The 260,785-nt window shown below is 27.5% G+C and overlaps 7 protein-coding genes and 6 long non-coding RNA genes across 17 annotated transcripts; 7 read left to right on the plus strand and 6 right to left on the minus strand.

Annotated features, from left to right (window-relative positions):
* Positions 1 to 4,337: 4,337 nt before the first annotated feature.
* Positions 4,338 to 5,332, minus strand: LOC135928307 (UDP-N-acetylglucosamine transferase subunit ALG13 homolog). The gene is made up of 2 exons (XM_065464748.1): positions 5,054 to 5,332; positions 4,338 to 5,013 (listed from the first exon to the last, which is right to left on the minus strand). The coding sequence occupies exons 1-2, from the start codon at positions 5,292 to 5,294 to the stop codon at positions 4,766 to 4,768; spliced, it is 489 nt and encodes a 162-aa protein (XP_065320820.1). The 5' UTR covers positions 5,295 to 5,332; the 3' UTR covers positions 4,338 to 4,765.
* A 1,928-nt stretch (positions 5,333 to 7,260) lies between these two features.
* LOC135928126 (fasciculation and elongation protein zeta-1-like) lies at positions 7,261 to 59,755 on the plus strand. 2 transcript variants are annotated; one of them, XM_065464487.1, is made up of 8 exons: positions 7,261 to 7,572; positions 40,354 to 40,462; positions 50,419 to 50,589; positions 56,544 to 56,673; positions 57,013 to 58,073; positions 58,555 to 58,630; positions 59,162 to 59,227; positions 59,444 to 59,755. In XM_065464487.1, exons 1-8 carry the CDS (start codon positions 7,265 to 7,267, stop codon positions 59,467 to 59,469), a joined length of 1,947 nt encoding a protein of 648 aa, XP_065320559.1. In that variant the 5' UTR covers positions 7,261 to 7,264; the 3' UTR covers positions 59,470 to 59,755. The 2 variants fall into 2 exon arrangements, with proteins under 2 accessions (XP_065320559.1, XP_065320560.1); XM_065464488.1 differs by having other exon boundaries at positions 59,478 to 59,754.
* Positions 59,756 to 92,351: 32,596 nt separating this feature from the next.
* LOC135928498 (phospholipid-transporting ATPase IA-like) lies at positions 92,352 to 130,164 on the plus strand. Of its 2 annotated transcripts, XM_065464961.1 has the most exons (37): positions 92,356 to 92,566; positions 92,672 to 92,762; positions 92,818 to 92,917; positions 92,976 to 93,074; positions 93,121 to 93,166; positions 93,212 to 93,252; positions 102,782 to 103,146; positions 104,046 to 104,116; positions 107,884 to 107,924; positions 108,036 to 108,092; positions 108,790 to 108,898; positions 109,538 to 109,726; positions 110,127 to 110,254; positions 110,584 to 110,661; positions 117,508 to 117,596; positions 118,255 to 118,393; positions 118,780 to 118,986; positions 119,138 to 119,327; positions 119,576 to 119,803; positions 119,935 to 120,338; positions 120,860 to 120,946; positions 121,085 to 121,132; positions 121,363 to 121,453; positions 121,750 to 121,814; positions 122,026 to 122,115; positions 123,792 to 123,874; positions 124,186 to 124,291; positions 124,477 to 124,554; positions 124,764 to 124,874; positions 125,274 to 125,348; positions 125,630 to 125,752; positions 125,987 to 126,065; positions 126,190 to 126,308; positions 127,238 to 127,345; positions 127,772 to 127,860; positions 128,387 to 128,488; positions 129,076 to 130,164. In XM_065464961.1, exons 1-37 carry the CDS (start codon positions 92,500 to 92,502, stop codon positions 129,647 to 129,649), a joined length of 4,767 nt encoding a protein of 1,588 aa, XP_065321033.1. In that variant the 5' UTR covers positions 92,356 to 92,499; the 3' UTR covers positions 129,650 to 130,164. The 2 variants fall into 2 exon arrangements, 1 of the variants encoding a protein (XP_065321033.1); XR_010572357.1 differs by lacking the exon at positions 127,772 to 127,860 and having other exon boundaries at positions 92,352 to 92,566; positions 129,076 to 129,216.
* Positions 130,165 to 131,090: 926 nt separating this feature from the next.
* On the minus strand, positions 131,091 to 161,509 carry LOC135928647 (H(+)/Cl(-) exchange transporter 5-like). The gene is made up of 18 exons (XM_065465102.1): positions 161,329 to 161,509; positions 160,871 to 161,110; positions 159,522 to 159,667; positions 139,250 to 139,411; positions 138,167 to 138,373; positions 137,800 to 137,880; positions 136,435 to 136,617; positions 136,016 to 136,105; positions 135,644 to 135,699; positions 135,320 to 135,388; positions 135,136 to 135,229; positions 134,823 to 134,908; positions 134,264 to 134,385; positions 133,726 to 133,939; positions 132,983 to 133,149; positions 131,870 to 132,030; positions 131,571 to 131,665; positions 131,091 to 131,488 (listed from the first exon to the last, which is right to left on the minus strand). The coding sequence occupies exons 1-18, from the start codon at positions 161,507 to 161,509 to the stop codon at positions 131,395 to 131,397; spliced, it is 2,448 nt and encodes an 815-aa protein (XP_065321174.1). The 3' UTR covers positions 131,091 to 131,394.
* Positions 161,510 to 169,580: 8,071 nt separating this feature from the next.
* On the plus strand, positions 169,581 to 170,332 carry LOC135928924 (uncharacterized). The gene is made up of 3 exons (XR_010572413.1): positions 169,581 to 169,674; positions 169,987 to 170,185; positions 170,231 to 170,332. It is a non-coding gene; the product is annotated as an uncharacterized LOC135928924 (long non-coding RNA).
* Positions 170,333 to 170,612: 280 nt separating this feature from the next.
* LOC135928897 (uncharacterized) lies at positions 170,613 to 171,331 on the minus strand. The gene is made up of 3 exons (XR_010572400.1): positions 170,943 to 171,331; positions 170,788 to 170,898; positions 170,613 to 170,748 (listed from the first exon to the last, which is right to left on the minus strand). It is a non-coding gene; the product is annotated as an uncharacterized LOC135928897 (long non-coding RNA).
* Positions 171,332 to 178,736: 7,405 nt separating this feature from the next.
* LOC135928918 (uncharacterized) lies at positions 178,737 to 179,488 on the plus strand. Its single transcript, XR_010572411.1, has 3 exons — positions 178,737 to 178,830; positions 179,143 to 179,341; positions 179,387 to 179,488. It is a non-coding gene; the product is annotated as an uncharacterized LOC135928918 (long non-coding RNA).
* Positions 179,489 to 179,768: 280 nt separating this feature from the next.
* Positions 179,769 to 180,487, minus strand: LOC135928914 (uncharacterized). Its single transcript, XR_010572409.1, has 3 exons — positions 180,099 to 180,487; positions 179,944 to 180,054; positions 179,769 to 179,904 (listed from the first exon to the last, which is right to left on the minus strand). It is a non-coding gene; the product is annotated as an uncharacterized LOC135928914 (long non-coding RNA).
* A 7,400-nt stretch (positions 180,488 to 187,887) lies between these two features.
* Positions 187,888 to 188,639, plus strand: LOC135928934 (uncharacterized). The gene is made up of 3 exons (XR_010572416.1): positions 187,888 to 187,981; positions 188,294 to 188,492; positions 188,538 to 188,639. It is a non-coding gene; the product is annotated as an uncharacterized LOC135928934 (long non-coding RNA).
* Positions 188,640 to 188,919: 280 nt separating this feature from the next.
* Positions 188,920 to 189,638, minus strand: LOC135928913 (uncharacterized). The gene is made up of 3 exons (XR_010572408.1): positions 189,250 to 189,638; positions 189,095 to 189,205; positions 188,920 to 189,055 (listed from the first exon to the last, which is right to left on the minus strand). It is a non-coding gene; the product is annotated as an uncharacterized LOC135928913 (long non-coding RNA).
* A 2,944-nt stretch (positions 189,639 to 192,582) lies between these two features.
* LOC135928276 (V-type proton ATPase subunit C 1-A-like) lies at positions 192,583 to 210,012 on the minus strand. Its single transcript, XM_065464693.1, has 12 exons — positions 209,793 to 210,012; positions 209,676 to 209,743; positions 209,552 to 209,637; positions 209,413 to 209,507; positions 209,281 to 209,372; positions 205,943 to 206,041; positions 195,705 to 195,773; positions 194,773 to 194,865; positions 194,416 to 194,509; positions 194,140 to 194,237; positions 193,477 to 193,615; positions 192,583 to 192,846 (listed from the first exon to the last, which is right to left on the minus strand). The coding sequence occupies exons 1-12, from the start codon at positions 209,922 to 209,924 to the stop codon at positions 192,742 to 192,744; spliced, it is 1,170 nt and encodes a 389-aa protein (XP_065320765.1). The 5' UTR covers positions 209,925 to 210,012; the 3' UTR covers positions 192,583 to 192,741.
* A 109-nt stretch (positions 210,013 to 210,121) lies between these two features.
* On the plus strand, positions 210,122 to 215,014 carry LOC135928277 (ankyrin repeat domain-containing protein 49-like). Of its 2 annotated transcripts, none has more exons than XM_065464694.1 (4): positions 210,122 to 210,260; positions 210,310 to 210,446; positions 212,879 to 213,037; positions 213,569 to 215,014. In XM_065464694.1, the coding sequence occupies exons 2-4, from the start codon at positions 210,312 to 210,314 to the stop codon at positions 214,313 to 214,315; spliced, it is 1,041 nt and encodes a 346-aa protein (XP_065320766.1). In that variant the 5' UTR covers positions 210,122 to 210,260; positions 210,310 to 210,311; the 3' UTR covers positions 214,316 to 215,014. The 2 variants fall into 2 exon arrangements, with proteins under 2 accessions (XP_065320766.1, XP_065320767.1); XM_065464695.1 differs by having other exon boundaries at positions 212,879 to 213,031.
* A 19,892-nt stretch (positions 215,015 to 234,906) lies between these two features.
* Positions 234,907 to 240,237, plus strand: LOC135928105 (mitochondrial import inner membrane translocase subunit TIM50-like). Of its 2 annotated transcripts, none has more exons than XM_065464455.1 (11): positions 234,907 to 235,246; positions 235,292 to 235,323; positions 235,366 to 235,387; positions 235,428 to 235,486; positions 235,525 to 235,644; positions 235,688 to 235,795; positions 235,872 to 235,970; positions 236,801 to 236,957; positions 239,356 to 239,459; positions 239,824 to 239,900; positions 240,078 to 240,237. In XM_065464455.1, the coding sequence occupies exons 1-11, from the start codon at positions 234,919 to 234,921 to the stop codon at positions 240,151 to 240,153; spliced, it is 1,182 nt and encodes a 393-aa protein (XP_065320527.1). In that variant the 5' UTR covers positions 234,907 to 234,918; the 3' UTR covers positions 240,154 to 240,237. The 2 variants fall into 2 exon arrangements, with proteins under 2 accessions (XP_065320527.1, XP_065320526.1); XM_065464454.1 differs by having other exon boundaries at positions 239,350 to 239,459; positions 240,078 to 240,230.
* Positions 240,238 to 260,785: the final 20,548 nt, after the last annotated feature.

Below are 260,785 nucleotides of genomic sequence, written 5' to 3' on the forward strand. Positions count from 1 at the left end.
ATTTTAATCTGAAAAAAATTATTAGAAATTTAAAATTAAAATTGTCGAAAATTTATAAAAGTAAACATAATAAAGTTTTAAATCAAGTTAAATTACAAGTTTTTAAAAATAATAATGTTTTTCGCAACATGTTCTTTGAATTAAAATTTTTTTAAAAAGGATCTATTTTTCTCAACAAGTTTTTTCAATAATTATGGAAAGTTTGAACACCATATAAGAATGTTTATTCACATTGTTGACATGTGTTACAACAAATCATATTAATACTGTAGTATAACATCTGTAATTTTACTATACTATAACATGTCATTTAAATATATTATAATGATCAGTTATAGTTTATATTCAATTCAATTGCAATTCTAGAAGTATATAAAATATTTTTATTGATAAATTACTTATTTATATAATAAATAATAACATTAATCTATTTACATAATTAGTAATAAACAAATATATTATGAAATTTGAAATTAATATATCGAAGATTTCTTTTTAGAAATACCAAAATTCAATTTATCAGAAATCAGTCTGCGGCGATGGGGACAGTCAATATCACTAGCATCGCTAAAAACAGATTCTGAAGATTATTGAACACTTTTTTAAACAGAATGCGAAAAAAAATAACAATATGGCAGATGTTTATTAATTAATTATTATTAAAAAATTAAACATAAAAATGGATTTCGATTTTATTTATAAAAATAAATGGTTTTTTAGATATAACTTTTTCTAAAAAATATTATAATATTTTATTTTTGTTAAAAACGCAATTTTTTATCGGATCGGATCGGAAAATTTTATAATATTTGCCGATAACCGAGTGTTTAAAATGGGTGAAATATGGTACATCCTTAATTATAATATATTTAAATGACATAAGTTATGGTATAGTTAGATTTAAGATGCTATACTAATAAGAAGTATATTAAAAATTAAAACAATTGGTATTTTTACAGAATATAAAATTAGATATGATATCGGATCTGTAATCGGCCGATATCAATTTAATATCTGATCGGATCGGCCTCCAAAAAATGGTATCGGTACACCCCTACCTTTATGATATAAACATATATTAAAAGCATATAAATTATTAAAACAAAACAAAAGATCTTGTAAACAATGCCACAATGAGATATCATAAATTTATTATTAGCACCACAAATCTTTATTTATACGCAGAGTAATTATTATAATATCAAAGAGTGTTAAATATTTGCGATTGCAGATTAAAAAAATATTTTGAGTAAAGTTTTACAAACTATAAAATATATAGATTTTATATTATAAAAAATGTATTGAAATAGTATAAATATAACAAATTATATATAAATTTCTTTAATCGTTTCTGTCCCACGTTCGAATGCAAGTTTTAATGCACGAAATATTCGCGCAAGAATTAAATGGTATGGTTAGCGCAATTTGAAGGCATTTATATATCCGAGAAAATATATTGTTGGACATCAATTTTAATAAATCTATTAATGATTTACAATTCGGTTCGTTTGTCTGATTGTAAGTTAAAATATGAACTTTTAAAATTGGATATTCTTCCAGTGGATCCAGAAGTTTGATGAAAATAAATGGTTTGATTACAACGGAATTTTTTTTAAAAAAGGGAGATGTAAGCGTTTTTAACTTTTGTTTTATTTGTGTTTTCTTGGCAAAATTATTTTTAAAATTTATTAATTATAATATCCAAAATTGGCTAAAAGACATTATACTTATAAAAATTTTAATAAGAAAAATTAGCAAAGCGTCATCCATTTGAATAATCATTCAAAATGGTATAATTTTGTTCTTTTATTTCTGATTTTTATTATAAATTACGAAATAGATTTATTTTAATAAATAATAAAGAAAAATAAGAATAAGAATATTTTCTTAATTCTGACAGAAAAATAATGATAAGTGATTCAACAGATAATGCTGTTGATATGTCCGAATCTGATTTTATATATGAGATTAACTAAAAAATAAGTTCAATTGCATATAATATGCAATTGCTGAAACGACATTAACATATTAAAGGATAAAACATTTGCTTTGCTTAGTTTTTTATGTAGATTGCATTACAAACTTATTGCTCATTCTTTCTTAGTAGAAAAATAGTCAAAAACATAAAATGTGGATGAACAGCCTCAAAAATAATGTTAAATATTGATTCCTAAAACTAAGACGTACATAGAGGATTTAAAGGAAAATCATCCATTTTCTCTATTAACGCATGCATTAAATAATGTAAATACGAAAATATTTCCAATGTTGATAAATTTTAATAACAGGTTTTTGAAATAAACTTCTAAAAAAACTTTCATTAGACTTGAAAAAATCAAAGGATATTGCATCTATGCTTGTGCAGAGCTAAAAATGTCTAACCTTTAACTTAAAGCCTTTTGTGCAATACTAGTGTGAATTTGAAAAAGACAAATTGTAATTAAGGAATTCATTGCATTAAATATATATACTTGTATTTATCGAATATGTAAAAATTTATTTAATAGCATAAAATCTTTAAAAAAATATGAATGGGAATAAAAATAGGTACTGATTTTTAAAATATTCCGAACCATTTTTTTAAATTATAGTTAAATTCTCCAGCTTTTTGCTTGAATGAATCTGGCAACCTGCTAATGACGCAGGATGTAAGTTTAATAACAATTGTTTAGTCAATTTTTTAGAATTAATAGTTCTAAAAAAATAGTAATATATGTCGTATTTATGGAATCCATGGGGATTCGGAATCTCAATCTTATATAGTTATCGAGAGCCATTTTTAAATCTGATAAATCATATTTGATCGGAAATGCATTCCAACATGTACATAGTACCCAGGCTGTGAATTACAAACAATTTTGCCCAGAACTGTTGAAATATTTTAATTTATATCCGATAGATTTTTATGGCGAAAGTTATTTGAATAATATAGGGTAGGTATGCTAGAATACATTTCAGGTGAGATAAGATTTTTAAAATTTAAAAATTGTGCTCAGTAAATGATATAAATTTTAGAGATTTCAAATCCTCATGGATTCCATACCTAATAAGACATTAAGAATAACTTTATAATTTATAACAGGTTTGGGTAGATTGAGACCAAGGCGGATCAAATCCGTGTTGGTAGTAAAAATGGACTCGGTTTGAGTTGAGTCAAATTAAATCGCAAATAACTTATTAAATAGGTCAATTAACATTATATAATAAAATGCTTGGTTAATTTGAAGGCAAATGAACTAGAAAGATAACGAGTCGACTCATGATTTCAAATCGCAAATCGATTCAGAAGTCTAGCTGAATCGGCTTAGGATACCTATTTGCGATTCAGATCTTTTTAAGCCTACGATTTCGGTTAGTTATAAACTTAATTATCTATCAATACTTTTGTTTAATGGGTTTTGGTCATTTCGTTTTTCGACTCCAACCCCGACCAGAGTTTTTGATAAATCAACTTTTTAGATATTATGATTTTCCAATTTCATATTGCTGTTTAATAAAAATAATGTCTCAACTGCATCAAGCAGTAATGCCAAAGCCGTAATGGGATCCTAGAGTGTTAAAGTAGCATATTTTTTTTTAAAGTTGTAGCTAATAGCACTTTACTTTCTTTAAAAAAAAGCGTTGTCAATATGTCAGCTCCTGGTCGACATCTAGACCACACCCTTTTCTTTACTCTTCTCAAAAGGCCATCACTGTCACCAAACATTAAATTCGATTATTGCTACAACTTTTTGCTGAGCTAATATTCCATAAACTTTGGAACCTGTAGGATTTAACTTCGAGGACAATATTAGGGCTGGGAATGACAATGGAATTCCTAGTCGGAGATTATCATGCATTGATTGGTTTGTAACATCTTTTAGCTCCAATTCTTTAGAGCTGAAATTAGATTGATTAATAAATATATTAACATCCCTAATATCACTTTAATTCCCATTGTTTCTGACACAATTGGTGCTTTCAGATCCAACGCCCAGGATTTCTTCAAAGCACATGGCAGCCAAAAATTGAGCGTAATTTTGGGTGATCTTTAGGAAGATTTTTATTTACATCAATGAATTTAATGGAAATATGTAATCACATTATATCAATCCTAGGTGTAGGAACCTTCTTACATGTTTTAAACATATTTTATTTATAAATTTTATTCGTTTTAAATTAAAATAAAATAGTCATATATTTAAAAATAATAAAAAATGTTGGTAATAAATATAAATAAATTAAATATCAATTTTAAGTAAATGATAATTATCGCAATTAAATATGATTTTATTAAGATTGGTATGACATGTTTGTTTAGCATTAAGTATTATGGATAGAAAAGATTTGACCTTTTCTAGCTATTTTAACTAATTTTGAGAGTTCCCATTATCTAAATGATTAGTCATTTTGTTTTGGAATAGTATGTTGATAAAGTAGACTCACATTCCTGCTCAAAATTATTAGTACTCTTCAAATTATTACCTAGGATAAAATGATTTTAAACATTTTGGCAATATGTGAGGTTGATATTTGAGCCCTATCTAAATTTGTGTCTCCTTTTTTTGCATTTCAATATGTTCTAGATTAAATTAAAAATTAAAGTGGTGTCAATTTTGTTAATTAAAATATAATTTATTAATGAAGAAAATTTTTCTTAAAAACAGCTGATGACTTGAACAGTGTAACTATTACACAAAATATTATTACATAATTTACCATGTTTTAAACAATTTTCCCATAAAAAAATCCTATAACTTTGTCTTTGATAAATGCATTTCATATATTATGTAAAAAAATATTCGCTAATAAAATTAGAAAATAGATTGGAATCTCCACACTTGTATGGCAAAAGTTTCTCAAAGTCCATTTTTTGAATATCGGGATGAAGATTGTGACATGTTGTATAGAATAAAAACTTTTCATTAAACAATTGTTCTGCTAATTCACTTTGATGATTGTCCATCAAGTTTTCATTTAAGACCACAATTAGGTTTTTATTAGCTTCTAATATTTCAATAATACTTCCAGCACCTTATAATATAAAGGTGTTATAAAATATTTACTAGTTTACCTGCATGACTTATAACTAATGATGCTTGTTTTATATCTGATTCTATACTGTTTTTGTAATGATACCATTGAATGAAAAATCCTTCTAATATATTTGATTGTGGATAATATACACCTCTACCTAATTGAATTATCATAGATTTATATCCCAATTTTTTAAATAATATAATCACATCTTTTGAGGTAACTGCTTTAATTAACTCATCAAATGAAGTAGTGCCAACTGTAACGAATATAATCATTAACTATTCGAATTTCAAAAATGTTTATCGTATATTTGATTATTAGGTGTGATATTGCGCGTCTGATGTTGTTTTTATAGAAAACCAAAGAACGGGTCTATTTGATAATAACTAAAACCCCCCTAATTATCGTGTAATTAACGTTATAATATTTATAAATTTCTTATTTTATGTCAGTAAACGGAAGCGTAGGTATTATTCAAGTTGGCAAAATAGAGATCTAATGATCGCTTTATTAATAACGTTTATAAAAAAAAAATTCCATAATGAAGGCAGGTCTCCAAATAAAATATAAATGTCATTGTTTAAATTCAGAATTGTTAATCGCTACTTTTAAAAGTAGCGCGCTACCGCTATTTGTCAAAAAAATTAGCGCGCTACCGCTATCGCTATTTGTCAAATAAAGTAGCGCGCTATTAGCTACTCTTATATAACGATAACAATGGCGTTGTATAAACAAAAAATGTTGAGAGAAAATTTATTTATTTATTATAAGTATAACTAACTAAAAAATAACTAAAAAACTATATGTATTATAAATAAAAAATTTAAACAAAAACAAGGTTACAGGCTAAAATAATCGTAACATATTAAATAGGTTATGTTCAAATAATAGCAATTTAAGTTAAACAAGTTTAAATATATATATAAAAAATTAATCTCAATTAACAGCTACTTTTTATAAAAAAATTTATAAACAAGTTTGTTTTATTTTTTGCTTGTATTGTTATTGTATAGTAAATATATAAAAATCAACATTTATAAGTAGAATATAGTTAGTTTTGATTATAAAAAAATTAATATAATAAAATAAAATATTTATTGTAATTTATTGCATTTTATAAGTTTTTACCTAGTGTTATGTGTCCAACTATCTACCATTGTCCATATATATGATATCTCTCATAACTCAACTATTAGAGCATCTTTCATAACTTTAAAGTTATCTGCTATTAGTGTCTGGCGACATAGAATTATTGTACCAGGGGATAGAGTTTTAATCATCATGGTAAATGATGGATTAACAACCAAGGATATTGGCTGAACTGTATCAATTATAAAATAAACAATAACTTTATCAGCCAATATCTGAAAAATACTGGCATTGAATTATTAAATAACTTGGTTTGACATGAATTAGTCTTTTTGGATAATGTAAAACTGACAATTTACCTTGGGTGTTTCTTGAGGTTATAACTGGATTGATTTGAGGAAATATTTTTTTTACATTTTAAACAAATAAATTTGAAACCAGTTTTGGTTTTTATATTTATTTTAAAAAAATTTTCAAATCTAGGGAATAGGAAATTTGTATTATAGCTATTAATAACATTTTCTTCCCTGGTATCTTCCATTTCATTAATATCATTGTCTGAATTACTTTCAACGATTTGGATATCCATAGGCGATGACATTTTAAATTATTAACGTGTAATTTAGGTTTAATACATATGAAAATATAAATTACAAATTGAAAATATATTTCAATTTTAAAATTAAATAATAAATCATAAAAATAATAATTAATTATTATATTATATTTAAATTATCATGTTTATACTTAACTTCATTATATTTTTTAAAAGTAGCGCGCTAAAAACTTAAATAATTACAAAAAAAATAGCCGCTATTAGCTATAGTTACCAAAAGATAGCGCGCTACTTTAACAACTCTGTTTAAATTATATTCAACACATTTTATATATTTATTTATAAATGGAGAACTATTATAAATCGAAATCAGGTAAGTAGAAGATGATATATAACATTTCTAATATAATACGTGGCCATATTTTAAAAGTAACCAAAAAACTATTAACTCCTTCCTTCTTAACAAATATGAAAGATTAAATTTTTTCTTATCAAAATTTCCATGATATTAAGAGAACTCTGCCGGATAATTAATGTCATGTCAATCTTAATCATATTTTCTAAAGTATAATATTTATAAAACAGTCAATGAAATATAAAATGAATGATTTAAGTTTTAACGTACCTTTAGCCAAATTCGAATCCGAAGAATGGTTAGATTTTTCAGATCAAAAAACCATGTATGAAGCAGAAGTTATAGAAAATATTAAAATGGAAAAATCAGAAAAAAATTATAAAGAAAAGATTTATAATGATATATTTTCTGAAAAGTTATCACATTCTTTGGAAGATCTTGTTAATTCTTTTGATCATAAAGTCATAAAATGCCTTAAAGATTATAAAGAAAATGTTGGAAATATTGCTCCCATGCAAATGCGCTCGCAAGATCAAATAATGGATGATTGCCCGTAAGTTTAGTATATATTTTATACAATCTTTATTGTATTTTATCTTCAAACTTTATTATATTTTATTTAGTCAATATTAAGAATTGGTATCAACAATTTTTTTAATAGTTATATTTTAAATATCCATATTCTGATGAATATTTATATTATTAAAATTTTCATAATATATACACTACCAAATATTACTTAACTACAGTAAAACTTGTTATTTTTATAAAATTAAGAATTTTATAATGAATATTGTAAACTATTTTACATAATATAATTTACTCTTAAAATTTATTAATTTATAAGACCTGATGAGGTAAAATTTTTAGACCCAGCCTAAATTTAAACTTGCTTCCATTCAAATGAGCCTGGCCCAAATTTTTTAAAAATTTTCTTCTAATTTATGTTTTATACCTCTAGGTCAGCCCTGGTTTTATTTGATCATTTTATATCTAGATTTTTAAAATATAATTTTGGCTATATTTTTGGACTTGTTTCAAATAGAAATTTAAAAAGCAAATAAATGTTAAACATGTTCTTTTATCATAATTAAAAAAAGGGATTAAAGAAAGAATAAAACTTTAAAAAAATTAAGAGTGATAAATATTATATATTTATTTTCATATTATATTTGGTAGATATACCTTATTGAGTTTTCAGATTTATGAATGAATATTTAAATTCAATACATAATGTTATACAAAGTGATTAGTAAATAAATTAATATTTGAGATTAACAAATATTTGTTAATTCCATTTATACTAAGCATTTAAAATTTAATTTTTTTGGTCTGAGCCCAACCCAGCCTAACACTTAAGAAAAATATAAATTAAACACATTTTAATGAAGCATAAGGTAAAAGTCACTGACTGTGTATCCTTATCACATATAAATTTTTAATTTGATAAAACAAGAGAAAAAATTATTTTCAATGTTATTTTTTATATATATTATTTTTAGTCCAAGCCTAGCCTAGCTCGATTTGTTATCACAAGCCTGGTAGGCATGAAATATTTGAATAATTTTAGAGGCTTCTGGCCCACATGCAATGCCCCACCAGAGCCCCTGACAGGCCATGAGCCTGTCCTAAACCTAAAGCTTTTTAACATATGGCTTTGGGTTGGCTCAGGTTAAAAAAAAATTGATTATGCCATTCTCAAATTTATTGCCTATTATTCGTATTTTAATTCATGAAATACAGCTCTTATTTGTTAAAATATGTTTAATGTTTATCTCATTTCATTTGAAATTCAAACAATACAATTTATAGCTTAAGTTTATATAAATAAATGATTTTATCACAAGGGTTTTGCTAGATTTTTCTACCTATGGGGGAGGGGGTGGGAGGGCACACTTTTTTGAAAATTTTTATAACAAAAAAAGTTAAGAGAAAAGATAATTCTATCTAAAATGAGCTAAAAGGGTATTTTTATCTTAAAAATTACAAAAATAATTTTAAATTTTTCAGGGGGATTCCCCCAAAGTATATAAATCAGAGACCTGCAGAAGTACCATTTGCATGGCCCGGCCTGGATTAAAAAAATTTTGGCCTGGCCTGGATTATTTTTTTCTAAAATTTTTTATGGCCCACCTCGGATATTAAAAAAAAAAATTTTTAGAGCCCGGCCTGGATTTAAAAAAAAATTTTTTTTAGGCTCGGCTCGGAATTTTTTAAAATTATATTCGGCCTGGTATATACAAAAATATTTGGTATTTTATATTTTTCAGCAAGTATTATCATTTAATAAGCAAGCATATTAGCTAATGTTGTTAAACGGCTCGTTTTGAGCTGATTTTGAAAAACGGCGAACTCAATATTTTCGCTAGAAAAATATTGACTAAGCCTCGAAATTTCGATACTATATGTCTAGACCTTTGCTCCTTTTGTGAGCAAAATTTTCAGGCTTGCATAATATTATTCTGAGTTAGCCGTTTATAAAAATCGGCTCAAAACGAGCCGTTTAACAACTTACATATTTTTTTTTAAAAATATTCTAAACAGATATTTAGTATATTCCAAATTGATACTATAAAAAATTTGTGTAAATAATATTTTGATAATATACTATATTAATTGTATTTATAAAAAGAATAAAACTGATATTTTAATTAATAAAAAATATAACATATCTATATATAATCTTCATAATCAAAACATGATCGTTTTCGTATCTTCCTAATGTATTTAAAATTTAAGGAGACTATATAGTGTAATGTTTTTTTTGCTCTCTACGAGAGTCGAACTACAAACCTCCCGTTTCAAAGTCGTATGTTTTATGCATGCGCCAACTTGAATATAATTAAATTTAAAATATTAATTATATATAAATATATTAATTCATAGCTGATATTTTAAAATTCAGCCGTTTATTACCATACTATCTGACGGGGTTGAAGGGTAATTATTTAGTTTGTATGTATGGTACTAAATATACTTTATTAATAAATTTTATATAAATATTAGAATTTAGGAGAAAAAGAGGTAAAATTGTTGCAATGTATACCGTGAACATGTATAAGAAATATCAAAATTTAAATTTGTGATGGAAATCATAATGGATAAAATTTAAAAAAGAGATGCTTTAAGATTTTTGAATTTTAAATATGGGTTATACATTGGCCTGAAAACTTTTTTTTGCAGACCTAGCTAGGTCTGATCAAAAACCAAGTCCATGCAACTTTCATAAAATTTTGCCATTTATTTTTATTTTTATTGTAATTTAATAAAAATGTCTTAAATTTAATTTTATATTTAGAATAAAATTTAGATTTGTGATAGAAATCATATTGTGTAAAATATAAAATATAAATGCTTGAAAATTTTTTTATTATAAATATGGGCTAGACATTGGCCTGAAAATTTTTTTTTGCAGAAATCGCCAGGCCTGATTAAAAAACCAAGCCCATGCAACTTTCATATTCTGATTTCATTTTTAAATGAATTATGACTTTTATATATTTTATTTCAGTTCTCAACTAACAAAATTATAGTCTATGGCGGGTTTGAGAAAATTTTCCCAACAATATGGTTTTTTTACCTATCTCCAGGCTTGGGAAAAAATTCTAAAATTATTATGGGTTGGCTAGGTTTGAGAAAAAAAAATTCAGGCCAATGTCTGGTCCATATTTAAAATTAAAAAATTTTTAAGCATATATATTTTAAATTTTACCCAATATGATTTCTATCACAAATTTAAATTTTATTCTAAATATAAAATTAAATTTAAGATATTGTTATTAAATTACAATAGAAATAAATGGAATGGAATATAAAATTAAATTTAAGACATTGTTATTAAACTACAATAGAATTAAATTGCAAAATTTTATGAAAGTTGCATGGGACTTGGTTTTTTGATCAGGCCTGGCTCTGTCTGCAAAAAAAAATTTCAGGCCAATGTCTACCCCATATTTAAAATTAAAAAATTTCCAAGCATCTCTATTTAAAATTTTATTCAATATGATTTCTATCACAAATTTAAATTTTATTCTAAATACAAAATTAAATTTAAGACATTATTATTTTTATTACAATAAAAATAAAAAGCAAAATTTTGGGAAAGTTGCATGAGACGTTGTTTTTTGATCAGGCCTAGCTGTGTCTGCAAAAAAAAATTTTGAGGCCAATGTCTAGCCCATATTTAAAATTCAAAAATTTTGAAGAATCTCTATTTTTAATTTTACCCAAAATGATTCCTATCACAAATTTAAATTTTGATATTTCTAATACCCTTAATGCTCACGGGTTGCATTGCAACAATTTTACCTCTTTTTCTCCTAAATTTTAATATAAAGCATATTTAGTACCATATATACAAACTAACTAATTACCCCATCATTCTTGACGGGTTATTAGCTAGTATTATATAATAATGTATTTAATCCTTTGCGTATTTATTCCATGGCAGGAAAACTATAATTATATTATGTAATAGATACTATGAGTATTAGCTAGTGTTAACTTTCACCAAACAGTATTTTAATCATAACTATATATAATCATTTTAACCATACCTAATTGACGAATATAATAATTCATGTTGTATAAATTTTTTAAAAAAATACAGCCCGGCCCGGGTATTTAAAAAAAAATTTCACCCTAAGCTCACTGATATAAATCATTATATTGATCACCTTTAGGTTGGTACAACTCTGGAAAAAATATGGCTGTACCGATATTACATATCGTATCAGAGCTGATATTTAGTGTTTAAAAAAAATATGATTGGACCAGTATTTGCAAAAAACCGATATAATATTTTTTATGTTTTAAATTATATTATGATTGTTTATATAAATAGGTAATATTATATTACCCATAATTTCCTAATAATAAAAAAATTAATGTTTAAAAAATATCTAATTATTTTAAAAGAAAAAATAAAATGTTGTATTATTTATTGTTATATTATCTGCATCAAGAAAATGATTTTAAAATATTTAACGAGCCAAATTCAGCCATAAACATTGTCCATATTTTAAATGATAGGATTAATATTTGGGGAATAAAAAAACGAAATACACTCAATCATTCGTGATAAAGTTTTTTATAACACTGGCTCAAAGATAGATGGTAAATAAAAATTAATCGAAATAACGGACCGGTTATCGGATCGAATTCATATGAATACCTGATCAGATTGTAGAAAGATTTGAGAATCGGCTCAGCCCTAGCCAAGAAATTATTAAGAATGCTTATGTTCTACTAAGTGAGCTTATTATGAATTTTTATAGAACGGTCAAAATAGGTGAATTTTAGATCAAGCCTGCCCATTTAGATTTACCTTTTTTAGTGGAACAATCTTCTGCCCACACATTGAACACATTTCCACCCATTTTTTAAAAGCAATTTTATTGGTTGGATTTATTTGTTTAGAATTGAATATGTAGAAATTTTTTAAAAATATATTCTCATTGGAAATTAGCTGGTTCTGCCCATCCCACCAGCAATATAATATTTTAAGGCAATCCGCTCTTTTGAGGAAATATATACGTGATACGTGATATTAAGCGCACTAGCCCTAAGATGTCATATATATATAACAGAGCAACGCTTGGTTCTCTTATAAGAGCCCATCTAACTGGGATAAAAAGAGGAAATATTTAACTAAATAAGAGAAAACCATCCACGTTTTTTGGGCAGGCCGCAGTTACCTGTGCGCGCAAGAGGCAAAGCCCCTTACTTAAACGCCCATGGGAAAGTGAAAGGAGAGGTCAAAAGGCCCATACCCGATTAAATAAAAGTTTATTTATGGAGAGGCTATATTGGCTATGTTAATTTTACTTTCAATTTGCATTGTGAGAAACCTAGAAATAAGAACCTAGAAATAAGAAATGATTATAATATTCATCTATCATAAATAAAAAGCCCATGCCCGATTAAAATAAAACTAGATTATGGAAGGATAATATTGGCTGGCTATATTGATTTTATTTGAAATAATATTGAGAAATAAATAATAACTCAGATTAAATAAATATAATAACATAATGTTAGAGTAGTATGCTAAAACTAAGGTTAAAGAAAACTTACGTTGAGCAATAATAAATCGAATAACCATCCAATGAGTGTACAGTATTAGGTTTAGGAATATAAAGGTTATGTAGAAAAATTTTGGAATGGGCTTGAAAATGGTAAAGAGGAAAATGAAATTTCTAAAACCTCCCAAAGGGATTGAATGAATACATAGGAAAAACTATCGATCTATAAGGTAGGTTTTCATTTTAAGAAGTTTATTGATTGAACTTTTATTATTATTCAGATGTGTAAATTGAGTTAGGCTTATATTCAAATTCAGAATGTCAAATATAGTTTTATTTAACCAGTATGTTTTATAATTACAGTATCTTTTGTTTTTTAGATCGGTAGCCAGTCCAGAGCTTCATAGGCCAAATTATTTCCCGCATTTCTCAGAATATGCGCAAATAATTGAATTCTTCTTTTCTTTAGCTGTACTGCGACTGGAATGTGTTAGGATAGTTTCCATAGACTAATATTTGTAATGATTCTAGGATATATATATCCATTTATAAGTCTTAGGCATCTATTGATAAAGACTTGAAGTTTTTAGTTTGAGTTTTATTTACATCCCAGATATCGCTTCCGTATAGAAGAATGGGTATGATCAACGAATTGAACAGCTGTAGTCTACTTTTGACTGATATTTCCCTTGTTATCCATAGTTTAAAATATTTATAGAATAACGACTTTGCATGTTTGAGTCTTAATTCTATTTCGTTCTTTATATGTCCTTTGTTGTCTAGATTTACTCCAAGATATTTGAATTCCTCAACTAAATTAATCCCTAATCTTTCAGCAGTATAGTTTGGATTTATCTCTACCCATGGAGAGGGCATTATAACTGTTTTTTTAAAGTTAATTAAGTCCTATTTCGCTGCTATATGATTTAAGGATATCGAGGATACATATAACTTCCCCCATAGATTTCGTAATGATTACAATATCATCAGCATAGGATGTGATACGGTGTTTTAAGTACAGGTTATCTTGGTGAGATAGATTTAGTAAGTTAAACGCTCCTAGTGTATCTGCGATACTTTTATTCATAACAATATTAAATAGGATAGGAGACAGAACACATCATTGTTTAACTCCTTTACGTACCATAAAGGAAGGAGATTGGACATTCTCTACTTTAAAGTTAGACATCAGTGAGCCATAATGATTTCTCAGGATTCTTATTATGTTTAAGTCCACACCACTATCTGTTAAGATATTCCATAGAACTTCATGCTTGATGCAATCAACTGCTTTTTTAAAATCTACAAAGATGAAGAAAAAAGGTAGTTTATATCTGAAACATTTTTGTAAGGTAATTTTTAGCGCTAAAATGGGTTGAAGGATGTTTCTACCTGGTCTGTAAGCGCAAATGTTATTTGATAATAAATGGCTAGTAGAGTTTACTATTCTATCTTTTAGAAGTACCATGAAGACCTTAGATGCTATAGATGTCAGCGCAATCGCCCTATAGTCATCAAAAGTGGATGGATTGGAAACTTTTGGGAAGTTGCAAATAAAGGATATGTTCCATTCTTTTGGAGTAACACCGGAAACCCAAATTTTGTTAAACATCATCAGTAAAAACACTGAGATATAATCTGGAGCGATTTTAAGTGTTCCGCTTTAATGCAATCAAGTCCGGCCGCCTTGTTATTTTTCAGTTTTAGTATAGCCTTCTGAATCTCCGACGTAGTAAAATTTAAGTTGGTGGGGAGTAGGTCATTCTCCGTAGGAAGTATCACATGATTGGAGTTGAACATTTCAGAATAATGTTCTAACCATAATTTCATTTGTACTTCAGGGTCTCGAATGATATTATCACCAATTTTTAATCTGGGAAGACATTTAAAATTTGAAAGTTTTCCGAACATTTCCAATTTCTTATAAGCATCATATAATCTGTTGCATCTCATATCTGCCTCAATTTCATTTGCTCTATTGACCACATATTTCCTTCTATCTGACCTTAGAAGTCTCTGTATAGTTTTCCATAGATCCACATCTCTATAGCTTTTGGTTTTTAGTTCCGATATTTTGGATTCTGTGGTCGGGGATATATTCTTTAGGTGGAGGGTCTTTAATTTTGGTAAAATTCTTACAGTTGAGTAATAGGATGTTTTTGAAATCACTCCAGCAGCTTTCCAGGGTTGAATTTCGATTAGTTTGCATGAAACGATTTATTTCTAGAGAGAACTTAATCGAAATTTCATCTTTGACTAATGGACATTTTAAATTAATATAGTATTCCCGAAAGCTTAGTTGGCGGGGAGCTACTCTCTTAGATGCACATAAAGTATTTTTGTTTCTCCACAATTCACTATTGATCATTAAATGTCCTTTCACCATTTTGTGGTCAGAGATATTGACTGTAGTAATCGCTCTCACATCCAAAAACCAGTTGTGAATGTTTGACAAAATTAAATCAATTTGTGAGGAATATTAGGAAATATATAATAATAGTTGACAAATTGCCCAAAAAAAGGCCATCATAAATATACTTTAAAAAAATGCCATAACTATTGTAGGCAATTTTTTTAAATGTCAATTTGAATATTTGACATAACCCGGGCTAGCCGATTTATAAAAATTTAATTTATATTTATAAATCAGTTGAAAAATGTTATAAAATCATGGTAAGAGAGCGTTTAATAATCATTTATTTCTCATATTTTTATCATCGAAACAATTTATACAGCTAAAATTATTCAACATAAAATGATTAAAAATCTTGATTTGAATAAAATTTCAGAAAAATAATATGAGAATTAGAGATCTGCAAAAAAGTAATTTTCCTAAAAAATTCGAGCTGGGTTCGGGTTGGGCTTTGGAAATTTTTTTTTAAATATATCAAAATTTATCAATTTTATGTTGAATTTTTTATGTAAAATAAAAATATTTTATTTTATTTATAGAAACCAGACGCCATATAACATTTATCTCTTATTTTGAGTATTATAAAAATTAATTTCTATATTTAAATAAATTCGGGCCTGACCGTATCTGTAAATTTTTTTAAAAATAATTCCGGGTTCGGGCCTGACCGGTAAAATTGTTTAAAAAGAATTTCGGGCCGGGCTTAAAAAATTGGGCCCGATGCAGATCGCTAAAAAGAAAATCAATGTTTCAGGTTCAAATCCCCAATTCACATGTCTGATTATTCCCATTTTGACGAATACCATATGTTGGAATACATACAAATAAATTTTTCAAATAACAATAGTTTATCAGAATTTGCTTACAAATTAATAATTTTCAATTTTAATCAATAACCTTAACTTGAGAGTTTTTTAAAAGACAATTCGAAATTAATATAATTTCATTAGGGTTAAAAACATTAGTCAATTAACGGATATTCAATATTATTTAAAATATGTTATATTTTTATTAGTTAAATTCATATTCATAATTTTTTTTCTCTCTCTATTTACCATAGCTATTTTTTTTTCTTTCACAAAACATAAATATATAATATTTTCACAAACTTTTTAGAATTTATTATATAATACATATTTATTTGAATTATGATTAAGAATTATTGATTTGGAGGGACTGTAAAATAGATTTTATTTTAAGAATATACAATATTTTTTAATTATTACCTATTTTTTTTATCGATTATTGTGTTATTATATTAAAATAAAATAAAAACACTTAAATATATATATTTTTTTGAATTCATTACACATCTCTCTCCTTAACTCCAAAAATGAAATATCGGCGAGTTGCGTGACCAGAATTAATTTGATAGATGGCATTATAATAGGATTTTATTGAACTTTGGCTTTAATTGTACTAAATTAAAAATTTTATTTTTTTATTATATTATTTAATATGAAATATTTATATAGAATAGCCATTTGAAAAATTTATTATTTGTGTTGTGACAGACAATATTGTGTTTTGATATATGGTAACTCTTGCATTGAATTTTCGATCCATTAGCTTAGGGGAATAGTATTTATATCAGGAGCTCTCACGGTTCAGCTTTAAATCTCAGTCCGCTCTCATGGTAGAGACGGGCAAGCGAACACAAAATTTTAGGGCATGCTTTAACAGTTATAAAATAGTTAAGATTGTGTAATTAATTGTTTCGATAAAAAAAATATTCATTTTTAAAAAATTTGTACTAATTACATCATCCAGTATTTTTTGTCATCGTCATGAAATTTTTATTGGTGTGGCGTTGCAAGCTAACGGCAAACAGGGTGCTTAACATCATCATGCCGAAATATAATTTGAGTGAACAAGCACGTTTAAAATATCTCATAAAAGCAAAAGATTTTTTTTTGAGCACATGGGAATATTTTTAGCACACTGCTGAATGATAAGAAATAGCGAAGTTATTTATTGCCAATTTATCATATTTTAGTTATCAACTTAGACCTTATCCAAGAATAAAATCTTCTCATTTGGCAAAAAGATTTAATTTTAATATATTCATCAAATTGGACTTTCGTATTATTTTTAAAAATTAGAGAAATAATTTATTATATATAAAAATTTTCAGCGAGTTCGATTCAATTATTGAAGGACAATATTTTTACTGGATTTATTTCAGTTTGGGTTCTACAAAGATAGAGAGGTTAGGGTTTTAATTTGCTGGATTCAAATCCCGGTATGATTATGTCCAATCGTGCACACAAATTGAGCGTTTCAAATGTAAATAAATGCATTTCAAATAGTATCATGCAAATAATGTATTTCAAAGAATATCATGCAAATTTGTCAAAATACCGCTTGGAGTAAAATAAATGCAAATTGGTACTTTTTTATTCATTCATTTTGCGGGTTGGTCTAATCTTAAATACTCGATTTTTTTAGCAAGAAAGCTGAAAAACCTTGAGATACGAATAATAAGGAAGTCTCCATGATCCCAAGAATTATGGGATAGTGATTAATACGATTAATTCAGTCGAGGAAACAAGCCCTGTAAAAAATCGTAGATGCTTCAGATGCAATTCTGCTGAGTAGGGGTGGGACCAATACCAATATAATATTGGTTTACAATACCAATACCAATATAAACCAATATATATTTAAATATTGGTATTGCTTTTACAACCAATACCAATTACCTAAATATATTGGTTTTGATATATTGTTTAAATATTTTAAACAATACCAATACCAATATTAAAAATAACATAATTATTTGGGTTTATCGTGGATAATTATATCGTGTTATTTTTTTACTTTCATTGCAAAAACTAATTACATCTATTATTTCTTCCAAATACTACTGTGATATCAATATTTCTGTTATTTATAATTATAGTTTATTTTTATTATGGAAGTAAATTTTTTACATGATATCTATCAATTTTATCTATTTATTTAGGATATTATAACAAATGAAGACCAAATAGAGTTAATAAATATAGATGCTGTTGGTACTAATAATAATAGCGATAAGGAACAAGAAGAATTATCAATATCTAATAAAAGACGAAATTCAGCAAAAATCTGGGAATTTTATACTACTTGTGATAATAAAAAAAAGGCAATTTGTAATAAATGTAAAAAAAAAATATCACTTCCCAATTTTGGAACCTCAGGATTATGGACACATCAAATCCATCCACCCAACATTATATAAGAAATGTGAGCAAATAAATATTGGCAGTAAAAAAATTAAGACAATAAAATCATTTTTACTTAATAATATAAATAATAGAGCTAATTTAAATAATTTAATTATAAACTTTTTCATTCAAAATAATTTAGCCTTTTCAATAGTTGAGGATATCACTTTTAAAAATTTAATAGCATATTGTAACCCTTCACTAACATTAGTTTCTAGAAAAACACTAAAAATAGAAATTATGAAAGATTATCATAGTTCTTTTATCAATTTAAAATCTGTACTTTCTAACATTACATCTAAATTTTCCTTAACAATGGACATTTGGTCCTCTCCAAATAAAATACCCTTTATGGGCATAACAATTCATTATATTGATAATGATTTTAAAATTAAATAATCATTTATTAGATTTTATTCCTTTTAAATCAGCACATAATTCTATTAATATTTTTAATATTTTTAATTCTGTATTAAAAGTAAAATTTGAAATTGATTTTTTTTTGCATTACATTAGACAATGCAAGTAATAATTTAGCATTTCTAAAAATTTTAAAACAAAAAGATAATTTTGATAATGTGTGCAAATGCTTTTGCCATATTATACATTTGGCTGTCATGGCTGCATTGGAACCCTTAAATACAACTTAAAAAAAATAAGAAATTTTTAAAAAATTTTTAAACTTTCTATATCTAAATTTAATAAACTCGAAAAAATATATCTTGAAAAAAATCCATACTTAAAATTTCCTCACCCAATTTTGGATATACTAACACGTTGGAATTCAACCAGAGTTGGGCATCACCGAGAATACTTGTATCTAAGATACAAGATCCTTTTGTATCTTGTACTCAGTATCTTTTTTACATTTCTAATAAGATACTTGTATCTGTATCTAAGATCCTTTATTCTGAAAAGAATCTTGTATCTTTTTCATTTTCTTGACTAAAGATACAGATACAGATTCTTTTTAATATTCATGTTTAAAATTTTATATATCACAGTATATATTTTATTTTCTTCGAAAATCTTGTATTAATTTGCATATTTTTTTCTGCCATATTTTAATATATTGACAGCTATTTTTCTGTAAAATTAACAACTCATATTAAGGTAGAAAGATAAAAAATAACACCAAAACGAAATAAGTATAGATTATATTTTATATATAAATGTACCTCGTCGATAGAATATCATTACCAATTTTATGCAATATTTTTAATTTGTAGGATGATTACCACTCATGGTGTAAAATTTATTTATAAAAATAAGTTCCCCTCCAATCTTGAAATTTGGAAATTTTTTTAAAATAAAAGTTAAAAAAGACAATTTACAGGCTAGATGTAAAACCTGTATAAACAAAATAATGATAAATTAAACACAATTTTGTTAAACATAATAAAGTATATTATTTATGTGTAGTTAAAAGGGGGCATAGGTTATCTTAAAAATTCAAGTTTACAATATTGTCTACCTTTATTAAAAGCTGCCTAGATTATATAGGCAAAAAATTTTAAGAAAATATTTTCCTATGATTCGAATATAATGTGGCTTTTTTGATATTAAAATCACATCCATATTTTAAGAACTTATCGATTGAGTCGGATTATAAAAAAGATAATTTCAAAATTTCTTAATAAGAGAAGCCCTGAATGTAGTATCAGAGTATATAATCAAGATCAAACGATGATTATTTTTCTTTTATTGAAACAAATGATGCTGAGTTCAATGATACAAATAATATTGAGCTGGAGGTTTTAAATTATATTAAGTCGAGAATATATTATAAATGCTTAATTATTATCCTTCCATTAAGGAAATTTTTTATACATGTAATACTGTAATACCTTCAACAGCTCCAATTAGGGTTATTTAGTTTTGGTACAATGTTAGGTACGCCGAAACGGCAAAGGTCTGATGATAAATTATTTGAAAAATTTGATTGTCTTATAATGAATGTATTTTAAATACTCTGTAAATTAATATTTCAACTCCAATTGGTAAAATGCCTGATTATTATAATTAACTCGTCATTAAATGTTTTATAAATTATTGTAAATATTCATTCTTGTTTTATGTTTATGTTATGTTCTTCACAAATAAATAGTAAAAATTGTATTTTATAAGCTATTCTAATTTAATTGGTAATGATAATTTAAAAGTATCTTGTATTTAAGATACTCTAATTAAGTAAAAGATACAAGAATCTTTTATCTTGTATCTTTTTGATATTTTGAAAAAGATACTAGTATCTGTATCTAAGATTCATTTTTTCACAAAGAATCTGTATCTGTATCTAGATTCTTAAGAGGACCTGCCCAACTCTGAATTCAACATACCAAATGCTTGAAAGAGCAATATTGCTTAAAACCCTATTTGACAACATATACCAATCATTTACAAAATACCAATAAGAAAATTATATTAGTGCCTTAGCCTGGAATAATATAGAAATATACCGAGAATTTCTGGAACCATTTAATTTTGCTACAGAGAATGTGCTAATACTCCAACAATTTCAACAATTATTCCTTTATATTCCAGTATTTTTGAGCATGTGGAGAGTTATAATAATAATCCTAATGCTATTTTAAAGACAGCTTCTTTAGCTGCCTTAACAAAACTTAATAAATAATATAATTATAATAAACACCTCTTTATTATTTCAACAATGATTGGCCCAAGATTTAAACTATCAAGTCATTTATTAAAGCATAATAATATGGAAACTCTTATTGGATATCTTGCTAATGAATACAATATTTATAAAATAAATAATAACAATTCAGCGGAACTTACAAATGAGCACAAAATAACAAAAAATTGTCCTTTCATGACAAAATTTATCAGGTGAAACCTCATAATAATAACAACTTAGAAATAAGTAAATACGTAGATGAAGCCACAATTTCCAATGATACAAATCCATTATATTGGTGGAAATTAAATAAAAATAGATATCCAGTATTATCAAAAATTGCCGGAGATTATCTAGCAATTCCGGCCACCTCATCTAGCTCTGAAAGGGTTTTTTTAGAAGGACGGTATGTTATAACAGACCAACGTTGTTCACTAGATGAGCATACTATTCAAGCTTGCCTGTGCCTAAAAAGTTGGATGCGCATGCAAGATTCTTCTTAAATACATAAAATTATTTCCTCTTCTTATATTAAAATTATATCATTCTTTTGCATTATATTTTGTATAAATAGACAGTTATGTTACATTTTTAGTTTACTTATTTTGCTATGTTCTTTGTGATAAATAAAATGGTTCAAAATCAATACGTTTATTATTGTTGATACAAAAAATACATGATTAAATCAAAATTTTTTATATTCACATCACCTAATAAATTCCTAGTTTAAAAAAAGAATTTGAATTCAGTAAAATTTTGAGAGTTGTTTCATAGCCCTGATTTTATGGTATCATGATTTTTTTTCGCATGTTTATTTAAAATTAGAAATTAAGGGTTTTATAATCACTATTTCTATTTTTTTAATTAGTAATTTGAATTTAAACCAATACCAATATAAACCAATAGTTACCAATATAAACCAATACCAATACAAGAAATAGAAAATATTGTTTAAACCAATACCAATATTTTAGACCCAATACTAATACAATATTTTGTTAATATTGGGTTTTTACTATTGGTTCCCAGCCCTACTGCTGAGCATCTAATTAGTCAATGAGTCAAATCTGGTAAAGACCAAGAAAAATTTTCACTGACAGAATACGCCCTATTCAGTTCCAGCGTAAGATGCTGGAATTCATACCGGAAATTCTAGTATCCAGACATACAATTTATTTCCCCCTCAGCGTTATCAATGTTTTACCAAATCAATAACATTTATTTTAAGAAAAATTCTACTTATAATTAAAATGGCGCGCAGGGGCTCGAGCCCCCTGAAGCAAAATTTTTTTTTAATGACTCCTTAATATCCCCTTGAACTAAAAATAAATTTATTTAATTGCTCCCTGAACGATTTCTTTTATAATTCTATTGAGTAATATATAGATTTAATTTTATTATTTAAAAATTAATAAGACTATCTAAATTTTTATTAAATGAATACTATTTTAATTATTAAATTAGATTAATACATATAAATTATATTTTCACTATTTTAGCTTGCGATCAAATTCTGTGTTAAAAATATATCAATATCACTCACTAAATATTAATTTAGCATTAACAGTTGAATCTTAATTGACTTTTATTATTTAAATTATTATATAACCCTAATTAAATAAATATAATCATTTATTAATTGAAAACTAAAAAAATTAATATTGTATTTAGCCGAGTTCAAAATGACTAATCAACTGTATATTTATTTTTAAATTTTATTATCATACCTATTCCTAAAAATATTTTCAAGGTCCAAATAAGTATAAGAGATTTCTTTATAAAAAGTAAGTAGACATATAATTTATAATCCTCTTATTTACAGTTGTTATAAAATATTAGAAAAAATGTCACTTTTATAGACGTATTTGTCAGTTATATAATATTTATAGTTAATATTATAATTAATTTTACTAATAAAGGCTTTTGATAATAAATATAGTAACAATTTGCATTTAAGTATTTACGCCATCTATTTAGTTATAAATAATTTTAAAAATTAAACATTTTATTATTCATCCTACAATAGATGTAATAAATTTGATATCTTTCTTCTCTTTTTTTACTTGTTTTTAGGAAAGCTATTTTTTTCTTTTTCGAAAAACAGTTTTGAGTTAAATTTTTAATACAAGTATATTTTTGATATTATTACAAACTACTATTATTTTAAGATATAATATACTAACTAGAGATGGTGCGACAATAATATATAAAATTTTAATTGCTTTCATGATATCACTCTGGTTCTTATTTTATAGTTACAAAATGTTTCATTTCTAATATGTCATCCTAGCCGTATAAATAACTCAAGGCTTCAATATATTTTCATAATTTCTTCCAAAGATTTTTAGTGTTTTTGTTTCATCAATTTATCTAGCATAATAAATTCTGGTATGGATTACCATCGTGAGTGTCATGGCTATGACTGTAAATTAACCAGCATCTATTATTTGTGTGGCTATGTAATTTAAGATTATTACTACAGCTGCTGAGAGCATATGATTGCTTATTTCAGATATGTATTAAAATATGCAATCATGATCAATTGTATAGTCGTTTATATATCATTAAAAATGGAAGATAATCTTTTAGAAATTTAATATCTCACTATAATTTTCTCGATTACTTATCTAGCTTCCATCATGTCATCTAAGAGGAAGCTCTAACTACCATATAGTTTTATGATTTGGATTGGTCGTTTATATTCTCTTCTTCAAGAATCGTTAATTTGGTAAGGCCTATTTTCTTATTAGTTTATTCTATAAAACATTGTCTAAAATGGTAACAGAGAGTTATATTAGTTTCATGACCTTTTGTCAATGTAAGTTGCTAAGAATAATATAGCCTTATGTGGTTTTTAAAAACCATTATCAATTGAGGCATATGTATTTAATTAACCTTTTTTATCACTTGTAATTCTTTAGACGCAAATTTTTTTTATATCAACCATCGAAAATATTTTATACTGTAATAAATAGATTTTGTATTAAAAAATATTATTTTTAGATATGTCTTGTATTGTTTTAATTATTTATATGTTAGTTTAATGCAAGACAAAATATGAAATTCAGAATAATTGTTTAGAAAAAAGTATAATATATTTATGGCCGGGTAAATGCGGGCCGAAGCGCCCCCCATAAATTTTTTTTAGTTGAGCCCCCTGAGATTGTAAAGGCTAGCGACGCCCCTGGGCACAAAGGTGTTTAGCAAAGAAATAATTAATTTTTAAAATGGAATATTTAAAATAATGAAATAAACAGGCAGATTATAATAAACTCCTTGGACTTTATAAGAATAGGATTAAAGTTCTGATTAAAATATTGCAAACCTTAAATTCAATGAAATAGCTTGGACTCAAGCTTCTTTATCTACCAAGAATGGTGGATTAGGTATCAGATTTCCTTCCGATCCTGCCTTAACTGCTTTCATATTCAGTTATTTATTAACGAAAAATATAGTAAATTCCCATTTTATAAAACGTGATCCTTCCTTTAATGTTGCTATTATCGATTGGACTCAATTATTGCTGATCACGCTCTTTCAAAACTAATAGGCAGAAAAAAGGAATTGGCACACTGCGTTGAATCAATCCTTTCCAGAATTCAATTTTCTGACCTTCTATTATTTTCTTCGCAGCTTAATAGATTTGGTCATGAATAGCTATTCTCTCAGTTAATTTACAATTACAACTAAACCAATTGGTATTCGTTTAAACTGCTAACCCAACCCCACACTTGCTCCTATTGCAGTTCTACTCCTGAGGGTGAAGTAGTCTTCAGGTTGAATTGTTAGGCATAATTTATGTAGTTCGATCATCCTAAGAGCTTTTAAATCAGCTCAAATTTCATCCATTTTTGAGCCTCCAGGTCTTTTTAGATCTGAGAAACACCCAGATTGGACCTCAAATTCCCTGGAAGAGGGGCCAATTTTCTGGTCTGGGATTACTCGTGCGTTGATCCATTAGCTCCCTCTCAAACATAATCGAGAAAAAGGAGCAATTAAAAATAGCAAAATATTCAGAAATTTCACAAGAACATATATTGATTACAACAATTTTCACTACCTTAACAACCTCTGGGAATCGTTGTTTATTTTAAGAAACTTGGTATACACATTCGTAAACCTACGGACGAAACCCATGAAGGCTTCTTCTTGAGGCTATGACTAGCCATTGCTATTCACAAAGCTATTTACATTAGATTCATGGATAGGAGCCTCATACGAGGTCTGCAATAGGCGGATTTTTAGCCCACAAGCCCACCCGTCCAATATTTTTGAAATTTTTTAACCCTCCCGCCCGCCCGATCATGTGTTTAGAATTCTATAACCGCCCGCTCATTAGTTTAAATTTTTTTACCTTTCTGTCCATTATATAAAAAAAATTTTTTAACCCATGCTGTCCATAAATTTTAAATGAGTTCATTCTTTCAATTTTTTAAAAATCTAAAAATAAATGATTCAGTTTCAGCGCTACACCCCTACAAAAAAGTTTTATAATTTAGGAAATTTCTATTAAACCAAAAAAATATATTCAATTTAAATTACGGATTAAGAATTTATTTGATTTAATAATATATTTGTGTAAAAAATATAAATATAAAATTAATATTTATTGATATTTCTGATTATAGTGTAAAAATAATAATGAATCCACATTTTCTGGGTTCAACGTTCCTTTTTGTTCTATAAACCTTCCAGCATTAATTCCTCGTTCAGAAGCACAGGTTAATCTTGATACCTTCGATAAATCTTTTTTTTTGTATTTTCCACCAAAGTAGTATATCCGTTTGAAATGTGAGATATTTAAATAAAAAGTAAAACCATTAATAATAAATAAAAAAAAGTAATTTAAATTAATTGTTTATAAATGATAAACTTAAACTAAACTTAATAGCCTAAAATCTTGCTAAATTATACAAAAACTCGCTACTTTAAGATTTAAATATTTTGTTATACCATTAGGTAAGGTGTTCTCTGTAACAGCCACATCTTCCCATATGTTGTTGTTTAATTTTGACCTGGATACTATCTATTTCAAACATTGTATTTATAATTTAATGCCTTTAATTGAATTCTTTTTGCTTTTGGAAATGGGTAAAATCAGATTTTCATCCACGTTGATGTTATATTCTTCCATGTAAATACATGTTTTCGATATCAACACATCCTCAGACATCGATTGGTTTTAAAAATGTTGAAATTTCATGGAGTATTTTTTTTATAATATTTACATAAATGATTTTATATAACAAATAAAATTTGTAAATCTTTTAATCATCCCATCCCGCTCATAGTTTAAATATTTTTCTTAATCCGCCCGATCACCCGCTCGTTCTTTAAAAACAATACAGACCTCTACCTCATACCACAAAATGATTATTTTTAATATTAATGCATGCTTTTTAAAAAAATTAAATATATAAAAAAAATTTTTATAACATGAATTGTAAGCAATTTTAAATGCTTAAAATTTTTTTTTTACAAAATTATTTTTCGAGAGATTTAATTTCATAGGCCGATCATTTATTTAATTAAATATTTGAATTTGTGCATTATAAATTTCCAATATTTATCACTAGTCTTAAGAAATTCATTTACCAAAACCAATTCTTTTATTTTTTGAATCGACGATATTCTAGAATAAAAAGGCAACCTCAATTTAAACAAGGGATGCGCTACGTTTTTTTATTTAAAAAGTACGCGAACGTTCGATTTGTGCGCACTATAAGTCCAGTGTTGGTGTTTATGAAAAAAATAAGTATTTATATTGGTTCCTCATAAAGGGATGTTACGCGTTAAAATAATATTAGTTTGTAAAATAAATATTGAGAATTTTCGGACTATTTATAAATATCGATTATTTAGAAAAAAAACTCCCGTTTGTCTCACATCTTATTTAATCTTGGTTTTATGCCATATTTTGGAAAAAACATAGATAAAAATAAACTTACATCAACAAATATTTCAAAATTTTTATAATATTTAATTAAATAATGAAATTATAAGATTGGATCTTACAGATTATTAAATAAATGAATTTGAATTGATTTAAAATACGATTTGCATGATAGTCCACTTAAAAAAATAAAATGAATAGTCCTTCCCATGAAACAGTTTAAAGTTTACTTAAAAAAAATAGCTCGCTAATTACTGCTCTACCTTTTAGAGAGAGAGAGAGAAAACGAAATAAAAATATTTACTTACAAGTGTATTATACGTTATTTTTTTAAAAGTGATTATTAGCCAGACTAGAGCGGCTGTTATATAGTTAATAATTTTTATTAAATAAATGTTGAACACTAGCACTCGAGGGTAATGATGTGCAATAGCGCTATAATACCAAAAAATAGTATACGCCTTATTTTTTAAAAATCGTTCATATTAAGCTTTGTAAATAGTTTAATATAGTAAGATCATTCATTATAAGGATTTGATTTGCCCCTTTTATTATTTTGCATTTAACAATTTTAATCACAAACATTTAGAAAGAATCTACATATTTATAAGCTTCCTGTTTTAAATCTTAATATATATATGATAGCACATTGAAGTCACCAAAGGTAACCGTCTTCTTATCTTGACCCTTTTATATTGATCATTTCTTGTAAAAATCGGATTAAAAATGTTTATTAAATTGCAACTATTTCAAATTTAATTATGCTTGTTTTTTGAGATATTGTATAGTACCATTTCCGTTTTTATAGAATGACCATATATATTATATTTTTTTTCAATTATCATAAATGAATAAAAGTGTTTTTTTAAATAAAATTTTAAAAAATACAAAAAAATATAATAAACGATTTTCCTTTTTTTGATTGGTAATTTCCCTTTTTTTGATCGGATTTTTCATTTTTTGATTCCCACTTTTCCTTTTTTGGTTGGAACCTTCTCATTTTTTGAATGAGAAACCCTATAATAATGAAGACATTCTTATTACTCTAGCATGATATTGATAAATATTAATAAAATAAATGTATAATCAATTATTTTTGGCGTAATATTGTGTAGTTGAGTTGAAGATGTCAAAATTTTCATCAATGGTTGATCTAAATAAGCAATATGCAATTGTTTTAATAAGTGGTATAACTATATACATTTTTAGAAACCGATTTGATAATTTAAATAATCCGCTTATACTAAACTATACATTCACAGGTTTATTCAGTATTTAATATATACATTCACAAGGTTGTTAATCATATGGAATTGAGTGCGAAAATTATCAATATAATTGATGCTACAGGTGTTAGATAGTTAACCTTACAAATTATTATATTAATTATAAATATATATATATATATTTATAATCATTATAAATATATCTAATTGATGAATATTACATAATATATAAATAGAATATTACAATATATTACTACTTTAATACATTTCCCCTTTCTTAATTGAGAGGCGCCTTTTTTCAATCATTCATTTTGGCGGCTTATGTGCCCTTCCTCATCTTGGCGTCTCATCCCACTCCCTCTGATCGCTGGTAGCCATCACTTATTCAGTAGTGTCTGCTACCACACGGTACCTTAACTGGTCAGCATGTTTTTGCAGTATACGACCTGACGTCTCTATTACATATGAATATAACCCCTTCCTATCTTGAATTGTTCCTTCTCACCAGCCCTTAGTGATTTCGTTCAGTATCTATACATGTTGACCAACGTCAAATTCTCTAACACTGGAATATGTGCCATGTTCTCGACTTTGTTTATAATTGGATTTATTTATCTCATTTTTCGTCTAGCTCAATCTAGACTAGTATCTTCACTGGCGACCTACCCGTCGAAGTCGAACTATGTTCTCCCAGCCTATGCGCTGCTACCGTTTGAGTCATTGCTTCTTGCGGGTCATTAATTGATTATCGACTGGCATAATTCATTTTAAAGGTCGGAATGGTTCATTCCGCCTGCCCTTTTGTCTTCGGGTGGTATGGCGTTGAACGAAGTGGCAAATGTTGTTTTTCTCATCTTAAATTCTATAGAAATAAATTGAGGTCCATTGTCAGTTACAATACTTTTAGGTACCCAGTGGCAAACCAAGGTTTACCCAATGACATATATAATACCTAGACTGACGATTCATTCATTAAAAGTGTACATCAATACAAATCAGCTGGAGACGCCATATTGGTTACATTATCATTATTAAAATTTTAAACGAGAGCCTAATTTATTCCTATATCTGATGCAAACTTTATTAAAGAATTACCGGATCATCGAGATAATAAGGAAGCAAGTTATCAATTTAATAGTTTTTTGCATGAGAATAATTACTATATGTGTTACAAATGGCGGGTCTAGCTGATTTGCTTTTAACGACGCTTAAAAATACATTTTAATGAATGAATCGTCAGTCTAGGTATTATATATGTCATTGGGTTTACCTCTGCCCATTTTGAATATAAATTTACTCTCACTAACCAACATAGAATCAACCAGTCCTGTAAAATATAGATGTATACACTCCCATGGCTCTCTAGTAATATTCCATGAGTACAATCCCCATTACGTTTTGTCTATTTTTTTTGACAACCAACACAAAGCTTTATATGCTGTTCGATGTCCTCTTCACACTTAGGTCACCAACAATACAACCGAAAAATAAATTTCATCACGTTTATTCCAGGATGTCCCCGATGTAGTCCATTCCTTTCAACTATTCCTCAGTCTACTATTAATTCTTTTCTGGTATGGAAAATTACTAGTATCTTTTTTTCCTTCCGATCAAAACCTCTCCAACCTTGTTCAATATGTCGTACCACTTGTTTTAATATTGAATCTTATACTGAATTCCCTGAAACCCGCATATCCTCTAAATTGATATTATGAATCGCCAATGCGTGTTTTATATCTTGAGTTATAATATCATGCAACCGTAACCTAGATAAGGCTTCAGCTATAAGATTCTCACGACCCGATCTATTCCACATTAAATCGTACGCGGCCATCTTCCAGGCCCAAAGAGTTAGACCATTGTTTGATATTTGGGAAGATCCCTCTTTTTCCCGAACAACCGTTCCAAAGGCCTATGGTCTGTCCGAATTTCAAATCTTCGATAGTAAATAAATTATGAAATTTTTCTATTCCGAACAGCAGTGCCCTCGCTTCCTTATCAATTGGCGCATACTGTTTTTCAGACTGCAACGACGTCAGACGCAAATGCAATGGGGTTTTCCTGCTTTTGTGAAACTTGATGAAGTAGACTGCTCCAAGCCCTGTATCTGAAGTATCACGCTCCAAAACCAACAGCAATTAAGCATTCGGACAATCTTTATCATTGTCCATGTAACGCTGGAAAATAGTTGACGCGCACGAAAGCCCAAAATCCCTTATGCCTCGAGATGACCAAATATTCTTGGAACTCTGGCTCCAGGTCATTTGTAGATACGTGTAAATCTATCACTGTAAATCGATTCCCCCCCCCCCTGAATTTTTGCCAATAAGTCATCTAACGTTGGAATAACGTGATGAATATATAATAGATATGGATTTAAACTAACTTTGAAATCTACGCAAAATCTTCATAGTGAGGCAGCAGTGTTAAACCTATTGACTAGCGTAAAAGTACCATGGTGTTGGACTTAGTGTTGTTAAACGGCTCGTTTTGAGCCGATTTTTAAAAGCGGCTAACTCAATATTTTAGCCAAAAAAAAATTCCCTAAGCCTCGATATTTCGAAAATAAATGTCTATACCTTTGTTCCTTCTATGAGAAAAGAGTGCGAAATATTTTTTTGGGTGAAATATTGAGTTAGTCGTTTTTTAAATCGACTCTAAACGAGCCGTTTAACAACACCAATTGGACTACAGTGGAACGGGAGGTTTTCGACAAAATTAAGACTGTTATCAGCAGAAGAAACTTTAACACCGCACAATGCTCAATTGCCGTTGATTTAGGAGTGTGATGTCAGATATAGGGATTGGAGTAGTTTTACTTCATCAAGTTTCACAAAACCAGGAAAAACCCATCGCATTTTCGTCTCGAACACTATTGCAGTCTGAAAAACAGTATGCGCCAATTGATAAGGAAGCGTGGGCATTGCTGTTCGGAATAGAAAAATTACATAATTTTATTTACGGTCGAAGATTTGTACTTCTGACTGACCATAAGCTTTTGGAACGGTTGTTCGGGAAAAAGAGGGATCTTCCCAAGATGTCAAACAATCGTCTGACTCGTTGGCCTGGAAGATGGCCTCGTACGATTTTAACTTGGAATACAGACCCGGTCGTGAGAATCTTATAGCTGACGCAGATTAGCGTTACACTATATTATACCGAATCGAGTTACAAAACACGCATTGGCGATTCATAATATCGATTTAGAGGATATGCAGGTTTCAGAGGGAAACCTGCGTAGGAATTCGGTACTTGATCCAGTACCAAAACGAGTGGCACGGCATAATGAACAAGGTTGGAGAGGTTTTAATCTGAAGGAAGAACAGGAGCTAGTAATTTTTCATACCCAGCGAGAAGATTAACAGTAGACAGAAGTGAACGGAATGGTAGATTGATAATCCTAACTAAAATTAGAAATGCAGTGTTGGAAACTACCTCAGGGACCTGGAATAAACGCGGTGAAATTTATTTTTGTATATTGTTGATGGCCTAAGTGTGTAGAGTTTATCGAACGGTAACCCATAAACATTGCAAATATTTTAAATGAGAATATTAACTTATGAAAAAAAAAATATATAGTTAATTTTTTTAAAGTAGGAAATATTGATATATTTATGACATTGATACAAAGATAGATGGTGAATAAAAATCAATACAAATATCGGAATCGGATCAGTTTTTTAAATAATAGCGGAAGATATATCGAATCGGATTAGTGAAAAATTTGTGGATCGGCACAGTCTTATTAAAAATAATCGGACCAATACGATATTTAAGAAATAAAAAAACTGCTTTAGATTCACTGATGTTGAGCATAATTTAAACCGGGAAAGGAGTTAATCCTCTCCTCTACATCTATACCTAATTTCAATATTACAGATTGATTTCTAATTTGGATATTATTTTAATTTACTTACATGTTAAATACTACACTCATAAATAACTAATATAAATCTTTTTTGACATGGATGAAGTTTTGGGTCACAGTCTATGTATATGTATAATGACATAATAGAATGACATCCACTTAACCTCGAAACAATAAAATTCCTAATTTTTTTTTACTCCCAAAGCTTTGATCTTTTTTTAAAAAAAATCGATAAGAAAACACTAAATATACATGCAAATTGCGAGCAAGACTTTTTAAAACAATATGTAACAATATTTTAGTATTTTTCAAATGATCAAGATTTATGATTCTTTTCAATTAAAAAATTTTGCTTTTTTAGTATATTTTTTATTTCGATTTTTGTTTAATCAAAATAAAAGACTTTTAGGTCGTGTTCAAAGTCAAAATTTGATGAAATACATTACATTTACATCTGAGATATCGAGTTCATTATTTTGGAAATATTGAATATTATATATAGATATGAATATAGAATGACGAAAAATATTATTGCAACATAAAAATTATAATGCAATAAATGCATTTTTGCGTTTCTTTCCGTTCCGGCCAAATCTAAGGATTATTCAGTGTCGAAAAACATCTTTTAATACTAACTTGGTAACAAAATTATCCATTATACGTAATGGGTAAATAGTATTGTTATGAAGAAATCGAAGCGTTATTTATAAAAAATCCGGTTCGGTTGCCGTTCATCTTAGATTTTAGAAGGTTCCGGTTCGGTTATGGATTTAGAAAATTATAAACAATTTTTTGCGTCTTTAAATTTTTGTTTATTTATCAAATTTGAAAAATATAGAAAAACACGCAAAAACTTAAATTTATTTTATTGGGATATTATACAAAGTATAATAAATATTTAAGATTTTTTTTAGTAAAAATAGAAAGTGTCATTAGGTATTGCGTTCGGTGAGTCATTTTTATAATTTTATGCTTTAGTTTAATCGCGTTAACATTTTATTTTTAGATTTATAAAAGTTGATTTTTTTTTTATTATTAATATATAATCCTATTTTAGAGTTATCAAGAATATAATAATTTGTAAATTTTGTATTTGATATTCTTTTAATAATAATGTTGATTACATATTATTTCCGTGTAGAGTAGTATATTAATTCTATCAGTGTAGTACGGCACAACGTTAAAAGTGGAGGAGCTAAACTATGCTTGATCTCATTTTCTTTGCAAAACCTCTCTCCGCACTGCTAAACGCTTGTCCGCCATCCGAAACTATTATCTTCATTACTCCTAACTTCGCCCATAAATTTTTAACTTTCTAACCATAATTTTCAACTTTAATCCACCCACCATTTCAAACTCCACCCACTTAGAAAATGCATCTACCACGAGGAAATACTCTTTCCTTTCAAATTCAAAGAAATCCACATGGATTCTCTCCCAGGGTCCTGATGCTTTCGGCCATGTACTCTTTTTATCCCTCGCTGACATACTTGCCGAGGTATTGCAAACGACACATTTCCTAGCTAGCCTCTCAATTTCTTTATTCATTCCCGGCCATCACACATACTCTCGGCCCCATTGTTTCATCCGTTTCCTGATCCCCAGCATTTAACATTACCATTACTGCTTCTCTCAGCCTATTAGGCACCACCGCTCTATTTCCCCGCACTACACAATCGTCCATCACGGTCAATTTTCTATGATTTTTTACCCATTATACATTCCTTAACTCGGCCTAAATCCTTGTCTCTCTGCGTTTCTCTCAGAATCTCCTCCCATGTTACCGGACCCCCTTTTAACATCCTCGATATCGCTAAGATCATTGCTACCTCCGTTTTTTCCATTTTTTTCTGAAAATTTTCCTTCAATATCTTCTCCAGCTCCACATCTTGACATGATATCTGGTAAATAATTTTCCCGGCCTCTTCGATATCTAAGTTCCAAATCAAAACTGCCAACCAACAACAACCATCTCTGCAATCTCAGTGACATCATTAACTCATTATTGTCTTTCTTGAATAGATGTATCAACAGCTTATGGTCTGTATAAACTACAAACCGATGTCCTATTAGATACTCCCGGCATTTGGTTAATCCAAAAATAACCGCCAGTGCCTCCTGTTCAATCACTGAATATCTTGTTTCGGCATTTCGATATACTCTTGAAAAGAACAATACCGGTCTCTCAATTCCCTCCATCTCATGCAATAAGTCCCCTCCTACTCCTTTACTTGACGCATCCACTGCCAAGATCACATCCAAATCATTGTTAAAACGCATCAAAATTGGTTCTTCCCCAATCTTCCTCTTCAAACACTCGAACGCCACATCTTAATCCTCTCCCCACTCGAATTTTACTCCCGTCTTCAACAATTTGTACAACGGCGCTGCTATCTTTGACAAATCCATGGTAATAATTTACCATTCCCACAAAAGATTGTACCTCCGCCTTGCATCGTGGCTTTATTACTTCCAATTCCAATGATATTTTTATCTAGTGATCTCATTTCTACTCCATTAATCCGATGTCCCAAATATACAATCTCCATTACTCCTAAGACACATTTCTTTTTACTCGCCCGTAATCCCTTTTCCCGGATCCTCAGAAATACTTCCCCCAATCTTCTATTGTTCTCCTCTGGCGTAACCCCCCTTATTAATACATCATCCATATAATAAAACACTCCCTCCTAATCCTTGAAAAACTGCCGCCATCGTCCGTTGAAATATAGGCGCCGATACACTCAAACCAAACTGCAACCTTCTAAAAGCAAACTGACCCTTTGGCGTTGTTATAGTCAACAACCTTTGCCTCTCCTTTTTCACCCGTAATTGCAAATACGCGTTCGAAAAATCCACTTTCGAATAATATCTGCTCCCTTTCAAATTGGCCAATATCTCCTTTATCCTGGGTAACGGATACTTCACTTCAACTACACATGGATTCAACGTTACTTGGAAATCCGCACACTTACAATATTTAATTAATTAAGATTTGGTATTTGTAAATCGTATAATGTATATTTTGGTTAACCACAATAATTAAATATTTAACTACACTATTAAATGATAATTATTTTATCATGAAATTTTTGCTTTTAATTATTTATTTAAATTTAAATTTTTGCCGTTATATGGGCGTAAATTACAATTTATAAAAAAATGGGGTTAAACCGGTTCAGAAAAATTATTAAGGTTTGGGTCGCTCATTTAATAGATTTTGTATAGGGTCGGTTATGGTTTAGAAAGTTATAAAGGTTTTTCCAGGTATAACGTATCGGGTCGAGTTACTATGGATTCATGTTATGTGACGTGAAACACAGAAAAACGAATATTAATGAGACATTTACAATGTAATAAATTAAAAATTTCAGATTATTTTTCGGAATGTTCCAAAAGTTTTCTGTTGCGTTTCCGTTCCGAAATATACAAAGCTTTATACCAAAAATTATCAAATTTTTAAGACTCAAGGGTATGGAAATTGTGGTATAACGTTTTTAAGAATATCTAATCGAGTCGATATTTTTTAAAACCCGTTCCTATATTTTTTATTGTTTTAGCTATTTTATGTTTGTATTTTCTTATTATATAAATAATTTCATAAATAATAAATTAATGAAAGGAACTAAAATACAATTTATTTTTTGAAAATACAATTTATTTTTTGTGAAGTTTAAAAACGTGGCTAGAAATTTTACACTATTTTTTGTTTATCTACTACAAGAAAAGGAATTTTAAAATATCCAACGAGTCACATTCAGAATGTTGTTAAACGGCTCGATTTAGCCAATTTATAAAAACGGCTAACAGATTTTGGCCAAAAATAAATTACTCAAGCGTATTGATTTTTCCAATAGATGGCTGAAAGGTTTGGACTTTTATTGTCGATATTTTGATGCTTATCTAATAATATTTAGACTAAAATCTTGATTTCGCCCTTTTTAAAAATCGGATAAATGCAGCTGTTTAACAACACTATAGTCACCCAGAAACATTGCAAATATTTAAAATAATATTATTAATTTTTGGAGAATAAAAAACACGGGAAATCTAGTTGGGATTTAAAATAGAAAATATTGATATTTTTATGATATTAATTCAAAGATAGTTGCTAAATAAAATCAATATAAATATAGGATCAGTTTTTAGGAATATTTGATTCGCTCGGATTGGTAAAAATTTGTAGAACGATACAGCCCTAATATTAGTTAAAATTATCCTGAATACTTTCTGGAGGTTCTAGAAGGCGTTCTTTAATTTTGACGGAACATACATAGGCAACGATTTTTTTAAAGTTATTGGAACAGAGCAGAACAAAAAAAAGCTCTTATGCTGACCCATCATATTAAGAAAACAAAAGAAATATAATTTTAAATTCCTTAACTATGGAACATATTTCTTATTTGCCAAAAAAAATAAAAATTTATTTAAATTAATCAACTTCATCTAACATACAGGGTTTCCCATTCAAAAAAGGAAAAGTCCCAATCAAAAAAGGAAAAGTTTCAATCATAAAAGGAAAAGGTCTGATCAAAAAAGGAAAAGGTCCAAACAAAAAAGGAAAAGGTTCAATCAAAAAAGGAAAAAGTCCATACAAAAAAGGAAAAGTGTCAATCAAAAAAGGAAAATTCCCAAAAAGAAAGGAAAAGGTTCAATCAAAAAAGGAAAATCGTAATTTTTTTAAAAAAATATATAAACTTTTCAATTTTTCTTAAATTTATTTATTTTTGTCATTCCTTCTTATTTCATTTCTAACTTTTTGCGATTTCTTTATTTTATTTGTATCTTTTCTCAATTTTTTTCTTCTCATTTTTGGTAATTCTTTTAAGTATATTTAATTTTCACTAAATTTTTGGCAGACTTTTTTATTATAATTTTTTACATAATTATTTAATTACAATTACGATATATATTTAATATAGTACGAAACAAAAATTTATATTAATCATTAATAATTTCTTCCCTTCTACATTTTGGGATATATGTCTCCATATTTCTAAAATAATTTTTTGCATTTTCTTCAGATATTCCTCTTTCTCCATGTTCTATATAACGAATTAATTCTTCCTCGTTACTAGGATTTTTATTTCTGACAAAATCCTTCCATTGAAAAAACACATTCTCAATAGGATATACGAACTGTAGAGTGGAAAATATTTCAATGTATGTCCTTTTCTTTCGATCGATTCCCTAATTGAATGATTGTGATGAAATGGAACATTGTCCTTCACAAAAATCATGTTACATTCTTCAAAATGATTTAATATTTCATTTATAAAGTTGATAAAATATATAGCATTTCAAGAGCCATTAAGAACTTCGAATCTAAATATTCCTGCAATTGTGAGAGCCGCAATGATAGTGTAATTTATTGTCTTTATTCCTTGAACATTTTTAATTGCCTTTTTATTTATTTGGGAATATCCATATAATCCCCTCATTGTTATTGAAAACCCGCTCTCATCGATAAATATAAATTTTTCCTTCATATATGCTACATCTACAAACCAATTCGCGTATTCTTTGCGAATCTCTATATTTGATTCGTTATTTTCTCTAAGTGAACGTAATGATACTCTTTTAAAGCTGTACCTAAATCCTGAGAGTAACCTTGATACCGTATTTTTTGATATTTCCACATCATATCTTTCTTTAATGATTTCACATAACCTTTTTAAGGATAAAGTGCAATCCAAATTTATACAATTTAATATATATTCTTCCTGCTCTTTATTTAATTTTTGCGTGCACGTGAACCTCCTTTGAGTAAGCTATATTTTATTCCATTTTTGAGATGAGAGTATATTATATTTGTCACTCTTATAGCTTACTTTAAAACATGATGCTATATTTTTGATACTATCTTTTTTTAACGCGTCAATTATTAGAGCTTTTGTTTCACTGTTAATATTTTTTCCCCTTTTTACCATATCTTCATAATTTTATTTTTTAAAACAAAAAAATGTATTTTTAAAGTATATACTCAACAAATGGAAGTGAAAAAGATTATAAAAACCTCATTTGCGTTTAATTTTTCATAAATCAAAATAGTTTAAAAGATAATTAAATTACAAAATAATTATTAACTTGCTAAAAAGAATAAATGCGTTTTGAATATATTAAAATTTTAAAAATATAAGAATTTTAAAATGATTATATTTTATTAATTTACATATCGTTTGGTATTACAGTTCAAACTTATTTATTATAACCAAACGATTAATTTAATATTGTAATTATAAATATGTATGTAAAAAATAGTCTGCCAAAAAAATAATATAATTTTAAAAAAGAATTATCAAAAATGAGAAGAAAAGATTTAGTAAGAAAAATAAATTGAGAAAAGATACAAATAAAGTAAAGAAATAGCAAAAAGTTAGGAATAAAATAAGAAGGAATGACAAAAAATAAATAAAATTTAAGAAAAATTGAAAAATTATAAAAAAATTACGATTTTGCTTTTTGAATGGGAATTTTCCTTTTAAGATTGAAACTTTCCCTTTTTTGATTTGACCTTTTCCTTTTTTGAATGGGAAACCTTGTATGTTGAGGGCATGAAAGTCATACCCATCAAGACAAAAAATGAATAATTTAAATCTAAAGATATTTAAATTAGATTTTATTTGATACCCATATCGATATCTTGTGGTGATAAAAATATTCCTGACCCTCCAAGACCTAGACCCGCCCTCTATGCGTGATTATTATTATGACAATAAAAAAATATTTTTATTAAGTTTTATTTGATACCCATATCAAAAAAATTTATTTTTTACCCCCCCCCCTCTATACACCCCTCCCCAACTACCCTCAGACCAAGTCATACCCATCCAGACCAAAAATGAAGACTTTCAGTTAGACCATATTAAAATTAGCTTTTATTTGATACTTATAACAAAAAATTTATTTTTACACCCCCCCCCTCCCCACCCTCAGACCAAGTCATACCCATCCAGACCAAGAATGAAGACTTTCAGTCAAACCACAAAAATGAGAAGAAAAAAAATTGAGAAAAGATATAGTGAGAAAAGATACAAATAAAATAAAGAAATCGCAAAAAGTTAGAAATTAAATAAGAAGGAATGACAAAAATAAATAAATTTAAGAAAAATTGAAAAGTTTATATATTTTTTTAAAAAAATTACGATTTTCCTTTTTTGAATGGGAATTTTCCTTTTTTGATTGACCCTTTTCCTTTTCCGATTGACACTTTTCCTTTTTTGATTGGACCTTTTCCTTTTTTGTTTAACACTTTTCCTTTTTTGTTTGACACTTTTCCTTTTTTGATTGAACCTTTTCCTTTTTTGTTTGACACTTTTCCTTTTTTGATTGACAATTTTCCTTTTTTGATCGGACCTTTTCCTTTTTTGATTGAACTTTTTCCTTTTTTGTTTGACACTTTTCCTTTTTTGATTGAACCTTTTCCTTTTTTGATTGGGACTTTTCCTTTTTTGCATGGGAAACCCTGTATGTATGATGAAAAAAAAAACGTAAAGAATTGTTAAAAAAAATGGACCTAAATTTATAAATTATTTTTAAAAATAAAAAAGAATTATCAAAAATGAGAAGAAAAAAAATTGAGAAAAAATAAATTGAGAAAAGATACAAATAAAGTAAAGAAATCGCAAAAAGTTAGAAATAAAATAAGAAGGAATGACAAAAATAAATAAAATTTAAGAAAAATTTATAATTTTTTTAAAAAATTTTAAAAAATTACGATTTTCCCTTTTTGATTGACACTTTTCCTTTTCTTTTGGGAATTTTCCTTTTTCGATTGACACTTTTCCTTTTTTGTTTGACACTTTTCCTTTTTTGATCGGACTTTTTCCTTTTTTTATCGGACTTTTTCCTTTTTTGATTGACACTTTTCCTTTTTTGTTTGGACTTTTTCCTTTTTGATTGAACCTTTTCCTTTTTTGATTGGACCTTTTCCTTTTATGATTGAAACTTTTCCTTTTTTGATTGGGACTTTTCCTTTTTTGATTGGGACTTTTCCTTTTTTGAATGGGAAACCCTGTAAGTTGATAAATAATGATATATATTTTTTATAAAATATTGATATAGAACATGGTGGACATTAACTGGCAATTTTGGGCCCTTTTTACCTATCGACTGGAACAAAACGCTGGCTAAGAAACTGTACCTACCTTCACTCAATATGAGAAATGACAAAGTATATCTATTATTTAAATGTTCGGATGTTGATTAAACGTTTCAACTATCAAAATATTGTTCCGGATAATAAACTTCTATCTTGACACCTAGAATATTCTGACTATATAGAACATTTTAAATAGGATTTTTCCAGGGCTGGGCCATGATAGAGAGGATTTGTATAATTAATATAGATTGTTTCATTACGTAAGATTTAGAAATGTAATAGAGAAAGGAACTAAAATTTAAAATAATGACTACTATAATATTTTAATAAATACAATATTCCCGTTTTTTTTACTTTTTTCCCCTCATTTAATATATCAAATTTGTTTTATCTAAAAATATTGCTGTGACCGTATTCTGTTGTAAAACGCCGGTCATAATCTATAGTTGAGTATTCCCTTCATTCCTAACCGATTTCAAAAACGGCTAAAAAAATATTTCTTAGACAAAAACTATCAATAGTAGCTCAACCTTAAAGAAAGTGGGGAAAAAATTAACTCGCTTCTCAACATAGTAGATTTTATATCGCCAGGCAAAGGTAGATTGAGCCGATGCCTTAATTTAGGTTCCACGTCTTTATAGAGAAACCATTATAGAGAATGTATTTTATAGAGAAACATTTATAGAGAAAACAATTATAGAGAATTGTTTTATAGAGAATGTAGTTTATAGAGAATGTTTTATATAGAGAATAATTTTTATAGAGAATTAATTTATAGAGAATTAATTTATAGAGAATTAATTTATAGAGAATTAATTTATAGAGAATTAATTTATAGAGAATTAATTTATAGAGAATGCCGTTTATAGAGAATGGTTTTATAGAGAATGTCGATTATAGAGAATGATTTTAAAGAGAATTATTTTATAGAGAAGGTCCTTAATAGAAAATGACTTCAAAGAGAATGATTTTATAGAGAATGCTGTTTATAGAGAATGATTTTAAAGAGAATTACCTTTATAGAGAATTATTTTGTAGAGAATTACATTGTAGAGAATTATTTTGTAGAGAATTATTTTCTAGATCTTGATTTTATAGAGAAATATTATATATGGGACAATTATAGAGTTCAAAAAATTTATGCGGGATTTGAAAAATATATCAAAATTAACATTTTAATAATACAATTCAGTTTATTTGTTGTATTTTTTCTATGACTTTATTTGTTTCAACAATGGTTTTTTTGTAAAATCTTTTTAGTTCATATCAAGGTTTAGCTTGATTATTAACTCAGCTAAACCAAACCTGAAACGATTTGTTAAATATGTATTAACCGTTATTAAAAAGAATCTATACTGAACCAACCATTTTAAAATTTTTATATATTGCATTTATATGTCAGCTACCTAAATTAGCCTATAGAAGGGTTCTTAACTTTACCCTTATGGCTATAATATGACGGACGAGAATCTTGATTTTAATTTTAATTAAGAAAAGGTTTTAACCAGTTGTTTGGGTAAAAAATATGCCATATTCCCGTTCTTTCTGCGTTTCGGAACACGTTTCTAATATAATTTTCTTTCTATTTTATTGTACAAATTTTATTTATAAATCTTTTTAATATAGATAACTAAGAATTCATTAATCTCTATTGATACACATTTAGATGTATGCGATGGCTTTAATATATTGAGTGTCGAAGAGTGCCGATCTCTATTTGGGGTTCCACATATTTATAGAGAAACCAATATTTTTGATTTAATAGAAGCACCATAATTTTGTCCTACCTAAAAAACCAAAACCGTCATTTGAAGGTTTCATATAAGATATTATAGCGAATGCATTATCGCGAATGTATTATAGCGAATGCATTATAGCGAGTATAATACAGCGAAAATATTATAGCGAGTGCATTATCGCGAATGTATAAGCGCGAATGCATTATCGCGAATTCATTGTCGCTAATGCATTATTTTAAATGAATTACATCAGTTGCGATATCGGGAATGGAGTTTGATGAAAACTACAATTTTATCGGCCTTTAGACAGACTTAGTTGAACCTGGAAATTAAGTTTAAGTCGGGCTTGGGTCTAAAAATATTTTTTTTTTTTTAAATAGGGTTAAGGCTTTTGATTTTTTTGACTCAAAAAATATAAAAAAGATTCTAAGCAAAAAAATAGATTTTTCTAAATATTAGGGTAAAGGAATTAAATTTTTATATTAATTTATTGTTTAAATATGCGTTTAGTTATATTTTTCAATTAAATTTGGGACAGGCTCAGGCCTAAAATTTAAAATTATGGCTAGGCTCCTAAAAATAAAGATTTTGGATGGAGCTTTGGCCGAAATAAATAAAATTTGCAAGGCACTAAGAAACAAAGTTTTATTTAAAACATTGAGCCAAACAGATAATTAGACCTCGGATTTATATTATTCTTTAACAAAGCATGCTTTAATTAGTGAGGGATTTAGTATGGACTTGATAAGCATTTTTTGATAATAAATTTCTATAAAGTTCTCTTATTGCTTAATCAAAAAGACAAGGTCAAAGCTTATCACAACAAGACATGAAACAATATTCAGCATCATAGGTAGATTGTCGAATTGAATTGCTATCCATCTCAGTATTTAATTCGTGTAATCTCTGATGATGAAATTGCCACTATTGTGACTCAGGAATTGGGGAAAAAATAGATTATTGATTTCCTTAATTGATTCTTGCTAAGTTCTTGCTTCCTGACGAGTTTTTTTTCTAATTATGTGATCAAAGACAAAATTGTATAAAAATGGATATAGAAATATAATAAATATAAGTAGAGCTAAAATTGAATGTATTATTAAAAATAGCTTAGCTATTTTTAATACAAATTATAATATATTTCCATTTCAGTTCAGTTGTTATATTTTATTAATCTGATGAATGTCATAAATTTTATTAGAGTGGCGATAATAGTGATTGGACGTTACTATCATCGCTGAAGATGAGAAAATTTAATGGAATAAAATATTTACTTTGTGAGTTGTACTTCAAGGAGTAGATACAACCCTAAAAAATCGAAAGGTGGAAAATATCTCTTTTTTACATTTTCGATGCCTTCATATTTTTTTAAATGTGTATTCTTCAAGACTAAAAGAGGTTTAGAAAGATTTAAAATAAAAGTTTTAAAAGCAAGCATTGACGGATATTAAAATTAATTAAGCTGAAGCGAACTTATCATTTATGATTCCACATTTTGTAGAAAGCAAGGCCCTATAAAAAATATATCTGTCTCAGGAAGCGTAGATAATGAAAATCCTTATGTTATGCTGGAAAATAAAAAAAATTTTATTAAGAAACACCCACCCACCCACCCCCTTCCCCCTTCCAACAGAAAAGTTTGAATAAATAATTAGCCCTAATGATACGAAGAAATTTAAATATTAATGATAATTATACTTGCTTAATAACCAGATCTATAGACCGACTACCAATAATAAAAAGATGCTTAACCATTCAAATAATGTTGGAAGGCGAAGGGGTTATAACTCAAGATTGGCATTGAAATTAAAATGGGTAGTTTGTATTTGGAATTCCGTTGTTCTAATTTTGATGTGGTATGTGGTATAGGAAATGAGGGGAGTGGGGGAAGAAGGGGGTAGTATTATAATATATGATGCAAAATCTTTTGATAATTAGGTATTTGAAATATCTTCTAAGTGTAAAAGAATTAGTAAAATATTGTGCAATCTGCTGCAAATATCAAGCTTCGATATTTTCTAAAGAAAGACATTACAATGCGATGGAAATCAGTGTATATCATGATTGCAAAGAATAAAGTTCTTAACGTTATAGCGCGAGGTTCGAGTCAGTAAAAATATATTTTATTAACTAACTTTTTCATTTCACACTTCGTTTATATACATTTTTTTATAAGTCCAAATTAGAATATAAACGAAATACAAAAAAATAAAATAATATAAAAAAAGTAAGGTTACGCCGTTTATAAAATAAAATTAGATTATAACAAATACTAAAAATTATATAGTAATAAATAATAATATTTGAATAATGCAACATTCTCCCTCTTCTGATAATTTCATCGGAGAAGTCATGAGTTTGTTGTCCAAGTGGTTTATCGTTTTGGTAATCAAGTTGTATCACAAATTATCATAACGTTGGCTTGTCCCTTTCGCGTTTTAGTGTTTAATTATTGCGTTTTAGTATTTAATTTAATTATCTCCGAGGTTAAAATATGCAAATATATTATTCACATTTCCCTCTCTTTAAATAAAAAATTTCAATTTCACACCCTAGTTTTAATTCAAAAAGTGTTATTTTTAATAAAAATTCTTCATACTTTCAAAAGCTTTATTTCAAAAACATTTTTATCATATTAAGTATTACTTATAAGGGTTATTTAAATCAATCACTTTTAATTCATATGTTTTAAGTACATAATAATATATTTAAAATTAAAGTTATATCTTCTTGTTTAGGATTTTAATGGTTTATTTCACTAAGAATTTAAGTAAATAATTTTTTAAAGGCTTTTTTGTGTGTTCAAATATATCCATTATGATTTTACATTTTAGTGATTTTAAAAATTTATAACATGCCTTTATCCTGGCATAAAATTTTAATTTTTAATAACTTTTCTTCTTACGTGGATTAGAATAATAAGTATTCATCATTGGTCTCACAAAATAGAATTCATAACCTATCGTTCAACTTCCATATCAGTTCTTCCTAGGTTGTCACATTAGGTTAGGTGCTGGCTATTATATTCCAGTCCAACATCCAGAGCCGGGACACCATAAAGAAAGAAGCTTTTTGCATGAAAGAACGTACTAAGGTTTGATTCTTGGTCATCTCAGTATATTAGGCATAGGATATTAATAGCTTAGGCAGTCACAATAGATAAGATAGTCATCTCAATAGGTAGTCATCTCCATAGGTTAAGCAGTCTCTATAGGTTAGATACACAATAGGTAGTCATATCAATAGATAAGGTAGTCATTTCAATAGGTAAAGCAGTCTCTATAGGTTAGATAGTCGTCACAATAGGTAGTCATCTTTTTATAGTCCACCACCCAAGAGGCACCATGCAAAGAATAATGATGGTGACGATATCGCGCGAGGTTCGAGTCAGTAAAAATATATTTTATTAACTAACTTTTTCATTTCACACTTCGTTTATATACATTTTTTTATAAGTCCAAATTAGAATATAAACGAAATACAAAAAAATAAAATAATATAAAAAAAGTAAGGTTACGCCGTTTATAAAATAAAATTAGATTATAACAAATACTAAAAATTATATAGTAATAAATAATAATATTTGAATAATGCAACAATGATACAAAGCTTCTTATAATCATATGATGAAATACAAGTTTGTCTGTGAACCAACCATATTTAAACAAATTGGTATCAATAAATATAATCCCTATATGTAAATAAAAAATTTCTTATAAATATTAAAAGTCTGATCTTCGGAATGTTTAACAAGTGCAAAAAACCTATAAAAAACATTTTAAACTTTTTGATTCATTTTTCTCTACACTGCTAAGGAGTTTAGGCTTGTAATAAGAAATTTTCATTTTACTAAAATCAATTTAGAGAAAAAAGTATATTATTTTAAATTTTGTCGATGTATAATTTTTAGGTAAGGGTTTGAACTATCATTTTGTATTTTGTAAATTCAGATACAATTATTTTCGGACCTATGAAGATTTTGACAGAAATTGATCCAACCACCCCCTGGTCTTCCCAGCCTACCCTGTGAATATTAGACAGTACTCTAGTGATCTTTTAACTAAACTTAATTTTGGTAAGGCGATAGTTTGATGGGTGTTGTTTTATTTTTTGTTATTATTTGCATTTAAAATCATTAATTGTGCGTTTTATTAAATTTAAAAATCTGATTTTGCCAGAAATGCACCTGAATAAGTGTAGAATACCCACCCTTAATGTTGCGCAATCGGTTAATTTTAGGCAATTCCAAAACGGTTAGCCAAGTTTTTAGATTAAAAAATCGGCTAAGCATAATTAAGCTTAGCATAAAAATAGCGAAAACATTATTCAAAAATTAGGCATCGGCTAAGGAGCTCGGTCGCCCGTCATATATCGTTACATAATAAATATATAAAATAATTTTAATAAAGGCTGGACTTAGTGTTGCGTAACGCTGACGGGCGATTAGCCTAGCTCCCAATCCTTACATTTTGTCTTAAGCGATTTTTCGGTTAAGCCAAATTATGTTTAGCTGATTTTTAGGCTACTAACACTACTTATAAATTTCAGATTATTGTAAATTAAAATTTCTTCAGAGTTTCAATATAAGATCTTCTGAAATTTATAGGGTGGGTATTCTACACATATTATAATGCATTTTCGGCAAAATCAGATTTAAAATTTAATAAAACGCGCTCAATTTATGATTTAAAATGAAAAAATAGAACAAAATAAAATTATTAAATACAAAAAAATTTTGGCGCATGAAATTCCCAGAGTAGATTCTCTTTGGAATTGGTAAAATCAGATTTATTAGGGAAATTATAAAAGCGCACTATAAATCAGAGACCTACCGGCCCGACCTTAAACCCTGGCCGTATTTTAATTTTTTTAAATATACCCGGGCCGAGCCTAAAATTTTTTTTTTAAATACACGGCCCGGGTCAAAAAAAGCTTTTTTTTTAAAAACTCGGGCCAATCCAAGAAGAAATAATGCAAAAAGCAACTAAATATTGACAAAATTTTCTAAAACAATTGGCGTAAGGCTGGCTTTGTTGCTATTATTTATTATTTTTAAATGGCTACTCTACTAGTTAAAGCAAAGCACTAATATAATCTGATAAAGAAGGAAACATTTTCATAATTTTAGCATTACTATTTCTAATTGTTCAGCATATTTTAAAGAAAATAACAACAGGAAACTCAAAAATATTATCATAATTATTCATAAGCAATACAAATCAGGAACGTGAATAATTTTTTTTAAGATTATTTTTTCCCTTTTTTTATTCAAGGGTTCCGAGAATTTATATGACGGCATCTGGCTTGTTTTTTTTGAGAAAATTTATTTCTAAAATAATACTTAATTCATTTTCTATAAAATCATTCTCTATAAAATTCTTCAATATTAAATTGTTCTCTATAAAATCCTTCTCTATAAAATAATTCTCTCTAAAACAATTCTCTGTAAAATATTCTCTATAAAATAATTCTCTGTAAAACAATTCTCTGTAAAATATTCTCTATAAAATCATTCTCTATAAACGAGTTCTCTATAAACGACATTCAAATATAATTGTTTTCTCTGTATAAAAGTTTCTCTATAAAATAAATTCTCTATAAAATCATTCTCTAGAAACGAGATTCTCTATAAAATCATTCTCTATAAATGAGATTCTATATAAACGACATTCTCTATAATTGTTTTCTCTTTAAAAGTTTCTCTATAAAATCATTCTCTATAAACGATATTCTTTATAAACGGCATTCTCTATCATTGTTTTATCTATAAAAATTTCTCTATATTTGCATTCTCTATAAAAGATTGTCTGTAAAGACGGGATACCCTTAATTTATAGTCACAAACACTGACATTCTGCAATTAATGTATTACGATACAACTTGTAAGTTGTAATTTTGATAATATAGACCATTTCCCGACCGCGTTGCAGTTAACAAAAAAATCTAATAATTATTTTTATATATAAATAACTAAATAGTAATATTTTATTTTTGCCTTAGAATTTTTTGAAAACAAAATAAATTTATTTAACACTTTTTAGACAGCTTGCTAATAAATGTAAATTTATTGTACTATAATTACAGTGTTCTGATGCATTAACTGGTGGAAAATAAAATGATTTTAGGTGAATATTTTTTTTATTGTAATCTGAAATATATCGATTTAAATTTTTTTAGTGTAATAAATAACTAACAACAAATGTAACATGCTTTATAACATTCCTCGAGATATCAGATATTTTATAAAAATTTAAAAGCCGGAAACATTAAATCAAAGAAACGGTTTAAAAGAAAATTATAGGATTTTTCGCTAAAAGGGAGGCTATAACTGTACCTATTATACAACAAAAACCTTGTAAAAAACTTATCTATTTTTAATTCTGTTGTTGGGTATAGCGGGAACACGTAACTATTGAAATTCATTTATAATCTATCTTTTCGATGTTTTTAAAGAACGAAATGGATAAGGTTAATAATTAGGACCGGTTATGTTTTGGATAACATTGAAAGGTGACCAATATTATGGGGTATTTTAGTGGGAGGAACGGATCCTGAAAGGTCAAGGTAAGGAGAATGCTATGGTCGCCTTTGGAGGCTTTTCTTAATCAAATTGATCTCAGAGTTTCTCATTTTATAATTATCAAACACTTTGCAAAAGTATATGGTCTAGCCAGGATTTGAATTTTTTTTTCAAGCCCAGCTGTTTTTATTTTTTCTGGTCCGGATATTTTATTTTTTAACCTTTTTATGACTCAGCCCGTAATTTGAAATTTTGGCTGTATTTTGTAAATTGTTTCAAGAGGAAAATTGAAAAATATGAGCAGTAAATGACTAATAAATATTTCATTTTATTCATTTTCCCACTGATATATGGATATAATTTATATTTTTTAAATTTCCCCGATAATAAATATTTATTAGGCCCAACCTGGGTTTATTATCTAAAAATATTTACGGGGCTTTGGCCTCTGTGATCTCTGATATTTATCAAGCAAATAATGTCTAAAAAGGGATATATAAAACCCCATTTTGATTACTTCCTTATGTTGTCCCCCTTTAGTTTAGTACTTCCCTATGGAACTAATAAATGTTAAAATGTTTTATAACCATTTTTACTTAAATTATTGGTGAATAGAAAGATAAGTATAATTAGCCCAAAATAATGATACACGAATTTGTGGTAATGTGATGCTTTTTTTTTGATAAATATTTACAGTACTAAAGTGAAATAATATTTATATTGCTTAAAAAAAGCTAGAAAAGGTCCCTGAAAAAAATAGTAATTGGGATAAAACATTATTAAGCGCTATTAACATCTCGAGAAGGGGATGAATAGTAGTATTGTTAAACAGTTCGGTTTAGCCACTTTTAAAATGATATTTTAGCCAAAATAATATTAGGCAAGCTTCGAGATTTCGTTAATAAAAGTTCAAGCCTTTCTGCCAACTATGACCAAATCTCTAGGCTTGAGTAATATTCTTTGGCTAAAATATTGGGTTAGTCATTTTTAAAAATCAAGCCGTTTAACAATACTAATGAATAGCGTGATTAGTTTATAAAAATTAGCCTATCTTATTATATCTCTTGACTGACTGGATGTATTTTATTTTATTGATTTTTCAGATGTAAATTCGAAAAACTATTATTATTATTTTTTTACCAATTTAAATAATAAAAATATTGATAAAGATCAATTATGAATTCAAATTTTTTAGTGTACATTTTTTGTATTAAAATACAAATGGATAAAATAAAAAATGTTTTGATTTTTATAGATAGATATAGATAAAGAAAGAAAGAAAGAAAGAAAGAAAAAGGAAAGAAACAAAAAAGTAAGAAAGAAGGAATTAAATAAAAATATGAATATTTAACTCCGTAATAATGAAAACTGAAAGAGATTTAATATTAATAAAAGGTATAATCAGCAATATTGGTCTTTTTAAGAAAAGTTACTTATTAAATAAGATTCATAAAAATAATATCTGTCCAATCGATGAATAATCATTGGCTAGATATTAAAAAAAATTATTGTTTAATAGCTTAAAAAAGGCATTATTAATATATATAGTGTTAACCGACCTTCCTATCTTAATCCGCTTTAGGTAGGCCCTACCAAAATTCTAGCAAAAAAATAGTTAACAAAATGCTTTGAGTAATTCCTCTATATTATCTAAAAATCTAACCGTCTTTGAGTAAGCACTTTATGGAGGTTTCACTATAATAAAGAACTTATAAAATATAAACAATACAATACTCTAATATATATAATTTTAATTAATAAACTCAAAGCACACCTTCGAAGATGACGCTAGTTACAATTCGTCGGATTGTGAAACAGAACAATTTCGCAAATTTAAAATGCACCAAAGCGCCTTAAATGATAAAATTGGAAAGCAAGACGCTATTTTGCAAATAGAAACAGCCGAAGAAGTCATCAAAGAACTCAATCGGATGCTTAAAGTCATATTAAAATTTATAGAAAATTTTTGGTATTAAAATTAACTCCTTACAATAAAAAAAACATATGATAATAATAATGGGTGAGTGAGTAAAAATAAAGAATTATGCGACTATCATAATTAAGATTGTATTTCTTATACAATTAAAAAGGTTTACCCGCCCGATTTATCCTTAAATTTTGTTTACTCCGCCCCCCCCGTCTAATGTTAAAATATTATTTTAATAGCTGGTTTGACTTTTTATTAATTTTAATATATTTTTAATTAAGAATATATATTTGAAATAAAATTATTATTTTTAATAAATTGAAGTCTGTTTTGCTCATTTCGCCTGAAAAATTTATAAAATTTACCCTCCCATGCCATCCCATTACTTAAAATTTTTAAACCGCCCGCCACCCGCACAATGTTAAAAATATTTTAGTAAACCCGTGGGCGGGCGTTGGTGTAGGGCTAAAAACCCGCCCATTGCAGACCTCTAATATAGACTAACCATAGTCAACATCAAGTCTTTACCATATCATGTTTATGAAAAAAATATTTAAATGCCACTCAATAAATAATTTTAATATTGATATTCACACACCCGTTATACCCACATGTCGGCCGTTTCATCTGTTAAGAATGTTTATAAAAATGTTCTATATATTACCCATTTCTTTAATATTGACCAAAACTTAACTACTATTGATTGGTCATTTTATGGGGGTTTTAGGTTTCTTTGTAATAATATGATTCCACTAATGAATTTATAGTAATATATATAAATTAATAGATTTATAGATTAGAATATAATCGTGGCTTGATTATTATATGGTTCCATTATATCCACTTTTGGTCGATATTGAGTTAGGGCCGAAATCTTATTCTCATGGACCTCACCCCCCCTTTTCTTTCAGAAAACCATCAAAAATTATTTTTGATTATTTATTTTATTTTATTTTGATCCAATGATTTACCTATATATATGGTCTTATTTGTTTAATCAATCATAAATCTTTTAAACACCTGCTCTAAATAAACAACCAAAAGCAAAACACCTAGAAGGGAGTGATTAATTCCAGAAATTAAGGCGGAAATATATAAATTAAACTATTAAAAATAAGAATTTATGAAAGTCATTGTAGTAACTGTTAAGAAGAAATAGAAGACAATATTTGGCTTGTAAAGATGGTGAAATAGGACACACCATGCATTCAATATATTAAGTCACTTCTGTAAACCGTCCTGCTTTAGGAAGCTACCAATATTAAAATTAGTAAACAGTAAAACATTGAATAATCCAGAACAAGTAGCACTTTCGCTTGATTATTACATGAATACATTTATATCAAGAATACCCAAACTTAATGATATCCAAAGATATGAGGTTCCTACCTTCGTTCAAATCAAATCCGAACACCTTAAAAAGACTTCTTATAACATATCCAAGTATCTATTAATCTTTATAAAAAATTTTGAAAACAACTGAAAACCTAACCTTAGAGATTGGAATCTATCTGTACTCTGCAACTTTCCCTAAAAACCAAATCCTTATATTTCAATGATTTTAGAGCTATATTACTGACATCAGTCCTATCAATGGTATTTATAACTTCTAAAAAATAGGACACTGGACCCAAAAATTTATTGAGTAAAAATATATACATGATTACCATTCAAGGAAGAATATATTAGAGCCTTTATTAGCCCTGAAGGTAACTTTGCGGAAATTTCTTAGATACAAATTCCATATATGTTTACATTCATTGACTTCGAAAAGGCCTTCGATAAGGTAAAGCATTCTGAATTATGAAACCCCAATGTATAGAAAGAAACTTAATCAAAATCCTAAAATTTTATTATAACAATTCGTTTGCCAAGTTCCAAATGTGGCAAATTCAATCCCCTCCGTTTAGGATTAAAAGAAAAATAAAGCAAGGGTGTATATTTCCCCGATGATTTTCAATTTAATTGAACAAGATTATATTTGACACAATTAGAGATAACTAACATTTCTACTGAACATTCTCATAGGATCAACCAATAAAATATAATTTCATATGCCGATGACATCGTTCTTATCGCACATTCAGAAACGGAACCTATTAATTTTATAAAAAATACTACACATAATAAAAAAGTTGATTAAGTCTTAACTACAACAAAACTTTTATCATGCCGTCACCAAGCGCGCCAATCAATGATACTATAGTCTACTCGAAGGTCATAAAGGCTACTGAATGCTTTAAATATCTGGGAGTCACCATGGACAACAAAGGGAATACACAGGGCGAAATTGAGATTAGATTAAAAAATGTCAATATCACAATAAGAAATATAATAAACTTTGTTCATCTAAAGAAATATCGGTGAAAACTCGCATAAGAATATTTAGCTCTATAGTAATACCAGTCTTGCTATATGAGAGCAATACGTGGGACTCAATTAATACACAATTAAAGAAAGTTCGAGATTTCATTAACAGGAGTGGTAGACAATTAAATAGTTATGTTTATCCCTAAATCATATCTCATAAAAAATTATGGGAAACTCCATTCATAAGCCCACACATATAACACTTAGGAAGAAGTGAACATAAATTGCTTGGACATATACTAAGGAATTACATTATAAATATAGCTAACGATGCATTGTTTTGGCTAACTCATATTAAGGCGAAAAATATGAACTCTACATTGTCTACATAAAGCCACTAGTGATGTTTTGAGTTTAAATGTAAATATAAAACAATTTATAAAACTAAATAATAATTAAACAATTTACAAAACTCAAGAATAATAAAAGGTCCATCAAAAAACTTCCGAAGACGTAAATAAATTACACCAAAAATTGGAAACCCTAATTTGATTCCAAGCCGTTCCATTCACTTCTATAACGACCGATTCCTTTTCAACTTTACCATTTGAAAATAAATATACTAATCGATAGAAAGGTAAAAACTTCCTGATTTCTTTATATAAAACAACGCTTCTCAGCACTAATCTCACATGAACTCAGTTGTAAACCTATTAAGCTTTCAGTAGAAATTAAATTTCGCTTTGCCAGACCCATATCAAATGAAAGATTTTCTTTTAAAGCGAGTAGGTGCTCTTTTCACTATTTTTTAATGCCCCTAAACGTTTAAGCATTAAAGCACTAGGAGATGAAGGAATACATTTCCTTACAAATCTATATAATAAAATACTGGGAAACGAAGAGATTCCTCAAAAATGGAGGCAGAGCTATCTAGTTTTTATTTTCAAAAATAAAGGAAATCCACACAATTGTCAAAATGACAGGGGCATGAAATTAATGTCACATTAAACTTTACGAAAAATTAATAGAAAAAAGGTTAAGAGACATAGTCGAAATAGGAAAGACTCAGTTTGGCTTTATGCCTAGAAGATCAACGACTGAGGCAATCCACGCAATTAGGCAAATGAGTGAAAAGTACTGAGAAAAAGACAAAAAGCTACACATGGTTTTTCTCGATCTAGAAAAGGCCGTCGATAGAATCCCAAGAAAACTTATCTGGTGGACGCTACGCCACAAAAAGGTTCCCAAAAATATATAAGAATAATAGTGGATGTATATGGGCCATACAACAATGGTCCGCACAACTGATACTTCAGCAGGCTTCACAATAGCCGAAGGAGTTCATCAAGGGTCGGCTCTCAGCCCACTTCTCTTTATAACAGTAATAGATATATTATCAACAATCCCGTGGAATATGATATTTAGGACTTGCCTAATCCAAGGATTGAAAGAAAGATTAGTGAGTTGGATACCTAGAAAAGCACGGACTAAAAGTAAACAGAGAAAAGACCGAGTATATGGTGATAGGAGGAGATGAAACAAAGAGCATTGATATAAATGAAATGGTTCGGAAACATGGCCAACCAAAGAATCAGACGAGAGAAGTCTACAAACTATTGCTGAGGATGATTGCTGGGGTATCAAGAAATAATAAGGTGCTAAGTACAAGAATACTAGGAAGTTTAATAGTGACTCTTAAGACTAAGAATGGCGAACAGACTTAGGTGATATGGGCACAATGAAAAGGCCTATAAACTATATAGGAAATAAGGTTAAGAGTTTGGAAGTGATGGGTAAATGTAAAAGAGGAAGGTCAAAACTTCAATGGGGCCATAAAGTTAGGGCCAATATGAAGAAATATAAATTAGATAAAAGAAATAGCATGAATAATATAAACTGGAGGAGATATTGAAGGAGCTTACCACCAGAAAAAGGTGAAAGCTAAAAAGAAAATAAAACGTTTAAGAATGAAGCTAGTCTTAATATGCGCACAGGTAACTGCAGCCTGTCCAAAAATTGGTGGATGATTCTTGTCATTTTAAATTAACCCCCATATGTCTCTTTTTACCCAGTTTGATGGGCGTGAGAAGAATCAAGCTTAGCTCTGTTGTTTTCAACAACACAAAAGGGCGAGACGCTTAAAGAATGACGTAATAAAATACATTTTGTTGTCTCCGGCCCTACTCAGTCAAACCTATTTCTTCATTTTTACTTATCCACTCTAATGTATTCTTCCTCTTTACCTGAATTCTATTTTCTTATAAATCTCCTCCCCCAATTTTAAAAACCACCACACTTTTTCACCTTCATTCATTTTAAACTTTCTCTCCCCTTTTTACTAATTTTACTTTATTCCCAAGGCCATTAAGCCCCGGGCCCAAATATATCACCTTCACACTGTAACATCACTTTCATAACTTCCTCTTTTCTTTTAGCGGAATTTATTTCCTTATCAAAATAACTCGATTACCACAATACCCCTTTTCATTCATTCTACTGATCATCGACTTGGATATTAAATGATATGATTAAATTTACGGAATTACCCTCAAGCATCATATTTGTCAAAAATATAATTTTAAATTTTATGAATAATTATTATCATAATTTGATCCAAATGCATCAAAAAAAATATGACAAATATATTTAAAAAACATACATTTTTGGTTAAAGTTTTTAAGTTTTTAACCATAATAAATAGATAAAAGGGGTTGGGGGAGGGGTTCATATATTTTAGGGTTAGAAACATTTGTTAAAATTCATTTTTTTTTCAGATTTCAAAAAAGTTCGTCGGATAGCTAAAGAGAAAATTTCACAAAATTAAAATGCACCAAGGTGTCATTTTTTTCCAGAGAGCATGGTGTTTTTTAAATGTGTTTTCCTGAAAATTAATAGGAGTCGAGATAGAACCCGCAGCGATATGTTTTTATTAATCTATTCTGTTTGTCTGAAAAGCTAAGCTGTAGCTTGAAAATTAAATAAATATAAAAAAATTAATGAGGCGTAAATCTTTGTCGCTTCTTAAAAATAACGATAAAAATATAAGATTTAATCACGGAATATTATTATATGTACATGCTTTGGGTTTATAATAAAATTAGGTTGGTTCAAGATTTAGAAATTGGCTTAATCACAATGTCTTTTATAAATTCATATCGGAATATTTCCACCAATAATTTTTGCTTCCTGATTAAATATTCATGAATTTGAGCACTTTATTTATTTTAATAACTATACTTTTTGTTTTCTTTTGAAAGAAAGAAAGTATTGATAACCGAAGGTCAAACACAATTTGAAAAAATAGATAATTCTTTTAACAAGTCAATATTAGTGTGTTATATAAATTTTATTTCGTGTTTAAAAATTTTATAATTTTCATCATTTTGAAAAAAGGTTTAATTATCTGGAATTTAAAGAAATCAAGAAACAAAGGAAAAAAAACACGCTTAAAATGGTTTGAAAGTAAAATCCTCATAATAGGTATAATCGTCATAGTATAGTGAACCTTAGTATAATATTCGTTATAAATTAAAAAAATCAAGCGAGCTCACTATAGCGAGGTTTTCCTATATTTTTGATTGGGGAAAAGCTTGATCTTACTGTTTAAAAAATAATTTTAATACAATAATATAACATTTTAAATAAAAAATTATAAAGGAAAGTCCGACAACTTCTCTAGACAGTGGCGTTACCCCTGAAATATATTCTTCCGATCCAATGAATTTCGAAAACGATTCGGCGAAATATTCGTCTTATATTGAACCATATTTACCGTATACCAAGGATGGTTTAAAAAAAATATTTGTAAATTTTCTTTAAAAAACGCTCACATTAGATTGATAAAAGTTACTAGCTCTTTAAGACCCGCTAAAAGATCAAATATTTTGATTATTGTAGGGCGTCATGTCATCAAAACTAATAATAATTTTATTTTAAAACGCAAATATGATATTTATTTTTATCTTGATAATTAATGTATGATTTAAAAACTTATTAGTTACAAATATTTTTACAATACTTTATATTTAACACTGGAGAAAGAAAGAATTCTTTCAAACTTGTGGATTTTACCATATTTTTATATTATATATTTTTCTCTATAAATTAAAATTTTTATCGACGAAAGATCTTGAGAGTTTTATGTTCGATCGGTTGAATCAAGCAAACAGCCAATTAACATCTTGCATCGAGGACCAATCGGAATGCTTGATTAGTGAGTTAGCCATACGTGATGAACTGGAATACGAGAAGGAACTCAAGAATGGGTTTATCTCTCTTTTGATGAATATTCAGGACAAAAAACGCGCCTTTATAGCTCACGGTAAGATCAACAAACCTCTTCCTATCAATTCCCCAATGTCACTCATTAACAAATTACAGAATCTAGTCACACTTAAACAGTTTAATCACCGCGAGTTTTCAAACAATAGTGTTGATCATTGTAACGTTAACAATGATAGCCATGGGCTTGACTTGGGTATTATGAAAGTGGGTATAACTTTCAAAAATGGCGATTTGGTGTACTCCTCGGAAGATTATTCAAAGAGTTCTGTATCTAGCTTCTCTAGCAAAGATAAAAACGAGACCCCACAAAATGTCAATTTGGATGATAATCTTATTATATTCGGGGACGAAAAAAAAAGCCTAGAACCTGCGACTGACGCTACAATCGGGGAATTAAAACCAGTGCATGATAACTTTAACGATCATATTAGTAGACAAGATATTAATGTTGACTTCGCCTCTAAAGTCAAGTGCGAGGCGACTGAATTTAACGGCGAGGATGCGCAAGAAGAAAAAACAAATCAGATCTACCGAGCAATGGGAGATGAAGATTCGAATTTTTTATCGGTTTTAGGAATCTCCCCTCACAGCCCTCCCAGCATCTCCCCGTCGCTTAGCTCCCCAATTTCTAACCAGTTCAAAACACTGCCATCAAGCAACACTCATTGCAATCTAAAGGATCTCGCAAAAAGAGATCTGTCCGTGCAATCCTCCTTTTCCTTCAATAGCTTCGCGAATTCTTATAGCAACGGTTCGGATTCTGGTAGCTGTTCATCTTCGTTTTCTTCCTTCCTGCCACTTCCTACATCGTCGTTGTATACTTCTCCCTCTCTCGTTTTAAAGCCATTCGAAAATGTTAGGCAACATTATAACGTTTCACATTCGTTCAACAATAAGGGAAAGGTTATATTAGAGTTTTTTTTAACTTTTAGATTTTCTATCTTAATTACTATAATTGTAATTCTTGTGCAATTGAGTATGTATAAAGAGTTTTAATGTTAATTTATACGAATGATTGGGAAATTCAATGAAAAACTCACACTTATTAGGCTCAGTCAGTAGTGAAGGCATAGGATGTTATCAGATTTTACACTCACCACTGAAAATATATTAGAGGAGTAATGGCTATAAACCCATTAAAATATAGATATCATTTAGATGTTTGGAGAGGGGGAGTGAATCCTCCACCAGAATGTTTGACTCTGGTCTCTTAGTTATTTCATACTTAAACGTCATCCTATTTATTCAACCATTTTTCATGTCAATATTTACCAAAACCCATCTAATTTTCAGATATTTAAATTCATTTGGGTTTATCTTTTATATCAATCATAATATTAATAATAATAAAATCCCTTCATTAAAAAAACATAAATATATCAAGTTTCTAACAACTATCATTCCATATAACTTTGAGATGGGTCCACCGAATACACCAATTTTGCGAATTCTAATCAAAAGTATGTATAGTATTAATTGTATTTAAATATAATAACTGTAAAGTAGTTATTACATCGTTATATAGGCGTTACATAAAATATGTTACACTACATTAAATATGTCACATAAAATATGCTTAACAAGGAATCTATATCGCTATAACGTATATTTATTCTTTTCTTTTTATTATTTATACTCACTTTTTCTATTCCTTTTCAACTTATTTTTAAAAAAAGTTTGATAAAATTTGCCTACATTATGTGAACCGACCAAGCACCTGTGTTAATAAAATGATTTAGTTTAGTAATAAATAGTTTATGACAAGCCAATTGATTTCAATATAAATCGATCTCGTTATTTTATCATTTTAAGCTTGCTCAAAGGAAAAACATTGCTTGAATAGCAAATATTTTAGACGTCCTCATTATTAAAACTGAACAATATAAGATTATTTTTTCATATTCTTTATCAAAAATATTCCTTTTCATTTATTTAAAATATTCTAAATAGTTTTACTTAATTATTATACTAATTTAATAATTAAAATAAAGTTTTAAATGCTATCAATGAGGACAACGATCAAGTTCCCGGCTTGCTAACTGATTACATATTAAAAGGTTTAAATTTATTATATTTATAATAATCGTTTTTTTAATATAAAATTTTATAAATTTGAACCCCCTTTACAATGTGAGTAGCCGTTCAATTTTAACTAGTTTTGGAATGGCTAATTTTTATATTATTGGCAAAGGCTTTTACTATAATTTCCCTTTTAAAGGGTTTTCAAATATCGTTTTGCTACTTAATAATTAATGTTAAAAATCATATTCTAGTTTTGAAAAAAAAATATAATATATGAACGAAAAGTGATTTGCCCCACGGATTAACCAGGACTAAACTCAACTTTCAACGTATCCAATCATAATTTTTTTTATTTTTAATTTAACATAATTTATCACCACGCACTAATACGTATTATGCTCACTTTAGCTTTATAAAAATCAATTTTTTAAAAAAAAAATTTTACATTTTTTTTTATAATAATTAAAAAAATGCAAAATTATAATATATTTTTTTACAAATGTGATAATTATTACCATCACCTTGCTTATAATCAAATCAAAATGGACAATTTAAACCGTTTTTTTAAATATATTAAAATATATTAGAAATTAAAGAAGTTTTAATTATAAATGATGATTTTTGTTTGTGTTGATTCAATCTAATAATATTATAAATCAATATTATTATTTTTTTCCAATTAAGGCTATATAATATAGAATTTTATCTCGTTTAAATTATTATTTTAAACGACGTAAAATATATTCATTCAAAACTTGTAAAATATCAATTTTAAGACTTTTTTTGCACTTTTAAAATGATACTCTAATTTTGAAACCATATTTTACGATGTAAAAAATGATGTGGTATACTCCGTTTATAACATTCCCACTTTATTACGCTTTTCCTCTTTACGCGTTTGATTTTGGACTGCCAATTTTTAATATTTAACTCCTTCATTTATAACTTTGTGTTATGATTGCCCGTCAAATCGTATAATATTAGCTATTGATGCATTAATTTTATGAATCTTTTTTTAAATAATGAAAATATGTATTATATAATATCCCAAAAAATATTTAATTTTTGATCAAGAGTCTTTTATAAATTTAATTTTTTCATTTGCCCCAATTTAATAATTCAGGCTTCAAAAAATCACATATTAATATTAAAGTCTACTACTTAGTCATCATTTTATATAATTATTTTTTTTTTTAAATCAATATTAATGATAATAAATCAGTGCAATTATTTTCTAAAATATTCATATTATACACATTTATTCACAATAATATTCATTTGAAATTTGTTGGGGATAAAATTTATAATTTTCAAAAAAAATAATTATAAAAATATAAAACGTATTATAGTTAATGCTTTTGAAGCTTTATTTTTCAACTATGTGGAATTCGTAATAAATTTTTTTTAAACATGTTTGTAGTTATGATAATTTTAAAATATACATTGAAACCCGGGACCCGAACCTTCATATAAAAAATGCTAATAACAATATTCGATTTAGAGATAAAATTTCTTGGGAAATAACGGAAAAATAGGGCGAAAACAAGCAAAATAAAAAAAAATTATGAAAAATTCTTGCAAATATAAGATTTATTTATGATGTTACAAATAAGAAGGCAATAATTTAATAAATCTATTTTATTTGTTAAAAATATTATATTTTATATAAAAATTGATAAAACAATATAAATTCATTCGATATCAATATCATAAGTGAAATAATATCATTTTCACTTAATATAATTAAAAATTAAAATTAAATTAATTTATCTATCATTGGGAGGCCTATATTTATAAAAATTTACCGCACACTTTGACATGTGCTGCCATTTTGGTTGAATTCGGGAATGTCAATATTTATATATTGCTATTAGTGATCTGCATCGGGCCTAATTTTTTAAGTCCGGCCCGGTCCGAAATTTTTTTATTGCCGACCCGAACCCGAAATATTTTTTAAAAAGTTTTGCCGGCCCAGCCCGAACCCGAAATTTTTTTAAAAAAAATTTATCTAGCCACCCCGATTTTATTTAAATATAGAAATTAATTTTTATAATTACTCAAAATAAATGATATATGTTATATGGCATCTAATTTCTATAAATAAAATTAAATATTTTTATTTTACATTATTCTACATAAAATTAATTAATTTAGATATATTAAAAGAAATTTCCAAAGCCCGACCCTTCCCGGCTCGAATTTTTTAAAAAAATATTAGGCCTGGCCCAGCCCGAACCCGATTTCTTTTTTAAAAAATAGGCCCGAACCCGGCCCGAGTCTACTTTTGCAGATCTCTAATTGCTATACCTTTTATAATGGTAATTTCCTTTAAGAAATGCATCTATCCGTTTCTATTACTAATAATATTTAAGTGAAATCTACTATGCAAATCTTAATTAAGTAAATTTTCAAAATGGTCTAATTATACATCAAGGATGTTTTGATAAATAAAATTAGCTTATAATATTTAAATTTCCTTTATTAGAAAATCAGGTTAAATCATGTGATAAATATGAGACATTGTAGTATGTACAGAGTTTACCAGATTCTATCATTGATTGCATATTAAAATATGAGGAATTCCCTAGGGGAAAATTGCGATTCCCCAAGAAAACAAATTTATATCCAAAAACGATCGGGAATTGATAATGCAATGTTCGTATTCTATTCGTACGAATAATAAAATTTACTATTTGCATTCGATTCGATTATTTCTTTTTTAAAAATTTTATGAAATAATTAATACAAAAATTTATTGACATAATTTTTTTTATTGCACGCCTATTTTAAGAGAAATATAATAATTTGATAATAAAGGAAGGTATTAACAAAATTAAAATGCATATTAATTTAATTTATATGCTAAGGCAAAATGTTTTCCATATTGTTTCTTTATAAGACATGAGATTATGCCAATTTTTAAGGCAAAGATTTTTACTCATTGTTTCTTCTTTATAAGACATGAGATTATGACAGGAGGAGTCGTAGAATATTTTATTGGAATGATCCATCACCATTAAAAATAATATAAGAATCACACAATATAATAAATATTAAAATTAGGTAAATTTTTTAGGTACTTAATATTATAAAAAGAAAATTTTGAAGATGATTTAAACAAAGATAAAACTGGTTGTAAAATAAATGATTAAAAAATATTTGAAACAATTTATTGCAGAGGTCAAAATTTGAAGCCATATGGGAATATAGCTGTAGGCATGGATGCTCATGTTTTTCTTAGGCCTCTTGCAATTTATTTTAGTATTTTTCAGCTAATATTATCTTTAGGGATGTAATATTATGGAAAAAAAATAATAGCATAAATTTAGGATTAGAAAACCGTCACTATGAGAATTGGGCAGGTAAACTGAGAATGGACAGGTAAAATTTATTTTATTATATTTTCAAAAAATAAAAAAATGTTTTTATTGCATAAATCAAATTTATTTAAATAAATAAAATAGAATAGAATATAGAAGAAAATGTAGTCAATAAATTTGTAATATGTATAAAACAGATATATTACATAGAAAATATAACAGCCATAATAAATTTTTTAAATCATAAATATATTTCCGTTAGATGGTGTAATAGATAGTTTCTAATCAAAAATATGAATTATAGGAGCATAATTTTTTGCTCTTGATTAATTTATTTGGTACAAACTTATATATTCATAAAATGAAAAAAAATTTAAGTTTCCATCACTACTGGAGTTATGATGTCAATTCTCAGTTTAGTCATTTTTTTTAGATTTTTAGGATTTTAAAAATATTTTATTTTTTTGACTTATTTTGTGTAAACTAACTTATAAAAATACTAAATGAAAAATATTTTAAGTTTTCATCACTATTTTTGGAGTTATGATGTCAATTCTCAGTTTAGTCATTTTTTTAAAGATTTTTGGGATTTAAAAAATATTTTATTTTTTTGACTCATTTTGTGTAAACTAACTTATATAAATACTAAATGAATAATATTTTAAGTTTCCATCACTATTTTTGGAGTTATGATGTCAATTCTCAGTTTAGTCATTTTTTTTAGATTTTTGGCTAAAAAATATTTTATTTTTTTGACTTATTTTGTGTAAACTAACTTATATAAATAATAAATGAAAAATATTTTAAGTTTCCATTACTATTTTTGGAATTATGATATCAATTCTCACTTTAGTCATTTTTTTTAGATTTTTGGGATTTAAAAAATATTTTATTTTTTAGACTTATTTTGTGTAAACTAACTTATAAAAATACTAAATGAAAAATATTTTAAGTTTCCATCACTATTTTTGGAGTTATGATGTCAATTCTCAGTTTAGTCATTTTTTTTTAGATTTTTGGGATCTAAAAAATATTTTATTTTTTTGACTCATATTGTGTAAACTAACTTTATATAAATACTAAATGAAAAATATTTTAAGTTTCCATCACTATTTTTGGAATTATGATGTCAATTCTCAGTTTAGTCATATTTTTAAAGATTTTTGGGATTTAAAAAATATTTTATTTTTTTGACTCATATTGTGTAAACTAACTTATATAAATAATAAATGAAAAGTATTTTAAGTTTCCATCACTATTTTTGGAATTATGATGTCAATTCTCAGTTTAATCATTTTTTTTAGATTTTTGATTTAAATAATATTTTATTTTTCAGACTTATTTTGTGTAAACTAACTTATATATATAAATACAATGAAAAATATTTTAAGTTTCCATCACTATTTTTGGAGTTATGATATCAATTTCCAATTTAGTCATTTTTTTAAAGATTTTTGGGATCTAAAAAATATTTTATTTTTAAATACTAAATGAAAAATATTTTAAGGTACATTTTTAAAGATTTTTGGGATTTAAAAAATATTTTATTTTTTTGACTCAATTTGTATAAACTAACTTATATAAACATAATATGAAAAAATTTAAAGCATCACTAATTTTAGAGTTATGATGTAAATTCTAAGTTTAGTCATTTTTTTAAAGATTTTTGGGATTTAAAAATATTTTATTTTATTGACTCATTTTGTGTAAACTAATTTATATAAACATAATATGAAAAAATTTAAAGTTTCCATCACTATTTTTGGAGTTATGATGTCAATTCTCAGTTTATTCATATTTTTAAAGATTTTTGGGATTTAAAAAATATTTTATTTTTTTGACTCATTTTGTGTAAAATAACTTATATAAACATTGAATGAAAAAAAATTTGAAGTTTCCATCACTATTTTTGGCATTCTCAGTTTAGTCATTTTTTTTAAGATTTTTGGATTTAAAAATGTTTTATTTTTTTGATTCATTTTGTGTAAACTAATATACATAAAATGAAATAAATTTTTCTTGCAGTTATGATGTCAAATCTCAGTTTAGTTATATTTTTATTTGAAAAGACCCGGATCCGGGTTCGGGGAACATAAAAATAATGATTCAAAATAAGATTATTTTTTTCATTAATTTATTTATTATACTTCAATATATACATATTCACTACAAATGAAAAATTTAAAAATGTAATAATTTATATTTTAAATATTTTATTCAATCGCACAATCATAATATCTTCTAAAATATCATCCTTGAGTTTTCCATGTAAATTGGACTATATATTTCACAGATGAAAATTCACTTATATCCTTACCTAAAATAGATAGTTCTTTATAAAATTATTGTAATTGCCATGCCGGTACAGCCATGAAGATTCTAGATAAGATATATAATTCTGGATATATTGAAGAATTTTTTCCCAGAATTTTAAAATATTTATATCATTATTTATTCTCTTAACTTCTGAGAACTTTACTATTAAAGTTGCAACAGGCAATTTTTTATCCTCCTTTCTATCTAATGATAATTTGATTTTTTTTTCTCTATCTAATAGTAAAATTTAAAGATCATCAATGTTGCTATTATCATTATTATTATGACTACTACCAGTAGGTATTGTCGTAACCTCCAATATATTGTAAATTATGTAGTTTTAAGTATGCCATAAATCCTTAAGGTGGTCTTTGCCATTTGTTTTTGCTCAATATTCAATAAAACTTGATATCGAGGGTCTAAATATATAGAAGCGCATGCTACACTATTTTGAAAATATTGTTGCTCTCGAATTTTCATGTTTTTTAATATTTCGTATATATAGAACTACATTTTACTAAATCTAATCGACATCTAATCCATATGCCATAAAAATCAAATAAACATAATTGTTCTGATTGTAATCGTAAAATTGTTATTTTTAAAAGAACTAATACACTAGTAAGGTCTTTTATTTGGCAACAATCATCTCCGACATAATGACTTCACATGCTCCTATAATAAAATCATTACAGAAATCTTTCAAACTTAATAATCGTTCTAACATCATACAAATAGAGGACGAACGTGTTGTGCGTTATCATTTAAATTAAAATATTATTACACAATTCACTTTAAAAATAATCAACGTATTTCTATAACATAGCATACCACGTCGCTAGTTACAATCTCAGGGGGCGCAACTAAAAAATTTAGGGGGGGGGGATTCGCCCCCATACCCTTTATTTGCGGGCTTTCGGCCCGCTTTTGCCCGGCATTCGGCTGGGTTTTTTATTAATATTTTATACTTTTTTAAAATTTGCTAACTTTAAACAATTATTCTAAATTCCATATTTTGTCATTTATTATATTTTGCATACAAAATAATCTAGCATATAAATAATCAAAACAATACAAGACATTTCTAAAAATAAAATTTTTTAATACAAAATCTATTAATTACAATATAAAATATTTTCGATTGCTGATATAAATAAATTTGCGTCTAAAGAATTACAAGAGATAAAATAAGTTTATTTATTCATACATATGCCTCGATTGATAATAGTTTTTAAAAACCACATAATGCACTAATTTAATTCTTAGCAACTTACATTGTCAAAAGGTTATGAAACTAATATAACTTCTGTTGCCATTTTAGTCAATGTTTTATAGAATGGACTAATTAGGAAAAATTTATAGTCCTAAACCAAATTAACAATTATTGAAGAAGAGATAAACGACCAATCCAAATCATAAAAATTATATGGTGGTTAGAGCTTCCTCTTAGATGACATGATGGAAGCTAGATAAGTAATCGGGAAAATTATTGTGAGATATTAAATTTCTAAAAGATTTTCTTCCATTTTTAATCATATATAAACGACTACACAGTTGACCATTATTGTTTATCTAAAATTTGCAATCATATGCTCTCGGCGGCTGTAATAATAATCTTAAATTACATAGCAACACAAATAATATGCTGGTTAATTTGCAATCATAGCCATGCCACTCACGATGTAAACTAATATCAGATTTTATTATGTAGGATAAATTGATAAAATAAAAACACTAAAAATCTTTGGAAGAAACTTCTCTTCTCTTATGAAAATATATTGAAGCCTTGAGTTATTTACACGGCAAGGATGCCATATTAGAAATGAAACATTTTCTAACTATAAAATAAGGATCAGAATGATATGATGAAACAATTAAGATTTTATTATTGTCCAATGATATATCATTTATATTCTCGCACCACCTCTAGTTGGTATATTATATCTAAAAATAATAGTAGTTTTTTAAATATCAAAAATATATTCGTATTAAAAATTTAACTCAATGTTTTTCAAAGAAGAAAAAAATAGCTTTCCTAAAAACACGTAAAAAAGAGAATAGATATTTAAATTATTACATTTATTGTGGGATGAATAATAAGATGTTTTATTTTAATATTAATATAAACTAGTAGAAAGCCCGTCAAAATTGACGGGGAATGAGATTTTTATTCATTTTTTTGCGATAGATGTCATGCCAGATCCCTCACAATATTAGGAAGCATATAATTATAAAAGTTTATCCAGCCCAGCTCAACCCTTAATAATTTGTTAAAGATATTCCCATGTCAGGTGCAAGCTAATATAAATTTTGAGGTTCCAAGCCCAGTTGTATCCAATATAATTATGAAAATTTTTTCCCACCTAGGAGATATTTAAATTTTTAATTGATTTATCATCACATAGGGGAATTATATGATTTACCAATAAGTTTAAGATGTAAAAAAAAAACATGTGAATTCCATATTAAGGGAAACTGGGAAGGCCTGGGCAAACCACTTATTAGAGAATCATGACAAATAAAATAAAAATAACCGACTCTTATACTTTTTGGTAATATGATCAATTATAATTATATATAAAAAATAAATTTTTGTTTATTATATAGGGTTATTGTAGCTTTTCTAATTTTAATGTATGTCTTGCATTTCTCATATTATTTGTCTATATTTTATTTTAAATATAAAAAAAATACTATCTATTTAAATAAAAGTGCCATTAAACACTAATGAAACTTATATGCAAATTATATATATATAAAACATAAGATAAAAAATAAACCTCAGAGGAGTTAATTTCAAGCGTAGTTTTTTTTGGCTACCAGTAACTTAGAACTGGCAAGGCGTTTGTCTATTCGTCATTATTTTCTTAGCTTATCTTTAATAGATTCATCAAGTTTTGTAGCAATGTGAGGGATTAAGGTTGGGTTAGCCTAGACAAATAAAGAAATCAGGCAAAAATATAAATAAACATTATTATTGAAATAAAAGGAAGATTTTTTGGAATAGATATAAAATCATATATAAAATTATTTATAATAAAAATAATGTACTATGTATATTTTTTGTGCGTTATACAAAATAATCAGCAGGGATAATAGAGCAATGGTGGATCCGACAAAATGGTTAGCTTTTAAAAAAGTAGGATCCTTAAAAATTGTTATATTAATTTAGTTAAATTTTAAAAATGTATTTTGTATAATTTTCAATTAGACAAAATATTCATCAGAGATAAAAGGGCATATTGTGCGGCCCGACAAAAGGATGCTTAATAATATAAAATTGTTTAAATTATAAAATAATATCATACTAAGTAATGTTCATTCATATTCGTATAAACCGGGATTAATCGGATATAACCTCATGATATACCACATTGGTTGTAGTTCTTGTTTTATCATTGGTTATAATCTTTAATTTATGAGGAGAACAAACTCGAGACATAGCCACATATAGCTGTTCAGAAAAAACAGGGTTCAGCAGGGATAATAGAGCATTGGTGGATCAGACAAAATGGTATACTTTTAAAAAAATAGGATCCTTAAAAATTGTTATATTAATTTAGTTAAATATTAAAAATGAACTTTGTATAATTTTTAGTTAGAGACAAAATATTCATCGGAGATAAAAGGACATATTGTGCGGCCCGACAAAAGGATGCTTAAATAATATAAAATTGTTTAAATTATAAAATAATATCATACTAAGTAATGTTCATTCTTATTCGTATAAACCGGGATTAATCGGATATAACCTCGTGATATACCACATTGGTTGTAGTTCTTGTTTTATCATTGGTTATAATCTTTAATTTATGAGGAGAACAAACTCGAGACATAGCCACATATATCTGTCCATGTGAAAAACAGGGTTCCGCAGGGATAATAGAGCAATGGTGAATCAGACAAAATGGTATACTTTTAAAAAAATAGGATCCTATTGTTATATTGATTTAGTTAAATATTAAAAATGAACTTTGTATAATTTTTAGTTAGTTAGACAAAATATTCATCGGAGATAAAAGGGCATATTGTGCGGCCCGACAAAGGGATGCTTAAATAATATAAAATTGTTTAAATTATAAAATAATATCATACTAAGTAATGTTCATTCTTATTCGTATAAACCGGGATTAATCGGAGATAACCTCATGATATACCACATTGGTTGTAGTTCTTGTTTTATCATTGGTATAATCTTTAATTTATGAGGAGAACAAACTCGAGACATAGCCACATATAGCTGTCCATGTGAAAAAAGTATGATCACTGCCATCACCAGGTAATAATACTGCTATTTCAGATGAGGTAGGTTTATTGCGATATCATATGTCAAAACTTGGAGTAGATTTTAAGTTTAAGGATATGTTAGGAACGCCATTAGCGATCATAGAAGATACTCTCGAAAATTGAAAAGCAAAGGGGTTGTAGGTGTGAACAATATCCTGCAATTCCATTGAAAGACAACGATCTAAAAACGGAACCTGGTTATGTCTGTTTTCTATCTCATTTATACTATCATGTATATATAATTGGGCAAATTTAGGTGTTTCCCCTAATGTTGGTAGGAGTGAACCAATGCGATGATGAACCTGTCCATTAATTTGAAAGGTATAATTACCTGATCGCGAATTGGATAAATTATTATTTATATTAACTCCTTGTGAATTGAATGACAGTGCGGAATTATATGCTCTTATGTTTGTTAAAAAGTGGGATGATGAACAATGATCCCCGGTAAATAAACGTAATAAATTTGGTGGTAATTGAGAAATTTTAAATAAAATTACCTTCCCATTCAAGTAACATGTAGAAAACTGAATAATTCTACATGAGCTTTTTGATAATTTTTATCCATTCCACATTATAGCATTGCAGAAGGCGCATATTTCTGTCATGTTTTCGATATCTAATATAGGTGAGTGGTGGTCATCAAATATATGTCGAAATATGCATGGTAGAGGTGCCATAGGGAATGTGTTAGTGGTTATAGAAATATCAGTTGAAGGTATCTGGGTGAATATAAAATAAACCTATATATATAAAACATTAAAAACCTGCAGAAGAGTTAATATCAAGCACAGGTCCTTATTATCCTGCATACCTGTAATTCTAGAACTGGTAAGGCGTTTGTTGAGTCGCCATTTTTTTTCTTTGCTTATCTTTAATAGAAATATCATGTTTTGTAGCTATGTGAGGGATCAAGTTTGGGTTAACCTAAAAAAATAAGGAAATCAGGCAAAAATATAAAACATTATTATTAAAATAAAACGAACATGAAAATACTGTACTGAACCTGTAAAGGGGTTAATATATGCATATCTCTAGTAGTTGGGAGGCTATCATCAAAAAATAAAATTTGTCTAGTTGGGAACTTATCAAGACTCATGTTTTTCTGAACATTTATTTTGTATTTGTTGATTATTAATGGTAGATATATCAATATTTAAACAATTATAAGGAGGAAATAAAGCAGGGTTTGTTATCTAAAATAAAAAATTTTTTCGTTAAACTTGCAGAGGAGTCAAGATTAGGATCAACTCCCTAGAAATAGTGGGAATATCATCAGAAGCTAAAATGGATGTATTCTAAAAAATAAAAAAATATAAGAACATTTATGCCACTAACTTTATTATGTGTTGTTAGTATATTTTGCTGGGATTCACAATCCCTATAGCTATTCTTTTGTTAATTGACCTGCCATCTTTTTCTTTCATTAATGACGTATAAATCAGGTTAAGACATCATTTGTTATCTAAAATAAAAACAAAATAATAATTTAAAAAATATAAATGCATTGAACCTGAAGAGGAGTCAATATAAGGTTCAACTCCCTAGAAATAAAAGGGAAAGAAAGGAAAAGAGAATTTTAGTATTTTTTAAATTTTGATTTTTCCCATATTATTTGAGACTTTTGTTAAAATAATGAATGTTAGTGATATCTTTAGTAGGGATACATATGTTGTCGGCATAGCATAATCAGTATACATTTTGTATGTTACTGAAAACTATTCTTTGAGTTAAAATATATATCTTTATAAAAATATTAACATAAGACTAACATTTAACATTAAAAAATCCCAATATAGGTTCAAGCCTACAATATCTGGAAAAAATATCTAAGCATCCAAGATCTTAATATTTAAAAAGATTTTCTCAAGCCCACCTCAATCCCTAATAATTTTGAAACCAAGCCCAGAGATATTAATTTTTTAATTAATGAAGGGGAAATCTCTGATTTACCAATTAGTCTACGGGTAAAATATATTACTTTATAAAAATAATAACATAAGACTAACTTTTAACATTAAAAAATACCAATATAGGTTTAATTTTGAGAAATATTTTTTAAGCCCAGTCCAACCCATAATAAAGAGAATCATGACAAAATAACGTCTGCCCTTATATGTGAAGAGAAATTCAGTTTAATTTAACACATATTAATAGACTTATAATATTTAAAATTTTCAAAACAGGGAAATGTGATTGAATAAGGCAATTTATATGAAGTAGTTTCTTGAAATTTTGTGATATTTAGTGATACAGTGAAAGTAAGTGTTAAAGAGTAACCCAGTTTACATTGGTCATAATGTTTTTGAACCACATAAGATCAACCTGCATTCAAATTTCCTATTTTTTAATTAACACTTTCTTGATTAAATTTGCACAATGCTTTAACCTAATTAAAGATTCTTATTCTTAATTTATTAAGTAGATAGAATAATTAGTATAATTAACTTAATTTAATATTCATATTTTAATATTTAAACTTCAGAAAACAAATAGATAAAGTGAATAAGGCAATTATAAGGATTAGTTGCCTGAAAGGTTTTGTGATATTATAATGAAGAGTATGGAGTGAAAAGTGTAAGTGATATGGAAGTGTTAAAAGAGTATATCTTTTCTTTTTTTTAAAAAAGAATTTAGTTTAATTTAATAATCTTATTTCTTCTAATATTTAACTTATGAAATCAGTGAAAAGGAAACTTTGATTAAGTCTGTTTTAGAGTGCCCTTATTTAGAGAATTTTTTTAAATAACTGGCACTCCGATTTCAGGAATTCAAGGAAAATGATGAACTTGTTGAACCATCATCCAAGCAGTATTATTTATAGTTCTAAATCGCTAAAAGTAATAATCGCTAAAAATAATAAAAAATATAATATATTTAAAAATAAATTCTAGGAAAATGATTAACTTGTTGAACCATCGTCCAAGCAGTATTATTTATAGTTCTAAATCGCTAAAAGTAATAATATCTAAAAATTGGTAGTATCATCTGTTTGTATAAAATAAATAAATAAAATCAAAAAATAAAAAAAATAAAAATAAATACGTACCGATGACATGACGTAGTGATGACTTGACGTCGCGATGACATGACGTCACGATGACGTTGTGAGGACATCGGAAAATTATAAAATAGATAAATAGATGGCGTTAAATAATTAATGCAAATTGTTACTTATATTTATTATCAAAAGCATTTATTAGTAAAATTTTTAAAATATTAACTGTAATATATTATATAACTGCCAAATACGTCTGTAAAGATGGCATTTTACCTAATATTTTATAGATAATTAATTATATATTATAGAGGATTATAAACTATATGTCTACTTACTTTTTATAAATAAATCTCTTATACTTATTTGGATTTGGACCTTGAAAATAATTTTAGGAAGAGACATGATAATTAAATTGAAAAATCAATAATAGAGTTGATTAGTGATTTTGAACTCGGCTAATTACAATTTTAAATTTGTTAATTTTCAATTAATAAATGATTATATTTATTTAATTAGGGTTATATAATAATTTAAATAATAAAAGTCAATTAAGCTTCAACGGTTAATGTTAAATTAATATTTAGTGAGTGATATTGATATATTTTTAACACATAATTTGATTGTAAGCTGACATAGTAAAAATATAATTTATATGTATTAATCTTATCTAATAGTTAAAATAATATTCATTAAAAATTTAGACAGTCTTATTAATTTTTAAATAATAAAATTAAATCTATATATTACTCAATAGAATCATAAAAGAAATCGTTCAGGGGGCAATTAAAAAAATTTATTTATAGTTCAAAGGGATATTAAGGAGCAATTTTTAAAAATATATATTGCTTCAGGTAGCTATTCATATTTTTCAGGGTGATCAAGCCCCTGCGCTCCTTCCCTAGTGACGCCATTGGGCATATGTATGAATTAATTAAACTTTTTTATCACTTATTATTCTTTAGACACAAATATTTTTTATATCAGCAATCGAAAATATTTTATACTGTAATAAATAGATTTTGCATTAAAAAATACTATTTTTAGAAATGCCCAATATTGTTTTAATTATTTATATGCCAGTTTATTTTGCATGCATAATATAATAATTGACAAAATATGAAATTCAGAATAATTGTTCAGAGTTAACAAATTTAAAAAATGTATAATATACCAGTGGCGTCGCTAGGGGTGGGGAACGTAGGGGCTCGAGCCCCCTAAAAAATTTGAAAAGCCCCCTGAAGCAAAAAAAATTTTTTTTAATGGCTCCTTAATATCCCCTTGAACTAAAAATAAATTTTTTTGACTGCCCACTGAATGATTTCTTTTATAATTCCATTAAGTAATATATAGATATAATTTAATTATTTAGAAATTAATAAGATTATTTAAGAATATTATTTTAATTATTAGATTAGATTAATACATATAAATTATCTCTTCACTATGTCAGCTTGCAATCAAATTCTGTATTAAAAATATAATATCAATAACTAACTAAATATTAATTTAGCTTTAACAGTTGAAGTTTAATTGACTTTTATTATTTAAATTATTATTTAACCCTAATTAAATAAATATAATCATATATTATTTGAAAATTAACAAATTTAATATTGTAGCCGAGTTCAAAATGACTAATCAACTGTATATTTATTTTGAAATTTTATTATCATACCTTAAAAATATTTTCAAAGTCCAAATAAGTATAAGAGATTTCTTTATAAAAAGTAAGTTGACATATAGTTTATAATCCTCTACTATATACAGTTGTTAAATATCAGATATAATGCTACTTTTATAGACGTATTTGACAGTTATATAATACTAGTTAATAATCCATCAACGGGAATAAAAAAATCATGAACTATTACAGGAAAATTTTTTTTGAGAACATTCAGTGAATTTTCTAAAATTTGGAGGTAAATTCCATTAAATAAGGAGATTCTGTGTAGATTGTCCTGGGTTCAATTGCAACGATTTTAATCTTCCATCTCCTGACCCTATCACTCAATCTAATTTATATGACCCAATAATAGAAGCAGATATAGCACCAATCTAAATGTTTTACAGCGACATGCGTTTGATCAGGTTATCCAAGCTATTAACGATACCTCAATTACTACCAGCTATATTTATATAGATAATGGAAAAATAGAAGTATAGAGGATATTCCTGTGGTAGCAAAGGGTAAGATATTTTTTTGTTGTCCTCTAAGATAGTGTAGTAGAGTATTATAAAGATATGTCGTCTTACCTGATACACCAGGAGGATCTATATGGAAAAATCTGGTAGTAATTGAGGCAGCGTCTTGAGGTATCGGCAATAGCCTGGATAACCTGATCAAAAGCATGTCGCTGTAAAACATTAACTCCTTACATAAAGATTTTATGAAAAATATACGTTCACCATCGCAAAATATGGTAGTAAAAATTTTTTATTTTTATCTCAACCACAATATGGGAATTTTGCAAATAGTTTAAAATACCTATTTATCAATATCTTCCCATGCCAGTAACCTTCCCCACTAATCCTAAGTACTTATTATAAATTAGATTTAACAAATAAATCTAAATTATATTTAGCCAATTGAAAAATAAACATTAATTTCATATTACCACCCCAAAATATGCCAGTATAAAAATTTTATCTCAAACAATATTTGAACTCTGGAAATGACATACAATACCAATTTATCAATATCTACCTACATTTTTAAATATTCTGTATCTTAAGAATCTCAAATAAATAAATAAAGTTTGCTTAGTTAATAAAGAAAATAATTAAACATCTTTTTAATTAATGTCTCTTATATGCTGGAGTCTTTGGCAGATATACTATTATGTCCTGTTGTAATCATTTCGTTATTAATATCAACATGTGAAATGCAGATTGAGTATGGGTCAGTTGAGACTTTAAAATTATTTTCTGATAACCAGAGGTAAGCTCAAACATGATTTAAATCTTTGTGCCAACCTGGTGGTGATTTATTCTGTAATAATATCTATAAAAATCAAACATCTTTTTATTACTGTATCCTATATTTTAGGGCCTTTGGCAGATGTTCTTTTATATCCTGTTGTCTCAAATAAATAAATAGTTTGCTTAGTTAATAAAGAAAATAATTAAACATCTGTTTAATTACTGTCTCTTATATGCTGGGGCCTTTCATAGATATACTATTATGTCCTGTTGTAATCATTTCGTTATTAATATCAACATGTGAAATGCAGATTGAGTATGGGTCAGTTGTGACTTTAAAATTATTTTCTGATAACCAGAGGTAAGCTCAAACATGATTTAAATCTTGTGCCAACCTGGTGGTGATTTATTCTGTAATAATATCTATAAAAATTAAACATTTAATTACTGTCTCCTATATTTTGGGGCCTTTGGCAGATGTACTTTTATGTCCTGTTGTAATCATTTCGTTACGATTTTTTTAAGTAAAATAAAAAATGGTTGATTTTAAAATTAAATAATATAAATAACTATAAACCAATAAAATAAGAGCTTAATAAGCCAATAAAAATAAAGATTAATAAGCCAATAAAAATAAAATTGCATAACAATAACATATATAAGAAAGATTATATTACAAAATTTAATTTAGAAGGTGGCTGAGTGGGAAGAACGTTTGCCTTTAAAAAGTTAAATCATGGGTTCGAATCCCGTTATGTACAAAAAATTTTCTTAAAATTTAACATTAGAGAGATATAGTCTCCATCGATTTATTTAACATTAAGAAGATAGGATAGTTGATAGGAAAAATAAAAATTAACCTTAAGAAGATACAACTAAAAGAGTTAGAATGAGTTGTTACCCAAAGACAGAAGCAGGTTTATTGGTTTGGTTTACCCAAATGCGAAGTAAAAATTGCAGTCTAAATGGGCCAGTGATGTTAGAAAATATGTGTTTAGCCAAACATTCAATGAAGGTAATTATAAGTTTTTATAATATATATATATATATAAATTATAGGCATTCCTACTAGCAGCTGGTTGCAGAGATTTAGGAAAAACAGAATATAAATTTTCATAATGTTTGCAATGAAAAGGGGAGTGCAGATATTATTAATGCAAATAAATGGAGCAGAAATACACTCCCATCTCTGATTAAAGATTATCAAAGGAGTAATATTTACAATTGTGATGAGACAGGACTATACTACCGAGCATTACCAAAGGGCACAATGGAATTTGGAACTCAACCACTGGGCTTCAAACCAGACAAGGAAAAGGCCACAGTTCTATTTATCATAAATGGGGATGGATCTGATAAAAAGTTATATGTTGTAGGGAAATTTAAAAACCCTTGGTGCTTTAAAAATAAAAAATTACCAGTAAAATACTACTCCAATAAAAGCAGCTGGATGACAACTTCAACTTTTGAAGATATTCTTAAAGAATGGGATTCCTCATTAAAGAAGAAAATTTTATTGTTTTATGACAATGCATCTTGTCACAAAACAAAATTAACATTTAACAATATAAAGTTAATTTTTTTAACAGCAAATACAACATCATTAATTCAACCTTTGGACATGGGTGCAATTAGATCCTTTAATTGTCATTATAGAAAGGGTATCATGAGAAAAATGATAACATTGATAGAAGAAAATGACACCACCTCTTTTTATAAAAGATTTACACTTTATGTTAGCCTCTATCTTATAAAATTTGCATGGGGTGAGGTGACAAGTACCACAATCATAAAGGGTTTTATTGAAGCTAAATTTTTTGATAAGTCTATGGCATTTGATTGGAAATCGGAGGATGATATAGCATTAACTGACAACAAAGAAGATGAATTTGATCCCATATTTGAAGAATATGTGTTAAACGATGATGATGCTAGCTGCCATGGAATTTTAGATGATCAGGATATTTGTAATCAGATAAGATTAGAGTTGGAAGGTTTAATTACTTAAAATTTTAATTAATCTTATTTTTTATAGAAGGTTATGAAAGCTCCGAGAATGACGAAGGGAATCTAGAGATATCTGATCATATAATTACAAAAAATCAGGCTCTTAATGGTTATTATACTTTTCTTGAATATGCTCATGAACATCTAAGGGATCAAGATTCACTAAGAAAGCTAGAGAATATAGTGGAAAAAGAATTATTTACTCCAGAGTCAATAATTCTTATCACAAAATATTTTTATTAAATCTTACATTACTTTATAATAATTGTGATGCATGTATAATAAAATTAGTTCAAATAAAATCTTATGTTAACAAAGCATTAATAAACTTTCATTCCAGCATGGTCTGTTAATACATTTACATTTATAATATTAGAATTCATAAGATTTGAATAGGCACAGGATTTTAAATCAAATATCATGTGAATGAAAACAAAACACTTAATAAACTTAAATTCTTTTATATTAATCTTATTGTTTCCAGTTTTTTAGGCAAAATATTTTAAAATTTGGCTTTAATAATAAATTAGAATTTAAAAAGTGATAATATATTTGTGTAAAATTATATTTCAGTAAATTTAATGAAGGTAAAATGACAAAAGTAGTTAAAATTAATGGAAATAAATATAAGGGTATTGTAAAGGAAAAAATGTTATTATCTTTCACAAAAGCTTTTTTTTGCTTTAATTCTTACATATCTTAAATAAAAAATGAGATAAAATCAAGTAAACAAATTTAATTGAAATAATTTTATTCAATAAAAAATAATTTATTAACAACTATAATGCTAATACATAAATATAATACATAAATAATTACAATCATTTTATAATTAAAAGTCTTGTTTTCTTTGTTCCTTTCTGTCTATAATCATGTCTAGATCTAAAGAAAATATAAATATATATATCAAAATATATCAACTTTCAAGTGCTTCAGATATTTTAATATTATTTGATTGATCTAAATTAATTGAATACTTTTTATAAAATAATAACTTGATGAATTGACGATAAAAATATAGGATTATTGGTGGGAAGAAAAAAAAGCTATGATCATATGTTTCAACAAATAAGATAAATTTTTAAAATTTAGTTTTTTTATTCGTTACATAACTTATTCAAATTAATATATATAGTTGGTTACATTAATTAAAAATTGTATTTAATGCAAAGTTTGATGGCTTATATGATTAAAATATATATAGATGATAAATATCTTTATAAAAAACACAAACTGATTTTTAATAATAAAATTGTTGAATTTTAATCGTATAATTGTGAAAAATCGGATAATTGCAAAATTTTTAAATATTTCGGTCCCAAGCTTTCGCAATTAAACGGTTTTGACTGTATATAGATATTACAGTTAATATTATAATAAATTTTACTAATAAATGGTTTTGATAATAAATATAATAACAAATTACATTAAGGTATTTAACGCCATCTATTTAGTTATAAATAATTTTATAAAATAATCATTTTATTATTCATCCTGCAATAGATGTAATAAATTTGATATCTTTTATTCTCTTTTTTTTACGTGTTTTTAGGAAAGCTATTTTTTTTCATTTTCGAAAAACAGTCTTGAGTTAAATTTTTAATACAAGTATATTTTTGATATTATTACAAACTACTATTATTTTAAGATATAATATACCAGGTGGTGCTACAATATATAAAATTTTAATTGTTTCATCATATCATTCTGGTCCTTGTTTTATAGTTAGAAAATGTTTCATTTCTAATATGGCATTGCCGTGTAAATAACTCCAGGCTTCAATATATTTGCATAATTATTTCTTCCAAAGATTTTTATTGTTTTTATTTTATTAATTTATCCAACATAATAAATACTGATATTAGTTTACATCGTGAGTGTCATGGCTATTACTGCAAATTAACCAGCATCTATTATTTGTGTTGCTATGTAATTTAAGATTATTCGGCTGAGAGCATATAATTGCATATTTTAGATAAACAATAATGGTCAACTGTGTAGTCTTTTATATAGCATTTAAAATGGAAGATAATCTTTTAGAAATTTAATATCTCACAATAATTTTCTCGATTACTTATCTAGCTTCCATAATGTCATCTGAGAGGAAGCTCTAACCACCATATAATTTTATGATTTGGATTGGTCGTTTATACTCTCTCCTACAAAAATTGTTGATTTGGTTTAGGCCTATACATTTTTCCTTATTAGTCCATTCTATAAAACATTGTCTAAAATGTTTACAGAGATTTATACTAGTTTGATAACCTTTTGTCAATATAAGTTGCTAAGAATTATATTATTGCATTATGTGATTTTTTATATGCCAGTTTATTTTGTTTGCATAATATAATAAATGACAAAATTTCAAAATCAGAATAATTGTCAGTTAACAAATTTTAAAAAAGTACAATATATTTATATAAAACCTGGCCGAAGACCCGCAAATTGGGAGGTATGGTGGGCGAAGCCCCCCATAAAATTTTTTTTAGTTGAGTCCCCTGAGAGTGTGAAGGCTAGCGACGCCCCTGTAATATACTAATATTAAACCCGGCCGAAAGTCGGGCAAATGCGGACCTAAAGCCAGCAAATTGGGGGGGGGGTAAAGATATAGGGGCGAAGCCCTCCATAAATTTTTTTTTAGTTGAGCCCAGTGGCGTAGCTACGGGGGTGGTTTTCGGGTTTGGACCCCTCCAAGAGCAAATTTTTTTTTTAGATTATGCTTTCAAAAGACTTAAAAGTGACTTTATATTAAATAAATACCATGAATATTTATATTTTTCCATTTTTGATGTTTGGGGAAGGATATTATATTACTATTGAAATTATTCTGGATAATATTATTATAAAGTCATTGAGAATAATCTACTAAATTATAATAATATATTATTGATGAATTTAAAAAATATGTATATAATGTCGAATATATTGTTATGATTTTTAAGATAAACCCGGCCGAAGGCAAGGCAAAAGGGCCTAAGGCCCGTTAAAGAGGGTCTGGGGGGCTTTGCCCCCCAGTTTTTAATATATATGGACCCCCTCTAAGTAAAATTCCTAGCTACAACTGGTTGAGCCCCCTGAGATTGTAAAGGCTAGCGACGCCCTGGGGTGCCCACAACGAATTGTCATGATGACGCTGCCTATGAATATATTTATTATATGCATTCTAAAGAATTATGCCAATTTTATGAAATATATTTAAATCTTTATTTAACTTAAATAGCTATTATATAATATACTATGTTTTATATTAAATGCCTAAATTCGCGCCATTATAGTTACCCTTCCCCTTTTTAGAGTAATGGCATATCCACGCCGTAAATTTTGGGACTACAGCACTGTACATTGTATTAATTATTTGGAGGCTGGAGTATATGGGGAAATTTTTAATCATCTTAAAATGATGTTTGCTAAAACGGACAGGGGATATTAATACCCTTTGGTTACCTCAATTATTATCACACGAGAAGAATAATTCACCTTTTAAATTCCGCTTCAAGGAATATTGTAATTAAAATTATGACCCATTAAAATTTAATTTACTTGAATACTGTTGTGTTGATTTAATTTAGAATAGGATGATTTGAAGAAAATATTTATTTATTTATTGTTTTTTTTTTAAATTGATAAATAAATAATAATAATAAGAATAAATAAAAAGTAACGATGGCATGACATAGCGATGACATGACGTCACGAATGACGAAACAAATTATATATATTTGTATTTATATCAAAAAATATAAATAAATATTTTCTTCAAATCATTCTATTCTAAATTTAAATCAACAGTATTCAAGTAAATTCAATTTTAATGTGTCATATTTTATTCCAATATTGTTTGAAGCAGAATTTATTTATGGTAGCTATATCAGCACTGATTTCATTCCTATATAAGTTAAATTCCAACTGATTCTAACTAACCATTTTTCTTTAAGCACTGCCAATTTCTCGTGAGACCTGCTTTTGTCATGACAATTAGCTCATAGACAAACGTTGAACAAAGTTGGCATCTATTTACCTTATCCTGTTTTTTCACATGGACAGCTATATGTGGCTATGTCTCGGGTTTGTTCTCCTCGTAAACTAAAGATTATGACCAATGATAAAACAAGAATTACAAACCAATGTGGTGTATCGTGAGGTTATATCCGATTAATACCGGTTTATACGCATACGAAAGAACAATACTTAGTCTCATATTTTTTTATAATTTAGATAAATTTATATATTTATTTTAAGCATCCTACTTTTTTTTAAAGCTATCCATTTTGTCGTACCGAACAATATGCGCTTTTATCTCTGATGAACATTTTGTATAACTCATAGAAAATTATACATAGTACATTATTTTTATCATTTAAATAAATTTATATGTCTATTCTTAAGAATTCTACTTTTAGCTTGAAATTTTGTCGCGCCGAATAATATTCTATTATCCCTGCTTATTATTTTGTATAACTCACAAAAAAATATACATAATACATTATTTTTAATATTTAAATAATATTTTATATCTATTCCAAAACGACGATATTGTGGTAAAGGAGTAATCTATTGTAATATTCTATTTACATGTGTTATATTGGTCATTTAGATATGATTATATATATATATATTTACGATTAACATAATAAGTGTTGGTTAACTTCCTAATAGATTATTGACATCACTTATCCTTTCACGACTTCCTTGTATTACATTTAATTGTGATTGAATTATAAAAATGAATAAAATGTAAATGATGACTAAATTACTAAAGTATAAATGATGATGAAATTACCAAAGTGTAAATGATGACTAAATGATCATCACGTTTCTAACGCTTGATGACTTACTGGTAAACAGGGGGGAAACCGTTTTACAGTAATAGATCTAAAGGACGTGTGTCTACAAATGGCCGTTGAGCCAGAGTCCCGAGAATATTTGGTCATCTCAACACATAAAAAATATTTTTGATACCGAAGGATGCCAGTTGGGCTTTCTTACAAACCTATTATTTTCCAGCGTTACATGGATAATGTTTTGAAAGATTGCCCGATGACTGAAGTTTATTTGGACGATGTAATTATCTCCGGCAAAAATGACGCCGAACATCTGCCTAATTTAAAAATAATGCTCAATAGGCTGCAGGAAGCAGGCCTCAAAGTTAAATTTGAAAAAGTTTAATATATACTGTATTTTGTTTTGTTTCTAGGTAACGTGATCGACCAAAATGGGGTACATCTAGGCCGCCGATATTTTTTGGTAACGCCAAGAACGCCGCCGTTTAAGAAAATTACTCCACGGCCGGCGCAGAGATTTCTTTCATATTTCATACCTTTTTATTCTAATAATTGGTCGACATCACTCTTGTAATTTTTTGATGAATTTTTATTTTCTACTATTTTAAAATCATAATTATATTGACGTCATTATAGAATTCAATCAATCAAAAATCTAAAATTCCAAAAGTTACCATAATTTTACGTATTTTTAAAATGAATGCATCTACATTTAATAATTCATTAAATAATTTTAGTATTCCTAACTCTGGATATTAAAAAATCCATAGTCTGGAAATTTATTTGCAAAAGAATTAGAGAAATTATTACTGCTCTAAGATATAAAACTGCAGAGGTTGAATTTGAATTCGAGGAAGATCAAATAAAAGTCTAAGTACAATAGATTTAACATCAGACATGTTAGATCTTGACAGCATTGTTCCTAACCCGGATTCCCGTTTTCAAATTGGAATAACAATAATTCCACGCATATGAAAACCTCAAAATTAAATGTCCCAATACGTTGGCATATTATATTAATTATCCTAGTGTTGAACATGGATTATTATTTTATTATAATGGTTATTATTTAGCGCAAATTTTTGTATCTTACATTCATTAAATTATCACCATTTTTTCATTTAACTGTTTAATAGATTTTTTGTATATATAAAAGATAAATTTATTATAGTTTTTTAGTTAAATTGTAGTTAAATACTTTTAAAATATATTTATTTAATAAAAGTTTTAAATCTTTTTGTTTAATCTTGCTTTGATCCCTGCCAACCTTTACATGGTGGCAGCGGAGGGATATCTGTTAAATTTTTTTTTTCTACTAAATATATTTAGGTCAAATGGATCAATCAACTATGAGGAGAATTGTTAAACTAGATATCAAACTAGACGAAGCTATCATGGATAATGGAGTTGTTATAATATCAAGAACCAATATGATAGTTAGACAATAGGTTATGAATTCTATGTAGTAAAACCTATGATGATTTATAAAATATTCTAAATCCAAGTAAAAAAAAAATGAAAGTTATAAAATTCCAATATGCTTAATAAAATAACTGAGTAAATTAAATATAAATCAGTCATAATGAACATATATGAATACTTAGATAACCTTAAAAAATATTTGCAAAATAATAAATTAACAGTCAAATTTCTTGATAGACAATATGATTTTAGCTACTGAAACTTAGATAACTAGATAAAAAAAAAGTTCTGGAATGTTATGTTCATTCTAAAAACATGTAAGTAATGATTAATTTGAAAAAGTGAAAAGTAATTTAAATATTTAATGATAAATCTATCTCTAAATTATGAATAAACCTATATAGGACAATAATAATAAAACAAAGTCCATAGACAAATTGGAAGATTATTTAGTATTTCATGATAGTAAGAATACTCTAAGCTTAATATGTAATTTACCAGATGGTTTATTTTTGGTCATGAAAGCAATGTTACCAAGAGAGTTAGATTTAAGTTATGATCAGGCATTGTGTACATTAAAATATTTATGTAATTATAAATCGGCTACAGAAATAAAAGAAAATTGTTCTAATAAAAATTTTAGTAAATCTAATAATGAGAATTATTATAAAAATAGAAAATTAGATAAAGAAACACATTATTATAAGAAATGATCATCATAATTGTAAATCTTTTAGTATCAAAAAATTGAAAAATATTGAATTAAAACCCAATATTCAAAAGGAAAGATATTCTTATAAACTAAAAGAGATAAATTATATAATAAAATTTTAAATATTCGTGATTATAGAAAAAAAGGAAATAAACATTAAAGAAAATAATAAAATTAAAAAAACTTTTACTAAATGCGATAAAAAAAAATTGAGACTTATAAATTTGAAGACAATAAAAGTATCCCTAAGAGAAGTCATATAAAAACTAAACGTCTTCATCCTAGATTAATACTCAAGGATAATAATGTTTTGAAAAGAATCGGGAAGTACTTTCTCAAATTATCAAATTAAGAATCTGAGCTGGTAGAAGAACGATTAGCATTTCTTAAAAATATAAAGAAACTGTCGAATTTCTTTCAGTACAAAAAGGGCCTGTTATAAATGAGATTTATATTATATATTATCAATGTTATAAATGTCATATATATATATTATCAATGATATAAATGTCATAGATACAAATCAATCATATTAATATATTTCATGAAGTGATTGCCAGTCAAATAAACTTAATTAGTATATTGGCGACGTTGTCGATGATTTATTATGAATAAAGAAGACAAAAATAAAGTAATTATGAATAAAGAAGAAAAAAATGATAACATTATGATCAAATTCGATAATTTCGATAATCAAAACAACTTTGCTGATTACATTGAATATATTGATGATATGTTGGAGATAAGAGGTATATTAATAAATAATGAAACCAAAAAAAAAATATTATTTGCGTATATGGGTATTAGTAATTTAGCTGAGATGAGGTCCTTTGTTTATCCAAAAATATTGAAAGATCTTAATTATGAAGAGATTATTGAAGTTGGTAAGAAAATTTTTAAGCCTATTTCAACATTATTTAGCTCGAGAATTAAATTTATTCGGATAGAAAGAGGGGTTGGTGAATCAGTTGCGGAGTTTGCAGCTCGACTTAAAAAATTGGCTCAAGAGTGTAAATTTGAATCTGACCTAGATGGGAGATTGAGGGATCAGATGGTGGCTGGAATCAAAATGAGTGCATTGGAGAAAGATATTCGCACTAGATTTCCAGATGGAATAAATGACTTAGGAGAAATGGTGAGTTTTCAACAGGTTTTAAATATGGCTTTGGCAATGGAAAGGGCTGAGGATGAAGTGACAAATATGATGGTAAAAAAAGTCAATAAACCTAAAGAGCAGATAGAGAATAATCAAGAAAATTTTTCAAATCAAAAGTACTCATATAATAATAATAACAAAGAAAAGGGTAATTTTAGTTATTACACTAATAATAATTTTAAGTTTAGAGATAACAATAAATTTAACAATAATGATATGTATAAGTTTAATAAATGCTCAAAATGTGGAAGAACTCATCCCCCTTTTCAATGTTTTGCATCAAGGGTGAAATGTTATAATTGCCAAAAGGTAGGGCATTATGCTAAATATTGTAAGGGACAGAAGTTACATGCTATGCATATAGATGACAATGATTCATCAGATTCAATTAATAATATATCCCAAATTGGTAGAAATAGTGCAAAGATATTTGTTTGGATTAATGGAGTACCTATAGAATTTGACTATGATACGGGGGCACAGGTATCGGTGATTGGGAAACAATATTGGTATGAAATTGGCCGACCCAAACTTGGACCAACCAAACCTTTATCAGTATATGGTAACCAACCGCTAGATGTGCTGGGTGAAACTATGGTGAGGGTTCGTCTTGGAAAGATAAGCAGATCACTACCGATTGTGGTGACCGGTTCAAATGACATTCCATTATTTGGACTACCATGGATACTGGCATTTAATATGTTTATTCCACGACAAGTGACTATACTTAGTATCACAAATAAAGAGGTTATGACAACCAATAAACAAATTGCTGGCATGACAACAGAATTTATTAGTGTTTTTGATGACAAGCCTGGACGGGTGAATGATATAGAAGTTAGCATACATTTGAGTGAGGCAGCAAGGCCGAAATCATGGCCAGCTCGTAGAGTACCTTTTCCATTACGAAAACCAATTGAAATGGAACTCGATAGATTGGTTAAATCAGGAATATTGAAGGCGATTGATCCAACACAAAAACGATTGACATGGGCCACTCCAACGGTAAACGTACGAAAAACAAATGGAGAAATCAGGATTTGTGCGGATTTTAAGGTGACATTAAACCCATATATTTTGTACGATTATATTATACCAACGGTGGATGATCTTTTAACCAAATTAAAAGATGGATTGAAATTTACGGTAATAGATTTGAAAGATGCATATTTACAATTACCAATAAAAGAAAGTTCAAATGAATACTTAACCATATCGACCCACATTGGTTATTTCCAATATCAATGTATGCCTTTCGGTCTTTCTAGTGCGCCGACCATATTTTAAAGATATATGGACAATTTATTACAAGACTGCCAAATGACTGGAGTATATCTTGACGATATTATCATAACGGGGAAAAATGATGTAGAACATTTGAATAACGTAAAAAAAGTACTAATGAAACTAAAACAGGTGGGTATGAAGGCAAAATGGGCCAAAATACGTTTTTTAAATGAATCAGTTTCTTTTTTGGGTTTCGTAATAGACAAATATGGAATACATCCAGCGAAAGAAAAAATAGATGCTATTCGAAGGATACCAACTCCTAATAATATACACCAATTACGATCTTTTTTAGGACTTGTGAATTATCACGAGAGATTTTTGCCACATCTACATGGAATTGCCGCTCCTCTGCATAAATTAACAAGCATTAAATCTTGCTGGGGTTGGTCGGACAAGGAACAAGAGGTATTTGATAAAATAAAACAGCTTTTGTCAACAAATAAAACGCTAATTCCATATTCGCCAAACTTGCCAATTATATTGGAATGTGACGCTTCCAACACTGGTTTTGGAGCTGTGTTATGTCATTTAGTGAAAAAAGATATTAGCAGACCAATCGCATTTGCCTCGAGAACACTTCTAGAGTCAGAGAAAAATTATGCACCAATAGAAAAAGAGGCACGAGCACTTTTGTTTGGTATGGAAAAATTTCATACATTCATTTTTGGTCGAAAATTTTTATTACGAACAGATCACAAACCTTTGGAAAAATTATTTGGTGATAAACGGGAACTACCAAAAATATCCAATAGTCGATTAACGCGCTGGGCTTGGAAAATGTCCGCATATGATTTTGATATTGAATATGTTCCTGGAAAAGATAATAAAGTAGCTGATACATTATCTAGACTGCCAATAGATGGCATAAAATCAAATAATGATCAAAAAAACGCGTTAAAAATTAGAGCTATAAATTTGCACGATATAAATATTAGTCAAGTTGAACTCCAAAAGGAAACAAGGAATGATAGCTTGTTTAAAAAAGTAGTTAAAAATATTGAGCATGGATGGGTGGATTTTGATGCGAAAAAAAATACAGAGTTAGTTTGTTTTTATAATCGTAGAGAGGAATTGTCAGTAGATCATGATGTTATTGAATGGAATGGGAGGTTGGTAATTCCAACCATTTTGAGGAAATCAATTTTAACGATTATACACAGAGGGCATCCAGGAATAAATGCTATGAAATCAATTTTTAGAATGTATTGCTGGTGGCCGAATTGCGATAAAGATATTGAACAAAATGTTCGTCAATGTATGCCTTGTCAAAGTAATCGGTCGAATATTATGGAGGTTCCTTTATATTTGTGGAACATATCTAATATACCATGGGAACGAATTCATTTGGATTTCGCGGGGCCTATTGATTCGTATTCAGGGTTAGTTGGAGTTGATGCACATACTAAATGGGCTGAGGTTGAGTTAATGAGAGAGACCACGTCCACGACAATGATCAGGGTTTTAAGGAAATGGTTCGCACAGTTTGGAACACCTAGACAAATCGTATCAGATAATGGACCTCAATTTATTTCTGGAGAATTACGAAAATTTTGTTTCGAGAAAAATATTAAATTGATACATACAACACCGTACCATCCAAAAACGAACGGTTTAGCGGAAAGAACGATACGAACCCTCAAGAGTCGATATTTTGCAACTAGGAAAGACATCAGGGAGCCCGAGGAAGCCATGGGAGAAGTTTTGCTAGCATATAAAATGGATGAGCATCAATCAACTGGACGTTCACCGGCTAAGTTATTATTGGGGCGAAATTTGAAAACGGGATTGAATTGGTTACGTCCTAATGTTAGTTATGAAATGGAACGATCGAATATAAGACAAAAAGTAGCGCATGATGAACATAGTCATATGAGAGAATTTGAGATTGCACAACCGGTATGGGTGCATAATGAAATAAATTCAGGTTGGAGAGAAGGAATTATAAAATCCAGAACTGGCAGATATTCTTATTTGGTAGAAAGCAAGGATAGAATGGTACGAAAGCATGCGGATCAACTTCGAAAAAGGGAGGTAGCTAAAGAAATGGAGAAGTCTGGGCCAGGGGAAGATAATGGAGAAAATATGGAGTCAGAGAGAGAAGAGGAAAATATAAAAAATAAAGAGTCGGATATAGTTGAGATTTTAGAAAATGTGGAAGATAACGGAAAACTAGAAACGCGGAAATCACAAAGAGCCAGGAAACCTACAAATCGGCTTATTGAGGAATTGTAAGATCATATGTGTGGGGATATGTTATAAATGAGATTTATATTATATATTATCAATGTTATAAATGCCATATATATATATTATTAATGATATAAATGTCATAGATACAAATCAATCATATTAATATATTTCATGAAGTGATTGCCAGTCAAATAAACTTAATTAGTATAGGGCCTACTTTAAACTTGGCGTTACTTTTTAGAAGTGGAATTGAAACAAATTTAATTGTAAATGATGGTGATAGTTCTGAAATCATTTCACTTAAGGAAAATATGCTAAAATAACTTGCGTTACGATTTTCGGTGTGTAATCTGAAAGTAATAATATATAAGTATATTCTTTTATTTTTTATTTAAAATTAATTAGATATTGGCTTCTCTTTTAGATCCAAGATTTCAAAAATTGACAATTGTGTCAAAGTATTTAATAGAGCAAAATTGTTCAGCTTCAGAATTTATAATAAAACATCTTATAGAGAATGATGATAATTAGGTAGTAAATATAGATTATGAGGATCAAGATGAATGATTAAATTTAAGTTATTTAACAAAATTGGCAAATAAACATTCAACAAATATAAATTATGATTTCAAGTTAGGTGACTTAGAACAAGAATGCCACAGTTTTCTTGAAAAAGATATTCACAAGATATGGACGTTCTAAATTTTATGAGAGAAAAGAAGAGTAAACTTCCCAATCTTTCCAGGCTCGCCAAAAAATTCTTTGCAGTGACTATAGTAAAAGAGTTTTCTCTACCGCTGGATTGATGTTAAATTCAAGGGGATCATTATTATCCCAAAAATTTAAATGAAATAATTTTTATACATGATAATTATAAAATAACGAAATCGATTTTGGATTTATAATGAGTTTTCTATTAAATAAATATTAAAAAATATGCCGAGATATCTGTAGAGTAATGTATATTCGTTTTTTTTTTAAATAATAAGCAATTAAAAAAATTTATGTTATAAAAATTTATAACTGCGCCGATTTACGCCGATATTATTGACGGCGGCTAAAAATCGGCGCGCCGCCGGCCGTCGATTTTTGAAAATTGAGCCAGCCACCGATAGTTTGTTGTCGCACATGTCTAGGTACATCCAAGCGAGAAAAAAGTAAAAGCAATCCAGTTCGCACCTAACCCCAAGAAAGTTGATCAATTACGTCAATTTATACAAAACTTATGCGATTATATGGGAAAACAACATTTGTCACTTTCGCTAAACGCCGTACCACCCGAAGACAAATGGGCAGGCGGAGAACCTTGAAAGGGAGGTATTATGCCAATCGAGAATCAATTAATGACCCGTAAGAGGCGATGACTCAAACCATAGCAGCGCATAGGCTGGAAGAACAGAGTTCGACGGGTAAGTCACCAGCTAAGATTATGTTCGGTCGTCAGATAAGAACTAATCTATATTGGGCTAGACCATAGGTGGGAAATGAGAATTATAAATCCAATGTTAAATAAAGTCAAGAACATGGCACACATTCTAGTGTTAAGGAATTTGACGTTGGTCAACATGTATGGATAATGAATGAAACCACTAAGGGTTGGAGAAAAGGGTTAATTCAAGATAGGAAGGGATTATATTACTATGTAGTCGAGACGTCAGATCGTGTACTGCGAAAACATGCTGACCAATTAAGGGACCGTGTGGCATCAGATACGGCAGAACGGGTAATCGAAAGAAAGAGTAAGACACCAAGACGAGGACGGACACATAAACCGACAAAACGGATGATTGAAGAGATATAGGCATCTCTCAATTAACATAGGGGGAAATGTAGGAAAGGAGTATTGTAATATTCTATTTACATATTATGTGTTATATTCATTTAGATATAATTATTTATATATTTACGATTAATTTAATAGGTGTTGGTTAACTTCCTTATAGATTATTGACATCACTTATCCTTTCACGATTTCCTTGTATTACGATTGATATCTATTATAATCCCTATATTATTATTTAGCGGAGATTTATGGGAAATTAATAAAACAGAAAATATAAGATTACAACCATTCATAAATAACTGCCTACGAACTATAAATGGCATCTTTTACCCTAAAGTACTATATCTAATAATAATTTAAGGAGAATATGAAAACACACTCCAATACATATTACATTAAAAAAACATCACATTCAATTCCTAGCTCACATTATAAGGAACTCAGATCAAAATATAGTTCATGACGCCATTACATGGCTCAACACTTATAATAGGAAAGAATACACAAAATATAAATCTTTATGGTATTATAAAACCATAAAAGATATTATGGAACTAAACTTAAACATGAAACTATTTATAAAGTTAAACAACTGCAAAAATTCCATAAAGAAGCTTTTCAGAATCAAAGACAAATATTTTAACTGGGCTTGTTTTTTTTATAATGAATTAGTATTTTCCAAACCTTTTCAGGACTTCAGGACAAACCAAAATGAAATTGGTATGCTCTTAAATTTTTTTTTTTAGTATGAATTTACAGCTTTAATTATAAAAAATTAAATTTAAAATCAGCCACAACCCACCTTTAAAGTAATTAGCTTATACTGCAGTTCTTGGGCATAGGCTCTTTTTTGCCCCGCTCTTTTTTCTTAAAGCCTATGGACGTCTGTAACTTTTTCGAAATGTTGCGCGTACAAGTACGTACGGCTTGCCCGCAAACGTATAGAGGGCTCCTCATATCTTTTTAAACTTTCTCCCAAATTAACTTATATTCCAATTAGATGGAAATGAGGAATACCTAGCGTAGCTCTGTTGTTTATTCAACGCCAGAGGGCATATGCGCTATATATCACGGATCACGGATAAATAAAATGTGGATTTTGATTGAATTATAAAAATGAATAAAATGTAAATGATGACTAAATTACTAAAGTATAAATGATGACAAAATTACCAAAGTGTAAATGATGACTAAAATACGAAAGATATATATTACAATTTATTTTTTATTTAATTAAAATTATATATCTATTCTTAAGGATCCTACCTTTTTTAACAATACTGCTACTTATACCTACTAATTTTTTTGTATAAATCAATAAAAAAGGCGATACTTGGTTTTCTATTTATATTATTAAAATTTTATTTCAAACAAAAAATACATAGTACGATATTTATATTATTTAAATTATTCTATATTTTTAATAAGGATCCTATTTTTTTTAAGGTTTGCCAATTGGTCTCTCCGAATAATATTTTATTTTAATCCTATCTTATAAAAATAACTTGAGAATTGGTTCCCTGAACAATATTCGTCTTTATTCCCAATTTGAATAATATTAGTAAATATTTCTATAATTTATATTTATCATTGTTCCTGCACAATAAATAAGCTATTGATAAACACTCACTTATTATATGGGAATACATTAATAATTTTTAAAATTTACCTACTCTATCCCATGCCTATATTGTATTATAATTTTATAAAACTTTGATATCTCATGCTTTATGATTCATAGCTCTTTGTAACTCACCACTATTTGTGATTCATGGCTCACTGATTCCGTGCCATTTATGAATCCCAGGCTATACTCTCCCCAGCTGTAGGCCGGGCTAGGGTGACGCCTTAGTTTTATTAATTTTGTCCCAATCCTCTTAATCAGCCAATGACATATAATTTGGATATTTATAAATATTTTGTCTATTTTTAGGCAATATATTTTTTCTTTTTTTGTGATTGTCGGTCTTAATTATTTTATATTGATATTATAATATAATTATTTTTTTACAAAGCGTTTTCATTAGTATCTTTATCTTATCAGTGGATTTTTATTATATGCCGTAGGAATCTTTACACTATCATATGTTTGGGTTTCAAATTCTCATCTTTAGGAATGTATAATGTGGAATATTTGGAGAATAATTCAAAGTGTCTCAAGGCAATATTCAAATATTGAACAGTATGAATGTATGTTTCATTTTTAAATTGATATTTATCTGTCATAATTTTAAAATTTTTTTTCAAATAATTATTCTGTTCATTAATTCAAATATACTTTTCAAAATATTTTAGTAGAAAATATGGATAACACCGAAACCTCAGATCAAAGAAACATACTTATAAATCGTCTGCAAAGGGTAAAATATTGTGATAATAAAGTTATGTAAGTTATATTTGCATTATATAATTAATATTTTTTACTGTTTAATATAATTAAGCACTGCAAAGTATAATATATTTACATTTATACCCAAATCATTATGGGAACAATTTCAAATATATTCCAATTGCTTCTTTTTATTCATTGTTATTTTACAAGTAATTATTATGAACTTTTAAATGAGATTATATTTATATAATATATATATATATATAGCAAATTCCAGGAGTTTCTCCAACAGGCAGATTCACAACAGCTGTTCCACTAACATTTATATTATTAGTTTCAATGATTAAACAACTCTTAGAAGATTATGTAAGATTAATAATATATTCATTCTTATCCTTGAAATATTCTTTAGCGTCTGCACAAATCGGACAAAGAAGTTAACAATAGTTTAATATATGGTAAAATTATTAATAATAAGATAAAAAATAATCTCTATTTATTAGCTTTTAGACATGGAATGTGGATCAAAGTTAAATGGAAAGAAGTAAAAAAAAACTAGATTTCAATTATCTTTCATGAATTAATATAATAAAATTTATTTTATCTATATTTGTAATTTGATTGAAATTTTTTAAATTTAATGAAACAAGATATAAATAAAATTGGCAGTTTGCCACTTAAATTTTTTAAAGCTTATTGTTTTTTTGCTCAATATTTTATTACATGTTAAATATTAATAGTAATCTAAACACATAAATAAACTGAAGAATTTCAAAAGCAATGAGAAGTTCTAAAAGTTATTTTCAGTGGTGTTACTAGCCTTTACAATCTCAGGGGGCTCAATATTTCCAAATTACCATTTTTTTAAGCTAACCCTTTATTGTAATCTATACCAATTAAGGCAAAAAATTTATAATACTCATTTTTTTAGAAGGTAATAATTTTTTTCCTCAAATATTTTTAATATTTTAAAGTTTTTAGGAGTTGTTACTAGAATACACAACTCACATATAAGGGTGAAATATATATAAAAATGATATTCAAATACTAAAAAAAATCAGTTTTTATGAACTATAGTAAAACAATTATTCACTGGGTAAATCATAATGATACCCTGCATTTGTCGCACACTACTTTTGTAAGGCCCTTACATACTGGTAATTTGCACCTGACCTTTTTGTCATACTTAGGCTAATGTGCAAATTAGTCTTTCTGGATTTGGTAAACTCTGTGCTGTACCTGTTTTACCTTTTTTATATATTAAAATTGCACCTATATCTACCTATTACTAAACTTCCCCTTTCTTTTTTAAAAAATTCTTGATCTTCCTGTAAAACGCCATTTTTGACGCGATTTTCCCTAACCACGAATACTTATTGTATCCCCTTTACGCTAATATAACCAGTAAGTTTTTGCTTGAGTATCAATTGTCAAAGCATAACTTTAAATGTTGTTGTGTTGCAACGAGACTGCGAGAAACATGCACAGAACAGAATTCCCACAAGTCCCAATATCTGGCATACCTTTGCTTGGAGAATCTTCCCCATTTACATTTCATAATTATAAATAATATTATCATTTTCACATAATAAAAAAAATTTTAAATCCCACTTTTTAGGTTTATGGGGGTTGTATTGTTTCATTTACTTTGCCCTTTATAATCATCTTTTTTTCTTTTAGCTAACATTATCAAAATTACTTTTTTTAGTGGTAAAAAAATTTCAAAATTTTGAAGGGGCTCTTCAAATTTTTCAGTGCTAGCCCCTACGCCCCCTTCCCCTTATCCAGTCATGATACTGGTTATAGTACATTAAGATATCTGATATGGAATTCTTTATTATAAGAAAATTTTAAAATCTCCAAAAATCATTTGTCATTTATTTAAAAAAATTATATTTATCCTCCCACAATGTTGTAATCCGAAAATTGGTTAAAAAAAGGCATACTATTTCTCGAATAATGGACGATGATACACCTAAGGAAATATTTTTTTGAAAAAATTGATTCTAATATCATTTTTTCACAATTTTTGCAAATGTTAAGGTATAATTTTAAAACATAATCAAATTTTTTATTATTTAAAACCAAATTATAACCTTTATATTATTTTGCCTCCTGATAAATCGTGATTTAAATCAATTATCTTTTTTGTTTACATTTTCAAATTTTTATAATGACCAGTTTTTGTTTTCAAATAAAATCATTTTATTAGACCTTATTTACTATATTTTGCATATAATATAAGTTTTAATTGCTAAATTTTGTTATTATATATTATTATATAATATTGCATTATTCTTAAGATTTATTTGGTAGAAATGTAATACACTCCTATGAAAATCATTTTAATATTTTTAAAAAGAAGATTCCAGTTTAATAAATATTTATTCTATATTTGTTTTGCCTTTACAATCTCAGACTCAAAAATTATTTTTTTAAAATTACATCAAAATTTTTAGAGGGCTCGAGTCCTCATGCGCCCCCCCCCCCTAAATGATGCTACTAGTTGATGATAAAAGTAATTCAGATGCATTTTTTAAATATCAAATCTAGTTTTTGTAAAAAAAATATTTATTTAATTTAAAAAACCAAATATTTTAACAATGTAGTTTAATTTGTTAATGATAAATTACATTCAGAATGTATTAATTAATTAATCACAAATAGGAATATATTAAATATTGATAATATTATGGTAAATTACTTGTAGCCATTTCAATACTGCTAGTTTAACACCGAACAGGAAACTATTTTCTTACCACTCTCGGGCGGGGGGCTTATTTATTAAAATTATTTTTATTAAATTATAAAATTTGATTTAAATATAAAAAAATTTGTTTTTGCCATCCCTATGACATAATTACATTTTATTAAATAACATTTATTAATTATTCCAAATAATTCGAATATTCTATTGAATTATTCTGATAATTCGATTTGAATAGAACAAGTTATTCAAATTTCAAATATTCCATCGTTCAATCAAATAAATCTTTATTAATATTTAAACAAAACAAATAATTTACTATTCGTTATGATTCTATTCGTTTTGAATAGGCCGAGTCTAGTGTTATGTTGATAATAATACCAATGCTTAAATATTAAGTTGGTTTATCATATAAAATCAATCGATGATTTTTGTGTAATATTTATTTAAAATAAATAAATTTTAATTAATACAAAACTAAAATTATTACTAAAAAAAATTTATAAATTTTTATAATATACAAAACGTTCTTTGGTCTTTAACATTCTCCGCTTTTAAACGCTTTAAATTTATGCGTTTCCTCTAGAAGCGTTTATAATATTAAAATATTTAAATTTATAATTATTATTAAAGAAATAGTATATTGCACTCCATAACTAATTATTGATTTTTCTTTGCGTAAAAAAATATATAATTTCAATATATAAAAAAATTATTGAAATTAAATTTAAAAATAAACTATACTAATAATAACCCAAAATTTTGAATGGATAAAATTAACTTGGTTGCACTTATATAGTAAGCGCAAAAACAGCGTGATATCTCTCATCGTTATGGATAACCATATGTATCTATTTTCGCGCTTACTATAAATGCTGCCATATTCAGCGGAAAAAGGGCATTTAGAGTGGAACTAAAATAAGGAACTATGAAATGTTTTATCTTCACTGAAAAGTTTTATTTTTATTTAGTATATAAATAAAATTTAATTTAAATTTTTCAAAAATATTTTTCAAAAAAAGTATTGATACTACCTCTCACAGCCTATCAGAGGTGTCGCAATTTAAAAAAGGATTAAATAAAAGGAACGTTGCATTGATTTTACCTCCATCTTATTAAATATGTTTTGTTCATCAAAATTAATAATTTTATAGCTTTAAAAAATATTAAATCTTATCTTTATTTAAATTTTAATTGTAGTAAATTTAAAATTAATAAATGTTGGAATGATTAAATGTATTTAATTTTAATATTTTTGTTGTTTCAGATGAATTAGCCATCGCTAGTGGCAGAAATATGATTTTAAAATGCTGGTTTCCCAAAGGTATCTTACCCCTCAAAGGGTTAAAGTATATGTTTTACTTTCTACAGCTATATTAAATGACTACTTTTCATAAAATAATCAAATTAATAGCAGAACATTTTATATTTATTTATAGCAGATAAGGAGAGGTTAATCAGGCTGTGTACAAAACGACAAAAAAATAAATATACAAACTTTCAAAACTCATTTCCAAAATATAATTACAGAAAATTTCAAAAATTAACTTTAACCTACAATTTCGTTAAAATTTGTAAAAATTTTGAAACTTTATTTATTATAAAATATTTGATCGACTTCGATTTCATTTTGAAAATAGTAATAAAAGATGTTTATTAGTAATTAAAAAAATTTTTATTATGAATTTTAGAAAATATTTAATTTTTAATAACGGTCCGGACCGAAAGCTTGAGCCAACATAATTTTTATATTTAAATATGTTTGGCGATAATCTTTAAAAAATACATAAATTATATATTCGTTTGAAAAGGCTAAGAACTTATCACTATAAAGGGGTATACATGTTAATTCCTTTGTTGCATTAAAGAAATTTTTTGTTGTGGAATTAAAAAATGTGGTTCGAATTATCAAGTATTTTTCAAAATACATGTTATTTTACAATAAAATATTACTATGATAACTTGCTTAATTTGGGTTCCTGATAATTCAGGCAACTCCCTAATTTGACCAAAATTTTTGGTATCAATAAAAATGCCTTGCTAAGTTGAGCATAAATCTTGGTCACCACAACTATGCCCAAATTAATTAGACAGGTTTTAACTGTATTATATTTTTCTTGTCATATCTAAAACGTTGAAACAATGATTTTTAAAAATGGTATATTTGTCAAAAATTTTATTTTTAATTAACTAGGCTTTGGTAGTATAGGAGGATACCAAATAGCTGCCCACTTTTTATGCATATATATATTGAAAATCATCCACCATACGCCGTACTGTGTAAACTAGATTTTAACTAGATTTTAAAATGACTTTAAGACATTTTTAAAAAATTTCTCATGTATGCAACATTTATTGAACAGTCTTATCGGTATAGAACTTCTTTCAAATTTAGGGAACATATAATTCCATCTGAGGAAAATATACGAGGAGACCATTTGTTCTCATTTTTGGCTTGGGAATACATATTTTAATACATTCTATAAAATTTTTTTTTAAAACTTAGACATAAATATATAGCATCTGGTGATGGCGCCATCTAATATATTTAGCCTTGTTCTAAATAAATCGAAATCGTAAATATCATTTTTTAAATTCAACTCCCCTCGAAATTTTGTTAAATTAATAATGAAAGTAAAATAAATCTTATTAAATCATTCACTAACTGAGCTGTCCATGAGCTGTTCGTGGCAAAGTATATTAATATCCAAACCTTTTTTCCATCTATGAATTAATCTTCAGGCTTGCATAATATTTTATGACTATAATATTGGGTTCCGTTTAACAACACTAGTCAGGATTGAGAGATATTTTAAAAGAATACATACTTTCACCCCAAAGGTTTTTTTAATCAATTTTTTTCTTCATTTGTGGCATCATGTTCGATGAACAACTCATTGATGGTTGTTGCCTTAACACATTAACCAATTTTTGAACCTTTAATAAAAAATTTCTAAAGTACTCTCATCGAGTCCCCTTTTTAGAATTATTCAACTAATACAAATATAGATTCTACTAATGGTTATCGATAATTGTAAGTATTGCCAAGTTTTAACCTAGGAAACCTCTAATCGGATTAAATATGTAGAGTTGGTTTAGGTAACCGCAACTTTCAACCACATCCATGCATAAAATGTAAAAAGTCGGTTTATTCTAGAAGATATGGTCTAATTGTATATATAGTCAGGGCGAATATGTAAGGTATGCTACAATTAATTCAATAATTGGCTGTAGTCTTACGAGGGCCTGAATACCAATCATTCTGGAGCTTGTTAATTTATCAAATGATGGCCTGAGGCCTGATTATTAACCTTCCATACTTTAGTTTTTAGTAGGGCTGTGCTGATATTAAATATCGGATCGGACCGATACCTGTAAAAACCCGACCCGATCCGATCTTTTTACTTTTCTCTTTTTTGTTATTTTATTTTATGTTATGTATATTTATTTTACATTATTATAATATTTTCTAAATAATTTTTTTAAATTTTATTTCTTTTTTAAAATAGATTTATAGTATTTTAAAAGTTTTTTTTTATAAAAATAGAAAGGAACACCCAAAGTTTTATTTATTTTAAATCTTTTTAAATAATAAGGCCAATTTTATTATTTTTACCAGAGACCTGCAGAGGTACCATTTGCACGGCCCGGCCCGGTTTTAAAAATTTAAGGCCCGGCCCGGATATTTTTTAAAAAAATTTTTTACGGCCCGGCCCGGATTTAAATTTAAGGCCCGGCCCGGATATTTTTTTAAAAAAAATTTCAAGCCCGGCTCGGAATTTTTTAAAATTATATTCGACCTGGTATATACAAAAATTTACCTATGAGGTATTTTACAATATTTTTCAGCGAGTATTATCGCTTATTATTTAAAAAATACATTTAAAAAGCTAATATTTTGAGAATATTATATTGAATTTATAAAAATTATAAAACTGTTATTTATAAAAATGGATATTTTGAGCATATACTATATTTTATATTGCATTTATAAAAATGGAAAATATTTTGAGAATATAATATATTGTATTTAATTTATAAAATAAAAATAAATCGCTATTTAAAAAATGCATGTATAATAAATAGTATTTTGAAAATATAATCTAATTGCACAATATTAATATAATTTATTTTATAATATAAATTTTTAACAAAAGAAGATAATTGTATTATATAATATTGTAAAAAAAAATAATAAAAAATGTTGGATTAAAAACTTTCATGACTCAAGGTAAATATAATAAATGCAATAAATATTTGACAGTTTGCAAAGTAAAAAACCAGCATGATTGACGAAACCCTATACTCAAGAAAGATATTAAAAATTCACAAATTATCATGAAGAAAGAGAAGCATATCTACCTTTTCAGGTTGAAGATTATTTCTTCTTTCTTCAAGAATTCTCCCAGTAGTGGAAAAATTCCGCTCACAGCTTGCACTTAAAACAGGAATTGCCAATTTTGCTAAAATTGGAAATTCGCTTTGATGAGCCGCCCACCACTCTAACAAATTATCCACCTTAAATGTTTTATCTATTATTTATGTAATTATAATATTCATCATCGGGTATTGACATATTACCAGAATTACCATCGCCCCATTTGTCATAAAACGATTCAGTTTGTTTAACAACAGTCGTAATTTGACTGGTCGATGGTATTTCATTTACTTCCTGAGCCTCTTGTAATTTAATATAATCTTTTATATAGTTTTCCGTCATTTTGCGATCTGTCCCTGACTACATACGTAATTGCTTGAATTTGGGACAGAGAAAAAGAGAAATAAAATGATACTTGTGTAAGACAAATTTTTCAATTAAAAAATGCTTTATATTAAGTAAAATCAATTTTATTTCTCCTTTTCGCTTTGAAGGGTATTACAAACTATAAGAAGTGATATTCCTTTATTTGATTGTTTTGGTAAAATATATTCTAAAAATTTAGATATGAATTATAAAAAAATATATTAATAATACTTGAATATTGGGGCTTATTTAAGATATTCCTTTATTTGATTGTTTTGGTAAAAAAATTTTTTTTCTTCTCTTTAGCTTTCACCTTTTCTGGTGGTAAGCTCCTTCAACATCTCTCTCCACTTTATGTTATTAATACAATCTCTTTTATCTAATTTATACTTCTTTATATTGGCTCTAACTTTATGGCCCCATTGAAGTTTTGGCCTTCCTCTTTTACGTTTGCCCATCACTTCCAAACTACTAACTTTATTGCCTATGTAGTTCATAGGCCTTCTCATTGTGTGCCCATACCACCTAAGTCTGTTTACCATTAACTTAGTCTTAATGGGCACTACCTTTAAACTACTTAGTATTCTTGTACTGCGCACATTATCCTTTCTTGTTACCCCAGTAATCATTCTCAGCATTCTCATCTCCATGGTTTGTAGACTTCTCTCGTCTGATTCTTTGGTTGGCCATGTTTCCGAACTATATAGAATAGTTGGTTGTATTATGAAACTGTAAATTTTTCCCTTTAATTTGTGTGGGATTCTTTTATCAAATAGCACTCCAGATAAAGATCTCCACTTTAGCCGCTATGAATTATAAAAAATATATATTAATAATACTTGAATATTGGGGCTTATTTAAGATATTCCTTTATTTGATTGTTTTGGTAAAATATGTTGTAAAAATTTAGATATGAATTATAAAAAAAATATATTAATACTTTAAATAAATTTGCAGGAAATTAATAATTAAATCGATCTGTGGGTTGTTAGGTAGTGTTAACCATCACCCAATATAACCATTAACTCATAATGTAAAAATTTTTATAAAAAATATTAAGGCCCGGCCCGGATATATTCAAAAAAAATTTATTTAGGCCCGGCCCGGCCCGGATATGTTTAAAAAAATTTTTTTAGGCCCGGCCCGGGTATATTTAAAAAATTAAAATACGTCTCTGATTTATACTTTAAATAAAAGAATTTTTTTAAATAAAAGAATTTTTTTAAATAAAAGAATTTTTTTAAATAAAAGAATTTTTTTAAATAAAAGAATTTTTTTAAATAAATAAAAGAATTTTTTTAAATATGGTATCTGAATTATGGAAATATTTTACAAAAGACAAAGATAATTTTTACAAAATGCGTTACCTTCAGTTCGGCAGGAGATATAGATAGTCCATATCGTAGAAGGCCAGATTTAGGAAATAAACTAACCATAGTCAAATATTTGTCATTGATTTTTGTTAAATGATTTATTGCCAGCACCACTTTTTTAATTCTAAATAAATTATAAGAATAGCTGTTCTGAAACCAGTAGTTAATAATTAGATATTCAAATTATTCTGATTTCACTGCCATCTATTTTAGGGTAGACCTATGTTATAATCTAATATATTACGATGAAGATGCAACAACAAATTATACCGAATTTCTTCATGGACAAATACTTTCCGAAATAACACCCCTTTGAACTGACATGTAATCAATATAATCTTTCAGGAATCAACCCCCCCCCCCCGCCCTCCCCCTCTAAAAAGGGTTATGTAATGACGCATTCCTAGATAATTTTTTCCTTCTTTAAAATAAAAATTGAGATGTTAAGCTATTACATAGTATTTATATCTTAGAATCATCTTTCACGAAATCGACGGTAAAAAAATAATGGGAAAACATTTGAGCTTGATCATGTTTAGTTATATATAGAACTGTACATGCCACTTTTACACGTTTATGATATATACAGCAAAAAACACTTAAATTATCACTTAATTAGTTACAAGAATATATTAAATACTATAAATACTATTTATTGAATTTATAATTATATAATTGTAGGCGAGACAAGAAAAAAATAAGTGAATTTTTTTTGAAATATCCTCCCTCTTCTTTACTCTATATATAATATATTATGCTAAAATTTGGTCATCAATATATTTTTATGAAGCAATAAAATTTAATTAAAATCCTCAATTAGAATTAGATTACACTCATTTCATATTATAAATTAAAAGCCAACAAATAACCTGGAAAGGAAGAAGGAAAAGGATAGATTTTATTAAGCAAAATTTAAAAATTTTTTAATATATTTTAACAATTCTTTTTTTTCTCCAAAAATATTGAGCTAAATAAGTAAGTATTTTAGGATTAATATCAAAGAATCTACCAAACCAAGCTCATTAACTATTTTGCTCAGTCCAAAAATGTTTCCCCATAAAAAATGAAGTTATTATAAATCCTCTCTACGGGCAGATTTGGACTGAGACAATCTGGTTTGATTCCTATTTTGGAGACCCTTTGACCGAGGATCTATGACAAAGTATACTACTCATCTCCCCGCACTTGCGATTCCAAATTAATCTCACCTCTTAAATGAACTTTATACTAAAATTCATTATACTAAAAGTTATCTGTTGGTGATCTGGTGAAAGTAAGTGAGGATAATAGATTCCCAGCTGATTTAGTGCTATTAGCCTCTAGCGAGCCCGAGGGCATGTGTTACATCCAAACTTCCAATCTGGACGGAGAGACCAACCTCAAGATTAGACAGGCCCCTCCAGCTAAAACCTTGACTCCCCAATCCGGACAAACGGAAGATGCCGAGAAATGGAAAAGCGACATAACCTCGAAATCGAGTCTCAGGAGCGTGGCTACCAACGCTTACGCTGGCTTCATCGCTTCCCTGAGAACTATTAGGGGCAAAATAGAGTGCGAAAAACCTACCCGGTTTCTCTACGATTTTACTGGCTCATTGAGGATAGAAGGGGCCGAGTAAACTCTCTATTTAATTTTTCTTCTTTAAATTTTTTGAAAAAATTCTTGGGCTCAAAAAAATGTTTAAAATTTTTATTACGATCGTAATATATCTATATTCCTAATGGACATTATTTTTCTTAAGTTAAATAAAAGATAATTTTGGTTTTATTAACAGTTCGAGTTCAAAATAAAATCTATAATTATAAATGTTTTTTTACACTTCAATACGAGATATATAAAATATTTTTACATTATGCAACTGGCCCTTTATATTTCATAAATTGCTTTACTAATGTGCGCAACATATATTTTAATGCCTTATGAATGTGATGCACAAATTAGAGAAGTTTTAATGTATATATTAATATATAAATGAAACTATTAATTAAATAACATACCTTTAAAGTAACAAATCAATTTAGATTTTTTAATTATGTATATAGTAAATAAACAATATTATTTTTGTATGGCCTTGATTTTTAACCTTAATTAGTTTTAAAAAAAACATTACTTATGAATATGATAGATTTTTTAAAAAAGGGTAAGAAAAGAAAGAAAGTTATATTTAATTAAATTCGTATTTGTTTGTTTTTAAAGGAAAAAATATTTCTGCACTTAGATTTCATTATTCATTTTTTATTTAAAAAAAAGGGGGCTTTTAAAATGAAATGTTTAATTCACTCCTAATTCTTATTATCAATCTAGAAATTTATTATATATTAATTAATAAATTTTGGTGAGATTCTGGGAGTTATTAGGATGGCTATAGGCGTTTATAAGCGACGTCATCTAAGTTTGCTATTTTATGCTCAAAAATTCACAAAATATAAATATTGTAGGCATGTACTAATTTGACATTTTTCTAACAATGGAATCGATTATAAATTTTTCTATTTAAATATTTTTTTTATTAGGCCCTTTCCTCTTAATTCCGACCAACTTTTATTGCGCGGATCTCAACTTAAAAACACAAAGTGGATTATTGGTTTACTACCATACATATATACATATTACTAGTGTTGTTAAACGGCCCGATTAAGATTTTAGCCATAATAAATTATGTAGCCTCTAGATTTGGCAAATAGAAATCCAAATTTTTGCCATCTATGAGCAAAATCTCCAACCTTATTTAATATTATTTTGGCTAAAATCTTAATCTGGCCGTTAAAATCGACCCAAGTTGGGCCTTTTAACAACACTATTTATTACATAACACATCCTATGAATTTAAAATCTTAAATTATTTAACTTTTTTGATTACATCTGGTGGCATCATTAAGAGGAGGGGGGTTAGAGGCTCGAATCCCTTCAAAATTTTAAAGAGCTTTCATTTTAAATTTTGATTATCCACGAAGCCCCGGCAAATTGAAAAGTCTAGTCATGTATATCATTCTTTTACTCGGACCTCCCTAATGCTATGTTTAAGAGATAGTAAACACCTTATATGGATGAAATTTTGTTTCATCTTCTTCCCATAAAAAAAACAACCGAATTGTCTCAATTTTTAGATTAATTTAATTTTTACCTGGATTACCTCAAGGAAATGAAAGGGTATTGATGAAATATGATAATAGTACATCTAGATCAGTTCAATATTTATGTCACAGTTTGACATATTAGCCATGAAGATGGAAATTCAATTTAAGATCAATCCTATGTGACCATTCATGGGTTACCATGTCTCCCCCAACTAGTGTGATATTTTTATCCTAAACACACGCAGGAACTCTCTACGCAAATCCAGTGTTGTTAAAAGCTACTTTTAAAAGTAGTGCGCTATCACTACCGCTATTTTTTATAAAAAGTAGCCCGCTATTAGCAACTTTTTACTCCATTTTAGAATCTTTAAAAAAATATTTTTTACATATCTCTTCTTCCACAAATAAAAAATATTGGTTAAAAAATATAACTAAAATTTCAAATATATATAATTTTTTTATTGCATTTCAATAATAATAACATTTCCATACTGTCATACCCAAGTGTAGAGCGTCCAGCAGAAAGTGTAAGATTTGATTCGTTCAACACTAGCACTTAAGGCCAATGTACTATTCAATTAAAAATAAAATATATATAAGAAAAATCATCTCAAAATTGGGCAAAATATGAAAGATTGAAATAATATTTATAAATATATAAATAAATGAGTATTTAATCGCATGTTTAACATCCAGATAATAATTTATAAAATATTATCATAAAATAGATGAGTCTGATGATAAAATGAGATGTTAGTATTAATAATTTATTGTAATTTTTAATTTACAATAGAATTATTAAATAATATTTTATGGCCATTTGAATACCTTGTTTAGAATGGGCTAGAAAATCAACCTTTACAATTCATCTTGCTCCAAAACTGTTATAGATACTGTTAAGTTCAAAGTATTAGGATCATTGTTAGTAAAGGAGAGGGGCCGAGATTAGTTATAGGATTTGACGCTTCGGATTTGGTTGTTCGAAAAGAACACAAAACAATCCCAACAGGTTTTCCATGTTTTTATTAGCTTAAAAATATAAGCACATACATCGATTAAGAAAAACCTATATAAGGATGGGAGTGTGTTTAAGCACTTTTATTTTCTTTATTTTTTACTTTTTCCATTCTTAGAGCGTTTGCGTTTTATTCCTCGATAATATTTATGTTTTAACTAATTATTTAATAATAAAATTGACTTGTGTCTAATTCCTTCTTCCCTCCTTCTAAATTAATAAATCTATAAATTGATATGTGTTTAATTCCTTCTACCTTCCTCCTAAATTAATAAAGCTAGAAATCAATTGACTTTGTGCCTAATTCCTTCTACGTCTTGAGCCACCTACGTACACCATGGTTAAGGCTAATCCTTATAATCTAAATCCTGAGTTAGTCGGCGCACCAAATCCTATATCTACCCTCGTCCCCTCTACGTCCTTTACTCATAATGACCTTGTACTTCGAACATCACAGTGCCTTGATTCAAATTTTATTTTAAAGATTAAAAATTAGGCTACCCATTGATATTAAATTTGTTTAGTTTTTTCTTCAGTTGAAGCTTCTAGTCTTGTTTGATGATAAAACCTTACAGCACAACGAAATTTATATCCTGAGTTAATTTTTTTTATCGAGACTAAAATATTTTGCGAATTTAGGGAAAAGGAATTTCATATTATTATTTTTCAGAGAAATTACTTTGTTGATATGATCTGTACCAAAATTATCTTCAATATCAATCTCTATCTTCGGCATTTTAAATTATTTTGAAAACTAGGTTATAATGCAAACTTTAAAATATAAATTTCAAAATTAATAAAAAAAATTTGATTATAGAATTAATTAAAAAAATATTTAAATAATTTTTATGTGTATTTATTATTTTCTTAATTAGTAATGTGCTACCGCGATCGCTATTTTTTTAAAAAGTGGTGCACTAAAGCTATCGCTACTGTAACAACAGGGTAATTCCATGACAAATCGACCAAAATAACGTGATTTTCGAATGCCATTTTTAAAATAGATGAAACTTGGCGTGAAGGTTAAATAGATTGTATTATTTTATAAAAATAAAAATTTTAATGCTCTAGCTTAAATATATCTCGAATTATGAACCTTCAAAGTTCGATGAGAGCCTTTTGCTCTTTTAACGAATATCGAATTACTCAATTTTGGTCTAAAGTAACAAATTATATATAATTTTCTAGCCCTCAAAATACTCCTTCAGAAGATGCAAAAATTATTTTAAAAATATCTTCAGTGTCGTTGTATTTCCGGTTAAGCTAATAAAATTATTTTGAGAAGGACCCAATATGAAACGATGAAACTCATTAAAGATGTTAAGTAAAAATATTAATGGACAAAATAATAATTTAAATTTTATTTAGTTTTTTATCATTTTAGGAATAAAAAAATCAATTATACAGGGTGTTTAAAACGATCAACTAATCTAATATGTCTATTACCAATATATTTAAATATTAAAGTAAATATTAATGGAGAAAATAGGAATTTAAATTTTATTTAGTTATATATAATTTTAGGAATAAATAAACAATTATAGAGGGCGCTACTTTTAAAATAATTATTTTATAAATAAAATGGTCGTCCGAATCACTGGTCAATTTGTTATGGAATTATCCTACAATGTAAATCCCTCGAAATTAAGAAAAAAATCCAACATAGTTTTTTTTAGTCTTACATGATTAAATGGTAAATCTAAATAATAATTTTTTACTTTTTAGAAGCTGAAACAATTATTTTGTATAAATAAATTATCAATAAAATTTGAGAACTTTCCTTATTTCTACTAGCGGTTAGTTTTTAAATTATAATGATGAATATGTTTTTACCAATAACACGACACGAGCGCGGTAGAAAAAATGTTTAGCAATTTACACTATACCATTTGAAATAGAACGCAAAAAAAACAATTTGGAAGCAATATAAAGAATAAAATGATAGTGATTTTGTAAAGTATAACTAAGTAACAAATGGGGAGTTAAATAAGTTTCATCTCCTCAACCGGCTGAATGGAGGTCCGCAAAATTCCGTAATTTAAAAATTTTAACCTGGCAACCCTGTTCATAATCAAATATCATCTTATTTTAAATTAAATACTACTATCACAAGCGAAACCGGGAATAAGTTCGATATTCTGTATAATTTTATTCAGAAATTTTGTGTTTTTATTGAAAGGATTTTATAAAAATTGGTCATTAATAATATTTAAAAAAATAAATAATTAAAATTTGAATATTAATTTTATATTTATAAAGGTGTGTGCGTTTATACTGGACACGAAACGAAAATCATGCTCGTAAATTATATAAATTGCTGATAAAAATATAATATGCTAAATTCTTTTTCTTTTTACAATTGCATGAAAATTCGTTAAATAATTGATATTTTTTTGTTGATGAAATGAAAGAATGCCATGTTGCCATCCCTCAAAAGATCCTCAATTGACAAAATAGTTAATAGACAGGTTTTTTTTAACATTTCCAAATATATAATATGATAAATTTTTTGTTAGTTTTTGGTTCGCAAAATGGCTAAAGATGAAAAAATACACGCCTCTTATTTAAGTTTTTTTTTCGCGCGGTGCGCATGTGCAAAAATTTAAAAAAGTAACATGAAAAAGATTAATTTGCTACATTTATCTTTACCTTGTTCATTAAATTTATATAAAATTTTGATTTTAATAAATTTAATTTGAGATTCTTGATGAAATTTGAAAAAAAGCAAGGTTATGTAATGTTCAAAAATAAAACTATAAAGAAAGAGCATAAAATCTATGTTGTTGGATGTGATCTGAAAACTCGGCTCAAATTATTATTAATTTAGGAAAAAATATATAGATAAAAGTTTCGCATTATTACTTTTTAAAAAGCCAGTTCAGTAACTTATAAAGAAGTAATAAAAGTAACGAATCTATTATTTTTCTGCTCAAAAAGTAACGAGTCGTTGTTGTTAAGGAGATTAGTTTATTAATTTAATTGTAACTTTTTTTTTATTGAAAGCTACCTCAACATTCTGTATTTCAGATTCGTTTAATTTTTGAAATCGAAAATTAATAAAACTTATTAAAACAATTTTATAATGATGTTATTCTTTTATCGCACAATATGATTTATGAATTAATCATTCCTTATAAAACATTTTAAAACAATCTGGGGACAAAGATCATAATTCTATTCGTCATCTTGATTTCGCTTTGTCTGATAAGTGCTCTAGGAAACACTATTTATAATCACAAAAGATTAGACAAAGATTGGTACCTTGGATTTTCCCGTAAATTCTCTTTTTATTATTAGTTTATACATTACTAGCTTTATTATGTTATTTTTATTCCTCATTACTTGAAAATTGACTGGATTTTATTACATATTAATTATATTTTAAATGACTTAATATATTGGCTAAATTACTTACCTGGAATGTTTTTGAGAAAAATAAGGGGGAGGGGTGGGTTGGATATCTTACACAATCATTTACGTTCTTTTTGTTCTGTAGCTCAGCCATTTTTCTTTCTAATCGCCTTTCTCCATTTTATGTTATTAGTTAAAAGCCAATCATGCGGAGTTCCTCCCCCATGATTCAATTATTAAATAGATACTAATCAAATATCCTACCCCCCCCCCCCCCGAAATTTCAATTACACACATCATATTCTCTCCTTGGGTTAGAGGGCCTTTTTATCATATGATTCTAGTCCTCGTGATAATTCAATCTATTAATTTTGATAAATCTTTGCAACACATTTTTAAAATGAGATATGTTTTGATTACGTTACATTTTAACCTGTCTAATTAAAAAATTTTGATTTATTAATTAAGAATTCTCTGAAAAATTCTAAGTTATTGAGCGCTTGTCATAATTCAAAGGGAAAAAACTTTTGGTCCCTAAAATTTTCGTTATTTTTCACGAAAGCCAATTGGTGGAAAACCAACCCTAATTTATTGCCGAGATTTCAGAAAAGACGGCCATTAGACTCGAACACGGATAAAAATACGTCCAATCAATACAATTATTACAACAATTTTGATGGTCAGGAGGACGAAGTATACGCTACCAACACTACCGAGGAGAGAGCCCACGTCAGAGAAAAGAAATATTCTGGTAATTTAATATTCATATTTGTCCTGATTTTACCCACTTTAATTAAAGTTGTGAATAATATTTAAAACTGGTATCTACTAATTTTTGAATTTTTTTAGCAAACGTATTATTTGACTATATTTTATTAGAAAAATAAATAAATAACTAATTACAAAAATAGAATGTGTAACCCAAGGTTCATGAAATTATAATGGTTTATTCCTGGATGTTAGTTCGCTTCGGATTCTGCCTAAAAATATTTTTAGCGTATCCCGTAAAAATAAATTTATCATTTTGTTTAGATGACATGATATTAACTCTTAAAAACAAAATAGCTAGAAATATCGATTCAAAATCTTTCATTTGAAACAATTTTCTTCTTTTATTTGCTTAAATATGAGTTTATTTTATCAATTATAAGAAATGGTGGCTAGTAACTTTGGCTACATTTTTCTCACCTTCGTCATCCTGTACAATAACCTGATCCCTATTAGCCTGCAAGTCACGGTAGAAGTTATCAGATTTTTCCAGGCTTATTTTATCAACGTGGTTAGTGAATTTATAATAAAATAAGGATATATTTTTTTTTGTTATGTAAATGAAAGGGAGTTCTGGGGACCAAAAATTAACCGTGAAGACAAAACATAGGCGAGAGGGGGAGCTACAACGAAAATTAATTAATTTAACAGTGTTTATCTATTAATTACAATAAACCATTTTAAATTTTATTTTCACCTTTTATTCTTTACTAACAATGCCATGATATTTATTTAATATAAAAATATCATTAAATATACATACAATTTTTTTTGAAGATATTAATTTCTTTCCAATGGTAAAAAATATTAATTTTGAATTTTAAAATATTTTAACCTCAGGACGCGGACATGTATGACAAGGATAGTATGACATACGCTACCGCTCGAACCTCAAGCCTAAACGAAGAACTTGGACAGGTTATATTTACTGCATTTTATAAGTTTCAATTAGGGCTCACAGAGAATTTTCATAAACATTTTTTTTAAATCGAATAATTAGGAAGAAAGAATTATAAGTCATATAGTTTAAATACATATGACTTATTTTTGTAAATTTATAAATATTTTATCGGTTATCCGGAAAATTCAGATGCCGGGTAAAATATTTTTCAAAAATATTACTGATTCCTACCTCATCGCATATATATTACAATTTACATTTATTTATCACATTCACAGCAGAAATAAATACGCTACTAATGTATTCTATGAATTAATATTAATTCAAATTTTCCTTGCCGTTATATTTATCTACCATTTTAAAATTTCTTACCTGAAATTTTTTTATTGCAAAACCAAAGTAAAATATTTTTAAAAAATGACATCGATTTGATTAATGTTGTAAACGGCTCGATTCTTCAAAACGGCTAACCTAATATTTTAGCCAAAAAATATTACCAAGCCTGATGATTTTGCTAAGAAAATTTCGAGGCTTGTTGATATATTTTTTGGCTAAAATATTGGGTTGGCAATTTTTAAAAATCGAACTTTTAAACAACACTAGATTTGATTGAGACCATGAGAATAGATGAAAACATTATATTGAAATTTAAGGAAATTAGAACGAATTTCATAAATGAGATGTCATTGTTGAATCAAAAGCAGAGCTCTAGGAATTTCATATTTGTTTACCTCGACTAGCAGCAATGTAAACCCATCGTTTCATTATAAATATAGGGTCAGCCGATTAATACTATAAAATAAATCTTTTTATCTCCCTCTTGGATACTTTGATAACTCAAATGAATAAAAGGTTCTTTATTAATCAGCTGCACTTAAAAATCTGCAAATATTGTTACAACAGAATCTTTCCGAATCTATTTTAAATCTTGATTAAGTAAATTTAAATATTTGGAAGATTTGTATTATGAGGATATTAAATTATTCCATGAGGCATTACTAACTGAATGCAAACTATCTTATAAAAGTTTAAATATGGATGATAATATTCCAAAATATTCTATAGATGTTTTGAATAATTTTAATCATATATTAGGCTATTTTCTTAATATATAAAAACTAGTAAATAGCCCGTCAAAAATGACGGGGAATGAAAATTTTCTTCTTACTTTTATGCATGAAAATAATATCCAATTTTTATTCTTCTTACCCCCTCATCCCTTCAGGCCAGGTATAATCCATTAAAACTAAGTGCTATGGTTTGAGTAAAAATAAATTTAAAGCATTTACTTGATAATACCAATATTATTTGTTAAATATTACTGATTACTTATACCTAATATTTAATATTAAAAAAAATTTCCAGGCAAAGTCAAAAGCCATATCAATTATGAAAATTCTTCCAAGCCCAATGAAAGATCATAATAATTTTGGTAGTTGAGAACTGAAATAAAATATTTAAATAATCATAATGAATTTAAAAATAAAATCAAAATTCAGATTTTCATGGGCCTTGGTTATTTGATCAGGTCAAGCCCAGGCCAGCAAAAAAATTTTTTTTGGGCCAATGTCTGACCTATAATTAATAAAAAAATTCTCAAGCGTCCAAGCTCATAATAATTTTGAAAAATTTTACCCAAGCCCAGCCCAATATAATTTATAAAAATATTTTCCAAGCCCAGCACACCTTATAATAATTTTATAAAAAAATTTTCTCAAACCTGGCCAACCGATAGTAATTTTCCAAGCCTGGAGATAGGTAAATCTCTAAAAACCATATCTATTTTTTAGTCTATTTTAACCTAGCTCACTCCAACCAAGGCCAACCCATTAAGACTAAGAGTGAATACTATTTTTTTGAATAAAAATATATTTAAATTAGATTTTACCTGAGGGCCATATAAATATTCTGTGTTAAATATTACACCTATGCCTAATATTAAAAAAATCCCCAAGCCAGGCCCTCGCACTTGGTTTTCTCAAACCCGCAAAAGACCATAATAATTTTGATAATTGAGGACTGAAATAAAATATATAAAAAGTCACAATGCATTTAAAAATACAATCAGAATATGAAAGTTGCATGGGCCTTGGTTTTTGATCAGGCCTTGCCATGTCTTCAAAAGAAATTTTCAGGCCAATTTCTAGCCCATATTTAAAATTAAAAAATTTACAGGAATCTTAGACTATAATAATTATGAAAAATGTTTCTCAAGCTATGTCCAAGTCCATATTAATGGTGAAAAATATTTCCCAAGCCCAGGAAAACCCAAATAATTTATTTGATCCAGAAAAATAGGTGTGATGTAAGGGGCTTATAAGAATTAAATCTGTCTAATTTCAAAATTATAATCAAATGAAGGGTAAATTTGAGCTCCTGGTATTTATATGAAATTCATGAATACATATTAAAGTACCATTCTGAAAATATGTTCAACCTAATTTAAATTTTAAACAAACCATTTTAAATTTTGATATTTCCGATACATGCTCACAGTATACATTGCAACAATTTTACCTCTTTTACTCTTAAATTTTAATATTTATATAAAATTTATTAATAAAGTATATTTAATACCATACACACAAACTAAATAATTACCCTTCAACACATGGTTTTTTGATCAGTTCTGGCTGTCTGCAAAAAAAATTTCAGACCAATCTGTAACCCATATTTAAAATTCAAAAATCTTAAAGCACCTCTATTTTAAATTTTATTCAATATGATTTCCATCACATTTTTAAATTTTGATATTTCTAATACATGCTCACAGTATACATTGAACAATTTTACCTCTTTTACTCTTAAATTTTAATATTTATATAAAATTTATTAATAAAGTATATTTAATACCATACACACAAACTAAATAATTACCCTTCAACATCTATATAATTAATATTTTAAATTATATTATATTCAAGTTGGCGCATGCGGTAAAGCATATGCCTTTGAAACGGGAGGCTCGGGTTCGATTCTCGTAGAGAGCAAAAAATTAACATTACACTATATAGTCTCCTTAAATTTAAAATACTTTAGGGAGATACGAAAACGATCGTGTTATGATTATGGAGATTATATATATTCGATTATTATATATTTTGGCAACTATCCATTAGTATTCTACCAATGAAAGAACATTTTCCTCTTTAACAAGAATAAAAACATATCTGTGAAAAGTATTACCTTTGAAAATATATTGAATGGGTGTTAGCTCTTCTTAATATACATAGAAGGATGATACCAAGCACTGGTGAAATCATTGAAAAATTAAATTTTACATTATAAATATAATATGCTTTTTAATTATATTTTTTCCTCATTTTTTTATTACACATTTTTTTTTCATGAATACTTTGCAAGTTTATATACACGCAATAATTCTTAGGAAATTTTTGTGCATTAATTTATATTTACAACATTTTTTTTATTTTTAAATATAATATAAATTTATATATCAAATTTTAAATGCCTAAAAAATTATATTTTTTTGTCAGTTCTTTTTCGAGACATTTATTTTAGTGTGATTCATACTTCGATTATATACATTAATTTATATTTGAATATGTGTATTAAAAATTCTCAAATTTTATAGTCACGAGTCCTAGTTCTAATAAATTTCTGAAATTTAGTCTTATAAATCGAAAAATAATTACCCCCCCCCCCCCCTTCATAGCGAATTCCTACATACGCGCCTGCATTTTAATAGATTGACGATTCATTCATTAATACTTTTAAGAGTTTACATATTTAGAAGCTAGCTGTAAACGTTATCTTATACTCTTCACTTTGACTAAAAGACATTTACTTTGTTTAAATTTCTTTTATAATTGAAAATAATACAGGGTTGGCATGTCGGTCAATTGACCGGAGGTGTATTTGACCGGTCAAATACTCTAAAATATTAATGGCGAATAAATATTTTGATATAATTAACTAGTATGCATTAAAAGCATGTTTATCAATCTTATTAGGTTACAATTATTTAAAAAATTATTTGTCTCATGAATTGTTAAAAACAAAAGAATTTTTTTATTGTTAAAATATAAATATGTAATTTTTCTAAATATAGTAATATTTTTAGTTATTTTTTTGCCTAATCATTGCCGTTTCTCGCCTTCTTTATTTTTTTTCAATTCATTTTTCTTAAAAAAAATAAAAATACCCGATTTATTATAATCATAATATAATTTTTTCATTCTTATTTTTTAATAAATTTAAATTTTATTTAATATTTAGCCGAGTATAAATTATATTAATTCTCATTTGTTTTACTTACACTTGCTATATTTGGTTTTTAAAATTAATTTTCATTTTAATTGTTCGGGTCAGATTTACGGAATATTATTCAATTCTGGTAAAAAGTTATATATATTATATTATATTTATAATATTAAGAAATTATTGGAATTATTGGTCGATAATTATAAAATAGTTAAGATTGATTAACTTTACAATAATCACAATCATTTTTTCTTAAATTTATATATATTAGGGATTATGGTCAAACCAAAGCATCATGTTTGAAAACATTTTCAAGAAGTACGCGATGGTAAATCAGTTAAAGCGGTGTGCAAGTTTTGCAAGATGTCCTATATCACCCACGTTGATAGAATGGTCAAACATTTATTAAGCAGCTGTACTATGTGCCCTGTTATAATTAAGGAAAAATTTTATTCAAATTCCAAAATATCAACCTCTACAAAAAATATCACAAATGTAATTTGTAATACTTCTAAGTCTAACTCTAATGAAGAATTGGGTGAAATTAGTGAGAATGATTATCAAATGAACAATATTTTGTCTTGTGACTCAGGAGAATTTGATTCCATTATTTCTAATCAATCTACAAGCAAGGCGATTAAATATAAATCTCAATCTTGTATAACCGGTTTCATAGATAGAATTAATCCCAAAGAAAAAAATGAGCTGGATCAATTGTTTGCAAAAGCTGTATATGCGAGCAATTTACCTTTCCACATCACTGAAAATCCCTACATCCAAGAATTTTTTAAAAAAATACGTCCTATTTACACATTACCCAGGAGAAGGCAGCTGGCTGGATATCTTCTAGACAAAGCGTCAGGTGATATGGAGGTGAGAGTTGCAGATATAATAGATAAAGCTCCTTACTTATCAATTGTATCAGATGGCTGGAGCAACATTAGAAACGAGAGTATTATTAATTTTATGGTGATGACGCCTGTTCCAGTGTTCTACAAATTTCTAAATACTGAGGAAAATCGCCATACGGCAGATTATATTGCCCAGGAATTTAAAAATGTAATTCATGAATTGAATCCGGTAAAAGTATATTCTTTCGTTACTGATAATGCCGCTAACATGAAAGCAGCCTGGAGAATTCTAAAATCTGAATCTATTTATAATCATATACAATGTTATGGTTGTGCAGCGCATACATTGCAGTTATTCTTTCACGATTTTGAACGATTGAACGCCTTCAGTGACCATATTTCAATAATTAAAATAATTGTTAAATTTTTCAAGAATAAACACATACCAGCTGCAGTATTTTCCCGTAATAAGAATCTTCATAGCATACCATCTACATTAAGTACAATTAGCCAAACAAGATAGGCATCGTCAATAAAATGTATGGAGCAAATTCAAATATGCAAGAAAGCTCTAAAAGCATCAGTTGTTGAAGAAGCTGTTTGTGATATTTGTCACATAGAAATTACCAATAATATATTAAACGAAGAATTTTGGACGAAAAATTTAAAATTTTTAGCTATACTCCAACCTTTAGCTACCTCATTGTTGAAAGTGCAAGGGGATAAATGTACTTTGGCCCAAGTAAAAAACGAGATGCTTAATTTGGAAAAACACATAATACAATCATGCCATGATTCTATATTTTCTCCATCTCAAGAAAAAAAAATTAAGGTTATGTTTGAAAAGAGAAAAACTGATCTAAATACATGTGCTCACAATGCTGCTTATTTATTGGACCCCCAATATCAAGGGGAGCATCTTACTAATACTGAATTTGATGAAGCATGTAATATAATACAAGAATTGGGTATTTTACAAGGTGGTGATAATCAAAATATTTTGAGTAATATAGTAAATTTCAGAAGCAAAAGCGGTATATTTAATAGCCATAATATGTGGAAAGTTGTAACTTCCATAAGAAACAATCAAATTTCGGCCTCAAGTTGGTGGAATGCATTTTGCCCACCTTGCCCATTAAGAGAAGTCGCTAATATTTTACTAACATTTCCTAGTTCGACTTCTTCTTCTGAAAGAAATTGGTCGGTTTGGGGCAATATTCACACGAAAAACAGAAATAGATTAAAGGCTTCTACAGCAGGAAAATTAGTAAGAGTGTATCATAATTTAAGATTGATTAAAAATATTAAAGAAAATAATGATATTGAATATGAATCGGAACAAGACTCTGCCACGGAGGGTGAAACATTGACTATAGAATGAATTAAAAAATATTATGATATTTATTATTATACATAGATTTATTATAATATTATATAAATGCAAAATAAAGTTAATATTGGTGTAAAAAACATTTATTTGAATTTGACCATATTTGACCGGTCAAATGCACAACCCTGTTTTTAAACGATATATTAAACGATAAATGTCATTTATTTTACTTGCAGACCATAAAATGTTGTTGCCGCTAAGTCCTATGTATGCACACTTTTAATGAATGGCTCGTCAATTTAGTTAGTATATTATTCTATATAATATCATTGGGGCATGCATTATTTATATTTTAAACTTTAATACACAAATATAAGTTTCTTCTTTTTTTTTGCTATGATTATGAGTTCAAAAATATATGTGTAAATTTAGTATATATTGTTTCCCTCCCTATCAAGATAAAATACGTTTTTTCGGATAAAACTGGTACATTAACCCGGAATGAAATGGAGTTTAAAAAGTGTACCATCGGTGGCCATGTTTATGGGTAAATTATTTTATGATAAATTTAACGATACACAGAATTCGAAAACAGTTATTAGAGTAATTCTGTAAAATAGAAATTTGAGATAAATTTTCATCATTTATTAAGATATATGTTCTCTTCAAGGTTTTCACTAATGACGTTACAAACTTTTACCATCACATTTAGACATAAGACGGGATTTTTTGGGAAATATTTTATCAGACCCATAAAAATATTAATATGAGTTTATGAATTTAAGCTTTAGCTATCTCCAAAATGTTTATAATATTTTACAATTTGTCGAAATTAACTGGGATTTAAAAAAAAAAATTATTTGAAGCCAATAATAGAGCCCAGTAACGTCGCTAGCTCATTTCTAGCGCTAAGATCAGGCGTTTTATTTTCAAATGGAAAATAATTCAGGTGCGTTGAAAATTATATGTAAGTAATGCTAGATATGATTTACATCTAGCCCTTAGTTCTATGTTATATCAGCTTTAATAACTTATTGCTTTAGCTGGATTCAATAATTTGATCCATCGTTTCCATTTGCTAACCTCGCAAAAGTAGAATTATAAAAAAGGATTCTTTTTTTTACAAAGATTTTATAAACCCTTGAATTTGATTTACAAAATAAAAGGCTAAAATGAGAAAAAATAATTTCTAATTTTTTTTGAAGAAACCGATCCGAAAAAGACACGGTTTTCGACGACCCCTCGTTTGCCGAAATTCTAAGGGGCTCTGATGAAGAATCCAAAGTTGTCAGGCAGTTCATGACTGTCCTCGCAGTATGTCACACTGTTATACCTATGAATAAAGTTTGGTTTATTTTTTTAAAAATTCATATATAAATATTTTACATTTCAGTGTTCGATACAATTTCTAAATTATTCATTTTTATAATATCCGCGCACCACACGTGGAAATTTTTCTAAAATTTATGACTAATATCAAAATGGCGACTATTAAATATGTAATAATATCAAATATTGTAAGTAATAAAGAGTACTTCTCCATAATGAGTATCATTTATTTCTTATGGACCATACTACTTCGTTTAGTTAATTATGCATTTTAAAAAAAATAGATATTTGGATATATAAAAGATTAATTATTTATATAAAAAATGAAAATTTTCCTCTATCAAAAATTTAAAAACTCCTAAGTATTACAAACATCTACTACTTAAATTTTAATATAAAAGCAAAACAAGCTTTCAACTGACTCGTCGTTTTCTCCCAGTCTAGAAGATCCGAGTATTTCTCCTAGGGATGAGATTGACGTCGCAGGTGCCAATATTCCTCCTTCCCCAGAACCATTCAATAGTAGTAAAGAGGCTATCAATCCTGCTAAGAAGAAAAAGAAAAAGGATGTGGCTATGGGTTGCATTCCAACCTCTTCTAAGCGATGGGTATTGGGATTCCCTTATAATTTAAATTTTGGATTGAATTTTATAAATAAATAGTAGACCTAAAAGTCAAATGAATGTGATATTAATTTTTTTATTTAGATCCTCTAAGAAAATTTTCATTTATTGCGAAACTTAAAAAAAAAATTACAAGTTGGCCATTTGTCCAGAGCTGGCCCCTTGCTTCCGAACATCGGTAGAATCTGACCCAAGCTTTCTTACGCCTCAAGGAAGTCCTGGCTCTCCTACTAGCAACGATTCATTGACTCCCGAAGAAGACATTTTCGCCGATGTTGCTGTTAAATTGGGAAAGAAGATCGAAAATTATCAGGGATCCTCGCCAGGTAATTTTATAAATTATAACGAATTCCATTAATATAAAGTAAAAGAAAAAGACTTTATTTCTTGATCTAAAGGCAGAGATTGGAACCTGAAATAAAAAAATTCCTCTGCAGGTTTAAAAAAGGGGATTTGGTTCTTAATTTTAAAAAGAGCCCTCCGGTTTCAAAATTTCACGAAACATTTTTAAAATTTACGATTTAAAAAAAATATCAGTAAACAATTTTTGAAATCAATATATTTTGATTTGCAGACGAATGCGCATTAGTCGAGGGAGCCAAAAAGCTAGGTTACGATTTCGTTCACCGAGAAGGATCCTCAAAGGTAGTCGTGGATATACTGGGCAAAAAATACGATTTCGAAGTTTTAAATATCCTCGATTTTAACTCCGATCGCAAAAGAATGTCTTGCATTATCAAATGCCCTTTAGGGTTCTTAGATTCCCCACCTCCCGGGTCTGAACAACGGAATTCAACTTCCGGTTTTAATTTATGTTTCATATTTTGTATTTAATTAGTTAATATTAATAAAAATTTTAAGGAAACATGACTATAAAATTTTTAAATATTCGCAATAAAATATGATTAGATTTTTTTTTTGGTTATTTAACAGCATCCAACGGAGGAAACAACGGTAAAATAACTAAAGGTAATAATTATCAAGCCATTATCAACTCCGATGAAAATAATAACCAACTCGGACAACAAAAACATGATGCCGATATAGATGGAGTGCAGGGTAAAAGCGAGAATTATAATAGCACACTCCAAAAAACCGACCAAGTTTCCAATAACTATAACAACGGGGCCAATGGGACCGATCATGGTAAAAACGGAGATTACGAATTATGGTTAGTGACCAAAGGGGCCGATAACGAGGTTTACGCCAGACTCGGAACCGACGATAAAAATATCGCTTACAGGGATACGACTATGAACGATTTGGAAATGTTCGCTATGCATGGTCTTAGGACATTGTGTATAGCCGTTACTCCCATTGATAAGAGCATCTACGAGGTAGTAAAGTTTATATTTTTGTTTTGAAATTCAAAATATTATTAAAAAATGTTTTAAAATGCCACTTGATTATTGGTTTAATCTAAGTGATTGTTCTTCGGGTGTACTACGTTATCAATTAGATCAATCGATTTTATAAGGATATTTATTTATATTCAAAAAAGTGGCATAGATATTACAGTGTTATCTATAAGTTGGATGATTATTAAAACAAGTTATTTTCTATATTTGTTTGATCGTGTTTATTTACCCCAAATAAATTCTACCATTTTGATTTAATGATGTTCTGAGCTGTGGTAAAAGTAAAGTTAAATTTATTTTATACTTTGCTTTTATATATTTTTTTTAAATTTGATTTATGATTGCTTTTTTTTGGTAAGATAAATAAAAAAATTATAATGGGGGAAAATATATTATGCTTAAAAAGGAATTCAAGATTGGGTAATAGGAATCCTTTAAATTTCATTTAACTATGTTTTTACTAATAATAATTTGTCATTTCTTTAACTACCTGCTCTTAGAAATGGAACAAAGAGTATCAAGAAGCGAAACTGGCTATCAAAGATAGGGACAAAAAGGTGGACGAAGTATTTGCTCAAGTCGAAAAGGTATATGCAACCTTTAATAATAATCTTATTTTTTAATCGATATTATTATGAAGAAAAAAGAATGTAAGAAAGAGGAAAGGAAAATGGAATTATATTTTATGTTAGCGAGCGCATATATTCTTAAATATTAAATTATAGAATTTGCAACTCTTAGGCGCTACAGCTATTGAGGACAAACTTCAAGAAGTATTATTTATTATCTTATGAATAAAAAAATATATTTTATAAGGTAATCATAATCATTTTCTTCTAGAATTCGTCCTTTAACAGAGGTTTAAATTTAGATCTGTAAAGTCTTCATTTTTCTCTTTTCCGCGCATTACTAATATATACCAACCATATTATCTCATAATACTAAAATTAATTCGATTATTATAAAATTCATTTTTTCTTCTTCTATTTTCAAATTTTTATAGGGTGTACCAGAATGTTTGACAAAATTAGCTCAGGCCGGTATCAAGACCTGGGTTTTAACGGGAGATAAACAACAAACTGCAATCAATATAGGTTTTTTAAAAAAAATTGTTTAACAATTTTCATGCTATCCGCCTTAATAGAATCACATTTTCTATATACCAAAACAGATGGTACAACCGGATTTATTTTTTAGTGTAAACACTCGGTGTACATTTTAACTTCTTTAGACATGATGAATTTTATGTATGTAATTCTGGCAGGGAAATAAATGGGTGAATAAATTTATCAGCTCTTCGCTCTTCTTTAGTGACATACCACAATAACTAACTTTGACTCAGCGTTTTGTTAAATATAATTTTAAAATAGTTTTTTTATAAATAATTGAGGCTATTCCTGTGCTCTACTTACAAAAGATACACCATTGTTAGTCGTTAATGAAAATAATGCTGAGGTTCAATTTTCTTCCAAATTATTTACTCTAATTTATTAATGAATTTTTTGAAATAACATTATAATTGTTTTGTAATCTTACCTGATAAAATAAATATTTTAGTTAATTTATTAATTATTAATTAACTTCTACATAATTTTTCAATTCTTAATATTTCGAAGAATTTTAAATTATAATATCTCTCAATTTTTCCTAAAACTAACAATTTAAGGAAGTTCACAATATTCTCAAACGTTACAAAGATCAACTTGGCGACCGTGTTAGGAAAGATAACAGAGTGGCTTTGATTATAGATGGAAAGGTTTTGTATTTTTTTTAAAAAATAACTCCTTATCACCGGATTATGGTTATGAAATATTTTGTCTACCAAAATAAGATTTGGTGTTTTTTTTATAGGCTAAAAAATTTAATAAAGAAATTATAAAGGGTGGAAGGGTAAATCTAGAATATAGGTGTGTTGCCTACAATATTTTTAAGACCAAACTATGTTAATAATAAATAGTGATTTAAAAATAGACATGAAATAATATTCCGGTGTGATGAAGAAAATGAGATTAAATATCAAAATGACTAAGAGAGGAGATTTAAAAAATTAAAAAATGTGAGTTATTTTATTGATTATAAAAGGGACTAGAAAATTTATGGCATATGCATATCGAAAGCCTTTGATTCATTCAAATCAATAAAGACATTATGAAGAGTTTATGTTGTCCCCGACCCTTGGCGATAATTGTTGCTTGTTTTGATTTGGAAATTAAATGTCATTGAAATTAAAATTACTAATTGCCTTATCCTTATCACGGAAAATGATACTATATTTTATTTTTTAAGCTTAACCCGACTTTTAAAAATATTTAAACCCGAACCCAGTCCGAATTTTAAAGTTTTAAGCTCAATCCGGATTTGAAGGGTGTAACTTTGAACCCACGATTTTTTTTATTCGGGTTCAAACAGATTATAATTGTGTAATTGTTAATTCAGTTCGGTTCAAGGTGGGTTCGGTGAAATTAGATTCAGATTGGAAGCATCAATCAAATTTTTATAGTAAATCAAAATTTCTAAAATGTTAATTATTTTTAAAATTTCAATCAAAAATTATTAATTTAAATTTTTTTTTAATAAAGATACATAATATTTTATTCAAACTATATGTAAAATACAGTATAAATGTGATAAATATTGATATCTTTTAATTATATAATATTTGATAAATTTTAACAAAAAGTATATAAATTAGAGAGTTTGGAATCAGATTCTAGTTAAGATTCACGAAAAATTCTATCCAAACCCGGTTCACAGCTCCCATTTTCCTCTTTATAATGGGTTAGTTTTTTATTTTTGCAACGCGGGCTATAAAGTTCTCTATTGAATGTATCTGATAAGTTAAGTTAGATAGTTGAAAAAAATTTTCCACCGCCTTTGCCCAGCTTTGCTTTGATCTTCTTTTAGGTCCTACCTTCTATTTCCAACATTGTTATTTACTTAACCCAGTTCACGTTTGTCTTGCAATGGACATGGCCACCCCACTTCAGTTGATGCAAGGGTAACAGGTAAGCAATCGGTACAATACCCATATTTTATCCAAATTCAACCATCATTTTTAACTTTTCAACCCGTTTACCATCTATATCTTATTCTATTTTCAATTCATTTTATTTATGTTAGCTCCATTTATTGGCTATGTCTTCTCACCATAATGTTATGGTCGAGCGAACGCCTTAATTGAAAATGCATCTTCTGATTATAAGGAACACTTATTTATTGGTTATGAGAGAGCTTACTCATGAAACTTTTCCAACCACATCTAATTCTTGCGGTGTTAGTAAGATTCAGCATTACCTTGGGTATTAAGCATATTATCTGAGTAAAAAAACTGATCCCGACTTTTTAAAATATTTATGTCTTAGATATTATTTTATGGAATCCAGTATTTAGATTTTATTTTTTCAATATGATATTTACTGAAAATATATATAGTCTTTGAAGTTCGCTCTCGACGCCGATTCTAAAAATGATTTCTTGGACGTTATATTATCGTGTCAAACTATTATATGTTGCAGGTTAATCCTATTATTTTTTGAAAAAAAAAGATTCCTTTCTTTATCTGATAATAATCACATATCTTATTGTGGAACAATGGGATATAGAAATTTTATAGTGTTTTATTAAATTTTCATTATCATGTTTGATTATCTAATAAAACTAATCATTATTATAATTTCTAAGTATTTATCACAATAACACTTAGTTGAAAGATACGTTTGGTCTGCTTAAATCGAAACTAAACCGGACTGGTTGAATTATAAAATATTAGGTTTTTTAAAGTATCATATAAGGATATATGATATATCTATATAATTATTATATTTAGAACTACACCTCTCCAAAAATCTGAGGTTGTTCAATTAATAAGAGCATACACTCCTTACTCAACGCTAGCTATAGGAGATGGGTCCAATGATGTCGCTATGATTCAAGTTGTTATATTTTGTTATTATATTATATCATAGGGTTTTAATTAGACGAATATCATCTAAATTTTTATATTGTTCTAAACCTTACGACTGATTTAAAGGCTATAGTTGGTTTTTTTAATTGAAGTTCTACATCATATTTGTTTTTTTAGAATACATATCCTACTTTTTTCTTTAAACTTAACTAGGCTGCTCACGTGGGAGTCGGTATAGGTGGAAGAGAAGGTTTACAGGCCGCGAATTCGTCAGATTTTTCGATATCACAAGTAGTTCCGGATTTATTTATGAATTCAATATAATCGAGAAGCCTCGAATATTTTTAAATGATGGATTTAATATCAGCAGTTTTTAGTTTCTTTCAAATATTTGAAATATAAATTTAAAAAACTATGTTTTACCTTACAAACCTGAGATATTTATGACATATATAAATTTGAATCGTCAGCATTTTTGTATTTTAAACTTAATAAAATAGTTTAGGTTTTTGACGAAACTCTTATTGGTTCACGGGGCTTGGAATCATTCTCGCATGTGCAAACTTATTCTCTATCAATTTTACAAGAATATATGCATGTATGTCATCGAAGTAAAAAAAATTTTGATATAAAATCCATTTTTCTAAAATTTCCGTCATAGCGATGGTTTGAAAAAAAAAATTAAACTTTATTTTTTAGCATATAATATAGTTTATTCTTCATTCAATTATTCACATAATAATTAATCTATTTTATTCAAAATATCAGCATACTAAAATTATTACAAGGAAAATATAAAATAAACACATTTTATATCAATATATAATATTTAATGAAATTTCCACAAGGCCACCTCCTTATCTTGACCACCCTTGTCAGCTTTTTCCCTTCCAAAATCCTATTAAAATAAAATGTTATATAAATATTGGCTCTCGAAGAGTCAAGTAACTTGTTTAGGTTTTCACACTTTATAAAAAAATATTATAAATTTATTATTATTTTTAAAACAGCTCTGGTTTGCAATGATCAGTTATTTTTCCGGTCAACCTTTATTCGAAAGATGGACCTTAGGTCTTTACAATGTTGTAAGTATCTAGAACTTTATATTTAACCTTTTCCCATTAACTTCTTGATGTTAGGTCCCGATTAATGTATCCAGCTTTTTTATTTTTGCTCATATTTTAATTAAAATCAAGCCGGGCCTTCAAACTATTAATGATAATTTTTTACAAATCTGAATCGGGCTGTAAATTGCCAAATTATAAAAACTCGGACCGGGATGCTGGTCTCTGGTTTTTAATACAAATGTAATGATATATTTTTTTGAATATTTATTTTTTGGCAAATAACAAAAAAAAATAATAAGGCGTTTACCGTACTACCTCCAGCGGCTATAGGTTTGTTCGATAGGACATGTAGTGCTGAATCATGCCTCAAATTCCCTATGTTGTATTCTGAAGCCTTCAGATGTGAACAGTTTGATGTCAAAGTTAATCTATTTTTTTTTATTGAATGTGAAAATTATGTTCAAAAAAACGATTGAAATAAAGATTAACAAATAAATAAGAGATGAAAAAGCGGGAAGCTAATGGAAGATATTTGATTTTATTTATAATACGGGAATCGTCTAATTTTTATATTTAATTTTAATGGATAGGCGATATATTTATCTATTTTTTATAAATCTTTCAAATATTATTATTCATTAAAAAAAATGATTTAGGTATTTTGGATATGGATCATGAACGCGGTCTTGCATTCGCTTTCTATATTTTGGTTCACTTTTCTCATGCAAATGAATGGTAAGTTAGTTATCCACATTTGTAAATTTTTCTCAAGGCATCAATAAAACTAAAAAGTTAAAAAATTTGCGGGCTTTATGCTATTAATTATTTACGCTCATTTGCATTTAAAAATGTTTTAAAGACGTTGTTTGGCGATCGGGGAAAACTGGCGATTATTTGGTCTTGGGAAATTTTATATATACTTATGTCGTTATAGTGGTATGTCTTAAATCAGGACTGGTTACTCAATCTTGGACGATAGTAATATAAAAATAATTGCCTTATTATTATTATTATAGATTTTTAACCAGGGTTGTGCATTTGACCAATTAAATATAGTAAAATTCAAATAATTGTTTTTGAAGACAATATTAACTTTATTTTTTATATAATAGTAAAATATAAATATATGTAATATGTAATATTAAATTTTATAATATTTTTTAAAGTCTATAATTAAGGCATCGCTCTCCATGGCAGAGTCTTGTTCTGATTTATATTCAATACTGTTATTTTCTTTAATATTTTTAATCAATCTTAGGTTATGATATACTCTTGCCAATTTTCATCGAGATCTTCAATCGATTTCTTTTCCTCATATGAATATTACATTAAACAGATCAATTTATTTCTGAAGAAGAAGTAGATCTAGGAATTGTTAGTAAAATAGGCACTTCTTACAATGATTCAGGTAGGCAAACCTATTCCAACAACTTGAGGCCGCACTGATTGTTTCTTAAAAGTTATTGTTTTCCACAGATTTTGGATATTAAATATACCATCGCTTTTGCTTCTGAAATTTATATCACTTAATATTTTGATTATCATTACCTTGTAAAATGCCGAATTCTTGTAATATTTTGGATCTGATAAATAATCAGAAGTGTGAGCACATGTTTTGGATCGTTTTCTTTTTCAAACATATCTTTAATTTCTTTTTTTTCCGATAGAGAAAATATAAAACATGATTGAATTATGCTTTTTTCAAATTAAGCATCTCGTAAAATGAAATTCTAATATTTACTCCATCGGTCATTGACCTAATTACCAACCCTGGTTTTAACTTCATTGAAATTTTTCAGATTTACTCGACCCTTTGCATACCAAAAAAAATTTTCTATATAATATAGGTGTTTTAATACTGCTTTCAAATTTTTTTAAAATCCTTAAAATCCATTATTGCATAACAGATGTCTCAAATAGCTATATGGGGCAGTATAATATTTTGGATGTTATTTTTGATCGTGTATAGCTTCATTTGGCCCTGGATACCTATTGCATCAGAGATGTGTGGAGAAGTACCAATTTAAAATTAAATTATTGATAATTATATGAATTTTTTTTAAGACCTACCCTTTAAAAATAAAATGAAATGCACACAATCTTATTTTTTATATAATTTTTTAATGCTAACTTATATTATGATTGAGATCGGCATAATTATAATGTGTTATATTTAATTTCTATTTATATTAACCTTTTATTATTTTGAAGATCAAGAATGTTTTTTTTACCATTTTTTCTATTTTCATCTAAATTTTTATGTGTATAATAAATTATAATAATATTCCATCAAAACATGTTGATCACCTCTATCTTGATCACTTTCAGCCAAACTCATAATTAAAAATGTTCTTATAATAATCGTTCTATGTTTTGACCAAAACATACCCATTTTTTTGTTAAAAATAATAAAAGTAAATTTAAAATATAATTTTTTTTAGGTAACATTAATATATTCTTCATTCGTATATTGGTTTGGTATCATAATCATACCACTAATAACACTATTCCCCGACTTCGTAATCAAAGTGTAAGCACCCTATAAAATTTATTTATGTTCATTAAATTTATAAAACAATTGGAATTTATTTATTTCTCATTAAAACTAGTTACGTTTATTCAAATAAATTGGCACATTTCTGACCCTTACTAAACCATTGTACCCTTATATAGATTAAGACCCCCCCCTTTCAACTTTACATTTCATATCCACACCGAGTAGCTTATTAATGGATGACATTTTTTTTTAAATTTTCTAATCTAATAACCAGATATTTTTATTTAATTATTTTATATTACCTTCCCTCATCAGATTTTTAAAAGGTTTTTTTAAAATCTTTTCATCTATATTATACCGTGAAACCTCCAAAATTGACCACTTAATTATCTTAACTCATTTAGATTGGTTCCCTTCCAAAATTCTGTTTAAAATTTTCGCAATCACCGTTGAATATTCGTTTTAGTTTTTTAAAGAACAGAATAAAATGATTAGATATTTATTTTAAAAATAACAAGTTTTAATTAAAATGAAATTTCTTAAAAAATCTGCATCTTAGATTTCAAAGAACTCTTTGCCCTAGTCTTATCGAAAAAGTTAGGGAGTTAGAAATTTCAAATCAAGACCCCACCGATTTGATAACCAAAACGACGAAAAAAACGTAAAAATCAATTTATTTTATAGAATTTTTTTTTATTGAAAATCCTTTATTCAATTTTTGGAGCTTTACTACGATTCTGAATTTGGGATGTATCAATTTTTATTTAAAACTTTAATCTGAATTAGTTATTTGATCATAGTTTCGAGTCAGGATAAGGATTGCAAATTTTACAATGTTTTTTGAAATTATATTTTATATAATCTGTTTCAATTTTATTTTCAGTTTCTTGTATAACGAATGAAGTTGAAAAATTGATAATTTATTTTTAAACTTTAAATGAAAAAATATATTTTATTTTGAATTCTATTTGTTTTTAAAATTTTTGTTCCATAAATTTGTAATAGTAAAAAGAATAAGTAGGTGGAGGGAAATAGTTTGATATAATTTCGTACGATTTAATTTATTAAAGAAGCATTTGCTTCATAACCCCTCCCCTCCCCCCACCTCCCGTTAAAATATTAAAATTATTTTTATGAACGTTCACTCATATTAATAGATATCTTCCTATCACTATTTTTATTTTATTTATTAAAATATTTTCATTTCCTTATAAATCACTATAATTTTACATTATACTTAATATACAGCATATTTTGGGTGCTGACAAAAATGTTCGAGACTCTAGCTCTCCTAGACGATCAAGAGGATATTAAAAATGGTCGACCTAAAGGTAGTACTTACTCTCGGCGAATGTCTCACTTGCCCCTCTCTCTTCAAAATCACCTTAGAAAACTAAGCCCTATAGAAAAAGGGATTATTGCCGAAACTGAAAAGTGCCACAATGTTAACAAGCTCCTTACGCCCTTGGATCTTGAAGCCATGGAAAATGATCATGATAAATTAAATAACCTTGATCAGCCATCACATTCGATATACCTCGATAAAAACGAGCTCAAAAATAAGGAAGATATTATCCGATTAAATGGAATAAAAAATGGTAAAAATGGCTTAAAGGCTATGGGCGGGATAAAACTTGATGAAATGAAGAAGAAAAACGGAGGACCAGAACCTAAATCGTTTGATCAATTACTCCTTGAAACACCGGTACCCAGCAAAGAAAATCTGGAAAGTCCTGGAGTAAATTCGGCTATAGATGGAGGAGACGAGAGAAAAAAATTGAATGTTAAGAATGGAGACAATGTTGTTATTAATCAAAAGTAAATAATGATAAAACTACTCAGTGCCTAAAAAACGATACCATATTTATATACGCGAATTCGATTTAGAAGTGATATGAAAACGATATCTGATAAGGGTTTTAAGGTTGGTCGTTGGAAAATAAAATCAGTGATTTTAAGTGCAACTTACTAGCATACAATTATATTGATCTATTTTTAAAATTTAATGCTTTAAATATAATTCGCTTTCATATTTTTATCCCATTTTAACATAATAATTAAAATCATAATTATGTTTTTTTTCTTCTAAAATATTTTGTTCATATTTTTTTTATAAATATATTTTTTTTTGCGAACTCGAAATTAACAAAATGACAATTATTTTTCCTCCTAAATGCTCTTTTAAATCACCCGCCGTTTAGCGCAATAATTTTTTTTTGCTCTTCAAATTAAGCTTTAATTTTTTGTAATACTCTAAAATTTTGAATATTTTATTCTCAGGAAACTTTAAGATATATATTAATCTTTTTTTGGGTAAAATTATAATTTATCAAGATCATTGTCACTACCTGAGACAATTGTATAGATTTATAATCCATATTGGTGTTTATAAAATCTCCTAATATCAAAATTTAATTGAGAGTTTAATCTGTATACTAGAAATGTTGCAATCTTTGTTTACACATTTTGTGTTTTATACACGAAATATTATATAACATAATATCCTTTTACATGTTACATTTTTTTTAAAATAGTATTAGAAATATTAATATTTTACATTTCTCATTATTTTGAAAAAAAAATATTTTAGTGCAAAAATGTTATTATTTTTATACAAATGGATTATATTCGCTCTACACATTGAATTTATATTATATCAGAATTTTTTTATATTTTCGCCAATGTTTTAAATTTATTTTGAATTAAACAAGAAAATTTTTTAATCAAAATAAATATTTTTTTTATAAATAACCAAACGTTTAATTTTAAAGTTTTTTTTTTCTTCCCCCAAATGTTATTTATAAAATAATAAACATTTTATGGTAATGAAAATAAAAATTTGTACATAAGAATAAATGGTTATAATGCATTTTTTTTGGCGAAAGATAAGATATTTTATTATTGGAGTCAGTCAATTAAGGTAGTTTGTATTTAACGTTAAGAGTACAAGAGATGCTATTATTTTTTTAGAGTGAATTGAATTAGCGGTGGCATCTTTCAAATTTAATATGATCTATTATCTGTGGCGTTGTGAGGCGATTAAAATTGCATGCTTAAAATATTTTCCAAAACACCATTGTTTCAGTTATATCATTCAATTAGAAGGTTAAGTATAATATCAAATTAAAAATTATGCAAATATTTTAAGCATGATATTTTTTATTATTTATATTTAAAGGTTCATATTTGTATATAAAATTACAAGGTCAAATATATTTACCAATATATTATATAATGAATGATAAGAGACTTTGGAATTACACATAAATATTTGAAAAAATTTATAATAAAATATTTTTAAAAAATTGTAAAATAAATAAGTGGAATAATAAATAATTAGATTAGGCCTTTTGTATTTAACTGGGCTTCAACTATAAAAATAATTTGTCAGCAGAATAAGTTTGAATAATTATTAATTAAATTGATCCGTTTACAATATTTGATATCTATTATTGACAATTTTTTAAATAATAAATATGATAATCAATAAAGCAAGCCCCCTTAATTTCAATTTGCGATCCTCTTAGCATAAATGTCTTAAGGAGAGAATGTTAAGTTACACAAATATCAGCATTGGTCTAATAATGGTTGATTTTCCATCTTACTGATCTGTTTTAGGTGAACCAAAATGTCTTTTTTCGTAATGATCCCCAACAATTTCCTGAAAATAAAATCGGGATATATATAAAGAAATTTAAATTCTTTCATTAAAAATTGGAGAAAATAATGAGAATATGCATTACCCATTATGAGTGACCAATATCTGCCGAAGTCCTAATTTTCTAAACATGTCAATTACCGTCTCCATAGGGGTTTGGTCTGTGATTGTTATGGGTGACTATCAATTGTTTAATATATAAATAATGAAAAATTATAATCACAAAAAAGGAAGAATATTGTAGAAAAATTATGAAACCTCGAAAAGTGGCCTGTCTGCCTGTCAAAATTCTATTAAAAATTCTTGTTTTATCATAAATTTCTTATTTAAAAAATGGTTTGTTTTCCATAATTTGATAAAAAATTAAATTAGTTTTTCAGAAACCAAATCGACGATTTTGTTGAGCTTAAGATACGTAGACGTAAAATCATTTCGAATATCGCTAGAAATCATATTGTTTAATGCGTCCTCGTCATTATCGTGTTCTGCCGTAAATTGGATAATAGAATTCTTAGATATTCCATGCTGTGTTTTTCTAGCTTCTCCTATATATCACATTGTAAAAAAGACAAACATTTTCTTTAGAAGCAATATAGGAAAATTTTACAAAAAAAACTACAGATCGATATTGGCTACCCAATCTTGTAGTATAATGAATTTCAAATGTTATCGTTTACATTGATAAACTTTTTATTTTACGTTAAAAAAAGCTAAAATAGTTTGCAGCAATTTAAACAATAGTTTTAAACAAACTCTTAGGCTTAATTTTAACATGAGCATAAATTGGATATTAGATTTAAAAATTAATCACCTCAATTTTAAAAATTATTAAGAGACCCGTTTTAAACTCGCTTTTAATTGTGAGATAAGAAAAATTTATAAGAGCACTTTGAACCGTTAGGAAAATATTTTAAACAGCTCAAATGAATGTAAACTCGATAATATAGAAACATTAAAAATTGTTTTTGTAGTTTTATAATTGTCATATTATTATTATAGATTATTTATTTTTAAAAATTATTTTGTTTAATATTAATCAAATTTATAAATAGTCGCCTGATTTTATATATCACGTGTAGAACTCGTGATCTCCTTGTCCCAAAAAAGTATAAAAGGGATTAGATTTTATAATTATTAGGACTTTTATGACCTATTTTTTTTTAAATATATTTAATCAGTAAAATTTGGAGTTAAAAATTTAGTTTTAGAGTTATGTTGGTTAATTATGTGAGTTATAAAAAAGCGTTGTACTACTGGTAGAGTTTTTTATAGTATATAATTTTCACAATAACTGTTAGAGTTTTTTTATTTTAGGAATTAAATCTCAGTCTCAATAGTGAAAAGAAATTGTAAAATATGATATTTTTTTTGTTAATGGGCTCTCTTTCTCTGTAATAATATTTGCGAAATGAATAAAAAAAGGCAATAATTTGTTTCATGCGATACTAGCATTAGATTATATTATATTTAATTTGATTTTTTTAAAAAAAATTGAACCCAAAGCCAATTTCAAATCTTTTCTGACGACGTATCCCACTAGATTTTGAGATTCTTTGGAGACGATAACGGGGTACCCATTGTAGTCATGATCTTTCAAAACGTTCTCTACATCGTCGACGGTCGAATCCTTCTGAGTCAAAGTTATTAAAGGGGGATCATTACGCCTAGAGTGGGGAGGGAGCATGTTTGAAAAATGATATTTGTGAAAAAATAGGCATTATAATATATAGTAAGTAAGGAAAATGAAGAGAAAATTTATAAATTTTTTAAAGTTCTTATAAAAAATAATCATTGTAAAAAAACCTGTAAAAGTTTAATGTTAATTTTATTTATGTAAAACATCATAAGTAATGAATTGAAATAGCTCAAATCTAAATTGCCCAGGAATAGAATAAACTTTAATAATCTTTAAATTAGAAAATCTTTAAGATAGAAAATTCAATATAAAGGGTTTATTTATTATTTATTTGGTGGGCGTAATAAGAAATGCAAAAGAGGATATTTGTGGGAGGCTTTAAATACAATTATATCTCACTCGGGGACTTAGATCCAACTAACAATTCTTTTCCTCAAAAGTCAATACTTTTTAGAGTTATTCCCCCAATAATTTGGGAATCTTAGGAATATTTAATCAGAAACATATTCCGACAAGAAATAATTCTTTGTTATTAATATATATATTTGGCAAATTTTTTCCCACAACGAAATTTATCAAATGTTCAATCTTAAAAAATATATACCTGGGCCTCATAACTTGACCAGCTACGGTAGTGAAAGGGTACTCTTCCTCCTTGTAATCCAAGAAAGGATAGTTATTAAGGTGAATGTGAGCTTCATATATGCCCTCTCTGCAAAGGGCGTCCCCAACCCATTTAGCAGTCATTATAGCTATCATTAGAGGTACTATGTATTGGCTACCGCCAGTTACTTCGAACATAATCACAACCAGGGATACTATGTATTCAAAAATAAATAAATGTATAATGAAAAACTATAGTGGAAATTTGGGGGTAGGAGATAAAACTCCCCTTGCAACTTTTAATTAGCCACTGCTTCAATTGATAATATTTCAGGGGGTTTCTTTTGAGGATATTATGAAAGAATAAATATAATAAACTATTGTTACATGTAACGAGGTAAGAAAATAGGCATACTAGAAAGGTGATATTTGTTAAATAGGTTTTTTTAGTCGTAGTGTATTTTTTTGGAGATAGAGTGGCTTCTTACAAAAATATAATATCCCATTTTAATACAAACTAATAAAAAAAATAAAATTACCAGTCATACGGGTTACTCCGCCTAACACGGCGGCGGAGCCAACCATGGCGTAAAGACCTGGAGTGATGCATAGATTTTCTGCTTTGCAAACGTCCTTAAATATGAAAAGATTGTTGTGTTTTCTGAGTATGAGGGGAAATTGATTTATTTAAAAATATATATAATTCAATACAAGAATTTAGTGACACCTAAAATTCCTTTTTTTTAAATAAAAAAAACTATAAAATATCATGTTTGAAAATAATATTACTAGAATTTAGTGAAGGTCAAAGACTAGTCCAATATTAAAATAAAAGACCAGATCAATGTCAAAAGACCCGGATTTTTAATTACAAAACTTAAAAACAGGAACTATCAAATATTTTGTTTCTTCCTTTAGTTTTTACTATTTTGGAGTTCCTTAATAAAATTGGGTAAGAAAATGCCAGTTTTTCCCCATACCGCCATTTAGTGGCTACTTTATGGAGCATATTGTACATAAATGAGTGAGAACTATAATAAAAGGAGTTATCAGTATTAATAAGGCACTTATAAAAATGTCATTGTTCAAATAGCTTACAAAACGAGTTGTTCCATGCCTATCCCAAAAATTCGACCAGCGCATGCACCGATGGCCAAACTGGGGATAAATAACCCCGCCGGAATCTGAAATATGTTAATATAATAGTATCATAAATTAGGAATATATAAAATTTTTAAATTTATATAATAGTAATTTAAATATCTGAAATATAGAATAAATGTCCAGAACAGGTTATATTGACGATTGGTATATTATATAATAAGGGGGGGGGGGATATTAGTTCTAAATAACTGAAAATAAAATGTAATTTAAATATAATGACTATAATAAAAAGTTCAAAAATAATAACTTTCATGCCAAAGGTAAATATGAATAAAATCGTTCTGAAGAGCAAAGCTAGAAGTATCTTCCATAGATTACTCCCCAAGTTGTTGTTATTATTACTATATATATAATTTTTCAAAATAATAGATATTATAGTATTTTATTTAAATAAAAATCTCTCATTAATAGAAAATAATCATTTTTTTTACCACAAATCGATTTGATTAGAAGGACTGCAATCTTGAAACAATTGCGATATAAGATCGTTCATGGATTCTCTTTAGTAAAAAGATAAATAATGAAAACAAAATTTCTTTTAAATTTTTTTAAAAAATAAATAATTGCTAATGATTAAATAATTTTCGCGATTTCTTAGACTCAGGCTTCGAAGACTGAGCCGACCATTTAAATGAACAAGTAGGTTTGAAATATTAGGGAGTAAGAGTTCGGGCTCAATAAATATCAATAATAATTAAAAAAAATAGTATCTAAAGTTAATATAATGCATTTCAAATAATAATAAAGTATCAAACCGGGTATAAGGATTAGGAAAGCAACTGAAAGCGGTTATCAGTGTAACAAGGAGCACCTGTTTGACGAATAAAAAAATATAGATCACAATAAACATCTTTAAAAAAATAAGCAATTTAATAAATATTGAATTGGATTAAAATTAAAAATATACCATCTCATAATTGAAAATCAAGATTGTTATTGGTGTTAACCTACCGACCGATGATTAAATTAAAATGATAATATACAGTAAAACCTTCATAAGGTGACCGTGGGTGGGTTTGGTTCAACATTGAGAGGTTATCATTTTTAAATAGGATTATTGTAGGTAAGTGATCGTTTTTGAGAATTTCAATGTATATATAATTTAACAATAAACGTATATTAATTACTTCGGAGAAAGGATATTTGCCTAATTTCGAGGTTTTCCTATATTTACACCAATAGTAATTTGCTTTAATTAAAAAGGCACCAATAATTCCCTTTTTTTTAAAAAAAATACAGCACTTAATAATTGGTATAATATGAATAATAATATGAATAATAATAGGTATATATATTATCATAATTTAGGTTTTAATTATTTCCAGTGGCGTAGGTTGGCTCAAATTAAATCTAGACACCCTAAGCACGTTTTTTTCCCGACCCCAAAGATGCCACTACTAAATTTCTCGAATATATTAGTATAATTCTAGCTATAAATTGCTTACATTTTAACTTTGCATTATTTATGTTCCCCTTAAAACTTGTAACCTTTCCTTCTTTTTCTCTCCTTTAAAAAAAATAATTGCTAGATAGAAAATGAAAATACCCCGAAAACCCCGAGTAAAATAAAGGGAACGAGCTCAAACATGAACCAAGGTTTATTGTAATCAACGTAAAACGAAACCAAATGGTCATTTCCGAATGGGTTAATGGATCTTAGAACGAAAGCGGCTACCATGGCACAGAAGAAGGATCGCCAGAGAGTTTTCATTGGGAAATAGTAACTTATCTAGATATTATAATTAATAATTTAAATAAAAATACAATGCAAGATTTGTTAAATAATGCATTGTAATATTTGATGTTTTGAATAATTCCATATTTGATTCAAAGGAGCTTATCAGTGGAATGGACGTCCAATGTTGGGAAGTAATTTACCCTATTGCCAGGGCCTGTTCATGGTAATGGTAGAGAAATAACGATACATCTGTGAGTGAATAACTTAGATAGAGGTTAAAAATATTGTATAGTATTGTTCAATTAATTTCAATAGTGGCGAGTTTAAAAAAATAAATAAATGATGACCCTACAGCACCTCTCTCTTTTAATCTCACACTCAAATATATAATAAAAATAGTATTTATTTCACGATTTAAATAAAATAGAACTAGACATTTTGATTAAAATGTAACTTTTCTATTTAATATTTAAAAAAATATATATATTGTAAAAATTGATACATTTAGAGTATACCCAAATTCATAAAAATAAATAAAAGGTTTATGAATTGTAATCTTACTGTTCACTGTGGTGAAGACCTTGATAAAATAATTGATGTTTTGAATTTTTATCATAAAAATTTAAAACAAATGCAAAACAGATTATAGGTAAATTACCTACAAAATAAAAAAAAATGCAGCTTTTTACCTAAGTGTGCCATATTACCCAGTATCTAGAGTAAAATCGTTAAAAAATTGAACAAAACTCTATTGTTTTATTTAACAAAATATTTGCAGGCTTTAACCGGGCAGTCCAAATTTTATATCTTTACCTAGCCCGTAAAATATATTTATTACAAGTAATCCGACCCGGCCTGGAACAATTTTTTATTAAGGAACCCTATAAAAATTTGAATTATCAACTTTAAACATATTTTTCAAATCTATAATAAACATTATCTCTATGTGATTGCTTTCACTTATAGGGGTACAGTCATCTCTACAACTAGATGGACCTGGATTACTGCCAAACAGTGAACGCTATCCCATAGTACTAGTGCCCTTCTTGGGGTGACAGAGAATCCTTTTATTTGGATTTTACCCAAGTGAACATCAAATAGACCTTAATATGTACCAAAATAATTTATATATTATTTTTTGTTACATTAGCTGAGAAAATCATGAATGACAACCATTAATGGTAAATAGGGGTTTTCGAAACTAAATTAAGTAAATATAAAAATATTTATAACTTCTTCAAGGCTAAACAAAACTCCACCGATAGGCGCACCAAAAGCCACGGATACACCAGCTGCAGCGGCCGCCGATAATATCTATCAAATTAAAAATATAAGAAACAATAAAAAAAATAAAATATTACTTAAAATTTAATATATAAAAAATTATCAGGCTAATTTTCAATAGGTATAAATTGGGAGAAAATAAAGGTTGGCCTTTTTAACTGATATCATTTCCTATCCACCCTTCTACAGTGTTGTGCAGATATGATGGAAGGCATAATTTACAAATAAATTTTAAAAAAATAAATAAATCTTTTCCAACAAATCTGCAAAACACTGCAATTCGGTTCTTCTCTATAAATAAATAACTTTTTTTTACTTCTCGCTTCTTAGCCTCGTTTTTCCCATATTTAGGAAAAAGGTAAGAAAATATGTTTCCTATGCAACAAGCTATATGAACCATAGGTCCCTCCTTGCCCATGGTAAGACCGGAACTGACACCCAACATTATGGTCACAGTTTTTATGATAAGCGTCCATTTTCCCAAGTAGCCCCTTATTATAAAACCACTGAGGATTGTTTTGATCTGTTTTAAATGTGTATAGTAATTGCAGAAAATATTTTAACAACATGTGACATCAATTTTAATCAATATCTTAGTATAATTTAGAAATATTTTATCTTATAAACGCATAACTTTGAAGATTTTATTTTAGTTTTTTTTAAAAAAAAATTAAATTTAGGAGATCACTATTAAAAATACTTTATTACTATTTTTGGATTTATATTTTTGATCCTTGCACAAAGATTGTTAGAAAACTATAATTAAAGTTGTATTAAAAAATTAAGGGGGTGCATAAAAGTTGATAAAGGCTATAATGGTTAATGTTAGAACTCACCGTTTAGTAAGCTTGCTTAAACCAAAAGGTTATTTACGTTTTATTGTTTGGATCGACAGTACCATATATGGGTAATTAAAATAAAAATGAAATAGTTGTTTTCGAGTAGCGTCTATGGCTCAGTAGCTATAGGCGTTGACTGAGGAAACACTTTACACTCCAAACTGAGTTCGAATCTATCAAGGATCCGTTTTTTCCTAATGATAACTAGCTGTTTTCGTGCTACAGGATAGATATATTGCAGATCGGAACCGAGCGAATGATTCCGTTAATATATATGTATTAAAAATGGGTCATATTGCATTTTAAAAAAAACTGTAGCATAATATCAAATTTTCTATTAAAATTTTAAACATTACGACCAATAATTATATAGGAAAATAATCTGTGTGGTCATCGATGTTGTGGTAAACTCATTGTTATAATATATCCATCGGTAATTAAATATCACAAAGTATAAAAATATGATACAATAAGCCTTTAATAAAAAAAAACTTAGTTGGATATATTAAATTAAAATATCAATCAAATAATAATTTTATTATAAATATGAGTATGCAAACTTCAGGCATCCCGGATCCACAGGCGTACGGGGCGAACATTTTGACCAACATAACGGCTAAGGAGGAAAACACGAGGGCCCATAGCATGTACATGAAATATCTGAAGAAATAGGAAAGACCGTTGCGTCTATAATAACCCAATACTTCTGGCCAAGTGCGCCACTGTTGTGATTTTGAATTTGTAAAAATTCACGTGAAAGAAATGAATAAATATATTTATTGATTAAATTAATATTACAAGACTTGTAAAAAAAATCTAATATTTGTACGCCTATCCTATTTAATTTATCAACTAATACGCCGGGCAAAATTAAAAAATGAGATACACAACTATTATATAATATGGATTTAATTTTTTTTAAATATCCGATTTACAAAGAAAATGGTATTCGATATTATCATTGTTTTGGATTATTTTATATATTTCTTAAGGTATATTTAGTTCATATTTGTAGTATTTTTGACAGATATTTATGCATTAACATATATTAGTAGTAATTTAGCCAAATAATATATATCTTTTATTGTATTTTATCATAAAATCCCATTCTTTTTGTGAATGCAAATTCATAAGATAATGCTAAAATAATAAAAATAAACATTTTACAAAAATAATAAAATAAACAATTTAATACATAACATTTATCCCAAATCTAATAGGTTTCGTCCGTATTCTTTTGGGATATCGATCTTGACCTGTTATAGTTTCTAACTTTTGTGTTATACTTCCTTTAGCTTCTTGACTTGTGTCATTTTCTCGTTTCGGTTCATTTCATCGTTATTGGTTACTACGTCCTCTTTGTTTACTATCTCCTCTACTCCGTACTCTTCGGTTAATATATTTTCGGTTCTTTTCCTTAATTGATCAGTATGACGTATAATAATTTTACCCTCTATTATGCTTTTAATAATGGCCTTTTCCCATTTTTTTTCTCTTTATTATTGTAAATGCGCGAACACACCTTTACATTTAACTCGAATTTTTGAGTGTAATATTCTAACATCTCTTTTTTGTTCCCGCGCTCGAATATTTGGTCTAACAATCCTCTAGGTTTAATTTTTAGTAGTATTTCGGAAGGATGTCCATTTTCTGCCCCCAGTGTACTTATATAATTGTAGAGAAAAAAAGTTAAACTGGTCTTCAAATCCTCTTCGTTTCTTTTATTTATGGTCTGTTTAAAAATTCAATTTAAACGTTCAGTGATGCCGTTAGTCTGAGGATGGTAGGGACTTCCGTGCACTAAATATATTCCGTTTTTTTCGCAAAAATCATTAAATTTTCTACTGCTGAATTGTGGCCAGTTATCAGAAACGATTATCTTAGGAAATCTGGCAATTATATATTTCTTAATATTTATATCGTGCTTTCGGTGGTTGTCTAGTAATGGGAACTATTTCAGGCCAGCGACTGCTAGCATCTATCATTACCAACCAATTATGATTTTGAAAATGGTCCCGCATAATCAATATTACCCGGTGTGGTGGTTTTGGCCAATTTTGAATTGATGTCTTATGAGGCATAGTGTTGTTCCTGGCATTCTATATATTTGTTTCTATACCTTGGTATATATTAGGCCACCACACGTATTGTCTTGCTCTCATCTTTATTTTTACCATTCAAATATGCCCTTAATGTATCATGTCTAACACGTTGTTTCGGTATTTTTGTGGTATTATCATTTAGTTCTCCACAGTAAACAACCTCTCTCTGGTGATTTCCACTCTTATCCGTATTGTATCTGTAAACTATGTGAGTACCTCATCTTGCATTATTTTTCTTACAATTTCGTTTGCATTAAGGTGTTTGTTCTCTTATCTGTATCTGATTTAATGTTTCTTCTTTTGATATTGTGGTTCCCTCAGGCGCGTACGCAGGAATTTGGTCTGGGGGGGGATAATAAATTTTTTAAGAAATAATATTTTTAATTAAAAATACTAAGCCTAAATTTATTAGGATTAATAACTTTTCTAATACACAATTTTAAACTAATGTGAATTAAAAAAATTATATATATAAACCGGCATTTAAATGTGAATCATAAAATATAAAGTGAATATAACCCACGATATGAATCACCTAAATGACCCAAAATTGAAATTTGAATTTTTTGAGCTTTTAAAATATATAAAGTATAAAAAATTTAAATGTTGTAAATATAAATTAATACACAAAAAGTTTCTTAGGAATAATTGTATTTTGTATGTTTTGAGCTAATTTTTCAATTATCAATCCTTGCTTGGCGTTAAATGTCTATGAATATTCAAAAGATCCAAATCATTCAATTTACTTTCAGATGTTGTATTTCATAGGTATGTTTTTCACAGACTTGCAGGCCCGGCCCCTGAGCCGGACCGTATTTTAATTTTTTTAAATATACCCGGGCCGGGCTCGTAATTTTTTTTTTAAAAACACCCGGGCTGGGCCTGAAAATTTTTTAAGAAAAAATATCCGAGCCGAGTTGTATATTTTAAAACCAAATATTTGAAATCGCCATTATTAGCTATAAATATCAAAAATAAATATAATTTATTTTAAAAAATTCGGGCTAAGCCAGCATGGCCGGGCCTGAAAATTTTTAAGAAAAATATCGAGCCGAGTTGTATATTTTAAAACCAAATATTTGAAATCGCCATTATTAGCTATAAATATCAAAAATAAATATAATTTATTTTAAAAAATTCGGGCTAAGCCAGCATGGCCGGGCCTGAAAATTTTTTAAAAAAACCCGGGCCGGAAAAAATTTTAAAATAAAATCTGGGCCTGGTCCTGCAAATGGTACCTCTGCAAGGCTCTGTTATTCTTCTTAAAAAAGTGAATGTTCTCTCATTAGTTTACTAAAGAGCTGCTAATATATATATAACTAATCTAAAATGTGTTTGAAATAAAAAGCATCCATAGCATTTTTTGGGACTGTATCAACCATAGTTAATCTTTTAATCATAGTTATTCAGCTAATAAGGCATCATAAGATATTTTAACATCTTCATGATAAAAATATAACAAATATTTATATTTTTTTTCTATCACCATATGAAAAAGGTTGGGAGAGGGGACATTTGTTTTATAATACTCTTCTACTGATCCTATATTAATGTTTTGATGATGAGCTTGCTTGCTGCAAGTCGAGGGGGACAAATATTTAACACGTATAGCTCTGCTTTTGACTCAACAATAACATATAAAATATGAAATTCTTCAACAACACTAGCTCTATTTCCTTGAGTTCTAATAAAATGCTCTCCGCTATTCTCATCTTCTTAATCAAGTCAATGTTATGTTTTTAAAAGTATTACATAAAATAGTTGTATAATTAAATAATACATTCTAATGAGAAAAAAAATTTGGAATAAGTATTGAATCCAATAATTTTCTTGCTTCTGAGGAAATATTTCTTTCAAGCCATTGTGATATTTCAGTAATAGCATTAATAATCAGCTCTTCTAACTCCAAAATAGCTGTTACTGTGGCGGAGACTCGATCTCGTTGGACAAGCTTGCAATTTTTTTCTCCCTGTTGGACAAGGAGTTTCAGAGATAATTATTATTTTATTAGAAATTTAGATAAATATTACGCCACTAAAATTTGAAAATAATAGGTAAATTACGCCAAGGAAAACTTGAAATCGAAATTGATTGATAAAATAACTTAGTAGATGAATGTGATAAATAAAATATATATATATATATATGTATATATGAGATAAGAATAAATATTAACAAATATAAATTAATATTAACAATAATATTTTTGAAAAATATAATCCGGCATCTGCATTTTTTGGCTTTGGGGGGGGGGGGATTTGTCCCCCTGTCCCCCCCGCTGCGTACGCGCCTGGGTTCCCTGTATAGGTAATCAATACTTTTGAATTCTATTTCATATTGGTAACCTGCTAATAATAAAGCCCATTTATGTATTCTGGCAGTAGATGTTGTTGGTATATCTTTTATTGGATGAAATAAACTCATTAATGGCTTGTGGTCTCTTTGTAATTTGAACCTTTTCTTTATATAAATTCTTTAAATTTTGTAACCTCAAATATGATGGCAGAACTTTTCTTTCCATTTGACTATAATTTTTTTTGGCTGTATTTAGCTTGGGGCGAATGCAATTGGTCTCTCCTTTTCCCCTTCTATATGTGATAATACTTACCCAATTCCTATGGCTGCGCATCTGTTGCTAGTATAATGGGTTATTTCGGATTACAATTTTGTAATATTGGAGTACTACTTATTTCTTTCTTTATTTTTTATACGCGTCTTTGCATTCATTTGTCCACTCCAAACTACTGCTTTTTCTAATAATTTGAATGGTTTAATTTTGTCTGCAAAATTTGAAATAAATTTTGAATAGTATGTTGCTGATCCTAGACATGACTGTAATTTTTTTAAGTTTGTTGGTTCTGGTGCTTTTTTTACTGCCTCAGTATTATTTTCTGTAGTTGTAATCCAGTTTTTTGGTATAATATGTCCTAAGTACTCGAAATTTTGTTTGAAAAATTTACATTTTTCTATCTTTTGATACCATTTTTGTCTAGACATTTCAGTACCTTTTTTAAATTTGTTTCGTGTTTCTCTTTATTTTTTCCAGTTATTATAATATCATCCAAATAACAAGCTGCTAAAACCTATAAATTCTCGATGGCCCGTTGAAATATTGCTGAAGAAGACGATATACCAAAAGGTAGTCTTCTATATTTAAATAATCCTATATGAGTATTGAATACAAGATATTTTTGTGACTCTTCCAATAATTTAATTTGAAAATAGGCATCGGAGAGGTCCAATATAAAATTATTCTCCTTTCCAAAACTGTTACATAATCTTGGATTCTTAGTATTGGGTATGAGTCAATATTAATATTTTGATTTATAGTCCTTTCAAATTCCCGCAAATTCGTAATGTTTGATCTTTCTTTTGAACAATTAATATGGGTGATGCATAAATTGAATGATTCATTTTTTCCTATTCCTCCTATTTTTAGCAATCTGTCTAAATCTCCTTCAACTTCTTTTAATGCGTATGGTACGTGATGATATTTACAGAAATTTGGTTTTTCGTTTTTCATATATATTTGTGCCTTCTTTCAAACAGCCCAATTTTTTGGTAAATTCGAGGAAATTCATTTTGTATATTAATGTTATTTATTTGTATGATCTTTGGAAATTTAGTTATCCAGTTTATTCCAATTAGATTTTTTGTATATTCATTTGTAATTATGAGAGGTAGTTCCAATGTTCGTTCTTTATATTGTATTTTTACTATAGTCTGACCTAGCAGTGTTATATTGGTACTTGTATAGCTTTTAAGTTTTAACATGCAATTTGTTAATCCAGGACGATTAAGTTTATTTTTTCAATCCCAGCTCCAGTATCTAATTCCATTCTGATATCGCTGTTGTTCATTTTGACATCCACCCAAAATTCTGGATTATATTCATTTGTTGATATTAATAAAATTCACTATTTCTATTCTAGACTCGAGCAATGTGCCCAATTTTGTTGCATCTATAACAAGTGGCATTCTTGAAGAGCCAATTTTCTCTTCTATGGTTTCCCACAGGAGTGGCAGCTATTTGGTTTTTTGTAACTCTAATTATAGTATTTTATTGTTTTGATTGTTTACTGTACACGGTTTCCCATTCAAAAAAGGAAAAGTTTCAATCATAAAAGGTAAAGGCCGAACAAAAAAGGGAAAGGATCAAACATAAAAGAAAAAGGATAGATCAAAAAAGGAAAAGTGTCAATCAAAAAGAAAAAGTCCCAAAGATTTAGGAAAAAGTCCGATCAAAAAAGGAAACGGTTCAAACAAAAAAGGAAAATCTCATTCAAATTTTAAAAAAAAAGATTATTGCCATAAAAACTTTAAATAAGATTGTCCCAAAATTCTAGCAAGAAGTATCCCAAACCCAAAAAAATTATCACAAAGTATTTCTTACAATATTGTCTTTATTGTTTTTCTCTCTTTTTTCTTTTCAATTTAAAATAAATTAAAATAATAATAATATAATTTGTTTTTCGCGTATTTTATACACATTTTTTTCTTTTTTTAAAAAATAAATAAATAATAATAAAAAAAAACAATTTACACTATTATTTTTTTATAATAACAACATAAAAAAAATATTACTTTTTTCTTTTTTTTACTATATAAAATTGCAACTCATGCTAACAAATAAAAAAAAACATTTTCTTTTCTTCTTTCACCCATCACGACATGCAATCCCCAGGGAGCTACGCTCCCAGCAACTCCTCCCATTCTCCGGCTGACAGGTCTACTACTGGCCAGCTATCGTTGCTATCGCCACTGACATTAGGATGACTATTCATAATGTTCCAAGGCTCCACCAAGGCGATAGGTATCGTCATCCCATAATTCCCCAATACCCCATTTTCTGGTGTTCTCTGTTTTATCCTCACTGGCAAAGTGGTATGAATTGACAAAGGATTCTCCCGGCTCCTACTCCTTTCACGCTCCGTTTGAGCCTGGGACTCCGGCGCCGGGCGCCTATTTGTTGTTCGCTCGTCATTCCGTCTCCTCGGGCACTGATTTCGTACATGATCAGTTGCCCGACAGATATAGCAGACCCGCGGCCTCCTCCATGGTCTCAGCTAGGGCTGGGAACCAATAGTAAAAACCCAATTTTAACAAAATATTGTAATGGTATTGGTATTGGGTCTAAAATATTGGTATTGGTTTAAACAATATTTTCTATTTCTTGTATTGGTATTGATATTGGTAACTATTGGTTTATATTGGTATTGGTTTAAATTCAAATTACTAATTAAAAAAATAGAAATAGTGATTATAAAACCCTTAATTTCTAATTTTAAATAAACATGCGAAAAAAAATCATGATACCATAAAATCAGGGCTATGAAACAACTCTCAAAATTTTACTGAATTCAAATTCTTTTTTTAAACTAGGAATTTATTAGGTGATGTGAATATAAAAAATTTTGATTTAATCATGTATTTTTTGTATCAACAATAATAAACGTATTGATTTTGAACCATTTTATTTATCACAAAGAACATAGCAAAATAAGTAAACTAAAAATGTAACATAACTGTCTATTTATACAAAATATAATGCAAAAGAATGATATAATTTTAATATAAGAAGAGGAAATAATTTTATGTATTTAAGAAGAATCTTGCATGCGCATCCAACTTTTTAGGCACAGGCAAGCTTGTATAGTATGCTCATCTAGTGAACAACGTTGGTCTGTTATAACATACCGTCCTTCTGAAAAAGCCCTTTCAGAGCTAGATGAGGTGGCCGGAATTGCTAGATAATCTCTGGCAATTTTTGATAATACTGGATATCTATTTTTATTTAATTTCCACCAATATAATGGATTTGTATCATTGGAAATTGTGGCTTCATCTACGTATTTACTTATTTCTAAGTTGTTATTATTATGAGGTTTCACCTGATAAATTTTGTCATAAAAGGACAATTTTTTGTTATTTTGTGCTTCATTTGTAAGTTCCGCTGAATTGTTATTATTTATTTTATAAATATTGTATTCATTAGTAAGATATCCAATAAGAGTTTCCATATTATTATGCTTTAATAAATGACTTGATAGTTTAAATCTTGGGTCAATCATTGTTAAAATAATAAAGAGGTGTTTATTATAATTATAGTATTTATTAAGTTTTGTTAAGACAGCTAAAGAAGCTGTCTTTAAAATAGCATTAGGATTATTATTATAACTCTCCACATGCTCAAAAATACTGGAATATAAAGGAATAATTGTTGAAATTGTTGGAGTATTAGCACATGAGGCCATCTCTGTAGCAAAATCAAATGGTTCCAGAAATTATCGGTATATTTCTATATTATTCCAGGCTAAGGCACTAATATAATTTTCTTGATTGGTATTTTGTAAATGATTGGTATATGTTGTCAAATAGGGTTTGAGCAATATTGCTCTTTCAAGCATTTGGTATGTTGAATTCCAACGTGTTGGTATATCCAAAATTGGGTGAGGAAATTTTAAGTATGGATTTTTTTCAAGATATATTTTTTCGAGTTTATTAAATTTAGATATAGAAAGTTTAAAAATTTTTAAAAAATTTCTTATTTTTTTTAAAGTTGTATTTAAGGGTTCCAATGCAGCCATGACAGCCAAATGTATAATATGGCAAAAGCATTTGCACACATTATCAAAATTATCTTTTTGTTTTAAAATTTTTAGAAATGCTAAATTATTACTTGCATTGTCTAATGTAATGCAAAAAAAATCAATTTCAAATTTTACTTTTAATACAGAATTAAAAATATTAATAGAATTATGCGCTGATTTAAAAGGAATAAAATCTAATAAATGATTATTTAATTTAAAATCATTATCAATATAATGAATTGTTATGCCCATAAAGGGTATTTTATTTGGAGAGGACCAAATGTCCATTGTTAAGGAAAATTTATATGTAATGTTAGAAAGTACAGATTTTAAATTGATAAAAGAACTATGATAATGTTTCATAATTTCTATTTTTAGTGTTTTTCTAGAAACTAATGTTAGTGAAGAGTTACAATATGCTATTAAATTTTTAAAAGTGATATCCTCACTATTGAAAAGGCTAAATTATTTTGAATGAAAAAGTTTATGATTAAATTATTTAAATTAGCTTTATTATTTATATTATTAAGTAAAAATGATTATATTGTCTTAATATTTTTACTGCTAATATTTATTTGCTCACATTTCTTATATAATGTTGGGTGGATGGATTTAAGATGTGTCCATAATCCTGAGGTTCCAAAATTGGGAAGTGATATTTTTTTTTACATTTATTACAAATTGCCTTTTTTTATTATCACAAGTAGTATAAAATTCCCAGATTTTTGCTGAATTTCGTCTTTTATTAGATATTGATAATTCTTCTTGTTCCTTATCGCTATTATTATTAGTACCAACAGCATCTATATTTATTAACTCTATTTGGTCTTCATTTATTATAATATCCTAAATAAATAGATATAATTGATAGATATCATGTAAAAAATTTACTTCCATAATAAAAATAAACTATAATTATAAATAACAGAAATATTGATATCACAGTAGTATTTGGGAGAAATAACAGATGTAATCAGTTTTTGCAATGAAAGTAAAAAAAATACCATGATATAATTATCCACGATAAACCCAAATAATTATGTTATTTTTAATATTGGTATTGGTATTGGTTAAAATTGTATTTAAACAATATATCAAAACCAATATATTTAGGTAATTGGTATTGGTATTGGTTGTAAAAGCAATACCAATATTTAAATATATATTGGTTTATATTGGTATTGGTATTGTAAACCAATATTATATTGGTATTGGTCCCACCCCTAGCTCAGCCCCTGCCGTCGGGGCTCTGGTAGCTCCGGGCTCACCTCACGATGGTTGGTTGTTGTAACACGGACTGGCCCGTCGTTCATGTAACTCCTGAGAATATCATTGTTTTGTCTTAATGGCGGTAGAATCCGGTCTTCCTCGTCTACTCGGCCCGAAATATGCTAACTCTGATCGTCAGACCCTCCCAATACAAACACCGATGCACTCCAGATATCATTCTATATACATACATTCCCATTTAAATTCGGGTAACAAAAATTAATTCTCATATAAATTATTCTTTTACTTTATTTCCTCGGTGTAAAAAGAATTTTGCTCAGGAAAAGTCACCCCAAAAAATCGTCTATTAATTTTAAATTTTTACACAAAAAAAAATCAGGACCAAAAATTTTTTTTTAATAAGTTCTTCTATTTCTCCCAACTCCACTGAATAATATAATATCATTATTATTATTATTCCTCTTTTAAACTCCAATTACACCCGTTCAACTGTCGACACACATCTATTTTTCTTTCCAACAGATAAAATTCCTTCCCAATTTTTTGACTTGTTACTTTTTAACCATGTAAATTTACGTCTTTTCATTATTTTTAATGTCGTATCGTTCCAACTTCTGACTTTACAATGTTTTATAAGTTTTTGATGTTTACACTTGCTCCTTTTCATCTTTTTTTTTTTTACTCGTGCCTTTTTTTTTTTTATGATTTAATTAATTACTACTTGACATTACATTATTACATTTTTCTTTTACTCTAAACATCCAATTTAATGAACTGTTTTATAATAGCCAACTTTCAATTAACGAATCACCCTATTTTAAATCTGATTTCAGCCCTTTATCTGCCCGGTTAAGCTCCTTTACTGATTTTTTTTTAAAATTTTCCCCTCTTTACCCACATAACTTCGACTAACTATATATTATTGTTTGTTTACCCCTCCTTTTTTTTTATTTATAGAGTAGACTGTTTTGGCATTAATCAACCTTCCATTAACGAATTGCCCCAACGTAATTTTGATTTTACTTTTTAAATTTTCAATCTTATCGAACTCCATCAATTATTTTTATAATTTTTATTTTCGCTTTTATCCACATAAATTCCACTAATTATTTTTTATAATAAATTTTTCTTTAAATACGTTCCATTACCAGGTATCACGCAAAAAAAATTTTTTTTACCTTTTTTTTTTATTTGGAACCCTCAATACGACCTACGAAGGCAACCACCCATCTTTCCCCACCACATCCCGGTTTGACCTTAATCTTTCGGACTCTACTCTTTTTCGTATTTGTTCCACATGCCTAACTCCTTTCCTTCCGTCGCCAAATTTGACTCGCACCAATTTATGTCCAATGTTTTCTATTACAACCCCGAGCTCTCATCTTCGGTTACCTCCAAAAATTCTAGCCCAGATGGCCTGACCAACCACAATTTCACATTGATTCTCCATTGAACTCCCATCTTGAGTCGGTTTGGGTCTTAATAAATCCAACTGAATACGAGTTCTACGGCCCAAGAACTTCTCCGCTGGGGACAATTCCTCTCCCTTTCGACTATTGTTATAATATGCTACCGCTATCCAAATCTCCCCACCCCCATATTTTGACTTTCTCAACCAACTCTTGACCACCGCCACCATCCTTTCCGCCTGTCCGTTCGAAGATGGGTGGTAAGGAGGTGCCAAAATGTGTCTCGTCCCAGTCTCAGTACAAAATTCTTCAAACTGTTTACTTATGAAAGTGGGCCCTCGACACGACAACTTCTACTCCAAACTTGGCCAGACCTTTCAAAGTCTTAACTACTGCTTGGGTCGTTAAGCCCCTTACCTCTTCATATTCCACCCATTTCGAGTAAGCGTCCACCACCAGTAGATATATCTTGCCCCCAAAGTCAAAAAAATCCAAATGCACCCTTTGCCAGGGCTGAGTAGCCCTTGGCCACACACTGTTTTTGTCCTTACGTGGCATATTGGACCATGAATTACACATTTCGCAACTTCTGCTCTTGTCTTCGATTTCTTTATTCATACCAGGCCACCACACGTACTCACGGCCCCATTGTTTCATCCGTTCAATACCCTGATGCCCTGCATGGATCATGGCCAATACTGGGCCCCTTAATTTCATCGGTATCACTCTTCTGTTTCCTCGCACTAGACATTCATCCACAATAGCTAGCTCTTTCTCTATGCACTTAAAAAGTTTATCTCCCTCTCTCCAAGGTCTCCGGCCCATAACGTTTCCTTTAATTCTTATCAATTCGCGATCCTTCAAAGTGGCCTTCTTTAGCTCATCCCATGTCACTGGCCCTCCCTTAGATATTCCCGCTATAAAACGAATCAACCCTTCTTCCTCTCTCTCTCATATTCCTCCAACTTTCACTTCTTCCAAATCCTCTCCAGGCCCCACATCTGGATAGAATATCAGGTAAATAATTTTCTTTTCCCCGCCTATATTTCTCTTGGACATCAAAACTGCCTACCAGCAATAGCCAACGCTGCAACCTAGGCGACAACATGAGCTCCTTGTTGTCTTTCCTGAAAAGATGCACCAGGGGCTTGTGATCCGTATATATAACAAATCTACGTCCAATTAGGAAATAAAGTAAAAGAATAATTTATATGAGAATTAATTTTTTTTACCCGAATGGAATGTATGTATATAGAATGATATCTGGAGTGCATCGGTGTTTGTATTGGGAGACGATCAGAGTTAGCATATTTCGGGGCCGAGTAGACGAGGAAGACCGGATTCTACCGCCATTAAGACAAAACAATGATATTCTCAGGAGTTACATGAACGACGGGCCAGTCCGTGTTACAACAACCAACCATCGTGAGGTGAGCCCGGAGCTACCAGAGCCCCGACGGCAGGGGCTGAGACCATGGAGGAAGCCGCGGGTCTGCTATATCTGTCGGGCAACTGATCATAAACGAAATCAGTACCCGAGGAGACGGGATGACGAGCGAACAACAAATAGGCGCCCGGCGCCGGAGTCCCAGGGTCAAACGGAGCGTGAAAGGAGTAGGAGCCGGGAGAATCCTTTGTCAATTCATACCACTATGCCAGTGAGGATAAAACAGAGAACACCAGAAAATGGGGTATTGGGGAATAATGGGATGACGATACCTATCGCCTTGGTGGAGCCGTGGAATATTATGAATAGTCATCCTAATGTCAGTGGCGATAGCAACGATAGCTGGCCAGTAGTAGACCTGTCAGCCGGAGAATGGGAGGAGTTGCTGGGAGCGTAGCTCCCTGGGGATTGCATGTCGTGATGGGTGAAAGAAGAAAAGAAAATGTTTTTTTTATTTGTTAGCATGAGTTGCAATTTTATATAATAAAAAAAAGAAAAAAGTAATATTTTTTTTATGTTGTTATTATAAAAAAAAATAGTTTTTTTTATTATTATTTATTTATTTTTTAAAAAAAGAAAAAAATGTGTATAAAATACGCGAAAAACAAATTATATTATTATTATTTTAATTTATTTTAAATTGAAAAGAAAAAAGAAAGAAAAACAATAAAGACAATATTGTAAGAAATACTTTGTGATAATTTTTTTGGGTTTGGGATACTTCTTGCTAGAATTTTGGGACAATCTTTTTTAAAGTTTTTGGGGCAATAATCTTTTTTTTTAAATTTTTTCCGTTATTTTTCTTCACTTCTCTATTCCAATTTTTAACAATCATTTCCTTTTTTTTCATCATACATAATAATATTTTGATTTTTTATGATTTTTTCTCCTTATATTGTTATCTTTTACATACATTTCTAACTTTTTCAATCTCTTCAAGTCATTTTTAATCTTTATTTTTCTGATCTTTTCTCAATTTTTTTTTCTCATTTTTGATAATTCTTTTTTGTAATCCTTTTTAATTTTCACTTAATTTTTATTACTCAATGGCAGACAATTTTTTTTATTAAATTTTTTAGATATCAAATTATTTAATTACAATTGCTGAATTAAATAATTCGTTTGATTATAATTAGGGATGTACCGATATTTTTATCGGATAGAATCAGGCCGATATTTCATCCATTTTAAAATATCGGTTATCGGCAAATATAATAAAATTAAAGTTATATCTAAAAAAACCATTTATTTTTATAAAAATCGATTTTTTTAAAAAATCCTTTTATTTATATATTTATGTGCAAATAGTATTTTTAAAATATTACAAAATGTTAATTGTATATAATTAGTATAATAAATTATACGTTGGGAGGGAGGAGGTCAAAAAAGGGAGACGTGGATGGCGAGATCTGCATAGATCAATAGATACAAGCTGTCGAAGATAGAAGCCTTCCCGTGGGTCACCAGTGACGGCGAGAATTTTTTTAAGGGATTTGAAGAAGGTTAGGGCATGATTGCCGAAAAAACCGGTTGTGTCGCATACAATTGGTATGAGATTGCAATTGGTTAGGGAAATGTATTTGTTAATTTTAAAGTTTTATGCTCGCACGAATAAGTTAATAATAAACGAGGGAGAGAATCGGTCGATGCAAGTGTAATCCCATGCTAAAGGAGTTCCATTACTCCAAGTATTATCAGCCCATCTGGCCGGATACTATTTTCAGTTGAGAGGCCATAGGGTACGAGGGTTGCGGGGATTTGAGCTGAGCGTAGAGCACGGAATGGTGCCGTTAACTGCACTGTGTCGAGTGTCTATCTTTAGAGAATCGGCAGTGAAGAGGGTGATGTCCGAAACAATCAACGGAGTGGGAACATAAAGTGCATGCAGAGTTGGCCAGTATTTTACAACCGAGACGGAGACCTATTGCAATGCGTAATTCTTCGTTTGTTAGGAGGGGTCCTAAGTTTGAGCTGGGCAATGCTTCTAACCATTCGTAACCCGATAAGGAAGATAAAAGTTGTGGAATTTGCAGTTGTTGTGGAAGAGAGAGATGATCAACAGTTAAGGATTCATCAACTAAAATGGGTGATAATAAATGTGAAAGAATTGATGGGGATCCTTTAGACGCAGCACTCGATATTAGATATTCAACGCAGTGGCGTAATAAGGGAAGATCTCAGTCATGTTGCTTTCGTGGTGTGAGGATTGGAGCAGAAAGGGAATACTCTTTCTAGATTGTTGGGGCGTGGGGGAGGTGGGGGGTCGGTGAAGTTATTGTTAAGTGATAAAATAATTAAGCGCCAGCATGATTATGAGGGTAAAAAGGCCGCAAGGCTGAGTGGTGCAGGTGATCTTAGGTCAAGACCCCCAAATTTAGAAGGCAAGGAGGCCTGCATCCAAAAATTAGGGCTGAATTTTATATAGAGGATGCCTTCTAAAGAGTCTTAGATTGTTGATTCTATTTGAGTGAGAATTTCCGGGAATAAGAAAAGTGGGGCAGAGCGGAAGGCATGCTGGATTTTGGGAATAAAGAAAAAGTTTTTGAGAAGGAAGAAAGCTTGATGGGAAGGAAGGACTTTGAGAATTTTATGTAAAAGGTGAAAATTATGGAGAAATTTTGTTTCAAAATATTCGATTGCTTTATTGCCTCCTATGGGGATATAAGATGTGTGAACCTGGATAGATTAATGGGTGTGAAGTTATGAGGAGCGGTAAAGATTTTATCTGGTGAATAAAATTCGCATTTGTTGTTATTAAGAGACAACCCTGTAATATTGGTTAGATTATTTATTATGGGGGATATTTTTATGGTTCATCATGTGGACCAGCAAGGGTTCCATCATATGTTTAATTTTTTAATAATAATAATTAATTTATTTTTTTGCGTATTCTGTTTATAAAAGTGTGCGATTATCTCTTCAGAATCTGTTTTAGTGAAATTGACAGTCCTCATTGTCGCACACTGACCTCTGATAAATTGGAAATTTTGGTATTTCTAAAAAGAAATCTTCGATATATTAATTTAAATATTTATTTCAAATTTCATAATATATTTGTTTATTACTTATTATGTAAATAGATTATTGTTATTACTTATTATATAAATAAGTGATTTATCAATAAAAATATTTTATATCCAGAATTGCAATTGCAATTGAATTGAATATAAACTATAACTGATCATAATAATATATTTAAATGACATATGTTACGGTATAGTTAAATTATAGATGGTATACTAATAAAAGGTATATTAAAAATTAAAACCATTGGCTTTACAGAATAAAAAATTAGATATGATATCGGATCGGTAATCGGCCGATATCGACTTAATACCGGGAATATCGGATCGGATCGGCCTCCAAAAAGTGGTATCGGTACACCCCTAGTTATAATGTGCCTTTTTAAAATTAAATAAGTTTGAAATGTAATATCAAACGATATGTAAATTAATAAAATATAATCATTTTTAAATTCTTATTTTAAAAATTTTATTGTCTGCCATTGAGAAATAAAAATAAGGGAAAATTAAAAAGAATTATCAAAAATGAGAAGAAAATAAAATTGAGAAAAGATCAGAAAAATAAAGATTAAAAATGACTTAAAGAGATTGAAAAAGTTAGAAATGTATGTAAAAGATAACAATATAAGGTGAAAAAATCAAGTCAAAATATTGTTATGTATGATGAAAAAAAAGGAAAGAATTGTTAAAAAAATGGTGTAGAGACGTGAAGAAAAATAACAGTGAAAATTTATAAATTATTTTTAAAAAGACAAAAGAATTATCAAAAATGAGAAGAAAAATAAATTGAGAATAGATAGTAAGAAAAATAAAGTAAAGAAATCGCAAAAAGTTAAAAATAAAATAAGAAAAAATAATAAATAAAAAAGTTAAGAAAAATTGACAAAAGAGGAAAAGGTTCAATCAAAAAAAGAAAAGTGTCAAACAGAAAAGGTCCAATCAAAAAGGAAAATTCCCAAAACAAGGAAAAATGTCATTCAAAAAACTTTTTCCTTTTGTTTGACACTTTTCCTTTTTTGATCGGACTTTTTTCTAAACCTTTAGGACATTTTTTTTGATTGACACTTTTCCTTCTTTGATTGGGCCTTTTCCTTTTTTGATTGAACTTTTTCCTTTTATGATTGATCCTTTTACTTTTAAGATTGAAGCTTTCCTTTTTTGATTAGGACTTTTCCTTTTTTGAATGGAAAACCCTGTATTATTATCATTATTAACCTTTTTAATTATATTTATATTATCATGTTCATCTATAACTGATCCATTGTTGATTCATCTTTTTGTTCTTTATTGCTGTTTCTACCACAGTAGCTATTTGATTTGAATAGCTTTATTTATATCTAAATTATCCTCGGATAATAATCTTTGTAATATTTTAGAATTTTTTAGTTCAAATATGAATATATCTCTTAAAGTAGTATTCAAATATTCCCCAAATTCAGTCGCTGATAATTTTCGAAGATTCTGTATATAGTCTATTAATTTTTCCTCATTTTTTTGACTGATAAAAATTATATCTCTCTACAATTATATTATCATATTTCTCTTCTAACTGATCAAATGCAGTTTCATCTCTAGCTGCTTCTAAGTAACAGAATCTTCGAAAATTATTAGTGACTGGTGAATTTGAAGAATATTTGAATACTGCTTTAAGAAATAAATTCAAATTTGGACAAAAAAATCGTAAAATATTACAAAGAGTATTATATCCGAGGATGATTTAGATATAAATATGGATATTCAAATAGCTACTGGGGTAGAAACGCTATAAAAAAGACAAAACTAATACAAAAAGATAAAACTACAATTGATCAGTTAGGAGATGAACATGATAATATAAATACAATTAAAAAAGTTAATAATAAACAATTTAATTCATCACACTTCTCTTTTGATTTTTCTTAGTGATATAAAATTAATAAAATGAACAAAAATTCAATTTATTTGTAATATATATTTGTTATTGCAAAAAAAGGATTTAAAAATATTCAACGAGTCACAATCAGCCGTAAACATTGCCCACAAGATATGATGATCTTTTATGAGCATAAAAAACCATAATATTCTTAATCATTCCTTATAATACGCCAAATATCGTCTTGACCATAAAAAACGGAAAATTTTAGTATTTTGTGTATAGTATATACTTTTGACATATATCATGATTTTTTTTATATTAGTAAAAAAAAAATAATAAAAATATCGGATTGTGTATTTATCAGCATTGAAAAAGATCGGATCGGTAAAAAAAATTGTGGACCGGCACAGTTCTATAAATCAGCCAAAATTATTCAAAATAGTGCCAAAAAAATGAACCCCGATAATTTTTTTCGAATCCTGGTCGGGCTTAAAATTTCAACCCCTACAAATCTATGATATTTATTGAAAAAAGCATAAATTATTATTTTAATTTATAATTAATTTATGCCAAAATAAGTGGCCTAAAGGAAGATCTTAAGCAGAGAATACCCATTCAAATATTAAAGAGCAACTTTATCAGTTCAAATGACTAGATTTTCATATTTTTTATCCCTTATATTATTCGTTTTTTTCTATAAATTACTATTTATTTATATTTAATTTTTATTATTTTGAAATTTATATTATATGTCGACTAAATTAAAAGTAAAAAGAAATAAATTAACACTTTTCTTTCATTTATAGGTTTAGAAATTGGTATATGATAAAATATATTCTTAGCTTAATGTAGTACAAAAATATTCTTTAATTTATATTAATTATCATTGAGGGTTGACCATTGGTACCGGTTAAAATTGAAAATATCGGTCAATATTGTGGATATCTTACTTGCATTTCTAGTTATTTTATTCAGAAAAGGTTATAGAAAATAATCCATGTCTAAAAATATAAAATCAGATGACCCGTAAAAACAACATTATAATGGATTGCAAGATTTGTAATACAAAATAATTTTCAATAACCTCTATTTGTTCGTTTGAGAGGTATTAACTTGAAAATAAAATCCTCTAAATTTAGGGTTAATTCTTTCTTAACATTATATTTTTGTATATAAATATTAGAATTTAAAGATTTTGTCAATATACTCCAATTATTTTTTTTACCATCCTTAGTTTACTAGCAAGGCCTATTAAATCCCTTTACTCGAAATTCCAACGGAAATAAAGTTAAAATTTCAATAGTGTAAAAAATAAATGATAATATTTTAAAAAATTGAGATCATCAAATAAACTAATATCGACTAAATCTTACTTTAAGATATGGACTAACTAAAATATTTCTCCATCCGTCAATAAATTTAAATTATTTATTAAACTGAAGAAATAAGTATAGAATATGGGATGTTGGTGAATAGTAACCAAATGAAGCAAGAGTATTCAAATTAGATAAGAAGTTAGGGGAGATGTGCTATAAATGGCCAAGTTTAAAGACTGGCCACCACCCTATAACTTTTTATCTATTGAGCAGATTTCTCTCAATGATCAAAATGTGTATATTTATTATATGTACCTCACCTAAGTTAATTTATTTAGAGCACCAATAAAAATATTTTAAATAAACTGTTTTTAGTATCGCTTTCTGGAAAAATCACATTACACATTATTTTGTTTGGTGAAAAAATTACTAATTTAGATTACTGATATTATATATAAATATTATCCTTAGACATTTAGCAAAATTCACACAAAAAAATTAAAACTTACAAGTTTTATTTATTAGACATATAAAGATGCTGAATAATAATAGACAGGTGAGTATTGTCTGGCCAAAATTCATACATTCACCCATTCATATTGAAATGAAAGGCTTGAGCAAAACAATGGTTAATTTTATATTGAAATAAGAATGTAAAAGATAATTAAGATATTAATTTATAAAATATTCTCATTAAATAGATTATGATAAATTGAAACGTATACTAATTAAATTGGTTTAATTAATTTTTTATACAATGGAGAAATATTAACATAGGCCATTTACAAGTATTTCCTATTGTAATATTTCATATTTATAAATAAATACTTAATATATAATGACCATTTAACACATAGTATATGGCCAGTTAATACATACAATATTTTATTGGCCAGAAAAATAATTTTTACATAACCTCATCTAGCTCATAAACTATTATAGAGCTTTGATTCAAATTTTATTTGGTAGATTAAGAATAGGGCTACACATTGATATATTGTTAAATTAAAACCAAATCTTAATGCCTTTTTTTTGAAAAAAGCAAAAACATGGCCATATATGGCCCATCTCCCCTATGTTAGATCGGTTTCTGAGATTGACGGCTCGTGACAAATCGACCGAACGAGATTTTGACTATCATCTTGAGAACGAATAAAAAACCTAATAATTATTAAGTGGTTCCATCAAAATTTGACAGCTCTAACTAGAATCCAGAGTTTTAGCTCTCAAAGTTCAATACAGTTGCGATCTTGGTTTTAATAATCTTATCTCGATAAATATTTAGTCAAAATGCAAAAATCATATATCATTTAGTAGCCCTTACTGATGGATTTTATATATGCTATAATCAAGGTTCCTTATAAAAAAATTAATCCTAGATAAAAATATAGATGAAGAAAATATAAAATTTTTTAAAAGATGTTTCCAGTATTCGCTTTATTTCCTATAAAACAAAAATGAGTAATTTTGAACTAGCTCCAATTTGGGACGATGAAACTCCTTAGATAGGTTTATTACCACTACATTCAAATATTTAAGTAATAATTAAAATGGAGGAAAAAAGAATTTAATTTTTGTTTTTCATAAACTTTGGAATAAATAAACTAAATATAGAGTAATACACACTGTTTTATGTTAATGTCAATTTTATCAAAAGATAATTATTCATAACAAACATGTACAAATGATAGATAATCATAGCTGTAACATGTAAAGATATACTGTTAAACTAAGATGTAATGAATGGTACATTATAATCATCTATCTTTAAATAATGATATTATTAAAGTGTACTGAAAAATGTGAAGATTAAAATTCAAAATAAAAAATTAATCATTAAAAAACATTACTAAAAAAAACCTGTGTACATCCTTCTTCATCAAAAGTGGTATCATTAGCGGACCAACAGCATTGTTCTCGGTTGAACCAAAATGCATCTCTGCAAAGGCCAGTTTTTAGGTCTGTTAACCAACTCGATCCTATGTCTATGAAACCAGCGAATAAACCTTAGATTACATGCATGGCATGTTATTTTAAAATGTAATAAACATTAAAATGTTTGTAAATTAATAATAATTGTTTTAAATAAAAAAAATTTTGAATAGTTTTAAAAGGTAAGATAAATTAAATAGTTTCTTATTATAATTAAGTATTTTAATTTAATAATTCATTCTTAAATTTTTTTTTATTTTGATAAATCTAAGTTTTTTTTATATTTGACAACAACATTTAAATTAGGGTTGTGCCAATCCAAAAGTTTTTTGTTGATCCAATCTGATATTCACAAAATGGATAGGATAACAGATACTAAATATTTAGATTGATATTCATTTACCAACTATTTCTGAATCGATATAATAAAAAAATCATTATCTTATATGTAAGAAAAAATAATTAACTTTAAGCTCTGGGCAAAAAAAGAAGATAAACTTAAATTTTTAGTTTCTCATGGCCAAGATGATATTTCATACATTAACTTATTAAATACTTAAGTGTAGTTTTGTTCCATTCCCCCAAAATTAATCATTATTTAAAATATGGGAAATGTTTTTGGGTGAATATGATTCATTAACTATTTTTTAAATGTGTTCTTGTTGCGAATAATAAACAATAAAAAAAAATCTCACGTTTTTAGCTTACTCTTTCTTATAAAATTACTTAATTTTTTAAACAACGCAAATAAATGAAATTTTAATGGCTTTTATTCATTTATTATTATTAGGAAATTAATAAAATAAAAATTATATATGCAATCATAAAATAATGAAAAACAGTTATTATATGACATCAGTTTTTTTTGAAAATATTAGCCCAATCCATTATTTTTTAATAAAGCTTATATCAACATAGCCCTAATTTAAATATATAAAATATAAATGGTATTAACATAAATTGATTTGTGACAAACTGGCCATAAGAGGTTCTTGCAAAAAAAAATCAGGCTAAAACTCTTTATTAATAACCAATTTACAAAACTCAAATAATATTAGTAAATAAGAAATTCAATAATAATTTGGTTTTAATAAATCTGTGGAATTTTTATGGGGACTATAGTGATGAGTTGATTGGGAAGCCCTCCTAACATGTACTGCACAATAAAAAAGTCTTTAATAAGAATAATTTAGGAGGATTTCTAATAAAACCACATAAATAGTTGTTTGCTAATTTATTAATTTATAATAAAATAAACAAATAAATATAATTAAAACCAGCAGTTAATCCCACAAAAAATAAGCAAAGCCATCCGGACCAGGCATCATGGGTTATGAGTATGGTTGATATAATATTTCTTAAACTTGAAGATTTGATCTTGTCATTTTTTGAATACTGATTATAAAGGTTATAATTATCACCATTCTTAGATCGTATAGCTCTTCTTCTTTTCCTGTCTCTTGCAAGATCCCTTTGCCAATCAATGGTTTGAAAATCATCATATTTGCTTATAAAATCTTAATTACAATATAAAAAATTAATTGTTACCTAATATCCTATTTTTTAAAGATATTATAATAATTATACAGGTTTATTAATTAGTTAAAATAATTTAAGAAAACTATGTCAATAAAATATTTGATTTTGCCCAATGATTAGTAGAAAAAGTAGCCTAACTATAGTAATTTATAAGGTAGGCAAAAAATAATTATGGTCAATTATTTAATGTTTATACCTTTATTAAAAGTGTTATCCATATGAATATGAAATGACCCGTTTCTCATATTTTCATTAAAAGGCCGAGTATTATTATTAGAAATTTCCTCAACTTCGTTCACTGCAGACTCCAATATATCTTCATCATCGGGATAAGTATAATAATTTAAATCTTTATCATTAATGGGTAAGGTCGTCATATGAATCAAATGCTATCCTTAAAAAAGAAAACATAATTTTGAGAATTTTAATATTTTTATTAGCATTATGTGCAAATAATCGAAACATAAATCCTTAAACAATTTGATTGGTTAGAAAAGGGCATAATACAGATGCAAATTAAAATGGGAAATTGGAAAATCATACAATTTTCATATACAGAGCATATAAATATAATTCTCTGTCTTAAGCTGTTTTTTGTTATTATTCGTAGAGCTTCAATTGACCTTTTTGTAATAGTATGGTTTACCATTGAAAATACGGTACTTTAGCATGCTTCGGAACAGGGGCGGACTGGCCATAAGACCAGGTAGGCATTTTGCCCACGAGGCCGCGAGAAATGTCGATTTTTGAGGCCGATCAGAGGAAAATATCAAAAAAGAGGCCGGTTAGAAAAAAAAATATATTATTTGGTTCACATTATTAACTATTATCATTTATTTATTTTTAATGATATCTCTATGATTTGAATATCACATTCCTTGACAATTGTCATGTCGTTTACTATAATTTAATGCATAAAATACCAGTAACGTCGCTTGACGCTATACATCATTACCTCGTTTTTTCTTTGCTTTTTTTTCAAATGAAGTAAAAACGCTTCCGTCTGAGTGGAGTGAAAGCTAAGTTTTGATTAATTAATTATATTACATTTTTATACATTGATTTATTGTAGAAATAATATAGGCAACATTTCTTGTTCTTAATTCATTGAAATCAAATAAAATCCAGGTCGGTGAATCAGATTAAAGGATGGATGCTTGGGTGTAACAGAATAATTCATCTGGCCAAAATAAGTTGAGAAAGCTGCAAAAAATTTCTCGATCTAGAAAAGGCCTTCGATAGAATCCCAGAGAACTTATCTGGTGGGCGCTACGCCACAAAAGGTTCGCGAAAAATATATAAGAATAATACAGGATATGTATATGGGCCATACAACAATGGTCCGTAGCACAACAGGTACTTCAGCAGGCTTCACAATAGCCGAAGGAATTCATCAAGGATCGGTTCTCAGCCCACTTCTCTTCATTACAGTAATAGATGTATTAGCACAATCTATACCTCAAACAGTCCCGTGGAATATGATATTTGCAGATGATATTGTGATACTTGCCGAATCTAAGGATGAAATGAAAGAAAGGTTAGTGAATTGGATACATATCCTAAAAAAAGCACGGACTAAAAGTAAATAGAGAAATGACGGAATATATGGTGATAGGAGGAGATGAAACAGAGAGTATTGATATAAATGAATGGCAGATATCGGCAATTGAAAGCTGCAAATATTTGGGCTCCACTATACAAACAAACGGCAAAAAGAGATAAAGAGTAAAATTAATCAAGGGTGGTTAAAAGTGCTATTTGACAAAAGAATCCCACACAAATTAAAGGGAAAAATTTACAGTTCCATAATACAACCAACTATTCTATATAGTTCGGAAACATGGCCAACCAAGGAATCAGACGAGAGAAGTCTACAAACTATGGAGATGAGAATGCTGAGGATGATTGCTGGGGTAACAAGAAAGGATAAAGTGAGCAGTACAAGAATACTAAGTAGTTTAAAGGTAGACTAAGTTAATGGTAAACAGACTTAAGCGGTATGGGCACACAATGAGAAGGCCTATGAACTACATAGGAAATAAGGTTGAGAGCTTGGAAGTGATGAGCAAACGTAAAAGAGGAAGGCCAAAACTTCAATGGGGCCATAAAGTTAGAGCCAATATAAAGAAGTATAAATTAGATAAAAGAGATTGTATGAATAACATAAAGTGGAGAGAGATGTTGAAGGAGCTTACCACCAGAAAAGGTGAAAGCTAAAGAGAAAAAAAAGAAAAAAGAAGGAAATTATGTCAGTTTCTAAAGGAAGGGGATGCCAGAAAAATAATTTAATGATATACCCCCTTTTAAAATTTTTAACTATTTAAAATTTAGATTGCAAATCTTATATTGCTGAGGATATTCAGCAGATAGAATAATTTTTAATTTCCTCTTAAAATGTGTGGAAAATCCTATGAGGTTGGGAAGTATGATTTCAGGATTTCTATCTTGAAGAAATAAATAGTAAAGATATATATATTGCGTGTTAAATTACGTAACGAATAATGTTCATTTGCCAGTGTATTCAAAGATATGGTAGCAGAATAAATGAAACGGAAGATGATCGTATGAACAAGTGAGGAGTCAAATGAAGAAGAAGGAATATTACAATATCATAATAATTCAGAGTGTGATAATAAGTGTAACAAATGTTTAATATGCGCGTATGAAATTTTTAAAAGATGTAATATGCATACAAGTGACACTAATTTATTGGCATATGAATACATTTTAACTTTGTCATTTACGCAAATTAATTGCGAGAAAACATTTAGTAAATTAAAAATTATAAAAATAAGCTGAGATCTAATATTGACCAAAAAAAATTAGAAGCGTTTTTAATGATGTCAGTTGAATGAGAACCATTGGCGCAGATTGAACTAGAAGATATTCCTGTATATTTGCGTAAAGGTTCAAAATTAATGAGAGATTTATTAACGTAAAAATTATATATTTCCTTAATTCTTTTATTTGAATATTATTAATATCTATTCACAATATGATCGGTGCCTGATTTTATAAGTGCAGCAATTTTATACGCTGTAATATTGTATAACTGCAATAATTATATGTGTAAAATTAATAGATTTGATATATTAAGTATGTATTTTTTTATATTTAACATGTGATGTATGATTTGATTTCATAGTGCAATATCGTTATAAATCTAATATAAAAAAATATATATGTGCAATGAATATTATTTTATATTGGTAGTGAATATGATTTTAGATGTGCATTTTTTAAAAATAAATTATAAATACTATTCTTTTATTTACTAAAAATGTAAATCTTTTGAACTTATTTTCAAAAATAAGAAGTAATAAAAATCATGTAAATCGAAGAAGCCATATAAGGGAAGGGGGCGAAGCCCCCATATAAATGAGGCCGCTATAAAAAAATGCCCACGAGGCCGTAGCGTCGCCAGTCCGCCCCTGCTTCGGAATACAGGTAAAATATTAATGGTAAAATTTTGCAAAAGTTAAACTTAAGTAATAAACAAAAACAATAATTATAAAATGTAGTAAATTAGTCTATTATATAATATATCAGATATGTACAGTTGTAAGTATAATTTTTTGTTTCATAATTATATAGGGTATCCATATCGCTTGATGGTAAGTTCATTATCATGAATGCAATTCTGGTTGCATTTTTACAATCTTTAGTAATTTTTTTTATAAATATTAGGGAATTTATATAATTATTCTTATGTTAATTAAGTCATTATAGATATAATAAGTATTAGTATAAAAGACTTAAAAACTCAATTTATATTAAAAATATCTTAAATTTATAAATAAATTAGAAGAAAAAATTAATAAATTTACATTATGATATAAATGCTGGTAGTGTTGTTAATTGGCTAAGTCAGTCAAGTTTTGGGTCGCAAAATTCTCAAATAAAGTTTATTTTGAATCGACCATATATTATTATCTACTCAAGGATGAAAATATTAAAAAAAATAGTTAACTATGGTTTGAGAATTTATATTTTTAAATTTGAAAGAATGCTATTATTCATATAGAAAGGCCTGATAATATCAAGAAAGATTTAATTCAAAGTCTACAAAATCAAACTTTTTTTTAAAATACAATTAAAACTAATCTTTTCCATTTTTTTTAATATTTTAATATTAAAATAAATATAATATGTTAAAAGTAACAATGTTTATTAATGGATTTTGTATTATAGAAGACTTAAGGCTTAAAACGATATATTATATTATATTTAATATTAAATTGATGTTTTGAAAAGTTATACAATGATTTTTATTAAATATTAAATTGATGTTAATTTTGTATATATATACTTATATGATCATGATTACTTTTACCTTTTGTTTTTTTGATCTTAGTTGAAAATAAAGAACTTAATTATTACTATTCCTAATCTTCACGGATTCCACATTCTACAATTTATTCTATATTATTTATTTTTGTTCATTAAAATATATTTTAAAAAAATCCTACCCAGGCCTGATTAAAAAAAATCTATTTTTAATAATAAATTTTGAATTTATTTTTATATTAAAACAAATAAGGGATTGGTTTTGTTTTTATTTTAAGTTTTTATTTATAACAACGAAAAATATTGTGATGTTTCTTTTAATCTTTGCGATTTTTAAAAAAAATATGAAACAAAATAATAATAAAGAAAAAGTAAAATAAAAGTAATTAATATTTGTTTCCTTCATCAAGGCAGGGCAGGGGAGGGAGAAAATAAATAATATATAAATATAAAATTTTAAAAAATCGTCTGGGCATATAATAACTATTTTCACTTTTTAATATCAATAATATAACTATTTATTAAAATAATATTAAATTATAATTAATATACTATTTCTATTAGTGATCTGCATTGGACCTAATTTTCCCGATATTTTTTTTCAAAAATTTTGCCGGCCCGGCCCAAATCTAAAAAATTTTTTAAATAATTTTACGGCCCCAACCGGCCCGAATTTATTTAAATATAGAAATTAATAAAAGATATATGCCAATGGCGTCTAGTTTCTATAAATATAATTAAATATTTTTATTTTGCATAAAAAATTCAACATAAAATTGATAAATTTTTATATATTTAAAAAAATATCCTAGGTCCGACAGCACACGTTCGAATTTTTTTAATTAGGTTTGACCCAGCCAAACTCGGTTTTTTCTAAATAACGCGCGCGGCCTACTTTTGCAGAACTTCAATATCTATATTCAAAAATATATAATTAAAAGAAGAGAGATTAAACAAAAAAAATAAATAATATATTTAGGTTGAGGGGCTTAATGACCCATGTTTTATACATATACCTAAAACGAATTATTTCTTATTCGATATTCGATTCGATTCATATTTTACGAATACGAATATCACAATTATTCGAATCGAATTCAAATAAGGAAAGTATATTATTCGTCGGATAATTTTTTATCTATTATTTGATTAAATCGAGATTATTCGATTAAAATAATAATATTGAAAAATAATCATATACTAGTAGAAAGCCCGTCAAAAATGACGGGGAATGTGATTTTTATTTATTTTTTACGATAGATGTCATACCAGGTTCAAGCTCACAATATTAGGAAGCATCCAAATCTTATAATTTAAAAAAGTTTATCAAGCCCAGCTCAACCCTTGATAATTTGTAAAAGATATTCCCAAGTCAGGTGCAAGCTAATATTAATTTTGAGGTTCCAAGCCCAGTCCTACCCATTATAATTTTGAAAATTTTTTCCCGCTTCGGAGATAGTTAAATTTTTAATATCATCACATGAACGGGAAATATCTGATTTACCAATTAGTCTAATATGGAAAAAAACATATTAAGGGAATAAGAAGGCCTGGGCAACCACTTATTAGAGAATCATGACAAATAAAATAAAAATAACCGACTCTTATACTTTTTTTGTAATATGATCAATTAAAATTATATCTAAAAAATATGTTGTTTATTATATAGGGTTATTGTTGTTTTTCAGATAAATTTAATGTGTCTTGCATTTCTGAAATTATTTGTCAAAGAATTTGATAAGGGATATATATTTTTTTTTGTTAAGCAAAAAAAAATGCTGTCTATTTAAATTACAAAAATGCCATTAAACACTAATGAAACTTATATGCAAATTATTTTTATATTTTTTAAGATATTTTTTTTTATTGACATATAAATTTAGGATAATTTTTTTAAAAAATAATGAGGATTATTTATTATGTATTTGATAAATTTAAGAGCAAATCCTTGTTGAATTTTAATTTTTGATGGAAAAAGCGACAAAATAAATCTGGGCGGTCATCTGGAGAGGAAATAATTAATATATAATTATATATCATTTAGGGTTGTAGATGAAAGTGATGATGGATTAACAAAGCAGTGTACAAAACACATTACGTCCTGATAAAGATGCTATGCCTATGCCTTGGGATACTGGTAAAAGAAGAACGCAAAACGATATTTCTGTCAATGTCAGCATTGGTATATACATCTAAAATAGAATCATGAACGACAATGTTAACTCAACCATAAAACGGTCGTAAGTATTGTTATAAAGGCCACGACAGAACTACTGCATATATTTCCATTAATAAAGTTGATGAAATTGGCCGTACTGTACATTTAAGTTTGAACACGCAAAACGATATTTCTGTCAATGTCAGCATTGGTATCCCCTTCTGAACGACAATGTTAACTCAACCATAAAACGGTCGTAAGTATTGTTTTAAAGACCACGACAGAACTACTGCATATTTTTCCATTAATAAAGTTGATAAAATTGGCCGTACTGTACATTCAAGTTTGAACATTCCTCTAAATGTTCATGAAAGTTTCTCAGAGAATCGGATAAAGTAATATTTATATTAACTCCTAGTGAAGTGAATGATAGTACAGAATTAAATGTTTATATTTGTTAAAAAATATGCGGAGGCATAGGGATTGTGGTAGTGGTGATAGTATAATTTGGAGAACTAGGTGAAAATAAAATAAACATAGATATAAAACATAAGATAAAAAAAATAAAATAAACCTCCAGATGAGTTTATTTCAAGCGTATTTCTTTATTATTTTGTCTACCAGTAACTCTAGAACGGGTAAGGCGTTTGTTTGATCGTCATTATTTTCTTTGCTTATCTTTAATAATAAATTCATCATGTTTTAGACAAATAAAGAAATCAGGCAAAAATATAAATAAAATATTGTTGAAATTAAACAAACATTAAAATAATGTAAAACCGGTAGATGGGTCAATATTAGATGCATATTTCTAGTAGTTGGAGGGCTATCGATCTTTTTTAAATTAAAAGAATGTAAACAAGATAAAATTTTATAAAAAAAAAATTTAATTTTACAATTAAAAATATATTTTATGCGAATGTCCCGCAAAACGACCGATTGGAAATCTACCGTGTGTGTATATGAGGTCTGCATTGAGCGGGGTTTCGGCCCGCCCTCCCACGCACGGCCATCTAAGTGAGCGGGCGTATGGGCGAGTAAAAAAATTTTTAAGAATGAGCAGGTAGATAGGCGAGTTAAAAAATTTAAACTATGGGCGGGCTGGGCGGGCAGGTTAAGAAATTTAAACAATGGGCGGGCAGGTTAAGGAAATTTAAAATTTTTGTTCAAAAACAAACTAAAAAAAATAATTGTTTAAATGATCTATAACAATATTTCTTTTTTTATTGTACCAATCGTTTTTTTAAGTGAAGAACATTTACTTAACTATATTATGTAATAAACACAACAACAAAACTTTTTTCTTAGAGTAAATAAACATTTTTGTCTATTAAAAATTTCCTTTTATGGGAATATAATAAAACTTTTCTAGTGCTTCTTCCGAACGCGGGATTAGCATTGCTGGAAGATTTTTAAAACAAAGAAGAACGTGTTAGAATCCATAAAATGTCGATTCATTATTATTTTTGCATTATAATTACATATAATATTTATTTTATATTTATTTTTTTTTTCATAAATATTCAATTTGATCAAATAAATTTTCCATAATTTACATTGATTATTTTTATACTTATATTAATTTCCTAAATTATAAACTTTTTGTAGAGGTGTAATGCTGAAATATTTTTATTAGATGCTTAAAAAAATAAAAGAATGACCATAATTAAATTTTATAAGCGGGCTTGGGTTAAAATTTTTTTATAAATAATGGGCGGGTGGGTAAAAACTTTTAGACTAATGGGCGGACGGGCTGGCAGGTAAGGAATTTAGACAAATGGGCGGGGTGGGCGGGTATATATTTTTTAAAACTATGGGTGGGCTTGGCGGGCTTTTGGTCCAAAAACCCGCCCAATGCTGACTTCTTGTGTATATAACATTATAGGGATAGGCACTTATTTATCACGTATCACGTTTAAATGCATAAAAAGGAGAAGGACTCCAAAAATAAGAAATAATACCAATGACATTAATACTATAGACTGCCGATCGTAATGCTAAAATCAAATTTGAAGTGGCAAAAATTGAAGTGACTGGTGGCCATTTTGTGTTTGTATCTTTTACGAAAGAAGCATATGATAATTTCATAAATTTCAGGTATATTTTTATTATGTTTATATTTATAATATATATATTCTAATTAAACACCAATTTATTATTTACCTTATATATTATAGTATATATGAATCAAATAAAGTTCACTACTGAATATTTTACTTGAAATATTTCTGCTCTTTATTAACATTTGCAATTTATTATTTAATAATAAATATCTTTTATAAGAATTCAATTTAATATTTTTTAATTACTAAAAGATTTAAAATGGTAGTATATTGCTGAGGAAGCAAAATTTCCTTTCATAAGTATATCTCAAATTAATTGTTCTATTGTAAAAATTATTTATGGCAGATTTCCTATGAAAGATAAAATATTATTACAAAAGTGGACCCATGCTGTGAAGAGAGAGAACTTCAATGTAACAAAATATAGTAAATTATGTTCAAAGCATTTTACACCAGATTCATTTATTTCATCTGTTACAAATCATGTTCAATTAAGAGTGGGAGCAATACCATCAATTTTTAATTTTCCAAAGCATCTTCTAAAAGTAACAAAATAATGAATAATAAATTATAACATGCAGGTTTCTTAGAAGCCAGATTAATTCAAATATAAATTTTTAATTTTCCAAAGCATCTTCTAAAAGTAACAAAATAATGAATAATAAATTATAACATGCAGATTTCTTAGAAGCCAGATTAATTCAAATATACATGAATATTTTTTTTATAGAAATCAATTCTAGATTTCTTTTGTATTTTTATAATTTATGTCTTTTATGTTTTATTTTTGCTTATAATTATGTTATTCCTTTATAAATATAAACTATCCATTTCTAAATATATTTCTTTATTTAAATTTAATTCATTAAAGTATAAAAATCAATAATGTAAATATATATCATGAAAAATACAAATAATATATATTATGTTATATTTACATCAAATAAAATAATTGTATTATTATAATTAATATCGCGAAAAGAAAATATTAATCTTATAAATCAATAATAAATACAAATAATATATATATGTTATATTTATGTCTAATAAAATTAATTTATTATAACTAATAAAGTCATTAGAAATTTTCAGATAATTTGTTCTTCACCTATAAATATTTAAGTTAAATAACATATTTTTATATTACTTGGTTTATTGCCCTTGAAAAAGTACAACCTTGTTTAGTTTTTGCCTGATATTTAATTGTAATTTTTGATTTACTTTATTACCAAAATGATGCATTCTTATGTGCAGGTATCTGAAAATAAATTTTTATTAAAATCAAGTAAATATTATATATACCTTTTTATTATAAGTCTTATTATAATTTGATAATGACTTAACCCTGCCTCTTGATCAAACATATGATCTTGCAGGTCACTAAGGATATTTGTGCCTAATATTTTTGACAATATTAGACATTCTATTTTTTTAACAGCATGTCTTTTGCTTATTTCATCTACTTTTTCAAAGGCCCTGAATGAGCTCTCTGTTATTTTGCATAAATTTGACACGCTTTGGGATGGTATTATCAATCCACCATAATTCTTAATTTTTATTAATGTATAATTATTGTCGTTTGCGGAATTAAATTAGGGAATGCAAACAGATATCACATCTAACTTTCTTTTCTTCATATTCAGCAGAGTGACCTTTATTTGATTCATATATACTATAATATATAAGGTAAATAATAAATTGGTGTTTAATTAGAATATATATATACATTATAAATATAAACATAATAAAAATATATCTGAAATTTATGAAATTATCATATGGTTCTTTCGTAAAAGATACAAACACAAAATGGCCACCAGCCACTTCAATTTTTGCCACTTCAAATATATTAATAGGCAGTCTATAGTATTAATGTCATTGAATAATACAGATGCAATTACAGGTGCGGCAATTGTAATCACTTATCTTGTAGTACAACATTCACAGAGATACTTATCATCACAATGTTGGTAGAATCTTTTACCCATAATAAATGAAAACTATAGTTGTAGAACAAAAATAAGCAAGGCTATCATCAATGTTTTAGGACCTAAATCCAGGAGGTCAATTCTTGACGTTTTGAAAGATGGGCATACATATGCAATTCTAACAGATGCATCTAATAAGGAAATATTAAAATATTTCTCTTGATCCTCCGCTATTTCAACAAAATTAAGGTCGTTTCAATAAAACTATTGCATTTTTTCCCTCAAATAGTGAAAAATCCAAAGACATAGCTAGCAGATTGATTATCAATAAATTGCATGTTAGATTTCTGATCTGATAATGCCTCGGTGAATTTGGTAAAAACAGAGTGTATTTACAGAATTGAGTCAGCACAATGTTGGTTGCGATATGTTCCTAATAGCCGCCATCGATAGAATTTTAAAATTTTATAAACCTTTAAAAAAATATCTCTTAAATAAAAATTATAAAAGCTGTCCTAACATTTTGAAAATTTTTTCCAATAATGAATGGCAGGGCGCAGGGGTATATTTAGGTATTATTTCACATGTAGGAAATCTACTACACTGTAAATGTGCAGTTGCAATCAGAAGAATCTTAACAAAGATTCACAAAATTATTCTGCAGATGTGGTCATCTTTACAGTTAAAAATTGATAATAAATTTTATGGCGGGATTGCTAAACCTAATTATATTTTATTTGAGATTTAAATAATAGAACTAAATGTGTACCGTCGTTATTGAGATATTTATAAAATTCCTGGCATGACATATTATATATTTGTTTAACCATTAGTGTAAATTCATATCAACAAAGATTTATCTAGGCAAGTTCATCAATTTCTATTTCGGTGTAAGATTAATTGCACTATCGAAGCCTGATACTGATTGGCTAATTGCAGTAGGTTCATATTTTAGGAGACTAATAGCAAAGATAATTATGAGCGGATCAAACCTTTCAAAAATTTTCCAGATTTATCATATGGGCTTTGACACTAACGAGGATTGCGAAATAGCCTCTTTAAGCTCTCATATCGAAAATACTCCATCAGACGCCATAGCCTTGAGGCTATTTTTTAAAATACTTTTTATCTATCTAAATAAGTTTTTTTATCAAAGATTGATAAATGTAAAATTTAACAGACATATAAATGTAGAACCTCTCAAATTTGGGATACATATAATTTATTCCAGGTAAAGTATACAAGGTGACTCTTTTGGTTCTCTCATTTTTAGTTTAGGAATACATATTTATTAATTCTTTAAAAACTCTTTTTAATTTAATCATAAATATATATTTAGATTATGTCACTATCAGCGGACCATCTAAAAAATATTTTAGCATCAATATAATATATAGAGCTGAATTCTTTAAAAGACCTTACTCTATATAAATAAGGCTAAATCTGAAATACTTTTTAAATTCAAATCCCTTCTAAGTATTAGAGGTTTAAAATTATTAAAGAAAGTGATATAAATCTTACTAGTTTACCTATAAGCAGTTTCCCATACTATGAGGTGTTGGTGGGTAATTTAAAGGAAATACCTCCACACCAAAGTATATTCTTTTAAACATTTTAAATTATGAAATCATTATTATGAAGTTTTTAAAAATATATTAGAAAATATTCGAAAAAATTGTGAGATTTTAACTGGGGGTTTTCGTAATTACGAAATGGGAGGTTTCGAATTATATCCATGAAACCTATCTTATTATTAAATCATATTTAAATTAAATTTTATAAATAAAAATATCAATAATCGTAAAAACTAAATAAAAAATAACATGATGAATGTAATGTTATTAAGATTAAGGTTAATTTATTGTAAGGTAATTAAAAAATAAGATTAAAAAAAGGGGGGGGGGTAAAGTAGGTATAAATTATTATATTATAAAAATAATAAAAATTAAATTAAAGGAATTGATAAGGTTGGACTATCATCAAAAAAAATTTTTGGGGGACTTATCAAGCCTATTATGATATTCTAAAAGTTAAAAAATAACTATTAAGATTAAGGTTAATTAATTGTAAGGTAATTAAAAAATAAGATTAAAAAAGGGGGGGAAAGGAAGGTACAGTGGCGTAGCTACGGGGGTGGTTTTCGGGTTTGGACCCCTCCCAGAGCAAAATTTTTTTTTAGATTATACGTTCAAAAGACTTAAAAGTGATTTTATATCGATATATTTTTCTGGTTTTGATGTTTGTGGAAGGATATTATATTACTATTGTAATTATTCTGGATAGTATTATTGTAAAGTCATTGAGAATAATATACTAAATTATAATAACATATTATTGATGCACCCTGATTTTATATGTATGGACCCCCTCTAAGGAAAATTTCTAGCTACGCCACTGGGAAGGTATAAATTATTATATTGTAAAAATAATAAAAATTAAATTAAAGGAATTGATAAGTTTTTGAGAAATAGTGGTTAATAGATAATAGAGATAGAAAGAAAATAATGAGATAATTAAATTTAGTGATAAATAAATTCATTAAGGGAGGGGAAAAAAATAAAGAAAGAGTTATTTATAAGGATTGGAGATTACAAATAGGTTAGGATAAGAATATTTAAATATTTGTATATACTTGGTTATCTTCTTAATTATTGGTTATGAAAGAAAAATATGAGTATAAAAAATTGTAATGTAAGTACTGACAAAAGTTGTGAGTATGTTCAAAACAAATATACAAGTTGAGTATCTTGTAGAGATTTCATTAATGTGTAATTGATAATATGAGATGAAAATTGATAAAGTAATCTAAAAAATAAAGAAAGGATTAAGTGAAATAAAAAGTTTCATTCATATTTACAAAGCTGAGGGAATATTGTTTTTATCAATTCAAAGACGATTTTTCAAATCTCTCAATCCATGTTAGGTATGTGTACACCATCAATTCTCGAAATTCCATTCATCTGTTTGTAAAAATAAATAAATAAAATCAACAAATAAAAAAAATAAAAAAAATTACGTAATGATGACATGACGTAGCGATGACATGACGTCACGATGACGTAGTGAGGACATCGGAAAATTATAATATAGATTATTAGTAGGAATTATTCTCAATTATTCCTATTTAATAAAATTTCCTAGTGGAATAATGAAGAAATATTTTATATCTCTAAATTGTTGTTAACGGCTGTTTTTATTCGAATAACTTCTTAATACAAAATTTATTTCCGAAAATTGTTATATGATGGACGAAGAAAGTATTTATTTTTATATGCAATTTATAACACATATACAATTATAATAAACTAGTAGCCATTTCGTCAAGAATGACGGGCGAACCAGATATTTCTCCTTCGTTTGATGATGGAGAAATCATAAATTTTACTTTTTGCAAAAACTTTTTGTTTAAAAATTTGTTGTTGGTATATTTGTCTTCTACATGATACTATATATATATGCTTCTACATTATCTTACTAATAAAATTTTTTATCTTTTATCCATAGTTAGATTTTACAAAATAAATTTAATATTCTATCTTTTTTAATTTATGGTTAGATAAAATTTTTGAATTGAATCGAATCAAATAATCATTTTATTATTCGTACGAATACGAATAATGAATGGTTTAAACGAATACGAATAATGAATTGTTTGGTTTAAACGAATAATGAATGATTTGGTTTAAACGAATACGAATAATGAATTATTCGATTTAAACGAATATGAATTATTCGATTTAAACGAATACGAATAATTCCATTATTCTATTCGGTTCGTATTTTTGTTGGTATAATTATATAGTTGAATCGACAAATTTCGATTTATATTTTTTGTCTTAAGTAGAAGCCTTCTTTTGGATCACCTGTGATCAAAAGTAACCTTTGTTCTATTGTTAATTATTTATCGGCTTAGGGTCCAAATGATCCATAGGTGTCTGAGACTAGACCAAACAAAGGAATATTAAGGTGGCTATATTTATTTGTTTTTATATTTTCAGCTTTCATGATGAAATTGACAGAAAAAGATCTGGCGATACGATTTACACATGTATAACTCCAAGCGACGGGTATACCTTGGTTCCATTTAAGGGTGGGACGGGGGGTAATTAAACCATTTTTCACAAACTAGATTGTCATAATTCCCCGAAAAATTAAAATTTTTACCAAGTTTCTCCCGCAATTGATCATACATACACCGTTTTCTTTAAAAGTCAAAACAAATCTTTTCATTTTCAGGAATTCTTAATATCTTATATCATAGGCGTAGTCAGGATTTTCCTAAGGGGGGAGAATTAAAAATTAATTGGGGCTATGCCCCCTGACCCCATTTTAGGCTAGTCTTCAGTCCGCTTTTGCCCGGCCTTCGGCCGGGTTACCTTAGTCTATATGGTCTATATATAGTTATAAAATATTTTTACAAGATAGGAGGTTAATTTTAATAAAAAAAAATAATCCTGGAACAAATATGAAATATATTTGTATTAGTTTATATAAAATATAATAAATTAATATGTATATACATTAATATAAAGGCATGGTAATAATTTATTCCAAAAACAAGTATAAGAAATTTATTTATAAAAGTAAGTAGACATATAGTTGATATTCCTCTATTATATAGAATTAGTTACAAAATACTAGGTAAAATTCCACTTTTGCGACATATTTGACAGTTAGAGAATATATTACAGTTAATATTTTAACAAATTTTACTAATCAATGCTCTTGATAATAAATATAGCAACAATTTGCATTTATTTATTTAACGCCATCTTTTTATTTTAAATAAAAAATGATATTAAAAATTAATCTTTATATTGTTCATTCCACAATGTCTTTCGAAGATATTTTCTGATGTCCTTATCAATATTTTATAGTTTTTTGTAAAATATATAATTCGCTATATTGGTAAAAATTACTTGATTGTCATATGATAATTGATAAAATTAGATATACTGTAAATCTACGACATATAATATTCCACTGTTTGTATTGTGCTTTAATTTTTTTAATTTAATTTATGATTTAATTATATCAATAGTTTTATTATTATATTTTACTTTTATTAAGATAAATAAATTAAAATTACTCACTTTATAAAAAATTATATTTGATATATTATATTATTTAGTAATTTTATGGATCTATTATTAATAATTATAATACATTTCCCTTTTGTATTAAAACTTATCTTTGGCTTATTTTCCATTTCTTAAAAAACATTTTTGGTCTTTTTTTATATATAAATGCTTTTTTCCAAAAGTGTATAAATTATGATGAATAGTTTTATAAACAAATATCAACTTTTAAATTCTTTCTTTCAAATAAATGTTCAAGATATATGCATACATTTTTGGGGGTGAAGGAGTGGAGGGGGGACTAGGGGATATTTTTTATTAGCTTAAAATGATATTCACAAAAAGTGATAAATTTCTGAAGGGAGGGGGGGATTTTCCTTTGCCCACCCCCCTGGCTACGACTATGTCTTATATACTATAAATTTATAATCTTTTAAATTATCACAATTTATTCTCTTGTGATTTATTATGTTATTCAAATTAGTTTTTCTAAAATTCGCACTTTTAATTTAAAATAACATATATTATATGTATTTTATTTTCCAAATTTTAACAACTTATTTCTAAATAATAAATTATTTATTGTTATTATAATTATATAGCAGACATGTCAAATCCAAATATTCATAAAACTTTTTTTATGGTCTGAACCCCGGGTGGGTCATGGTTGCCAGGTCGAAATTTTCAAATTGCCGGAGAAATTTGGATTATGCGGGAGAAATATGAAAATTGCGGTAGAAAAAAAATTGCTAAAAAATTTTTTTTCGCGGGCTTTGGTTTTCGGCAGGGATTTTGAATTGACTCAATTATCCGCCTATTATATTTTATAATTAGTTTATATAAATACAAAGTCGGTAACTATTTTTCAAAATAAAATAACATCTTGATTTATTAAAATAAATTTATAAAAACACCAACGATCTTTTTTAAATTAAAAGAATGTAAACAAGATAAAATTTTATAAAAAAAAAATTTAATTTTACAATTAAAAATATATTTTATGCGAATGTCCCGCAAAACGACCGATTGGAAATCTACCGTGTGTGTATATGAGGTCTGCATTGAGCGGGGTTTCGGCCCGCCCTCCCACGCACGGCCATCTAAGTGAGCGGGCGTATGGGCGAGTAAAAAAATTTTTAAGAATGAGCAGGTAGATAGGCGAGTTAAAAAATTTAAACTATGGGCGGGCTGGGCGGGCAGGTTAAGAAATTTAAACAATGGGCGGGCAGGTTAAGGAAATTTAAAATTTTTGTTCAAAAACAAACTAAAAAAAATAATTGTTTAAATGATCTATAACAATATTTCTTTTTTTATTGTACCAATCGTTTTTTTAAGTGAAGAACATTTACTTAACTATATTATGTAATAAACACAACAACAAAACTTTTTTCTTAGAGTAAATAAACATTTTTGTCTATTAAAAATTTCCTTTTATGGGAATATAATAAAACTTTTCTAGTGCTTCTTCCGAACGCGGGATTAGCATTGCTGGAAGATTTTTAAAACAAAGAAGAACGTGTTAGAATCCATAAAATGTCGATTCATTATTATTTTTGCATTATAATTACATATAATATTTATTTTATATTTATTTTTTTTTTCATAAATATTCAATTTGATCAAATAAATTTTCCATAATTTACATTGATTATTTTTATACTTATATTAATTTCCTAAATTATAAACTTTTTGTAGAGGTGTAATGCTGAAATATTTTTATTAGATGCTTAAAAAAATAAAAGAATGACCATAATTAAATTTTATAAGCGGGCTTGGGTTAAAATTTTTTTATAAATAATGGGCGGGTGGGTAAAAACTTTTAGACTAATGGGCGGACGGGCTGGCTGGTAAGGAATTTAGACAAATGGGCGGGGTGGGCGGGTATATATTTTTTAAAACTATGGGTGGGCTTGGCGGGCTTTTGGTCCAAAAACCCGCCCAATGCTGACTTCTTGTGTATATAACATTATAGGGATAGGCACTTATTTATCACGTATCACGTTTAAATGCATAAAAAGGAGAAGGACTCCAAAAATAAGAAATAATACCAATGACATTAATACTATAGACTGCCGATCGTAATGCTAAAATCAAATTTGAAGTGGCAAAAATTGAAGTGACTGGTGGCCATTTTGTGTTTGTATCTTTTACGAAAGAAGCATATGATAATTTCATAAATTTCAGGTATATTTTTATTATGTTTATATTTATAATATATATATTCTAATTAAACACCAATTTATTATTTACCTTATATATTATAGTATATATGAATCAAATAAAGTTCACTACTGAATATTTTACTTGAAATATTTCTGCTCTTTATTAACATTTGCAATTTATTATTTAATAATAAATATCTTTTATAAGAATTCAATTTAATATTTTTTAATTACTAAAAGATTTAAAATGGTAGTATATTGCTGAGGAAGCAAAATTTCCTTTCATAAGTATATCTCAAATTAATTGTTCTATTGTAAAAATTATTTATGGCAGATTTCCTATGAAAGATAAAATATTATTACAAAAGTGGACCCATGCTGTGAAGAGAGAGAACTTCAATGTAACAAAATATAGTAAATTATGTTCAAAGCATTTTACACCAGATTCATTTATTTCATCTGTTACAAATCATGTTCAATTAAGAGTGGGAGCAATACCATCAATTTTTAATTTTCCAAAGCATCTTCTAAAAGTAACAAAATAATGAATAATAAATTATAACATGCAGGTTTCTTAGAAGCCAGATTAATTCAAATATAAATTTTTAATTTTCCAAAGCATCTTCTAAAAGTAACAAAATAATGAATAATAAATTATAACATGCAGATTTCTTAGAAGCCAGATTAATTCAAATATACATGAATATTTTTTTTATAGAAATCAATTCTAGATTTCTTTTGTATTTTTATAATTTATGTCTTTTATGTTTTATTTTTGCTTATAATTATGTTATTCCTTTATAAATATAAACTATCCATTTCTAAATATATTTCTTTATTTAAATTTAATTCATTAAAGTATAAAAATCAATAATGTAAATATATATCATGAAAAATACAAATAATATATATTATGTTATATTTACATCAAATAAAATAATTGTATTATTATAATTAATATCGCGAAAAGAAAATATTAATCTTATAAATCAATAATAAATACAAATAATATATATATGTTATATTTATGTCTAATAAAATTAATTTATTATAACTAATAAAGTCATTAGAAATTTTCAGATAATTTGTTCTTCACCTATAAATATTTAAGTTAAATAACATATTTTTATATTACTTGGTTTATTGCCCTTGAAAAAGTACAACCTTGTTTAGTTTTTGCCTGATATTTAATTGTAATTTTTGATTTACTTTATTACCAAAATGATGCATTCTTATGTGCAGGTATCTGAAAATAAATTTTTATTAAAATCAAGTAAATATTATATATACCTTTTTATTATAAGTCTTATTATAATTTGATAATGACTTAACCCTGCCTCTTGATCAAACATATGATCTTGCAGGTCACTAAGGATATTTGTGCCTAATATTTTTGACAATATTAGACATTCTATTTTTTTAACAGCATGTCTTTTGCTTATTTCATCTACTTTTTCAAAGGCCCTGAATGAGCTCTCTGTTATTTTGCATAAATTTGACACGCTTTGGGATGGTATTATCAATCCACCATAATTCTTAATTTTTATTAATGTATAATTATTGTCGTTTGCGGAATTAAATTAGGGAATGCAAACAGATATCACATCTAACTTTCTTTTCTTCATATTCAGCAGAGTGACCTTTATTTGATTCATATATACTATAATATATAAGGTAAATAATAAATTGGTGTTTAATTAGAATATATATATACATTATAAATATAAACATAATAAAAATATATCTGAAATTTATGAAATTATCATATGGTTCTTTCGTAAAAGATACAAACACAAAATGGCCACCAGCCACTTCAATTTTTGCCACTTCAAATATATTAATAGGCAGTCTATAGTATTAATGTCATTGAATAATACAGATGCAATTACAGGTGCGGCAATTGTAATCACTTATCTTGTAGTACAACATTCACAGAGATACTTATCATCACAATGTTGGTAGAATCTTTTACCCATAATAAATGAAAACTATAGTTGTAGAACAAAAATAAGCAAGGCTATCATCAATGTTTTAGGACCTAAATCCAGAAGGTCAATTCTTGACGTTTTGAAAGATGGGCATACATATGCAATTCTAACAGATGCATCTAATAAGGAAATATTAAAATATTTCTCTTGATCCTCCGCTATTTCAACAAAATTAAGGTCGTTTCAATAAAACTATTGCATTTTTTCCCTCAAATAGTGAAAAATCCAAAGACATAGCTAGCAGATTGATTATCAATAAATTGCATGTTAGATTTCTGATCTGATAATGCCTCGGTGAATTTGGTAAAAACAGAGTGTATTTACAGAATTGAGTCAGCACAATGTTGGTTGCGATATGTTCCTAATAGCCGCCATCGATAGAATTTTAAAATTTTATAAACCTTTAAAAAAATATCTCTTAAATAAAAATTATAAAAGCTGTCCTAACATTTTGAAAATTTTTTCCAATAATGAATGGCAGGGCGCAGGGGTATATTTAGGTATTATTTCACATGTAGGAAATCTACTACACTGTAAATGTGCAGTTGCAATCAGAAGAATCTTAACAAAGATTCACAAAATTATTCTGCAGATGTGGTCATCTTTACAGTTAAAAATTGATAATAAATTTTATGGCGGGATTGCTAAACCTAATTATATTTTATTTGAGATTTAAATAATAGAACTAAATGTGTACCGTCGTTATTGAGATATTTATAAAATTCCTGGCATGACATATTATATATTTGTTTAACCATTAGTGTAAATTCATATCAACAAAGATTTATCTAGGCAAGTTCATCAATTTCTATTTCGGTGTAAGATTAATTGCACTATCGAAGCCTGATACTGATTGGCTAATTGCAGTAGGTTCATATTTTAGGAGACTAATAGCAAAGATAATTATGAGCGGATCAAACCTTTCAAAAATTTTCCAGATTTATCATATGGGCTTTGACACTAACGAGGATTGCGAAATAGCCTCTTTAAGCTCTCATATCGAAAATACTCCATCAGACGCCATAGCCTTGAGGCTATTTTTTAAAATACTTTTTATCTATCTAAATAAGTTTTTTTATCAAAGATTGATAAATGTAAAATTTAACAGACATATAAATGTAGAACCTCTCAAATTTGGGATACATATAATTTATTCCAGGTAAAGTATACAAGGTGACTCTTTTGGTTCTCTCATTTTTAGTTTAGGAATACATATTTATTAATTCTTTAAAAACTCTTTTTAATTTAATCATAAATATATATTTAGATTATGTCACTATCAGCGGACCATCTAAAAAATATTTTAGCATCAATATAATATATAGAGCTGAATTCTTTAAAAGACCTTACTCTATATAAATAAGGCTAAATCTGAAATACTTTTTAAATTCAAATCCCTTCTAAGTATTAGAGGTTTAAAATTATTAAAGAAAGTGATATAAATCTTACTAGTTTACCTATAAGCAGTTTCCCATACTATGAGGTGTTGGTGGGTAATTTAAAGGAAATACCTCCACACCAAAGTATATTCTTTTAAACATTTTAAATTATGAAATCATTATTATGAAGTTTTTAAAAATATATTAGAAAATATTCGAAAAAATTGTGAGATTTTAACTGGGGGTTTTCGTAATTACGAAATGGGAGGTTTCGAATTATATCCATGAAACCTATCTTATTATTAAATCATATTTAAATTAAATTTTATAAATAAAAATATCAATAATCGTAAAAACTAAATAAAAAATAACATGATGAATGTAATGTTATTAAGATTAAGGTTAATTTATTGTAAGGTAATTAAAAAATAAGATTAAAAAAAGGGGGGGGGGTAAAGTAGGTATAAATTATTATATTATAAAAATAATAAAAATTAAATTAAAGGAATTGATAAGGTTGGACTATCATCAAAAAAAATTTTTGGGGGACTTATCAAGCCTATTATGATATTCTAAAAGTTAAAAAATAACTATTAAGATTAAGGTTAATTAATTGTAAGGTAATTAAAAAATAAGATTAAAAAAGGGGGGGAAAGGAAGGTACAGTGGCGTAGCTACGGGGGTGGTTTTCGGGTTTGGACCCCTCCCAGAGCAAAATTTTTTTTTAGATTATACGTTCAAAAGACTTAAAAGTGATTTTATATCGATATATTTTTCTGGTTTTGATGTTTGTGGAAGGATATTATATTACTATTGTAATTATTCTGGATAGTATTATTGTAAAGTCATTGAGAATAATATACTAAATTATAATAACATATTATTGATGCACCCTGATTTTATATGTATGGACCCCCTCTAAGGAAAATTTCTAGCTACGCCACTGGGAAGGTATAAATTATTATATTGTAAAAATAATAAAAATTAAATTAAAGGAATTGATAAGTTTTTGAGAAATAGTGGTTAATAGATAATAGAGATAGAAAGAAAATAATGAGATAATTAAATTTAGTGATAAATAAATTCATTAAGGGAGGGGAAAAAAAATAAAGAAAGAGTTATTTATAAGGATTGGAGATTACAAATAGGTTAGGATAAGAATATTTAAATATTTGTATATACTTGGTTATCTTCTTAATTATTGGTTATGAAAGAAAAATATGAGTATAAAAAATTGTAATGTAAGTACTGACAAAAGTTGTGAGTATGTTCAAAACAAATATACAAGTTGAGTATCTTGTAGAGATTTCATTAATGTGTAATTGATAATATGAGATGAAAATTGATAAAGTAATCTAAAAAATAAAGAAAGGATTAAGTGAAATAAAAAGTTTCATTCATATTTACAAAGCTGAGGGAATATTGTTTTTATCAATTCAAAGACGATTTTTCAAATCTCTCAATCCATGTTAGGTATGTGTACACCATCAATTCTCGAAATTCCATTCATCTGTTTGTAAAAATAAATAAATAAAATCAACAAATAAAAAAAATAAAAAAAATTACGTAATGATGACATGACGTAGCGATGACATGACGTCACGATGACGTAGTGAGGACATCGGAAAATTATAATATAGATTATTAGTAGGAATTATTCTCAATTATTCCTATTTAATAAAATTTCCTAGTGGAATAATGAAGAAATATTTTATATCTCTAAATTGTTGTTAACGGCTGTTTTTATTCGAATAACTTCTTAATACAAAATTTATTTCCGAAAATTGTTATATGATGGACGAAGAAAGTATTTATTTTTATATGCAATTTATAACACATATACAATTATAATAAACTAGTAGCCATTTCGTCAAGAATGACGGGCGAACCAGATATTTCTCCTTCGTTTGATGATGGAGAAATCATAAATTTTACTTTTTGCAAAAACTTTTTGTTTAAAAATTTGTTGTTGGTATATTTGTCTTCTACATGATACTATATATATATGCTTCTACATTATCTTACTAATAAAATTTTTTATCTTTTATCCATAGTTAGATTTTACAAAATAAATTTAATATTCTATCTTTTTTAATTTATGGTTAGATAAAATTTTTGAATTGAATCGAATCAAATAATCATTTTATTATTCGTACGAATACGAATAATGAATGGTAATACGAATAATGAATTGTTTGGTTTAAACGAATAATGAATGATTTGGTTTAAACGAATACGAATAATGAATTATTCGATTTAAACGAATATGAATTATTCGATTTAAACGAATACGAATAATTCCATTATTCTATTCGGTTCGTATTTTTGTTGGTATAATTATATAGTTGAATCGACAAATTTCGATTTATATTTTTTGTCTTAAGTAGAAGCCTTCTTTTGGATCACCTGTGATCAAAAGTAACCTTTGTTCTATTGTTAATTATTTATCGGCTTAGGGTCCAAATGATCCATAGGTGTCTGAGACTAGACCAAACAAAGGAATATTAAGGTGGCTATATTTATTTGTTTTTATATTTTCAGCTTTCATGATGAAATTGACAGAAAAAGATCTGGCGATACGATTTACACATGTATAACTCCAAGCGACGGGTATACCTTGGTTCCATTTAAGGGTGGGACGGGGGGTAATTAAACCATTTTTCACAAACTAGATTGTCATAATTCCCCGAAAAATTAAAATTTTTACCAAGTTTCTCCCGCAATTGATCATACATACACCGTTTTCTTTAAAAGTCAAAACAAATCTTTTCATTTTCAGGAATTCTTAATATCTTATATCATAGGCGTAGTCAGGATTTTCCTAAGGGGGGAGAATTAAAAATTAATTGGGGCTATGCCCCCTGACCCCATTTTAGGCTAGTCTTCAGTCCGCTTTTGCCCGGCCTTCGGCCGGGTTACCTTAGTCTATATGGTCTATATATAGTTATAAAATATTTTTACAAGATAGGAGGTTAATTTTAATAAAAAAAAATAATCCTGGAACAAATATGAAATATATTTGTATTAGTTTATATAAAATATAATAAATTAATATGTATATACATTAATATAAAGGCATGGTAATAATTTATTCCAAAAACAAGTATAAGAAATTTATTTATAAAAGTAAGTAGACATATAGTTGATATTCCTCTATTATATAGAATTAGTTACAAAATACTAGGTAAAATTCCACTTTTGCGACATATTTGACAGTTAGAGAATATATTACAGTTAATATTTTAACAAATTTTACTAATCAATGCTCTTGATAATAAATATAGCAACAATTTGCATTTATTTATTTAACGCCATCTTTTTATTTTAAATAAAAAATGATATTAAAAATTAATCTTTATATTGTTCATTCCACAATGTCTTTCGAAGATATTTTCTGATGTCCTTATCAATATTTTATAGTTTTTTGTAAAATATATAATTCGCTATATTGGTAAAAATTACTTGATTGTCATATGATAATTGATAAAATTAGATATACTGTAAATCTACGACATATAATATTCCACTGTTTGTATTGTGCTTTAATTTTTTTAATTTAATTTATGATTTAATTATATCAATAGTTTTATTATTATATTTTACTTTTATTAAGATAAATAAATTAAAATTACTCACTTTATAAAAAATTATATTTGATATATTATATTATTTAGTAATTTTATGGATCTATTATTAATAATTATAATACATTTCCCTTTTGTATTAAAACTTATCTTTGGCTTATTTTCCATTTCTTAAAAAACATTTTTGGTCTTTTTTTATATATAAATGCTTTTTTCCAAAAGTGTATAAATTATGATGAATAGTTTTATAAACAAATATCAACTTTTAAATTCTTTCTTTCAAATAAATGTTCAAGATATATGCATACATTTTTGGGGGTGAAGGAGTGGAGGGGGGACTAGGGGATATTTTTTATTAGCTTAAAATGATATTCACAAAAAGTGATAAATTTCTGAAGGGAGGGGGGGGATTTTCCTTTGCCCACCCCCCTGGCTACGACTATGTCTTATATACTATAAATTTATAATCTTTTAAATTATCACAATTTATTCTCTTGTGATTTATTATGTTATTCAAATTAGTTTTTCTAAAATTCGCACTTTTAATTTAAAATAACATATATTATATGTATTTTATTTTCCAAATTTTAACAACTTATTTCTAAATAATAAATTATTTATTGTTATTATAATTATATAGCAGACATGTCAAATCCAAATATTCATAAAACTTTTTTTATGGTCTGAACCCCGGGTGGGTCATGGTTGCCAGGTCGAAATTTTCAAATTGCCGGAGAAATTTGGATTATGCGGGAGAAATATGAAAATTGCGGTAGAAAAAAAATTGCTAAAAAATTTTTTTTCGCGGGCTTTGGTTTTCGGCAGGGATTTTGAATTGACTCAATTATCCGCCTATTATATTTTATAATTAGTTTATATAAATACAAAGTCGGTAACTATTTTTCAAAATAAAATAACATCTTGATTTATTAAAATAAATTTATAAAAACACCAACGATCTTTTTTAAATTAAAAGAATGTAAACAAGATAAAATTTTATAAAAAAAAAATTTAATTTTACAATTAAAAATATATTTTATGCGAATGTCCCGCAAAACGACCGATTGGAAATCTACCGTGTGTGTATATGAGGTCTGCATTGAGCGGGGTTTCGGCCCGCCCTCCCACGCACGGCCATCTAAGTGAGCGGGCGTATGGGCGAGTAAAAAAATTTTTAAGAATGAGCAGGTAGATAGGCGAGTTAAAAAATTTAAACTATGGGCGGGCTGGGCGGGCAGGTTAAGAAATTTAAACAATGGGCGGGCAGGTTAAGGAAATTTAAAATTTTTGTTCAAAAACAAACTAAAAAAAATAATTGTTTAAATGATCTATAACAATATTTCTTTTTTTATTGTACCAATCGTTTTTTTAAGTGAAGAACATTTACTTAACTATATTATGTAATAAACACAACAACAAAACTTTTTTCTTAGAGTAAATAAACATTTTTGTCTATTAAAAATTTCCTTTTATGGGAATATAATAAAACTTTTCTAGTGCTTCTTCCGAACGCGGGATTAGCATTGCTGGAAGATTTTTAAAACAAAGAAGAACGTGTTAGAATCCATAAAATGTCGATTCATTATTATTTTTGCATTATAATTACATATAATATTTATTTTATATTTATTTTTTTTTTCATAAATATTCAATTTGATCAAATAAATTTTCCATAATTTACATTGATTATTTTTATACTTATATTAATTTCCTAAATTATAAACTTTTTGTAGAGGTGTAATGCTGAAATATTTTTATTAGATGCTTAAAAAAATAAAAGAATGACCATAATTAAATTTTATAAGCGGGCTTGGGTTAAAATTTTTTTATAAATAATGGGCGGGTGGGTAAAAACTTTTAGACTAATGGGCGGACGGGCTGGCAGGTAAGGAATTTAGACAAATGGGCGGGGTGGGCGGGTATATATTTTTTAAAACTATGGGTGGGCTTGGCGGGCTTTTGGTCCAAAAACCCGCCCAATGCTGACTTCTTGTGTATATAACATTATAGGGATAGGCACTTATTTATCACGTATCACGTTTAAATGCATAAAAAGGAGAAGGACTCCAAAAATAAGAAATAATACCAATGACATTAATACTATAGACTGCCGATCGTAATGCTAAAATCAAATTTGAAGTGGCAAAAATTGAAGTGACTGGTGGCCATTTTGTGTTTGTATCTTTTACGAAAGAAGCATATGATAATTTCATAAATTTCAGGTATATTTTTATTATGTTTATATTTATAATATATATATTCTAATTAAACACCAATTTATTATTTACCTTATATATTATAGTATATATGAATCAAATAAAGTTCACTACTGAATATTTTACTTGAAATATTTCTGCTCTTTATTAACATTTGCAATTTATTATTTAATAATAAATATCTTTTATAAGAATTCAATTTAATATTTTTTAATTACTAAAAGATTTAAAATGGTAGTATATTGCTGAGGAAGCAAAATTTCCTTTCATAAGTATATCTCAAATTAATTGTTCTATTGTAAAAATTATTTATGGCAGATTTCCTATGAAAGATAAAATATTATTACAAAAGTGGACCCATGCTGTGAAGAGAGAGAACTTCAATGTAACAAAATATAGTAAATTATGTTCAAAGCATTTTACACCAGATTCATTTATTTCATCTGTTACAAATCATGTTCAATTAAGAGTGGGAGCAATACCATCAATTTTTAATTTTCCAAAGCATCTTCTAAAAGTAACAAAATAATGAATAATAAATTATAACATGCAGGTTTCTTAGAAGCCAGATTAATTCAAATATAAATTTTTAATTTTCCAAAGCATCTTCTAAAAGTAACAAAATAATGAATAATAAATTATAACATGCAGATTTCTTAGAAGCCAGATTAATTCAAATATACATGAATATTTTTTTTATAGAAATCAATTCTAGATTTCTTTTGTATTTTTATAATTTATGTCTTTTATGTTTTATTTTTGCTTATAATTATGTTATTCCTTTATAAATATAAACTATCCATTTCTAAATATATTTCTTTATTTAAATTTAATTCATTAAAGTATAAAAATCAATAATGTAAATATATATCATGAAAAATACAAATAATATATATTATGTTATATTTACATCAAATAAAATAATTGTATTATTATAATTAATATCGCGAAAAGAAAATATTAATCTTATAAATCAATAATAAATACAAATAATATATATATGTTATATTTATGTCTAATAAAATTAATTTATTATAACTAATAAAGTCATTAGAAATTTTCAGATAATTTGTTCTTCACCTATAAATATTTAAGTTAAATAACATATTTTTATATTACTTGGTTTATTGCCCTTGAAAAAGTACAACCTTGTTTAGTTTTTGCCTGATATTTAATTGTAATTTTTGATTTACTTTATTACCAAAATGATGCATTCTTATGTGCAGGTATCTGAAAATAAATTTTTATTAAAATCAAGTAAATATTATATATACCTTTTTATTATAAGTCTTATTATAATTTGATAATGACTTAACCCTGCCTCTTGATCAAACATATGATCTTGCAGGTCACTAAGGATATTTGTGCCTAATATTTTTGACAATATTAGACATTCTATTTTTTTAACAGCATGTCTTTTGCTTATTTCATCTACTTTTTCAAAGGCCCTGAATGAGCTCTCTGTTATTTTGCATAAATTTGACACGCTTTGGGATGGTATTATCAATCCACCATAATTCTTAATTTTTATTAATGTATAATTATTGTCGTTTGCGGAATTAAATTAGGGAATGCAAACAGATATCACATCTAACTTTCTTTTCTTCATATTCAGCAGAGTGACCTTTATTTGATTCATATATACTATAATATATAAGGTAAATAATAAATTGGTGTTTAATTAGAATATATATATACATTATAAATATAAACATAATAAAAATATATCTGAAATTTATGAAATTATCATATGGTTCTTTCGTAAAAGATACAAACACAAAATGGCCACCAGCCACTTCAATTTTTGCCACTTCAAATATATTAATAGGCAGTCTATAGTATTAATGTCATTGAATAATACAGATGCAATTACAGGTGCGGCAATTGTAATCACTTATCTTGTAGTACAACATTCACAGAGATACTTATCATCACAATGTTGGTAGAATCTTTTACCCATAATAAATGAAAACTATAGTTGTAGAACAAAAATAAGCAAGGCTATCATCAATGTTTTAGGACCTAAATCCAGAAGGTCAATTCTTGACGTTTTGAAAGATGGGCATACATATGCAATTCTAACAGATGCATCTAATAAGGAAATATTAAAATATTTCTCTTGATCCTCCGCTATTTCAACAAAATTAAGGTCGTTTCAATAAAACTATTGCATTTTTTCCCTCAAATAGTGAAAAATCCAAAGACATAGCTAGCAGATTGATTATCAATAAATTGCATGTTAGATTTCTGATCTGATAATGCCTCGGTGAATTTGGTAAAAACAGAGTGTATTTACAGAATTGAGTCAGCACAATGTTGGTTGCGATATGTTCCTAATAGCCGCCATCGATAGAATTTTAAAATTTTATAAACCTTTAAAAAAATATCTCTTAAATAAAAATTATAAAAGCTGTCCTAACATTTTGAAAATTTTTTCCAATAATGAATGGCAGGGCGCAGGGGTATATTTAGGTATTATTTCACATGTAGGAAATCTACTACACTGTAAATGTGCAGTTGCAATCAGAAGAATCTTAACAAAGATTCACAAAATTATTCTGCAGATGTGGTCATCTTTACAGTTAAAAATTGATAATAAATTTTATGGCGGGATTGCTAAACCTAATTATATTTTATTTGAGATTTAAATAATAGAACTAAATGTGTACCGTCGTTATTGAGATATTTATAAAATTCCTGGCATGACATATTATATATTTGTTTAACCATTAGTGTAAATTCATATCAACAAAGATTTATCTAGGCAAGTTCATCAATTTCTATTTCGGTGTAAGATTAATTGCACTATCGAAGCCTGATACTGATTGGCTAATTGCAGTAGGTTCATATTTTAGGAGACTAATAGCAAAGATAATTATGAGCGGATCAAACCTTTCAAAAATTTTCCAGATTTATCATATGGGCTTTGACACTAACGAGGATTGCGAAATAGCCTCTTTAAGCTCTCATATCGAAAATACTCCATCAGACGCCATAGCCTTGAGGCTATTTTTTAAAATACTTTTTATCTATCTAAATAAGTTTTTTTATCAAAGATTGATAAATGTAAAATTTAACAGACATATAAATGTAGAACCTCTCAAATTTGGGATACATATAATTTATTCCAGGTAAAGTATACAAGGTGACTCTTTTGGTTCTCTCATTTTTAGTTTAGGAATACATATTTATTAATTCTTTAAAAACTCTTTTTAATTTAATCATAAATATATATTTAGATTATGTCACTATCAGCGGACCATCTAAAAAATATTTTAGCATCAATATAATATATAGAGCTGAATTCTTTAAAAGACCTTACTCTATATAAATAAGGCTAAATCTGAAATACTTTTTAAATTCAAATCCCTTCTAAGTATTAGAGGTTTAAAATTATTAAAGAAAGTGATATAAATCTTACTAGTTTACCTATAAGCAGTTTCCCATACTATGAGGTGTTGGTGGGTAATTTAAAGGAAATACCTCCACACCAAAGTATCTTCTTTTAAACATTTTAAATTATGAAATCATTATTATGAAGTTTTTAAAAATATATTAGAAAATATTCGAAAAAATTGTGAGATTTTAACTGGGGGTTTTCGTAATTACGAAATGGGAGGTTTCGAATTATATCCATGAAACCTATCTTATTATTAAATCATATTTAAATTAAATTTTATAAATAAAAATATCAATAATCGTAAAAAAATTTAATATTATTATAACATAAAAAATTATTAATATAAAAAATTACTAAATATCTCAAATTAAGATATCTATCTAGCATTTAACTAACGGTCCGGACAGCGTGTACATGACAGTATATTCACTGGAAGTTCGATGCCTTAGGAGGCGATATTTCCATACAACGTTCTTAATATTTTGAAAAAAATCACTTAAATTGTCATACTCTACTACCAACTATAAAAAAAATGAAAATGTAATAGATATTTTTGGAACATGAATTAGATTAAAAACTATCATTAACAAGAATGCATTATTTTAGTATATTGTTTGGCATGAATATGAGCTTGCTGGAATGTCTAGCCATTTTAATTACATTTAAAAGATAGCTAAAAATTCTCCAGAAATAGGTTTTATTTGAAAAATAGATTGCATGCAATATATAGATTTTTTGGTCGTTTAGCAATATCATTGTACTATAATAAGTCCATAATAAAAGTATTATATAATTTTTTACAGCAATTTTTGCCTTATTTTATCTAAAAATGTTTGATAAAACCTCCAATAAATTTATTCTAAAGCCCCTTCCCTTAAAATTGAAAGCAAACTGCATCTACCCCTTTTACGTTTATGAAGATACTGGGTTCGGACTGAAGTTCAATTGCAAAGACCGAACCGAAAACCTATTTTAAATCTGTCCGGCTCCGTCTTCGATCTTCTCAGCTAAAACCGTAGACATTCAACTGTCTAGTAGTATTATTATATTATAATTGATTATAAATAAAAATGGCTCTAAAATTAAAAAAAATAAGCTTTTGAAACGAATAAAAAAATGAAATGTTATTTATAGTTGATTTTATTGTTTAAATTCTTATGGCTAATTATATTAGCTAATTATATTATATATAATTTAGTCAGCCGGGTTCACTTTTTTTACATATTAGACGAATTATATATAATATAACAAAATGTACCAATAGATATAATATAAATACAATTTTAAGTTAAATTTTTTTTTCTGTCAAAATTATCAATAAAGTATAATTTATTTTAGCAATTAATAATTAATGATAAAAATAGCATCAATATTTATTTTTAGAGGTGTCCAAAAAATTGGTCGATATATTAAAGCATACATATGGGTAGTATTCGTTTTGACCGTAATTTAATCCAGGTATTTCATCATTCTATAAACAAGGTTTATATTTATATTAAAAAAATAAAATTAAGTTTACATATTTATAATTATTTCTTCCTAATTCTATCATTTATATTTGGTTCTTATTATAAATAAAATTTATGAAACGATGGCACTTCCATTTTGATCGCCATATACAGGTAGTCAACTTATACAACTTAAATGGGAGTTTGGTTGCCATTCTCGGTTCACTGTAGCTGTAATTTTTTTATTCCCATTTAGCTAACACTTTTTTTAAAATGATTAATTTAAATCTGTAACAGCGGGTGGTACTATTTTAGTTTCCCAAATAAACAATTTGCATTAGAATTTATAAAAACTTTTTTGTAAAAAAAATAAGTTTCCTTTTATACTAAAATAAATTATATAGGAAATCAAAATGGCATGTAACCAGCTGATTTGTATTCAATGTCACTATAAAATGTATTTTAATTAATGAATAGCGCCAGTCTAGGTATGTATTGTATGACATTGATTTTCGAAAAATATATTTTAAAAATATATATGAAAAAGCCTAATTTAAAAAATCTGCCTTTTTGGGTTCAATGATAACATGGCAGGCAAACAAGCTGTAAAATAAATATAAATTTTTTATAAATAAAGATAAGTTATGATGTACTTCCGATATATTAGCAGGACCCGACGCGCTTGTCGAATCTAAATGCTTAAAAAGCTGGAAGAGTATTTCTCGGACTTTTTTGTGATTTTTTTTGAGCGGTTTAATGAGGATAGCGACGAAATTAACTGGTAAGCCGTATCTACAAGAATTATAAATATATAGAATCACAAATAGGTAAGTGACCTTTCCGCGTGCGACAATTCGGCGCATTTTATTCAAATTATTTAGAACAAATTTTTTAAAATACATTATATTTAAAAAAAATAAATGAAATTAGGTATATATCATATAATATCAGATGGTTTAGAATGAAGCTGGTTTAAACCCCAATGGAGTATTTAAGGATTAAGATATTTTTTTTCGTGCAGGGATTATTCTTAAGTTTATGTTATATTGTATTTACAAGTTGAAATTCTGTTAGTTTTTCAAAAAAAAATTTTCATGAGCTGAATGTTAGTTGCACTAAATTTCGTCTACTGAAAAATAACCAAATAAAACATTTATATTTTTTTACTCATATTAATTACAAAAAAAATTATTAGAAAAAGGTCTAATTTTATGTTATGTATTTATTATAATAAAATGATATAAAAAATAGGGATCAAGTAATGCTTTAAAATCTTTTGCTAAAATATATAACATCAATAAAAATATCATTTAAACCTTAAAACTGATTCTGCAAAAATACGAATTGCTTTCAAGTGTATCCACGAGACAAATGATTCGTTAAAGTTTACCTGAAGCCATCTCAATAAAGGTGCCTGTTAAATGTATAAATTTTTTCTGTAATTATAAAGAATAAATATTAATCAATCTCAGGAATGGCAGACGCCCATTAAGTGCATTTTAAATGTGGGGGACTCTTAAAACATGTTTGATATTCCCTTAAAAAATCTTATAAAGTGAGAAATTATATTTTTGATTATCTTAAAAAATTACGTAAGCTTTTTTAGCGCCGGTTGACAATTTATCGATTTCACTTTTTCCGGCTAACATTTGATCTTCGTCATAAACAAAATCCCGCACAGTAAAACTATAGCCCATTAAAAAAAAATTTATTAAATAAAAGAAATTTGTTATAAAAATGCAATAAAATTTTGTAAGGATGGGCTACTGCCGGCCAATACAATATGATACCCCCCCCCCCACTCAACTAATGGCCACCACTTAAAAATAGTCCTGCAAATAATGGAATCTAGGGGAGGGTCAAAAATTTTGCACTGTATAATCATTTTTGAAACCTGACTAATATTTGATTTAAATTTAATTAATAAGATATGTTAGAGATTTTTTTACCGTTTTTCCCTTGCATGATGCTTGAACTCATCAGCAACCTTCCTAAACACCGAAACGGTATATAGCCCATTTTCTTCATCTTCGAATACCACACTTTTGAAATTTCAAATTAAATATTTTTAAAAAAATATTATTATAACATGTAAATAATGTTCTTTAAATAAAAAAATATTAAAATGACAAGTATTGCTATTTTACACATTTATATTTGATTTTAAAAAATCAGAGTTGACAAATCGTCAAATGACAGGTCAAATTCAGTAAATCGACCAAAGGAGTATTTAACCTGGTAAAATACTATAAAAAATCAGAAAAAAGAAAAAGTAATATAAAAACACATGATCACAATGCTGCTTATTTACTAGGTCCCCAATATCAAGGGTTAATAGTGAATTTTATGAAGTATGTGATATATTACAAGTATTAGGCATTTTATATGGTGTGATCAAAATATTTTAAGTGATATCATAAATTTCAGAAGTAAAAGCATGTTTAATAGCTAATTATGAGCAGTAACTTCCATAAGAAACAATCAGATTCAGGTCTCAAGTTAGTGGAATGGGATTTGCTCAAAATGTCCATTAGTGATATTTATTAACAATCCCTCTATTTCTTTAAAAAAAAATTGGTCGAATTGTGTTAATCTTAATATTCTTACTAAAACAGAAATCGATTGAAGATTTCTATAACAGGAAAATTGATTTAAAAAACATATGAAAGAAAATGATAATATTGAATAAGAACAAGACTGTCACGGAGAGCGAAACAATAGTTATAGAATGATAATCAATTAAAAAAAATATTATAATTTTACTATTATATACAAAATAAAGTTGATGTCTTAAAAAACATTTGAATTTTACCTATACAACCGTGAAAAATATATATTATTACCTCTAATTATTAAGATATATATATATAAATTAGATAACTTAGAAGATCTTGGAACAACCCTATCCGTCAGAGATTCATAGCTGTCTAACCAATCTTTGTACTGGTGTCTTTATGAGTTTTAAAAATTTTATTTCAGTTTTATATTAATTGAATATTTGTAAATATAAGGTTGTAAGTAAATTAGTTAAATTAATGATAGCATTATTAGAAATATATAAGTATACTCCCCAAGATTCAGAAGAATCTTATATAATTTTTAAAGTTATATATTTATAGGATTAAGCACAGTTAAGGGAAATGATAATAGGTCTTAATATATCTTAAACTGGGTAGGTAGTAAATTTTTCAAGGGGGTAGTGTGCATATTTTCTGGAGCTGGAGAGTAATATCTATCTCCGCTTCCCAATATCTCTTATGGAAACGCTGGGAATAAGATAATTTTAATATTTCGTCACACACATTGTAAAACCTACTAAGTGACACTTTTTTAAAATATCCTTTCTTTTTGCAAAAATGACAACATATAAAATCTCATATCTTAATAATTATTATAAATATGTTGCACATAGGGGTGGGACCAATACCAATATAATATTGGTTTACAATACCAATACCAATATAAACCAATATATAATTACCAATTACCTAAATATATTGGTTTTGAAATATTGTTTAAATACAATTTTAACCAATACCAATATTAAAAATTTAAAATAGATAAATACATAAAATTATTTGGTTTTATCGTGGATAATTATATCGTGGTATATTTTTTTACTTTCATTCACAAACATATTACATCTGTTATTTCTTCCAAATATTCCTGTGATATCAATATTGGTGTTATTTATAATTATAGTTTATTTTTATTATGGAAGTAAGTTTTCTATATGATATCTATCAATTTTATCTATTAATTCATTTAGGATATTATAATGAATGAAAACCAAATCGAGTTAATAAATATAGATAATGATGTTGATACTAATAATAATAGCGATAATGAACAAGAAGAATCAACGATATCTAATAAAAGACGAAATACAGCAAAAATCTGGGAATTTTATACTAGTTGTGATAACAAAAAATAGGCTATTTGTAATAAATGTAAAAAAGAATTATCTATTCCCAATTTTGGAACCTCAGGATTATGGACACATCTTAAATCCATCCACCCAACTTTATATAAGAAATTTGAACAAATAAATAATGGCAGTAAAAAAATTAAAACCATAAAATCATTTTTAATTAATAATGTAAATAATAAAGCTAATTTAAATAATTTAATTATGGACTTTTTTATTCAAAATAATTTAGCCTTTTCAATGGTTGAAAATGAGTCATTTAAAAATTTAATAAGCTTTTGCAACCCCTCATTAATATTAATTTCTAGAAAAACACTTAAAAAAGAAATTATGAAACATTATCATAGTTATTTTATCAATTTAAAATCTGTATTTTCTAAAATTACTTCTAAATTTTCTTTAACAATGGACATTTGGTCCTCTCCAAATAAAATACCCTTTATGGGCATAACCATTCATTATATTGATAATGATTTTAAATTAATTAATCATTTATTAGATTTTATTCCTTTTAAATCAGCACATAATGCTATTAATATTTATAATATTTTTAATTCTGTATTAAAAGTAAAATTTGAAATTGATTTTTTTTGTATTACAATAGATAATGCTAGTAATAATTTAGCATTTTTAAAAATTTTAAAACTAAATATCCATTTATCTGTCATGGCTGCATTGGAACCTCTAAATCCAACTTTAAAAAAAATAAGAAATTTTTTAAAAATTTTTAAACTTTCTATATCTAAATTTAATAAACTTGAAAAAACATATCTTGAAAAAAATCCAAATTTAAAATTTCCTCACCCTATTTTGGATATACCAACACGTTGGAATTCAACGTACCAAATGCTCGAAAGGGCTATATTGCTCAAACCTTATCTCACAATATATACCAATCATCAACAAAATACTAATGAAGAATATTATATTAGTGCCTTAGCTTGGAATAATATTGAAATATACCGAGAATTTTTAGAACCATTTAATTTTGCTACAGAGATGGCCTCATGTGCTAATACTCCATCAGTTTCAACAATCATTCCTTTATATTCCAGTATTTTTGAGCAAGTTGAGAGTTATGATAATAATCCTAATGCTATTTTAAAGACAGCTTCTTTAGCTGCCTTAACAAAACTTAATAAATAATATAATTATAATAAACACCTCTTTATTATTTCAACAATGATTGGCCCAAGATTTAAACTATCAAGTCATTTATTAAAGCATAATAATATGGAAACTCTTATTGGATATCTTGCTAATGAATACAATATTTATAAAATAAATAATAACAATTCAGCGGAACTTACAAATGAGCACAAAATAACAAAAAATTGTCCTTTCATGACAAAATTTATCAGGTGAAACCTCATAATAATAACAACTTAGAAATAAGTAAATACGTAGATGAAGCCACAATTTCCAATGATACAAATCCATTATATTGGTGGAAATTAAATAAAAATAGATATCCAGTATTATCAAAAATTGCTAGAGATTATCTAGCAATTCCGGCCACCTCATCTAGCTCTGGAAGGGTTTTTTCAGAAGGAAGGTATCTTATAACAGATCAACGTTGTTCACTAGATGAGCATACTATCCAAGCTTGCCTGTGCTTAAAAAGTTGGATGCGCATGAAGGATTCTTCTTAAATACATAAATTTTTTTCTTTATATTACAATCTTTTGCACTATATTTTATATAAATAGACAATTATGTTACATTTTTAGTGTATTCATTTTGCTATATTCTTTGTGCTAAATAAAAAGTTTCAAAATATACGTTTATTATTTGATTGGTTTGTTGATTTCAAAAATATATTAGTTTAAAAAAAGAATTTGGATTTAGTAAAATTTTGGGAGTTGGTTCTTAGCCTTGTTTTTATGGTAATGCTTCATGATTTTTTCTTCCATGTTTATTTAAAACTAGAAATTAAGAGTTTTATAATCACTATTTCTATTCTTTTAATTAGTAATTTGAATTTAAACCAATACCAATATAAACCAATACCAATAGCAATACCAATACAAGAAATAGAAAATATTGTTTAAACCAATACCAATATTTTAGACCCAATACCAATACAATATTTTGTTTATATTGGGTTTTTAATATTGGTTCCCAGCCCTAGTTGCACACATATAAGATGTATAAAATGATAATTGTAAGAAACATGTTTTCTTAATCAAATGATTAAAAAAATTCTTAGTAGAAAAAAAAAAATTTTTTTTAAATGTTTTTTTGTCTCTCCTGAACAATATTACTTACGAAGTTTACAGAAAAATTCCCTATTTATTATTTCTTATAAAATTGAGAATGGCTTTGCTAAAGAATATTTTATATAATATGGAAATTATTTATTAATAGAAGATAGATCCTTTTATGATATGGGATTTTTAATTGTAAGTCATAATTGTAAATTATTGTAAACATAACATATTGAATTCCTCAATTCCAAAAAAAAAGGAAAAGGTTCTATCAAAAAATAAATGGTTATTTATTCTATTTTATGTAAATTTCCAAAAAAATAATTAAAAAACGGGTTTTCTAACATTATTATATAGGTATATTATTTTTAAAATAATTTAATTATGGACTTTTTTATTCAAAATAATTTAGCCTTTTCAATGGTTGAAAATGAGTCATTTAAAAATTTAATAAGCTTTTGCAACCCCTCATTAATATTAATTTCTAGAAAAACACTTAAAAAAGAAATTATGAAACATTATCATAGTTCTTTTATCAATTTAAAATCTGTATTTTCTAAAATTACTTCTAAATTTTCTTTAACAATGGACATTTGGTCCTCTCCAAATAAAATACCCTTTATGGGCATAACCATTCATTATATTGATAATGATTTTAAATTAATTAATCATTTATTAGATTTTATTCCTTTTAAATCAGCACATAATGCTATTAATATTTATAATATTTTTAATTCTGTATTAAAAGTAAAATTTGAAATTGATTTTTTTTGTATTACAATAGATAATGCTAGTAATAATTTAGCATTTTTAAAAATTTTAAAACTAAAAGACAATTTTGATAATGTGTGCAAATGTTTTTGCCATATTATCCATTTATCTGTCATGGCTGCATTGGAACCTCTAAATCCAACTTTAAAAAAAATAAGAAATTTTTTAAAAATTTTTAAACTTTAATAAGAAATTTTTAAAAAATTTTTAAACTTTCTATATCATAAATCAGAAAGAAAAAAATTCATAGAATTAGCCGTTAATTTTATACTTGCTGATATTAGAAGCCGATGCCAACTAATATTCAACCCTGTAAAAATTAGTTAATTAACTAATCAATGCAATTTTAAACTAAATTTTATTAAATATTTTCTCGCAAAATATTTATTTTTTTAAAAATAATTTTGAATTACTGTATTTTTATATAGACCTTGCCGTAGTCTCAATCGACAGGGCTGTTTTTTTTTAATTTTTCATCAGCGTTTATAAGCGCGTAGAATTAGCAGCCGCTTAATGATTTGGCGGAGGCATCATATATCTCAAAATATAAATTTAATTTATAATTATTGTATTACACTTTTTTATAATTTATTTATGCACTCTAAGATTGTTTATAGTTTATTTCTAAAATCATTTCCTGTCTCATTCTAAATAAATTTATGTATTTCTTAATTTCCTAAAGGGGGAGGGGGCACATGATTATTAAAAAAACAAAATTGAGGCCCTAAAAACGCGCAGTAATAATATTTAAATTTGTATTCTTGATCTTAAGAAAAGGACTTTGGCCTCTAATGTGTGGATTCGTATTTTTTAAAAAAAAAGTGTTGGAGGCAAGATGTCCACTGGTGGAAGTGGCAAGTAAGAATGAAGCTATCCAATATTTTGTATTTGTTTCTATTTTTGTTTCGGCTTGAATGAATGTGTTGCTATTGATATTAGTGGGGAAAGTGGTAACACAGGTATAATCCCATATGAGAGATTTACACATAAGAATTCCTTTTCTTAAGATAAATACACAAATTGAACCCCCCCCCTCCCTAATATAATTATGTATTTTATATTGTTTTTTTAATATCGTAAATATGTATAGTTTTTAATTTTTAATATGTATATTTGAATAAAGATTCCATTAACATTTATCGAAAAGGACTAAGGAATTTCCTTTACTCAGGTCAACGTCACACAGTAATTTCCATCGATTTTTATTAAAACAAATTTAAACAAATTTATATATAAATTTGAAATGCAAACAAGCAAGTCTAGGAAGTATCAGTCACCCCCCCCCCTCCAAATATTATTGCATCTAAATGTGGCATTCTTGCGCTAGATTGCTAGTGTTATTATAGTCGTTGTTTGAAAGTAATTGGTTTCTATTTTAGCTATATATGAATTGAATGTTAGCCCATTATCCTTACCTTGAATCTCATTCTCTAAATTTCTATGATGCGCTATAAGTTTTAAATGTTTAATTAAAAATTGCAATGATGTGGTAGAATTCGAATTTAAATATTCTAAAACGATTTTAAGATATTGAAATCTCGGATCAAGTAATCTAAAATTTATATAAAATAAATTAATTATAGTTCTGTAATTTAAAACCTAAACATTTTTTTGCTTTTCAGAAAAATGATATCTGAGCTATCAGGTTAATTAAATGTATATTTATTTCTATTCAATGATAAACCTAAATCAATTGTTGATCCCTTTTGGGAGGAAAAAAATTATACACTCTCTGAATTGATTTAGTAAATGCGAATAGTTCGTCAACTAGATCCCATTTATTATTAAAAAGTCATAAAGATTGTTTCCCTATTTTGTTTAGCCTATTATTTATATGACTTTTGTTCAAACCACGGATACCTTCTAACATTTAATATGCTGCGCCAATGGATAGGTCATTTTGATTTTAAGGTTTTCATATTAATTTGACTTGGTCTCTCCCAAAATCCTACCTTCAGCCTCATCGTGGCGGGGGAGTGGCAACGTCTTTTGGCGGCAAATGGAGGTCTAAAAGGTTCCCTGTGATCTGGGTCTAGAATAGGATCACCGTCTCCTCGACGGGGTGTAAAAACCACTTAAAGAGGTTGATGTCAGGAAGGGCATCCGATTGTAAAAACCATGCTACAAAAATTTCCCTATGGTTACAACAAAGCATGGGCGGGGTACAGCCCAAAGTACCCCGTGGGCCTCCTCATCCGCCTACGACAAAAAGAAGGATGGGAAACCTGGTGGAACCACTATTCATGAAAATGAAACCTATGACGGCCATAAACGACCTAATAAAAAGTGGAGAAACCAGTTTACGGGTGATCGAGTTAGGGTCGCGACATGGAATGTTGGGAGTATGACGGGAAGAGCGGGAGAAGTCGTCGATGTATTGCACAGAAGACATATAGATGTGTGCTGCATACAGGAGACTAGATGGAAAGGAAATGAGACCAGAATGATTGGCAAGACTAGCGAAAAGTATAAATTCTTTTGGCAAGGAGGTAATGATGGTAAGGCTGGAGTTGGGGTATTGGTTGCGGAGAAATTGGTAGACAAAGTAGTCGAAGTGAGAAGGCTAGACAACCAGATAATGGTTATCAAGATGATTATTGGTAGAAAGCTATATAATATGATCTCGGCATATGTTCCTCAGGTTGGAAGAAGTGAAGAAGAGAAAGATGTATTTTGGGACAGTCTATTGGGGGTGACATCGAGACTGGCAAATGAAGAGGGGATTATCCTGGCTGGCGATCTGAATGGACATGTGGGAGCGAGTAGTGAGGGTTATGAAGGAGTACATGGAGGGTTCAGTTATGGCATGAGAAATTTGGAAGGAGAGAGGATTTTAGAATTTAGTGATGCTATGGATATGATTGTTTGTAATACAATGTTTAAGAAAGAATCAGAGAAGCTGGTGACTTATAAGTCGGGTAGTACCAAAAGTGTTGTGGATTACTTGTTATTAAGGAGATGTGATCGATGTATAATAAAAAATGTGAAAGTGATACCGGGAGAGGAATGTATAAATCAGCATCGACTAGTTGTAGGAGATCTCACTCTTAAAGGTGCCAGGGTCACTAAAAGAAAGTTTGTCCCAAGGCTGAAGGTTTGGAAATTGAAGGAGGAGAATGCTAGACGTCAATTCAATATGGCATTGGCGATTAGGGAGGCGGAGGTGGCACAAGCATCTGGGGTGAATGACAAGTGGGAAGCCATGAAGAAAGCTTGGGTAATGACAACTGAGGAGGTATGTGGATGGACAAAAGGGCCGCCTAGACATAAGGAGACTTGGTGGTGGAGCCCAGAGGTAGCGAAAGCCTTGGATGAGAAACGGAGGTGTTTCAAAGTATGGTATAATAGCAAAGAAAATAGTGATAATGTTATTTACAAGATGGCTAAAAGAAATGCTAAGAAATTAATAGCGAAGGCTCAAGAAGAAAAAAGACACGAGTTTGCTAAAGAAATGAAATGCGCTGATGGAATTGGAAATATGGTTAGAATGGCAAAACAGATGTCAAAAAAGAGGCAGGATGTGATAGGTGTAAAGTGTTTGAAAAATATGGAAGGAAAAATGACGATTGATAGTAGTGGTATTAAGAACACCTGGAAGATTTACATGAAAGGACTTTTGAATGAAGAAAATGAATGGAATAATAATATTAGTTGTGCAAAGGTAGAAGGTCCAGGGTGTAAATTTGGCAAGGACGAGATAAGGAGAGCAGTGAAAAAGATGAAGAAAGGGAAGGCATCGGGTTTAACGATGGTGGTATCAGAGATGTTTAAAGGTTCTGATGATTTAGGGATTGAATGGTTAATGAATTTAGCAAATCAGATTGTCACAGAAGGTACTATTCCCGAGGACTGGCGAAGAAGTATAATTATCCCAGTATACAAGGGGAAAGGTGATCCTTTAGATTGTGGGTCTTACAGAGCTATTAAACTCTTGGAACATGCAATGAAAGTATTTGAGAGAGTGTTAGAAAAGCGGATAAGGGAACAAATCAAAATTGATGAAATGCAGTTTGGTTTTACATCGGGAAAAGGCACGACAGATGCAATTTTTGTGGTGAGACAAATTCAGGAGAAGTATCTTGCGAAGGAAAAGAAACTCTATTATGCGTTTGTTGATTTGGAGAAAGCATTTGATAGGGTGCCGCGTGAGATTACAAAATGGGCCTTGAGAAAATCCGGTGTGGAGGAATGGTTAGTTACCGCAGTGATGGCAATGTATGTTGGAGCACAAACAGCAGTACGGACGGATCATGGTGATAGTGACAGCTTTGAGGTGAAGGTAGGACTTCATCAAGGATCCGTGCTGAGTCCATTATTATTTATCTTAGTAATGGATGTGGTGGCTAGAGAAATGCGTGAAGGACTTCCCTGGGAGATATTATATGCAGATGACCTTGTATTAATGGCAAACAGTGAGGGAGAATTGAGGGATAAAGTTAGTAAATGGAAGATGACTATGGAAGCAAAGGGCCTGAAAATGAATGCATCAAAAACAAAGGTGATGATTGGTGGGGAAAATCTAAAGATAGAAGAATCAGGTAAGTGGCCTTGTGGTGTATGTGGGAAAGGAGTTGCTAGAAATTCTATCCAATGCACCAGATGCCAGAAATGGGTACATAAAAGATGTAGTGGGAAAAAAGGCAGTTTGATGTTAGAAAGAATGACCTTTATTTGTAAAACATGCATGAAAGGGATACATAATAATGATAACCTAAAAAATGGTGGTCTGGATATTGGCAATGGGTTAACCCTAGAAAAAGTGGATAAGTTTTGTTATTTAGGTGATATGCTAAACGCAGATGGTGGTGTAGATTCTGCTGTTGTTGCAAGGATCAGACAAGCTTGGAAGAAGTTCAGAGAGATGTCATCTATTCTTACAAATAAAAAAGTTTCTCTGAAGTTAAAGGGGAAAGTTTACGTAAGCTGCGTGAGGAGTTGTTTAGTTTATGGCGGTGAAACATGGGCAATGAAAGCAATTCACGAAGCCAAATTAGAAAGAACAGAGATGAGGATGGTTAGATGGATGTGTGGGGTATCTCTGAGAGAGAGAAAAACTAGCAAGGAATTGCGAGCAAGATTAGGTATAGAAATGATTGGTATGGTAATGCGACGAAATAGACTAAGATGGTTTGGGCATGTGGAACGTATGACAAGAGATGACTGGGTAAAGAGATGCACAATGATGGAAGTAGGAGGATCAAGACCTAGAGGAAGACCCAAGATGACGTGGACAAATGTGATAGCGGCGGATATGAGAAGCTTGAATCTTACAAGTATTGATGCTCAGGACCGTCAAAAATGGAAAAGAAAAATCAGAGGGAAAACTGGCCTACCCGGGTAAACCTGTAAATCGCCATAAAACGGAGAAGAAGATATTAATTTGACTTGGTGGATTGCAATAAGTACTATTATATACCAATATAATTCACATTTTATTAATTTTAATATTCAAATTTTAAAAAAAATTAATATAAAGATATTGTTAAATAGCATTTTGAAAATTTTTTTGTATGGACTGATATTTATTTTTTTATAAAAATTATTTCAATTACTTTTCCATTATCTTTCTAAGAAATAAATTTTATTATATCTTCTGAATACATAACCCGAAAAGAAAACATGGCATCATTTGTTACACATTCATTTTTATGTTTTTGTTTATTTTTAAAGTAAATAAAGTACTAAAAATTTATATATTAGCATACTTTTTTTAAAAAAATAACGAATTTAAATAATATATTTTTTAGTATATTTAAAAATATCAAAATTTATTGGCAAAGAATACGGTGTGACGCATTTAGAGGTTGACAATTGTCATAATCTTCATTCAAGGGAACTTTTAAAACATCTTGGCATTCTCGTAAATGTAAACTATAAAACTAACCATTGATATTTTCAATTTTTGTGTGCCTAATTGAAACCTAATATTTTAACCAAACTGTTGATATCTATTTTTATATGTTTTCACCAAAAGTTGACGAAGTTATAAATGAAAATTAATAAAATTGTCATCTGAAATGATTTTTTTTAAATGACAAAACTCTAGATGAGAAATGATTAAATATATACATCTTTTGTAACAATATTAAATTTCAAAACAGGCTAGACTTTGGACCTTTAATGTGAGAACAAATTATCATTTAAAAGGAGTTCAAACTAATGAAGCTTAAAATAAGTATTAACAATTATAAAATATATTATTTTTTAATATACTTTGGCACTACAACTACGAGTGTAATAATGTATTCAGATCCTAGAACAAATTGATCCTTACTGACTATATCATTCAAATTACGGGTGGCCAAACTTCCTCTAAAATAGTTAATAAAATTTTATATTAAATAAAATGATTTAATTAAATATAATTTATTAAATAGGAATTTAATTGATATGAAGGATGACTACAATTTCTATGTAATAACAAGAAGACAACCCTACATTCAAATTAATATCAAATATTCTCAGATAAAACATAGACAATTGATAATAGGGTCATTCCATCACAAATAAACCATAGTTTGGCGACTATCTCAAATATGAATGAAACTTGGCATTTTAGTTATTCGTGTTTTAAATTTTGATAGGATCAAAGTATAGCCCTTGCTAAACCAGTTCCAAAAATATACACCTTCAAAAAAATATTACATTGGTATTTAAAAAAATTAATCGATAATAACTTATATGTTATCCTGGGGCGATATGTAAGCAGGCAGCACATATAGATAGGATTATTACTAGGACACTAAATATAAAATAAACATTTTAAAATTTTATATAAATATTATTATAAAAAAATATCTCTTATCTTTATCGTATTCCATATAGCACTTATTAATTGAATTTCCCAAGGCCATACTATCATTATTATTTGAATGCACTTGTGGGGTAATAGAAGGATGTGTTGGTCCAGGTCCATGGAAATGTAAAAAAAAAATATATATCCTTCAGTAATTTCATTCCAAAGCTAACCATCAAAAATGTCATATTGGTCTTTTATTTAAGACCCAGTTTGAACTGGTGTTTTTTCTAAATATGTATTTCAGAGACTTGCAGGCCCGGCCTGGTCCAGGTACTCGTACCGGGCCGTATATTTTAAAACCAAATATTTGAAATCGCCAGTATTAGCTATAAAAATCAAAAATAAATAAAATATATTTTAAAAAAATCCGGGCCGAGCCGTACAAATGGTACCTCTGCAGGTCTCGGATGTATTTATAACCAGGGTTGACAAGTCGCTCAATTGGCCGGTCAAATACTCTAAAAAAATATTTAAAAAAAATTAAAAATATTTTTAAAAGTAGAAAAAACGATATTAATACATGTGATCACAATGTTACTTATATTTTTTGGGTCTCCAATATCAAGAGGAACAACTCACTAGTAGTAAATTCAATGAAGTATGGATATAATTCAAGAATTAGCCATTTTACAAGGTGGTGACCAAAATATTATAAGTGATATAAATAATTTCAGAAGCAAAAATGGAAAGCAGTCATTTCCATAAGAAACAATCAATTCTGACCTCATGTATGGATTAAACTTTGCCCACCATGCCCATTAAGAGACTAACAATTCCTAGTTCTACTTCTTCTTTAGATAGGTCGATTTAGGCTAATATTCTTATGAAAATAGAAATTGATTGAAGTTCGACATAAGGAAGATGGATTAAAAAATACTAGCGATACTACTTTTTGGAGGCCGATTCGATATTCCAGATATTAAATTGATATCGGCCGATAACCGATCCGATATCATATCTAATTTTGTATTCTGTAAAGATACCAATGGTTTTAATTTGTAATATACTTTTTATTAGTATAACATCTATAATTTAATTATACCATAACTTATGTCATTTAAATATATTATAATGATCAGTTATAGTTTATATTCAATTCAATTGCCTAAAAGTATAAAAAATATTTTTATTATAAATCACTTTTATATAATAAGTAACAACATTAATCTATATACATTATAAATAATAAACAAATATATTATGAAATTTAAATAAATATTTAAAATAATATTTAACATTAATATATCGAAGATTTATTTTTAGAAATACCAAAATTTCCAATTTATCAGAGGTCAGCCTGCGGCGATGAGAACTGTTAATATCACCAGCTTTACTAAAAACAGATTCAGAAGTGATTATCGCACACTTTTATAAACAGAATGCACAAAAAAAATAACAATATGGCAAATTGTTTATTAATTAATTATTATTATTAAAAAATAAACATAAAAATGGATTTCGATTTTATTTATAAAAATAAATGATTTTAGATATAACTTTTTAAAAAAATTTATAACATTTTATTTTTGTTAAGGACGCCATTTTATATCGGATCGGCAAATTTTATAATATTGGCCGATAACCGATATTTTATAATAGGTGAAATATCGGCCCGATCCGATAAAAAATATCGGTACATCCCTAAAAAATACTAAAGAAAATGATAATATTGAATATGAATCAAAACAAGACTCTGCTACAGAGAGCTAAACGTTAGTTATTGAATGACAATGAATTTAAAAAAATTAATATTATAGATTCATTTTCTATTATATTCAAAATAAAGTTAATATTGACTTTATTAAAACATATATTTGAATTTGACCATTTTTGACCTATCAGATATCGGTCAATTGACCGAAACGTATTTGACCGGTCAAATACACAACCCTGTTTATATAAATTATGGTGGTTAGTCACTAAACTAAAAAAGAATGAAATCACTTATTTTCCCAATTCCACATGGACCATCACATTCTTCTTTTGGCACTCAAATAACATCAAATATTAACGATAGTAGACAAAAATTCTATTAATAAGCGCAAAATAAATATGCTAAAGATAAGAGATATTTTTTTATAATAGTATGTATAAAAAATTTCAAAATACGTTACAATATAGCACCCTAATAATAATCATATCCATATGGGCTGCCTGCTTGCACATAGTCAGTACATCATATTGGTTATACTCAATGGATTTTTTTGTATTTTAATAACAATTCACTATATATTTTTTATACAAATATAATAAAAATATAAAAAAACAAAAACAAAAATGGCTATCAATTTTTTTGATTAAACAGTTAAATATGAAGGTAATAAAACTTTCCTTGCAAATATCAACACCCCAAAATAATCTCTTCTCAACAATGTTGATATATTTTTACTGGAAATAAGAACACTTGGAATTTAAATTTATTTTTGATATTTTCTGATGTAGAATTTTAAGAATTACAAAATGATTTAATGAAATCACAGATTGGGCATTTTTTGACTTTGAAGATGTATATCTCTGTATCTGATTTAGCTAGGGCATTAAATTTTATTTTACTAAAATATACAGCATAGATTACTATCATGCAAAATTTTGTTCATTTTAGAGATAGATGTCTAAAAATTTTGTTTTTTTTTGGTTGATTTGACATGGAATGAATGACCCAATAAATATAAAAAATTTATTTCAAAAAAATTCTTTTCAATTGAACAAAAAATTTGTTTTTTCATCTTTTGAAATTATCATTTTAAATTACGTGTTTTTCCTTTCAATATTTTGAAGGTCCTTTTTTAAAGAATTATATTGAGTAGATCTTAGTTTAAATTCTGAATCAATTTGTGAAACTTTCTAATTACAAATATGATAATGTTAATATATATCATTATACTTTATTTATAATGTCAGTAAGAGATACAAGTGATAATTTTATAGGAAATTTTGCTGTATCCCATTGAAAATGAGATAAATATGTATTAAAATCAGCTAAAATTTGTGTTTAAAAAATAAACAAGAATTTGTTATTAAACTTCCATTTATTAATAAAGCTTCAGATATCTTATTTTTATTTCCTTCATATATTTCAACCATATATTGAGCAATTTTTTTTGTTACACTGATCATAAATATAAATTACAAAACAAAATAAAGTACCTTTCAATATATGTATCAGATTTTAAAAGATCATCTGAGAGACCTACTAAAAGGTCTAATGTTCCCACCTATATATATATAGATATATATCAAAATAAGTAGTTAATAACTAATTACTTTAAGATCTGGAATGTGAAATTTATTATTTTCAGTTAAATTATTAGGAGGCAATGCTTTATTTAATTTCTCCCATGTATGCTGACATGTTTTTTCACCAGGTGCTGATATTAACCAATATTCATCATTCATATTTTCTTTATTGCTAGCATTTGAAAAGGTAGAAAATCCTTCACTAACCTTTCATAAAATCATATGATATTATGAAAACGAAATCCCTTAAGGTAATCACGTGGTATTATTTTGTAGATATAAAAAATTTTCGATGCCAATCATCAAATCTCCTAATTTTATTTTTATAAATTTATAGCTTATAATTTTGAATAATTTGGAGAATCAATCAAAAATTACGTCCATGAAAAATAATATGCAGGGTTATATTTTATCATTAATTGTAATCAATTTTTATTATAATGGCATTTATACACATCAATAACGGCTGTAGTTGACTCACTATTTCGAATTTTGGTAAATCTGTAATAGTTTAATTTTAATTTTTTTGCGATAAATTTGAAAGATATGGCTAGTTCAAAATCTAATAATCATAATCTTACTCATATGGGGCTCTCTGATTTTAGTCCCATTGAAGATGACTTTTTAGATGAAGTAGAGGATGAACCTATTTTTAATCCTAGCGATTTACAAGCCATTAAAGTATTAATATTATCAAATAAACAAATTTAATCTGTAATATTAAATACATATAAGATATTTACTTTAATAATCACATGTAAATGATAAGGGGTTATTATGTTATACCTGTCAAATTAGTATATATGTTAAACTAATGTATAAATATGAAATTAGTAAAATATGGTTAATTATTCATATTTATTTTACCTCATCCCCAATAGTTTTACCATCATAAAAAATATACAAATAAATTAAAATATAATCATTTGCTCTAGTAATGAAGTAAGGATTCACATATCTGGGCAGGAATTAATTTTGAACTAGTTGCAATAAAATAAAACTTTGATGACAAAATTTCTTTTGGCAATCAAAATTGCTACACAAACATGTGCAATATTATACATTTAGAGCTAAGGATTAAATAATGATATGACTTGTCAGACTCAATGAATTGTAAGTTTATTTTATAGAATTATAATACAGAATACATTATTTCACTTCTAATGTTGATAATACTTCAGACTGGTATCTTATCTTATAATTTTTCTTTTTTTCTATATTTTGGCAATCCTATATATATAATAACCATTCCCACAACCTTTAAAATAAACTTAATAATTTGACTGAAAAGTATTAAGATCTTTTAAGGTTCTTTAAGAAAAAATAATTTAACAATTTTGTCTACTTAGACTATTAGATATACTGATGATATTAAGACATATTTGCACCTTCCCCTAATTTTTCTAAATGATTAATTTAGTTATTTATTAAAGAAAACCATTTGAATTTCACATAACCATTTCATTCCTCTTTAAATATTTATTTTTTAAGTTTATACCATTTCAAATATATCAATTTTTTAAATTAAATTACATATTTTGATATTTGTATACTAGATAAAACTATCATTTTAGAAAATTTAAATTAATTTTTTATTTGCATATTTAATTGAAATATTATATAATTATATAAGTTATACTTTGTTCAATAAAGATGCCTATATTATTCTTGAATATGTTAATAAAGAAAGAGATAAGTTTTTACAAATGTTGCTCTTTCTTTTTCATTAATATATTTTTTTAGAGTAAAGTGATATTTTGTTTGAAGGACTCATAAGGGTATAGAAGTCAGAGCTGCTGGCAGACCCATATTATAAATGGATTGTAGATTGGCAAAAAATAATCTTCTCTCACTTTTTTAAGTTTGCTGTTATTATAATTATTTTTTTATATCCAGAAATTTATTATAAATACTAAAAATATTCTATAATTCATAACTTCTTATAATTATATGTAGTCTTATAATTATATGTAGTGTTATTAATTAGTTGAGTTCTTCCAACCACAACTGAAGATCTTCAAGTAAATCAACCTAAAACTTAAGCAACCAAATTAATTGAATAATGCTAATATTTTTTATTTTTGGTAGAATATATTTTCTATTGTAGGAAACTAGGCATAATATACCTTATTTTGATGATGATCTGTAAAAATGTAAAAAAAATTATAAGATTAAATTTTTATTTCCTACATTTATACATAAAGCAAATTATTTGTTATTTGATTCATACTTTATGAATAATCAGTGAGATTTTACTTCATACCTATTATTCATGCATTTAAATTGACACAAATTTTATATAATATACATACATTTATAGGGATGTACCGATATTTTTTATCGGATTGGATCAGGCCAATATTTTACCCATTTTGAAATACGGGTTATCAGCCAATATTATAAAATTTTCCGATCTGATAAAAAATGGTGTTTTTAACAAAAATAAAATTATCTAAAATCATTTATTTTTATAAATAAAATCGAAATCCATTTTTATGTTTATGTTTATTTTTTTAATAATAATAATTAATTTATAAACATTCTGCCATATTGTTATTTTTTTGCGCATTCTCTTTATCAAAGTGTGCCATAGTCTCTTTCGAATCTGTTTTTAGTGAAGCTGGTGATATTGACAGTTGCCATCGTCGCAGGATGACCTCTGATAAATTGGAAATTTTGGAATTTCTAAAAAGAAATCTTTGATATATTAATGTTAAATATTATTTTAAATATTTATTTCAAATTCCATAGTATATTTGTTTATTACTTATTATGTATATAGATTAATGTTGTTACTTATTATATAAAAGTAATTTTACAATAAAAATATTTTATATACTTTTAGAATTGAATTCAATATAAACTATAATTGATCATTATAATATATTTAAATGACATAAGTTATGGTATAGTTAGATTATAGATGCCATATTAATAAAAATTATATTAAAAATTAAAACCATTGGTATCTTTACAGAGTACAAAATTAGATATGATATCGGATCGGCCTCCAAAAAGTGGTATCGGTACACCCCTATAAATTTATATTTTATCTGATTTGGCAATTGACTTGAAGTTTATTTAAAAAAATATTCTTATTATTTGAATTACAGAAACGTATATTTTGGGCCTCACAAAATGATAGATTGGATGTTTTAGAAGAAATTTTAGATGATCCCGATTTATGCGGAATATTAAATTCGACAATTGACGAAGACGGTTATACTCCTCTGCACAGAGCATGCTACAATGGACACAAAAGAATAGTTAAAGTTTTTAAATCATTAATTAATTTTTCCTAATTTAGCTACTTTGAGATTTTTGTTTTCTTGAGGAACATCAAATCAGTGTTTTTATACTGTCCATAAAAGTTGAAATAATATAAATAATCAAATTTAAACGTTTCAAGGTATTAATTTAGTTGAATTAATTATTTTTAAATCCTTATATTTTCGCTATGGGATAATATTAGATTGGAACAAACACATTATATATATAATCTGTCTATTTAATATACTTTTTATTGCCTAGACTATCAAATTGACAATCATGGTTGGAAATCAGTCAATTTGACTGGTCAGATACTTAATTAGAGGTTGTTTATATGAATAAATAATTGCAAGGGTTTTCCATTTTTCAATGCAGTTATATAAAAAATAATTATTAAATATTTAAATAAAGGCATAAATTCAATTATTTAATCCATCAAATTATTTTTTTTAAATTATAATTTTACTATAATAAGTAATTTTAAGATATCTTTGTTTTTAAATATAATATTTACGTTTAAAAAAAATAAACAGTATTTACTTGAAAAGGGTGCCAATATTCGAGCTAAAACTAAAGAAGGCTGGGAGCCGATACACTGTGCTAGTTTTTGGTCAAATTACGAATGTTTGAACGCCTTATTAAACCATAGCCCTAACGTCGACAAATTGAATGACGTTTTTAAACCAGTTCAAATATATTCTAGTTGTCCCATAAATTTGGAAGATAAAAATACTAATAATAATGAACATCACCAGAACCAAATTGAAACCAATGAGATCAAAATAATAAAAACTTTATCATCAACCCCTATTATATCGGAAACCAACTCCAATCGTGTATATACTAGCGGTGATATTAATACCATATTGAATAACAAACTTAAATCATTAAAGATTGATAAAAACACTGCAAATTATAATGTCCCTGAATCGATGTCCCAAAAAATTATGACTGGCAAAAATTCCAATTCCCTTTTATCAAATATCGATGAAGTTACTATTGATCATATATTTGAAAACCATATAGACCCATCTACATTTGTTCATTTGTACGATCAATGTATGGTAAATTCTTTAACTAAAGGTGGTTTAACGCCATTACACCTTGCTTGCCAAAATAGCGCCTCAAGACAGACTCTGGAAATATTATTGTTTCACCCATTCATTAATATTAATATCCGTACCCCTATGGGCGATAGTGCTAAAGATATTGCTCTTAGGAGATGTCCTAAGGCTTCGTATTTATTTGAAATGTTTGAACCATCACTAACGACCATATAAATCACTTATTAGCATTATTTATGTTGATTTATAAAAAATATATATATTTAATTTTTAATGTAATAAATCAAGCTTCATTTTGTAAACTTAATAATATTTAAAATAATATAGTATTTTACTAATGCTCCATGTTATTGATTTTAGGCAGATCTACTTTTGTATCGGTATTAGCCAAAACTTTGAATTTTAACCCATACCAATAAAAATGGGCTATCGATGCATATCTTATTTTAGACTAATGGTCGCTTAATTATCGAATTATTGTACTCATATCTTCAAATATTGCATTTTACGATTATCGATACCAAAGCTTAAGCTAAATAATTAGAATATTTACCATTTTTATTCTACCCTCATCAGTATTATTTTTGATCTTGTCATCCATGATCTTCCACTCTCTTTCCATGAGCTTGTAACTGTGAGACGTGATTTTATATTGATTTGCCCAGCTCTTTGAAATCATTATTATTCCTTTTCAGTTCTGGATTCCTTGCGAATGACTCTAAGAACACTCCTAATCCAATGAACTTAAATGTTTGACAGATCAATTAAAAAAACTTATACCGCTTTATTTTTTTAAAATTTCAAATACATCTACCAAACTTCTTTATTATCATATATATGTACGATTTTTCTTTTAAAATCTCTGCAATATTTCCGTTTTTTTACGATGTTTAAAGGTAATAATCATACCCTACTTTAGGCATTCTCATTTAGTATTATTTTGTTGATTATATAAAAATATATATAGTCATTTATATCGATTAATAGTAAAATTATTATAAATTTATATTTCAATTGAAATCATTGTAAAAGAAATAAAATATCAATATATATATTACTAAAGAAAATATTGTAAAATGTATGGACTGATTAATTTTATAACCTAATTCCGATGTTATGAATATTTTTAAAGTTATTTTTTTTAAAGAGAAGGGCTTCACTTCCAATCGATCGATAAAAATTTGTTGAAGAGTTTTTTTTTAAAAAAAGATGTCAATTTGACAAAAGAAGTAAATGTGAGAATAGGAAATGTCAAATATTGTGTAATAAAATCAAGTCGATTTTCCTAAGTAACATGATGTAAAAACTATAGCCAGAAGATAAATTTTATTTAAAACCTTGTGGTAAAGAGAGCTTTGATAGTGATAAATATTGTAATATATATCGTCATTTTGGAATAGATATAAAATCCTATATAATATCATTTAAATAATAAAAATAATGTACTATGTATATGTTTTTGTGAGTTATACAAAATAATCAGCAGGGATAATTGAGTATTATTCGAAAAAATGTCAAGCTTTAAAAATAGAATGCTTAAGAATAGATATATAAATTTATTTAAATGATAAAAATAATGCACAATGTATATTTTTCTGTGAGTTATACAAAATATTCAACAGATATAAAAGGGCATATTGTTCGGCCCGACAAAATGGATAGCATTAAAAATAAGTAGAATGCTAAAACTAGATATATAAATTTATTTAAATAATGAAAAAATATCACGATTAATCGGATATAACCTCACGATACAATTTAGTTCTTGTTTTATCATTCATTGGTCAGAGTTGACAGGTCCTCCGGAAAAGGAATCTAGATACCGATTCTTTGTAAAGAAAATGATTCTTAGATACAGATACTAGTATTTTTTTCAAAATAACAAAAAGATAATTGTATCTTTTCCTTAATTCGAGTATCTTAAATATAAGATACTTCTAAATTATCATTACCAATTAAATTAGAATAGTTTATAAAATACAGTTTTTATTATTTATTTGTGAAGACCATAACATACATATATAATAAATATGAATATTTTCTATAATTAATAAAATATTTAGATAAGTTAATTATAACAATCTGGCATTTTAATATTAGTATTAACCCATTCTTCGCATAGATAGGGAAGGGAAACATGTATTTTTAATGAAAGTTGGAATATTAATATGCAAAAGAGTATTTAAAATAGATTCATTATTTTATGTTAATCAAATTTTTCAAATAATTTATCATTAGACCTTTGCCGTTTCAGTGTATTTAACATTTCGCCAAAACTAAATAACCTTTCAATTGGAGCTGATGAAGGTATTGCAGTATTTTAAAAACATTTCCTTAATGGAAGGATAATAATTAAGCATTTATAATGTATTTCGACTTTCTTTAATATAATTTAAAACCTCTAGTTTAATGTTATTTGTATTATTGAACTAAGCAACAATTGTTTCACTAAAAGAAAAATAATCATTTTCTTTATTAGATGTTAGATCTACTGATGTTATCAGTTTGAACTATTCTCTGATAATATAGTTAGAGCTACTTTTAATAATATAAGTATTTGTTTTATCATTCGACTCAATCCATAAGTTCTTAAATGCCAAAAAAACTTCATTATATTTATATCGGAACATATTTTCTCAAAATCTTTTTCCCATACCATCTTAGGCATTAATAAAGGTAGTCAATATTGTAAACTTAAATTTTTAAGATAACCTAGTACCTTTTAACAACATATAAATAATATACTTGAATATGTTTAACAAAATTTGTGATTAACCCTTTATTATTTTTTTGATTTACAGGTTTTACATCTAGACTGTACATTATCTTTTAACTTTTATTTTTAAAAAATTTCCATATTTTAAGATTTGGATTTTATTCACTTACATAATTTAAATTTCACTACCTTCTTCTTCACTACCTTGAGTGTTTGTCATCCTACAAATTAAAAAATATTTCATAAAATTGGTAATGATTATCTATCGAGTTACATTTATATAAAATATAATATATATAAAATATAATCTTTACTTATTTCGTTTTGGTGTTGTTATTTTTTATCTATCTACCTTAATATGAGTTGTAAATTTTCCAGCTAATTTTGGTTGTCAATATATTTAAAATATGGTGAAAAAAAATAAGGAAATTAATACAAGATTTTCGAAGAAAATAAGATATATACTGTGATATGTAAAATTTTAAACCTTCATATTAAAAGGAATCTGTATCTGTAACTTTTGTCAAGAAAATAAAAAAGATACAACATTCTTTTCAGAATAAAGGATCTTAGATACAGATACTAGTAATTTATTAAAAATGTCAAAAAGATACTTAGTAAAAGTTACAAAAAGATCTTATATCTTAGATACAAGTATTCGCGGTAATGCCCAACTCAGTTATGGGTATGAATGACTTATTACTGCATTGCTAAAAAGCAAATAATCATAATCAATCAAAATTTGATTATATAATATTTTTTTAAAAATAATTTTTAGAAACATTTTTTTTAATATGCATAAATCAATTTTTTATTAAATAAAAAATAGGTCCGTGAAGTTGGCCCCACAATTTTTGATTTTCAATGGTTTATCAGTTGGTGTGATTAGTACCCGATTTGTACCGTTTCAGTTCGATTTGTACCATCACCTTTTTGAGATATTCAAAGAATAAAATGGGGGGCCAACTTCACGACAGCCCCCCCCCCAACTTTTGAACTTAAAAATAAAAAGTGAATAGGTCGATAGAGAATGATTTGTACCGTTTTCAGTTCGATTTGTACCATCACCGTTTTCCAGCTATTGACCGTTGAAAATATGGCGCCAAAAATAAAAAACACTCAAAATTTTTTTTTTAAGTTTTTTAACGTACAACGGTAGAGAATTTTTTTCTCTTCCTAATGATGCCTCAAATTAAGCTTTATCTTTATTATTTATTTTGGAAATCAAATTTTAAACCTTATATTATAGCGTGAAGTTAGCCCCCCCCCCCCCAATATTCAAAATTTGAGATTTTTCAAATTTTTAAAACGGGATTGATTTGTACCGTTTCAAACTCGATTTGTAACATCACCGTTTTCCAGCTATTGACCGTTAAAGATATGGTGCCAAAAATAAAATACACTCAAAATTTATTTTTTTTAAAAAAAAATTTTTTACGTACAACGGTAGAGAATTTTTTTCTCTTCCTAATGATGCCTCAAATTAAGCTTTATCTTCATTATTTATTTCGGAAATCAAATTTTAAACCTTATATCAGAATCCTGCAGGCCCGGCCCTAAACCCCGGGCAGGGCCGGGCCGTATTTTAAATTTTTAAATATACCTGGGCCGGGCCTAAAAAAAATTTTTTTAAACATATCCGGGCCGGGCCTAAAAATTTTTTTTTTAATATATCCGGGCCGGGCTGGGCCTAAGATTGTTAAACCCGGGCCGGGCCTTAATATTTTTTATAAAAATTTTTACATTATGAGTTTATGGTTATAAGATTATATTATATTATAGTTATGATTAATATAATATTGGGTGATGGTTAACACTACCTAACAACCCACAGATCGATCTAATTATTAATTTCCTGCAAATTTATTCAAAGTATTAATATATTTTTTTATAATTCATATCTAAATTTTTAGAATATATTTTACCAAAACAATCAAATAAAGGAATATCACTTCTTAAAGTTTGTAATACCTTTCAAAGCGAAAAGGAGAAATAAAATTGATTTTACTTAATATAAAGCATTTTTTAATTGAAAAATTTGTTTTACACAAGTATCATTTTATTTATCTTTTTCTCTGTCCCAAATTCAAGCAATTACGTATGTAGTCAGGGACAGATCGCAAAATGACGGAAAACTATATAAAAGATTATATTAAATTACAAGAGGCTCAGGAAGTAAATGAAATACCATCGACCAGTCAAATTACGACTGTTGTTAAACAAACTGAATCGTTTTATGACAAATGGGGCGATGGTAATTCTGGTAATATGTCAATACCCGATGATGAATATTATAATTACATAAATAATAGATAAAACATTTAAGGTGGATAATTTGTTAGAGTGGTGGGCGGCTCATCAAAGCGAATTTCCAATTTTAGCAAAATTGGCAATTCCTGCTTTAAGTGCAAGCTGTGAGCGGAATTTTTCCACTACTGGGAGAATTCTTGAAGAAAGAAGAAGTTATCTTCAACCTGAAAAGGTAGATATGCTTCTCTTTCTTCATGATAATTTGTGAATTTTTAATATCTTTCTTGAGTATAGGGTTTCGTCAATCATGCTGGTTTTTTACTTTGCAAACTGTCAAATATTTATTGCATTTATTATATTTACCTTGAGTCATGAAAGTTTTTAATCCAACATTTTTCATTATTTTTTTTTACAATATTATATAATACAATTATCTTCTTTTGTTAAAAATTTATATTATAAAATAAATTATATTAATATTGTGCAATTAGATTATATTTTCAAAATACTATTTATTATACATGCATTTTTTAAATAGCGATTTATTTTTATTTTATAAATTAAATAGTAAATTAAATACAATATATTATATTCTCAAAATATTTTCCATTTTTATAAATGCAATATAAAATATAGTATATGCTCAAAATATCCATTTTTATAAATAACAGTTTTATAATTTTTATAAATTCAATATAATATTCTCAAAATATTAGCTTTTTACATGTATTTTTTAAATAATAGCGATGATACTCGCTGAAAAATATGGTAAAATACCTCATAGGTGAATTTTTGTATATACCAGGTCGAATATAATTTTAAAAATTTCGAGCCGGGCCTGAAATTTTTTTAAATATCCGGGCCGGGCCGTAAAAAATTTTTTTTTAAAATATCCGGGCCGGGCCTAAAAAATTTAAAACCGGGCCGGGCCGTGCAAATGGTACCTCTGCAGGTCTCTGCCTTATATTATAGCGTGAAGTTAGCCCCCCCCCCCTCCCCATATTCAAAATTTGAGATTTTTCAAATTTTTAAAACGGGATTGATTTTTACCGTTTCAAACTCGATTTGTACTATTACCGTTTTCCAGCTATTGACCATTAAAGATATGGCGCCAAAAATAAAAAACACTCAAAATTTTTTTTAAGTTTTAACGTACAATGGTAGAGAATTTTTTTCTCTTCCTAATGATGCCTCAAATTAAGCTTTATCTTCATTATTTATTTTGGAAATCAAATTTTTAAACCTTATATTATAGCGTGAAGTTAGCCCCCCCCACCCGATATTCAAAATTTGAGATTTTTAAAACGGGATTGATTTGTACCCGATCTGTACCGATTGGTGCCGTTTCAAACTCGATTTGTACTATTACCGTTTTCTAGCTATTGACCGTTAAAGATATGGCGCCAAAAATAAAAAACACTCAAAAATTTATTTTTTTAAAAAATTTTAAACGTATAACGGTAAGGAATTTTTTCTCTTCCTAATGATGCCTCAAATTATGCTTTATCTTTATTATTTATTTCGGAAATCAAATTTTAAACCTTGGCGCCATATCTTTAACGGTCAATAGCTGGAAAACGGTAATAGTACAAATCGAGTTTGAAACGGTACAAATCAATCCCGTTTTAAAAATTTGAAAAATCTCAAATTTTAATTATGGGGAGGGGGCTAACTTCACGCTATAATATAAGGTTTAAAATTTGATTTCCGAAATTAATAATGAAGATAAAGCTTAATTTGAGGCATCATTAGAAAGAGAAAAAAATTCTCTACCGTTGTACGTTAAAAAATTTAAAAAAAAATAAATGTTGAGTGTTTTTTATTTTTGGCGCCATATCTTTAACGGTCAATAGCTGGAAAACGGTAATAGTACAAATCCTGTTTGAAACGGTACAAATCGGTACAAATCAATCCCGTTTTAAAAATTTCAAATTTTGAATATCGGGGGAGCTAACTTCACGCTATAATATAAGGTTTAAAATTTGATTTCCGAAATAAATAATGAAGATAAAGCTTAATTTGAGGCATCATTAGGAAGAGAAAAAATTATTTACCGTTGTACGTTAAAAAACTTTAAAAGAATAAATTTTGAGTGTTTTTTATTTTTGGCGCCATATTTTCAACGGTCAATAGCTGGAAAACGGTGATGGTACAAATCGAACTGAAATCGGTGCAAATCATTCTCTATCGACCTATTCACTTTTTATTTTTAAGTTCAAAAGTTGGGGGGCTGTCGTGAAGTTGGCCCCCCATTTTGTTCTTTGAATATCTCAAAAACGGTGATTGTACAAATCGATCTGAAAACGGTACAAATCGGGTACTAATCACACCCACTGATAAACCATTGAAAATCAAAAATTGTGGGGCCAACTTCATGGACCTATAAAAATTGAGATTAAATATCAAATAATTTAAAATTCTATTTTTACTTAATATTATTGGAAAAAAATATATTTACTAGCTTATTACAACTTAAATTTTATTTTTCAATTGCCAAATTTAACAAACATATATCCATAAGAGGGCTCCTTAAATATGAATATATCATCTTAGGATACCAGAATGATTATTGGTTAGCGCTGTTTTTATATTTGGGTGTAAATACATGGTTTGACATTTAATTAATGAGTAGGTTTTGAATCGAAAAATAATATAAAATTTGCAAGGCACATATTGCTGGCGTTATTGATCAAAATCTCTTCATTTTTGGTTTATTCGTGTATATTTAGGTGTTAAGCATTATTCTAAAAAATATTATGATTTGACCGAATGCCGAGCACAAAACCGATCACTTATTAAATATTCGATCGACCGTATTTTGTAGTAATATTAATTGAAAAATGTTCATTTTTGTTTAATTTATCTATAAATACGTGTAAAACATTATCCCAAAAAATATTGAAAAAACGTGATTTGACCAATAACCGATTTGAAACCGGCCCAATGACTAAATACTGCATTGCTGGGTTATCCATGGAAAATTTTTTATTTTTGGTTTATACGTGTACATATGCGTGATGACAGGTTTGTTAACCGATCTTTTTAAAACGATCGAAACACGATCACGATCTTTTATAAAAAAGAGGATCGAAATCCAGGATCAACCTTTTTTTAAAAAAAAAATCGCGATCACGATCTTTTTTTCTATTTAAATTTCTGAAGGAAATTTCTGACCGATGCAAAATTAACTAATATAAAAATAAATTAAATATGGTAGAAATTTATTGTAATTGAATAATAAATATAACAATTATAATATATTTATTTATAATTAAAATTAGCTTTTAATAATAAAATTTTTTCTAAATTATCATCATTTAAATATCCACGTCTTTCATTTAGAACATGTTTAGCTCAAGCGCTCCACAGGAGCGCTTGATGGCAAAGGTGTATTATATTCAATAAATATTTTTTTAAAATTAATATAAGTATTAAAAATATTCATGGAATCATCATTTGAATAAAAAATTTTTTTAACGGAACAAGCATTTTGTACAGTATTTTTCCCAAAAAAAGCATCAATGTCATCCATACATTCTTTTGAGGTATCCGCATATGGTTGTTCCTGCATATTTTCCAAATGGGCAACTAATCTTTTTTTTACCATTATATTTTGTGGCAGATTAATATAAGGCCAATTAAGTTTAAATTTAGGGTGAATCATGGCTGCCAAAATGTTACTCTTCATACAGTGAAGGAAATCTATATTATGAAATGATAATTGATTTATTATTAAATAAGTGTTCATTTTATTCATATAAATCAAATCAAGTATCTGCAAAACTTAACCCTTTTAAATTTTACAGTCAAGTCTGGCACATCATCTGTCTGGTATTTATTTATTGGGTCATATCATAAATATTGATTAAATGTAAACTTAATACTTAATATACTAAGAAATTAACATTGTAATTTATTTACAAAGAATATTAATCAAAATATTAGCTTAAAATTCAAATAATCTATAAATTTTTAATGTCTTCAAAGGCCCATTAATATTTTACTAGATATCAGAGGTTTAGTAGAACTGGCCTGTTAAAAATATTTTACTAAATTTGCCAGATCTTTGCAATTTTTCAATATATTTTGCAGATATCTGATAATATAAAATAATTGCATAAAAAAATATTACCTTTTATCAATACCTCTAAGAACACTATCTACAAGGGGCTGACAATACCGCAGGCAGCTAAATTTCGCTAATTTATCTATCAATATCGATAGAACGGGAGTTAGATATCCCTGCTCCATATTATCCTCCCGTTCCAAGATTTTTAACGAGATCGCCAAAGGTTCCATAACCTATAAAATTTAAATTTATTTAGAGAATATTATTGTATTACTGTTGCATACTCTTTAACAAAAAAACATTCCTCTTGCCTAAACATTGCAAATCCAATTTGATCACATACTTGTTCTACTTCTGAAAACTTTTCAGAAAGCATCTTATCTATTAATTTCATGGATTGGTAATAAGAATTCCATCTTGTCTTGTTGGGAGCTATTAAATATCTTACCAATTTCTCCAATAAAATATCCGCCATTTTTGACGACATATTTTGTTTATTAACTAAAGCAAAACATTTTGCAAAAGTGGATCTAGATATTCGTTTATAATTGAGATCACTATCTGCCATCTCCGCATCTGTTGTTGCAATAAGGTTAAGATTATGGCAACAACAACGTTGATGTTTTGGTAGGCTGATAGTAGGAATAATTGGGTCATCAACGGATAATATGTCATCCAAATTTATCAATTCCATATCCTCACTATCTTCTTCATTTTCTCCAAAAACTCTAGAAAAAATAAATTTATTTAAATATTTTTTGCTAAATATAAATATTACTTAAATGCCTTGACAAAGTTGATTCCATTGTCAGTCACCATCTTCACCACCTTATTATGAATTTTATAGAACTTGTGGATACCCATGATTTCGTTGGCCAAAGCATCATATGTTTGCCTCCCAATTATCCCTCAGTGCCAAAGCGGCTGACCTTCTCTTGAGGGTTAACGGATCCAGCCAATGTGCAGTAAGTCCAATAAAAGCCCTAATAAAATATACATTATAAAATTCATATAAATATAATATACCTTCGATGACCACTCCAACAATCAGCAGTGGTGCATACATAAGAAACTTCAGACAAATCTCTTATAAAATTTGTCGTCATATAAGAGAAGGAAGTAGATATCCTGTTGCCCAGTGTTTGGCGACAAATAATTTTTGTCGCAGGAGAAAAAGTTTTAATCATTTTTTCAAATGAAGGATCATCAACCAGAGACAGTGGTTGGAAGGTGTCAATAATAAAATCCATGATAACCTTGTCTGCTGTTTTTTGCGATACAGCTGGAATGTTTAGATTGTTAAAATTTAATTTAGATTGTCTGGATTTGCAACCAGAACCACTTTGGTTTTGCAGTGATATATTTTTTTGTGTAGAGAATTCGTTGAGGTGTTTGGTAATCTCATTTTTAAATTCACTGTGCTTTTTCTTTATAAAAGAAAAAAATAGTATGTATCAAAGTTGGATGAAAATAACTTCTCCTGAATCAAATTTCATTTTTAAAATTTTATATGGAAATTTAAAGTTAAAAAAAACAATGTACAGGCTGAATGTAAAACCTATATAAACAAAAAAATGATAAAGGGTTCAACACAAATTTTGTTAAACATATTAAAGTATATTATTTAATTTATATATGGTTAAAAAAGGTTCATATAGGTTATTTTAAATTTTAAGTTTACAATATTGTCTTCGTCTATCATTATTAAAAGTTGCCCAAGATGATATGGGCTAAAGATTTTGATAACATATTTTCCTATATATGAATATAATTAGCCTTTTTGGCATTTAAGAACTATGGATTAAGGGTTCAACAAATTTTGTTAAACATATTAAAGTATGTTTTATTAGTGGTTAAAAGGGGGTAGGTTATCTTAAAAATTTAAGTTTACAATATTGTCTATCATTATTAAAAATTGCCCAAGATGATATGGGCCAAAGATTTTGATAAAGTATTTTCCTATTATGAATATAATGAGGCTTTTTGGCATTTAAGAACTTATGGATTGAGTCAAATGATACAAAAAATACTTTCAATTCAAAATATATTATTAAAAAAAGCCCTAAAAATGTTGTCAAGAGGATTATATAATCAAGCTCAAACTGAAACTATAATACCAATTGATTAGATTTAACATATTATAATAAAGAAATAATAGAATAGATATTTATTTTTCTTTTGGTGAAACATTGCTAAGTTCAATACAAATAACATTGAACTGGATGTTTTAATTATATTAAAGAAAGTCAAAATACATTATAAAGGCTTAATTATTAGTTATTACACTTCCATTTATTATAAATACTCTTCTTTTGAAAATTAAACTAATATAATAGTAATATTAAAAAATAAATGCCTAATTATTATAAATAAATAACAAAACCAAGATTAACTCTTCATCAAATATTTTATTAATTATACTGTATCTAATAATTCATTTTTTTATAAAGAATCTGTATCTAGATTCTATTTCTGTAGGACCTGCTCAACTCAGGAATGTAATAAATTAAATTTAAACATGTTGACATTAAGATTATCAAATAAAAAATTTTTTAAAGAATTACTTGTAAATGTCTCTTTAAGTTCGAGGATGATATTTTGGAAGATGATATTATCTTCTTACAGAGACGGCATTTGGTGCTGATCATATTATAAGAGTTGCTTTCATCCATTTCACATAAAGTAAAATACTTACGTAATTTCAAAAATGGTAAAAGATTCTCATTCTCACTTATATCTGCTGTTACATCAATAGTAGAAGCAATAGAATCTTCTAAACTTATAATGGACATTTACATTTACCTATTAAAATAAATATTAATATATTATTATAAATTTATATTAAATAACTTGTAAGAGCTCTAAATCTCGTAAAATTTAGGAAATGAATAAATATATCTATAAAATAAATGGTGGAATGGAAGTTGATAAAATATGAAGATAGATATTTTTTTTAAAAATAATATTTTAATTTAATTTTCAAAATTTTTATTTTATTTATTGCTTTTTAAGTAAAAAATTAATTTTTAAAAAGATCGGGATCGAATTTTAAACAAAATGATCTCGATCCTCAATTTAATTCAGAATCATAAATCTCGTAAAATTGACAAATTTGCGATCGAATCCAGGATCGTCGATCTTTTGATTCGATCTTTTAACAACTCTGCGTGGTAAGCATTGTCCTAAAAAATATTATGATTTGACCGAATGCCGAGCTCAAAACCGACAACTTACTAATTATTCGATCGACCGAATTTGGTAGTAATATTAATTGAAAAATATTCTAAAAATATCGTGATATGACCGATAACCAATTTGAAACCGAAATACTGCATTGCTGGCGTTATCCATGGAAAATCTTTTATTTTTTGTTTATACGTGTACATTAATGTGTTAAGCATTATCCTAAAAAATATTTTGAAAATATTATGATTTGACTGGATATCGAGCACAAAACCGACCACTAACTAAATATCCGATCAAATTTGATAGTAATATTAATTGAAAAGTTTATTTTTGTTTATTCAACGAAATGTTAATTCTAACCGAAGGCAATAATACAGTCGGATCGGACGAAATCTTGGCCAACGAGGAACGCTCCCCTGGTCCCGAGGACTGCCTTACCTACCCCGCAATAACATACTCTTTAATACTTGATAACCTTTGGCACTAATACATTATATAGCAATTATAAATTAATAATTAGTACACATATTTATGTTAATAAAACACAAATATCGGGGATAATAGGCCGCCAAACCCAGATACTTAATTTTATATAGCGCTGATAAGCCCCGCTATATGATCGATAGATCTATTTGCTAAGCATTGTAAAGTCGATAGACTTCCCTGGTCTTAGGGTCGAAAACTTATTAGGGATACCCTCTTCGGGTGAGCAGAAATAAAGTCCTATGCATATAAATGCCAATACAAGGTTATAAAATTACTTTTTATCAAATTTGAATTAAAAACCTTTTTAAATCACCAAGGATACCCTTTAAAATTTCCGACCATAATGTAATAAGCCATGATTTATATAATACAATGTAAACTCCGCCATGTTTTTGTTTACCAAATTGTAACCATTTGTATTATATTGATAATTGTTTATAGCGATCGTCTTTACTTTAAAATTGTAGATATATAGTTTAAATAAAGACAATTAGAAGGGCCTGACACAGCCTCAGCTTATCAAATTAAATATGGCAGGAAATCAGACATTTTTAAAACAATATGATTAATAATTATATAATAATTTTAAATAACGGCTAATATTTAAAATTATTTATTTATTTGTTTATTATTTTTTTACGTACTTTCACTTTTCATTTAATTTAAATTTTAGGGAAATGCCAAAATATTTTTTAAAAAATTATAATTTAAATTTTTTTTTAAATTTTCATGAAAGTGAAAAATACTAGGCATTCAGGTAATCTCGACGGAGGTGGAGGGAGGAATAATTTTTTGTAATATTGAAGTTTTTTGTTGGAACATTAAAAATTTATTATAATTAATGTTAGATATGAGAATTTAGAGTATACAAATAATATAGAATAAATAAAATTAAATACTAATTACTTTATTAAATAATATTAATTGTAATTTAATAAATTAACATAAAAGGAAAAGTAACAAAAATTAAAAAGCAACTAAAATTTATAAAAATTTCTTCTTAATATTACATTTTATTTCTTTATATTTATACTAATAAAATTCATTAACAAAAGTATTGATCATACTTATTGTTTAAGTATGTAATAAAATACTTTCGATTTGCGCAAGACTATTATTGTTTTGGTTGTCTTCTCGATGGACTACAAACTTGCTGATGACGTATCACAAATGTTAACTTCACCTGACTTCGAATTAGCTCCAATATTATGATGTTTACTGAAAATATGTCTTTTAAGATTAGCTGTGAAATTAACATATATATGTATTAGAAGGTTATTAAATTATTTCTAACCTAGGTAGGCTGAATGCAAAAATAAAACAATTGATGGTAACCGAATAAATTGGTTCAAAAAACGAAATGGAACTAAAACTAATAAACAACTAAATTATTTAAATTATTGACTAAAACATTTTAATATAGAGGATATACTAACTAGTTGACCTTGGTTCTTAAAGTCAAAGCTATTTTAAAAAACTTGACTTTTTTTATAAACAATATAATGTATAAGATTCAACTTTAACAAATTCATCACCAGGGGCGTCGCTAGCATTAACAATCTCAGGGGGCTCAACTAAAAAGAATTTTATGGGGGGCTTCGCCCCCATTCCCCCCAATTTGCGAGTTTTCCTCCCGCTTTTATCCGGCCTTCGGCCTGGTTTTATACTATTATATTATACTTTATAAATTTTTACTCTGAACAATTATTCTGATTTTCATATTTTGTCATTTATTATATTATGTACTAAATAAACTGCCATATAAATACTTAAAACAATATAAGACATTTCTAAAAATAATATTTTTTAATATAAAATCTATTTATTAGATTATAAAATATTTTTGATTGCTGATATAAAAAAATTTTGCATCTAAAGAATTACAAGTGATAAAAAAGATTTATTAATTCATACATATGCCTCAATGATAATAGTTTTTAAAAACCTCATAATGCAATAATATAATTCTTAGCAACTTACATTGACAAAAGGTTATCAAATTACTATAACTCTGTTACCATTTTAGACAATGTTTTATAGAATGGATTAATGGAAAAATTTATAGGCCCTAAACCAAATCAACAATTCTTGAAGAAGGGAGTATAAACGACCAATCCAAATCATAAAACTATATCGTGGTTAAAGCTTCCTTTTAGATGACATGATGGAAGCTAGATAAGTAATCAAGAAAATTATTGTGAGCTAAAAAAATTCTATAAGATTATTTTTTATTTTAAATGATATATAAACGAATACACATTGACCATTATTGTTTATCTAAAATATGCTAACATATGCTCTAAGCAGCTGTAGTAAGAATCTTAAATTACAACACAAATAATAGATGCTGGTTAATTTGCAGTAATAGCCATGACACTCACGATGTAAACTAATATCAGAATTTATTATGTTGAATAAATTGATAAAATAAAAACACTAAAAATCTTTGGAAGAAATAATTATGCCAATATATTGAAGCCTTAAATTATTTACACGGCAAGGATGCTATATTAGAAATGAAATATTTTCTAAATATAAAATAAGGACCAGAATGATATGATGAAATAATTAAGATTTTATATATTGTCGCACCACCTCTAGTTAGTATATATCTTAAAATAATAGTATTTTGTTGTAATAATATTAAAAATATACTTGTATTAAAAATTTAACTCAAAACTGTTTTTCGAAAAAGAAAAAAATAGCTTTCCTAAAAACACGTATAAAAAGTGAAGATATCAAATTTATTACATCTATTGTAGGATGAATATGTTTAATTTTTAAAATTATTTTTAACTAAATACATGGCTTTAAATACTTAAATGCAAATTGTTACTATATTTAATATCAAAAGCATTTATTAGTAAAATTCATTATAATATTGACTGTAATATATATAACTGACAAACGTCTATAAGAGTGGCATTTTATCTAATATTTTATAAACAACTGTATATAATAGAGGATTATAAACTCTATGTCTAATTACTTACTTTTTATAAAGAAATCTCTTATACTTATGGACCTTGAAAATATTTTTAGGAATAGGTATGATAATAAAATTTAAAAATAAATATACAGTTGATTAGTCAATTTGAACTCGGTTAATAACAATATTAAATTTTTTAGTTTTCAATTAATAAATGATTATATTTATTTAATTAGGATTATATAATAATTTAAATAATAATAGTCAATTGAGACGGTAATGCTAAATTAATATTTAGTGAGTGATATTGATATTCTATCAACACAAAATTTGATTGCAAGCTGACAGAGTGAAAATATAATTTATATGTATTAATATAATCTAATATGTAAAATAGTATTCATTTAATAAATATTTAGACAGTCTTATTAATTTTTAAATAATAAAATGAAGTCTATATATTACTTAATAGAATTATAAAAGAAATCGTTCAGAGGGCAATCAAAAATTATTTTTAGTTCAAGGGGTTAAGATACTATTAAAAAAAATATTTATTTGCTTCAAAGGGCTATTCAAATTTTTCAGGGGCTCGAACCTCTGCGCCCCTCCCCCTAGTGATGCCACTGTTTATTACTATCTTATTCGATAACAAATAACAAAAAAGGATATACCCGACCGAAGAAAATGGGTTAAGTTGCTCTTTTAAAAAAGAGTTTGTTGAGATAATTGATTTGTATAAATTTAAAAAATTAACGTACATATAAAGACCAATTTAAAATTTATTTACGTGATACGTGATATAGAACGTTTTCGCACTCTAGTTGTGGATACAACGGAGCGACGTTAGGTTTTCCTCAGAATCCATCTAACTGGACAAATTAAAATGGGAATTGGGCAGGCCGCACGTACTTGTACGAGTAATAGTCCTAGGACTATTACCTAAACGTCTATGGGCTGATTGGGAATGGTCAAAAATAAGCACAGTCCACACCCATAAAATGCTTATATACAATTACTTTAAAGGTAAAGGATGACCTGTTTTAATCACATGGTGCATCAGATATATGATGGGAAATTTAAATAATGAATGGAAAGGAAAAATAAGTCAGATAAAGGATGAGAAGCGAGAGTAAAAGAAAGGAAATTAAACAAAAGTAAAAAATAACCTGTTTCTAGGAGGGGTTTATGGTAGATTTAAATAATTTGATTTGATCTTTAATAGTTTCTTTATCGACCTCTTATCCTTATGGGTAAGATGTAGGCTTGGAAACACGAGCATGAACAAGGACGCGGGTTCAATCCTGGTAAGAACCATAAAAACTTTCAAGTTTTTCTTCGATGACTGATGTGTAAAGACATATGGTATGATGAATTTCGGAGCTTAGAGATGACACCCCGGTCACCGACAGGCCTGGACAGCCGGGTGCTAAGGATACCTGTCCAATAAATAAAATGAAGGACACAAATGAAAATATGAATATGAAAGCTAGGGCGTTCCCTCCATGCGACGCGCAGGGTGTAGACCTCCATCCTGTGAAAAATAAAGTAAAGGTCAAAGCAAAGAAGACAAGACTGGCAAGTTTGAATATTGGGACGCTTAAAGGTAAGACGAGAGAATTGGCATCAATGTTGAACAGGAGAAAAGTTGATATAGCGTGCATACAAGAGACGAAATGGAAAGGACAGAAAACTTTGATGATTGGAGATGGGTATAAATTGTACTATAATGGACTTGTTAGCAATAGGAACGGTGTCGGCATCATCCTCAGCCAAGACCTAACCTCTTCAGTAGTAGAAGTCAACAGGATCTCTGATAGACTAATGAAGATAAAACTCTGCATTGGTCAATCAATAATACACATCCTATCAGTATATGCTCCTCAAACGGGTTGCAAGGAAGAAGAGAAAGATGACTTTAGAGCTATCCTTGATGAAGCTGTAATGGAAATCCCTAAGGATGACCTAGTCATAATTGGTGGTGACCTAAATCCGCATGTTGGGAAAGCAAGAGATAGCTACAAAAGGCATCATGGTGGTTTTGGATACGGAGAAAGAAATGATGAAGGAGAGCACGTACTGAAATTTGCGCAAGCCTTCGACCTTGCCTTAACCAACACCTACTATAGGAAAAAAGACAGTCATTTAATAACATATGAAAGTGGTACTAGGAAAACACAGATAGATTACATGCTAATCTCTCGCAGAAGATTAAAAGATGTAATAGACTGCAAAGTCATCCCAGGAGAAGATATCGCCGCGCAACACAAGCTACTAATCATGGATTTACAAATCTCAAATAAATCCACTCAAAATAAGATAAAACTGGAACCATGCATCAAATGGGGCAAATTAAAAACAATGACAGATGCCTTTGCAATCAATGCAAACATTGAAACAATAAATTGCTCACAAGTCAGTGAAAAAATATGGACAGACCTTTCATCCAGATTAATAGACACTGCAAAATCGACGCTAGGCTTGACAAGAGGAGGCAACAAATCACACAAAGAACTATGGTGGTGGAATCAAGAGGTACAAACCACTATACAGGAGAAATAAGCCCTTTATAAAATATGGTACAAATCCAAAAATGCAGATAACAAGTTAAGATACAAAAAATCCAAGAGATTAGCTACAAAGGCGGTGGCTAGGGCCAAATCTATGGCATACGATGACATGTACGAAGATCTACATACCAAAGAAGGGCAAAATAAAATATACAGATTAGCCAAACAGCGAGAAAAGAACTCTAGGGATATAAACGGAGCTCCGAAAGTAATCAAAAATAAAGATGGGAAATTGATAATAAAGGAAAAAGAAATAATGAATAGATGGAAAGAATATTTTCAGGAGCTTCTCAACTTTAATTCCCACATATTGCATCTCGACGAACACTTCCCTTGTCAAAACCTTGTACAACCTATAACAGAACAAGAAATAATCACATGCCTCAAGCATATGAAAAACAACAAAGCTAGGGGTCCAGACAATATTCCAATAGAAAGCCTTAAAGCACTAGGAGATGATGGAATACATCTCCTCACAAATCTGTACAATAAAATACTTGGAAATGAAGAGGTTCCCCAAAAATGGAGGCAGAGCTATCTAGTTCCTATCTTCAAAAATAAAGGGGATCCACACAATTGTCAAAATTACAGGGGCATAAAACTAATGTCACACTGTCTAAAACTATACGAAAAAATAATAGAAAAAAGATTAAGAGATATAATCGAAATAGGAGAGACACAGTTTGGCTTTATGCCTGGAAGATCAACAACCGATGCTATCCATGCAATTAGGCAAATGAGTGAAAAATACAGGGAAAAGAACAAAAAGCTACACATGGTCTTTCTCGATCTAGAAAAGGCCTTCGATAGAATCCCAAGAAAACGTATCTGGTGGGGGCTACGCCACAAAAAATTTCCCGAAAAATATATAAGAATAATAGAGGATATGTATATGGGACATACAACAATGGTCCGTAGCACAACAGGTACTTCAGCAGGCTTCACAATAGCCGAAGGAGTTCATCAAGGGTCGGCTCTCAGCCCACTTCTCTTCATTACAGTAATAGATGTATTAGCACAGTCTATACCTCAAACAGTCCCGTGGAATATGATATTTGCAGATGATATTGTAATACTTGCCGAATCCAAGGATGAAATGAAAGAAAGGTTAGTGAATTGGATAAATATCCTAGAAACGCACGGATTAAAAGTAAATAGAGAAAAGACGGAGTATATGGTGATAGGAGGAGATGAAACGGAGAGTATTGATATAAATGATTGGCAGATATCCGCAATTGAAAGCTGCAAATATTTGGGCTCCACTATACAAACAAACGGCACAATAGAAAAAGAGATAAAGAATAAGATTAATCAAGGGTGGTTAAAGTGGAGATCTTTATCTGGAGTGCTATTTGACAAAAGAATCCCACACAAATTAAAGGGAAAAATTTACAGTTCCATAGTACAACCAACTATTCTATATAGTTCGGAAACATGGCCAACCAAAGAATCAGACGAGAGAAGTCTACAAACTATGGAGATGAGAATGCTGAGGGGTATTGCTGGGGTAACAAGAAAGGATAAGGTGCGCAGTACAAGAATACTAAATAGTTTAAAGGTAGTGCCCATTAAGACTAAGTTAATGGTAAATAGACTTAGGTGGTATGGGCACACAATGAGAAGGCCTATGAACTACATAGGAAATAAAGTTGAAAGATTGGAAGTGATGGGCAAACGTAAAAGAGGAAGGCCAAAACTTCAATGGGGCCATAAAGTTAGAGCCAATATAAAGAAGTATAAAATAGATAAAAGAGATTGTACGAATAACATAAAGTGGAGAGAGATGTTGAAGGAGCTTACCACCAGAAAAGGTGAAAGCTAAAGAGAAAAAAAAAATCCTTATTCAGCCTTAGAAACTGTTTCGTATTTAGGTTTAAATCCATTATGTCCTTTATTGCCCTATAGAACCATAAATCTTGCCGTTGAAGGAATATAACCAATTTATGGCCTCGAAGACCTGGCTATTATTTGTATGATTCCTTAGAATATGAGCGAAAAAGGTGAGGCGCTTCTTTTTTAAAGTCACATGTATTTGAGTGTGGCGTGACCTCTTCCAAAGGTTATCATTAGAGATAATGTTGGGGTAAAAGATGCCATTTTTTATTCTGACATTTATTAACAAACGTCTGTAATCTCCTGGTCTCTATCTTTGTTATCTCCCATTTATCAGCGCTGTAAAGGAGAATTGGAATGATGGTGGAATTAACGATTCCTAACCTAGTGTAAACCGATATCTCCCTATATTTCCACAGTTTCAAATATTTGTAAAAAGCCACTCTTGCATTTTGAATTCTGATTTTTAGTTCATCTTTACAGCTACCTCTATTATCTATGCTGACCCCAAGATATTTATAGGAGGACACAACCTTAACCAACTTTCCCCCTACCACCCAATCGCCCAAAGGGGGTGCATGAGGTGGTGGCATAATTACAGATTTATCATAGTTTTATTGGCGTACGCAGCGGGGAGGGGACAGAGTTACGAACCCCCCCCCCCTCCAAAGCCAAAAAATGCAGATGCCCGAATAAAGACCAATTTAAAATTTATTTAAAAATGCTGAACTTCTATAAAAAAAATTTCTATCATTTGTCGTTTAGCTGTGAGCTACCAACCAAATGAATTTAAAATATATGACTCCTGTATATCGAGGGCTATTTAAACTTAAGCCAAATAAAGAAGTTGCAAATTATGGTTTCGATAATTATAAGAAGTTAACAATTACTGCCAATTTTTCCACCTCTTATCTTTTTTACAATCAAACACAAGCTCCAAGAATAAATATATTTGATCAATTATCAAATCCTAAATCAAACAATGATCAAAAACAATATGAAGAAGAAAAAAAGATACGGGATGCATGGACAATAAAAATGATGAAGTACTCATTTATATCCTTATCAATTATGATAAGTGGCTCAATTTTATTCATAATTTATACATTTGGTATTTTTAATTTTTATTTATTGTGCTTAATATAATTAATAACAGGCCCTCCTTCAAAAGACAAGAATGGCAATATAGTAAAATTTATCTTAAGTATATATTTTATACATTTTATTTAGATTGAAGATAGTTATAGCCAAAGTATACATATAGCACTTAATTGTTTCTAAATTTATTTTAGTGCCAATATGGAAAGCTTATTTATTAAGAGCATGGAATGAAATTAATTACTATGAGAAGGTAGACATATACTTGATTGATATTATTATAATTTTTAGGTAATCAAAGAGCCTTCTAGGGAAAAACTATTACCAGACCCCTTAACAGAACCATATTTTCAACCTCCATACACATTAGTTTTAGAGTTAACAGATGTTTTAGTACACCCAGAATGGACAGTATATAGCACATTCTTATAATATAATTATATATATTATATAGTATGGCACAGGTTGGAGATTTAAAAAACGACCTGGTGTTGACTTTTTTTTGCAACAAGTAGGTCCTCCACTGTTTGAGGTAGTCATATATACAGCTGAACAAGGATTTGTAAGTCTTATTTTATTAGTGTTTAATTTTATTTTAATAATATAACTATATTGAGATATTAATTTATAATTAATAGACAGCTTTTCCAGTTATAGATAGCTTGGACCCACATGGTTTTATAATGTACCGTTTATTTAGAGACGCAACTAGATATCAAAATGGTTACCATGTCAAGGTTATAATTTATTTTTAGATTTTGATATTTTTTAAGTTTACTTATTGCACTGACTTGTCAATTAATATAATTTGAAGATTATCCTCCCACTTCCTTTATTATTTATTTCATTCTAAGTTAAGTCTTAAGATAATTTTTATTATTATCCCTATTAAAGGTCTGCAAAACCTGTAACTTTGGCCCTTTGAAAATTTTTGCACAAGTTACAAGGCCCATTAAATATTTTGCAAAGCTGGTCTGTTATATTTTTTTAAAATTTGTCTGGCCATTAAAAATTTAAGAAATGTCAGACCTGGCTTGTTAAAGAAGTTAAAAAATTTTGTTTCTCATGGCCAAGGCAATATTTGAGGCATTATTATTTATTTATTCCCCAAAATTAATTAATTTAAAATACAACCAAATTTATGATCAAATCTGAAGCATTAAATGTTTTTATATTAAAAATGTTAAATTAAAAAATTTATTTATATATTGTGATCTCAAAGAGATATGAAAATTTTCATCTGATATATATTTGATGCTGAGATTTAATATATGGTAAAGGCAGGATTTTGAACCTTAATTTGAGCTTTTAAACTATAAAAGAAATTTTAATAGCAGAAACTTTAAAACCGATTTTCTGAAGGGGGTCTGAACCTACCCTTGTTTGAAAATACACTGGGTTTGATGGGTTGCCATTTGGTTTGTGTTCTTCATGGTTTTTTGTAAAATATTGGTCTGATTTTATTTTCAGAAAGGGGTAAATATTGGACCCGATGCAATATTTAAGATTGGCACAGCCCTTAATAAATAAAACATTAAAAATTTATATTAAAAATGATACATATCAGGATTTATCTTGTTTGAATCGAGATTTGTCCAAAGTTATTATGGTAGATTGGAATTCTAAAGCTGTTGAGATGCAGCCTGCAAATGCTGTTAGAATTCCAAAATGGGGTGGAAATGACGATGATCGAACACTCTTTGATTTGGCCCAAATGCTCAGAAGTTAATTCATTTTATATATTTTTACATTTAACTAAGTTTTCTTTAAATAATTAATTTTTTAAAAGATAATGTTAATTATGAAAAATGAATTTCATATTTATATAATAATTAAAATGTATATATATTTAAAATATTATACATGACAATTAAACAACTCTTTATAGATAGGAATACGTCTTGCATAGCCAACTAAAAGGGGCTATGGCCAATTACATGTATATATATTATAGGAATCTAGGAAAATAATTCCCTAGAAAAAAAATTCCCTGGAAGATTACTCCCTGGAAAAAAAATCTCCAGGAATAAATTCCTAATATTTTTCCAAATAAAAATTCCCCAAATAAAATTATTAAACAAAATAATGAATAATAACTAGTGATTATTATTAAACCTAACCAGATTTTAAATTATTATTAATTATCCCTAACTCAGGTTTGGTGATAATTAAGCAAAACAATATTTATAAAATAAACGAATTGGATACCTAGTCTCTGGAATATTAAGCAAAATATTATAATAAGCTAAGTAATGATAATGGCCAGCCAGATTTTTTATTTTGGCCTGGATTTATACAATTTTTGACTTGGATTTGCATTAATTAAATCAAAATGTTTTTAAATTTTAATTCCATCTAAGATTTGAGGTTTTAAATAATAAAACGAAAGTTAAATAAATCTAGTTCACCTTTACACATTTTCATCAACTTTTAGATCTTTATTGGAAATCAAATTTTTATTTAAAATATTTATACAAAATATTAATCATTTCTATGAAGTTTTTAGAAATATATTTAAAATTTAAATCAGTTGGGGCTTGAGGCTTTTCACAATTGCCTTCAAAGATAGTTGGTCAATTTTTCAATTGGTATTATTTTGTTAAGCTAAATAAAAAGTCTTTTTCTGATAATTTTAAGAATATAAAATATATTATGTTCTATGTCACAATTTTGTTATTTGTCATTAGTTGGCAAGAATAATAGCATGATTTTTACTAACTCTTAAATAGCACCCTTTTTTGTTTTTAATGCTAATGATAAGCTATTAAATGATATAATTATATATATATAAATTCTGTGGTCGAAATAGGAAATTTGCAATTCAACCTAGTCTCCTCTATTTGTATAAAATTATTTTACTGAGGAATGCCTACTATAATAATTTAACTGGCTGAATACAAAATCAATATAAAACTTGCTATTATATTTTTTACTAACCAATTTAAATTAATGCCAAAAGCAATAAAAAATGCTGACCATTTTAATCATAGAACATCTATTTCAGAGGTTATTATTAGCACTGAGTATTATTTCAAATCTTATAATTTTTATTTAGCTTATGAATTTTTTTAATAAATTTACAGAAAAGAAATAACTATGTTATATTTTATGATATATGAAACAATGTTTTCACTTTTTTTTTCAATTTAAATTGAACCTCTTCCATAATTTTCATCTATTTCTATAAAAATCTATCATGTTTTCTTTTCACTATGCCATAAATCTATACTTTTTATGCTATCTACTAAATTATAAAGTATCAAAGCTACCAACTGATTTATCAATTCTCATATTTCATTGCGTTATATCTCTTAGAATTAATACAGAAATAATGCTCAAAAAAAATCCTCAAACGTCGAGAATAAAAACATTGAATATAATTTTTTAGAAATATTTTCGTTATTTTAGCGGCGGGGTTATTTTAGATAATTAAAAAAAAAATTTTTAGGATATTTTTTCCGGGGATTTATTTTCTATATTTAATTTAAAATCTAAAAAATGGGGAATTTATTTCCGGGGAATAACTTTCTATGGGAATTTTTTTTCGGGTATATTTTTCTAGGATTATTTTTCTGGGGAATTATCTTCCAGGGGATATTTTTCCGGGGAATTATATTCCACTTACCATATTATAGCCACTTAAAATGCTTAAGTTTAGCGTGATTTTATATAAAATTGGCTGCAATTTCCCATCATTTAGAATTAAATATCATAAAAATTGATTTTTTTAAATATAATTTTTATTTTTTCTTTAAAATTTTTTTCTTGTAATATTTATATTAGCCGATTTTTAAAGGGCAATGCGTACACGGATCTTTTAAAATCGTTAATAATATAATGTAACTCCTAAGATTCTTTTTTTATCGTTTAATTGGGGTTTACCGGGTAAGCGAGTTTCCCCTCCATATTTTGCCTTCCACCTAGTTCAAATAACCCATCTAGTCAAGTATTATTGATGTCGGGTTAGTAATCCGAAGATCTGGGGTTAGAAACTTCAATAATTATGGCTAATTAATCTGAAATGGCTTTTTCTCATATATATTATATTTTAATGCAAAATATTTATTTATTTATTCTTTTTTTGAAAATTAATATATTTTTTACCCTAATAAATAGCTATAGGTTTAAGTAACGTTGAAGATGTAAGAGATGTTCTTTCCTATTATCACACGCTGGATGACAAAGACTCTATAGAAGCATTTAAACGAAATCAAATGATAGTTCAAGTTGGTTATTTATTTATTAATTTCTATATATAAAATTTTCAACGATACAAATCAGTGGCTTCGCATCATTTAGACCTTCTAAGAATTAATTTTATTTTCATTTATGAATGCAAAAAGCCTTCAGCTCTTTAGGCCTGCTCATTTTGTCATTCCCCAACGATGTGCCACTGGTTTGAAATTAATAACAAATTGGTATGTCAATGGTTTATTTCCATGAGGATAAATCAGGCGAAATATTTTTTACAGTTATTTAAATTAAAGAAGAAATGTAAACCTTTCGGTATTACACATCCATGATAATGATTTTTACTTTTGCTATCATATTTTAAATTATATTAATTTTGGATATAATTTACATCTTTAGGAACAACAAGAACAATTGCAACTTGAAGAAATGGAAAGGGCTAAAAATAAATCTCTTGTCAAATCTTTAACTTCAAAGTTTACTCTTAAATTTTCTTGATTTATATTATAAATACAAGTGATCTGACATTAATATGTAAAACGACAAGTTATAATGTTGAATGTATAATAGATTAGTATTATTATTATTTTTCGCTATAAATAAAGTCATAATAATGAAATTATTTATAAACTTCTATTTATCTTTTTCTATAGATTAAATCTTTATTCCAAATTTGCTGAAGATTATATGCAACTAAATATAACGAATATTTTGAATATTCATTTCTAATCAATAAACTATGATGGATTATATAAAAAATGACCATCATAAAACCAATATTAATATAATAATGACGAGATATGTAAAAAAATAACACGTATATGTCTAACTACTACCAAAGTGTTGAACCTTATTAAATATTTCATTTGTCTTGAAAATGGAAAAATTATTAGTTTTATTTATTCCTATAACATTTAATTTATATATTTTTTTCATTTTAAATCAATTCATTAACATTAATAATCTATTATTGGTAATAAAATTATCAAGTATCGTATAAAGACCTGCAAAATCAATTTTTTACTCTCTCAAGCTCTAAGTCCAGCGGTAATTTTTTTTAGATCTAGATCTAGTTCGTCCTCGACTTTTTATAAATGGAATTAGGATATATACCAATCATATTTATTTTATCCTCTACTTTAATGTTATACATGTTATATATTCAGTAGCAGTATTAACTGATAATTTAATAATGTCTCTATTTTTATTTCTATTTTTCAAAATATGATATGAATGAAGATGGAATATTTCCCGCCTTCTGATTTCTTAAAAACTTTTCATATATCTTAATAGAGATCTGGGCCGTTTTTTAAAATAAATCGGGTTCGGGCTGAGTCGGCCCCCTTATATTTTTTAAGAAAATTCGGCCGGGTCAGGTCGGGATTTAGAATTTTTTAAATATATCTAAATTTATCAATTTAGATATATTTTTTATGTAAAATAAAAATATTTGATTTTATTTATAGAAACTAGAGCCAGGGTTTCGAACCGTTAAGCATAACGGTTCGGTTCGTTCCGGTTTTTAGTTTAAAATATTCTAAAGGATTTGTTCCAGTTAGGTTTTTAAAAAAAAAATCATATTGGTTCGGTTTATAATTTATAACGGTTCTTTTCGGTTTGTTCCGGTTTTTATAAATTTGATTTAAAAAAAATTAATCATTAACCATGTATATAATAATTTTCGGGAAAAATCTTTTTAATTTTTAATTTATAATTTCTTATTTAATTTAACCATGATAATCTAATAGATATTTTTATTAAACTTAGTAAAAATTAGACAAATTAATTATTTTTATTTCATAAATAGATAAAAACAAACATGCGTAAATACGTGATGAATAAAATAACGCATAAATATAATAAAATGTATACTATTTATGTTTAAAAAGAGAATTAGAACGGATAACTAAAATATTTTCTAATATTTCAGGATTTAATTTAGTTCTCTGCGCAGAGAATATAAACTTAAGGCTAGGAAATGCTCTTTCTACGGATACCTGCGTAGCTGGAACTGCTAGCACAGTCATAGCTAACTTATAAAGTTCTGGCATACTATTTACATTTTCCCAATAATTTAAAAGATTAGTATCTTTTTCTAATCTCTATATTATCAAATGACCGAATTATATATTCTATTTCTATACATTTATTATAATTTTTCTATGCCCTGAGAATTACTTATTAAGACTTTCATGCGACTTTAATAAATCTTCAAAATCATCATCTAAATTATCTTTCGAATGCGAACACGTAGGCATAGTATTTAGAATTTCAATATTTTGATTATTTAGACTTTGTATCAAGTTCCAAGTTTTACAAAGATGTTTTCTGGCGATCTCTTTTTCTTCAAATGTTAAAAATATTATTTTAATAATAAATAATTTATAATGACCTAAATGAATATTAGAATTCTGAATTTAAAAAAAAACAATATTATAAATAAAAAATTATTATATCATTAAAATATTGCTGACCATTTTATTGTCATTTAAATTATATGATCCAAGTTTTTATAATGAGATAAAAAATAAACCATATAATATAAAAATGAATGTAAAAAATACTTGATTACTATTAGATGTTAGTTATTAATAGTAGAATTATTTAATTTTTTTAAAATTATTAGCAAGTATTATTATAAAAGCTTATTAATAACTTATATATATAAACTTGTTAATTTAGCCAAGAATAATTATGTGTGATTGATATCTTATCTAATAACAGATAATTTGCCTAATCTCTAATAAATTAAGTATTTAAAGAAAAAACAATAAACTTGGTATTAATTGATATATAATGTTGATAATATAAAAATATTTAATTTGAAAAAAAATTACCAATTTAAAAAATGCCCCTAAGGAAAATTAAAATTTCAAATTTAGGTCAATAATTTAAAATTAATAATTTTTTAAAACCGTTGTGAACCGGTTAAATATTTATAACGGTTTGGTTCGCTCTTTTATAATTTCGTTATAACGGTTCAGTTAAGGTTACGGTTCAGAAAATCATAACGGTTCATTCCAGTTTGGCGGTTCGGTTCGAAACCCTGACTAGACCCTTATAACGAATATCGTTTATTTTGAGTAATTATAAAAGTTAATTTCTATATTTAAATAAATTCGGGCCACGCCAATAAATTTTTTCAAAAAAAATTGAGTTCGGACTGGGCCGGGCTAGAAAAAATAGGCCCGATGCAGATCACTATCTTATAATTCATTTTGCATGATGTTCAATCAGCAAAAAGTAAAAATAGGAAGTAGGTGTAACACTGATAATATTTTTTCGGGCCATATGCTTTATTAAATTGTAATTATATATAAAACAATTGAAAAATGAAGACTTTGTTAAAACTAAAAGATGAGAAATATTTTCAAATTTTTGGGAGCTAATTACCTCTCTAATCTAGTGAAGGTTACGGACCGGACTTATAAATACATACTGAACCGGAGAAGGACCCTCAGAAAAAGAACGGTCTTTTCTTTTTTTGTTATTTTAAAAATGTTTTTTTTTTACCTAATTTAATTCTTGTTTTATCATTTTAGTAAATATAAAAGTATTTTATGTTAACAATATCAAATCAAATATGAATAATATAATAAATAATACAAATATTTAATTCAAAAGTAAAATTCTTTTTTGGCAAATTTTTCATTTCATATATTTTACAAAATAAAAATGAACTAACAAAAGAAAAACGAACACAAAAACTGAAGTAACTCTTTTAGGAAAATAATATAAAATTAAATATACATAAAAATTCGTAAAAAATTAATATGACTTGAATATCAAGGCAAACTTAAATATTATTAATAAAAGACCGGTTTGGACCGAAAAAATTAAAAACTAACTGGACCACGGTCTTCTGTCGGTCCGATCCCAGTCTAAGAATGATAGGCCCGGATTACTGGTCTTCATTACTCTAATTCCCTATCAACATTTTCTACTATTCTAAGCATTAGTGTTGGGATATTGCCTAATAGATACTTTGAGGTTAAGTCAAAAAACAAACCTCAGCTAAGCCGGTTTGAAGTCGACTCAAGTGAGATAATTTATTACTATACATCACAATTGGTGAGGCCTATTCTTTTTATATCATTTTCTACCTATTCAACTTGCCTCCTGATCTTTTCCTCGTTACTTCCAACAGTACATCCCTTATTATCCCCTTTTCACTCACTATTTATATCTCATATGTCCCTTCTATTTAAATCCTTATGATTATTTCTCCCTCTTTTCAAATGTACCACAGACATTTAATTAATCCAGTGTTCTGGATACTACAAATTTTTTTAATGAGTTCGGAATTAAAAGGATTTGGTCCAGACAAGACAAAGTTAGATTTGGATAAATTTTTGCCAAATGCAAATTAATGCGCAGAAGTTTATTTTATCATAACAATAAATAGCAAATCAATTGTACAACGTGTAAAATCAAACATAAAAATAAATTTAAAAAAAATATCTTCTATAATTCTTTTTTAAGTTTTGATCTGATACCGATATTATAAATTTAGTTTTTATTAAGTTTTTTAAAAATCCTTTTAAATATTATTTTTAAAACATCTTAATATGATTTTTTATGAAATTTTTTTATTTTATAAGGAAAAATGAGCATGGAGTTTGGAGTCTTAAAGGTTTGCTACTGGTTTGGGGAAAATTTTTCAACTCTGGGTTCGCTCTAGATACCTAATCTAATCATTTTCAAATTGAAAAGTTTTTATTCAAATCAATAGAGTAGGAAACTTGTATAAAAATAAACTTTAATTAAATTCTTAAAAAGGAACTAAACCTAAGAACCGAATATCCAGTTCAGCTCAATGTAGAAAATGGCTAAACATTTATATACAACAATTAGAACTATTATTAAATAACAATACAAATTAATGATTTAAATTTTTTTTACTGAATCTGGCTGTGCAACATATGAAAAATTGACTGAATTTTTTTTTTAATTTTCCGGGATAGGCTATGCTCAGCTCTAATAACCAAGGGGGTATGTGTGCCGATAAAAATATATCCCGGTCTGGGTTTAGTAATAAAATTTAAAAAAGATTTCGGGTTCAGAGTTTGAAAGCATAAAGAAATGAACCGGACCGTTGATCGTCTATAGATTGAATTTTTTGTCCTTGAAACCCCTTTTATTTATACCGATTCGCTTTAACTTAAGGTTTAGGTTGAGCTTTTTATATAAAAACAGGGTTTGATTCGGATTCAATAAAAACGGGTTTAAGAGTGGGCTTGAGAGATAAGTAATAATTTTAATTCAAATTTTTTTTCATAAACAAATTTACTATTTATTATCCTTATGTTATAAAATGTTCTATTTATATATAATGGAATGTAAATTATTCATTCTATGATCATATATTTACTATTAAATTTAGGCTGGTGTACCGTTTTTGAGGCCGATCATTCACCAGTATAGCTTATTTTATTCACAGTTTCCTTTTTCAAACACAGTAACTTTCCAAACATGAAAAAAGATAGTAAGTAAGCAAAAAAGCTACATATTGTACAAAATATAAATAGGTAGATAACCTATTTTTATAAATTGTGATTAAAATATTTTCTCAACTGTAGTCGATATGTCTGAAAATAGATCCAAATAAACAAGAGTAAATTATTTTTAAAATTTTATTTACAATTAAAATATTTTCAAGGTGCAATAAATAGAGACAAAATATCTCTTTTCATTCGCACTAACTTGTGTGGAGTAAAACTTCTAGTATAACTTGTTATAAAAGCTTATAATTCTCAGGCGATACTTCTTTCATTTTCCCTCAATGTTTGAGAAAATATTATTGACGATAAAGTCTATTATGATTGATACCACTCCTTTCCCCGAAAAACTTCTGCTCCCAGTGGGTGCATTTAAATAATTGCCACCATCCCCCATTATAAATTCTTGGTTTACGACCTTGAATAGATGTAGAATATAATAATTACTTGTTTAATACTTGGAAAACTGAATAATATGTAATAAAACTAAAAGATTTAATCTATCTCATTAAAAATTTGTATATAAAGTCATTTTATATAATTATGCAAAATGATTTTTAAGCTAAATAAATTTTCGCTTTGAATTAATCATCTCTTGCTGAACATATTTTATAATATATAGAACATCAGGACTTATTTAAAAATATTTTAAAATCGTATCACAATTCCTAAAGTTTGACGCCTAAATAAATATAAATTCTACTTGAGTCTTACAAATTAATAAATTTTCAAAGGCCGTAATCCTATTAATTTTAAGTCTAATCCCCACCAGAAGGTTTTAATTCACGCGTTTTTATAAAATTAAACATAGTCCATTTATTTATCCTAGTCCCATAAAATTTTTAATTATCATTATAATAATTCGAAACAAAAATTTCATTTTCTATAATATTTCTAGAAATTTTTTATTGAGCGTGCACGGTCCTTTTTACACGATTTTTGCCTGGTTCACGGACTAGGATTTAGGACGGGCCGGGCTTTGCAGATCTCTAATACAAATTAAAATAATTTAATCAGGGAGTAACCTGTATAAACATTTAAAATTTACCAGATCCTAAAAAAGATTACCCGGTTTAATCCGACATCAGATGGATCAACTCAGACGCAGTACACGGCTTTACTTGTTTGATATAATTTATGTTAATACAATATATCGCTAGTTGCAACTAATTTTAATGACTTTTACAAAATTTAATTATCAATATAAATTTTATGACTAGGAAATTCATTTAATTCCAAATACATTAATATAGTTGCCATATTAAATTTCACATATGGTTATAGTAGCTAGTAAAATTTTATTACTCAAAGCTATAAAAAGATTATAAATTATAATATAATTCCAAAAATAGTATTTTAGATTTAAATATAGGTTATATGCACACTTATATTTTTAGTTGCAAGAAGTTATCGTATCACAATAATTTCATGTTATAGGTGCTACTAGGGATAAGAAAAGATAATATTGGATATTTAATTTAACATGATTAATTAAGGACTATTTAAATCTATAAAACTTCTTTTTACTAATTTATATCCAAATCCATATCTAGCGGAGGCCAATAGTCTAGTACGAAATTTACTCTTTCAACATGAGATCTTACATTTTTATCATTCTAAAAAGTATAGCAATTGTATTAGAAAAATACGCATTATGAGGTGGTTTCTTAAATGCACCATAGAAATATAAACTTAATAAGGGAAACCGGGGTATAACAATTGGTATTTTGCATTTTAGCATAATATTTTGAAACATTTATAAAACAGAACAAATTATATATTTATAAGTAGTCAAATTCCTCATCTACAAAATAAAATAGGTGTAGCTCTCTACCTATAATACTTTAATAGCTGTGATTAATTATGTGAAGTGGCCATTTTTACCGTTTTACCCCATATCCAGGGTAAAATGGTTAAGCATTAGAAATATTTTAAGCTTATAAATTATAATGCCTAAAGAAAAATTAAATCCAATATATAAATTATTTACATATAGTATTATAAATGACACATTAAATCTGATACATACTGGCAGTGCCGACTACCCTAGTTAGTGTGGAAAGATGTTTTCAACAATTAAATTTGTATTATCTCCTTATAGATGTAATTTGAGTGAGACGAATTTTGAAAATATATTAATTGTGCGGCTTATTAAAAAATTTTTAACTTAATTGTTCATATTAAAATTAATCATCGATATTTATTTTTTTTATTTATAAATTAAATATTATTTTATAATGTGCAATTAATAAAAATGAAGGTTTTATGTATGTGTTTTTTATTTTCATTATGAAATAAAAAAAAATATTCTTCCCTATACATAATTCGGATGTAGGTTTGAATATAAAAGTGATCAAACCGGTATTTAGAGGTTAGAACCGAACCGATATTTTTTTACGAACTGAACCTGAACCTTGAACGGTTATTTTTATCCGAACCTGAACTGAACCGATATTTGTTTCGGTGTGGATCCCTGAACATAACTATATTGCTTAATTGAACAAAATATTGCAATTTGGATATCTATTCATCACTTTTAGTATAAAATAATTAATACAATACCGGAATGTAAAAAATTATATCAAAAATAGCACTTTTTAATGTGCCCTAGGCATATAGTACATTTCAATCATTCTTTCCTATGAGACTATTAATAAAATGTTATTTCAAATAACACAAACTATTTATTAATATTCCTTTTTTCACAAAAGTATCTTTTTACATGGTGTAGACGTTAATATTTATACATTATATTTTTGCTGCTTAAATCAGACGGATAATTTTACCCATAGGTAATATATTATATAAATCGTTATTACGTGACTTCTAGTAAAGCTATAAACTCCTGATAAATTTTATTTTGTATGGTTATGGCTTTAAAGAGGTAATAGGAAAAAAAAACCCCATGGAAAAAAAACCCCATGGAAAAAAAAATTAAAAAAGAGAAAATCGTTATTTTTAAAAAAAAATTTCTTGTCAATTTTTCTTAAATTTTTTTCTCAATTTATTATTTTCTTCCAATTTTTGCTTTAAGTCATTGTTAATTTTTATTTTTCTAACCTTTTCTCAATTTTTTTCTTCTCAATTTTCACTTAATTTTTTTAGTAGAACCTAGCAATAATTAATATTGATAAAAATTTTATAAGCGAATGCCACAATCATTAACAGCTATTAGACTCCAAAAAAAACACAAAATATTTACGAAAAAATATTCGAAGTAATAATGTCTAAATGTCAAGAACGGGATTTATTTCCTGATCCATTATATATATACATGGATTTTGAAAAGTCTGCTATGAGCGCGGTTAAAACTGTCATTGGTATGATTATTAATATGTTAAAATATTTATTTTCAATTAGGAGATCACATCATAATCAGAGGATGCTTTTACTATTTGTGCCAAAGTACCCATAGAAAAATTTAAAAGCTAGTTCTGGAAAGCCAATACAGAATCGTGAAGCTCTAAGCTTCTTTTGTGGCATGATGGACAGCTTAGCATTTGTTCCTTTATGTGATATGGGCAATGCAATGGTATTCCTTAGATCGGTTACTCCGAGCAATGGTAAGGATATTCTTGAATATTTCGATAAAAATTACATCAATGGAGTATCAAGGGAGGTCACAAGAAGCAATTCTCAATCCCAGATAGGTCGAATTGGGCCTCGATTTCCTCCAGAAACTTGAATCAGAGCACTCTATCCAACTAATAACTCATAAATAATCAATGCGAAGGTTCGAATCATCGTTTTTCTAATCTGGTTGGGAATAAACACCCATCAATCTGGGTATTGATTAAAAAAAATGAAATGCGAGGTGGCTGCCGATGAAACCTAACTTGAAATATGGCGTGTAGGTAGTTGGGCACTGAAAACAAAATCGCAGTGCTTAAACAAGAAAAAATGCTGATATTCAAATCGGTACTGGGAAAAAAATATCCCAGTAAAATAACCCATGTATTACTTATTTTCGTAAAAATTTTTGCTATAGTAATAAATACAATATCCATCCTAAATTACTATATTAAGTAGACTAAATTTGACAAAATTTGCAATAAGATCTGTTTATTTTATTGATAAATCATTATTATGTAAATAATTTATTATTAAATTATATTTTTATATTTTTTTCTAAAATTCTAATTGTCTATACCTTATATAAATCCAAATAAAAATATGCCGATATTATTAGATCTTAAGTAAATTCGAAAACAAATTTTGGGGTTTTTTTTTCCTGGGGGTTTTTTCCGGGGGTTTTTTTCCGGGGTTTTTTTTCCGGGATTTGCTTTAATGAACATGTGTACAAAATTTTAAATTCTTAGCCTTAATACATTTTGCTAAAGGCAAAATAAACTAGAAGATGATTTTTATAATTTTTGGGTAAAAACGGTTTTTGGCAAAATGTACCTAACCGGTAAAGTTTTTTAAAAGATGAACTTAGGTAAGAAATTAGATATATAAATATATCTTCAACCAAATTTTGTCTTTATGCTCAAGGGTTAAGAAGTTATTCGCGTTAACATTGTTACCCCGTCAATCATTTTTCCCGGTCTCCCCACTACATTTTGTCAATTTTCTAATTTCTTATAGATTAAGAGTGATTTAGCTAAAAAAATTACGAATTCTATGCGTATCTTTCTCGATATCAAATATTGTTATCAGATGACGAAAATAACCTGAGTATAAAATATCTTATACAAACTAGATGCCGGCTAAAATATTTTTCAAAAATATTACTGTTTTATTATTATTAATTTATAATTTATGATAATTTTTACCTCTTATTGCATATATATTTCAATTTACATTTATTTATCACACTGAAAAAATAAATTTGTCACTAATGTATCCAATGAATTAATATCGATTTCAAAATTTCCTTGGCGTTATATTTATATATCATTTTAAAATTTACGACCAAATCATTCGAAACTTTTAGCTATTAAAATTTATTTAAAGAATGGATATAAGAACCTCTTTTATACCAGTATTGATGAAAATCAAAATCTTAGTCATCTTGACAAGGGTAAGTTGCAACAGTGAAAATTCAGTGGGCTTCAGTCCTCTATAAAAAGGGAATGCCCTATAACTATATATAAGAACTGTGTTGCTCATTAAATTTAGCAAACTTTGATTAAATTCCTTAGCTATAATTTTATTTATTTTGATTATTATTTATCTTAAGCAAAATATTTAGCACCTATGAGATGAGATATCCCAAGAGAAAAAATATAATAAACAGAATTAATACTGAAACTCCTTGTCGGATATGGGGAAAAAATATTACAAAAAGTTTATCCAACAAGATAAAATCTTTGCCATCATGCTAACTGCTTTTATGAAGTTAGATGGGCCTATTATAAATGCTCTTACAAATATAACAAATGGCCTGAAATAAGCAGACAGATTATTGAACACAATATTACAACCTAAATTTTTTTTAACATTAGAATGTGTTAATAAATTATTTAATTACACAAATAATATTTTTTTAAAAATGGCATTGATTTGATTGAGACTATGAAAATAGCTAAAAGCATTATATTGGAACTTAATAAAATTAGGGCAACAGTAGATGATAAATACAATAAATTATATGTTGTTATTAAGTCAAAAACAGAGCTCTATGAATTTATGATTTATCTCCCTTGACCCGCAGGCAAGCTCATCGTTTCAATATTGATAAAGTCTGTAGGAGAATACGATAAAATAAACTTCTTCATCCCTCTTTTGAATACTTTTATTACTCAAATTAATGAAAGGTTCTTGATTCTTCAGGTAACACTTACAAATCTGCGAAAATTATTATCGTAGAATACTCGAATCTATTTAAAATTTTGATGGAGAATAATTTAAATATTTGACAGATTTTTATTGTGAGGATGTTACTTCTTGATACATAGAGAGTTGATATCAAGTGCTGATGAAATCATTGAAAAATTAGCTCAATCTCAAAGAAGATTGAATTTCACATTATAAATTTCTAATATGCTTCTTAATTATTTTTTTTCTTATTTTTTAAATTAAATACTTTGTAAGTTTATATACATGCAATAATTCTTAAGAATATTTTTTTTGCATTACTCTTTATTTCCAACATTTAACTTTTTAAAATTTATATTTAATAAAAAAAAATTAAATTTATTTATCAAATTTTAAATGCTGAAAAAATTTATATTTTTTTATCATTTATGTATAACTTTATGTATTAGACATTGTCAATATTTTATAGTTACTAGTCCTAATAATAAGCTTTACATACTCTTGAATAAATCCTAGAATTTTTTTTATTACCTTCCCCCTTCTAATATCAAATTCCTGCGTACGCGCCTGGGTATGATGATGTATAATTCACTTCCTTCCATTAATTCAAGTCAAAATAATTATCACGACCCTAAGATGATTTTGAATCTTTACTGCAAATGGCTGAAAATAACAAAAGTCAAAATAAATTACACAATATAAAATAAAAGCGATTAATATGTACCATTAATTCTTTTAACGGCATCTAACGGAATACAAATGCCTATATTATTTAATATTGAAAAAGACGAATTACCCAATGTCTATCTATTAGCGAAAATAGACAGTTCTGTCCCACCTATACAGGTTTCATCGAAAGCACATTTCAAGATTGAATTATATTCTATCACCACAGAGAACAAGATTGGAAAAAGATATATTAGCTTATATTTAATTATACAATTCAATCATAATTTTATATACAAATAAAAACTGACAAAGAAATTCTGGGTTAACTTTAAACTATACCTTTATCTAAAGATTTTTTAACCTGAACCAAAACCTAAATCTTTATAAATTTCAATTCCTTAACCTAAATCAAACCTGAACCTTTATAATTTTTTCCTCTTGGATCCTGAACGAACCTATATTTCATTTAAATCATCTGGCATTCTTTTTATTTACAATTTTTCTGGATCTTAATTTAGTTATTATTTTCAACTACCCTTTGTTATAAATCCGAACTTAACTCAGGGTGTTTGATCAGTATTGGGAGAGCAATTAAGAATCCAAGGTTTGTTAAATCTTTCTTTATTAAAATAAAAGATTAATTCTAATAATAATGATGTTTAATTACTTACCCTTGAGTACCTAAAATATATAATAATAATTCTAATTTATCAACTTGTATATTTACCTTTTCTTTATTAACTCTTTCCTTTTTTATTAATTTTATTTTCAAAATGTCATCCGATTAATCTTGTGTAAAAAACAATTGCTATTTATATAGTAAAATTATAATTTTTGGAAGAAAAAATACATAAAATAAAATCCATCATTTAAATTAATCTTGTTACATAAACTATAAAAAAATGTAAAATTTGTTTTGCATAAAATAAAATCCATCATTTAAATTAATCTTGTTACATAAACTATAAAAAAAAAGTAAAATTTGTTTTGCATAAAATAAAATCCATCATTTAAATTATCTTTGTTCCATAAATATACTTTGCATAATCCAACACCCTTAATTGCATTATAAAGAGATGTTAGTAAACAAACACATAGCAGTTTGATAGAGCATATTTAAGCGAAATGTTATGATTTTTTTTTAATCCCCTTAAAAAATAATTAATCTTAAGATTATAGGTTCATTCACTAATGAGCTTATTCAATATTTAAGATATAAGAACGCGTTAATATAATTAATTCGGTGGAAGATGCCAAACGAGTGATTTAAATTCGATTTAAAATTTTGTTAATTTTTTTTTCTAATAAATTTTAATTTATTTTTAAATTCAACCCTAAAATGTTTGGATCTAAGAACGTTGGCTGTTCAACCATCGGGGAGGGGGGGATCGACGGAGTTTGATGGTCCGGGATTGTCGGAGAGTGGGACCGGAGGACCGGACTTAGCGGGCATTTTGTTCATCGTACAAACTAGATTTTAAGTATAAAAATCGAGAATTTATTGAATCTTGAATTTTAGCCTTAATTAAAAACAATTATGTACAATTCAATTCTACAAAAAAAAACAATATACAAAATAAAATCATAATTGCTTCACGGTCTCGATTCTATATTTTCTTGTTTTTATATACTAAAAATTTTGTTTACAAAAATCCATCGACGTAATTTTTATAAAGATTTTATAAGTATTGGCCATCCTTTAGGACCAGTTTCAAGTATAAAAACAAACTTTGTTTCGTGTAAAACAAAATAAAGAATAATACAGTTTTAAGTGAAATTAATGAATATAATAACAATCTTTCTTTTTTATAATTTACAAATCGTGTAAATAAAAATAAAAATTTATGATGGACAAAAGGGACAAAATGTGACAAACAATGTGGGGAGAGTTGTAATTGTTGAAAAAAAAGAAGAAATAAATGTAATTTAATACAGAAAATGTCAGTCATTTTCTGACAGGGGAATGAGTTTTTTCCTGGTGGATAGGGAAAAAACGGGATCATAGATGTTGGGGTTTTAAAAGGATTCCTTTGTTAGCTATTTTTATTGGATTTAGTGGAGAAGATGTCAGCCGGAGGTTTAGAAGAATGGACCTGTGGGAGTGAAGAAATTGTGAAGCGGGATAAATATGATTTGATTTATAATATTTATATTATTTTTTAATGGATAGATAAATATAATTATGATATACTTAATTATGAATAAAGTTGGATTTGTTTTATGGATTTGTTTAGTTGTTAAATATGGATCTAAATAGGGAGGTTTTGAAAGAAGTAGTAATATAAGAGATTTTTAAGTGAAGAACATTTTATAACAAGATTATGTAATAAACACAACACTCCTCCCCGTTTAAATACTGCTACCACCGCACCACCGGATCTGGGCGGATATAAGGCCTAAATAAATTTTATTAAACACACAAAAAGGAAGAACGGTATACACCACACCACTAAATTAGAGCGGATTTAATTCCTTAAAAAAAATTAAAAATGTAAAAATACGAACGGCCTTCGCCGCACCGGTGGGTTAGGGCAGATTTAAGTCTTCATTAAATTGAAAATGTAGAATACGAATGGCCTTCGCCGCACCACTGGGTTAGAGCGCCTAAGTTAGTTTACTTTGGCACACAAAACAGCCTACCAAAAAATATAACGGCTTAGGGCGGATTTAATTCCTATTTTAATAATATCAAAAAAAAGACCGGCCATCACAACATCGCTGGGTAGAAACTGATTACTTCCTATCTTAAATTGAATAAATAAAAAAAAAAGAACGGCCTTCGTAGCACCGCTGGGTTAGAGCAGATTTTAGTTTAATTTTTAATTTAAAAAAATAAAAAAAGAATGTACGGAATATTAAAAAAAATACGGAGTTTCTTAGATTACAACACTTCTCTTCGCTTACATTTTGCTACTCTGGGGAGGGGTCAAATAATCTGACTGGTTTATTATGTTGTCGCTCAGGTCCAGGTAAGCTGCTTGGTAGGATATTGCTGGGTAGGGTGGTTTCAGATGTATCTCTGGTGAATTGTAATATGATGGGGTGGTGTTGTTGTATGCTTGTATAGTTGGGTAATTGATTTGGTAGTGTCCAAGGTTTCCATAATTGAAACAAGTGGGATTACTATTACCTTAAAAATTTCGATGCAGGGGTGGATAGAAATTTTGATTTGTTGGTGGTGGGTGTTGTGAATGGGTATACCGTATGGGCACATTATTGTGGCTCTGATAGGTTTTGATAGATGGTTTTGGATTAATGTTTCAGCTATTTCCAACATTTGGGCTATTTTTAATTTTTCTTTGAAGTTTAAGTTATCGGATGTAATTACTCGGCCACCTATTTCTGATGATTGAATTCCGGCTCCAAATTGCGATGAAAGGAAGAGATCCCAGCTGGGGCCTAGATCGCATTGTGTAGCTAACGCAATTAAGGCATCTACATATTCGGTAATCGTTTCACCTTCTTGTTGGATATGATGGCGAAGTTTATTTATTGACAGCCCCTTGTTATTATTATTGTTACCAAGAATCATTTTTATATTTTCCATTGATAGCTCTGTCATGGATCTTAGTGCAAAGGCCATTTTTAACTTTGTATATAAAATGTGACAAAAAATGTGGGGAAGTTTTGAATGAAGTAGTATTGTAACAGATTTTTAAGTGGAGAACATTTCATAACAAGATTATGTAATAAATACAAAAACCCTTAAGCTGAATCCTGGTTCATTTCATTTCTTTTTAAAATTCTAAATAGCTGTCTGAATAAATTATTTTTATAGACTATTTTAGAGGCCTTCTCAAAGCTAGGGGATATATGGATGAGAGATTTACCTTCCAATTTTGTAAATTCTAGGGTTCATATTTAACAAGTCAAAAGGATAGTGCTATATATTTTCATTATAAAATATATTTACAATACTTTTATTAGCGGATCTTTTTAGGATGTATTAAATATGTTGATGCAGTTTATGGTACAGTTTCGAGAAAGATTTGCACAAAAATTTTAAAAAAAGTTGACAGTGAAGGTAATAAAACACATGTTATATTTTAAAATAAATGGTAAATTTCGAATTATATTGTATGGCTTGAAAGATATGTAATATATGCTGATAGAAGTCAGTAAATTTAGGTCTTTTTGTTTGCCCATATTCCTCCATAATCAGTTGATTTAAGCTACTATAATGTCTATCTTATCCAATATGTTCTTTTGCACTTGATCCTTCCATTTTAATGGGGTCTTCCTCTTCTTCATATTCCAGTGTAAGCATATGATTCTATTTCGCTTTATTTTTGCGCTTATTATAAATGAGACCTTAATTACATAGTACAGCCAATTCAACAAAAATCAAAAGGCGATAAAATGGCATCTGACTTGAAAATTCAGCCGCTGAAGATTGGAATGGTACTTAATATTCGATGAGTGTTTGGAGTCTTCATACTTTCCTTATGGTTACATTGTATGTAGAATATATTTATGTTAATAGGTTCATAAATCGTTAACATAGCTAGGGGCAGGGAAATTTTCCCCTGACAAATTTGAAAGTTTTGATAAAATTATTTTCTTAGGAAGTAGGAGAGGTAAGATGTAATCCGCCATTGAAATTTCTGGGGGGCACCCTCTCATTAAAAATGTCAATAACCTATTTACAATTAAATTTATTTATATTTTAGTCATTAGTGAGGGTTAAAGGGCTCTGTCCTCACCCTTTTCTCCTTCAAAAATGATTACAATATAATATATTATTATAACCTATAATTTATTTATTAAAATACTGACTAATTGAAAATTTTGATTATTTAAAAAATATATAACTTGAATTAAGGCCTGGAAAATATTAAGGTTCTCTTAAAAAATTTTGGAAAGAAAAGCTACCAAACCCCTCCCTCCTCCTTTAGCATCTTGGCTACGCTTATATCCATAATTTTTCCAGCGATATAACATTCGATTATAATGTTCCCTTTGATAAAGTTTTCCAAAGTGTTGACTAATTTTTTCTTTTAATTCAAGACCATTTATATTATGCATTAAATGGTTAATTCTATTTATTGCTTCGACGGGGGGGGGGGGCTTAATTTTCATTTGAGATTCAAAACTAAAAACTTACCTTTATAATTAGGTGATTTATATAAAAAATCTTAATGATAATAATTTATTTATTTTAAATATAACAATATAAATGTTACAAGTCAATTAAAAAGCATCTCTTCTAATTAATTAAACTTCCCTAATATATTATGAACATTTTTTCTTTTTAATATTTTTAAAAATTTTTAAACACCTTGAGGATAGAAAACGAATTAAAAATTAAAAAATATATACAAAGAGAAGTAAAAGATGATGAAAATTTTAAATATCAAAGTAAAGTAATATAAAACTTTAACTATAGTGCGCACAAATTGAAAGTTTCAACGCATGTTTCAAGACACAAATAATGCATTTTAAATGCATTCGCTGGATAGCCTTTTTTTGTTTTAAATTTAGACGTTTCATATTAAAAAAATAAAAATTAACGGTTCAGTTTAATATATATAGCTGCGTTTACGTTTTATTTGCTTGTTTTTATTTGCGTTTTGAAACACTGCGTTGAAACGTTCAATTTGCGCGCACTATTAGATTAAATTGTTATTAGAGATCTGCGAATCACAGACCGGCCCGTACTCAGCCCGAGCACGGCTTAAATTAGTTAAATAATTTTTAAAAAAATTTTCAAAAATGGTAATATTATAAATTTTGAATATTGGGGAAAAAAACTATTTTTCTCAAAAAGTTAATGACATTGAAACTCTCATATAGGCCTTATAAATATGAATAGCTTCTTATGATATTTACCGGTAAAAAAAATTAAAATCTCATTTTGTATTACTGTGAAAATTATATATATTGTTTAACAATTATGGCGAAAATCACTCTTTCAAGCTATAAAAAAGAAATGGTAAGTCGTTTTAATTTATTTAACATATAAGTGGTAAAAATGTCATTTTACACCTTTTTATAATGGATTAGTTTACATTTTATTTATTCACATTATTTATCAATAGTTTCATCAAACTCTAATTTTATTTATTTAATTCAAAGATCGCAAAAAAAATATTATTTTTATATTAAATTTAGGCTTACTGGACACACTTTTGCCCGTCTTCGGCGATGCCACATACGACTGTATAATGTATTATAAGAATGTTTATCAAAGGGAACATAAAATTTAAAAAATAGGTGCTAAAAACAGGCATAAAATTTGGTAGAGGCGTCATTAGACTTTTATTAGCAAGGGCTTAATGGGTGCTCAAAATTCAATTCCTTTTAAACCAATTTTTGTTTATTTTTTTGAAATAAATCTCTAAAATTGTGAGGCGGGTGGAACCTCCAATAATACCTCCCTAATCATACCACTGTTTGAATATAAATAATCCAAAAATTCCAAGGTCAAAAAGGCGAAATCGTTAAATATGGGAAATCTTTTTGTGTTTGAAAAATGTATTCTTTTTTTTAAAGCTAAATTTGGCCATGAATAGCGTGAAGATATCCCCAACCTACCCTTTCTTTCAGCAGAGGATCTTTTGCCATCCATGGCTGAGCGGGTATTTTCAAGCTACCAAAGCGTTTAAAAAGGCTAGTAGGTTTTTTGATCATAAATACCAAATTGTGTTACCTAAACATATCTTGGTTTGATGGCTTCCCTAGGCTGGGACTACATCTTATATTATAAATAAAATGTACATAATATTAGCGGTTAATATCGGCCCTGTTTTAACGGTTAATACCAGTTTCGGTTCTGAATTGGGTTGGATAGCTAGTTTAAACACCTTCTATTTTTAAAATAGCATAAAATAAATCCTCTAAATATATAATAATATATATATAATAAAAAAATAAATAAAAGAATTTTTAACTTATTAATTATTTGGCTAATTATTGATTGATAAGGTTGTAATTTATCAATAATCTCATTTCCAAAAATTGTTTACATTCGAATTTACTTCTTTTAAAACCTTCCGGATATAAATTTAATTTGATTAAAAAAATTTTTTATATAAGGATAATGAATAATCAAAAAAAAAAATTATATGAATCGAACGTAAAAAAAATAATTGCAAAAAAAATCTGGTTTCACATCGACGCTATATCGAGGTTAAACTAATAAGGGTGTAAAATAAAACATTACCGATTTTTTGTTGTACTACGTGAAACGAGTGTCATTATTTAATATACAATAAAAAAGGATAAACAAACTAAGATTTTATTTTAAATTTTATATTGAAATTAAATATGGACAAACAATTAATTAAGATTAAACGTCATGTTTAAATAATAAAAAGAAATTATGTTTTAAATATATAATTTGTGATAAAAATGAAATTTTTTTAAGATTTTTAATAAAATTTAATCTAAAATTCTAAATTTTTTTTGTAAAAATTCTTTTCAGTATTTGGAAAATTTCTAGAATTGCTTTTGTATCCATTATTTCGAAAAAAATATGATAAAACTATAAACTTTTATAATAATTTCGATAAAATATAATAAATACATAAAAAATATAATTAAAATATATCAAATCATTCCATTTGTTCCTCTAGTTAACATTAAAATAATTAATACAAATCAATTAGGATAATTACCTACTTAATCAATTGTCCGCGATAACCCAACTACAAATTTGCATGTCATTGTAAAAGTTAGTAAAATCATAAGGAAATTAATAACTGAATAATATTTCCAACATTTCATCTCTTAAATTAGAAAGGGGATTGATTGCTCGATATTTATCTTTCAAGACTCAAAAAAATTTTCGATGGGATTTAGCTGGGGTGAATACAGTAGTAGGTATTCAATCCTACCTTTATAAGCATTGATAAGATGGCTTCTATGGTAATATGCATTATTCATTACAATGATTGCATTCGGTGGTAAGATACTAAGAAACTCTGTCATAGAATCACGGTTTAATACCCCATTATAAACTCAATCCATTATTTTATAATGGATTGACCCTCCAATCCCATTGTACAAAGTATGTTTACATTTTTATTCTTGGAGGATGTGATTTTCAATATTGGACGATTGTATAGCGCTCAATAGATTGGTACACCATACAAGTTTATTTCAGTTTCATCTAAGAAATATAAGTTTTCTCTTGGAATATTTAAGATCTTTACACAATAGATTCGACGAATATAAATTGCCCCAGGAGTATTTCTTCTCTCAGGCTCCTTGCCAGCTCTTTTTTTAGACTAACCTATATTTTTGATATATTTATTAATGCTCGCTTTCATTTTTGGACTATCATGGGATAAATTTTCTATTATCTCCTGGATAGTAGCTAATGATGTATCATTCATTTATGGAAGAATCTTTTTTCTTCCTCTTTTTTGAATATTGTATTCTTTTAGAGGATTTACATTTGTTTATGGGAATGTGTCGCGTCTAAATTTATGAACCAATGCCGTAGACATTTCAACGTATTTTGCTATGTCTTTGAATTTCATTTGTTGTTTTTCAGGCATTGATATTATTTTAGTAACTTTATCCATTTTTTTTTTCCAATATTTGTGTATTCTTTTTAGTCTTTGAATTCCAGACGAAGAAAGATTGGGAGTTTTTCATTTAAATTGGAAAAATTAGTATTACTATTGGATAATAAAAATTCTATGTTAAACTTTTTTTAATTACATTAGAAAAATTTAAAAAGATTTATAAATATTTTAACCCATTTTTTTAATTTTAAATTAATTTCCAAAATAATTTCTTTTTATATTTAAACATGACGTTTAATCATTAATTGCTTGTCCATATTTAATTTCAATATGTATTAAATTAAAATAAAATCTTACTTTGTTTGCCTCTTTTATGGTATATTTAATAATGATTCAACCGCTGACTATATTATTATATTATAATTTAGTAATCATTTGGTCTAAAATTTTTGTAATTATTAGTATTATAGTTTCTTGTAAAAAATATATCCTTTCTGCTGATCAATATAAAAAAAAACTCAAAAGTGGTTCACTATCATTTAAAAGTGATCAAATTGAGCTTTGCCTATCTAAAACAAAATAATTAAACTAATTTAATTGTAATTGTATGTATAAAGTTAGATTAGAATAATATAATGGTTATGTATTAATGATTTATTCGTTAGAAATATAATGGTATATGTATAAATATGATTTATTCGAATTTTGATTTCCTCATGTACGATTATTCTCGGATTAGTAACAATATTTCGTTATTATCAAGAGAATAATCTATAAATAAATTTTTATCGATTCCCCTCCAAATAGTATGCAAAAATGATAATAATAAGTTAAAAAGGAGCACTAAAAAAAACCTCATTTTTTTTTTGAAAAATATAATTAGTTATTGGATTTTTAATATTGATCCGGAAAATTACTTTTCGAACCCCCCCCCCCCCCCCATTTTCATTTTTTAAAATATCA

This window comes from Gordionus sp. m RMFG-2023, chromosome 4 (assembly GCF_954871325.1).
Source record: "Gordionus sp. m RMFG-2023 chromosome 4, tfGorSpeb1-WG-v2, whole genome shotgun sequence".
Classification (NCBI taxonomy): domain Eukaryota; kingdom Metazoa; phylum Nematomorpha; class Gordioida; order Chordodea; family Parachordodidae; genus Gordionus; species Gordionus sp. m RMFG-2023.

What these genes read in the sequence shown, in the direction of transcription:
- LOC135928126 (XM_065464487.1), top strand. Translation starts at nt 7,265, where the DNA reads ATGAATGATTTAAGTTTTAACGTACCTTTAGCCAAATTCGAATCCGAA. An exon ending in TCAATATGAGAAATGACAAA is followed by an intron (nt 40,463 to 50,418) that starts GTATATCTATTA and finishes ATAAACTCAAAG; the next exon opens with CACACCTTCGAAGATGACGC. An exon ending in CGTTCAACAATAAGGGAAAG is followed by an intron (nt 58,074 to 58,554) that starts GTTATATTAGAG and finishes AAATATATCAAG; the next exon opens with TTTCTAACAACTATCATTCC.
- LOC135928647 (XM_065465102.1), bottom strand. Translation starts at nt 161,509, where the DNA reads ATGACGACCTTACCCATTAATGATAAAGATTTAAATTATTATACTTAT. An exon ending in TTTTGTTTAGCCTTGAAGAA is followed by an intron (nt 136,618 to 137,799) that starts GTTATAAATATT and finishes TATAATATCTAG; the next exon opens with ATAAGTTACTATTTCCCAAT. An exon ending in GGCATGGAACAACTCGTTTT is followed by an intron (nt 134,386 to 134,822) that starts GTAAGCTATTTG and finishes CCTCATACTCAG; the next exon opens with AAAACACAACAATCTTTTCA.
- LOC135928498 (XM_065464961.1), top strand. Translation starts at nt 92,500, where the DNA reads ATGTGGAATATTTGGAGAATAATTCAAAGTGTCTCAAGGCAATATTCA. An exon ending in AAATATTGAACAGTATGAAT is followed by an intron (nt 92,567 to 92,671) that starts GTATGTTTCATT and finishes AAAATATTTTAG; the next exon opens with TAGAAAATATGGATAACACC. An exon ending in AACAACTCTTAGAAGATTAT is followed by an intron (nt 93,075 to 93,120) that starts GTAAGATTAATA and finishes AATATTCTTTAG; the next exon opens with CGTCTGCACAAATCGGACAA.
- LOC135928277 (XM_065464694.1), top strand. Translation starts at nt 210,312, where the DNA reads ATGGCTAGTTCAAAATCTAATAATCATAATCTTACTCATATGGGGCTC. An exon ending in GCGATTTACAAGCCATTAAA is followed by an intron (nt 210,447 to 212,878) that starts GTATTAATATTA and finishes TTTGAATTACAG; the next exon opens with AAACGTATATTTTGGGCCTC. An exon ending in GACACAAAAGAATAGTTAAA is followed by an intron (nt 213,038 to 213,568) that starts GTTTTTAAATCA and finishes AAAAATAAACAG; the next exon opens with TATTTACTTGAAAAGGGTGC.
- LOC135928276 (XM_065464693.1), bottom strand. Translation starts at nt 209,924, where the DNA reads ATGAATGATGAATATTGGTTAATATCAGCACCTGGTGAAAAAACATGT. An exon ending in AGCTTTATTAATAAATGGAA is followed by an intron (nt 209,508 to 209,551) that starts GTTTAATAACAA and finishes CACAAATTTTAG; the next exon opens with CTGATTTTAATACATATTTA. An exon ending in CATCATGCAAGGGAAAAACG is followed by an intron (nt 194,510 to 194,772) that starts GTAAAAAAATCT and finishes AATGGGCTATAG; the next exon opens with TTTTACTGTGCGGGATTTTG.
- LOC135928105 (XM_065464454.1), top strand. Translation starts at nt 234,919, where the DNA reads ATGAATTTAAAATATATGACTCCTGTATATCGAGGGCTATTTAAACTT. An exon ending in AAGACAAGAATGGCAATATA is followed by an intron (nt 235,324 to 235,365) that starts GTAAAATTTATC and finishes CATTTTATTTAG; the next exon opens with ATTGAAGATAGTTATAGCCA. An exon ending in TAGTACACCCAGAATGGACA is followed by an intron (nt 235,645 to 235,687) that starts GTATATAGCACA and finishes TATATTATATAG; the next exon opens with TATGGCACAGGTTGGAGATT.
- LOC135928307 (XM_065464748.1), bottom strand. Translation starts at nt 5,294, where the DNA reads ATGATTATATTCGTTACAGTTGGCACTACTTCATTTGATGAGTTAATT. An exon ending in ATTAGTTATAAGTCATGCAG is followed by an intron (nt 5,014 to 5,053) that starts GTAAACTAGTAA and finishes TTATATTATAAG; the next exon opens with GTGCTGGAAGTATTATTGAA.